At 45.4% G+C, this 209,057-nt stretch overlaps 8 protein-coding genes, 1 long non-coding RNA gene and 2 other non-coding genes across 32 annotated transcripts in view; 7 read left to right on the forward strand and 4 right to left on the reverse strand.

The window, feature by feature from the left end:
• Nucleotides 1-8,411: 8,411 nt before the first annotated feature.
• Nucleotides 8,412-10,696, forward strand: LOC105025339 (CUB and zona pellucida-like domain-containing protein 1). The gene is given in 5 exon segments (XM_034287422.1): nt 8,412-8,588; nt 9,270-9,670; nt 9,965-10,064; nt 10,160-10,346; nt 10,554-10,696. Coding segments are annotated over 5 exon segments (1,008 nt in total).
• A 5,559-nt stretch (nt 10,697-16,255) lies between these two features.
• Nucleotides 16,256-65,533, forward strand: ppfia1 (PTPRF interacting protein alpha 1). Of its 17 annotated transcripts, none has more exons than XM_029124618.2 (33): nt 16,256-17,268; nt 20,218-20,475; nt 38,089-38,190; nt 40,206-40,370; nt 40,651-40,725; nt 41,538-41,639; nt 41,794-42,015; nt 42,108-42,254; nt 43,897-44,031; nt 45,751-45,834; nt 46,196-46,327; nt 46,797-46,859; nt 47,081-47,163; nt 47,934-48,084; nt 48,234-48,239; nt 48,425-48,651; nt 48,777-49,002; nt 52,147-52,176; nt 53,001-53,125; nt 53,251-53,429; nt 53,555-53,648; nt 55,410-55,421; nt 56,787-56,868; nt 56,955-57,155; nt 57,512-57,574; nt 58,969-58,995; nt 59,807-59,982; nt 60,453-60,568; nt 60,916-61,091; nt 62,960-63,028; nt 63,149-63,317; nt 63,523-63,596; nt 63,847-65,533. In XM_029124618.2, exons 2-32 carry the CDS (start codon nt 20,218-20,220, stop codon nt 63,579-63,581), a joined length of 3,756 nt encoding a protein of 1,251 aa, XP_028980451.2. In that variant the 5' UTR covers nt 16,256-17,268; the 3' UTR covers nt 63,582-63,596; nt 63,847-65,533. The 17 variants fall into 17 exon arrangements, with proteins under 17 accessions (XP_028980451.2, XP_028980459.2, XP_028980466.2 ...); XM_029124626.2 differs by having other exon boundaries at nt 60,453-60,550; nt 63,137-63,317; XM_029124633.2 differs by having other exon boundaries at nt 60,453-60,550.
• A 722-nt stretch (nt 65,534-66,255) lies between these two features.
• Nucleotides 66,256-66,371, reverse strand: LOC114829539. Its single transcript, XR_003777452.2, has one exon. It is a non-coding gene; the product is annotated as a U5 spliceosomal RNA (small nuclear RNA).
• A 1,975-nt stretch (nt 66,372-68,346) lies between these two features.
• On the reverse strand, nt 68,347-68,462 carry LOC114829538. The gene has a single exon (XR_003777451.1). It is a non-coding gene; the product is annotated as a U5 spliceosomal RNA (small nuclear RNA).
• Nucleotides 68,463-76,185: 7,723 nt separating this feature from the next.
• On the forward strand, nt 76,186-94,170 carry tmod2 (tropomodulin 2). 3 transcript variants are annotated; one of them, XM_020055630.2, is made up of 12 exons: nt 76,186-76,335; nt 77,137-77,264; nt 77,363-77,483; nt 82,480-82,706; nt 83,792-83,948; nt 88,959-89,081; nt 89,162-89,239; nt 89,368-89,498; nt 89,788-89,895; nt 90,267-90,410; nt 91,025-91,169; nt 91,598-94,170. In XM_020055630.2, the coding sequence occupies exons 4-12, from the start codon at nt 82,581-82,583 to the stop codon at nt 91,627-91,629; spliced, it is 1,044 nt and encodes a 347-aa protein (XP_019911189.1). In that variant the 5' UTR covers nt 76,186-76,335; nt 77,137-77,264; nt 77,363-77,483; nt 82,480-82,580; the 3' UTR covers nt 91,630-94,170. The 3 variants fall into 3 exon arrangements, with proteins under 3 accessions (XP_019911189.1, XP_010894241.1, XP_010894240.1); XM_010895939.3 differs by having other exon boundaries at nt 77,372-77,483; XM_010895938.3 differs by lacking the exons at nt 77,137-77,264; nt 77,363-77,483.
• Nucleotides 94,171-99,034: 4,864 nt separating this feature from the next.
• leo1 (LEO1 homolog, Paf1/RNA polymerase II complex component) lies at nt 99,035-106,136 on the forward strand. Of its 2 annotated transcripts, none has more exons than XM_010895940.3 (14): nt 99,035-99,124; nt 100,132-100,301; nt 100,384-100,664; nt 100,809-101,047; nt 101,166-101,273; nt 102,965-103,059; nt 103,146-103,294; nt 103,625-103,709; nt 103,791-103,885; nt 104,113-104,247; nt 104,674-104,809; nt 105,093-105,285; nt 105,446-105,543; nt 105,785-106,136. In XM_010895940.3, the coding sequence occupies exons 1-14, from the start codon at nt 99,067-99,069 to the stop codon at nt 105,896-105,898; spliced, it is 1,956 nt and encodes a 651-aa protein (XP_010894242.2). In that variant the 5' UTR covers nt 99,035-99,066; the 3' UTR covers nt 105,899-106,136. The 2 variants fall into 2 exon arrangements, with proteins under 2 accessions (XP_010894242.2, XP_010894243.2); XM_010895941.3 differs by having other exon boundaries at nt 100,135-100,301.
• A 24,368-nt stretch (nt 106,137-130,504) lies between these two features.
• LOC105025334 lies at nt 130,505-149,308 on the reverse strand. The gene is made up of 4 exons (XR_829118.4): nt 148,907-149,308; nt 136,473-136,531; nt 136,194-136,276; nt 130,505-130,767 (listed from the first exon to the last, which is right to left on the reverse strand). It is a non-coding gene; the product is annotated as an uncharacterized LOC105025334 (long non-coding RNA).
• Nucleotides 135,850-156,695, forward strand: mapk6 (mitogen-activated protein kinase 6). Of its 3 annotated transcripts, none has more exons than XM_010895943.5 (8): nt 135,850-136,097; nt 142,899-143,766; nt 143,916-144,233; nt 153,507-153,651; nt 153,893-154,057; nt 154,620-154,815; nt 155,089-155,212; nt 155,311-156,695. In XM_010895943.5, exons 2-8 carry the CDS (start codon nt 143,530-143,532, stop codon nt 156,535-156,537), a joined length of 2,412 nt encoding a protein of 803 aa, XP_010894245.1. In that variant the 5' UTR covers nt 135,850-136,097; nt 142,899-143,529; the 3' UTR covers nt 156,538-156,695. The 3 variants fall into 3 exon arrangements, with proteins under 3 accessions (XP_010894245.1, XP_019910494.1, XP_010894244.1); XM_020054935.3 differs by lacking the exon at nt 135,850-136,097 and adding an exon at nt 139,254-139,950; XM_010895942.5 differs by lacking the exon at nt 135,850-136,097 and adding an exon at nt 140,513-140,632.
• Nucleotides 156,696-160,567: 3,872 nt separating this feature from the next.
• LOC105025341 (putative ubiquitin carboxyl-terminal hydrolase 50) lies at nt 160,568-169,505 on the forward strand. Its single transcript, XM_020054834.3, has 7 exons — nt 160,568-160,698; nt 166,906-167,148; nt 167,586-167,772; nt 168,013-168,240; nt 168,383-168,525; nt 169,061-169,193; nt 169,296-169,505. Exons 1-7 carry the CDS (start codon nt 160,568-160,570, stop codon nt 169,503-169,505), a joined length of 1,275 nt encoding a protein of 424 aa, XP_019910393.3.
• Nucleotides 169,506-169,702: 197 nt separating this feature from the next.
• Nucleotides 169,703-188,097, reverse strand: usp8 (ubiquitin specific peptidase 8). Its single transcript, XM_034296577.1, has 19 exons — nt 187,337-188,097; nt 184,790-184,965; nt 184,413-184,557; nt 183,863-183,948; nt 183,187-183,328; nt 182,587-182,626; nt 181,564-181,735; nt 181,163-181,325; nt 180,543-180,684; nt 180,149-180,447; nt 179,142-179,675; nt 178,026-178,100; nt 177,444-177,739; nt 176,816-177,037; nt 176,489-176,699; nt 174,309-174,545; nt 173,624-173,766; nt 173,348-173,480; nt 169,703-172,909 (listed from the first exon to the last, which is right to left on the reverse strand). The coding sequence occupies exons 2-19, from the start codon at nt 184,891-184,893 to the stop codon at nt 172,751-172,753; spliced, it is 3,303 nt and encodes a 1,100-aa protein (XP_034152468.1). The 5' UTR covers nt 184,894-184,965; nt 187,337-188,097; the 3' UTR covers nt 169,703-172,750.
• A 17,903-nt stretch (nt 188,098-206,000) lies between these two features.
• hdc (histidine decarboxylase) overlaps nt 206,001-209,057 on the forward strand; it is an 8,096-nt gene continuing 5,039 nt past the window's right edge. The window contains exons 1-8 of the mRNA XM_020052294.2: nt 206,001-206,189; nt 206,362-206,475; nt 207,091-207,213; nt 207,465-207,605; nt 208,001-208,144; nt 208,355-208,421; nt 208,607-208,769; nt 209,034-209,057. The exon at nt 209,034-209,057 is cut by the window's right edge and continues 67 nt beyond it. Of these exons, the coding sequence (XP_019907853.2) occupies nt 206,001-206,189; nt 206,362-206,475; nt 207,091-207,213; nt 207,465-207,605; nt 208,001-208,144; nt 208,355-208,421; nt 208,607-208,769; nt 209,034-209,057 (965 nt within the window). The remainder of the gene's footprint in view (nt 206,190-206,361; nt 206,476-207,090; nt 207,214-207,464; nt 207,606-208,000; nt 208,145-208,354; nt 208,422-208,606; nt 208,770-209,033) is intronic.

Consider the following 209,057-nt stretch of genomic DNA (forward strand, 5'->3'; position numbering starts at 1 on the left):
GGCTGCGGCTCCCAGGCAGCGGGGAGCGCTGGCTGCGGCTCCCAGGCAGCGGGGGACGCTGGCTGCGGCTCCCAAGCAGCGGGGGACGCTGGCTGCGGCTCCCAAGCAGCGGGGGACGCTGGCTGCGGCTCCCAGGCAGCGGGGGACGCTGGCTGCGGCTCCCAAGCAGCGGGGAGCGCTGGCTGCGGCTCCCAGGCAGCGGGGGACGCTGGCTGCGGCTCCCGGGCAGCAGGGGGCGCTGGCGGCGCTGGCTGCGGCTCCCAGGCAGCGGGGGGCGCTGGCTGCGGCTCCCGGGCAGCAGGGGGCGCTGGCGGCGCTGGCTGCGGCTCCCAGGCAGCGGGGGGCGCTGGCTGCGGCTCCCGGGCAGCAGGGGGCGCTGGCGGCGCTGGCTGCGGCTCCCAGGCAGCGGGGGACGCTGGCTGCAGCTCCCAAGCAGCGGGGGGCGCTGGCTGCGGCTCCCAAGCAGCGGGGGGCGCTGGCTGCGGCTCCCAAGCAGCAGGGGTTGCTGGCGGCGCTGGCTGCGGCTCCCAGGGAGCGGGGAGTGCTGGCTGCGGCTCCCGGGCAGCAGGGGGCGCTGGCTGCGGCTGCCAGGCAGCGGGGGGCGCTGGCTGCGGCTCCCAGGCAGCGGGGGGCGCTGGCGGCGCTGGCTGCGGCTCCCAGGGAGCGGGGAGCGCTGGCTGCGGCTTCCGGGCAGCGGGGGGCGCAGGCTGCGGCTTCCGGGCAGCGGGGGGCGCAGGCTGCGGCTCCCGGGCAGCGGGGGGGCGCTGGCTGCGGCTCCCGGGCAGCGGGGGGCGCTGGCTGCGGCTCCCGGGCAGTGTGGGGCGCTGGCGGCGTCGGCTGCGGCTCCCGGGCAGCAGGGGGCGCTGGCTGCGAGAACCGGTACGGCGGGTCCCGATAGCCCCACCAGTCCTCACATCTCCCAACATCAGGGAAAGCCCTCATAGGCCCCCCCGGCGTTGTTGCCCGACGCCTAGGAGCTGGCACCGGGCAGGGCTGGGGCACCTGGACTACCCCACACGTGAGCACGGGTGGCACGGCCGCGTCCTTCCATTCCGCCTGCCCCCACAGCACCCCGCCAAGAAATTCTTGGGGCGGACACACGGAGGTTTGCTTACATCGCCTCCGTCGACGTCTCCTCCGGGGTGGATGCTGTGGAGGCCCGGTGTGCCGCAGAGGACAGTAGGGGTTCTCCTCCTCCTCGGTGTCGCTGTCCGGCCAACCGAGGAGTTCCCCTACCGTCCATTTCTGCTGTGTCTCTTGGTGGTGGTTCATTCTGTCACGGTTGTGGGATGAAGAGGACACAGGCGCAGAGTAGAGGTAGGTAAGGTAATCCATTTAATACAAAATAAAGAATGCAGGACTCCAACAAAACAAAAAGCAGCAACCAGTGACGTGGGTATTCCTTACACAGGATAAACAAAACCAAAATGAACCACGCCTTGGGGCCTACAAACTAAACTTAAATAGGGTCCCCAATTGGAGGCAATGACTAACACCTGCCTCCAATTGGGGAAACCAAAAAAAGGAGTAGAGGTGGCTAAAGGCCACCTCCTGTCCTGTCCTGGCTATGCCCCGAGCCCAGCGCAGAGATGGCTAGGGGCACAGCCAGGACGTGACACAAATGCTTGAGATTTACTACAAAGCCTGTACTGCAATTTAACATGAACACCTGTTCTTGTTCCGTAGGAGACACATTACAAATAAATAAAGATTAAAATCATTCATCTGAAGTATTTGGTCCTTGCTGTGTTTGGAAAAATCTGAAAATTACGTTTTTTAAACACTTGTGTAGTACAGAAAAAAATGAAGACCCTTCTTTGGAATCCCAGTGACCCCAAACCTGTTGACATCTGGCAATGCACATAATTCCAGTGACCTCTCCACTCCCTCAATTCCTTATAACATACCTTGTAATACATTCCTTATAATAACATATCAAGCTAGGGTATGGGTCAGCTAAGGATGCTGATAATATACATTATTCAGGGGCTAACCACTATGATGAAACCATCTATGGTTTTCTTTCTACTGTTGAAGTATGTCGTTTATTCAGTCATATTGCCATCTACTCTTAGTCTTTACTAATCTACATGGTACAAAAATAGTTCCCTCCAACTGTGGTGGTCACTTTAATAAATACTATTTTTGTTGATAATCTGTCTGATCTCTCAACAAATATTAAATGCATGGAAATGAATTGCTGCGGATTGATTGTTTGCAGTGACTGGCAAGGACATCTGGCTTTCTATTTGTGACTGTAAAATTGAATAGCTGTGTGAAAATTGTGTAGAGGCCAAGTGTGTAAAGGCACCAGTGATAAGTGAGGAAGGAGGCGCTGATGGCAGTGTGGTAAATTATATTTGAGGAGGAAAGTTTTACTTGCCAGCCTTTGAAATGTCAGAGACAATATTTACGTTTAACTTTCTGAGAAATCTCCATAAGTGTTTGGACAGTAATGTCAAAATTGCAATTTTTGCTGTACACTCACGGCATTCGAAAATAACATTATAAGATGGATGAGACAAAAGTACAGACTGTCACCATTTATTTCTGTTTGTTCTAACACATACAGTACAGTACAATAAAAAATATTGGACTTTTGATTGGTACATCATGTTATATTAACAAAAAATAAAGGCACTATCAGAGTTCCATCCCTCTATTTCCTGCAGGCATATGTATTGGGAAAATCCAACTTGATTTTCTGTGACCCACTGGCATCACCAAATCTTGGTAGCATCCTTTGAGAGGTTTTGCCAAGCCTACTGCCACCCTTTTGAGCTGTTGCTTGTTTTAGGGGGCTTCTGACTTCAGTCTCTTCTTCAGGGAGTGAAATACATATTCAATAGGATTTAATTCAGCAGCAACTTTTTTTTTTTATGTAACTATATGAGGAAATATTTGCTTGAAATAAGTGAAATAGTCTGTCAATGGAACAAGACAAATTACATATTTTCTAAAACCAAGCAGTATTATCTAACATAACTTTAGCTTGTTTAGAAAATGTAACCTAACCTTAACTTTAACCTGAGAACAAGATAAATATACTTGATAAGACATATCTTTTTTGCAGTGTGGCCAGTCTAAAACATTCCACATTTTCTCCCTGATGAACTCCTTGTTTGCGTTAGCAGTGTTTGCGTTAGCAGTGTTTATTTCTCCTATTTCGTTGTGAAGTGCCGCCCAATGTGTTTGGTGGCCTTTTCTTGTACGTTGATAGCCAAGACACTTCTGTATACTTCAGAATGATGGCTGATGCCATCAGTCATTATATTATCAATAAAGATGAGTGAGCCTGTTCCAGAGACAGCCATGCATGCCCATACCATGACACTACGTCCAGCAGGCTTCACAGAGGATCTGGTATGCTTTGGATCTTCTGTAGTTCCTTTCTTTCTCCACAAGTTTGCCTTCCCATTACTGTGATAAAAAGTTACTTACACTGAATGTGTTGCCTTTGCATTGACCCTGATCTCCAGTTCCTTGGTGACCTCTGCATGGAGACGCTCTCTGTTGTGTGGTGTAGGGTCAACAAACCGGGGCAGGTACATTCCCTCATCGCAAGAGGGAACATAAGAGTCCATCTATCAACCTCTGTTCCAAAACTGTACTTACTGATCTCTGTACTACAGCAAATTCTAATCTGGCCTTTTGTGTTTTTATGCTGATCAGAGGTTTGCATCTTGCAGTGAAGCCTTCATAATTTTGCTGCCAAAGTCTGTAAAGAGTAGATGGTGACATGTTTACCTCAGTATTTTGATGGTTGTTTGTGATTTCACTTATTTTATATTGAAACTACGATTTAATATATCCTTTATGTGTGAATATTCAATGCAACAGGAAACACCTGATCACACTTGTATGCCAAATGTCCCAAAAGTTATGAATTCATAAAATGGGGGAGGGGGCAAACTCTGATAGTGGTGTTATTCTTAGTTGGTGAAACATGGGTGCTGGACTGAAATGAAAGGTGAAATTCTGTACTTTTGCCTCATATACATCTTTTATTCAGATTTTCATGTGTCTTGAGTCTCCATCAAAAATTAAAATTCTGACTTTCCTGTCTCAATACTTATGGAGAGCAGTGTAGTTGCAAATAATGATTTTAAAATAAGTATTGTCAGGTGCTTGTATTGTTCTGGCGTGATATTAACACCATACTTCTAACAAAGCATTCCACAGTGCTGTCTACTGTACATCTTCAAAAATAAGATTTTTAAATTTTATTTGAAAGCTGCTTCAAAGCAGTTACAGTAGTTTAATTGGATTTTCATAAATCCAATAATGCTTGATTGCCCAATTAATGTACATTTTTGTTTCTAAGGTGGATTTCCGCTACAAAAACACCCACGATTGGTGTAATTACACCAGCTGGAGTTGTTCCTCAGGGAACTGTGGCTATTCCGTCCAAGATGAGAGAGGCCAGATTGACAGCAGTACTAGAAGGAGAGGCTACAACAACCGCTGGTGTGAAACTGAAACTGTTGAGACCAGAAATGTCCCCAGTGATCGACCCTTTCAGATGCTGTACGTTAGTAATTCACATTAGTTAGTAGAGTGAAAGATGAAAGGGGACACTTGCCATGAAGTACTCACATGCGTTTACACAGGCATCTAAAAAAAATTTTGCACAATTTTTTAACAAAAATCTGATTGTTCATAAGAGAAATGGTAAAACAAACATGCATCAAAATGTTTCTGCCTCTGGGCTTTGTCTAAAGCGAGCAGTATGCTTCTTGGTTTTGGTTGCTGATGTGGTTTTGAATGTGTGAAAGTGAAAGAGTTTGCTTGCATAGAAAACCAAAATGAATCCACCCTGACAAAATGTTGTCGTGATACATGCACACGCTGTTGCATTTGAGAAGAATGTGATCAACCAACCTCACCATGAATAGGAATACAGCTCATTTAAGCAGCTGCCTCGGGTGCTCGTTTTTTTGAAGTGTCGGTCTGAATTTGGCCCACTAATATTTCAACCCAGTTTTTGCTTTCTATTTCTCGTGGTGTCTTTATAAAACCATGAAATGACCAACTGCAAAAAGCTGTTCCTAAAAAGTAGACTCCTGTCATTGATCCTTACAGTTTTTAAAGTGATAAAACATGTAGGTAAACAACATTGTTATCATGGGTTTTAAAACTCTCAGCCAAATTGGCTGCTGTATCTAAGAATGTTGTGTTTTGGTGTTGAAACAGACAAAACAACTGCTGTTGGAGCCCCACAGTAAACGGTTTGGGATCTTGGAGTCTGGAGACACAAGTAGATCTGGGAATGAGATCTGACACTAGAGCACCAAACAGATCTCCTGTCGCAGGCAATCTTCCCTTCATACGGTAGCACCATTCCAAGTTCCTAAACCCAGACCTCTTTGAAGAGATCAAGCTTTTCTTTGGAAACAACGTTCCCATTTCTCCTCTTCATTTCTTCACGTGGTTTTCTGACTATTTTACTCATGATATTCTAGTGTTCCCCAGAACTGTCCGAGGTCCTACAACCTCATGGCTTTTGATCCTGACGGTGATCGTGTCAGATGCAGATATGGATTGTGTCACGTATAACCAGCCCCAAGGCTTCTACCTGGATCAGGTTGGTGGGAACAAAACATAGTTTTTGACACATAGTCAGGCTGTTAGACGTTCATTTTACTACAACCACAACTAATTTACATTCAATATATTAGTGAAATCTATTGTGTTTCATTTATGTATTGATGTGTTTTGCTCACTGGCCTGGCTAATTGATAATAAAGAAAAAAAAGGAACATAACATTGTGTTGTTGTGAAACATCAGCTATTTATCCTGCTGGGCTAGCAAAGATAGTTAATATGCTTACTGGTTGACATTAAAGTGCTTGTAAACTCATAATGAAATCTTAAATAAAGTTCCCATGATATGTTGAGTATCATCGTACTCACTCACCAAGATATGAACCCTAATAATGGCCATTAACTATTCAAAAATGCTAATGGTTTTTTTCTTAATTGCCTCCAGATCTTTCAGCTGATGCAAGTAGCTGGCACTTTATATAAAAAAATATGCATAACCTTTAGATGTCAAACCAACAATCACTCATGATAACTTTAAAAAAACACATCGTCACCAACGTCACATTGAAACCGTGTACAAATGCAGCCCATTTCATCTCATTTCAAGGGTCAATAGCTCCTGCAATAAGTATGCCACCACCACAAAAATATTTAATATTCTGAAACAGAGGAGGGTGGACTATGGAATCCCAGGAAAGACAAATGTCAGTAAAAATGTATTTGATAAATGAATTATTTAAATTATTTAAAAGCAAAGTTAATCTAAAAAAGTGTTTAATCATTTATTTTGCCTGCTATAAGGCTACAAAATAAAATCTAAAATAATCATTCTTACAAATAATAATTTATCATTTACTCTTTATGTTTCTCAACACCTCACTTCTACAATTTTCTCAGGCCTAGAACAGTTGAATAATTTATCTATTTCCTATTTTCCTCATGAGACATTTGCCATTTTCCTTGTGTCATATTATAATTAGAAGGGTGTCTAAAACCATAGGGGGTGGATTGGTTTTATTACCGTCAGTGTTGAATACAGACCAGAGCAATCGAAACAAGTTTTTATCATATTCCAGTCTCCAGCTGTTGTACAATGTATATTAGCCAGACGCGTCTGAGAAAGACACGTACAGTGGGGTAAAAAAGTATTTAGTCAGCCACCAATTGTGCAAGTTCTCCCACTTAAAAAGATGAGAGAGGCCTGTAATTCTCATCATAGGTACACTTCAACTATGAGAGACAAAATGAGAAAGAAAATCCATTCTCATTTTGTCTCTAGTTGAAGTGTACCTATGATGAAAATTACAGGCCTCTCTCTTAAAAACAGTTATTATGAACCCAAGTAACAACTGTGCCCCTCAGCTGTTGTGTGTGTGTGTGATCATGTGCACAAAAGTTGGCACGCATAACCTGAGTAGTGACGGATGAAGCGATAGTAACATTTTCTCTACTTATGGCTGGTAAAAACAGAGTATGCCTACAATATTAGCCAACCCATATAAAACAATTAACAATGATAGCTGGTGTTTTGTCGTTTTTAGATAGGGCTTGTTTAGAAGATTAGCATGTTGAGCATTTACTTTCATACATTTCTATTATTTTTCAATTCAGTGGACTCTTATGTTCCCTCTTGCGATGAGGGAATGTACCTGCCCCGGTTTGTTGACCCTACACCACACAACAGAGAGCGTCTCCATGCAGAGGTCACCAAGGAACTGGAGATCAGGGTCAATGCAAAGGCAACACATTCAGTGTAAGTAACAACATCCATGAAACTCTATGAGGAAGTATAGGAGTAGACAACAGGAGGTCCACTGACCAATATTTTCCTGCTTTGATTTTTTACATCCACAGTATAGCATTATTTTTGTTTGAAATTCAGCCCAAAAGGTCTAAATACAATCACAATATTTCCAATTTGAAGTCAAATTATTTTCTGTTGATACACATTTTAATAATCCTCTGGAACATTTCGTGAAGTTGTTCATCTTAGGCCAGCTAGGTGGGAAAATACACAACACACGAATAGTAGTCAATTCTAGATGGAAAGCAAATAAACATTTCAAGCATTGGCTGACTAAAAGCAACAGTGAAGAATTGCAATCACTATGATTGAATTGGATTGGTGCGGTAGTCTGTTTGGTAAATGCAAAGTGGGTTTCTTGCGACAGCCAATTCTGATGTAAACCAACTTGAGTAAAAAGGTTTAAGTATAGGCCAGAGTTAGACCAATAACTGGGCAAAGAGCAGAGTTACGGTATAATTTAAGGTTAGTGTTCAAGATAGAAGTTAAGGACAGGTTTCAGGGACACCTCGTCTGTTTTTGCCTCCTTTTTAGGGTTGATGATGTCATTGTCAGTGGACCTCCTCACATAACCAAACACATGACCACCCAAAGCGAGTTTGTCATTCGGTGGACACCTGGCCAGGAAATCTGGGACAGTATTTCTCCATTTGCTTCATTGCAGAGGGCGTATCTGGGTGGGTCTTACATTTCATGATGTTTGAAACATTATCAGATGTTTTTCAAATGTAATTTCCATTTGAAAAACCTAATAATAATATGTGATAGAAATATCAAAATTGACTTTTGTTCACCCTGATCTTCTATAATCCTTTCAGATCTAGCATCTATCAGTCTGAGATGAGATGTGTCCTGGTGGATGTCAGACACCAGAAAGGTTTGGAGATTATTCCAAGTTTATAAATAACCGTACACGCTTTAATGACCAAACATGGAAGGAGGGTAAACCTTATAATTTTTGACAACCCCATTATTTTGAATAAGACAGAGTATATATGCAAATGACATCCAAAAAAATAATAACCATAAAAAAAATTCTACTGTTACAGTCAGGGCCACTGTGATGTGTGACAAGAACCGGATGAGAGTAGAAGTGGAGAAGTCATCCCTTCCTGGAGTAGACGAGGACCACCTCCGCCTCAGTGATCCCAGTAACTTTGCCTGCGACCTACAGCACCACTCCAACAGCACTCACATCATCGCAGTGATCCCTCTCAATGCCTGTGGCACTCAGATAGAGGTGAGAACTGTGAAATGGAAGGCATTATAGTGGCCTGATTCATGCTGCCTTTTGTGCGAGGCCCATTGACTTCTGGGTTTTTATACTGAACCTGGTCTGATGGAGTGTCCACCCAATGGCTGGCTGATGTTGAACGGGTGCTTAGAGGAAGACTCATAATGTAGGGTTTTGGTAAGGGGTGCTCAGGCATGATTATTTCTATGTATTGTAATTGCTATCATCATTTGGTCTTGTGTGAAGACAGTTTTGCATCAAAAGAAATGCCAACGCGTTAGATCTTTATAAACTAAAATGTTGTACAGAAATTAAACTGATGATTGATCTTTATGGACTGTTGAGTTCCCTGGAGGTCATGATTGTAGTTTGTAGCTGTTTAGGTGCTTCAAATTGATTAAAAACTGTTGTAACATGAGTATTTATATATATATATATATTTATTTATTTATTTTTCTAATAAAAGAAAAAGAACTGGTTACACAGGTTGTAACAATAATGAATACATATGTGGGTTACAAAGTAAATTAGGTTAATGGACATTAGGTTCAGGTAAGAGGACTTTGAAAAACCATCCATGAATGTGTTGATGATCCAATAGAACAGCGAATCAAACTAACTCATAGGATAGCATCATAGGGTAAAGGTTAAATATGCCTGGTCAAAAATTATTTCCATCTCCCTCAGGAGGACAACGAGAACCTCATCTTTAAGAATGAAATCACCTCCTTCAAAAATCCACAAGATGTAATCACCAGAGACCACCAGGTGGAGATAAAGTTCTACTGCCAGTACGCCAAACGTGGCGACGTGAGCCTGAGCTTCGGAGCGCATCGGGACAGCGTCTCGGTCACGGAGAAGGGCTTTGGCACGTTCCGCTACCAGTTTGAGTTCTACCAGACGAGTCAGTTCACCAGCATGGTGGATCCCAGTGACTACCCCTTAGATGTGGACATTAAGCAGATGATATACATGGACATCGAGGCCACGTCTTCCGTGAACAACACCGAGCTCTTTGTGGAATCCTGTAGAGCAGCGCCGTATGACAATCCCAACTACCAACCCACTTATGCCATCATAGAAAATGGGTGAGACTGGGCCTGCACACAGCCGCCCACATGCATAAGAAAATTACAATGTTTAGTAGTAATTTGTATTTCATGATGATGATTATTATTTATTGTATATTACTTTATTACGAGTTTGTCCATGCTGGGCACATCAGTGCTTTTAGACATTTGTGTGTTAGTACAAAAATGAAAGGTTTTAGACCTTTTGTATAAATACTAGGGAATATTTTAATGTAGACTAAAATAATTAGCTAGTTTTGTACAACTTGAGTTATTTACCATTCTGTATGTTTTTTTTGCCTTTTTTACCAGGTGCATTGTGGACAAGACTGTTCAGATTTTCTCACCTCGTCATGAGAGGCAGTTCCGGTTTGGAATGGAAGCTTTCAAATTCATCGGAATGCACGACCAGGTAAATAGAGGCTTATTGCTGGACCACCCAAGGTTCCTGTCAAAGGTAATGTGAAATCCTTTTAGTTCAGTGACCATTTAACCTTCTGGCTGTAGGTGTACATCAGCTGTTCAGTGATCCTGTGTGAGGCTGGGAACCCCAACACCCGTTGTGCCCAAGGTTGTGTCAACCCCATCACCCCCCAGCCTCGTTTTCACAACCATCGACGAAAGTGAGAGGCCGCCGTTGAAACAGCCAGGCACCACATCTCCCAGGGTCCTTTGCGCCTGCGAAAGAGTTCAGGTAAAGCCAATTGTAGGGCTGACCTATTGTAGCTCTAGACAAGCTGGACTTAAATATTTTACTTATCAATGCTACAGTATGTCGTATTGTTATCTGTGATTGGGACAGACCTCCGACAGCCATTAGAAACGGCACCTGAAGATACATCTCTGTATTGAAAGGTGTTTTTGGGTTAATAAAAAGTTCTGTGTTTCCTTGTCTTTCCAGTCACCAACATGAACATGAACATGAACACGGTTCTCATGGCGGGGTGTATCCTAGCAGCGGTTGCCATGCTATGTGGAGTGATGCTGCATAAGCTGAAAACATCCGGGGGCAAATACCAGCCTCTGCCAACATCTGAGACTTAGTCAGATGGGCGCAATGCTTTCATAGGTAGCCTGCATTATAAACAGAAAGGTGATGTGAAATGCATGATAATACACAGTGGTTGCTGACCTTTATACCAGGTGGATCCATTAATCTATATATATATATATATATATATATATATACACATATACTTGGTGGTAACTGTAACTGTAACATGGGTATCAGGCTTGAGTTTACTATGTATTAGTGTATAACTCTTGCCTGAATTAGCTATGTTCTATGCCTAGCCTATAAACATGTTAACTGGCCTGTGACTAATAACACATAGTGCCCTCCAGTGCATTACATTGACATTTTAGTAATTTTAGCTGACACCCTAATCAAGAGCAACTTACAGTAAGTAGTAAGTGCATACATTTCCAACCTGGTCCCCCATGGGAATCGAACCCACAGCCTCATAACATACCTAAATATTTTCTTCTTTTATTTCTGTCTATATTGGGATGTTGTGGTAACATTTAATATTTAGTAAATACATAATTTGCTCCAGAATATGATTAATTGTTTGATATTTTATTTTTAAGACACTGATGATGCAATGTCAAGCGCAAGGCTAAAGCAACACTGGACTGGATCAAAAAACTAAAAGGTCAATGTTGTAAGAGTGATCCAATCAGACCTGATCTTAATCCAATTGAGAATGTGTGGCACTGTGTATAAAAATGGTGGTCTACAAGCATTGTTCTACCAATCTGAACACGAGTGGTCCAAAATCACTCCAACACTGTGTTCAAAGCTAGTAAATAAGTGACCAAAATACTAAAGGTTTTTGCAGCAAAAGGTGTCTCTACCAAATATTAAAGTGTGAGGGTTGTATACTTACACATCATCATTTACAAGAAAATTATAGAGGATAAACGGGACAATGAAAATGTAAAGATATTTTGGTCAAAATATCTTGATGTTTTCAATATCGCCTCTATCCTCTACTTTGCTGCCCTCTGATAGAAAGCTGTTAGAGAAGTTGGAGAAGAATCTTACTTTTCAACATTACAATGATCTGCACAGCCAAATCAAGAAATATCTTGCAAGAAGAAAGACCAATGTCCTGGAATGGCCCAATCAGAGCCCTGACCTCAGTCCTAAAGAACATTTGTGGGCTGACCTATAGGGGGCAGTTCATAGGAGATCCTCTTGTAAATTGACAAGGCTTTAACTTTTCCACCAACAAGTGTTGGATAAAATAAGCTGTGCTAGGTGGATAGAAATATAGATGGAGTTGTATATTATTTTGTTACATATGAGATAATGGTCGTCATTGACAATCAACTCAGTAATCACTGAATGAGATAATGGTTGTCAGTGATGATCAACTCAGTAGTTACTGAATGAAATTCTAGTTGTTAGTGATAAGCAACTCAGTAGTCACTGAATGAGATAATGGTTGTCAGTGATAATGAACTCAATAGTCACTGAATGAGATAATGGTTGTCAGTGATAATGAACTCAGTAGTCACTGAATGAGATAATGGTTGTCAGTGATAATGAACTCAGTAGTCACTGAATTAAATAATGGTTGTCAGTGACAATCAACTCAGTGATCACTGAATGAGATAATGTTTGTCAGTGATCACTTAATGATATAATGTTTGTCAGTGATAATCAACTCAGTGATCACTGAATGTGATAATGGTTTTCAGTGATAATTAACTCATTGCCACACACAGATCAAAAATGAATGCTCCTTCACAAGCTCACACAGACAGTTTTGTCCCTGTTGAAAGTTGGTCATCAGCAGTCCAGTTTCCATTTCTGAAGGGAGAGTCACCTCTCTGACCTTGGGGAAGTGGTGGCCACTGGCCATCTGTTTTTAGTGTAGAAATAGAATGGAAACGAAGGTTAAAGCTCAAAGGTAAAAAAATCACAGAAGTGTGCATGCATCCTGAAGTCCACGTTCACTAGACTGGCAGACAGTGATTGGGATGGGTTTGTTCGACGCTAGAAGGCACACAATCCTGGTTTAATTTGCTCTCAAAACTTTGCAGACTACATTTTACATTTACTAGCAGAAAGTGGCACAACAAGGTTGGTAGCGCATACTCACATGCGTTCCTGACAACCTGGCATTGCCCCTGGCATTTCATCTCACTTATAGCAAATAAATATGTCTTTAATGTTTCATTTCTTTCATTTTTATAATAATTTAAACTATGTAAAGATTGATTGCCCCCATATATATTCTTTTAAGGGATGGGGGTCACATAATCAGAGTTTCCACCTGCAGTGGGTGCTCTAGGCAACCGCCTAGAAACGCCCCTGCATACCCACTGCTAGGAATGAAGAAAAAAAACTGAATAATCCTAAAAATTGGGCACATTACCTTACAGACACAACTGTAGGGGACAAGAAGACATGGGAAATGTGATTTTTAGTTACTCCCCTGGAGTTCGGAGAGGTCTGGGAGGCCAAAACCGAGCAAAGACACCAACTAGGCAAGCAGAAACGTTAGGGGATGTACATTCGATCCCTGAGGGAGGGACCAAGGTGCCACTATGGGGATGCGCATGCATAGAGTACATCCGTGCAAACAAATACATTCATGCCTGATAAGATACAAGACATAATCCTAGGGTCCCATTGTTGTCTGTCACTGTGCCACTATGGGCACCATACACAGTGGTACTAAGCTGGAGTGGCAGAAATCTGTTGTTAAGGACAAAAAAGAATGGCCCCCCACAGGTGAGATTGTCAGGCCATCCGTTGCCTAAGCTGAATGCACCAAATGCCAGGAGTCAGGAGCAGTAACATAAATGCGGCAGGTGGAAACGACAAGATGGCCACAGAAATGGCCCAACCACAAGCAGGACACATGCAAGTCAGGAAGTGGCACCTACACTTTGTTACTGTGTAAGCCATGAATATGGCCTCGCCTCCCACAGGGACAGAAATTGCACAGAAGGCATAACACAAGACACAAAACACTGGTCACGACAGGACACAAAACACTGGTCACAGCAAGACACAAAACACTGGTTATGGACCCGGGAAACCCGAAGTTCAGTCCAGACAAAGTGGAGGCCCAACCGTGCAGAATCCTCTGGTCGGTGGACACAAAGGGAGATCCGCAGCATCATAGGGACCAAGGTTGTATCGGGCACAGTGCAACCTCAGACTCACAGAGTCTGCAGTGTGGGTGGATGCTAGATGACACCAATGTGACGTATTTCATGGAATCTTCAAAGATGGCAAATGAGGAATAAGACAAAACAATTCACCTGTATGAAAAATGTGTAGCCCTGTGTAACCCTGTACATGGCAGCGTGAACATGTGATCAGGGGGTTCTGATTATGGTTGAGTGTGGGACAGTATGAAACAGGGGGACGACGCATGCCCATCGGAGGTAGTGATGTGCATCACAGCGATGAACAGATGGACGTTTGACTGCCACTCATGCATGCCCGTAGTTTGTCTGCCTGTTGGCAGCACTGATGCATGTCACCTAATGAATGGTCAGATGGCACGTGACTAACAGCAGTAGGGACGCGTGTTTCACAACAGACGGACAAACTTGGGGCATGTTTCAGTGGCAGTCAAACGGTGAAAGCTCCTTTTTGAATCTCATCAGGGGCTGCTGAGGCTATAACAGAGGCACGTTTTATGTACTATTATCATTTTTGATAGGTAATGACCTATCTGGTCCTGACCACTGCAGACCAGGAATACCCCACAAGGACTGCAGTTTTGGAGATGCTCTGACCCAGTCATCTAGTCATCACAATTTGGCCCTCGTCAAAGTCACTCATATCCTTACACTTGCCCATTTTTCCTGCTTATAACACATCAACTTTGAGGACAGGATGTTCACTTGCTGCCTAATATATCCCACACACTGACAGGTGCCATGAAAACGAGAATATCTGTGTTATTCACTTCACCTGTGAGTGGTCATAATGTTATGGCTGATCGGTATATGTCATATAAAACTACAACAGGGATCAGGGATCAAATAGGGATTGAAAACACATGGGGTTGCTAAATGAGATCCGATTGTTGTTGTTTTTTTAATGATGATGCATTGAAAGAACGAGGAAGGCTTTAGTAATTGACAGCTAAGATGAAACCACTCCTCATCCAGTTATGGTACCAGATATTTGCCTGCCCTAAAACGTAATTGATCTTCTCCCATTGGCAGTGTAGGAGTCCTCTAGCTGAAGGTGCAAGAACACTAGATTAGAGTAAGATGGAATAGTTTATGGGTGGAGGGGAAGATGGGTTGAGTGAGTGGAGGGAGGGATGGTTGAGTGGGTGGAATGGGAGTGGGGTTGAGTGGGTGGAATGGGAGTGGGGTTGAGTGGTTGGAGGGGGAGATGGTTGAGTGGGTGGAATGGGAGTGGGGTTGAGTGGTTCGAGGGGGAGATGGTTGAGTGGGTGGAATGGGAGTGGGGTTGAGTGGGTGAAGGTGTAGATGGATTGAGTGGTTGGAGGGGCATGGTTGAACTGGTGAAAAATGAGGGGTTAAATGGTTCCTCCAAGAACATTATGAAAAATATTTTGGGGTAGATATTTGAGCTGGTAGGATCGTTGCATTGTGTTCTTTGAGTAGCAAGTAGAAGTAATTATTAAAATGTTTGACGTTTTCCTTGAATGTTTAGTTGTATCCTTTTTTAGTAAACAGCTTGTTTGCCATTTACCTCACACAACCTAAATGGCATTTAACCGTTTACGTTCACGGGTATAACACTGTAGCACACAGTAAAATATCTTATTGGTCTTTTTTATTTTACGTAGCGCATAGAGATAAGCCTAAGCTGATGAGTGTTGTGACGGGTAGCGATGTTTCAGGGAGGATGGTCACATGTTTCTATAAAGCAGAGGTCCCGGGTCTGAGCCAGGAATGTGCCGAATCTGGAGAAAGTAGCAATCTACTTGCTGATGGATCATGAAATAATGACATGGATGTAATTTCGAAAGCAGTTCCATCAAACCGAATAAGGGTAATATTGTCTTCTTTTAGTCATCAAATCATCCACCATTCTGGGGCTACTAGTTATATCCAACCTCACATTTTCTTTCTTTTTTCTGTCTCGAAAGCTGGACATGGGAGCTACGTATGAGTACAGTATGTTGATTAATTATTGGCAATAATATATGGGTCCGAGACGCAACGGGGCTGGATACATCAAACAGGTCTTCCAGACATAAATCATTCAGGTCAGACCGGATACTTACTTTTAAATTAAAAATATTTTTGTCATATGTGGAGCAATAGGATTACTAATGAAGACATAATGTGGAGTGTCTCCTGCAGGCTGTTTATGCGCCCGCGTGCGTGTTTGCGCGATTGCGCGTGTCTGTTATTGATAAGATGTATGAATAATGTCTATGCAATTATCTGTTGTAGATATCAAATGACAAGGGGACTTAGACAAATAACAGTTACTTTAAAACACACCAAAAAGGGGTAATGTATCTTAAAATCCTTTGCTTGAAAGAGTGGCAACATTGAAGTTGTCAATATATTACTATCGCAGCGGCACGTGCCTTTTACTTTTTGGATGTCGCCTGCGTTCTGACCGGTTCAGACGCACAGATTTTCTTTTCTCCAGGAGAACAGGAAACGATAGATAACAAGAAGTAACTCCTGTGACGAACGGGAGAGCTCCCCTCGAGCAGGAGTACCAAATAAAACTGGATTAAAAGCTCGCATTCGGATAGAAACCCGTTTTATGTGTTACTTTGGTAACCCATTAACGAATTAGAAGATAATATATATTTATCAAGTGTGTTTCGAGCTCAATCCAAGGAGTTTAAAGTTTCCGTGAAATCCTCTTGGATCTCACAGTCTTCCTAAACCAGACTGTGATGTGGTGACGCGGCTCATCGACGGAAAGCTAAGCTAGCTGGCAAAAAAAATACACAACAGAAAATGTCCTTTGGATATTTAATTTCCTTTTGACTTCGTCCTGAATTTTTTATTTGACCACAGGAGTTGGATTATAAACACTTTCCATGCGTTGCCTGGCATCTCGAACCGTAGCTAGCTATTACTGAACTTTTTGTTGCAATCTTTGGCTAGCATAACCGGCTGCCTAGCTAGCTATCCTTGTCCATATCATTGCTAGCAGGCTAGCTAACGTTACATCTGTTTCCACTTTTGTTCATGGTATGGAGTGCTGTCTTGCTGGATAACAACACTTTTTTGTTGAGGAAATTTAAAAACGGTTAAGATCAGATAATAACTGAATGGATATTATATATGCAAGTACCAACAATCTGGTTGACCCACTTTTTATTGTGCAATACACCGAATTAGCTAACGTTAGCTAGTTAGCAAGCTAACCCGCTAGGTTTGGAGAATTGCCCTGTGTGTGATGTGTGTGCTGTGCGGCCTTTGGAATTCCTTTCTTCTACGCCGTCAGCATTTCAACCTGTAGGGTTTTTACAATTTCAATGGATTTTAATGTTTTAAATGTCTTGGATTATTCATAAAACTGTACCGTCACTTTAGAGTTCCATTCGTTGAGAACTGGCTAGAAATTAAGTTCAAGAAAGCGCAGTACATCAAGAGAAAAGTGGACTTCACAAAGGAATTTCGCATACTTTGCAAAGGTAACCAATTGTGTATTTCCAAAACGTATATCCTATTTTTTTTCTTCTGTTGTACCAGTTTGACCTTTCCCCCCAAGGATATGTGATCTGTTTTTGTCATTTTATTTACAACTCAGTACATTTTGGCAGTAAGTAACTAAGTACAAATCAACCGTAAATAGTCCTTTTTCCATTACTGCAAATATGACATGCAAGTTGCCCATACTCAATACCTGTCATTAGCCAGTAACATTTATTCTGCATTTCAGTATTGCGGCTAACATTCCAGCTCTAGTATTTCGTGTGTAAACTAAACAAAGATTGTCAACCAGCGGATAGCTGCATTTTGGCTGTTTAAAGAACTGAACCATTCAGAATGAGGAACCATCTACCAGCAACAAGTAAAATTCCCTTTTAAGCAGCTGGGTTGTTGATGAATAACGTTCACATTCCAGATCGAAATAGCCTCCCGTGACCTTGGTATAATGGTTTACACATTTCTTCTACTGTCGACCCTCTGGTCTCTCTTAGGATTTATTACTACCTTATGCAACCCATTTTGTACGAACACTTCTGTATCTACCATACGTACACGAGTATGTGGACAACCTGCCAAGTTGCCTATTGCACAGTTCAATACAAGATTTACACTAGTGTTTTATCCACAAGGCTCAGACTTTTCTGTTTATCCTTACATAGCCATATCTTGTTGAGGCATGGCAACAGTGAACCAGATCTTACCTGTAGCCAAAGTGGGACGAATGGATAGATAAATAAAACTGGTCTGAATCCTGATTGCATAAAATTGAGCCCTTATATTGAGATGCAGAGCATCAGCAAATGTAAAACGAGTTGTAGAATCTAGACAATGAAATGGAATATAGTTATTAATTGGACATTTTCTTTAATTTGGAAAAAAAATCCAAATTAGATTGCATTCCTTACAACATAACCAAAAACCCCAAAAGATGAGATCAGCATGCTCGGATGACTGCGTGTCTACAACTGAACTGCCTTAATTTAAAGCCTTCTGATGAGATGGACCCACAACGTGCCCCCCCCCCCCCCCATCTTTATATTTTCATGTACAGCTACATTACTGAGTATGGTTACCATCTGTCTTGTGCATCATATCTGTGTGTCACCCGCCCCCCCCCCCCCCCCCCGCCCCATAAACTCCATTGTGGAGCTTTGGTGGCTTGACCTCGTTATGAAGCGCTGCCGTCCATTTGCCTAGACGAAATTAGGTTAAATTTTGCAGCTGCGAGCATTAATACATCTAGGGATGTGCAGGAATTGGGTGGGAGTCGCGGGGGGTGGGGACGGTTTGGCTCAATGGCAGACCTGAGTTGTAAACGGCTCCTACAGACACAGAAGGTACAGTACATTGCCGTTGTGCCGGTCACTGGACTGAACACAATGGCTTCTGAGAGCAAGTGCCTTCGGCGTTAAAGGCAGTGCGGGGAAGGGAGGCAAAGAATGGCCCCGGCCACCCAGTACGCAACACAATTTGTTCCAATTCGTTAGCCGCATTTCCTCTTCTTCAAAATCTATCTCGCACAATTCAGGGCTTTCCCGTCTGGAGGCCCTGTCTACGAGGCCTGCTAGCCAGTGTTAAGTCCCCTGTGGGGGGGGGGGGGGAGGATGAAGTGCACCTCTGTTTGGCCTCCCCTGCACCCCCATAACCTATTAGACCGGTTTAGAATGGTACTCTATGTATTTCTGGCACGTTTGGCTTAATTGGACAGGAATGAGGTGCAAGCTAGACAGGTGAGCGGTCTGTTAGATCGCCCTGACCACCCTAGGCCCCCGGATGTCCATGTTCCTCGAATGTTCTACACATGCTAGCTTGCATTGTGAACAGGCTGACACGTACCCAAACATGCATATCCTCAGAGGAATTGTATGTGGGCAGGCCTACTTGTATGTCCATCGGTTTCATCCCTGTCTGGTCATTGTGAAGGAAGCAGATACGCTTGCCTTGTTTTTTTTTTTTGTCTGATGCAGCTCAGGCTTTGGTGAAAAAACACCAAGTACAAAGTTAGGAAAAATAAAAACTCCCTTTCTGGTTTATTGTCCTACCATGTTGCTATTTGAAAGCATGCAAGACCAGCTCATTATGTTCTTTCAGTGTATGTTGACCTCCTGGAGGCCCGTGTGTTGATGATAATGAAGCCATAAAGTCTTAAGGCACTGGATGCCAAAAATTGTGCGGTCAAAAGCACAGCACAGTAGGTGCATGTGTTTGAAGGCGGTTGTCCATGTCTAAGTCATCCCTTCCATGCTATGCATGCAAGTCACCCAGTCTCCCCAAGCAGGGCTTTCTGCCTGCCATCGCCCACAAGAACCGCTTAGCTCGAGGTGCTGTTTTATTGAGTGTTGATGGAGAGATATGGAGACTGCAGACAGCACGTTGGAACCGCAATCTTTATCTCCTGGTTCCCTGGGTGTGGCGTGTGTTTCCGCTGATGCATGAGTCGTGTTAGTGTGTGTCATGTTGAGGTCCAGTGAGTGGCTTGCAGTGGCACCAGACAGACGTTTCAGAACCCGTCAGGATTTGTAACTTCAGTGCGCCATAGGTTCGTCTCGCTGCCCATCGTTGATGGCAGGTTGTGTTGGATACTTCCTGTAATGTACAATGGTCTACGTGGTTGCGGAGTCTCATTAAGGAAATGAAACTGCGTATGTTCATCGCCCTGTAGCTTCATGTTTCCCTACCTGAGGTTCTGCCGTGGGCAGCACGGCCTAATGTGTTAAGTAATTTACCTGGTATGGTGATTGTGAAACTGTTGAGTCCTTGGTCCATTTCTTGCTCTAAAATAAATGCTTCTCCTTCACCTTGTGTTCTCTCCTCCCCTGCCCTTCACAAATCCCTGTGTTCTCTCCTCCCCTGCCCTTCACGAATACCTGTGTTCTCTCCTGCCCTTCATGAATCCCTGTGTTCTCCCCTCCCCTGCCTTTTTTTCCTAGATGATGTGCGAGGTGATGCCCACCATCAGTGAGTCAGAGGGGCCTCTCGGCGGCCGGCGGGGCTCTGGCTCGCCACTGCAGTCTGACTCGGAGGGCCATTTTGAGTCTCTGATGGTTTCCATGCTGGAGGAACGCGACCGGTTACTGGACACACTAAGAGAGACCCAGGAGAACCTGGGCTTGACCCAGGGCAAGCTGCATGAGGTCAGCCATGAGAGGGACTCTCTGCAGAGGCAACTCAACACCGCCCTGCCCCAGGTAAGAGACCTGAAGCTAATGCTGCTTGGGGCCCCTGATGCCCCGAGCTCATGCCCTAATGCTGCTCGGGGGAGCCCTAATGCTGCTCGGGGGAGCCCTAATGCTGCTCGGGGGAGCCCTAATGCTGCTCGGGGGAACCCTAATGCTGCTCGGGGGAACCCTAATGCTGCTCGGGCTTGTGTTGCAGAAGCACAGATTTGAACTTCGGAGCGTCAACTCTGAAACCGTTTTTATGTGTAATGTAGTGAAATCGCAGGCCTAGCAAACCGTCTGATTATACACTGCTGTGGTGAGAAGACATTTATGGTCTATGCTCTTCCCCGCAGTTGAGTGTATCTAGCTATTAGCCCATCATAGCTGCATTTTGGAAGGTGTGTGTGTGTGTCTGTTAGGGGGTTTTTAGCTATGGGATCAAAGTCCCTAATGCAGCTTTTCCCCCCGGCAGATGGCCTTAATGATTGAGACGCCAAAGGGATCCTGTTTTAGGGGAAGGCTGGGTGGGTGTTATGTTTCTACCCACCCCATACAATACTCATTCAGAACTCAACCAGCCCGTGTAGAATGTTTGAGTTTTAACCTTCCGTTTTCATTCTGGATGCTGTCCAATGATACACAGAGCCCTTGTCTGTCAGATTCAGTGCCGCTGCCGTGCCGTGCACTGTTAAAATATGTACGTTGCGATCCTGCTCTACCCCCTTGTAACGGCCAATGCTGTCATCCTCACGGATTACACAACACAAGCGCACACCGTGAGGCCTGGCTGGCTGGCCCAATAGGGTGAGGGCTAGAGAGAGCTGAGGTATGGACCAATCAGGTGTCCGTGGTGCAGTGTGCTCCTAATTGAAGCGGTCCTAACGGTTGACAATGACATGTGGGTAATCCCCAACAAAGCCTTCTGCCATGGAATAGGACGGGAATGCGGTGTGCTTTTGAAATATTGCCCGTTGTTTGAAATTGACGTTTAAGAAGTACTGCGTCTGAACTGGGCCCAACTGAGCCAAAGTAAGGGCTCAGTTCAGGGCTTACTTCTGTGCTCAGCGTTGGTCCATTCACAAGCTGTGGTTTGGCTTTGGAGCACATTTCTCAAATTAAATTCCTTCCTAGAAGTAAACTTGTGATGGAAGGGGGAGGAGCTATCCTTGATTTTGTGGTTGTGTTGGACTTTGTTCATATAGTCTGTTCAGCTGTAGCAGTGTGTCAACATGGCAACTGTAGGTGGGACAAGGATTTACCCTCATAGGTATTTTTGCATTTTGTTACAACCTGGACCTCTAAAGTTGATTTAATCTGAATTTTGTCACCGGTATATACAAGAGATTTCATAATGTCTGTGTTGGGAAATAAAAACACTTTTTTAAAATGAAGTTCAATTTTTGATGGCCTGTGTTCATCCCTTGTCACACACATGCTCTGATGCGGCCAATTGCCTTGCACGTAATTAGTTGAATAGAGTCCACCTGTGTCAAATTAATGTGACGAATTTGGGCTATGTGAAAGTGCAGCTGAAAGTCTGTTGCAAATCTTGTTAGAATTTTGAGACGTCTTTAATATAGAGCAACGATGTGGCTCAAGCTTCTCTAGTGGCATGAGACCAGAAGGTTTGTTTTATTGGCCTGAATGTGAAGCCCTTAGAATGACATCTTTATGGTGTAAAATGGTGTCGGCAGCTTCATGCTATGGGGCTGCATGATGAAGGATGGGGAGACACTTTGGTATTTGCCTGAAGAAATTCCTTATCAGTCTGCAGGAGACCTTTGACTGGGGCAGAGGTTCTCCGTTGTCTTACAAAAACAAGTTGTTGTTGTTATCCACCAGTGCTCAACCAACTTTCAGTTTTGCAGTGGTCCGTGTTGACACCTCATATTCGTTTATGTTGAAACGTCTAACAGTGGGTGAAGCTGGTTGGGCTCAGGCTGTGTGGGGTGGGTGTTTGACAAAGCAAAGGCACCTCCTTCATTAACGATCTCTAGGCAGTGAGGGTGGAGGAGAAGGGAGGTGCAGGAGCGAGCGATGCAGAGAAGGAGAAAAGAGACCAAGAGAAATTGCAGGAGCCGGGTGTGCAAAGCTGGTAGAGAGTTAACCAGAAAATCTCATCTGTAAATGCTCAGGAGGATGAATCCTGGACACAGATTATATATATATATATTTTATATATGTTTAATTGTCTTCTCTCCAATGTAAAATAATATGTTGCTTCTTCCGTGTTTTGTTTATGGTGTTAACAGAAGGGATAGAATCTTATACAAGTGCTTCTCTTTCTCACTCGCTCTCTGTTCCCGCCGCCTTTCTTTCCCTCAACAAACCCTGGCTGTCGTGTGTGTGTGTGTGTGTGTGTGTGTGTGTGTGTGTGTGTGTGTGTGTGTGCATGCGCGCGACGGAGGCTCCAGTTTCAGCCTCTCTCATGGGAGCCGTCCTCATGGTTTTATGTTTTGAACCAGGCCCTGAGGGGATTCCATGTCCTCCATCAATCATGCATAAGGACCTGGGCTCCAATTAAACAAGCTGTTATGGGGCTCGCCGGACAATGTGGCCGCGGCTGATTTTAAATGCATATCAAATGCGTAACTCATACTTAAATATTTTATTGTTTTATTTAACCGGGTAGGTCAATTGAGAGCTAATTTTCAATGACGACCCTGCAAAGGCTTCGAGTTACAAGACAGGAAAACACAGTACTGTACATTACTATTAGTTGGTATTTGAAAGAGTTAGGGGTGGAAATTGTGATGTTTAAGGGTATTTATTAAATGTGATTCAGAGATTGGTGGTAGAGAACTGAAATAAATGATGGCCGAGGTATGTATGAACTTTGAGGAGTGACCAGGGTGCAGATTGCTATTGGAATAGCAGATGTTGAGGAGTGAACTGAGGTAGAGGACGGATACAAGTCTGGCGTCCATTAGGTAGTGAGGGTCAGTTCACCAGTGTGTGCAGTGTTGAAAGAGCTTCTGATTTCACACCAATGATATCCAGATGAATCTGAATATTTATCCATAGCTGGAAAATCTGACTAAGTCTGAGAATGGGTAGGTTTCACCTACACTGCCCAGTTTTATACCTTTTTCCGCTTTTCTTTTAGTTTGTTTCTTTGGAGGAGCTGCTGCTGTGTGCAGTTACATGGACCGTGACACTCTCATTCGGAGTGCATTCCACGCCTTCCTGTTAACCCCTGGCGCAGCTTGTTAACTGGGAAGAGAGAGACCAGGGCTTTGTTAATCCAGTCAGAAGTGGGTTGATTGCACTTAGTGTTCAGCAGAATGCAGGATTTGATATCTAAGATTGAGTTAATATCAGTAATGTAAGTGGAATTCATAGACATTTTTAAGGTTTAACTTTCCTTCTGTAAAGCTTCCTTTTCTAAGATTACATACAACTTTATAGGGTTGTTCACAGCTTTGAGCCACCAGCTCATTTAAGGTCCTGGTTGGAGCTCTGTGCCAATTGCCCAATGGTCCTACATTGTTACAATGCTGCAGCTCTAATGTGCTACATTTCCACCGTGCTACGGTGCTACAATGTTAAGGAGCTACAGTTCCACCATGCTACAATGTTACGCTGCTACCGCTCCGCCCTGCTGCTTTACGATGCTACAGCTCTACCATGCTACAATGTTACACTGCTACCGCTCTGCCCTGCAGCGTTACGATGCTACAGCTCTACCATGCTACAATGTTACACTGCTACCGCTCTGCCCTGCAGCGTTACGATGCTACAGCTCTACCATGCTACAATGTTACGCTGCTACCGCTCTGCCCTGCTGCGTTACGATGCTACAGCTCTACCATGCTACAATGTTACGCTGCTACCGCTCTGCCCTGCAGCGTTACAATGCTACAGCTCTACCATGCTACAATTCCGCAGTGTTACGATGCTATGGCTAATTCAACTCTGTCTGTGAGGGGCCCTTATTACACAGCACTGAGAACATGGTACGTGTGGTTTTGCTTCAGGAAACACACACAAACATCCCTACTCTCTTTGCTCATTGTGATAATAAAAAAATATCCAGTAATGTTTCCTGCCTTTTTTTGGTGTTATGGATGGAGATGGATGAAGGGGATTTCTTTCCTGAAATGGGCAGTGGGCCTGACTCAGAGCCATTATGATGAACTCCAGACATGTCATTAAAGAGTAGAACTTTTGAAAGACAAAATGGAGGTGTTACATCACTGTTACTGTCAGTCAGCATGCACAAAGTAAATTAAATCTCCTGCCAATTTAGCCATTTTAATTTCCAAAATTCAAGCAGAACATAAATGGAGAGCACCCTGACTGCTAAATAAAAGCACGGATGACTCGATATCTGACACGGAGCATGGTGAAAGAATTGTTGTTAATATTGCGTCAGATTAAGTTGTTTTAATGAGGGGTTCTCCAGCCTACCAAGTATCCAGACGACTGGCCTTCGACTCCCAGATTAGCAGAGTTTAGGAGCCAGCCTAGTTGAATGACCTGAACCCTGGTAACATGTCAAACATGCACTAATTAGAGAGGCCTCCCATGTGTGGGTAGCACCACCCACCTACCTACACTTTGCTCCGGTCTGCCTCGCCTCCGTGAACCCAGCTGACCATGAATGTCCGTAACGTCGCCGCTTAGTTTGTACCGTGTTTCTCTGGCGGGGTACTCTTCATGCTGCTGCCTCTAGCCAGCCTGGCTGACAGGACCCATGGTCCTCAGAAAGGTATAACTGACACTCTGAACCACACTCTGCTGTAAAGCAGTACTCACTCAGTATTTGGCTTAGCTGGGATTAATTTGGGCCAAGGTTTTGAGACCACACGTTGGTAAGGTGTAATAAGGAGCTGTTGGGGTGGGATGTGTTCGACCGAGAGAAAAGCCAGAACACCACATTCTTCGTTATCCATAGACCGTGTGGGGGAGAGGGGGGGGAATTACTTAATCTGTCCTGTTTTTGCTTTGACAATGTAAACAAATGTCGCCAATGCCAGTAACATTCTTTAAAATGAAATGAAATGAAATTAGATGGTGGTTCCAGGCGAGGGCGGCTGCGAGGCTTATGTTTGGGAACTGTCCTCCCTGAGCGGTGATAAGTGTGTGTGTGTGTGTGTGTGTGTGTGTGGTGGCCTCCACCAGATATCCACAACCTGCTTGCTGCAAGTGCTACGCCGCAAGCAGGCTCAGACATATCACACACACGTGCCATTGCCTTCCTCCTCAAAGACGATGCACCTCTCCTGGAATGCTCAGACATTCCTGTGCTGCGCCCCCCCCCCCCGCAGGCTGTCAGACCTCCCGGTTAGTCAGTATGCTTTGTGTTCTCTCCTGCGGTCCCGCACGCGATAAGCGGAATGTTGCACATACGTTTTCTAGATGTTGGAAAAGACTGCGATTCTTCAGAATTTGTATTGAATTGCATGACGTCAGTTATAAAATAAAATAAATCCCTATAAAAGATTACCTTGTTTTCAGTGTCCTGTGAATTTTATATTACGCTGAAAACAAATATGAATGTAACAATTTTGGCCGCAGCTGTCAGGTGGATGTGTAAATTTGGCAAAGGGAGTAATGCTCTCTAAGGGGAATGTAAACAAATCACACATGAAGTTGGAGAGAAATAAGCTCTCTGTTCATGGTAGGTTTCGGAGACCTTTTATTCCTCTTCATGTAACATGAGGTCAATATTTCCGTGCAGGATGCCGAGTAAAGCATTTTAGACATCAACTTCCAGTAATCCGGTTTTGTTAAACGTTCTATCGGAGAGTCTTAAATTGACACCGTGCCGTGAACGCCCACTCGCATGGAGAGCCCAGTGCCATTTTTCTAAATGAGTCTTAGTCCTTGGCCCACGTATTCATCTTCTTGAGACGGAGCAGTGTCGCAGGGATGGGGGATGGGGGAGGGGGGGGGTGGAAGGGCGGATTGAAGTCATGCCGACTCGTATGTGTCCCTGGCCAGCGGCTCGGACCGCCCTCTGCCACTCATTCTTCCTTTATTTGACCGCGGCCTCTGAGGTCTGGGTCCATTTCCACTGGGCTGATAGTGCTACTCCCCGTATTGGCTAATTGTGCTAATTGTGCAGTGTTGTGGTTGCTGCTGTCTGACGTGGGCGTTGCACAGCTGCCCTCGATCTCTGCTGTTCCTGTTGCTTTCTCGTGTGCTCTCTCTCTCTAACTCAGGCTCTCTCACTCTCTCTGACTTGGTCTGTCTCCCTGATATGATTTTAAGCTGTGTGAGTCCGTGTCTGTGTTTGTGGTTACACCAGGAAACGAGGGCAGTAGTTTACTGAGAGGACCGACGATGTGGGGGGAGAGGGTGAGTGTGTGCAGGGAGAGGGAAGTGAGAGGAAAGTGACTCCGGGGTGTTGGGTTTGTGTAGCATCATTTAAGAAGGAAGCGCTTGAGTGTCTACCTGTGAAAGGAGCTAGAAGGACAAAGAGAATAGTAGAAGACAAATGAGGAGGGAAAGCGTCGCGCAACATGAAGAGAGGAGCTGGAAAGATGATGATGATGATGAGACCGGCAGGGCATGATGAAGAGTGGTCTAAATGATGTGTCAGGACTGTATACTGGCTGCTCTGTGTGTGTGTGTGTGGGGGGGGGGTGGAGGAACAACCCCTTTCACTTGATCAGGCTTGAGGTGTGTGTGTGTGTGTGTGTGTGTGTGTGTGTGTGTGTGTGTGTGTGTGTGTGTGAGACTTGCTTCTCTGTTTACCAACTTTGTATTTGACCTTTAGTAGTTTCCACTGGCTCTAACAATGTAAACACATTTTGTTCCCCTGATGCATTTTAAGTGGATGTAGAAACCAAATGGAGAGCAGGGTGGAATGTCTTTGTTAGCGTCCTCTTCCACCCAGGTGTTAGAAATAGTCCAACATACCGTAGGACTTGGCTTTTATTGGCCATTTGCTTAATCTGCATGTTTATCAACCAATTACAACATCTTTCCCCAAGTGTGTCCTGCATGCGATCACCAATGGCTACGTTTCAAATGTTGTGTGACAGCGGAAGGCACCACACGGCTGATCTGTTTCTGGTGATTCAGGGCGGGACAAGACTCTAACTAGCCTCAGTAGCATATTCTACATTAAAAGATAATTGTAGTTATGTTTGCGACAGTGGTCAGCTTTTTGATGGTGTAGGCTACTGGCTGACTGCCTTCTCTTACAGCAGAGGTCTCAAACCGGTTCCACGGAGAGCCCAGTGTCTGCAGGTTTTTGGTTTTTCCTACAAATTAGTTACCAGTTTAGACCTAAACAACCAGGTGAGGGTAGAAACTAACCAATTAGTGACCTAATTAATCAAGTACAAGGTGAGAGCAAAAGCCTGCAGACACTTGGACCTCCATGGAACCGGTTTGACACCTCAGTCTTACAGTATGAAGTGGCTAGTTCAGGCTTGAATTCTCATAATGTTATTTATATAATTTAAGGTATGGATTATTTCCTTACGAGCACTTCCTTTCCATTTTCCCGCTCCCCTCTATTCCAAATGGTACTTGTTTCCACTGCCTCTTCTTTTACTGTGCTTCTATTAAAATAAAACCATTGTTTTCCCTTGTCTCTGTTCCCCATAATGCTTTATCTAAGATGTAAAGACAAGGATCACGCCTTCCTCTGTGTTTAATGGAAAATGTTACAAGGGAAAATCTCCCAACCCGTTTTTCCGTTTGTCAGTGACAGTATGGAGTTGTTAGAGCCGCTCTGGGGATGTCGTTAGAATGCTTGGCCCTTGAGGGGACCCTAAAAGGGGCGAACAATTGTGATGGATGTGCAGTTCCTTTTGGTGTTTAGAATTTGTGTTTGGAGTTGAAGTGTATTTATTTGTTTCTCCCGCCTCTGTCTGAGAGTTTAACACACAACTTTGTTGAAAAATATTCTCTGTATGGTAGGACACTTAGGGGTCGAGCCACATAGTGTGTAAACATGTCCAAGACTCCAGAATATCAGTTTTGCAAGCTTGCGCCGATAAGCATGGCGGTTGATTCGTAGCGTCAAGGGCTCCTGTTTAAGTGGCTTGTTAGCAAAATACCTTCTTCAAAATAATGGTCATTTCCATATCCTCGTTTCTCTTGGTGTGACAACCTGTATGGACTGAATAAACAACGCGTGGTCAGCGAGGATTCTACCCGCCCACCTCCCTGTCCTGGAGTCGCGTCAGAGCTTGATGGAGGATGGGAACCGATTGCCCTCTCCAGGAATGACTCGGCGCGTGGCAGTTGTCCTCTGCAGCGGACAGATACAGAGCCCAAATCAGGCAAGGATGGAGGGGGTGAGGGCGGACTCCGTGACCGACGTGTACGGCCTGGCCGATTGGTCGTCTCCGTGAATTCTGTCATGATTTCCTTCCGCCTGAGATCGGGCGAGATTGTGTTCCCTGAGAATGCACCGTAACCGTACTCACCGGCCTTTTCTGGTTAACCGTTTTCTTTCCTGTGTATTATCTTTCCTATAAGGTTTTTATTCCACCTAAAACATGCATGGGCATCTTCTGTCCATTGCAAAACTGCAAGAGAAATATTCCCTGCTTTAGAAAACACCATACAATCAACATTGAAGCCGGCACTGAAGCAGGCGCTCATTTATTGCAGACGTTGCATAGCACCTCCTTTTATGAACAGTTAACCTGGAAACACTCACAGGTTGCATAAACGTGGCTTGTGGTGGTAAACAACGTGCACTGTTGCAACCTCTGGCACTTGATAGGTCCACAAATCTTGACCGGTAACCCTGTGTGATTCTGCTAGCTTGTGCGTTCTCACCATGTTGTGGATGAAGTCCGCTAATGCTAATTGAGTCAGCTGATGGTACCTAGCGTACTCAAGTCAGAGCAAACGTAGCGGGCAAAGTCTGACCCCGACACAGTGACAGTATGTCTACATCAGCGTATTTCTGCCACCGTATCTTCTGTATCGTATAGGAATAGATAAGGCGTGAATGTGGTAGATTTGCTACTTATGAATTCGATAATGTGATCTCACGTCTAATTGGGTCCTCTAGGAAACACTGACCTAGACCTGTTTGTTTTACCATGGGTCATGGTACAGGTATGCTTGACATGGGCTACGACGTCAGATGACTAGAAACGGGACGCATTTAAGCATGTCTGCTTTTCTCCTGACACTGGGAGAGGAATTCACCCATTAGCAGGACAATAACCCACACTATTGGAAATTACTTTGTAGATTAGATACAATTGGATGTAAATTCATTTCTAGCAATCTTTGCTGATTAGTTATTGGATACCATTCTAAGACGCAATCTAGTGGAATGTATGACTTGTTCTGTTTTAAAATATATCCCGTGCCTTCGCATTTGCTGCCTGGTCATGGCTAAGCAGCAATACCTAAGTGGAATTTTTGAAGGCCAATCGAAAGAAAAAAAACAAAACATTGAAGTTACTTGTCTTGCCGTCGAAAGTGCTCGTGAATTACTCATGAGTCATATTCAGAAGTTTTCTTTATAATTATTTATATAGCCCATTATTCCGTTACCCTGTGAATTTCAACAAATATCATGATGTATGTTTTGCCCATATCACCCAGCCACTTTGCACCGACCGAACGACAAGCCCTTCCCTCGAACCCAACGCTGTCCGAGCAGAGCCGTTCCTTTCCCCCTGAGGTGCTCCGTTTTCCGGTGACCTTTTAAACCCAGTGCCTGGCACCAGTTTCCACAGCACCTGTCCTCGTTCTCTCTCCCATTCTTGGTTGGACCATTTGCGGTCAAGGTCCGGTCCGACACCAGATATCAGCTCCTCCTGAGGGCCGTGTGAGTCTGAGAACGACCAATCAACGTGGCCCTTACTAGGTGTGATGCAGTGAGGCCCAGGAGGCAGCTGGAGTCTCCCTGAAGCCCCCCCCCCCCCCCCCCCCCCCCCACCACCACCACCCCCTCCCGGGGCCTAACCCAGATTAAGGATTTGGGGACCTGGCTAATCTCTGATATCAGATGGGCTCCGATCAGTGCAAATTAGAGTGGGGGCCTTGCCCTTCGGTAGATAATCTGCTGTTTACTACTGGAGCGAATCAAGGGGGACTCGTTCAACGGTGAAGGCATTGGTTTAGTCCCAGAGATGAATGGGACTTTTCCCCTCATGTTATTCGTCCTGTGTGCTTGCCTGCTGGCCCCAGACACTAGAGGTCTGACATGGGAGTGAACATTCTTTCCTTCCTGTCATGTCTTGTTCTGTTATTTATTTTCCTCTAACAGTTCTATAAGCCTGACAACTTCCTGTTCTTAGAAAATCACCCCTGTGCCGAAATTGGAGAGAACTTCCTCTTAGGAAATATCCCCTTCCTCCTGGCACTTCGCTGCGTCCAAGTAGGCTGATTTCGAAAAAGGTGGGGTGAGGACAGCGAAGCAGCATGATGGGGGGGTGGTGAGACGTGGTTGGGTGAGGGCCGGGAGGCGCGGTGGGCCGGGAGGCGTGTCTGGGTGAGAGCCAGGAGGCATGGTGGGGTGAGGGCCAGGAGGCGTGGGGGCAGTGGGGTGAAGTCAGGGTTTGGCGAGGTCAGGTGAGGGCCGGGAGGCATGGTGGGCCGAGAGGCGTGTCTGGGTGAGAGCCGGAAGGCGTGGGGAGTGAGGCGTGGGGGTGGGGAGGCGAGGTCTGGTTTGGCGTGGGGTGAGGTGAGGTCGGGTGAGGGCCTGTGTGTACCTCTGCATGTGTGTGTGGGTGCTTGTGTTTACATAAAACTCCTTAACCCCAGTGGCCCAGCACATTACGCCCTGGGGTGGGGGGCCCTGCCGGGGTCCCTGGGGTGGGGGGCCCCGCCGGGGTCCCTGGGGTGGGGGGCCCCGCCGGGGTCCCTGGGGCAATGGCTCCATCCAGGCCAGGCATCATATTACTGGAGCTATCAGTCGACTTATGTGTTGTGAAACCATTCCTCTGGGGCCTCAGATGTTTCAATAAATGCGTTTTAATGTAATGTGTGCGCACACACACACACACACACACACACACACACACACACACACATCAACGATGAGGAATCGGGTGTGCTGGCTGTGCTGGAAAAGATAAAAAGCTTGAAACAGGTGGGAGTCCCTGAGGAGAGGGCTGAGGAAGGGCTACGTCACCCCTAAAGTCCGCGTATTTTACGAACGTCAGTCAAGTCACATGGAGTTGGAATGAGCCACAGCTCCACCTCAAACCCCCAACTCCAGAAATAGACGGCACACATGAAAATAGAACAAACCCTGCATGGCCATTGTACAGGGAGTTTCAACACCAGTGTTTTCATTCCCTCCCAGAGTTGACTGCCTCTGGCTAGGCATGAGAGCAGAGGAGACCCTGAGATGGTGACCAGGGTTGGAGAGATGGGTGGAGGGGAAGACGAAGCGAGGGGGAAACTCTGTGACTCGGCGTGCGTGATAGAGAGGGAGAAGGACAGAGAGAGAGCGTGACAGAGAGGTAGAGAGGGAGGACGACACAAAGGCAGAATTGTTCCAGCCAGGAGGCTGCCAGACCTGTACCGCTGCAGTCTCGTGCCAGATGTGACTAAATAGGAGCTTAAAGCAGAGGAGTAGACGCTGCTATGTTCAGGCCACACTCCAGCTTAACTCAGCCCGACGTGTGTGTGTGTGTGTGTGTGTGTGTGTGTGTGTGTGTGTGTGTGTGTGTGTGTGTGTGTGTGTGTGTGTGTGTGTGTGTGTGTGTGTGTGTGTGTGTGTGTGTGTGTGTGTGTGTGTGTGTGTGTGTGTACCTGTGTGTACCTGTGTGTACCTGTGTGTACCTGTGTGTACCTGTGTGTACCTGTGTGTACCTGCGCACACACTTGAGTTCAGCCCAGTGCGTTACTCAAGTTACAATACACACACTTCAGCTGATAGCCCTGGTTCTTAGTGTGTTATAATGAACTCCCCCAGCCTGGAGTACCAAACCCATTGTCTGGGGAGTTCTGGCTCTGGTCCCGCAAATGCTTGGAGTAATGTGGTTTAAGCAGAACAGCCTGGGGTATTTATCCTACATGTGTTTTCTCAAGTGGTCCAGCATCCAAGTCTGTGTTTACACAAGCCGACCAATACTGATTGTTATTTACAAAACCAGTGTCATTTGATGTATTCATATATTCAGCTGGTTTTGTTTGACGTATTCGGCCGGTGTGCTTTGACGTATTTTGCTGGTGTAGTTTGCTGTATTCATATATTCAGCCATTGTATTTCCTTGCTAACTCCAAACCACCAGCAGACCTGGGTTTAATTCATTTTTAGACCGCGCTGCAAAATCTCCCTGCACTGGAAATTGTGAAGGAGCTTTTTTCATTGGTTGAGTTCAGGTAATTCCTCCCCTCTTTCAGTACATTTGTTTCTGGTCAGAGGGGTGGGGGAGAGAGGTTGACCTTGGTTGAGGGGTCATCATCTGACAGATGAGAAGACCAGCGGTAACATCATACCATCTTCTGTTACGCGCGCACAACTGTGTATTCGCCATCCCAACAATACATATTTAATAGGGGAGGTGTGCGTTTGGTTTGATCATCACATAAGTGCTGAACTCTGTGGGGGTTCAAGGCTATCCAACCTTGAACTCTGCTTCTGTAGATACTATTTTCTCTGCTCTCCCTCTCTATGTTCTATTAAAAACTGATATATTGGCATGGGGAATGATTGTTTAAGCAACGTTATAATTACTATAAGTGAAATAAACACTCAGGATTAGTAAACCAACATTAAGATTATTAAATCTTATATTAATAGCAACATGCAATTTTTGTTTCAACAACGTACGATTCATCAAAACAAATAAATCGTTAAATATTCTGTTCACATTTAGTCATTTGACTTCACTACTTAACGTTACGTTTGTTTCAAGATTCTTTGTGGCTCTGTAATCTGTGGGAATTATGCGTCTTCTGATGTGGCCAGACACAGGATTAGGAAGTGCAGGTTTTTCTCTTTGTGGGCGGGACAGGTTCATCGTCAAGGCTTTCCTTAATGTCTCACATCCTCTAAATCACAGGCGTCTATCATTAGGAGGTAGGCGGGAGGTTAAGGCACTGTTTACACACACGTGCACGTGCACGCGCGCTGACCAGCCTTGTCCTGGCCTTCAGCCTTGTCCTGGCCTTCAGCCATGTAGACTGTTAGGCCTGGTTAATGTAGTATATTGTATGGTAACCGTGTTGTGCGTCCCTGGCCTGGATCATAAAGGTAGATTGAAAGTCGTGCTGCGCACGGAGCCGGGTCGGACGCCACGTCTCAGTTGACTTGTGGACTCCCGGCATTTCCATCCCAGGCTGTGAGGTCAGTGTGAGTCATGCCCTTTTGGTTGTGGTGAGTGGTGTGGTCAAGTGTGTGTGTGTGTGTGTGTGTGTGTGTACACACAGATGGATGTGTGTTTTCCGTGTCTGCTGTATGCTCTTGCTGGGTTTACATAGGCCTGCAAATGGCACTGTTCCAGTCTACTGGTGACCCTAATATCTGCAGAGCCCTACAGAATTATTGACACCACTAGGTAAATATGAACAGAAAAAGATTGCGAAATATGTAATCGTTCATCAGATTGATCTAAAATAATGATTTTATTCTAAAACGTGGCACAGTTATTGCCCCCCCCACATTCAATACAGAAGGATCTGGAGGTTTTCTGTGCGGGGATCAATTCCCTTCCAGTGTGTTCCACTACTCCGTCACAAGACGCTTCAGAGCTGTTATCTTGGCAAAGGGAAGGTGCCAAAGTATTAAATACAAGGGGATCAATAATGGAATTGAGCATGGGTGTGAATAAAACTCAGTGTGAGATCGAGCTCTTCGTGTTCTTATTTACCTCGGGAGCCAATAGTTCTGCGGGTCAGTATATCATGTTCCAGGAAACTGCTCTGACAGGCTTAGTAAAAGGGATCTTCATGGCTATTATCTCTGCCCCCTGAAGCTTTAGGCCAGACATTAAAGGGGCCCATTCAGTCAAGGGTACAGTCACTATACTATGCCTCTATTAGCTCTGCAATGACAGACAGACAGACCACAGACGGGTAGCACAGGACGACAGACGGGCAGCACAGGACGACAGACAGGCAGTGTAAATGCGTGTACTTACTAGTAGTTCTAAAAATTGTCATCTGTTATATTGCCTGAATGTAGACTGGCATGCTGTAGGTACTCAAAATCCCAATAACAAATTGACCATCTTTCAGTTATGGAATTTGGGAAGAAATGGTGTGTGAGCTTTTGGGTTTGTCCCTGTGCATAGGGCCCAGGTCCTGACCTAGATGGATCTGTGGAGAGGAACAGTAAAATCCTTTCCATTTGGACGGGGCCTTGGACGGGATCCTGCCATGCCGTTTGGTCAGGGCTTTGTTCAGCAAGAGAGACCACTTCATACAAATGGCACATGGCTTTGGAGTGGAAACAGAAAGCACCTTAACGAGTGCAGGAAAACCTGGCCTGAGGGAATGTCGGGGTCTGTCTGGTTTAGCCTTCTCCTAACTCTGGATCACACATGCCCCATGCTCGTCCGGGTCACTGCTGTTCCTTTCGGTCTCCCTAGTCTTTTGTTTTTCTACTCCTTCATTAAATGTTATAAAATACCCAAAAATATATTAAAGAACAAAAACAATCTGTTGCTGTGTGCAGGGCCGATGAGGGGAGTCAAAGAGGGATGGATTGAGAACGTAGGTAGATTTAAGGGTTAAAGGAGAAGGGAAGACCCAGTGTCCTCGGGGGCTGGCTAATCATTATCCCCTTTACACACAAGCCTTAGACAAAAACCCTTGAGGTTGACCTTGGTGGGAGTGACCTTACTGAGTTAAGGATGATTGGCTGATAAACTACACTAAAAGGATGTGTCCCTAGCAGTTTCTATTTTTAAGAACCCTAATGGATCTTCCAGGAATTGGGTTAAGTTTGACTAATTGTTTCACCAGAAATCAATTTTATTTGAAGCACAAAATGTCTGGGAAAAGGATTCGAGGAGGCTTTGCTAAGAGTGGGCCTCTTTGGGGCCGGCTTTGCTAAGAGTGGGCCTCTTTGGGGCCGGCTTTGCTAAGAGTGGGCCTCTTTGGGGCCGGCTTTGCTAAGAGTGGGCCTCTTTGGGGCCGGCTTTGCTAAGAGTGGGCCTCTTTGGGGCCGGCTTTGCTAAGAGTGGGCCTCTTTGGGGCCGGCTTTGCTAAGAGTGGGCCTCTTTGGGGCCGGCTTTGCTAAGAGTGGGCCTCTTTGGGGCCGGCTTTGCTAAGAGTGGGCCTCTTTGGGGCCGGCTTTGCTAAGAGTGGGCCTCTTTGGGGCCGGCTTTGCTAAGAGTGGGCCTCTTTGGGGCCGGCTTTGCTAAGAGTGGGCCTCTTTGGGGCCGGCTTTGCTAAGAGTGGGCCTCTTTGGGGCCGGCTTTGCTAAGAGTGGGCCTCTTTGGGGCCGGCTTTGCTAAGAGTGGGCCTCTTTGGGGCCGGCTTTGCTAAGAGTGGGCCTCTTTGGGGCCGGCTTTGCTAAGAGTGGGCCTCTTTGGGGCCGGCTTTGCTAAGAGTGGGCCTCTTTGGGGCCGGCTTTGCTAAGAGTGGGCCTCTTTGGGGCCGGCTTTGCTAAGAGTGGGCCTCTTTGGGGCCGGCTTTGCTAAGAGTGGGCCTCTTTGGGGCCGGCTTTGCTAAGAGTGGGCCTCTTTGGGGCCGGCTGTCCTAAGAGGGGGCCTCTTTGGGGCCGGCTGTCCTAAGAGGGGGCCTCTTTGGGGCCGGCTGTCCTAAGAGGGGGCCTCTTTGGGGCCGGCTGTCCTAAGAGGGGGCCTCTTTGGGGCCGGCTTTGCTAAGAGTGGGCCTCTTTGGGGCCGGCTTTGCTAAGAGTGGGCCTCTTTGGGGCCGGCTTTGCTAAGAGTGGGCCTCTTTGGGGCCGGCTTTGCTAAGAGTGGGCCTCTTTGGGGCCGGCTGTCCTAAGAGGGGGCCTCTTTGGGGCCGGCTGTCCTAAGAGGGGGCCTCTTTGGGGCCGGCTGTCCTAAGAGGGGGGCCTCTTTGGGGCCGGCTGTCCTAAGAGGGGGCCTCTTTGGGGCCGGCTGTCCTAAGAGGGGGCCTCTTTGGGGCCGGCTGTCCTAAGAGGGGGCCTCTTTGGGGCCGGCTGTCCTAAGAGGGGGCCTCTTTGGGGCCGGCTGTCCTAAGAGGGGGCCTCTTTGGGGCCGGCTGTCCTAAGAGGGGGCCTCTTTGGGGCCGGCTGTCCTAAGAGGGGGCCTCTTTGGGGCCGGCTGTCCTAAGAGGGGGCCTCTTTGGGGCCGGCTGTCCTAAGACTAACCAGACAAGGTCTGGTATTCAGGAGTATAGCAAGGAAAGGGGAAGGCCACATACGCTTGGTCAGGCCAGTCACAACTTCCTATGGGCTGGAGTGCAGAATCACTGCCAGTCTCCAAAGTAGCTCAATACAACAGGGGGTGAAGGAGAGGGTGATGAAGCGTGGTGGCAAGAGAGGAAAAAAGACACAATGAAAGAAGGCATTTAAACTCAAGAAGGGAGTCCCACAGGGCCTGATATAAGGATGGGCATTCTGTGGGCTTGACCATGCATGCAGTGGATGTTACTGTTAAACAGCCTCCTCTGTGTGGTAGGGCTGTCTTTGAACCCAACATTTTTAATGCTGGTCAACAGATAATCAGCAATTCTCTGAACTAATAAATTGGTTGACGTTTTAAAATGTGTATTTTGTCCATATAATTAGCCAGCCCCATATAATTGGGGCATGTTTTAAAAAATGTAGATGCGAGCATGTTGGATGCTTTAAAAGTGCGCTGAGCAATAAAATATTGCTGGTCTCCTGACTCAGTTAACTGTGACAGCGAGGTGTGTGCGTGCGTGCGTGCTAGGTCTTACTGAACGAATGGGGACCAAATGTCCCAATTAGTACAGTAAAACCAGAAAAAATTGACGTCATTGGGGCCTTTTGCCGGGCCCCGTGAGGCAAATGTTAATTTCCGGCTCAGGGTTTAGGTTGAGGGTCAAAATTGATTTTATAGTTAGAATTGGGGTTTCTTTAAGGTCCAGGCATTGTTGGTTAGGTTTAGGGTTAAGGTTAGGCATTACATCTAGGTAAAGTTTAGGCATAAATGTTACTTTATTGAGGTTAAGCTTAGGTTTAGGGTTAGATTATGGTTAGGTTTAGGGTTAAGTTTGGGGCAAGGGAGCATGCAATTTCTATTTTCTGGTCCCCATGAGGGTAGCTATACAAACGTGTGTGTGTGTGTGTGTGTGTGTGTGTGGCAGGCCCCAGTCTTACTATGTGCTGGGGTACATTGGTGATAAGACTATGTTGCTGCAAAGTGCTTGTAGGCTGGAAAGCTCAGATCAGACTGGAGACACAGGTGTTCAATCTCATAATTTTCTCCTCTTCAGACAGAACTTAAATACAAGGTTTTAACAGTTTATTTTCCAGGAGTGTCCAGTAACGCTTCCTGGTTACCACAGCAGTGTATCGTGGTGACGTCTGGTCATTCAGCATTGTGGAAAAAGCAGTTGTTAATGTGCTTCATAACGTTTTCGTAACGTTAACCTGTTGCAAAACACGAGAGTGGTCCAATCATAGTGCACGTGCACAACCATCGACTGCTCCTCCTTCAGCTCTGGTGGTGTTGTGCCAGAGTTTTCACCTTTGACCCTAAACTAATGGCTCATGCGTACGGCATTTGACCTGACCGTAACTCTGACGTGACCTTTCAGTGTTGGTGTGACCCAGACGTTGTGTTGCTTTTGCAGGAGTTTGCGGCGCTGACCAAAGAGGTGAACGTGTGCCGAGAGCAGCTCCTGGAGAGGGAGGAGGAGATTGCCGAGCTCAAGGCAGAGAGGAACAACACACGGGTCAGTCACATGCCTAAGTATACACACAAACACACATGCACCTCAGGAAGGGGGGGGGGGGGGGGTTCTGAAGGCAAGTGCACGTGGGGAGGGAGGTGTTTGAGGGGAGTAAAATTTGGGAGGTGTTAGAGGGGAGCGAGAGTTGGGAGGCTTCTGAGAAGAGGGGATTCAATAGATTCATCTGTAAAGGTCTCTACCTACATTGAGGACTATACGACATTGGTCCCAGGCGTTAAATGTGTTGATAACGATGTTCCCACAAAATGGTTTTGGACCAAGACGCTGGGAGAACGGAGAAGCCAAGGTCCTGCTAGGAGCCCAGGCTGTAACATTTAGTGTCACCATACATCAACCCGAAGTGTGACCCGATGGGTCAACGAGAGCGTCCCTAATCTAATAAAGATGCAAAAAGTGAATACAGATTGAAGCTAGAGTCTGTGTTTAACTAAGGATCATATGTCCTGGACAGCAAGTACATCCACTGTCCTGCCAGGGCCCAAGAAGAGACATGTCATAATGGAATTGCTGGACCCATTCCAGTTTGCATTCTGCCACAACACGTCCACAGAGGATGCCATTTCCATTGCTAATCACACGACAGCTACACACCTAGAGAACATGAGAGTGCCATTCAATGAGCTCACTGCAGAATGAAATACCGTTGTTCTTTCCGAACCAGTTTACCAAGCTCACAACACTGGTTCTGGACACCACACCTTCTCTCCTCCTCACTGTGGTGTGTCCTCCGCCCTTCTCACTGAGGTCCCCATGGGGTGTGTCTTCAGCCCTTCTATTCTCCTCACTGGGGTGTGTCCTCTGGCCTTCTCTCTTCCGCACTGGGGTCCCCTTGGGGTGTGTCCTCTGCCCTTCTCTCTTCCTCACTGGGGTCCCCCTGGGATGTGTCCTCTGCCCTTCTCTCTTCCTCACTGGGGTCCCCCTGGGATGTGTCCTCTGCCCTTCTCTCTTCCTCACTGCGTTCCCCCTGGGATGCGTCCTCTGCCCTTCTCTCCTCCTCACTGGGGTCCCCCTGGGGTGCGTCCTCTGCCTTTCTCCTCCTCACTGGGGTCCCCCTGGGATGTGTCCTCTGCCCTTCTCTCCTCCTAACTGGGGTCCCCCTGGGATGTGTCCTCTGGCCTTCTCTCTTCCTCACTGGGGTCCCCCTGGGTTGTGTCCCCTGGCCTTCTCTCCTCCTCACTGGGGTCCCCCTGGGTTGTGTCCCCTGGCCTTCTCTCCTCCTCACTGGGGTCCCCCTGGGTTGTGTCCCCTGGCCTTCTCTCTTCCTCACTGGGGTCCCCCTGGGTTGTGTCCCCTGGCCTTCTCTCTTCCTCACTGGGGTCCCCCTGGGTTGTGTCCCCTGGCCTTCTCTCTTCCTCACTGGGGTCCCCCTGGGTTGTGTCCCCTGGCCTTCTCTCCTCCTCACTGGGGTGCACCATGTCAGCGGTCAAGGAGCCAAGACCTGTCTGACCACCTCCACTGACCCTGCTTCAGACCTGAATAACCACCTCCACTGACCCTGCTCAGTTGGAAACACTATCCTCACCCATGCAAACAGGCACACCCACACACCATGTAAATATTCATGTAAATATGTGTATTATACGTAAATATTATTGGCACTTTGTTTTGTGGAAGAGGGACAAGAAGAGGGATGGGATGAGGAGGTGTAGGAGGAGTGGGGGGGCGGGGGGGTGCGGAGGTGAGGGAGGGGGGCCTGAGGGTGGAAGGGGTCTTAGGAGGGGCAGAGGGAGAGAAGGGGATTAACGGATCAGTCTGGGCTGTCAGATCCTCCTGAGCTGATCCACAAGATGAGATTGAGTGACGCGCACACACACACACACACACACACGTAAACTCTCTCCCAATCCTTGTGTGCCCCCCTAGTCCTTATGTACTACTGTAGGTCTGGGACGATTGGTTCTGTATAATAGGCGCCATCTTGCCCTTGATTCCTTCTGCAGCCTGGGGATGGCTTTTGTGTGTGCGTGCGTCATCTGCTGTTTGGTTCTTTTCCACAGCTCCTCCTGGAGCACCTGGAGTGCCTGGTGTCTCGTCACGAGCGCAGCCTGAGGATGACAGTGGTGAAGAGGCAGGCCCAGTCTCCAGCTGGCGTCTCCAGCGAGGTGGAGGTCCTCAAGGCCCTGAAGTCTCTGTTTGAGCACCACAAAGCCCTGGACGAGAAGGTGTGTGTGTGGGAGTGACTTAATAATTTTGCGATTATTATGGGCGCGCCGTGTGCCTGGCCAAATAAAACCGGATAATTAATTTTTAGGCGACAACAAACACGTGTGGAATTCAAATCGGCCCCAGGGCTTATTCAAAATGTCATTGTAGTTCACCTGGGAGCTCCCGTGGCACCAAGGAGACATGTTAATGTGGAGGGCGAATAGGCGGTCTGCCTTTCCGCCGCCTCCGTCGAGGTTTGGTGGCCGCTAGGTAATGGAAGTCTCCGGTGTGTTCCAGGTCAGAGAGAGGCTACGGGTGGCGTTGGAACGATGCAGTACGCTGGAAGAACAGCTCACATCATCACACAAAGAGGTACGAGTCACCACCCTTAAAATACACCCCTCTGTCTCCTGGCTGTCACCGACAGGTGGATCAACCTAGCCCAGTCAGGACCAGCCCGTTTGGAATGTGTGTGTGTGAGATTCACTCCCCTGTGACCCATGGAAACAGCCCTCCGTAATTTTCCAGGGCGGGGAGGGTTGAAATTAAAGATTACTTCCTTTTTCTAGCTGTTAAAACATGGAAATAAAAAAAGTTATGTAATTTAAAGTCTCCTTTGTGCTCTCACTGTACTGTGTCACAGATGCATTGATAGAGGCCTGATTAATTGCTTCACTGTCAAAGACCTTGACACTGTGAGTGATGAATGGACAGTCACCCATATCCCGCAGAGCGGTGAATAGGAAATGACAAAAGGCCCAGAGGATCATGGGAATGTGGCCTAGATTTGTCCTCTGCACTCCCATTCCTCCCTCCATCTCTGTCGAGGAGGAGGGAATCAGCCTGGCAGTTCAGTGACATTCAGGCTCACACGCGCGCACACACACACACACACTTCTGAAATGTGTGTGTGTGTGTGTGTGTGTGTCAGTGGGCGGGTTCAGAGGCTGTGTGGTTGTCTTGGTAACTGTGGTCTTTAAACCCATAGAGTTGGTAACTGTGAGCTTTTATTTTATTAAATGTTTCCAGAATTGTTACCCATATTGTGTGAAGAGCGGTCTTGTTACTGAAGTAGACATGGCACTGTCGAGCTAAAATGGGTCTTGGAACAATGTCATTATTTGCCTTGGCTGGTGCAATTAAATGCCCCGTCAGGTGACTAATAAAATACTGTCTTCTGGTAGATGGCCTATCTTCGGGAGCAGAGCAGCCAGAAGAGATCGCTGGGCGATGGAATGGAGGGGCTCAACCACAACACTGAGGACACACCAACCACGAATGGCAAGGTAGGGGCCCCTCCACCCCAGGCTCATGAGACAAGGGCTGTGCTCCGGGCAGCTAAACGGAAGAGGATCATGGGGAAGTGTTGGGGGTCAGGGTTCAGGGGTCAAAGTTCAGCAGGGCTGTGTTTCAGATGGCTGAATGTTATCTCGTCCCCAGCGGTCCTCGGACGGCTCTATGAGCCAGGAGGAGGATCGTGGGAAGGTGGGAGAGCTGCAAGAGGTGGTGGACCGGCAGACATCCGACCTGGGGCAGATGAAGGAGCGCATGGCGGTCATGACCGGGCGCATCAACGAGCTGGAGGAGGATCTAGACACAGCCCGCAAAGACCTCATCAAGAGTGAAGACGGGAACACGCGCCTGCAGAGAGACCTACGGGAGGTATAATGCTGCATGTTGTTACTGCCTGCGGAGAGACACATGGGAGGGCGTGTTAGTGTGTTAGTTACTGATGTCCATCTGTCCTCCTACAGTCTATGGCCCAGAAGGAGGACATGGAGGAGCGCATCGTCACCCTGGAGAAGAGGTACTTGGCGGCACAGCGTGAGGCCACCTCGGTACATGACCTCAACGACAAGCTGGAGAACGAAGTGGCCAACAAGGAGTCCCTGTTCAGACAGGTCAGTGTAAACAGGACAGTCCAGAGGTTGTGGGACGGAGGCGAATGTCCCGACAGGTCCGTGTAAACAGGACAGTCCAGAGGTTGTGGGACGGAGGCGAATGTCCCGACAGGTCCGTGTAAACAGGACAGTCCAGAGGTTGTGGGACGGAGGCGAATGTCCCGACAGGTCAGTGTAAACAGGACAGTCCAGAGGTTGTGGGACGGAGGCGAATGTCCCGACAGGTCCGTGTAAACAGGACAGTCCAGAGGTTGTGGGACGGAGGCGAATGTCCCGACAGGTCTGAGTAAACAGGACTGTCCAGAGGTTTGCTGTTTCAGCTTAGGGCTCCAGTGCATTAGATTTGAAATGTAACCTCTTAGTCACTGTTTAAGGGAGAGTTAATTTTTTAACTATATAGAAATTACAGCCCTCTTGTACATAGTCCCTGACATTTTATGGGATCAAAAGTAATTGGAGTTGTCATATTTAGTACTTTAGTTGCAAATTCTTTCCATTCGATGACTTGGATTCAGGTTTATAGATTGAATTGGCCAGTCAAGAACATTCCACATTTTTGGACGTGAAAAAGTCCTTGGTATCCTTCGTGGTGTTTTTGGCTCCTTGTCTGGCTGGAAGGTGTAGTGACCTTGGTTTTGAGGGATCTGGTTGTATCTGTGTGGGCAGTGTTTCTCTGCACTTAAAATGCATAATTCTGCTGCTGTCAGTGATGACATAATCAATGAAGACAAGTGAGCCAGTTTCACGTGCCTCCATACACGCCAGAAACATAACACCCCTCCACATCATTTCACAGCGGTTGGTATGCGAGTTCCATTTTCTTTTCCACGCTGTGAAGACGCCTGTCCAAATACTGTTGGTACCCTTTAATGTGGGGAGGATGTGCAAGGCGTGGGTCCTAAATGGGTCCTCTGTTATGGGTGAAAATACCCTCAGGTTAAAGCAGTCCGTGTGCTTCAAGACTGTGATTGTATCATTTCAAATCCAGTGTCGGGAGTACAGAGCCAGAGCAACACAACTTGTTTCACTGTCCAAATACTTCTGGCCTGCACTGTACGCTGAGGTTTTCAACTAGGGTTTTTTCTCCTCTGGAGTGTGTGGTCCGCCTTGCAGTGTTTTGGGGGTATTTGATTGTCTGCCTTTTCTGACAGCAGGAAGAGCCTGCAGGGTCCTGGCAGTGACAGGACCCCTCCTGCTGCATTCATAGAGTGCCCAGCCCAGCAGGCACAGAGTCAGACGCCTCAAAGACATTCACTACTGTTTCCTATTTATTCTTATCTGGCTGCTCTCTCATTTTCTGTCTTCTTCCTCCTTCCTTTTTCTTCTTCATCTCTCCTTTATCCTCGTCTCCCTCTTCTTCATCTCTCCCCCCTCTTCTTCACCCCCCCATCTCTCCCTTCATCCCCCCTCCGTGTCCGTCCGTCCGTCCCCCCTCGTTCTCTCACACCCCTTCCTCTTTGGCTCTCTCTCTTTGTCTCTCTTCGTCTCTCCTTTTCCTCTTCTTCGCCTCTTCCTTTTCTTCGTCTCTCCTTTTCCTCTTCTTCGCCTCTTCCTTTTCTTCGTCTCCCTATGTTAACCACTTACGCCGCGCAGGTTTGTCTGACACCCTGGGTCACTGTGTCTGTGTTTGTGCTTCTGACAGATGGAGGAGAGGAACCGGCAGCTACAGGAGCGCTTGGAGCTGGCCGAGCAGAAGCTGCAGCAGACCCTCAGGAAGGCGGAGACTCTGCCTGAAGTGGAGGCGGAGCTAGCCCAGAGGGTGGCGGCTCTCACCAAGGTCAGCGTCATTAATGTCCCCAGAGACGCCCGCCTCCCCAGGATGTGTGAGGGGAAAGTCCCTCTTCTGCGACTGCAGCCCGATAAAGCCCCCATCTCCTACACCCTTGTAGACAGATGCTTCTGTTGAGAGTTACTTTCTTTTACTTTGTGCTGACAGAACAATGGTTATGTCCCCCTGGACGCTCCTATAGAAGCAGCCAACCACACGCTCAGGCTCCAAATGCCCACGCAGGTCTATTTATGGATGTTTGGCCTCGCCAGTCGTTGGTTTACATCCTGGTGGGAGGCTCAGCACGGGAAGTGCTGTTGAAACGCAGCACCCTAACCCAATGTAGTGTTCAGAACGTGTTTGATAACGATTAAACCGCAGCCGTCATCAGCCGGCCTCTGGGGCTTCTTTCCCAGTCCAATTGGTCTGAACAGCGTCCAGTGCCACAAATGTCCGAAATTAGAAAAGGGCCACTGACTACTTAGTTTCCTCTCTCTCCCTATATTTCTCTTATTCTGTTTTTCTCTCGTGAAACTCCAGCCAGTCCACCTCTGTCAGATTTCATAACGATGACTCACTGATTTCTTCTCCTGCTTGGGTCAGTGCTTGATGGGTGAGGCGATGCATAAATGTCACAGGGGGGGGGGGGGGTGGTTGGGGTTAAGATGTCAGTTTTGAGGTCCTGCTATCGTCCACACCTGACTGCCTCCCCCTAATCATCTAAAGCCTGTTAAACACTTAGTCCTATCTCTCCATTCACCCCCCCCCCCCCTCTTGTTCTGTCTACACCCTCATCCTCTAAAAATACCTCTAGAATCTAACACAAACAGGAACCACCACTTAATTTGCTCAGAGGGTGCAGGAAACCCCGCCCCCCACAGGGTTCTGGAGTGGCAGGAGAGGGCCCTCGCTTGGCAGAGTTTTACGTAGTCACTGGCATTTTGAGTAGCCTTTTTTATTTTAATAGTCATATCTACAGGCGGGGTTACATCATCTCTCTGCACTGGCCTGGCATTTTTCCAGTTAGCTGAGGACATTCTCCTCCACAGAACACACTGTAGACCCAGTGACTGTCTCCCCTCTCCACTGTAGACCCAGTGACTGTCTCCCGTCTCCACTGTAGACCCAGTGACTGTCTCCCCTCTCCACTGTAGACCCAGTGACTGTCTCCCCTCTCCACTGTAGACCCAGTGACTGTCTCCCGTCTCCACTGTAGACCCAGTGACTGTCTCCCGTCTCCACTGTAGACCCAGTGACTGTCTCCCGTCTCCACTGTAGACCCAGTGACTGTCTCCCGTCTCCACTGTAGACCCAGTGACTGTCTCCCGTCTCCACTGTAGACCCAGTGACTGTCTCCCGTCTCCACTGTAGACCCAGTGACTGTCTCCCGTCTCCACTGTAGACCCAGTGACTGTCTCCCCTCTCCACTGTAGACCCAGTGACTGTCTCCCCTCTCCACTGTAGACCCAGTGACTGTCTCCCCTCTCCACTGTAGACCCAGGAGCATGAGAGAACTTGCCTCAGCTTTCCCCCATGTTGCTCTTGTGTTGTTGTACGCTGGAATGTATTCAAGTCATGGTTTTCATATGGAGTTTGGCTGTTCTGCTCTACACCCCCCACCCCCTCCACACCCAGTCCTGTCAGATCCAACAGAGGGTTAAGAGTCGGGGTCTAGGCCGTTTTTTGGGGTGGGAGGTGTTTGATCAAATCTGTGTCTCTGTACCACAGGCAGAAGAGCGTCATGGTAACGTGGAGGAGAGGCTGAGGCAGATGGAAGCTCAGCTGGAGGAGAAAAACCAGGAACTGCTTAGGGTGAGACGGGGCCAAAGGTCACTTGCATGTTGTCAGTCAACCTGGCTGGCCGTCGGTCAACCTGGCTGGCCGTCGGTCAACCTGGCTGGCCGTCGGTCAACCTGGCTGGCCGTCGGTCAACCTGGCTGGCCGTCGGTCAACCTGGCTGGCCGTCGGTCAACCTGGCTGGCCGTCGGTCAAATAATCGATCAGATATATTCTACCCGTAATCAGAAGATCTATTAAGAGAAAAATGTCAAATGTATTGCTTATTGGTGTGTCTTCAAACATCCTTTCAACATGGTAGCGGTAAGTTTGTTTCTCTGCCGCTTCTGGTAGCTTTTCTAACGAACATGTCTGTTGATTTGTTTGTGATCTGAAGGCTCGCCAGCGGGAGAAGATGAACGAGGAGCACAACAGGCGTCTGTCGGAGACCGTTGACAAGCTGTTGTCAGAATCCAATGAGAGGCTCCAGCTCCACCTGAAGGAGAGGATGTCTGCCCTGGAGGACAAGGTGGGCGGGGCTAACAGTGTGCATGCTCATTGTTTCTAGACAGGAAGCCAATAAGATTTAAGGGGTGTCAGGTGGAGCAGTGTTTTCCAATCCTGGACCTCGGGACCCAAAAGGGTGCACGTTTTAGTTATTGCCCCAGCTCTCTCACACCTGATTTAAATTAAATACTTGATGATAGGTTGAGTACACCAATCAAGTGTGTAGGTGGTAGGGCAACATTTGAATGACGTGTGTGAGTGCTTGGGCGCAAATGCACCCCTTGGGGTCCCCAGGACCAGGATTGGGAAACACTGGGATAGAGCATCCGACCAGTAAATAAAAGGTTACAATATTGAATCCTCGAGCCAGCAAGCTGAAAAATCCCTGAGCAACGTAATTGAATCTTAATTGCTTGCGAGTCCATCCAGAACAGTGTGGTGGTGATTGTCCGTGTCTGAATGATGTTGATTCTCCTGTCGTCCGTCTTCAGAACGCGCTCATCAGAGATCTGGAGCACACCAAGAAGATGATTGAGGAGGCCCACAATGAGAAGGTAAGGACTTGTTCTCTGTGGTCACTAGAACAAACAGACCTTTACCCACCTCCTTTGACAACTCTCTCCTCCCGTCATATTCTTCCTACCTCCATCCGCTCTCCTCGCTCTTTATTCTCCTCCCTCCCCCTCTCATTCTTTCCTCCCCTTCTCCCCCCCTTTTCCTTCCACTCCGTCTCTGTGCCTCCTACGCCCTCTCCATCTTCCCTCCCATCTCTCAGGAACAGCTGCTGATCCAGATTGAGACGATGCGGGCGGAAAACGAGCAGGACAGGAGCAGGAGCAATTCCCTGCTGCATCATGGGTAAGCTGCTTCCTCGTCGTTGGCAGGCCTGGTCCACGTGGGATTGGCTGAGGTGGACTGTGGCACACAATTGGCCAGAGCTCTGGCCTTTGGGATTGAGAGAGTCTCAAAACTGGCAGGAATCAAGTGATTTCTTGGAACTGTTTAGAAATATACTTCTGGCTCTGAACAATGCAAAGTTCTAGACCAGAGATCTCAAACGAGTAAGGCTTGTGGACCTGAGCTGTAGAAATACATGGGTCAGGACCAGGACCTATAGGTTATAGAATATTGTTTCTGAACTGACAAGGGTTCCAAGCCGTCTCTACTCTAGACACTAGGGCCCACTGCAAACAAACAGGCAGAGTTGACTGTGTCTCTGTGTGTGTGTGTGTCTCTGTGTGTGTGTGTGTGTGTCTCTGTGTGTGTGTGTGTGTGTCTCTGTGTGTGTGTGTGTCTCTGTGTGTGTGTGTGTCTCTGTGTGTGTGTGTGTCTCTGTGTGTGTGTGTGTCTCTGTGTGTGTCTCTGTGTGTGTGTGTGCGTCTCTGTGTGTGTGTGTGCGTCTCTGTGTGTGTGTGTGCGTCTCTGTGTGTGTGTGTGCGTCTCTGTGTGTGTGTGTGCGTCTCTGTGTGTGTGTGTGCGTCTCTGTGTGTGTGTGTGCGTCTCTGTGTGTGTGTGTGCGTCTCTGTGTGTGTGTGTGCGTCTCTGTGTGTGTGTGTGCGTCTCTGTGTGTGTGTGTGCGTCTCTGTGTGTGTGTGTGCGTCTCTGTGTGTGTGTGTGTGTGCTCTCAGACGGTCCCACCTGGGCAGCACCCCAGACTTCAGGTACCCGGTGTCGGCCTCCTCCATGATGGACAGCCACTCTGACCACTATGGCAGCGCGCTGGTGCTGAGGCGGCCTCAGAAGGGTCGTCTGGCCGCGCTACGGGACGAGCCATCCAAGGTAAGCCCCGCCCCTCGGAGACGCAGCCTGGGTGTGGGCGGAGTCTGCCGGTGGAGGTCTCTTCCACTCGGTTCACACCAACTCTGTTTCACGGAGTCCTTCATGTGATGTTCTCTCTCCCTCTCTCCTGCTTCCTCTCTGGACATCAGAGACATGTAAGTCAGGGGGACGGGAACCAGGACGGTGATGGATTATGTCTGTTATTCTTCAGCCTTTTGCTGTGAAACTCTGTCAGGGCCCGCAGGTGGTCCGATTACTGGTTAGCTGTAGTTTCTGTTCTTTTGACTCTCGGTAACCTGCCCTGTTACCCTCCTCCTCCCCTCCTCCTCCTCCTCCTCAGGTCCAGACGCTAAACGAACAGGAGTGGGAGCGCGTGCAACAGGCCAACGTTCTGGCCAACGTGGCCCAGGCGTTTGAGTCGGACATGGACGCGTCGGACCTGGAGGACGAGGAGCGGGAGACCATGTTCAGCTCCGTGGACCTGCTGTCTCCCGCCGGCCAGGCCGACGCCCAGACCCTGGCCCTCATGTTGCAGGAGCAGCTGGATGCCATCAACAATGAGATCAGGTAGGATCGCCCGCCGCTGACCGGTTCCGCCTTTGTTGGTTTTATCTTTATCGAAAGGTCTGGTCCGATAGTAGAGACGCTTGGATGCAGAGGGAATTAAAATGCAACCCCCCCCCCCCCTTCAGGATGATCCAGGAGGAGAAGGAGAACACTGCCATGCGGGCGGAGGAGATCGAGAGCCGCGTGGGCAGCGGAGACAGCTTGGGGGGCAACCGCTTCCGCTCAATGAGCTCCATCCCGCCATCCTCCATGGCCGGGTCCTCGCCCCCCGGGTCGGGCAGCTCCACCCCGCGACGCATCTCCAACCGCAGCCCCAACCGAGAGGTGGACCGCATGGGGGTCATGACCCTGGTGAGGGAACCCCCGCTCCGCTCCGTCCCCAACCGACCGCCCGTTATGGACATCTGACTGGGTTTGACCGGTGGAAGCCACTTGGGAATTGCTGCCCTCTGGCTTGGTGGACGTTTCGCCATGTCGCCTCCAGCTGTCGAATCCTCTCAGATCTTCAAGTGTAAAGGGGGCTCATGGTCAGGTTTGGATTGGCCACCACGCTCATCCTGTAGTTTGAGTTCAACCACGTTTGTCAGCCATTGGTCTGTTCCCGTTGTCATTTCTCTTTCTGTTTTGTCATTTCTCTTTCTGTTTTGTCATTTCTCTTTCTGTTTTGTCATTTCTCTTTCTGTTTTGTCATTTCTCTTTCTGTTTTGTCATTTCTCTTTCTGTTTTGTCATTTCTCTCTCCATCCATTCCATACCTCAGCTGTCATAAAATACAACACAAACTGTCTACTCTGAAACCACCACCCTATAACTCTGTCTGTCTCTCTCAGTCTGTCTGTCTCTCTGTCTGTCTGTCTCTCTCAGTCTGTCTGTCTCTCTCAGTCTGTCTGTCTCTCTCAGTCTGTCTGTCTCTCTCAGTCTGTCTGTCTCTCTCAGTCTGTCTGTCTCTCTCAGTCTGTCTGTCTCTCTGTCTGTCTGTCTCTCTCAGTCTGTCTGTCTCTCTCAGTCTGTCTGTCTGTCTCTCTCTGTCTGTCTGTCTGTCTGTCTGTCTCTCTCAGTCCTTTCTTTTCAATAAATGCACTGAAATCTCTCTACGCTAGTAACACCATAACTCCGTCTCATGTTCATGCTATTCTACAGGGTTTTGGTTTCACGTGTTGTGAGATCTGCTGCTGTTTTTTTGTCACTTAGAAAACGTGTTTACGTTTCCGTCCTGTGTTCGTGTTTTGCCCATGCCACTACGGACACGTCAGTCATTCAGTGTTGGGCTGTAGATGTTCTGTCTGGCTTCCAGCCTGTCATCATCTGGGCTCATTGTTACATTTGGGTGATGGCGTCCCTAACATCTGCCTGTGTTTCTCTCAGCACTGCCTGTATGACCCCTATGCCCTCCAGAGGTCTCTGTCCCACCGACACACAGTAGCTTACCTCCCTCACATGGCTGCTAGCATTAGCGCCCCCCCCGCCTGTAGCCATGCTCCATGCTACCTCCAGGTACCGCTTTTCTGCTCCCCCCGTCTCTTCAGTCAGACAGGGGTCGCACTCACACCGTGACCTTGTCCCTGGTCCAGGAAAAGCAAAACAACGTCTAGACATTGAGATTAGATTAAGCTTATTTTTGTCATTGAACAGTACAAGTACAGTACAACAAAATGAAATTAGCATCTAACCAGAATCGGAATAATAAACGTAACAAAATGTAATAAACTAAGATTCGGGGAGGTTTTGTACACCCGGTGTTGGGCTGTGCTGGAATAAATCATCACAATGGAACAGTAGTCGTTTTTCTATGAGCGTAAAGTAAAAATACCAAAGATCAACTATTTTGGTATTTGTTTCGTTCGTCCACACGTTGACACACAAATTTATCTCAGAAAAAGACAAAGAACACTAAGTGGATCAGTGTAGAGTCACAGGCATTACGGTCAGATTCGTTCATTCACTATCTTTTCTTCTACATTCTCTCTCGCTGTTTCTCGTCCCTGTCCTTATCTACATTCTTCCTTATTCTCTCCCCCTTATTCTCACTCTCCTCCCCCATACTCCCTCACCCCTCCCCATGTCCTCCCCCTATCTTGATAATACTCTTATCACTTCCTGTTGTCGTGGTTCCGTCAGATGAATGAAGGAAGTGAGTCATTAGTGGAAATATTTGCATCTTCTCCAGTTGTTTATTGACTCGAGATACCAGGCTGCAGCAAGGCATTCTGGGGCACATTAACCCTGCCTCACCCACTCCTCTGTCATATGACACAGGTCACATGTTATTAACACAGTCCTGGGTTGTGCTCATTAGGGCACAATGTGGCAAAACATTTTCAAACCGAAAACTTTTGTTCACACAGTTTTCTATCTTTTAGTGCAAATGGCCTAAACATAATCCAGGCCTCTCCCTTTAGGTGTCCAAAAGTAACTACAGAGAAGCAATTAGGGTTAAGTATTTTGGTCCGACAGAACAACAGATGTTCCATTTGGACAGCTCTAGGATTTGTTCCAGCATCCGTTCGGTTTCTGATCAGATGCTTTAAGTGTTAGGGTGTCTGCCCCCCTGTGTTACCAGGTTAACAAAGAGCACTGCAGCTTTCTTTGATTGGTGTGTGTGAGAGCGACCCCTTTAAGCACTGACTAGGCCACTAGCCCAGACTGCCCCCCCCCCCCGGAAAAAAATATCAGACACCCATTTCCATCAATTATTTTCCTGTATGATGTCTCTTATTTTGCAGTGGTTTTCATCATAGAAATACAATCTATAGAACAGGCTTTGGAACTTCAGTCTGTCTCCAATCCACCTGTATTGCCTCGTTGAGATCTTTCATGTAGATCCTATTTCTATGGTTTTCACTCTCCATTTGTTTCCGCTGACCTTTGATTATGAGTGTGATTCTCATCAGATTCCCTAGACACTGCAGTGTGTTTGGGTGGGTTAGCCCTTACTGAACTCATAGGGACCAAATGTCCCAATGAGTATAGTAAAACCAGAAAAAATTGGCCTAATCGGGACCTTTTGCCGGTCCCCGTGAAGCAAAAGTCAGTTTAGGTTTAGGGTCAATCTTAAAATGTATTTTATAGTTAGAATTGGGGTTTCTTTAAGGTCCAGGCGTTGTTGGTTAAGTTTAGGGTTAAGGTTAGGCATTACATCTAGGTAAAGTTTAGGCATAAATGTTACTTTATTGAGGTTAGGGTTAGATTAGGGTTAAGATTAGGGCAAGGGAGCATGCAATTTCTATTTTCTGGTCCCCATGAGGGTAGCTGTACGAACTTTGTGTGTGTGTTAGAATGGTGAGGACCATTTTTTTGTTTTTTTTGCCCTCAACTGCTTGCTGAATTCTACTTTGTCTGCGTTTGTGTGGTGTTTGTCTTTGGAGGACGCTCTTCCTCTACACGCGCACACTCTCTCTTGGGGGTGTTTGTGTGCGCTGGGCCCCCGAGTCCTGCTTGTAGTCTGTGAAACTAACCTCCTCTCTTCTCCCCCCCCCCCCTCGCTGCCGGGCTTCAGCCTAGCGACCTGCGCAAGCACCGCAGGAAGGTAATCTAGAGGCGGCGCAAGCTGTCGCGGTCTCTCCCTTCCCATACCCAGTCTGAACCCTGCCGTCAAAACCTCCAGCCTGATTTATATCTGCCGAAACCTCACTTTTTAACCCACCCCTGCAACCTCTCACTCCTGCAACCCTTTCGACCACAAATCGCTCCTCCCCTTATATACGTTGCCCCACCCTTGTTATGTAACCACACCCCTAATTGTGTGTAACTCCGCCCCTCATCTCTAACCAAATCTGTTGTCCACATTACCCCCCGTCCCTGACCTCACGGTACCCCCCCGTCCCTGACCTCACGGTACCCCCCGTCCCTGACCTCACGGTACCCCCCGTCCCTGACCTCACGGTACCCCCTGTCCCTGACCTCACGGTACCCCCTGTCCCTGACCTCACGGTACCCCCCCCGTCCCTGACCTCACGGTACCCCCCCGTCCCTGACCTCACGGTACCCCCCCGTCCCTGACCTCACGGTACCCCCCCGTCCCTGACCTCACGGTACCCCCCCGTCCCTGACCTCACGGTACCCCCCCGTCCCTGACCTCACGGTACCCCCCCCGTCCCTGACCTCACGGTACCCCCCGTCCCTGACCTACCCTCTAATGCTCCTTTAAACCCTCCGTGTCGTCAAAACGTTCCTAAATTAACATTTGCACGGGCATGCCTGTCATTTTCTCTGTTTCTGACTCCTCCTCCATACCCGTAGGGCTCTGTACAGAAAATAATTGCGGGAGCTCTTTGACAAACGTCTTCTGCTCTGCTTGCCCTCTTACCCCTGAGAGGTCGTTGTCTGACTGGCTGTCTGTGTTGTGTGCAGTCTGCCCAGGATGACAAGGCCACCATCCAGTGCGAGACGTCGCCCCCCACCACCCCGCGCTCCATGCGCCTGCACAAGGGGGCGGTCCACGCTGCCAGTCAAGAGGACATCCGCGACATCCGCGGGTGAGCAACGAATTCCATGCTTCAAGTCAATATGTTGCTTCCAGTTGGTTTTGGAAAGCAACGACCCCCCACCCCCTTGTGCCTGCTTGATCTGTTTCATTGATCTCTCTGCGTCTCTGTCTCAGTATCGGCGCCCTGCAGGACGGCCAGGGTAGTAACCCCAGCAGCAGCAACAGCAGTCAGGACTCCTTGAACAAGGCGGCCAAGAAGAAGAGCATCAAGTCGTCATTTGGACGCCTCTTCGGTAAGAAGGAGAAGGGAAGGACCGGCCCGTCTGGCCCCAAGGACTCTCCAGGCAACCAAGGTCAGCCCCTCACTTTCCCTAAAACCCCATGGTCATGTTGCTTAGGCACCGAAAGGAGGACCACGTATAGTAACCTGGACAACCTGGACTAAAGTTGACCTCTGACCCTTTGTCTGTCCTCTCAGCTGGTACCCCAGACGCGGAGAACTCTCCCCAGGATGCACTGGGGCTCAGCAAGCTAGGCGGCCCTGCAGAGAAGAACAGGAAATTGCAGAAGAAGTAGGTGTTTCAGAATTCATTGTTTTCTCTAAGATCTGTCTGTAGGTTTTATTTTTTATTTTATTTTTTTAGAGTAGATGGGTTCTGTCAGAGGTTCTATTTGAGTGGTTTCTGCATTATCATGATGCATTTACATGACAACGTTCTGTGTAAGCCCTGTCAGTGGTCCATTTAAGATGGGGAAGATTTCAAGTTAATGCCCAGTGTTTCCAGAGTTCCACGAAAGTGGGTCTATAATAATGTAATTTATAGTATGATTAGTCTTAGTCTTTCTGTGATTCAAATTTAAACCGTTTAAGTGGTTATTATTTGTGTTGAAAGAATGTTTGTTTTTTTTCCCAAAGAAAGACATTGACTTGGCAGTTGCTTAAAACAATGTCATGTCTCAATATCTAGAATTGGAACAATAAAACAGATTGTCTATTGGTCTGAACGCTATACGACAACCCTGACCAGATTTCTACCCCCACTGCATTGAGGTTTGCTTTATGTTGTGTTATTCATCAAAGCAGCCCCATATAGGGGCTTAGTGGAGAACACTGGTCCAGATGTACCTGAGAAATGGCTCCAGGTGGGATGATAGTGCAGAACACTGGTCCAGATGTACCTGAGAAATGGCTCCAGGTGGGATGATAGTGCAGAACACTGGTCCAGATGTACCTGAGAAATGGCTCCAGGTGGGATGATAGTGCAGAACACTGGTCCAGATGTACCTGAGAAATGGCTCCAGGTGGGATGATAGTGCAGAACACTGGTCCAGATGTACCTGAGAAATGGCTCCAGGTGGGATGATAGTGCAGAACACTGGTCCAGATGTACCTGAGAAATGGCTCCAGGTGGGATGATAGTGCAGAACACTGGTCCAGATGTACCTGAGAAATGGCTCCAGGTGGGATGATAGTGCAGAACACTGGTCCAGATGTACCTGAGAAATGGCTCCAGGTGGGATGATAGTGCAGAACACTGATCCAGATGTACCTGAGAAATGGCTCCAGGTGGGATGATAGTGCAGAACACTGGTCCAGATGTACCTGAGAAATGGCTCCAGGTGGGATGATAGTGCAGAACACTGGTCCAGATGTACCTGAGAAATGGCTCCAGCCAAACATCTGTTTGGGTGCTTGTGTCATGTTAATGTAAATAATGTGGCCTTGCTACAGCACTGTCATGCTCCTGCGTGCCACACCCAGCCACGCCCCGCCACACCCCAAACTCAGGACGGTGCCCTCATTCTGCCCCTCCTACACGGAATCAAGCCTACATCCCACAATTCACTGCACCCCAACCGTCCTGCCAGGGGTTGATTTACTAAGGGACATTTCCCCGGCCTCCGATTCAAGATGCTGTATTTGTCAGTCCATGTTGAGTCTGAATCTGTGTCCGGGAAAACAGCCCGTGTGTGTTTGAACTACATCATGCCAAGTTTTATGTTATGCATGGCATTAGGCTTTCATCTCACATTCATTCATTTTTTTGTTTCTTTTTGCTTGAAATGATCAGGCGGTGATTTGATGTGATTCGCTGTGAATCTTCTGATGGTGCTTATAAAGACAACATGAATGTGTTATGTGTTTTACTTGATGCTTTTGTTCTTAGAATGCAATGGAAGCAGCTTGCTCATGAATGGGAAGCATCACAGTCACAACCTACCCATTTAACTAGTTTCGCTTTGTGTCACTGTTTTTAAATTGGCTTCAGTTCACTGCTTTTTATTTAGCTGATTTTCCCCCTTTTTATTTCATCCCCTCATTTCATCTGTAGTCCCATTACTGGGTAAGTGTTCTCCATCTGACTTTGCCCTCTTTGCCTCCACCAAGTCTGCTTCATGCTGCCCTCACAAGCTCTCCTAAGACCCCAGACAGCTGTTCTTTCACATGCCTGATCTGATGTACTTTTCTCAGTGCGTTCTGTCTTCAGTATGACCTTCACTAACATGAATGTGCCTGCCTTCCGTCTGGTTAAACTTTATTGGAGCCATCTTGTGCCACTGTTCATTTTCAGGGTTGGGTGCCAATTCTGTTGGATTTTCAGTGAATTCAGAAAGTCCGCCAACTTCCAGTTCCAAAATGTCTTCATTAAAACACTTGGAGAGAATTTGAGTTTGTGTGTACTTCCTGAATTGACTAGAATGTAGCGCTAACGTGGAAGTTTCACCCTAACCTGCAGTCAGTGGTCCTCATGTCCCTTCAGGTTTGGTTCTGGAGACAGTTTTGCTACTTTGAGTAAAACTGCTTTATGATAAGTTAAGGTAAATCACTTTTGAGAAACCAGTCCCTGGACCTAAAGCCGGTGAAAAAAAGGCAGTCTCTTCACCACAAACTGGTTATTGTAATACCACTGCTGTAATATTTCAGTTGTGTATAGCGCCATCTTGTGGACCCAAATAGTATACAAAAATAACCCAGGAAGCGTAATACCTGAGAGAGTTACTGACATGTATTCTGCATGTATTCCGTAACCTACTGATTCTTCTCATACAAATGCTTTCTGACTAACATTTTCCCCCAAATACTGAACCTTTGTGAAAACAACTACATTTTCAATAATGCCTTAGTCCAAGGCTGAACTCTGGTCCAGTTCTTTAGTTTCTGCCTGGCAGTTAATTATCCTCACCTGGTGTCCCAGGTCTGAGCCCTGACTAGATCGGGAGAATTAAAACCACAAGTGTTTCAACTCTCCCGGACTGTAGTTGAGTAGCCCGGCCTGTTCATGTTGACAGAGGCTTGGCAGGAATGCGGCCTGCTGGACTTGCATCAGGACCAGGCATCTGCCTCCAGATATAGTGATTAAACGTGCCAAGCTTCAGAAGTTGGACTGGTTTACCTGGCCAAAATATCCTGGAAAGGCCCGGACGTTTGGCGCCTTCTCTCTCTCTGTTTTTCTCCTCTGTCTCTGGGTCTGAAATGGCCGCAGGGTTAGATTCCTCAGCTTCTCTCTTCATTTTACCCCAGCATGGTATCAGCGATAGTTGTGCATGTGTTCCTGTGTTTTAACGGTGTACAGGTTGAGGTGCGAGCATGCGTGCGTGTGTGTGTGTGTGTGTGTGTGTGGTGAGAAGGGCTCTCTTTGTGTGTGTCTGTGTGTGTCTTAAGTGCATGCGTTCTGTCTGTGTTCCTCTAACACTCTGTGTTGTTTTAGACATGAGTTGCTGGAAGAGGCTCGCCGGCAGGGTCTGCCGTTCGCCCAGTGGGACGGTCCTACAGTCGTGGTCTGGCTGGAGGTGAGTGACACACACCCCCCCCCCACACACACACACACAATGTACACACAGAGTGCACTTCAACATCACACTGCCCCCCCCTCCAGCTGTGGGTGGGCATGCCGGCCTGGTACGTGGCGGCGTGCCGTGCCAACGTGAAGAGCGGCGCCATCATGTCAGCCCTGTCGGACACGGAGATTCAGAGGGAGATCGGCATCAGCAACCCGCTCCACCGCCTCAAGCTGAGACTGGCCATCCAGGAGATTATGTCCCTCACCTCCCCCTCAGCGCCACCCACCTCCAGAACCGTAAGAGACACGCACGCGTTACCGTGACTAACACGAGAGCAGTTGGCCGCCCCAAGGCTTAGACAAAACAGAGTCCGCGGAAGCCGTGGTAGACCCTGGATGATCCCGCCCTCTTCTTCCTCTCCTTATCACCTGATTGGAGCATGCCGCTGTCACTCACACTAACCAGCTAAATGTGTTTCTCACTGTCCACCAATCGTAATTCAAAGAGCATCACTCGTTCACAAGGACAGTCCTGATTGTTCTCTCTATCTGTCCCTGTCCCTGTCTCTCTTGGGATGGTAAATCTCACCCACTGTTTCCTTTGCTCCTGTCACACGCCTGCTGTGCTGGTGATTGGTTTAACACATGATCAGTCAACGGGGAACGTATGGGTCACACACGAAGAATTGGAGTGTCTGGCAGCGACACCGCCCACGGTTAGTCTACCGGGCCATTGGTCGGTCACTGGTACTGGCAACTGGTAGTTTTCTAGTGGTTTGGTTAGTAGTTGGAGATGTATTCTGGGACTTTTGGCTCCATGTGTAATATGGTGTTTATATAAGCATCATCGAGAAGTAGAATCATCATGATACCTCAGCTAGCCATGAGTTTTCGTGGTTTTGATGACATGGGTCCCAAATGACAGTACACCATTTCCGGGGCGGGGGGGGGCCTTTTTGACTCGACACTTTTACAACCAGTGGCCCACAGTCACAGAATGCATCTTTAAGTGTTATCCCCTGTGTGTGTTTGTAGGTGGGTGTACTTTTCTCAGGTCCTGTTTGTCTATTTGTTGGTGCCTTGGTTTAGGCTTTTTAGGTGTCAGTACGTGCATGGTTGGGGTTTTGTGGGCACTTCTGTGGTTAGGTGACCAGTGTGGGACAGATTGTCTATAATGACACTTTTGAATCAGAATTCCTGGATTAGATTGGTTCGGTCTTAAAGTTCCAGGCCCAGCCTAATCCAGGCTAATGTCAAGTTACAATCAAAATGGCTTTAATTTTAAATAGTGTATATATGTATCTACACAGTCCTGTTCCATTCCACCTGGGACTTACTCAGCCCACGGTACAATGACTCCTAGAATACCAATGTAGTCTTACAGGCAGAGGTATTACAATTAAAGTGCCAGACTGCTGGTTCTTAAAATAATACGCCATACATTCCAGTAAGAATTCTGGGTTAATAATCAATACCATTTCGTTGGCTTAAGAGGACTGTTTTTTTAGCCTGGAGCTGATGTTTGACACGTGAAGTGAAATTAGGACTGGTTTTGATGAGTTGCATGTTGATCTGCCTAACGCAACACTAACACCGCCTCTGGGGAAGAGGTTTGTTAGTGCTTTCATTCCAGTTCATTCAGAATGCAACTTCTAAAAGCTTCCAGTTGAAAGGCATTGAAAGTATAACACTTCCAAGGATGTGTTCTTTTTAGCGGGTCTCAGAAAGAACACCATAGAATGTCTTGCCAGACATCGGAGATGGGTCATTCGGCCAATCAGCTGGCTAGAGAAGGATGAGAGAGGATCAATGATTGGCTCTCGCATTAATATATGTGGTGTCTGGTATACCAACGCCCATTCCGTTTTTTTGGGTTATGGCAAAAACCCTTTACACAACGAAACGTTTAACATAGCTAGTTACCAAACGTTTGAGTGATTATACATTGTATTTGTCAAAAATCTGGAAACTTCAGAACGTTGATTTGAGTGTACTCGCTGAATCGGCTGGAATGAACATGAGAATGGAGTGCGACCGTGTAACCCACGCCTGACGCCGTCACTAACGCCGCCTCTCTTCTCTCTCACCATGCTAACCCCGCTAACCGCAGGAGGATGACGAGGGCAGCTGGGCCCAGGTTTGGACACCGCTGTCTCCCATTGTTCTCGCTGTGCTAGACCGGAACTTAACCGGGTTGGACAGTTTCTGTTCAGTTCATAAAGATTACCCATTACGTTTTTTTCCAAGCACAGAGTGTAGTTCCACTAATTTGACATTGGGGGGCGGGAACCCGTCTTTCTAGAAAGACTACAATAACCACAAACAGGATATTGGTTTGAGCCACGAGCGTGCAGCTAGAAAGCAGTGGTTTTCCATGAAACCATTCTGGTGACAGACATGGTCCTCGTAGGTCCCGAAAATGACAGGACAGATTTACAGACCTGGGTGGGTGGGTGGAGCCATTGATTACTCTGAGGCCTCTTTTTCTTAGGCCCTCAAGGTAATTGTAGTCTCTGACCACTTAGTCAGAGACTTGTTCACTGTGCTACCTCATGCCAGGCACGTTTAGTAGTACAGTTGGGTCACATCCCACTTCCTGTTTATTAGTTGTTTATTATTGTTCTACTTCCTAGCCCTCCCACTTGCCAGGACAAAAATGAACCTAGTTTGTTTTTCTCCAGCTGAATGTGATCACTAAGTGTCTCCAGTTTCCCGAGTTGAGACCCACTCTAGAGACTCAGTCTAGTTCCCATACTGATCCCAGTAAATATCTGACTTAGCGGTTGTTGTTGCTTTTAATCATGGTGTGACCTTTTTATTTTACTCGCGTTAAAAAATGAACGCAACAGCCTGGTGCCCTTTAGTTTCGGTGTTGATGACCTGCTATTCTCTCTTCTGTCATCTCCCAAACGCACTCTGACCTCTGACCCCTGTTCGCCCGTTCGCAGACACTAGCGTATGGAGACATGAACCACGAGTGGATCGGTAACGAGTGGCTGCCCAGTCTGGGCCTGCCCCAGTACCGATCCTACTTCATGGAGTCCCTGGTAGATGCCCGCATGCTGGACCACCTCACCAAGAAGGACCTGAGGGGACAGCTCAAAATGGTGGACAGTTTCCATAGGTAAGCTTTGTTTCACCGGGCAAGTCACAAATTATTTACAATCAGGCCTGAAAAGGCCTCCTGTGGGGAATGGGTACTGGGATTTAACCAGAGAGGGACAACAGAATGGTAGCGAGGGAGATGCGTGAAGAAAGCCTAACTGGTGGACAGTTTCATAAGTGAAAGGCCAAGATAAAACATGGACAGATTCCACTGTTAAGGGACCAAATGGTGCCATGGAGATCTAGTTTGTGTGTCTGTGTGTTGAACGGGAACCCAAGCGCGTGTCTTGTGTGTTGAACGGGAACCCAAGCGCGTGTCTTGTGTGTTGAACGGGAACCCAAGCGCGTGTCTTGTGTGTTGAACGGGAACCCAAGCGCGTGTCTGTGTGTTGAACGGGAACCCAAGTGCGTGTCTGTGTGTTGAACTTGAACCCAAGCGTGTGTCTTGTGTGTTGAACTTGAACCCAAGCGCGTGTCTCTGTGGAACAGGAACAGTTTCCAGTGTGGGGTGATGTGTCTGAGGAGACTGAACTACGACCGGAAGGAACTGGAGAGGAGGCGGGACGAGTCCCTGCTGGAGCTGCAAGGTAACAGCCAGGATCACGGTGAGACAACAGTCAACAGGTTGGGGGGGGTGGCGGGACAGACTGGAATGGGTGGACGGGTCGTGGGGGGGGGTGTGTGTTGGTGGGGTGGGGGGGTGGGGTCCAGGGGTCAGTGGGGGGGAAATGCCGGTGGGGGGTGTCAGGGGTCAGGCTCAACATTAGCACAGTAATGCTAGAATAATGACTCGGCGGGACCATCATAAATACGCTGGGATTTTTCTAAAAACACGGGAATTGTTGGCTTTTGTGATTTATTTCTGCAAACAATTAACCTTCCAAAGTGGGCAATGTCAGACATGTCAGCTGCATTTCAACACCTCTTGGTTGACTCTCCCCTGGTAACACAGATGTGCTGGTCTGGAGCAACGAGCGGGTCACCAGCTGGGTCCAGTCCATTGGGCTGAAGGAGTACAGCACCAACCTGCTGGAGAGCGGAGTGCATGGAGCTCTACTGGCCCTGGACGAGACCTTCGACCACAATGCCCTCGCCCTGCTGCTGCAGATCCCCACCCAGAACACACAGGTAGTCAATGCAACACACACACACACACACACACACAAGTAGCTCCGCCCCCCTCAGCTCCGCCCTCCTGAGCGCCACTCAGGTCAAAAGAGAAAGATCTGCACACAGTCATCCACCCACATTGGTCCTGTGTGGATGAGTTGGTCGAGCACAGGGCTTAACGCCAGGGTTGTGGGTTCGATTCCCAGAGGAGGTCCAGCGTGTGTATGCTCTCGCCACCCGAAGTTGCTCTGGAATAACATGTCTTCTAAACTACTGACTTAAATGGAAATGCAGAGAAAGGTGAAAATAATTAAACTAATCAGCTGCAGGACAGAAACATTTATTTAAAAAATCTCCTCAACTCCAGTGGTGAATTTATCAGAGCACACAAAAGCAAGCAAGTTTATTTATATAGCACAATTCATACATAGAAGAAATTCAGTGTGCTTTACAATTAAAAGAAAAATATACAAATGCAATAGTATAAAAAGTCAGATTGTTACAATTCTCTAACCACCCTCCAGGGGGACTCCACCTCGGTATCTCAATCCTTGTACTCCAGTGCTAGGATGAACACGTCAGTCCCAAAAACAGAGTCTGATCCAAATGGGATCTTCAAATGGTATGACCTGATCAAGATCCCAACTGGATTGAAACACTATTTTTATGCATTTAAATAAATGAATGGGAGCACACCAGAGCTGAGGGTTTTCTGTTTTTACATGTCACTCACCCTGTTTCTGGTAGTCAATACATAGTCAATACATAGTCAATACATAGTCAATACATAGTCAATACATAGTCAATACATAGTCATTACATAGTCATTACATAGTCATTACATAGTCATTACATAGTCATTACATAGTCATTACATAGTCATTACATAGTCATTACATAGTCATTACATAGTCATTACATAGTCATTACATAGTCATTACATAGTCAATACATAGTCAATACATAGTCAATACATAGTCAATACATAGTCAATACATAGTCAATACATAGTCAATACATAGTCATTACATAGTCATTACATAGTCATTACATAGTCATTACATAGTCAATCTAAGATGTCTACTTAATCCCTCTACTCCTACAAACACTGTCTGCTCTGCTAAACATATCCCGTTAAAACTCCCAAAAGCAGGCACATGCTTGGGTCGGTCCTCCTTTGTTAGCAGCATCCTCTGATGAGAATTAGCTTTAAAAAAAACGACACAATGATCAAGGTTTCTCACCATTGACGCATTCAAACACAAAATCTCCAGCGGCCTTACTGAAACCTGCAACTGCTTCCTGTTACGATGGCTCATTGTACTCCTGTCCCCATGTCTGTGTTTCTACTCCAAACACGTTTGTCTTTTGGTGTGTTGTTTTTATACTGCCTGCTGCCGGGTCTGTGTTTGTCATATATGTTTAGATCATGTTTGTCATATATGTTTAGATCATGTGCTGTTGTCATGCTCTGCTTTTCCGTTTCTTGTTAGTTGTTTTTTAGTTTATTGGTGTTTTTATGTGTGCTTGGTTTCTCGCTTTTTTCTTCTGTGTTATGTCTGTGTTATGTCTGTGTTGTCTGTGTTGTCTGTGTTGTCTGTGTTGTCTGTGTTATGTCTGTGTTGTCTGTGTTATGTCTGTGTTATGTCTGTGTTGTCTGTGTTGTCTGTGTTATGTCTGTGTTATGTCTGTGTTGTCTGTGTTGTCTGTGTTGTCTGTGTTGTCTGTGTTGTCTGTACTTATTTAATCCCTACACCCCTTCCCTACAGGAGGCCCTTTTTAACTCCTGCCAGGCAGTCGTTGTATATAAGAATCTGTTCTTAACTGACTTGATTGGTAAGATAAAGGTAAAATACCTAATCAGATTATTATTTCCTTCCTGCCAGGCGAGAGCAGCTCTGGAGCGGGAGTATAACAGTCTACTGGCCCTGGGCACAGAGAGGAGACTAGATGAGGTGAGACGTGACGTTACCAACACGTAACTGTTCAGTTGTGGCTGGGGAGCTCAGTGTTTCCATCACACACGCGTACTTATTTCCTGCCCATCTCCTTTCTCCTCTCTGAATCTCTTCCAGGACGATGATAAGAACTTCCGGCGCGCCCCCTCCTGGAGGAAGAAGTTCCGGCCCAAAGACACACGAGGCATGTCCCTCGGCTCAGCCGACACCCTGCCCGCCAACTTCAGATTGACCAATAGCAACGCAGCGTCCCCCTCCATGCAGCCAAAGAGGAACCCTGTGGACGGTACGTTAGGTCCAGGGGTGCGTGCGTGTGCGTCTGTATTGCCTGTGTGTCTGTCTGTGGGTGGGTGTGTGTGGGGGGGGGTTATTGCCTGCGTATATGTCTGTCATGGGGGGTGGGGTGTGTGTGTGTGTGTGTGTGTGTGTTGTTGGTGATTGAGAGTGACTAACTGCATGTTTATGCATGTGATTTTGCTGTGGGGATACAGGGAGTCAGTCTGCAATACAGAGGCTGGACACGGCCACGGTCAGGACCTACTCCTGCTAACACACACTAGATATGGTAAGGTCGCACACACACACTCCACAAAATGGATCTTGTCTGTTACAGCAGCTTTTCATGCTTCTGCTTTTTCTTGGCTATATTAACGCATGTCTACGCTCCTCTCTCCTTCTCCTCTCTCCTTCTCCTCTCTCCCCTCTACATCTGCTGCTCTTTTGCATTTCCTGTTCTATTCTCTCTTTCCTCCTTGTTTTCCTTCCTCTCTTCATCCACTGTCTCTCTTTCTGTCTTCCTCTCTGTCTTTTCTCAGTTTATCCTCATTATTTCTATAGGTGACTTCTGGTTGGAGGACAAGGGGTGTGAGTTCTCCGCAATCAGAAGTGGCTGCTGACCCAGCAACAACCCCTTCACCAGAGTTTTATTATCACAGAGAGGAAAGAACTAGCCATGATGGCGTTACCGTAGCAACGACGTCACTATAGCAACGACACTTCACCAGAGTTTTATTGTCAGAGGAAAAAAAAAAGAACTAGCGATGACGTCACCAACCTCTGTTCTCCTGTGCGGGGACACGTCCTAGATTTGTCGATGTTTATTAATCTATTTATGTATGCTGGTGGGACATTTAAAAAAATTATATTTGTTATTTTATCCATCTGTTCTTTCTCCCACCTATCTAAATCTCTGTTTTATCAAACTTTCCCTACTGTGCCCTTATCAAGGTTAACTCTCAGATGTAACTGAATGTTTTTTCAACGGTCTGGAGTTTGTATATTTATATCAACAGACATTTATCTAATCTTTTATATATATAAATATATATATTCCTGATCTTGTAATGACCAGATCTGCCCCCTCCCCAAGTTTTAACATGCTGAATTGACTTTTAATATGTGATATTTTAACTGAATGCCCCCCTCCCCCCAAAATCTCCCCCTATCTTGTATTATTGTCAAACATATCAATGGTGGTTATTTGTAAATGCAGCTCTTCTATTTCAGTGAGGATATGTGAATATAAGAAATATCGCTGGAGTTCTGACTGAAATCGTTTCACGAACTGTTATAACGCTATGGTCGATAAACACCATACCGTAACTTTCGAGTCCCCAGGTGACCTTGGTAACCAGTGACGTGGCAAACGACAATTTTTCTTTTTTTCTACACTGCGAAACCAAACCAAAACTCTTGGATGACAAACGCAAAAGCCATAAACGGTAGCGAAGGCGAGGGCTAACTTCGGACGCATCGTTCAAACAGAGACAGTCACGATGCGGAGAATGTCCAATTCTCGGGTCAACCTTGCATACCGACACTCCATTCCTCTTTCCCCTGCCTACCTCCACCTTCCATCTCTTTACCTGCCTTCCCCTGGAGCACTAACAGAAGCCCAGGCATGCGTGGTGATGATGAATGTGCATGTACCTGAGCCGAGAATGTGGCGGCTCTCCTCTCGACGGACCAATTCCACTGTGGCCTCAACTAACCCTCGGCGACCAGCAAACTCCCCCTAGACGGCGCGATCCACTTCATAAGAAAAAATACATTGTAAACGCTTCGTACAACGGAGACCTCTTATCAAGCCTTATCGTTGTCTTTCACCGAGCTCCTCTCTCTGTTATTTATTCCTTGTCCCTCTTGTGTGTTTGTTTCTACTCTAGTGGCAAAAGCTGTTTTTATCAGTCTTTTAATCTGTTGTTCAACACCGGTTCCAGAGTCAATACATTTTTTTTTCAAGGCAAATAATTTTACGGAACCGAAGACTTCTACTTTCCACTCTACATAGTTGTTTTCTCCCATTTGTGATTTAGTTGCAAAATGCAAATCATGTTTTTGTCCTGTTTTTTCAATTATTCTCCTGTTCTCCCCATTTTCTCCTGATATTGTAACAAAAATGATGTACAGTCTGAGTACCTATGAACTATTTTTATCACAGTATTATTTATTGCCTACTTTCAATAAAATACTGAAACTTATTTTCCACTGCCAATAAAAAGACCCACGTCTTTGTGTTAAATATCTTTGTGTTAAGTCAATGGGTTCTTGAGATTGTTCTTGCTATTGACTCGCTTATGCAAGTCAAGCGGGCCAAATCAGGAAGACATTGATCAGAGACTTGATAGACCACTACAGTGGAAGGTAGGAACCATGTTTATTTCCGTCTTTAACGTTACTCTAACGTAATATCGCGGACGAATTTGTCTGTGGAGTAGTTGCGTAAAATAGTATGTTTGCCCCTGAGGCTGGTCTGGTCAGCTCAGTATGTAGATCCAGGGGCGTTGGACTGGGGGGAAAAGGGGTACTAAGTATATAGGGCCCTAATGTGTAGAGGGGCCCTCAAAAATGTTTGAATCTTGAATAAAGTGGGGAGGGGCCCTCAGAGACCGCCTATGTACAGGGCCCAGAATTTTGTGCTACATCCATGTGTAGATCACTAGAGAAACTACAGGGTGCAACAACTTTATATCAGAGGACCCGGTGCTAAAGGAGTATAACATTTGAGGAGCCAATTCCATTCAACATATGAAATTCTAATAAATACATGGAAGTGTACAACTTGTCATTTGTAACGTGTTTATGTAATACATAAAGACATTGTCAACCGAACACGCGAAACTTGGCAGCATTCGCACCAGCCATGAGAAAAAATCTCGGTTTCCACTTACGGTGCTATCCCGTGCAGTAACTTAACTATTTGTTCACCTTCAACAGTAAAAGGAAGCCCCGCCGTAAGGCAGGGCATCAAAAAATTAGTTGATACTCATAATGTTCCTCTCCACGGAAATCTTTAGTAAAAGGCGAAAGATTCATGCGATCTGAAGAGAAACCAGAGTGTACTGACGTTTGCAGCGAGAAGTCTGGGGGGCATTCACGGACATGACATTCCGTACTCCGGTGAATTTAATCTAATCACCCAGAAACAGCTATCGTGCCCTGTTCAATATGATAAGTAATACCCGTGTATTGCACAATATATTAATAATAGAAATATATTGTTATCAACTATATTAGTCAAAACACAGAATCTATCACGCGAGGTGCATGATGGGTAACACATCAGGAAAAGTCTATTCGTTCATTTTGACTAGTTAATTTGGTCGGCAGGTGGCACTCGTTGGTTCATTTTGATGTGCAATTAAATAAGTCATATTTGTTAAACCAAAGAGTAAAATGTAATTGTAAAACGCACAACACTTATATATTACAACAAAGAATTTGTTTGTCCTGGTCCTGGATGGAACTGTACAGTTAAGCTCAGCTCACTACTAGCAACCGAACAGCCTATTTAAAACGTCTGTGTGTGTGCGCGTGTGCATTTATTTGATTGCATGGCATTTCCTTTTTCAGGAGTGACTTGTGACGAAAAGCATCAATCCTTGGGGTCTTTAGCAATTCATTAAAATCACTGGGGGTGGATAACAGACATTAGTGTTGACTAAAGGAGCTACAGGGTTTAGTAGACCAGATTGAGATACCTGTCTACTGGAAGTTAGGACTCAAACTAAGGTGGAAGGGGGATTTAATTCAAATGTATGGAGTTAGATTTTTGCCAAAAGGTTAAGCCTAGGTTGTGTTGAAATTGTAACAAAATCAAAACGTTAATTGGTATGATAGTAAAACATGAAATGTAAGCGTGAAATTAGATCTGTGAACGTACAAACACCCTGTTACGATGTCAGACTAATATTTTGTGCTTGTACGAATCTAATTTACAATTCTAAAGTACAACATCACAACTTAGAGTTTAAGCAGTTTCATCTCATCCTTCCAAAAAACGTAACCGAAACCTTTCGGGAGGAGTGCTAAAATAACATGCATAGGCAGTGTGAAGAACAGGAAGGTCGGTGTGGGGGATGTTTGGGTGGGGGGTGGGGGGACAGTCAGGCTCAACATTAGCACAGTAATGCTAGAATAATGACTCGGCGGCACCATCATAAATATGCTGGGATTTCTCTAAAAACACAAGAATTGTTGGCTTTTATGATTTATCCCCTTCGCTTGCAGTCCTGTTTTTTCAATTATTCTCCTGTTCTCCCTTTTTTCTCCTGATATTGTAACAAAAATGATGTACAGTCTGAGTACCTATGAACTATTTTTATCACAGTATTATTTATTGCCTACTTTCAATAAAATACTGAAACTTATTTTCCACTGCCAATAAAAAGACCCACGTCTTTGTGTTAAATATCTTTGTGTTAAGTCAATGGGTTCTTGAGATTGTTCTTGCTATTGACTCGCTTATGCAAGTCAAGCGGGCCAAATCAGGAAGAAATTGATCAGAGACTTGATAGACCACTACAGTGGATGACCAAGGAAGGCTAAACATAATAAAAGATGAGCAGACTGACAGATCCTAAACATTGTTCAAGAGGTAGGAGATGCAGGTTAAAGGTAGGAACCATGTTTACTTCTGTCTTTAACGTTACTCTAACGTAATATCGCTGACGAATTTGTCTGTGAAAGACTTGCGTAAAATAGTATGTTTGCCCCTGAGGCTGGTCTGGTCAGCTCAGTATGCAGATCACTAGACAAACTACAGGGTGCAACAACTTTATATCAGAGGACCCGGTGCTGAAGGAGTATAACATTTGAGGAGTCAATTGCATTCAACATATGAAATTCTAATAAATACATGGAAGTGTACAACTTGTCATTTGTAACGTGTTTATATAATACATAAACACATTGTCAACCGAACACGCGAAACTTGGCAGCATTCGCACCAGCGATGAGAAAAAATCTCGGTTTCCACTTACGGTGCTATCCCGTGCAGTAACTTAACTATTTGTTCACTTTCAACAGTAAAAGAAAGCCCCGCCGTAAGGCAGGGCATCAAAAAATTAGTTGATACTCATAATGTTCCTCTCCACGGAAATCTTTAGTAAAAGGCGAAAGATTTATGCGATCTGAAGAGAAACCAGAGTGTACTGACGTTTGTAGCGAGAAGTCTGGGGGGCATTCACGGACATGACATTCCGTACTCCGGTGAATTTAATCTAATCACCCAGAAACAGCTATCGTGCCCTGTTCAATATGATAAGTAATACCCGTGTATTGCGCAATATATTAATAATAGAAATATATTGTTGTTATCAACTATATTAGTCAAAACACAGAATCTGTCACGCGAGGTGCATGATGGGTAAAACATTAGGAAAAGTCTATTCGTTCATTTTGACTAGTTAATTTGGTCGACAGGTGGCACTCGTTGGTTCATTTTGATGAGCAATTACGTCATATTGGTTAAACCAAAGAGTAAAATGTAATTGTAAAACGCACAACACTTATTTATTACAACAAATAATTTGTTTGTCCTGGTCCTGGATGGAAGTGTACAGTTAAGCTCAGCTCACTACTAGCAACTGAACAGCCTATTTAAAACGTGCGTGTGTGTGTTTTAGGTCTTACTAAACTCAGGGTTTAAGTTTAGGGTCAAACTTACAATTTATTTTATAGTTAGAATTGGGGTTTCTTTAAGGTTCAGGCGTTGTTGGTTAAGTTTAGGGTTAAGGTTAGGCATTACATCTAGGTAAAGTTTAGGCATAAATGTTACTTTATTGAGGTTAAAGTAACTTGTGTGTGTGTGCGTGCACACATTTATTTGATTGCAGGGCATTTCCTTTTTCAGGAGTGACTTGTGATGAAAGCATCAATCCTTGGGGTCTTGTGCAATTCATTAAAATCACTGGTGGTGGATAACAGACATTAGTGTTGACTAAAGGAGCTACAGGGTTTAGTAGAGCGATAGCAAGCCATGCTTCACGCTTACGTTTCATGTTTTACTATCTTAATGATCGTACTAATTTATGATTGTATTTTCGTTCCTAACAATACGTATGCTTAACCTTTTGTCGGTTCCAGTGAGGCTGATGAAGTATATGTAGCGAATGCCAAGTAACCAGGGTGTAAAAGACAGAGGTGAATGTCGAATGGGGCGCTGGTGACTGTACGGACAGTGTGTTAAATTACATCTAATTTATAAATGAGCCTTTTAACGGCAAGCGCACGGACTACATTATAACCGAGGCCCGGTAGGATTCATTAGTTTTACAAAGGTATTTTGCACAGGGATAGGCCTATACTTTACAGTGTATGAATGATGCCCTGATGCAGAACAAGAAAACCGTTCAGGATAATTGTACAAAGAACATTGTTGCTGGCATATGAGCGGATGAGGGAGTTACCAGCAGCAAGCGGTCCAAAATAATCCTTAAGGAACACCCATACAATCCCTCAAACTTGTGGTCAGCAGGCCCTCAGATTGGATGCGCTGTATGTGGTCAGAGAAGACGTTTTCCAGTCAGGCTAGACAGTCCTCCAAGAAACCCTAGGTTGCTAAATCTGCTATGAAGTGCAGTGGTGGACGTAATCAGTGTGTTCGAAGGCTTGAACCAAACCAATACCAATAGAAACACAATACTGCTGTTTGTTTAAGGCAGATCATTTTCAAGCATATTAGGCAAGAATGACTAAAAGCAGGCTCAGTGATTGATTGTGTCAGGCAAAAATAATATTAAACATGTAGCCATTTACAAATTTTGTGATCTCCACTTCATGATTAAGGCTCTGCTCTTTCGCAGAAACTCTGAGCGGACTCTGCACAGTGTATGTCAAGGTATTTGTTTTCTGAAGAGCGTCAGAACTCAAAAGGAAATCACTCTCTGGCCTTCTACCTTGGTTTAGTTGACTGATGCCTAAGCCAACACAAGGAGTCGCTAGAGCTTGACTTGTCAAGGCAACCATGTGATTAATTTTCCCGCCAATACCAGGATGGTGCTGGCCTATTGCATCAACCTCCCCAGGCACTCCAGTGCAGGATTTAAACCCGGTTCACACAATAAAGCAGCTAACTGTCAGGCAGAGACTTTACGGCTTTGTCATTCAGGGGGCCCCTGCATACTTTTTTATGTATGCTACAATCACATGCACCGTGGTTGTCGGAAAGTGCTGCAGAGTTCACAGCTGGCGTTGCCTCATTTCCATTGGTCACCTCAAACTAGATTACTGGCTGAGAAAAACGTCCAGGAGTTTATTTGAGACATGTCTCTGAGTTTTTCTTGGCAGTGTCTTAACATCGTCTTAAAACCTACTCTGAGCCGGGAGCTTTTATAGTCTTTCAAACATTTTTTTTCATGCTTTGTGGATCTCGGCCCAACTCTTTGTACAAGCTCTCTCAACCCAAGTTAGATTGCTATACCGTCGCCCTACAGAAAAACCAGAAAAGAAAAACAGTCTCTAATCATAAACCACCCGGTGTCAAAGTGTCACCAAACATCCTTTCTAAATATTTCTTTTAAAAATAAGACAATGGATTAATCCGGACGTTTTCATCTCAACGAACACGCACACATTTACAAATACACACTTTCTGATGTTTGCCAGGCTAGGGCCATCCTAACACAGTAGGCTTGATTCGGAGAGTACTCTCAACGTTAACAGCCCTGTAAGGAAACTCACAGAAAGCCACAGTGCAGGACTCTCGTGGTGAGGGACTACTATTACAGACATCTGTTTTAGTCTGCCTGTCAGATGCTGGACATCCGGGAACAGACATGCATTTATACCTACAGGATGACATTACAGGAAATCCATGTCTACAGTGCCCACTGGCGGCTAGGTAACCAAGGAGCTACGAAGCAGTGGTTTTCGAACCTTTCCTCTGGGAACTCAAGCTGGTCCAGGTATTTGAACCACTTCTGAGCTAGCACACCTGATTCAACTTGTCTGCTAATCCTCAAGCCTTTGATAACTTTGTGCTAGTTCAGGGCTACAGATAAGATGTGGAATGTCCGGGGTCCCCCCGGGGAGGGATTTGACAACCACTGAGCTAGAGCAACCCTTATTTTACCAGTTAAGTTAACAGAGAACACATTGTTATTAACATCACAGCCTTATTGGTCTATCTTCAACTACCTGCGGCCCCCATCTGCTACCTTTTCACTGGCCCCAAGATTCACTTCCTTTGTTCTTCTGTTCCAGAACGGGGGAGAAGCGAGGAAGAAACTGAGAGCGAGGTAGGGACAGAGGGAGATTATGAGGAAGGGAAACGTTTTGAATGAGGGAGAAGATGAGACAGAGCGAGCCAAGAGAGAAAGATTAGTTGAGAGAGAGGAAGAGAGAGAGAAGGTAAAAGAGAGAGGACAGGGACGTGACAGAGATGTGAGAGAGAGGAAGATGGTGGGATAGATAGGAAGAAAAATAGAGAAGTGGGACAAAGAAATAGAGTGTGAAGGAGACCTTTAACTCACTATGGGTTAGCTGAGCCTAGGTGGATTTATTATAATCCCCAGTCACTGCTGGATGTTCCCTTGGATGACAGGGCTGAAGACATAAAGTACCAGTTAAACCTTTACAATGCACACACACACACACATATGGACCAAATCCCTCACAACACATACACACACCGCAGCGCAGGTTCCCTCAGACACAGTGGTCCCTCAGAATGTGCAAATACAATCATGCAGAAATGCAGCCATAGTTTTGATAGCACACTCCACAAAGCCCACTGTACGCCCGCATCATCTATTCTTTTACCTTATTGTCCTTATCTAAGCCATACCGGCAACAATTTTGAACATACCTTCTTTCTTTTATTGTTGAATGGTTATGTCACAAACAATTAGTTTTAAAATAATGATCTGGGTTATCTGGCAGGGTACATACTACCTTATAAGCTACGATTACAGTGAAGCACAAAGCACTTAGCCACTTTGTTCAAGTGTAGTTTCTTAATCATGATTAATCAAGTGCATTCATATAGGCCTACCTCCCTTTTTGTCACGATGCTGCACCTTTCCTTGTCTATCATCTGGGAGGGGTAAACATACCTGGATCAGACATTATATTCTGTGTCACTGTGTAGTCAGAATGTTTAGGGGGAGCCAGGGGAGGGTAAACATCAACATCGCTAATTTGTGATGAGTAGCACAGTCAGTAATGCTATCACCATCATAATCAAAATGCGTGATGTTAGAAGAACGATATGATGGAATTGAATCAATGTCTCCTTAAACTCTGTCTGATGGCCGAACGTGATGGTCCAGGTCAGGGATACAGCTTTCTTGTGTGACTGTCCAACTGTAATATTCAGTAATAGCAGTAGCCGCTAAGCAATTCTACTATGTATGTACTATGTATGATACACATAGTAGCTGCTAAGCTACTACGGTTATGGACACTCACGTTACTATCCTCCTTTCTTCTTTTTTCTGCTCTGCTCACATATGAGCATTTCATTTTATTGATTTTTTACTTTTCTGTCCATCTCTTGAGCAGTGTTGCTGGTTCAGGCTTACTAAATAAGATACCTAACGTCTTGCAGGCTGCTGTGAGAAACAATATGGGACAAACCATTTGAGTAAGACAGGGGGTTATACAATATACAAAATAAATAATGTATGTTAGAAGGCATGATTTAATTTGAGTATTATTTTGAGTAACATGATCCTATTTTTAAAGCAAAAAATATATATAAAAAACATAACGTATTGTTATATTTTTTACATTTTGTTTAAGTTAGAATTTTCACGGGGCCCTAGGCCTTCTGGGGAGACTGCCTTCCTTGCCTAATGGTTGTGACCTCCACTGCACACCATACATAATGCACAAAACACAGAAAAGGGGGCCATTTGGGACGTTGTCATCTCTCAGAAGTCTTCTGTGTTTGGCAGCGAAGAGAGACAGAGAGACAAAAGAACGAGGCCAATAGACCAGTAGTAGCCGGGCTGCTCTCTGCCTGTCCTCGCCTGAGTGAGCCTGACGTGATGTGCTGGCATGCCGTTGATAAAGCCACAGGGAGCTGCCCTGTTCTCTGCTCCTCTTGGAACAGGAACACAGCTGGCTGCGTCTCTTGGCCCCCACGTCTGGGAGACGGTACAGCAGGACCACCATTTGGCCCCAAATGAACACGACAAAGACCAACTCAGACCCCTTCATTCTCAGCACTGGCCCTGGCACAGAGAAACAAAATGTGTGTCCCATATGTCGCCCTATTTTCAATTTCAGTGCCCTACCTTTTACCAGAGCCCACTGTGTTCAGAATGTGTGCACCACTTAAGAAATTAGCTGTCATTTGGGACATTTGGAAAAATGCAGCCCGCTGGCTGACTGAGAAGGAATCACGGCTGGAAACATCCTGTCTCAGTGATGATGATGCACTTATTATAACAATATGTTTATTCAGTGGAGGCTTTTATTCAAATACATCCTTTCCAATTTATGCTCAGTTTTTGGCTTTGAATATGGTGAGCCTCGTGCATGAGTCGAATAATACAACCCTGGTTTTGGCAAATAACACAACTCTGGTGTTGTCAAATACACAAGTCACTGTGAGATTTAGTTTAGTTTGAATGGCTGCTAAATGTACTATGTGCAGGACTTCTGTACCACTGGCGGTTAGTCTGTAGTATAATATTATATTATCAATAATTTTAATGGTGTAATAGTAGTCAGTCTGCAGTATGATATTATAATAGTGAATCAGTGAAATGGTGCAGTAGTAGTCAGTCTGCAGTATGATATTATAATAGTGAATCAGTGAAATGGTGCAGTAGCAGTCAGTCTGCAGTGTGATATTATAATAGTGAATCAGTGTAATGATGTAATAGTAGTCAGTTTGCAGTATGATATAATAGTGGATCAGTGTAATGGTGTAATAGTAGTCAGTCTGCAGTATGATATAATAGTGAATCAATGTAATGGTGTAATAGTAGTCAGTCTGCAGTATGATATTATAATATCAATCAGTGTAATGGTGTATTAGTGAATCAGTGTAATTGTGTAATAGTAGTCGGTCTGCAGTATGATATTATAATAGTGAATCAGTGTAATGGTGTAGTAGTAGTCAGTCTGCAGTATGATATTATAATAGTGAATCAGTGTAATGATGTAATAGTAGTCTGTCTGCAGTATGATATTATAATAGTGAATCAGTGTAATGGTGTAGTAGTAGTCAGTCTGCAGTATGATATTATAATAGTGAATCAGTGTAATGATGTAATAGTAGTCTGTCTGCAGTATGATATAATAATGAGTCAGTGTAATGATGTAATAGGAGTCAGTCTGCAGTATGATATTAGAATAGTGAATCAGTGTAATGGTGCAATAGTAGTCAGTCTGCAGTATGATATTAGAATAGTGAACCAGTGTAATGATGTAATAGTAGTGAGTCTGCAGTATGATATTATAATAGTGAATCAGTGTAATGGTGTAATATTAGTCAGTCTGCAGTATGATATTAAATTAGTGAATCAATGTAATGGTGTAATAGTTGTCAGTCTGCATTATGATATTATAAAAGTGAATCAGTGTAATGAAATAATAGTAGTCAGTCTGCAGTATGATATTATAAAAGTGAATCAGTGTAATGATGTAATAGTAGTCTGTCTGCAGTATGATATAATAATGAGTCAGTGTAATGATGTAATAGTAGTCAGTCTGCAGTATGATATTAGAATAGTGAATCAGTGTAATGGTGCAATGAGTTGTCGTTTTAGTGCTGATGTACAGCGTTCTACTCAATGCATCATTTATTAGAGCAGAGGAAGATTTGGACTAAAGTGCATTACTAAGGCTTGAAAGCACAATACTATCTCTAATGAAGGCAATTCATATTGTAATACTTCAGTAGTATAATAGTTGACCAGGGTCATATTGTACAGATTGTAATAGTTTAATAGTGTCACGGTGTAAAGATGCCATGGTGTAATGATAATGTTCCGATCTGTCAGATCGATAAGAGGATGAGTTTCACTCAGCCGCTGGGTCAGGTGGCTCTCAGGAGGGATTGGGAAATGAGAAGGTGTTTATACAAAACACACAAACATATGCGTACGTTGGGTGTAATATCCAGTAGAGGACGGCGATTTCGTACCTTAACAAAAAACATTTTTCCTTACACCTACACTTTAAACACCTTAGCCTAATCCCTATAAGCTATATTTTTGCCTAAACGTAACGCTAGCCCTAATTCTGAGCATAGTTCTTACCCTAAATGTAAACCCAAATCAGATAACGTTTCTTCTTAAAGAACCAGGCAAGCAACTTTGCGTAATTTGCACACAAACACAGTAAGAATACATTAAATATGAGTACGTTTCTTTCTACTAGCAGCGAATTCAAAGACTGGAGTGCTGTATTTAAACTTTCAGTTTATCCCCCGTCACAATTTAATAAATCAGGGTTAGTGTCTTTTTCGCACATAACCTGGAACTGCCCAGACCAGTTCTGCAATTACACAGGTCAGGGAGAAAGAGGTGGCTAGAATACATAGTCCGAAGTCACACGGTATCATTAAATGACCTATTCGGTAAAGGCCTACATATGATCACATTTTTACACTGTATATCAAAAGGCACAAGCGCGGATCTTGAATTTGCGTTGTCTCCACAAATACTAAACAATCTAAGGAGGTAACCCAAAACTGGTCAGATCGTTATCATTTCAGTCAACTACAGTCTAGCACCTTGTCCTAGAGACCTGCGCTTGCTATCGAAACTGTTGCGGATTGGTTATTTGCATATCGCGGGTGGGCTGAACCTTAGAAATTGATAACGCTTATTGGGCGGTAGTATATACCCTCTACGTCTATTGGCTGAATTGGCTTTCAGGTCTGTTGACGCAGCCGTACACTTGGGGACTGTGTCCGACGTCTCCCTTCCTGTGTTACCGCCCTTGGGGTGAGAAAGTGAATAGTGGTTAGTCGAGCCGTCGCTTTCATTGGAACAGTAGAGTAATTGTACAGAGTCTTCTGGAGTTAAGACTTGCGAACTGAATTGGCCCAGAAGCAGTGGTTTTAGGTAAGGACACAACGACGATACGGACTGAATATCATTTTTGAGAACAGATATGGTGTGGCCTTCTCACAGTTTCACTAGCATACGATAGCCAGCTAGCTAACATTAGCTAGCTTTTTATCTGGCACCGCTAAGCTAGTGTACGCGCTCTGCGTTTTCGACAGATTTGGCAAGTCGCGGTCAAAATGCAGCGTTGCTGTGTTTATTTTTAATTTAGAGCTGAGTATGTACTGTGGCTAGCTAACCCTCGTTTCATAGTCGAGGGCGGATGAATAACTGTGTCGTGGGATGATATCGAGTAGACAGTTCAATTTGACGTTTTCTTGTACCCGGTCTACACTTCTCTCTACACTTTTCGGTCATAACTTTGTTAGTTCGCTGATGTCATCAATCCCTTCTGTGCTTTTTGTTCAATGAGCTGACACTTTGCTAGCTAGTGTTATTGACTGTGAGACGCACTGATAAACCGCGATGTACTCGGACAGCGTTCCTGTGGGCTACATAGTAAACGCACGCGCCTCCGTTCAGTGCGTGCGTGTCCGCCCTATCCCGCTACCTCTCTGTCGCAACGGGAGCGATACTGCGCTTTGGACCGCGCCTGTCTGGTTGTCAGAAAAGCAACCCTGTTTGTTTTTAAAATGCATTGAAATTATTTCTTACTGACGTATCGACTGTGTGTGTGTGTGTGTGTGTGTGTTTGTGTGTTGTATTTGTGTGCCAGTGCGTGCCCTTTCATTGTTTGCTTGGAAGTACAAGCAGGAAAAAATGTCAGTTTAACAATGACTCGTGTTCTATGTGTCACAGCCCTATTATAGTAGTCCTACATACAATCTGAAGCTGTTCAGTGGCTTCCATCTTTATCTGCCTGCCTCCTGAAAGCCTGCATCCATTCTGATTGAAGGGTGTGGTCCGGGCCGCCCAGGAAAACCTTTGTAAGGAACCAGTGTTTTCGCTCAGGCAAGAAGTGGTCTTCCCCAGACCCTAAGCTTTACCGTTTTGGATGCGAGACAACAAACTGACCTACTATTAGTTTGTGTAGGGGCAACTTGGTCTTAGTCTCACTGCGCCCAGCCCTGGAGGACAGCCGAGGTCCCGGAGACGACTGAGTACCTAGTACCTTTCACGGGGAGAGAGGTATGCTTCTTTAGCAGGTGAGGGAACTGTTTCTCAGGACTGCCATTGCAGAACAGCTATTGTGAATTGTTACAGACAGAAATGGTTTTAAGTAAAGAGAGTACTTTCTATTAACTAAGAAACTTTGTGGGTTAAGGGACGCAGTGTGTAAAATGTATATGAGCCACGGGCCTGGGTTTGAGAGGCTGTTTTAAGTGTCAACAGTGGAGGGCTTTGTTTATACTGATACAGATCACCAACAGGGCGGGGCATCTCAGACTTACTCAGCATGTCTGGCAGTGTTGTGTGTACACTGTGAGTCTACTCGTGTGTGTGTGTGTGTGTGTGTTGGTGTGCACGTGCATGCGTATTTATGCGAGCGCATAATCGCACTGCGTCAGCAAGTCTGATACTGTTAAGACAGGTTTGACTCTGCTTCAACATGGCGAGATGCCTGCATGGCGGTCATCACTCTTGCCCTTTGGGTTGCTGGCGTTATTACATCACCGTATGTTGCTCCCGTTCACCAGTCACGGCTCTTATCTGGAAGCGGGCGGTGGAGGAGCGGGAAAGCAGGTGGGCAGTGGCGGAGAGAGCAGGGGAGGAGAGGAGGAGAAGACGATAGCGCTCCCTAAATTCCATCACCATTATATAGCCTAGCCCATGACTTCAGTCCCAAAAGGTGTGGGTGGCTGTGAGACAGTGAGAATGAAGGAAAGCAGGAGAGAGAGTGTGGAGGAAGAAACAGACAGTTTGGGTAAGAGAGTGGTAAAGGCATGACTGTGAGATACCGCCGGACAGCGACGCAACTGGAGCTGCAGCTCCCCCCCCCCCTTTTTTTTTTTTACTAGTTTACAACTGCCCAAACTCCCAGAACAAGCATTACATCATGTTAGTCATTTGTTCACTACAGCAGAGAAAACTGTCAGCATCTGGTCCTCTCTCTCTCCCTCTCTCTCTCTCCCCATCGCTCCCTCTCTCCATCTGTTTTCTATCAAGTTTGTCTTCTGCCTGTCCTGACCACTCAACCAGGGAGTGCCCCACACCGACAGAGGAAAGGGGGAGAGGAAAACAAATTAGTGAAGGGGTGGGGAGGAAGGGAGGGAAATCAAACAAAACCCCACTGAAGACAGAGTCAAAGAAGAGGCAGAGTTTACTGGAGTGTCCGCTGGGCAATGTGTTAGAGAGAGAACCACTTCTATACCAGACAGGGCGTGAATGGAGGGGGGGGGGGGTTATTATCCCGGGGGCAGTCTAGTACAAGGATGGTCTTAGTTTAGCCCCCCTTTCTGGAGTTGTTTCTTTTCTGATTTTCTAACCGTTCTTCATTTGACACTCAACTTTAACGTAACATTACTTCCTCTCTGTGTTATTCTGTTCCCCCTTCAATTTAGTTATGTTTTTAATTTATTAAGGAGCTGTATAGAAATTGGGAAGAGTAAGGTTGCCAGAACAAAACGTAAGATGCCAAACCCCCCCCCCCCCCCCGATCGGGGGGCTACTGTTAAGCTCAGTTGGTAATGCATGATGCTGGCAAACCTCGAGTTGTGGGAGGGACTCCCACTGGATGGCAGAATGCCCGCGTCCCGACAGCAACAAACTGAACCCGCACAGCGCCCTGTCTGTCGTCAAACTGGCTTTGTTCTGGACTCAGTTGTCATCTGAAATGTTTTTGCTGGTCGGCTTTAATTTCGTAACAGATCCCCGTTACTGTCAGTTACCTGGCTCTGTGGTAAGGATGCCGGCCCTAACATCAGAGACTGTACGGCCACGCGTGTCCTTAAGGGGAGCTACGGTGGTTGTTGTGGTAGTGATATAATTGGCCCTGAGACGTCTGCTGTTTTCCACGAGGATTGAACAAGCTTAGAGTAGGAGAAAGGCATTGATCAGACACTACTAATAGATCTTCGGAGCCTCTCAGCATTATCATCATTACCTCCCTCACTGTGCTCCATTAGGCCTGTCTGGTCAGACTCTCCTCGCTCTAATGACCCGCTGTGTCTCGGGCAAGCAGTGCTTATGTACAGTGGTTTTCATGACGTGTGTGTGTGTGTCACAAGTTTTCTTTTTTTGTCTGTCCCCATCAGGGACATGATGTGATGTACAGCTAGGTTAGGTTTAGGGAAAACCATATAATTTTGCGTTGTATTGGTGTTTAACCATGCCTAAACATTTAGGTTTAGGCATGGTTAGGTTATTGAGGTTAGTGGCAGGTAAGCGGTAGGTGTAGGGCTAGGGAAAAGGGAACATGGATTTTTGGGGTAGGTCACAGGTCCCCAGAAGGACAGAAAGGCAAGTGTGTACAAGCGTCCATGCTAGGCTAAAGGTCAGTGTTCTCCTGTCCAGACCTCACAAACTGGTCCCACTGCCTTCTGTTTACAGATCATTTATCTCTGAGGTGAAACGCCTAAAGTGGCATAGAGACCATATGGCTTAACACGCACACACATTTTTACTATGGGCGGAAATAATTAGTCCCCAGATTATCCTGGATTTGGCTTTGTGTGTGTTTGGCTCTCAATTGCGGAAAACGTTTTCTGTCAGAAAGTGTTTTCTGTATTTCAGTCCGCTGGCGGTCATTTCAACATGGAACTGATGCCAGCGTTATTATCCAACAGATTAACTAGCTCACTTTTTCATCACGTCTTTTTCAGTGTTCCCCAAGGATTTTGTTTCTCCTTTTGCATCAGCAAAGGAATTTCAGTAGGTCAAGGGTTCCAGCATATTGGAATCACGTAAATAGTCTGCGTAATTTTATGAAATGAGATTTTAGGTGAGCTATCTGTATAAACTTAATGGCATTAAAACATAATTTAATAGCTAGCTAGTTGCCCTGAATGTTTCATGGAAGACCTGAGAGAGTAGTCTGATCCCAAATTTGTCTTGACAAGCCTGTCATTCACCCTGTCAGGCGTGTGACTCGCCATAACTCAGATCCTCTATTCTACCATATCCCCCAGGGCTCAAAATAAACAAAGACTCGGTGGCCCAGGGCCAGTAGGAACCCGTTGGGCCAGTGGATCAAATCAGTCTCTGGCTCAACCGGACCAGTGACTTCTCAGCATAAATTTGTAACTATTCTTTTGTAACTAACGTAACTATTCTTTTGTAACTAACGTAACTATTCTTTTGTAACTAACGTAACTATTCTTTTGTAACTAACGTAACTATTCTTTCGTGGTCTTCCGCTGACGACCACGTTTGTTTTCTAATGTCCGTAATTCCGCGGGGTGTTTTATTGAACCTGGAAAATATAGACACCTGCAAGGGGAAATGGGGAACGGTGAACCCTGAGAATCTTGCAGAAACTAAGGTAAAATAAGGCCAACTCTCCGACAAGCAGAAAAGGGCGCCCTTGTTTTAGGTTACGGTATCGCTCTGACCCCTAGCATCCTCTGTGTTCATGACTTCGATGTATGGTCATGACTTCGATGTATGGTCATGACTTCGATGTATGGTCATGACTTCGATGTATGGTCATGACTTCGGTGTGGTCTCTTCAGGTGTGAACACGCCAATTCAGCTCTAGCAGATATTTCCGCCAACTGTCTTTTGGAATGTTGTCAATGTAAATGCTAAATAATTGAGTTTTGAATGTCTTTCCACTGGTGTAGTCTCAGCCTCTGACATTTTGTTCAATCTTTAATCTTTTTTCCCCGCTGCATGTCCCACATGATTAACCGATTCTGAAATTCGTAGGCAACTGTTTTTCATTATTGACTTTATTGATTAGTTGTGGCGCGCGCACACACATACAAGCTGTCCTCAACTAAAAGCACCCATCAACCGGTCTCTGTCGATGATGATTTAATATATTTTGCCGTTGAGCAAATCTTTTGTTTTTGTATGTGGAATTGGTGTGAATTGTATGAAACTAGTCGTGCATGGTAACCGTAAAACACAGGTCGTACCTGCTTGAAACTTAAAACCGGTTGTTTGGGCAATATGTGGGTCAATCCGGTTATACTGTCATCAAATCCGCCGGAGAATATCTCATGTTATTTAGGTTTCTATGATATAGCCTTTATGTGGTGTTCACGGCAGGACCGCATTCCATGAGAAGTTAACAGATTAGGGCTTGACATGAGTTAATCATTGTTTCACTGTCACTAACACCATGGGGCCAAATAGGTGACTGTGTGTTAAGGCTATTTTTTGTGGTATGTGATGCCCGAAAGCATGTGTATATATAAATAAAAAACAAAATACCATGCAGAGAATTAGACAGTGCTGACTTCTCCCCTGTGCTTCATTGCCGTTTTTGCATATTCAAGCCTCTAATGAAGTGCTGCACGTTCAGTCATAATCAAGCGGCTTTGGCAGTCTGACCTGTTTTTTGTTTTTCAAATTTCTGTGCTCATTTTGGAAGCAGTGTCACCCTGATTTATGACCTACAAACAGCCATAACTGGGCTTATGAGTTGCTATCTAGTGACGAATATCAGGCGATGTGCTCATTAGGGTCTTGTTTGTACCTTGACCTGAAGAGGGTGTGTGTTGCGTTGTATGTCTGTGCGTGACTGGTAGTTGTTGGGTCCTGTGTGTTCAGAGAGCATTGTGGGAATTGGAACGTGTGCGCTCCACAGACCGGCGCCGACACAGTCGGCTCAGGCTGTCCGTTTAATGTTGTCACAACGAGAAAGATACTGACCTGATGGTGGTTATAATTTTTTATAGTACATCCTGCTTGTTCTTCCACTTTCTTTGGCAATCTAAGCAGTGTTTCCATACCAGTCAAGCCTTTCAGTTGAATTGTATTTCTCATCTGTTTCCAGACCAGCTGTGGCCCGGTTTTAGTTCATGTTCTAATTCCTGGGATGATGTAAAGAAAGATGTTGTTTCACTGGCTTTAGTTGCGTCAAGGTTCTTGATCTCAGTAACTCAAATGTCATTATATTTACTGGTTTGTCATCTGTCGTTCTCTCTGTTTCTCTGCCCATTTCTCTCTGTCTCATCTGTCTCTGTCCCTTTTCTCTCACATCAATTTCTCTCCCCCTACCTGCCTCTCCCCCTGCCTCCCTCTGTCCATCTGCAGCTGGTTACCTCCCTGTAGGCGTGGTGCTCACAGCCTGAGGAACACAGACATCTCCACCCCCCTCCCCCAGTCTGCAGTAGGTGTAGAGAGAGAGCGGGAGCATGGCGCTGTCCTATAAGAAAGATCTGGAGAAGTACAAGGAGATTGACGAGGATGAGATCCTTAACAACCTGTCAGAGCAAGAACTTAAACAACTGGAGACCGCTCTGGAGGAGATGGACCCAGAGGTATGGGTGGCGTCTGCCTGCTTGTCTGTCTGTCTGCGTTGTGTCATTATCAATCACATTTATTTATAAAGCCCTTTTTACATCAGCAGTGGTCACAATATGCTTTTACAAAACACCCAGCCTGAAACCCAAAGGAGCAAACAACAACAGTACTGAAGTACATTGGCTCGGAAAAACTCCCTAAAAGGGACTGAAATTTAGAAACCTAGAGAGGAACTAGGCTCAGAGGGATGACCTGTTCTCTTTTGGCTGTGCCGTGCTGTGCGTGGAGCGGTCAGCTGAGTGGCAGCTGGAGTCGTCAGGTATGGTCTTGATCTGCAACACAGCCAGGAGGACTTTGGACAGGGACCGCAACCAGTCTTACAAGCCTGGTACTCCGGAGGTGTGGGCCAAGACCTCATGTCCTCCTGAGTTTAAACGAAGCAGGAGACAAGGGAAATTTGGAGTGTGCATTCCTTAGATTTACAAGGATTTACAGTGGAGAAGGAGAACTGACCCGACTCCCCCGGCTCAATTATATAGCAGAGACAAACCTAGTGTGTGTGTCTGTATTGAAATGGTGAAAACACACATGTTGTTCTCATCAGCGTTTAACTTCCAACTGAACTCTTGCAACTCCCGGCTCATTGTTGGGAAATCTAAGGCCTGTGTTTGCATTGGTGACGTGTGTCTTTCCTGTTATGAGAAGCTAATTTTCACAGTTCAGTTAAAAGCATTAACTTTTACAATGATGCGTTCTGTGAATCGAACTCTGGATTTAAGATCGTCTGCCTGCTCGTCCTGATGTGGTGAATGCAGGCTGGGTGGATTGTCTTAATACACAGTCATGTGCTACGTTTCCACGCAGTAAGCTAGCGATGTGTGGTTGCATGTGACAGCTAGCTCATCGCCGGGAATAAACACTAGTTTCAGACACGATCTAGTCCGCTAACTAGCTGTGTAGGAAAGAGAGCATGTTATTTCACAATACGGTCGCAGAAATAGCTTGACGTCAGTCCCGCCACAAATACAACTGCCTTGATGTGGTGATCTGTCGTCACGTGCAAAGCATTAAATTTTTATTCATCCCGCCCGTGTTTTCCCAGAATGCATTGTTGCCGGCGTCTATGCGTCAGAAGGACCACACAGTGAAGCCGGCCACGGGTCCTTTCAACAGAGACAAACTTCTGAGCTACCTGGAGAAGGAAGCTCTGGAATATCAAGACAGAGAAGACCTGGTATCCTTCACTGGAGAGAGGAAAGGTAAGGGGTGTGCGCGTGCGTGTGTGTGTGTGTGTGTGTGTGTGTGTGTGATGAGCTGTAATCTATGCACTGCTGCATCAGCATGTATTACTAATGCATCTCTGGTCTGCTGTTATGGAGAAACAAAGACATACAGACGGGAGGGGGGGAGAGACACAGACGGGGGAGAGACACAGACGGGGGAGGGGGGGGGGGGGCAGAGAGGGGGATGGAGGGAACAGTGACCCTGACCGAAGCACAAGGCCTGGGTGTTAGTGACCAGGAGCCTGGACATCCATGGCAACAGCCTCCGTCGTCGCTTTCTAGTGTACTTTCTGGACCTGTTAGTCTCCTCTATTTTCTCCGCCCCCCCCCCATAGCCCATCTCCCCTTGACATCCGTTACCCGGAGCTCTGAGGCTCCTCCCCTTCTCTGTCTTCTCTCCGTGGTGTCGTCGCCGTCAGTGTTGAGTGGTTTGAAAGATTAATTATTTGGAAATGAAGTGTGGGGGGGGGAGCACTGTCTACTCCTCCTCTCCTCCTCTCCACTACTCTCAAAGTTCTCTGCACTCCTCTACACTATTCCTCTGCTCCGATCAGTTCCTCCCTTCCCTGTACGCTCCATGTGAAGGCTCACGATGACCTCCGGATCATAAGATCACTGCTCCAACATTTCTCATCTTACATCGATGCGCTCGCTGGCCCACAGTGTATAGCAGAAGCCTGTTACATTGTGACAGTTCAGAGGGTGACGAATGAAAGGAAATGGATGGTTGAGAAACCCATGGTCAGAGACGTATCTGGGGTGTGACTGTGCTGCTCTAAGCTCACCCGCTCTTTCTCTCTTTCTTTGTTTTCTCTCTCTCTCTCTCTCTTCGGTTTTCTCTCGGTCTCGCTCAATGTTGACTTCACTTCCTGAAGTGAAGTAAACAGCTATTGGACGTCTGGTCTGAGTTGACCCCAGTGGGCTACAGGTTCAATTTGTCCCCTCACCGGCACTCCGAGAGTAGCGCCCAGCTTCACTCCCACTCAGAGGGGATGTAAGAATGTGAGGCTGTCACTGACTGGCTGTGGGTAATTGGTAGCTGCCTCTACTCCTATGGGGCTGAAACAGGAAACTGGGGGTTGTGGGTAATGGCTGTATTTATGTACAGTTTAGAAGTTGTTAAGGAAGTACCAAGGCCCCCTAGAGACCAAGACCGCCTTTAGACTGGCGATGCAGAGAAGAGGGGTGGGGCCTGGTGGAGGGGGGGGGCAAGCAGGAGACTGGTGGATGGAGCTGAATGATGAGACCACTGTCTATTTCAAGGTAGATAACGGATTATTCGGGAAGATTATATATCTTTTTTAATAATAACAATTATAACAATACTGATATTGCCTGCTTAACATGAATGCCTTTTAGCTAAATATACAGGTTTAAAAGTAGGTTTGAAAACCTTTTAGTACTGTGTACTGGTTTTCAAAAAGGCATCGTTGTTCATTAGATTAGACAGCATGCATTTGCTTAATGATTGGGCTTTGTTCACAAAAGCGCTTTTGTTAAACCAGCGCCCGTTTGGCGAAGCTGCTGTTTCATTATATGTAACTAGCATTATACACTACTAATGCTAGTGTACAACAACGCCGATTACCGATTGTTTTGAAACGGTCAAACCAGCCAGGCTGATCAGTTGGTCAACACCTCTACCTCGGAGGTTGGGGACATCAGGGTTTTAAGTCGTGGTTCCCTGAAACTCCATCCTGGGGCTTCACAGGGGCGCACTGATGTAAATCACCAGGGCCTTCCCCTCAGCCGTGTTCAGGGGGTTTTCTTGGCAGGTGGAAGCGGCCCGTTTGGGTTTTAAAGCTTGGCCTTAGTTGTCCTAGCAGCAGAGAGGACTTTAGACTTCAGGCTTTCTTCTGTGACTTTTCACTCTGTCTTATAGGAAACTGTCTGGTTTTCTGAACAAAATGCCTGGGAGCCTGAGAAGACAATGGATGGAGGGAGGGACGTGGAGGGTCACTGAGGGAGGGAGTGAAGTATCGTGGGAGAGAGGGAGAGATGTGTCGAGGGAGACTGATGGAGGGAGGAAGAAGAATCGAGGGAGACGTGTTGATTGAGGGAGTATAATGGTGTGAGAGTGAGAACGAGAAGGAGGAGGGATGCAGACCGTTAATTCCCAGGTCTTCTAAAGATCTCCAGCTGTGTTCTGTAAAGATGACTGTTGTCTGTCTGTCTCACACACACACACACACACACACACACACTTGTGGAAGAGTTTATGGTCAGTGACGGGACAGAAATAGCAGCAACCAGACATCGGAACAGAGCACCACTTTTGGGGAACATCCATCCGGCATCGTCCGTGACTGTCTCTTCTTCGGTCTTCCTACGTCTGTCGTTCTCTCTCGCTCTGTGTGAGACAGGAAGTTGAGGGGGTCAGCAGTGTCGGCTGCGACGCCCACAGCGGGTCACCATGGCAACCAGCCAGGCCTGCGGAACTCTGCAGTCGGCTTGCTGTGGGGAGTAGAGAGGAGGACTCTATTCCTGTCTTTCCATCCCATCTCTGTCTCTTTCTGGCTCTCACCAGCCATGTCAACTAGTGTTGCCTCCCAGTTTCTAGTTCTGGACTGGCAGAGCATTCAAGCATTCTTGAGTTTTTGTTTCAGTAAAGAGTGATTGACCTCCAAGGTCGCTGTGTCAAGGGTCATTGTCAGGGCTCTACAGTGCTACTATTTCCCTTGTTTACGCGTCTCAAGCGAGCGGTTTTAATGTTGCTTTGTGGCCTGGAATAAACATTTAGGAGCTGCAGTGTCCTTGGAATAGGGGCTGTTTTCTAGTTTAAACATTTTATGTTCTTAAATTTCTTTTTTACACTTTTGTTCATGACAGATGTGTGCGTGTGTTCTGTCTCTTGTTGTTGTGTTCTCTTCAGACCGCTCTAGAGTCAGTCAGTCTGACCGGGGGGGGGCACCATTCGGTCTCTTCCGGGGGGCCACGCTGAGCATTTGTACATTTTGCAGCAGAGGAAATTTAAGACAAAATGTCTGCCAAACCTTGTTTTTGTTCATTTAAAATGTTTTTTACGTCTTGTGTAGGAATACCATTGGTCATTACCATTCTGCTGGAAGTCCAGACCCAGAGCAACTTCCCGGGGAAGTTAGGGGTCAGTGGTCTGGCTAAAAGACTGGGTTTCAATCGACATGTTGTTGTTTCAAATTCACATTAAAGCCATTATGCAGATGCTCTTATCCTCAATGACCTGAAGTAGTGGTAGTGAGTGAATACAGCCAAAGCCACAGCCCTGGTAGTAGAAGCACCATGCTCTACCTACCAAATCTACCTTGGTTCACCTTTCGGTCCTGTGGAGGTTTGGTTGTATTTACTCTGGGAGGGCGCCAGAGAACTTCAGGGGAGGCACCAAAGGGATGCGGTCATCTATCATTTCTTAGATCCTCTCTTACAATCATCGTTGACCAGCATCAAAGCCATTTAATAGATTATGCTGTATCTGGCCCCACCCATCAGTTCCTGGGACCAATCAGACTGACCCCGCTGGTTCCAGGGACCTGTCGGATTGTTTTTGTTTTAAGCGTGTTTTAATCACACCTCCCTGTGGAGAAGATACAGATGTCCATCCGTGTGGTGGACACAAGGCCTTTAGGTAGCCAAGCTAACGTGTGTGTGCGTGCGTGCGTCCGTCCGTCCGTCCGTCCTTCACGTTGGTAGTGATGTAAATGGTACATATAGCCTCAGAGACTGGTGGGTAGTTGTGCCAGCAGAGGGGGAGAGTGGGACACCAAGGGGTCCGTGCGAGGTGTCGAGGGGGAGAAAGACAGACAGGAAGAGAGAGCAAATGGAAAATGTCAATAATATGGAATGGTGTCAGAAGCTGAAACTTAATTGATTCATTAAGTGAGGGTGTACTGAAGCTAGAAAATGAATAGACAACATTATAGTGACCTAGTAGGGGTCATGAAATGAAGCGGACTGGAATACATGCACACAGATACGCGCATGCATGGTCTGCGCATAAGCATTCGTTGGGCCTCATTCACCAACGGTTCTTAAGATGAAATTCCGATTTGAGACAAACCGTTTTTTTTTTTTTTGTACTTCCTCATTTGTGAGCCGCTCTCCAGATGCATCCTTCACTGAACCCGTAGTATCATCTCATTCATCTTTCAATTTTAGTTGTTTCATATCCGCTACTGACGCTACTGAATATGACTGCTCGTTTGCGGTTTGCTTCCTAAAGCAGTACCTCCACTTCAGAACTACTCAACATTATTTTATGTTAGGGTTCCGGTGCTCCACAGATTTTGGTTTGGGCATTCTTGACCTTTCTCTCAACTTTTCTTTTGAATTTCTGTGTGTGATTTCTGTGTGTGCACAGCCCTGCCCTCTCATGCCCTTTTATGGGGATTGGCCGGGCGTTTACCTATGCTAATTGGCCACAAATGGCATGCACTTTCAATGTACGAGGACAATGGGATTCATCATTATAAGAACATGGGTGTGAACAATTCTGCGGTTTATGGTCACGTCATGATTCTGATGTAGACTTTTCTTTGGACCCTCCTCAAGAACAAGTTTAAGAAAAAATGTAGGGAGATATTGGTGAATGAGGCCCAGTGTCTTCCTGTGAGAACAATATGACTTGGATCGGGGTGGAAAAACGGGTGTGTATGTTGTGGTGTGTATGTTGTGGTGTGGTGTGGTGTGGTGTGGTTTGGTGTGCGTGCGAGAAGACATGGTACTAATGACTGTCTGATATTTCTGCCTGTACTCTGTGATGAGGTGGAGTTTATTGGTGCCCCTGATTGTTGTGAATAAAATGGCCTGTGTCCTGGGGGACATTACAGTAAACACAGCCCAGATTTCCCCTGCTGTGCATTTTGGTCCTTCCTGTGACAGCTGGGGAATTACCTCCTACAGAGGGAGCCAGGCTGTTCAACAGGAAGCCATTTCGTAGGTTCTCTCCACTTTCTTTACTCACTTGCTCTCCTTTACACTTTCCTTCTCCTCTCCATCTCCTTCCCTCTCTAGGCAAGGCATTTGTTCCAAAGCAGCGGCCAATTGAGTCTCGTCAGGAGGAGGCGACGACCCTTGACCCTGAACTAGAAGAGGCCCTGTCCAGCGCTACCGACACAGAGCTCTGTGATCTGGCTGGTGAGGCCTGCCTGTCTGTTTCTCTCTGTGTCTTTTTCTTCCTCTCTGCCCGTCTTAACCTCTGGCTGTTTCATGTGCAGCGATCCTGGGAGTCCATACGCTGGTGACCAGCACCCAGAGCTACGATGGAACCAGCAGCAAAGATGGAGGATACAACAGTGAGTCCACAGCCAGAAACACAGCCACTAACTGTATAACCAGAATCTCAAAGGAATGGAATGGATTCATTTATAGAGGGATTGGTGTGTTAATACATAGATGGATTGGTGTGTTTTGTGATTTCCAGACGTGATAAAAGGGGAGAAGATGACCCCAGTATTTGACGAGCCTCCGAACCCCACTAACGTAGATGACACACTGCAGAGGATAAAAAGCAACGACCCGACGCTTACTGAGGTCAACCTTAACAACATTAAGGTACACACACTCAGAAACATCACCGTCGCTTTACTTTTATGGACCGTTAAAGTTATTTTATCCCTAACTTCTCCATGTAAACGTAACCCCAAAACCCCTAAACTTTGCTCCTAAATTTAACACCTTACCCTACCTTTTAATTCTAACCTTGACTGCTAAGTCTAAACTAGCTTTTTTTGTTTTTCGAGGCCAAATGTTGTTATTGTGAAGTGTAGTGAAGTTCCCAGTCACACTCCATGAGACGGGACGTGATGCATGAGACATGATGAATATTCTCCTGATATTGCAGAACATTCCCATTCCCACGCTGAAGGACTTTGCCAAGGCAATGGAGAGGAACACGCATGTCAAGAAGTTCAGCCTTGCAGCTACTCGGAGCAACGACCCCATTGCAGTGGTGCGTGCGTGCGTGTGTGTGGGGCTTGATTGACAAATTGGGCCCCAGAATGTTTTTTGTTTTGTCTGTCCCCATCAGGAACATTGCGATTTCCAGCTGAGTGGTTATGTTAGGTTTAGGGTTAGGGTTAGGTTTAGGTTTAGGGTTAGGTTTAGGGTTAGGTTTAGGGGATTAGGGAACATGTCTTTCTGGGTCAGAGTATTGCCTCAGTTCCCCACATGGATAGAAAAACACATGTGTTGTGTGTGAGGGAGAATGTGATCCTATCCCCCAGTCCTGTTGTAGTTGGTGTCTGTTGCATGATTATGGGGCAGGGGTGTGTGCAGGTTTTTGCTCCGACCTCCTAATTCCCGTCCTGTTCCGTCCACCAGGCGATGGGTGAGATGTTGAGGGTGAACAAGACATTGCAGAGCCTGAATCTGGAGTCCAACTTCATCACCAGCGCTGGAGCTTCTGCCCTGGTGGAGGCCCTGAGAGACAACGACACACTGACAGAGATCAAGATTGACAACCAGGTAACACACACACACACTACTGCGTTTGATACATGCACGCACGCTCACGCAAGGTGGGTAGACACACATGCACGCACACACACACACACACACACACACATGCAGGGTGGGTAGATGCACGCGCCCGCACACACACCACTGCGTTTATTATAACCTTACACACACATGCACTCACACACAGGAATTGGTTTCCTGTGTAGGTTGTGGTGGAACTGGGTTTTGATGTGTTTAATGCGTGATGAGTCAATGTAATGGATGAGTTTAATAGGTAGAGTGTAAAGTTGCATTACAAGCATCAAAGGTAGCAGCTCTCTGGAGATTAAGGGTTTGCAAGACCAAGGACCGATGCTGAGGAACAAGCGAGAAGAGAGCATTTCTCAAACTACATTGGTTATAACCCAACCAGACCCTGGGGACAGACCTGAATATTCCCATGATACCCAAGGACTGGACTAGTACATGGATACACATCATTGGCTTTACCAAATAATGAACAATCATTTAGCATGTAAATAGATTTAGAGTTGACATTTTTCTGTTCCTTCGTTGGATCTTGATGTGTGTTAATCTTGATGTGTGTAGATCTTGACCTGTGTGTCTGTGTCCCTGGGCAGAGACAGCAGCTGGGGACTTCAGTGGAGATGAAGATGGCTAAGATGCTGGAGGAGAACAACACTATAGTGAAGTTTGGATACCACTTCTGCCAGCAAGGTCCCCGTGCCAGAGCCTCTGCAGCTATCACCAAGAACAACGACCTGAGTAAGATCACACACACACACACACACACACACACACACACACCAACCACTCAGGTCTAGGGGCGGAGTTCCTCTTCAGTGTTGGTTGTTCAGCCCGGTGGTAAGGTGTTTAGTGTAGGGTCTGTGTGGGTGTGGTATAAGGCCAATATACCATGACTCAGGCCTCTGACTATCGTGTGTGTGTGTGTGTTCACTGCCAACTTAACACAGGTGTGTTGTTTTATGGTGTGGTTACACCACTGAGATTCTGGTTAACTCTTGTCAAGGGGTTGAATGCTCATGAACACCGTGACCTTTATTCTCTTTGACCAGTGTAGAAGGAGTTGAGGGACGGTTTGATCAACATTTCGGAGTGCGTCCAATTCCTTTCATTTTATTTATCCATTTTCTGCTCTCTTCCTCACTCCTCTTCCTCTCGTCCCACCCCAGTCCGCAGGAGGCGAGTTGAGGGGGACCTGTAGGGACCGTGCCCCCGTCTCCAAGCCAATCCCGTCGTCTCATCTCACCGTGTGGAACACATTTCTGCCAATCCCCTGGTGTCATCACACCGTGGCGTGCGTGTGGATGTCAAGAGTCTTGTGCCAAACAGCGGAGCACGGCGCCCTCAACCAGACAGGGACTGTGTCCCCGGTGGCACCCTATTCTCTAACTAGTGCACCACTTTTGACCTGAGCCCTGTGCACCCTAGTTGTTCACTAGGCAGGGAATAGGGTGTCATTTGGCACGCAGGGGGGAAATAACTGGAATATCCCTCTCCCGTATTACCTACATGTCAATACACACACATACATGTTGTTGTTTATCGCTATACTGTCGTTGTTATAGTAACTGCAGCTGTGCATCCTTTTTGTTTAGTTTTAGTCATTTCATTTCAGGCGCTTCCTTTGTATTTTTCCTCTGAGCCTCTGGTTTTATTTTCCGTTTGATTGTGTACTGCATCGCTTTTATGTATTTCTTCTTTTTTTTTTTTTTTACCGTGCTTAGTGCACGACAAACCGTACCGTGAAGCAAGTAACCATGAACCGAGAGATACTCGCGTAGCCTGAACTAACTCCTAACCCCTGACCTCAGAAGTCTGGGACAGGCCTCTAGAGTAGTGTTTGTGTTCTCTCCGAGGGCCCCAGGCTCTGGTCTTACAAGCGGTTACTTAACATGGGGCTTGGAGTCGGGACCCGCTGGCCGCTTTCCGTGGATTCCCCGTGGCTTACAACTGGGCCCTGGTTCGAAAAACTCTGGTTGTTCCGAATGGTTTAAGATGGGGTCAACTCTAGGACATTAGCTGACACTCCTGTCATGATGCTTTCTCCCTGGCTGTTGTTCGATGACACAGCTGTTGTGAGCTCCATGGAGCATTTAAGTCCAGCTGCATCCCTGAAAACAGCTGCCAGCTCAAAATAACATTTATAGATATCTTTATACTTTCATAAATAACTTTAAAAGTCTTACAAATTAATTGCGTCTTATAGAATTTTAAAAGTCTTACACTTGATATTGTTCCATTTAGCTCTTGTCGGTTCAGCCTGACTGATTTATCCGGTTTATTTAATTTACCTTCACCGGGAAAGGGATGTTATCAGATTATATTGTTTGACCAAGTAAATATAAGGTTTTCTAAAACCATTGAGGAAGCATTGACGTGATAATCTGCTGTCTTGCCATTGGTCTGACGAAAACGTCCGCTCAACCAATGGGCTTCTCCGATATGCAACAATGCCAAAGACTAATGTGCAGCGCTTACATTGGCTAACATACATTCTGGACTTGTTAGGAGATATGCCTGACCAGCGTATAACAACATTCTCCTTAGATATCTCAGATCCTGACTGTGAGTATAATAGATTTAAAAGAACATACTGTATGGGTTCATTGCACATACCTTGTCTGAGCGAGGTCACAGTGTCATGATGTTATGGTCACAGTGTCATGATGTTATGGTCACAGTGTCATGATGTTATGGTCACAGTGTCATGTTGTCATCATGTTATGTTACAAACTTAACTGGATTCCTCTGTCATACTGTAAAACCGGGCCACCTAAGGCCTGATGTAGACACTCAACATTGGTTTTTAATACACTGCTTTTAATCTGCACCCACTGACTGTAGAATGAGAACTGTGTTGATGTGGTACTGCCACTCTTGACCAGCTCCATGTAGTCCCTGGTCTATACACCTACTGTTTCTTACCAACACCAACGCGCTATAGAAGTCTGTCGAGAACTGTCGGCTGGTCTACTTTAACTCCTGGTCCAAAAATGGTTCTCTACAGACAGTCTCCATTGAAAGTGAATCTTAGACCAAGACTGATGGATCTGTGCCCGGGATACTGCTGCTATTGGTGGTGGTCCTGTGTCAATCATCTCGTGATCATGTTGTTTTGAAGGACCATTACTACGACGATGTTTCTAATTCATATGTGGCGTCACCTGACCGCACACATTTGTGATTTGCTTACAAAGAATGCGTGTGTACCAAATGGCCTCCCGTTATCTGCCGTGTCCCGTTCTTACCCAGGGTTCTGTTAAAAGGTGCACCACGCAGAAGGGGTCCAATCACGTAGTTTTAATTTCGTCCTTTTCCCCCCTTCATTCCTACCTGTTTTGTTTTCCGGCCATTTCATTACCGTCTGTTTTTCTGCGTCTGCTGCCTGGGTGGAAAGCGAGGCTTCAGTTGTGCTCGTTCTGTGCTTTCTCTGCCGTCTCTATTCTGCAGTCCAATCATGCCCATTATCATTGGAATTATAGATATCCATCTCAAAGCGTTTACCCTAACACACACATTCCACACACACACAAACACACACATTTGAGGTGTGTGTGTGTGTATCAGTTATGTAAAGCCACTCTCTTGCGGGGGGGATTTTTGTATGTTGAAACTCCGTGTCAGGACTAAATATTAAAGATGAACTATTAAGCTGTAATGTTGATATTATTAACCACCAGGCCTGGTAAAAAAGGGCCATGTAAACTGTATGATGTCCTCAACAAATAAATGTTTTTATGTACTCCGGCCCTCTGTCTCATTCCATTCGGTCCACGTGGTTCATTTAATTATTTAACTTTATTTAACTTCTGTAAAGAGTGGGGAGATTGAAAGAGTGGAATTTAATCAAACTCAGCCGTTTTTAATTTTCAAGACCCAGTTTATAAAATTGTTTTGATTTTTCACGCGCATTTTAAAAGCTGTGGGTCCAAATAAAATGTGCATTGATGAGCTCCTCTGGTGCTAGGATAACAGCACAGCTGTTGAGCCAGAACGAAGTTCTGTTGTACTCCATCCAAGTGGAATTGAATCCAGATTCCAGTAGTGCAACCGCGCGGCCTCGCCTTAAGTTCAAATGGTGTTCCCATAGCGTTAGTGATAGTTACACATGTTGCTGTGAACAGTGGCGTCGTTAGTCCTGGACCCGGATCCCAAATAGACCAACAAAAAAAAAGGGCCCTGATCTATTCATCTATAATTCCGATGGCGCGTTTTGACAATGTAGACGTGTGGGCCACTAGCATGTACATTGAAACATGCACATTCAATGATGTGGGGCTAAGCAATGCCTCTGGCTGTGAAGAAGTTTATCCAGTGAGAAGTTGCACTATGTAATATGTGTACAGATATTTGATCAACACTATTGAAAGCTAGTCCCCTGATTTGACAAATGACACAGGTATCACAATGCGATCGTTAATTGACAGATACGCATTTCCCGGGCAGAAAAATAAGACAAGTAGTTTTTTTCCCGCAGTCTTGCAGAACTGTAAAAAAATCAATTACATCATTTTGCAATTACACTGCACCAATGCCTGATAGAGAATGAAGTTCTGAATAATAACATGAAAAGTTGAATTATTAAAAAAAAAAGAACTCCTAATAGCCCTGCTAACATTAGTGTAGGGTTCTTGGTTGCTAGCTATAAAGAGCTAGTCTAAGTCTTCTTTCGCATTGCAGTTGTAGTATATGCTGCACTGGTTATCAGACTGGCAGCTGGAATCATCATGTATCGTCTTGATCTGCAACACAGCCAGGAGGACTTTGGACAGTGGCAGCAATGAGTCTTTCGAGCCTGATACTCGGGGGCCAAGACCTCATGTCCTCGTAAGTTTGAACGGAGTGGGAGACAAGAACATTTAGAGAGTGCACTCCTTAGATTTGCACGGATTTATAGTAGAGAAGGAGAACTGACCTTACTTCCCCCAGCACATTAATATAGCAGTGTAAAACCTTGGGGCTGAGACGGGGGTCCAGTGACACTGGCCCTATCTGGGGGAGGCCCCGAACAGGGCCCAACAGGCAGGAAATCAATCCACCCACATTGCCAAGCATCAACCAAAGGGACCCCCACCAACCGCAACCACACTGAAATGAGGGCAGAGTATTGCCAGCAGAGTACAGCCCAATTGCACAATGGGCGCAACGAAGAGACAACAAGCCAGTGACTCTGCCCCGTAATGGCATTGGAGGGAGGGCATCCGAGTGGCGATGAGAGCCCACCTGGCAAGACAGCAAGGGTGGACAGTATCAAGCCTTTCCGTTCACCTTCACACCCCTGGACCAGACTACACTCAATCATAGACCATAATGAAGAGATGAGTCTTTAGTAGACACTTGAAAGTTTGCACCTTAATTGGCAGATCATTCCACAGTAGTGGAGCTCTATGAGAAAGCCCTGCCTCCGGCTGTTTGTTTAGAAATTCTGGGTGCAGTTAGAAGGCCTGCGTCTTGCGGTCTTAGGTTACGTGTAGGTATGTATGGCTGGATCATTTCAGTCAGGAAAGTAGGAGCAAGTCCATGTATTGCTTTATAGTTTGGCCAGTGGGGCCGGGCGAGGGGTAATAGAAAACGATTGCCTTCCTTCATCCAGGTCTAGCGACTCCCTGTGACATTTGGAGCACCGTTGACCTCAGAAGACCGCAGAATGCGTCCTCCGCTACGTTTAGGGATTCCAAATGTCCTGGGAGAGTGAGCAGCTTGACCAACAATGGCATCAGGTGTGCTTTGGCAGTCAAATCCCCACACAACACTCACCACGGTTCGCTGGGTTGCTGCGACTGTGCTTTATATCGAGTTGGATTGATGATGGCACAGCAGCGGTAGGTTGGAACGGTAAGGGAAACGTTGACACTGCCAGCAAGACAGTGGTTGGAGCCCTGGCAGAAAGGCTCCGGGTAAAGAGCTACGTCATCCAGGAAAACAAAGCTGATCTTGGACTTCAATATCCTGTTAGCTTCATTTCGTACATGTTCCTTTTTTGTATTTGTAATTGGACTGAAATGTTAACTTTATTTAGCCAACTGCTTGTTTTAGGAACAGAGGCAGAGGCATTTTGCTACACCCGCAACAACATAATGCTATGATATTTATGTGACTAATCTGACTTGAAACTGGCCTGCCCCTGAGGCAGCAAAGTCCATACACCATAATACCCTGGTCTTCATGTTTCATGGTTGGAATGTGTTTGTTTTGTCTGACCGAAGCACATTTTTGGTTGTATGTTATTTTGAAAGAAGGCCCTTAGAAAGATAATGCAGAATGCAGTATAACTGCATGATGATACTGCAATCTTGGGTTCAAGATTGCAGTAGACTGTAGTTAACAGGACAGACTGTAGTTACTGCACTTTTACTGTCGTTTCAAGCTTTCTTTCTTCCTGCCATCTAGTGAAGGCCAAGTTTCTGCAGTTTCTTTCTGACATTTGACAGTTTTGTCTAAATTTAACGCAACTGCCTGTCCAATATCACTTGAGAGTGGTATGAAATGTTATACATTTGTAAATCATCCCAGAGAGAGTGGAGTGATTGAAAAAACGGTTCTGGCAAAGGCTCTGTAACCCCTCACAGAGTCATAGGGATGAACAGTCTTTCCTTGGAGGGCCTCAACGACCCTGGATTCAGTCATGCCTTGATGCACAGTCCTACAGTCCTACAGACTAAACCAGGTGTCTGGAACTTATGTAAGGCTGGACAATCCACGGTACCCTCAAAGATGGTCAGATAATTTGCCCCCGTTTCGTTATCCCTGACTCTAAATGTTCACCGTTTGATGGGTTGTGAAAGGTCGGGTCGTACCGACTAACCGGGTCTGCTGTGGACTACCTAGCAGCTAGAGTTGGAAGGAACATTTGGATGGAATGTTGTTTGTGTGTTTTTCTGTGTGTGGGTGTGGGGGTGTGTGTGTGTGTGTGGGTGGGTGGGTGTGTGTGTGGGTGTGGGGGTGTGTGTGTCTGTGTGTGTCTGTGGGTGTGTGTCTGTGTGTGTGTGTGTGTGTGTGTGTGTGTGGGTGGGTTGGTGTGTGTGTACAGTATAACATTCACTAATTCGATCCAGTTTCTGTGATTGCTTCCACATGCCTGCATGACGATGTAATGTGTGACTTCATTTCTCCGCGGGTTTTCTATGCCAGAGAGGACTGTTGGATCTCACTGACATTGTGTGTGCGCATGTGTGTTTGTGTGTAAATAAGAGGGAAGTAAAATGTCTTGCTTTCATGACGTGTGTGTGTGTGTGTGTGTGTGGGTTGGTTGTTGTTGGTGGGGTAGACCTCTGTGGAACTCTGGCCAGAGGGGAAATGAATGAGTCATCTGTTTCCACTCCCTGAGAAAAAAGACAGAAAGATAAGAACAATGAGAGAAAAGATGAACAGTTGGTTTGCTTCCTCTCTCTCTTCACCTCCTCTCTTCACCCTCTCTTTCTGTCCTCATTCTGTCCCGCTCTCTCTCTCTCCTCTCTCTATATCTCTCTGCCCTTTCTCAACTCTCCCTCCCCCTTTCTCTTCTTCCCTCTCTTCTGGCTTGTTATCAGCGCACAGTTAAAAAGCCAGCATCTGTGATGGTATGGGGGTGCAGTAGTGCACATGGCATGGGTGACTGGCATGTATGTGAAGGCACCATTAATAATGAACAATTTATACAGGTTTTGGAGCAACATATGCTGCCATCCAGAAAATGTATTTTTCATTGTCCTTGCTTATTTCAGCAGTACAATGTCAAACCACATTCTGCACATATTACAACAGCATGGCTCCATCAGGTGTGAGTGCTTGGGCAAAATCAAAAACACGCACCCCTTTGGGTCCCAAAGACCAGGATTGGGAAACACTGCGTTCATTAATAATCATTTACTTATTTAGATTAAACAAACCAAATGGACCATATCCAGATTCAAGGTGAACTGGTCTGATGTACCAACACACACACAGCAGCAGTTAACAGTGTGTTCCATTTCCGGAGGTGACACTGTGCATGCGCGACACTGTTTATTTTGTAAAGACAACCTCAGTAACTTTTTGATTGAACAATAAAGAGTATCCTTGCAAAATACACTCATCTTTTTTTCTCTCCCTCATTTGTTCTCTCTCCTTTCTCTCCCTCTTCATATTCAAGGCAACAGACAGAGCCTTTATTTTTAAACTGTTGAGCCCATCTTTAACTGATGAGAAGGTCGTGGGTTACAGTATGTCCTGGGTTACAGTATGTTACAGTAAGGTCCTGGGTTACAGTATATCCTGGGTTACAGTATGTTACAGTAAGGTCCTGGATTACAGTCTGTCTTTCTGCAAACACTGAAACATGGAAATGGTGGGGGAGGGAGTGGAAAAGAGTCTTTCTGATAGCCAACCAGAGAATTAAAAGGCCAATTGTGTTGTATGATATGGCACAATATTCACACACTTTCAAAAAAATCCCCTAATGATTTGACATCGAGTACATGTTGTCTTACTGTATGTGCATTATTCAATAACGCGAAATGTGCCTCCTCCTGGTGGTTAGTCAACGCAGTTACAAAGCGGAATTCCATGCGGAGCTAAACCATAGACTGTAAAAAAAAAAAGCTAAAACCGAGCTGAACACGGAAACAAAACCTCTAAAACCTCCAATTACTTCCGGGGCGCCTTCATCGCTATCGGAAGAATGGCGGACATGGACGAACTATTCGGGAGTGATGGGGACAGCGACAACGAGCAAAGGGGTGAAGTTAGCCATCAAATTGCTTTTCTTAAAGATGTCTAAAATGCATGCTAGATCATTTGCTTTTGGTAGACATGTACTCCTAACTTTCGTATGTGATCCATCAATTGCTGTTTGGCTAATGCTAGGATGCTAGCTAATGTAGCTAGCAGGATTGATAACTGGGTAGAAAAAGAGAACCTTGCTTGTAAGGATATCAATAAGTAATCTGTAGCTGGATGAAAACAAAATAGCCAAGTCCTCGATACATATCACCTGGTCCAGTACAGCTAACCTAGCATGGGCTTCATTATAGGAAACATGCGTGTGACGGTTAATGTTTATTTGGGATCCTATATACATTTTGTTCCCATGTAATGTTTGATGCCAGAGGGAAACGGAGAGTCATAGACATTTTGACATAGACATTCAATTGGCGAAAACAAATGGTTTCTCCTATTGAAAGTGCTGGTGTGTTTGTATTTTATTATTATCAAACCTTTTCAATAAGGAACACAGACTGAAACCAAGGTCTCTTACATCTGGGCCCTGCATATACATGTTAACACATACAGTTTTGGTTCAATTATTAAAAAACAAACAGGAAAAATTAAAAAAACACAGTGTACAGACAAAACAAGAGTCACATAACAAGATGCTCAAACACAAGACAAAGTACATTGCTTTAAACACCGCTGTTATTCCCTCAGTGGCCTCATGTTTTTAGTAGGTATTGGGCCTGGCAATGTCTGTGCTGTCCCTTAGGTGTAGTAAACAACTGCAATGCACCTGTTTTCAGAGAATACATGTATATATCAAATGCATATAACACAGCCAAATGTACAAATCATGTATTACTCTCAAGGTTTACATACAAGTCATGTACAATCAGAGCATGCCTGAAGTACCACTCAATTATGACCAACAGCATGCTTCTGCATAGTATTTGCGTTCAAGCCTTTCACATTCATGCAGTTTCCCTCTGTGCTGAAAGCTAACGTGTGTATTTCTGTGTGTGCACGAGCACAGCAGCCTCTGCAGTTGGCTCTGGCTCTGGTTCAGGTTCTGATTCAGAGCCGGAGAGGCCCAGGTCCCGTTCCCATAGTAACGCTTCCGGAAGTGGCAGTGAGGGGGGTAGAGACGAGGAGGAGGATGATGATGATGATGAAGGTCAAGACGGGGGAAAGCCCAACACTAAGGTAGGTACCCGTTAGTTTAGTACAGCCCCACACCCACAAACTAGTAGCCCTAATAATAACACAATATTACTGTGTGAACCAGGAACTTTTCGGTGATGACAGTGAAGAGGAACACCGTGGCCAGCACAGCGGCAGCGACAACCAATCAAACGTGTCGGAACACTCAGGAAACCAATCGGACGCTAGCATGCACTCGGAGCCGGAGGACAATGACCAGTCCGATGCAGAGCAGCACAGCGGATCGGAGAGAGGGCACCATGAGGACGAGGAAGAAGATGGAGGTCGGAGGTCAGAGGCGGGCAGTCCGGTGTCAGGCGCAGGAAGTCCCCTGTCTGGGAGGGGAAGTGCTGGCTCTGAGAGGAGGTGAGGAGGAATAGAGTGAAAGGTGGAGATGATGATGATAGTGATGGTTGAATGTGTTTAGTCTGGTGGTTTTTACCTGTTTTTGAAGGTGTTTTGCATTGGGGGGAGTATTTAATAATGTGTAATAAAATGTTTTCCTTCCAGTATCCATAGCGATCCTGGAACGCCCCAGTCAGCTCCTGGCACCCCACACTCAGCCCCCGGAACACCCCACTCAGATGGGGAGGGCTCAGGCAGGGAGATCCAGTCAGAGGACGAAAAGTGGGGAGGAGGGGCTAAGAGTGACCAGTCAGATGATGAAGAGGAGAAGCGGCACCAATCGGACGAAGAGAGAGAGAATTCTGAGGAAGAGGGGGCGGGGCACAGAAGCCGGAAGAAGTCAGGTAAGAGAGTATGTGCACGTGCGCGGTAGAAGACATTATTATTTGGACAAATATTTTACAACCAAAAAAAAAATCAGTGTCCATTAGATGACGTGGCTTGTATATGTTTGTGCGGCAGAGTCAGCCAAGGGCAGTGACAGCGAGGATGACTTCATCGGACGGAAGAACAAAAAGAAGATTCAGACCGATTCAGACTCGGACAGCGATATTGGAGACGGGAAAAAAAGTAAAGATGAGACACATGTCTGAATTACGGATTCAAAGCTAACTTCCTCAGAATTCCCAGGTTTCCTGAACTCTGGATTCATGCTTCCTAACAATCAGGTCTTCTAGAAAACCTGGGAATTCTGGGAACTTTACTTGGTTTTTTATCAAGAGGAACTCTTATCCAGAGGAACATTTTGCTGTTGCTCTTTTCACCAATATACATATGTCCTATATTATAGTATTAAAAGAGCATAGTGTAGAATCCTGCCTCAGATGTTTAACACGACTTGGTCTCCTCCTAGAATAGTATTAGCTAGTCCAGCGTGGTCTGTTGTGGGAAGGACGGTATTCCAGGTTTATGAGACTGTCAATACAAACATAGATGGACCGAGGAGAAAGTTGAAATGGGAATATCTTAGGAACTCCAAACCATTTGTACCCTTATCACACACACCACCATTCAAACGTTTGGGGTCACTTAGAAATGTACTTGTTGTCTGTCCATTAAAATAACATCAGATTGATCAGAGAAACAGCGTAGACATTGTTAGTGCTGTAAATGACTACTGTAGCTGAAAAGGCCCATTATCAGCAACCATCAGTCCTGTGTTGCGATGGCACGTTGTTTGCTAATCCAAGTTCATAATTTTAAAAGGCTATGTGATCATTAGAATACCCTTTTGCAATTATGTTAGCAAAGCTGAATACTGTTGTGCCGATTAAAGAAGCAATAAAACTGGCCTTCTTCAGACTAGTTGAGAACCTGAAGCATCAACAATTGTGGGTTCAATTATAGGCTCAAAATGTCCAGAAACAAAGAGCTTTCTTCTGAAACTCGTCAGTCTATTGTTCTGAGAAATGAAGGCTATTCCATGAGAGAAACTCTACAGAACAGAGCAAACTGGCTCTAACCAGAACAGAGAGAGGCTTTTACTCAACTAAGAGGACAAAGACATTAGAGCAGTGGTTCCCAACTCTGGTCGTCAAGTAACCCCAACAGTACACATTTTCATTGTAGCCCCAGCCAAGCACAGCTGATTCAACTTGTCAACTAATTATCATTGAGTTGAATTGGGTGTCCTTGTCCAGGGCTACAACAGAAATGTGTGCTGTTGGGGGTACTCAAGGACCGGAGTTGGGAACCACTGCATTAGGGTGTCTAGTTTGAGAAAATTGCGAGCATCCTGGAATAAAAAATAAGGACATTTCTAAGTGACCCAAAACATTTTAACGATAGTGTATTTGCCTGGTTGTAAGAAAAGCAGAACATCCAGAATTCATAGTGATATCCAGCTCTTCCTGGAATGAGGAATCATCAGACTGTAGTCTTTACAAAGCCAGAACCTGGAAACCTTCAATGTTGTGGCCGATTGGAACTTGGTTGAGACTAGTCTGGTGGCTGTACAGAACAAGGACAACCATGTCTATCTGACACTAGTAGGATCGAGGGATTGAACACTTGGTTCCTTTAAGTGTATAGATTCAATCAACACACAACAGAGTAGATCCATAGAATCAGGGAACAATGTGATCTGACTTCTCCCTTCAACTCCCAGGATAGAAGCCAGCAGCAGGCCATGTGTTTGAGGCCAGGGGTTTGGTGATTAAGGTTCAGCTCTCAACATTTTGTTAGGACCTGTTAGGGAATCAGTATTTAGCGTTAAAGGGCAAATGGTCATGACTAATACCTCTCTCCTTCTTTCCGCCTAGATAAGAAGCCAGCAGCGGACGATCTGTTTGGAGAAGCAGACGACATCTCCTCAGACAGCGATGCAGAGAAACCCCCCACACCAGGCCAACCCCTGGTGAGTTACAGCACAGTTTACCCCTTACACACAGACACTTACTGTATCTCTACAACCAACCATTCTCTGTCTGTTTGTCTGTCCAGGACCAGGAGGAGGGGATGGACAGGGAGCAGCCAGAGGAGGAGCCCGTCCCAGAGACCCGTATTGAGGTGGAGATCCCGAAGGTCAACACTGATCTGGGATCAGACCTGTATTTTGTGAAACTACCCAACTTCCTGTCTGTGGAGCCCAGGTGAGGCCCCAGTTCACTCTCTGACCCCCTTGACCCCTTAACCTTCTATGGTTCCACAACCTTGCTTCTCAACTTAGGAGTCTAGGTAGAAGTAGCACTGGACTTGAATACCAAATTCAGAAATACTTTCATCATCCAGGCCAGGGTATTTAACTCTCACCCTGCGAGGTCCGTAGTCGGTTGATTGTCTGTTCTACCTCTTAAAAAGTCACCCACCTGGTATCCCATGTCTAAAGTATTCCCTGCTTAGAGAGTTATCATGACCTTATGTACATTCTGCTGAAGTATGTGTGTGTGTGTGTGTGTGTGTCTGCGCGCGCTCCTGTACAGACCTTTTGATCCTCAGTACTATGAAGATGAGTTTGAAGATGAGGAGATGCTGGATGAAGAGGGACGCACCAGACTGAAACTCAAGGTGTGTGTGTAGTGTGTTTGTACTGAGTGTTTGCAGTGTGTGTGTGTGTGTGTGTGTGATGTGACAGTGTTGTGTGTTCAGGTTGAAAACACCATCCGGTGGAGAGCCAAGAAAGATGAGGAGGGGAACGAGACCAGGGAGAGTAATGCTCGAATCGTCAAGTGGTCTGATGGAAGGTCAGTGTAGACACAATGCACACACACTACAAACACACACACAACACACACAGTACACACACACACACACACACACACACACACACACACAACACACACACACTACAAACACAACACACACACACACAGTAATATTCTGTGATTCTCTAGAAACACTATAGAATTCATGTGATTGACAGTGAGTAATGCGTGTGTGTGTGTGTGTGTGCGTGCATTTCTCTCCGTAGCATGTCCCTCCATCTGGGTAATGAAGTGTTTGATGTGTATAAAGCTCCTCTCCAAGGGGACCACAACCATCTGTTCATCAGACAGGGAACTGGGCTACAGGGACAGGCCGTGTTCAAGACCAAACTCACCTTCAGGTAACACACACACAATATCCTCGGAGGCAGGTTCAGAACAAAGGTTCAGAGGGCTTCTGATCATGCAGTTGCGGGAGGTGGTGATGGTGGCAGAGGAGAAAAGGGCTGTTAGACTGTGAAATGTTTCAGTATAGATTTGTGTCATAGTTGGTTTTTGTGTCATTTGTGTATTGTTGGTTCAAACAAAAAGGAAAATAAAAGCCTAGCTCAGTTTAGAGCATTTCGCGACCAGTTTGTGTTATGAAGAAATCCAACAGCATGCCTGCCTGCCAGAGCATGTTTCCTTAACTGACCAGGAGATCAGAGCACCTATCAGTAATGTGCTGACTAGTCAAAGCTCCTTCCAGTATAACACTTGTTTTGAAGTTACTTTGCTTTTCCACTATGATGTTTAATCCTGATGTCTCTTTTCTGTGCGTCCTTCAGACCCCATTCCACAGACAGCGCCACCCACAGGAAGATGACCCTCTCTCTAGCTGACCGCTGCTCCAAGACCCAGAAGATTAGAATACTGCCCATGGCTGGACGAGACCCTGAGTCTCAACGCAATGAGATGATTAAGGTAATGCCTGAGGAAAAGAGGATAAAACAAAATGTACATTTCAGGTGCAGAAAAAACAGCCTATTAAAGTAAGGCGGAATGCCTGCAACTCTCCTATGGTGTCCGGACAACAGTTTTGACCTGTTTTCAAGCACAAAACACAACACTGGAGATCACAAAAAAAAAAATCATGCAGAAGTTATTATTGACCTCCTCTCCACCCCTTCTCCCCCCGCCTCCTCTCCACCCCCTTTCTCCCTGCCTCCTCTCCACCCCCTTCTCGCCCACCGCCTCCCCCTTACAGAAAGAGGAGGAGCGCCTGCGTGCGTCTATCCGCCGGGAGGGCCAGCAGAGGAGGATGCGGGAGAAGCAGCACCAACGAGGGCTGAGTGCCGGCTATCTGGAGCCCGATCGCTACGACGACGACGAGGAGGGCGATGAGGCCGTCAGCCTGGCCGCCATCAAAAGCAAATACAAGGGAGGATCGGGACTTCGAGGTGAGTACAGAGGACACACGTTAACTTGGGTTGAAGGTGCATTCTGGGACTGACCAGCTAGGGGCCGTCTGACACTATACCAACTCAGTTATGTAATATATCCACCGAGAATTCCCAGAATGCATTTTTAAATGGTCCTAACCCCCCCCCCCCCATCCAGAGGAACGTGCTAGGATCTACTCGTCTGACAGCGATGAGGGTTCGGATGATGATAAAGCCCAGAGACTGCTCAAGGCCAAGAAACTGGACTCGGATGAGGTAATGCGCACACACACACACACACACACACACACACGAAAGGATACACTGTGACATATGGTGCCATTCTACCAGCAGAGGACAGTCATCATGTCAGTCAGATGAATAAGGATTTCAAGGATGTCTCTTAAAGCGTCTAGCTATATATATATTTAATATTTTTACTTGCGTTCACTAGTTCAGGGCAGATCTAAACCTGCATTTTTAAATATTATCGTCTTTCTGCTCCCCATCTCTTTAGGAAGGGGAGGGTTCAGGGAAGAGGAAAGCTGATGATGAGGAGGGGGAGATTGAACCCAAGAAAGCCAAGAAATACGTGATCAGCGATGAAGAGGATGAGGAAGATGATGAATAATCTTTTTTTTTTTTTTCATTCCACTGGGTCATCAGTGTTGTGTCCGATGCCTCTTGGCGTAGAAATTAACTTTTCATTTGTTTTTTTGTATATTTTTTTAGTGTGTGTGAGTGAGAGAGAGAGAGAGAGAGAGAGAGAGAGTGAGTGAATGAGTGAGTGAGAGAGTGAGAGGATCTCTGTACAGCTGTAGTTATCCAATAAAGTAGAAGATGAACTACATGTTTACCTTAGTGACCAACACCTCTGAAAAGACTCTTGGTTCTCAGGTGAGTGAATAAGTCCTGTTTTAATCACTTCACTACCGGACAGGCTGGCAGCGGGTCTAGTTCAATCCTGCTCAGAGCAGAATGGAGAGGTTGAAGTGTATATTTACACACACACACACACACATATTTACACACACACACAGGGCCTACGCAGGTTTTTACTCTTCTCAGAATGTCCTCAAGTCACCCACTAAACACAGACACAGAGAGTTATGTATCAGCAGAAAGGTTTTGTTGTTATTCTGCTCAGTGCCTAAGCAGGCTAAGCCTGTGAAACATGTGTGTGTGGGACAGAGCTGGTCTTATGAGAGAACAGGGTCGTTTTTATGTAACACCCGTCGCCTAGTTGTCTTTGCTCCAGCCTGGTGGGTCTGGCAGTTCCTGCCTCGAAGCGTGTGCTGTGTTCTGGCTTTATTTGTGTGTGTATACAGAAGCAAGCAAGTTTCTTTTTATAGCACAATTCCTACATAGAAGCAATTCAATGTGCTTTACAAAGAAAAATAGAATTAAAATAAACATACAATAGCATAGAAACGAATACTCAAATGGAAACATCAAAACACAAAGCGTACAAGCGTGCTAGGTGTGGGTGTTAGGTCTTACTGAACTCGTGGGGACCAAATGTCCCAATAAGTATAGTGAAGCCAGAAAAAATTTGACTCATTGTGACCTTTTGCCAGTCCCCGCGAGGCGAAAGTCAATTTCCGGCTCAGGGTTTAGGTTTAGGGTCAAACTTAGAATTGATTTTATAGTTAGAATTGGGGTTTCTTAAAGGTCCAGGCGTTGTTGGTTAAGTTTAGGGTTAAGGTTAGGCATTACATCTAGGTAAAGTTGAGGCATAAATGTTACTTTATTGAGGTTAGGGTTAGATGAGGGTTAGGTTAAAGTTAGGGTAAGGGTTAGGTTTAAGATTAGGGCAAGGGAGCATGCAATTTCAATTTTCTGGTCCCCATGAAGGGTAGCTGTACAAACTTGTGTGTGTGAGTGAGAGACATGTAAAGAAATTGTATCAAACAATGCGATTTTTATTTCATTAATACCCAAGGTTCAGTCAAACGCATAAGACCTTGTTCCTTTAAAGGTCGTCATTGCTAAAACCACGCTAAAGATGTCGCTATAATTTTTAGGCAACAGCCCTCTCACCGCCATGGGTCACAAGGGGTCGGAATCTTTATATATATATTTTTTCTTGAATAACACATTGTACAGAACACAGTAAGGAATATGGATAACCCCATATCAATAATCAACAAAAAGAAACATATATATATATAAGAGAAATAAAAACATTAAAAAGAACATTTAACAAATTGCCTTATAATAAGGTAACATTGAGACCTATATTGTAAAGATTTCTTTGCTAATTTGTTATTTATATCTTTCAGTGAGGTTATATAATGTTCCAAGTCAGGAAGATATTGAAGACAGGCTTCTTCCCATGAATTTCATGTTATGAATAAAACATTTGCATAATAAGATCAGCAAACTCACTATATTGGAAGGGGTCGGATCGTTCGACGTGGACCGTCATGCTGTTTACATTCCCCGCCGTCCGCATAACGCAACAGAAAACAAGGTTCGTCGGAACCTGACAGATTTTTGCACTTCAGCAATAGCCAATCGATGACCAGGACGGGCGGAGCTGTGCGTTCTACTGTTATACTGCAGCATGCATTACTGCACCTGCACCTCTGACCTGCGTGCGCAATTCTTGCCATTGTCATTTGTCCACAGGCTTGTTTTGGTGTTTGTCAGACCGTTCTTTGTAAACCCATAAACACTGTTGTGCAGGTCGAGATGCTTACTGGATAGATATTGGACCAGGCTGACCTGACACAATCAGACATGGGACCGAGTCATATAATTGTAAGTCTCGAGTCAAGTCCCGGGTAAGCATGAGCAAGTCAAGTCCCAACTTCCACAGCTCAGATCGAGTCATAACAAGGTCCAATTTATATATATACAGTACAGGCCAAAAGTTTGGACACACCTCATTCAATGCATTTTCTTTATTTTCATGACTATTTACATTTGTAGATTCTCACGGAAGGCATCAAAACTATGAATGAACACATGGAATTATGTACTTAACAAAAAAGTGTGAAATAACTGAAAACATGTCTTATATTTTAGATTCCTCAAAGTAGCCACCCTTTGCTTTTTTGATAGTGCTGCAAACCTTTGGTGTTCTCTCAATGAGCTTCATGAGGTAGTCACCTGAAATGGTTTTCACTTCACAGGTGTGCCTTGTCAGGGTTAATTAGTGGAATTTTTTCCCTTATTAATGGGTTGGGACCATCAGTTGAGTTGTGCAGAAGTCAGGTTGATACACAGCTGACAGCCCTATTGGACAACTGTTAGAATTCATATTATGGCAAGAACCAATCAGCTAAGTAAAGACAAACGAGTGGCCATCATTACTTTAACAAATGAAGGTCAGTCAGTTCGGAAAATTGCAAAAACTTTGAATGTGTCCTCAAGTGCAGTCGCAAAAACCATCAAGCGCTACAATGAAACTGGCTCATATGAGGACCGCCCCAGAAAAGGAAGACCAAGAGTCACCTCTGCTGCTGAGGATAAGTTCATCCGAGTCACCAGCCTCAGAAATCGCAGGTTAACAGCAGCTCAGATTAGAGACCAGCTGAATGCCACACAGAGTTCTAGCAGCAGACATCTCTAGAACAACTGTTAAGAGGAGACTGCGCGAATCAGGCCTTCATGGTCAAGTAGCTGCTAGGAAACCACTGCTAAGGAGAGGCAACAAGCAGAAGAGATTTGTTTGGGCCAAGAAACACAAGGAATGGACATTAGACCAGTGGAAATCTGTGCTTTGGTCTGATGAGTCAAAATTTGAGATATTTTTTTCCAACCGCCATGTCTTTGTGCGATGCAGAAAAGGTGAACAGATGGATTCTACATGCCTGGTTCCCACCGTGAAGCATGGAGGAGAAGGTGTGATGGTGTGGGGGTGCTTTGCTGGTGACACTGTTGGGGATTTATTCAAAATTGTAGGCATACTGACCCCAAACACACCTCCAGGCTGTGTAAGGGCTATTTTACCAAGAAGGAGAGTGATGGAGTGCTGCGCCAGTAGACCTGGCCTCCACAGTCACCGGACCTGAACCCAATCGAGATGGTTTGGGGTGAGCTGGACCGCAGAGTGAAGGCAAAAGGGCCAACAAGTGCTAAGCGTCTCTGGGAACTCCTTCAAGACTGTTGGAAAACCATTTCAGGTGACTACCTCTTCAAGCTCATCAAGATAATGCCAAGAGTGTGCAAAGCAGTAATCAGAGCCAAGGGTGGCTACTTTGAAGAAACTAGAATATAAGACGTTTTCAGATATAAGTACATAATTCCACGTGTTCATTCATAGTTTTGATGCCTTCAGTGAGAATCTACAATGTAAATAGTCATGAAAATAAAGGAAACACATTGAATGAGAATGTGTCCAAACTTATGGCCTGTACTGTATTAGCGAAAAGCAGCCTAATATTATTCAGTAGGTCTTTATGTATTTATATGTTGTCAGTTGTCTTTATATATTTAGATAAAATGTTTTAATAGTAAGCCTATTTAAGGATGTTAAAAACAAAAACATCTGTCCACGTTGAAAGAATTCTATTGCCATTGCAATCTATTAAATTTGAGAATATTGCCAGAAATGCTTAGCTAAAGAAATTCGATGCCATGGGAATCTCGTGGCAAATGAGAATTGAGGAACATACTGTAACCCTCCATGAATCAGTCTAATCATCAGGACATTCCTTGAAAAGATTTGTTTCCCATGTCCCCATTTCGAATATTATTTTAACAGTATCCAGACGCCATGATAGCGAGTCCGAATTGACGACCTCTGGGTGACAGTAGAACGCTAGGCCTAGTTTGAGTGACATTGAGAAAAGTTCAACTAGAGTGAAGTATTACCCAACGGATACGACTTGAGAACACACTGAACACTAGGTCTTCCAGCGTCAGGCTTCGCAAGCAGACAGAGGTGAGAGGTTGAGAGGAAGGTGCTGGGAAAATCTAAACAAGACCCTGGAGTCGTACAGCTCAAGTCACAGGTCATAGTCTAGTTACAAGTGTTTTCACTTTAACCAAGTCTCAAGTCGCAAAATATGCGACTAGAGTCCAGATCTCTAACAATTATACCAGGCTTAGATCACACGTTTCACCCATTCTAACGTTAAATCAAATTAGTGACCGTAAGCCGTGTGATTTCTTTCTGCCTTCCTGACGTAGCAAGCCGCGGCCACGTGACTCGGCCTAGGAGCAATCCATTTCGGTAAACGAGGCAGTGTACCTAATAAACCGTACAATGCCTGGCATCACTGATTCCCAGTAGTATCCATTCCCTATAGGACCCAGTGTAAAATAGTGCACTGTAAAGGGAAAAATAGGTACTTTGAGACTGATCCCGACCTGCTGCTGTGTCTGGGTTTCTGAGTAGCTGATTGTTGTCATTAGATGACTCATGTCTGAGTCAGGATGGACTGGGTACGGAGACACCGTAGCAGCCCCACTCTGATCTACTGACTAGTGTTAGACACCTTTCTACCCACCCCTCCTGTTCTGCGCTCTCTCACCACAGTTGTGAGAAAACAGGGCAGATCCGAGTGCCTCCCTGTAGTCTTTCAAGCACATTGCAGGTGAACGCAGTCTGAGGTGACACTCATTCTCTCGCGTCAGGCGGCGCAATGCCCATCTGCATATCACGTTTGGAGTGACGCCTTCCGTCGGAACACAATGGGGTGATGTTGTCGTACGGCCCAAAGGTTAAAGTACACACACTATTACGTTACGCAAGTGCCCACGAGCCAGTTGTGTGTTTTTGTGGAGATGTCTTCTCATGTTCCACAACAGACAGACAGTGCGGCTGAATGTGTTTTTACCCATCTCTCTCTAAGATGGCATGTGGGTTCTGACTATACATAGCTGTGGGAAATTGGGCTGGTGCCGCGGCTCCCACTCTGTTGTATTGTTAGCACCCCCCCGACGGGATTCTGAAAGTCACTTTTAGCTTTGCATTGTCTGCCATTCAAACCTACCTTTTTGATTCCTTTGCAAATCATGTTGCCGGAGCAGGAACAGGTGCGTGCACAGAACAAACGTGGGGTGCTATTGAGATACCTGCACTACCTGATCAACACAACCTACCGCAGTTACGTGTCTATAACACATCCATCAGTTACGTGTCCATAACACATCCATCAGTAACGTGTCCATAACACATCCATCAGTTAGGTGTTCATAACACATCCATCAGTTAGGTGTCTATAACACATCCATCAGTTACGTGTCTATAACACATCCATCAGTTACGTGTCCATAACACATCCATCAGTTAGGTGTCTATAACACATCCATCAGTTACGTGTCTATAACACATCCATCAGTTAGGTGTCCATAACACATCCATCAGTTACGTGTCCATAACACATCCATCATTAACGTGTCCATAACACATCCATCTAAGTGTTGTGAAGGTCTGGTTCTACAGATTGTGGAACGAACTGACCCTTGTGTGCATCAGGGTCGGATCAGCGCCTCCAAGGAAAAATGCCAGCAGGTGCCGGAACATTCCGGAGGTAGCTAGCAGGGCAATGGCAATGACGTGGGAGTTGCAGGCTGCTTTGCCCTGGCAATGTGGGAGTTACAGGAGGGGACGAGGGATGCTGAGGTGGCCCAGGTTTAAAAAACCACATAAACACACTGATAGCACATAAACACACTGATAGCACATAAACACACTGCTAGCACATGAACACACTGATAGCACATGAACACACTGATAGCACATGAACACACTGATACCACATAAACACACTGATAGCACATGAACACACTGATACCACATAAACACACTGATAGCACATAAACACACTGATAGCACATAAACACACTGATAGCACATGAACACACTGATACCACATAAACATCCACTGTGATGCTGCCCCAGACTACTTCACCTTCCCACTGTTGTGAGTTTTTCCTACTTCCTCCTTTAGGTTAGCAAAACACCCCCCACGACCCTGAACACTTCCTGTCTGTTCCCTGTGTGTCCCCCCGTTACAAGCTCTACAGACCTATGTTTTAAAGGTTTAGACGGGTTCTCACCTTTCCTCACGGTCACCATGGTTACTCTCAACCAACTGTCTAGGCCTTTATCATCATGCTGTATGGAAATGTGTGTGTCTGTGTGTGGATTGGTTTGAGTTTTATGCTATGCAGGTGACAGCTTTTTTGGAAGTGATTACTCTTCGGCTGGTTCCCACTAAAACAGTTTTTTTAGGCTTATGGCTAAAGTTTATGGAGAGAATTAGGGTTAGGTTTAGGGAGAGAATTGGGTTTAAGTTCATGGTGAGAATTAGGGTTAGGTTTAGGGAGAGAATTGGGTTTAAGTTCATGGTGAGAATTAGGGTTAGGTTTATGGAGAGACTTAGGGTTAAGTTTAGGGTATGGTTTAGTCTAACTTTTAGGATTAGGAGTTGAAGAAAGTAGTTGTTTTTATTGCACTACTCTTGCGGTCCTCACTTTTATTGTAAAAGCAATGTGTGTGTGTGGGTGTGGTCCATGTAAAGAGAGAACCTCACAAATTGGTCCCCACAAGATGTTTTGGCATAGCCCCACTAAAATGCAATGTACAGCTTAGGGGGTTACATTTCCAGTAAGATGTACAATTGGACGTAGTCTTAGAACTGGGGTGACCTTTAGGCATTACAGCAAGTAAAACCACATTTTAGGCATTTAGTGTTAGGTGTTAGAGCTACGTCTAGTTTATTATTGTAATGTTCCCCCAACTTATTCAGGCTAGATGTCTTTCTCTGTCCCCCTGTTTGTTTGTACCCTGTCTCTCTGCCTCCCGTCTCTCTGCCTCCCGTCTCTCTGTCCCCGTCTCTCTGCCTCCCGTCTCTCTGCCTCCCGTCTCTCTGCCTCCCGTCTCTCTGTCCCTGTCTCTCTTTCCCCGTCTCTCTGCCTCCCGTCTCTCTGTCCCAGTCTCTCTTTCCCCGTCTCTCTGCCTCCCGTCTCTCTGCCTCCCGTCTCTCTGTCCCCGTCTCTCTGCCTCCCGTCTCTCTGCCTCCCGTCTCTCTGCCTCCCGTCTCTCTGTCCCTGTCTCTCTTTCCCCGTCTCTCTGCCTCCCGTCTCTCTGTCCCTGTCTCTCTTTCCCCGTCTCTCTGCCTCCCGTCTCTCTGTCCCCATCTCTCTGCCCCATCTCTCTGTCCCCGTCTCTCTGTCCCCGTCTCTCTGCCTCCCGTCTCTCTGTCCCCATCTCTGTCCCCGTCTCTCTGTCACCGTCTCTCTGTCCCCGTCTCTCTGTCCCCGTCTCTCTGCCTCCCGTCTCTCTGCCTCCCGTCTCTCTGTCCCTGTCTCTCTTTCCCCGTCTCTCTGCCTCCCGTCTCTCTGTCCCTGTCTCTCTTTCCCCGTCTCTCTGCCTCCCGTCTCTCTGCCTCCCGTCTCTCTGTCCCCGTCTCTCTGCCTCCCGTCTCTCTGTCCCCATCTCTCTGCCCCGTCTCTCTGTCCCCGTCTCTCTGTCCCCGTCTCTCTGTCCCCGTCTCTCTGCCTCCCGTCTCTCTGTCCCCGTCTCTCTGCCTCCCGTCTCTCTGTCCCTGTCTCTCTTTCCCCGTCTCTCTGCCTCCCGTCTCTCTGTCCCTGTCTCTCTTTCCCCGTCTCTCTGCCTCCCTTCTCTCTGCCTCCCGTCTCTCTGTCCCCATCTCTCTGCCCCGTCTCTCTGTCCCCGTCTCTCTGTCCCCGTCTCTCTGCCTCCCGTCTCTCTGTCCCCATCTCTGTCCCCGTCTCTCTGTCACCGTCTCTCTGTCCCTGTCTCTCTGCCTCCCGTCTCTCTGCCTCCCGTCTCTCTGCCTCCCGTCTCTCTGTAGCCCACCTTCTCTCTGCACCTACTTTCTGTACCCCTTGGATATCTGAACCACCACCCTCCAGGTATAACTCACTAATAAATTAAATAGAAAATGAACACCAAGCACTCACCAGGGTGTACTCACACAAACACACACTCCTGTACAAACGCAAGTGTGTGCCCTCCCTTTTTCTCCCCCTGCCTTCTCCATTTCTTCCTCCTCTTACCCTCCCTCTCTGTCTCTCTCCGTAACCTTAACGATTAGGGTCAGCTTGTTCTCAGGAGAAAGTACAGTCCTAATCTAGAAACAACACTCACCTTCAGCACAGAGCAGAGTGCCGTTTTACACAACACAGATTACATTTAGAGCTATTCCTAAACAGAGCAAAATGGGTGTGGGGGGGTGGGTGCACCCTTGCTGGCCCAGTCAGACTGACCGATTCAGACAATGTTCTCTCTTATTGGAAAGGCCTTTCTGAAAAGACAGAAGGCTCTCATCAAACAGCATGTTAAAACAACCCTAGAGTAGCTATAGAGGTCTTAGTATTATTTTGTGTGGTCATTGTGTTTTATCAGTTTTATATGTGAGCCTTAGAAGACAAATCAAATTAAATAAACAACAGGAGAAGACCGACAGGTGAAGACCGACAGGTGAAGACGGAAGACTGACAGGAGAAGACTGCAATACAAAGATGAATAAACAAGAAAAATATGTAGTATTTCCCAATATTATCACATGCAATGACACTGAACACTGAACAACAAAAGAGGGAGTGTTATATAGTGGATGGAGGACAGGGGTGTATTTGAAAGCTAGATTGTGACATGACTCATTGAAAGGGAGACAGCTTATCAATCCCACATCTTCCCTACCACTGCCAAGACTAGCAAAACTAACCACATTCACTAGATACATTTCATAAAGGCAACCGAGGGGTTATCTGTAGAGTTATTTTCGATCAAATTACCGTAAAATCAATTTGATAGTATTACAAAAAAGAAATATATTTTTAGGTTCTCCAGTCTAGTGGCAGCCAGACAGACATTTTCTTAAAAAATATGATATTTTGTGTTTGTTTTTCTTCCAGAAATAGAGACGTGGGAACGTGCTACCCCACGTTACCCTACTTGGTCTTACTCCTACTTATCTCTCTGAATTGGTCCTGCCCTTCATACCTACGTATGCCGGTTGTGTGGTTGATCTAGATTGTGCCTGAAGACTCTGGACCCATGTAAATGTATTGACCTGCTGGTCATCTGAACATGGAAAAACACTGACGTTGATCAAAAGGTCATGCACTCTTATAATCTTGGCTCGGCACAGACAGACAAGCAATAGACACCCCTCAGACTCTGGATCCTCTCTCTGTTCCGTCCTCATTTCTGACCCAGTTTGGGTTTTTTCTAGCCATTGTGCATTGGTTGTTGTTGTGGCTTGCTCTTTGGTATTTTAGGCTGGGTGTCTGTAAAAGCACTTAAGAGAGAGCTGCTGATGTACAAGGGCTTTGTGAAATACATTTGATTAATGGATTGACTGTCCAAACGTTGATGTCAAATCGTCTCTCTAATGTGGTATTTGTGTCAAGTGACAATTCTGACGAGGCAAGAGGTGAGTCACTTCTGACAGCCAAGTATGAGTAAATAGATTTCTTAGCTCAGGGGGCCATTGTAACACATAGGATTTAGCTTCAATCGTCTTTCCAAAACTAGATCCTTTTACCCCAATGAATTTTTAGCCAGCCTTGTCTTTAATACCATTCAGAGACCTACAGCCTCACAGATGTGCTTTCACTTTTCCAAATTAGAAGTGCGAGGGCTGGGGATGAGTATTGTAAGAGGCACTGCGTAAACACTGCTGCCGCTAGTTTGAATGAGTCTGATGTCCTGAATTAATGTAATACTTATACAGAATGTTCATCTCTGGAGTGATAGTTCAAGTAAAATCACATTTATGGGGGGAGGGGGGTCTCTTCTGATGAATATTTGGTGGGAAATTGGTAAGTGGATATATAAATCTAAGTACTCTGTGTTTCTGGAAATGTGTTCTGTAATCACATCAGAATATTGATGCCAAGGGATCTGGGAACACATTATATTAAGTTGCTCTAATTACAATGTACTAATACCACAATAACTGCAGTAACAATTATATTTCAATGTGAATATCTTGTACTACTAGTTTTGAAATAGAAAAAAATTATAATAACTGGAACAAGGATTGTGTAATTACACATCCAGTAGCTAAATTCCATGCATAGCTACTGATGCATTACATCAAACCATATAAAACAGCTACTGTACCATTAAATCAAACCATAAAAAACATCTGCCATTACAACAAACCATATGAAACATCTACCATTACATCAAACCATATGAGACATCTACCATTACATCAAACCATATGAGACATCTACCATTACATCAAACCATATGAGACATCTACCATTACATCAAACCATATGAGACATCTACCATTACATCAAACCATATGAGACATCTACCATTACATCAAACCATATGAGACATCTACCATTACATCAAACCATAGGAGACATCTACCATTACATCAAACCATATGAGACATCTACCATTACATCAAACCATATGAAACATCTACCATTGCATCAAACCATATGAGACATCTACCATTACATCAAACCATAGGAGACATCTACCATTACATCAAACCATATGAAACATCTACCATTACATCAAACCATATAAAACATCTGCCATTACATCAAACCATATGAAACATCTAACATTACATCAAACCATATAAAACATCTGCCATTGCATCAAACCATATGAGACATCTACCATTACATCAAACCATATGAGACATCTACCATTACATCAAACCATAGGAGACATCTACCATTACATCAAACCATATGAGACATCTAACATTACATCAAACCATATAAAACATCTGCCATTACATCAAACCATATCTCTACAACCAACCTGTGTATTTGTGAGTGGAAATCTTTGATGTACATTTTGTCCTCTGATAAGATTTATTCCAACCATGTCCTGATTTGTTACACATTTCTGTGTGTGTCTGTGTGTCCCTGTCTGTGTGTGTGTGTGTGTGTGTGTGTGTGAGAGAGAGAAACTGCCGTGGGGTGATTTACTTCACACCTGGACACAGTCTAGAGTCTGTTTGTTTATGTCTATTGTATGCAGTGAAGCCAAAGACACATTTCCAGACTGCATGGACAAGAACATTTTAAAATCTATTTCAGGAGCTGCAGTAGTTGAACAACACCCAAGCACACACACAGACAACATCATGTACATGAAAGTGTGTGTGTGTGTGTGTGTATTTATCTTGCCGACAGACAGATGTTTTCAGGGTGAATATCACAAAGAGATTGAAATTGCACTGATCTGCATTTCTGTTCCATAACAGCATCTGTTCCGTACGGGCAGAGTCTTTGAAATGTGTAACAGCACCATGTTAAAGTACATGTAGTACATTTCAGAATAATTCATGTTCTGAGACCTCCTGATGACCCGGCTGGAGTAATTTGGAGGGATCATCCAATGAAATGCTGTATAAAATCTTTCAAAGATAAGTCATAAAAATCCAAATAACTTCCCATGCCCGTTCACTGAACCATAAACAATGAATGCACCTGTGGAACGGTCGTTAAGACACTAACAGCTTACAGACAGCAGGCAATTAATGTCCCAGTTATGAAAACCTCTCTTCTGACTCAAGAAAAACATCAAGAGAAGTTGCCCAGGGTCCCTGCTCTTCTGTGTGAACCTCAGGCGTCCTGCTAGGACACATGGGGGCTGTGGATGTGGCCTGGATGTCCGTACTGTGAGACGCCTAAGACAGCACCACAGGGAGACAGGAAGGACAGCTGATCGTCCTCGCAGTGGCAGACCACGTGTGACAGCACTTGCACAGGATCGGTACCTCCGAACAAACACACCTGTGGGACAGGATCCAGGATCCCTGCATCGGTGCTCAGACTGTCCGCAGTGGGCTGAGAGAGAGGCTGGACTGAGGGCTTGTAGGCCTGTATGGCAGGTCCTCGCCAGACATCACAGGCAACAATGTCCCCTATGGGCACAAACCCACCGGACCAGACAGGACCGGTAAAAGAAAACTGCTCTTCACCTCACCAGGGGTGATGGTCGCACCCCCGTTTACAGTCTATGGAATGAGCGTTCCACCGAGACCTGCTCGCTCTGGAGCAAGATCGATTTAGAGGTGTGTGTGGGGTGGTGTCACTGCATCATCGGACTGAGCTGGTTGTCTTTGCAATTGCAGGCAATCTCAACGCTGTGTGTTACAGGGATGACATCCTCCTCCCTCATCTGGTACCCTTCCTGCAGGCTCACCCTGACATGGCACTCCAGCATGACAACGGCACCAGCCATACTGCTTGTTCTGTGGGTGATTTCCTGCAAGACTGGAATGTCAGTGTTCTGCCATGGCCAGTGAGGCGCCCAGATCTCAGTCCCACTGAGCATGCCTGGGACCTGTAGGATCGGAGGGCGAGGGCTAGGGCCATTCCCCTCCAGAAATGTCCGGGAACTTTCAGGTGCCTTGGTGGAAGGTGTTCTTGCTGTGATTTGGGGTAACATCTCACAGCAAGAACTGGCAAATGTGGCGCAGTCCATTAAGGGAGATGCCCTGCTGTACTTAATGCAGCTGGTGGCCACACCAGATACTGACTGTTACTTTTCAGTTTGACGCACCTTTGTCCAGGGACACATTATTCAATTTCTGTTAGACACATGTCTGTAGAACTTGTTAAATTCATTTGTTGAATCTTGTTATGTTCATACAAATATTTACACATTAATGTTTGCTGAAAATAAACACAGTTGAAAGAGGGAGGACATTTCATTTATTTAGGCTAATGTGTAATGTATTATAATGGCTGTAGTGTACAATGTGTAGGCTAATGGGTAATGTATTATAATGGCTGTAGTGTACAGTGTGTAGGCTAATGTGTAATGTATTATAATGGCTGTAATGTTCAGTGTGTAGACTAATGGGTAATGTATTATAATGGCTGTAGTGTACAGTGTGTAGACTAATGGGTAATGTATTATAATAGCTGTAGGATGTAGGTTTATTACAGTGGGGAGAACAAGTATTTGATACACTGCCGATTTTGCAGGTTTTCCTACTTACAAAGCATGTAGAGGTCTGTCATATTTATCATAGGTACACTTCAACTGTGAGAGACGGAATCTAAAACAAAAATCCAGAAAATCACATAGTATGATTTTTAAATTATTAATTTGCATTTTATTGCATGACATAAGTATTTGATCACCTACCAACCAGAACGAATTCCGGCTCTCACAGACCTGTTGGTTTTTCTTTAAGAAGCCCTCCTGTTCTCCACTCATTTCCTGTATTAACTGCACCTGTTTGAACTCGTTACCTGTATAAAAGACGCCTGTCCACACACTCAATCAAACAGACTCCAACCTCTCCACAATGGCCAAGACCAGAGAGCTGTGTAAGGACATCAGGGATAAAATTGTAGACCTGCACAAGGCTGGGATGGGCTATAGGACAATAGGCAAGCAGCTTGGTGAGAAGGCAACAACAGTTGGTGCAGTTATTAGAGAATGGAAGAAGTTCAAGATGACGGTTAATCTCCCTCGGTCTGGGGCTCCATGCAAGATCTCACCTCGTGGGGCATCAATGATCATGAGAAAGGTGAGGGATCAGCCCAGAACTACACGGCAGGACCTGGTCAATGACCTGAAGAGTGCTGGGACCACAGTCTCAAAGAAAACCATTAGTAACACATTACGCAGTCATGGATTAAAATCCTGCAGCGCACGCAAGGTCCCCCTGCTCAAGCCAGCGCATGTCCAGGCCCATCTGAAGTTTGCCAATGACCATCTGGATGATCCAGAGGAGGAATGGGAGAAGGTCATGTAGTCTGATGAGACAAAAATTTTGCTTTTTGGTCTAAACTCCACTTGCCGTGTTTGGAGGAAGAAGAAGGACGAGTACAACCTCAAGAACACCATCCCAACCATGAAGCATGGAGGTGGAAACATCATTCTTTGGGGATGCTTTTTTGCAAAGGGGACAGGACGACTGCACCATATTGAGGGGAAGATAGATGGGGCCATGTATCGCGAGATCTTGGCCAACAACCTCCTTCCCTCAGTATGAGCATTGAAGATGGGTTGTGTCTGGGTCTTCCAGCATGACAACGACCCGAAACACAAAGCCAGAGCAACTAAGGAGTGGCTCCGTAAGAAGCATCTCAAGGTCCTGGAGTGGCCTAACCAGTCTCCAGACCTGAACCCAATAGAAAATCTTTGGAGGGAGCTGAAAGTCCATATTGCCCAGCGACAGCCCCGAAACCTGAAGGATCTGGAGAAGGTCTGTATGTAGGAGTGGGCCAAAATCCCTGCTGCAGTGTGTGCAAACCTGGTCAAGAACTACAGGAAATGTATGATCTCTGTAATTGCAAACAAAGGTTTATGTACCAAATATTAATTTCTGCTTTTCTGATGTATCAAATACTTATGTCATGCAATAAAATGCTAATTAATTACTTAAAAATGTGATTTTCTGGATTTTTGTTTTTGATTCTCCCCACAGTTGAAGAGTACCTATGATAAAAAATTACAGACTTCTACATGCTTTGTAAGTGGGAAAACCTGCAAAATCGGCAGTGTATCAAATACTTGTTCTCCCCAATGTATGTGAGAGGGAATGGAAAGGTGGGCGAGTCGGAGAGCCTAGCATGCTGGGAATGTACAGGCTGTCTGTTTCCTTCTAGAACGGCCCTGCAGAATACCCCTGAAGGCTGGGACATGACTCTCAACCCTGACTGTCCCCCCCACACACACACACACACTCTTTCTCTCCTCCCTATCCTCTTCTTCATACCCATCTGTCACTTTGTCCTCTGTTTGTCTTCCTCCCTTTCTGCTCTCTTTTTTTGGCTCTCTCGGAACACGGTGGCCTAGGTTCACTGTCACCATGGAGACGCTTACTAACATAGCAGTGATATTAGGACACTCAGTCCTTCAGGAAGAAGGGAGAAGACAATGCTTCGTACTGAGGTAACATTCCTGCTGTACAACCTTTACCAAATTCACAACACAGATCAAACACTAAATATCCTTTCTCAGGGAAACACAAGCAGACCAAAAACACTGGCTGGGAAGCCTTTCTCGTTCCTCTTCCTCCTTTGCTGATCATACTCCTTCTCCCCTCCCATGTGCCCTTCCCTTCTCACAAGTAGTCCCGGACACGAGGAATTCACTACCACATAGCTCTCTCTTTTAGAGAACTGTCTGACCCACTTCTCAAAGTTTACAGTTGGAAGAGCTACACACACACACACACACACACGCACACAGTTACAACTGTGACACACAACACAGTTGATAACATTTACATTTCAATCATTTAGGAGACGCTCATATTCATTATTAAAGCAAGTTAGAGCACTGTGGAACAAACAGTTGACTCAGTATTAGTGAAACACAACAAAGCATCTATCAGCCAAGTCTGTGCTAGAAAAAATAAAAAATAAAATGTTTGCATTAGTTTATGAAGTCCAGGAACGTTATTTCCGATACTCTTTGAAAAGGTAAGGTTTCTGGTCAATTGGCAGGGACTCTGCAATCCTAGCTTCAAAAGGATAAGCACTTCATTCATTTATTGATCCATTCATCCATCCATTCATTCATCCATTCAGCTGTTCATTCTGACAGACAGCACTGGGCAGAACAAAGACACAGAGACACAATGAACAGTTAGATATCCACAAAGAGACAGCGAGACAAAGAGGAAGTGAGACACAGATAAAGACAAAGGCAGAGTTTCAATGAACAGACAGAGAGCCAGAGAGTGGAGTGCGAAAGAGAGAGTTTAGCATATGCCAGTACTCAGCACGTGATTAGCCCACTTGTGTTTTCCGAATGAGTGAAACGGATTAAATCACACATACACAGACAGATCTGACCCAAACAGCCCTCTGCTCTGAACATTGTGCACTTCTTTTCGGGCCTGCTCAATAGGCCCTGGTCTCACGTAGTGGACCAACTAGGGAACATGGTGACTGTTGGGGACGCGAACACACAGAGGCTGATTAGCAGGTTTACAGTTCTTAGCCCCAAAAGGCTCAACAGGCGAGCAACAGGAGATCACATTGAGCAAAAGTGCATGACTAAAATTGCGGTAATGCTGTAACACAGTTATTACAGCGCCAGCTGTTGCCAGGCTATGCCAGTTGGCTGGCTAACCAAACAGTATTCGACAAAATCCTATTCTCTCAAAGTGAATGGACAATAAAGTATATCCTATTCATCTTCTCTTGTTAGTTTAATGTTGACAGGGACAATTATCTTCGATTAACGTGTCTACAACGCCTGGGAATTTTGAGGAAATAATAACAGAAATGTAAACAACACTATCTCTATTGCAAAATCCCAGGAACTTTCACCAAATCCAGGCTTGAACTTAAACCCTGGTTGGAAGATTCTGAAGTTCCTTCTTATTCAACCCAGTTTCTATGAATTCTTCAACTGGGGTTCAGCAGAAAAAACGTGAATCTTTCCAAAATGTATTTCAGGAAATTGAGGGAATGTACTAAAGAATCCTAATAAGTTGCAGTCCCTCCTGCTCAAATAAGCACGATACCATGGGGCTTAATACTGGCTGGTTACACACTGTCCAAAACGACACCTCGCTACGCTGACCTCGCTTCACGGTGGGCCTGTGTACCCAGTGGCCAACCAGCATGTTGGTGTTTTACCCACTTAAACATGACTTGGAGGCAGCTCTGCCCTGAAGTCAGAAATTAATGTGATTGGTTGACTCAACGGAGTCTTCATATATTCATTCCAGTCTCTCGTACCTCAACGTTGTCTCGGTTCATTTTCCCCTGTCTTTGGCTGTCTCCTCTTTTTGTTTTGCTGTCTCCCCTCTTTTTCGTTCTCATACTCTTTCCCCCTAACCCCTCCCACAGGCATAACTCAGCTTGGCCTTTCATTAACCTCTCTCTTCCATTCCTCTGTATCTCTTCCCAGACTAGTGATGCAGTACCTCTGATTGATGCTATCTGGTTCTTATGATGGTATGTGGGCTAAAGGTCCCCGCTGTGGGGGTCACACCATTATGGGGTGTGTAGAGGACAGGCTCCTGAATCGGGGGACTCGCTGAGTAATGGTGAAGTCACATTTACAGTGATAACCCCAACACATATTTACCCTTGTGCACACTCACACAAGTGATACACTAACACAACTGAGGCACTAACACAACTGAGGCTCTAACACAACTGAGGCACTCACTCACAAGTGACTGCTGCTTCTCTATTGTGTGTTGTCTGTCAGTAATTAGCATAACACGGTCTGTTGTAGGTCAGTTATCACGATTACTTGTGTTCCTCCTTTATTTCTAATAAATGAATGATTCATACCTGGAACAACAGGTTAGAGCAATGAACTACCAGATCGAAAGAAGTGTTTCGTCACTCCAGGACACATTTCTTCAACAGTGCAGAAATAGCTGAGGACCTCTGCCAGATCATCTGAATTCCATGTGACCTGATCTGCCGTTAGCTGGTCATGTGACCTGATCTGCCGTTAGCTGGTCATGTGACCTGAGTGACCCTGCAGCGAGGCCCATGTTTATACTTGGTCTGGACACACATAACTTTCATTTTAAAGTAACTTTGAAATCTACAGGCGGACAGTAACCATGAAATGCTCAAATGTATTCATACATTTTTACTTTGTCCCTCAATGTGCTTGTCATAGACCCCTTTTCGCGAAACTAAATAAACATGATCGGTAAACACAAAGTTCATCTTTATAAGGGTTTTGTTCACAGAATATTGCCACATACTGGTTTTAAATAAAATGAGTGAGTTTTTCCTGTGATTAGATCTAAAAGAAAAAGAGAATCGAGAGATGAGAGATGCTTTTACTGATACTTGGTAACGTTACTCTGTCGTGGGGGGGGGGGATTTGTTGTCAGTTCTGATTCTTCGGTGTTACATAATTCTCCACTGAGGCGGTTTGAAGGCGTTCGTAGATCATGTGAAAATAAACAGCACTGGTTCATATCTGTATTAGGGAAAGAGCAGCGAGGGTGTTTATCCTGGGCCCTGCGTGGGTCTGTGCGGGAGACACTGTTGCACTGTGTGTGTCAGAAGGGTGTTTCCACGTGTGCTTGTGGGTTATCGGGGTGCATCGCGGTCGTGTTGAGTGTGTGTCAGAAGGGTGTTTCCACGTGTGCTTGTGGGTTATCGGGGTGCATCGCGGTCGTGTTGAGTGTGTGTCAGAAGGGTGTTTCCACGTGTGCTTGTGGGTTATCGGGGTGCATCGCGGTCGTGTTGAGTGTGTGTCAGGAGGGTTGATTCCACGTGTGGTTGTGGGTTATCGGGGTGCATCGCGGTCGTGTTGAGTGTGTGTCAGAAGGGTGTTTCCACGTGTGCTTGTGGGTTATCGGGGTGCATCGCGGTCATGTTGAGTGTGTGCAGCCAACTGTGTTCAGCACGTGTCAGGGCGCATGTGGCTGCATGAATGCCAGAGAGCAGAGCGGACATTCTACACCCCCTACAGCCCTGCAGTACACACACACACATGCATACACACACACACACACATGCATACACACACACACACACACACACACTCGCTGTGTGTCCACTGACTGAAGGTAGTTCATATCCCTCTTTATCTCTCCCAGCCTTCAGCGATGTGGGCTCCAAACCTGCTTCTCCGAGCACCTTGGGTGTTCACCCATAACCGTTAAAAAGTCACTACTATCACCATGTTTCTCTCTCTATCACTGTTTTTCTCTCTCTCACCTTTCTTCATCACACCTTCAACCTATCAATTTGTAGTAGAATATGTAGGGCCTCGGACGGAGCGTTTGGGATGGAACGGTGTAGGGAGGTAATCAAAAGGGGACAATTACATGTATTTTTCAATGTGATTAACTAAATGTATTTGAATAGATTGTTTTTTTCATCAGTCAGTTGTCAAAGTGCTTATGTACTGTTGATATCCAGCCTAAAACAGAGCAATAATGTGTTGAAGTACAGAGGCTAGGAAAGAAAGGGAAGAAACCTAGAGAGGAACTGAGCTCCAGGGGGTTGCCAGACCACTTATGGCTCTGCCAGGTGGAGATCGGAAAAAAGTAATATGATTTTATTTTTTTTTACCATTATTTAATTCTCATATTATTTGTTTTTCTCAAATGTTCAATAATGACCCAGCCAAAGGCAAACAATTACAAATAAAAGCCCCTACAGTAATGAAGGCCAAATCGCCAGTGCCAGGGGTTTGCTTAATGGAATAGGAACTTAGGAATCGTGTTCCATCTGTCTGGATGGGAGTAGAGGCTTTCCTCTGTCAGGTCGTCCAAGCAGCTTGTTGGACAACTGGAAATGGGCGTGCCCGAGTGAGAGAGAAGGAAACATTAACTCCCGTCTGGCTGAGACGGCCATCAGGTCACAGTGGGTTATATAATGTATTTTTCCTTACTGGCAAAACATCAGATCGTTCTGAGGTGTGTGTGTGTACTATACATTATCGTGTTCCTGCATCTATGTACTACCCATTTCCTGCATACAGCCAGTACCAATCACCCTGTTAGAGCCGGACCAGCAATCTGAATAATGCATTCATTAATATTACATTTGCCCATTCAACCGAAGGACATGGTATTTTAGTAGGGGTACTTGTGTTTGAGATCCAGGTCTAATGATACAGAAATAGTCCAATCTGATAAATCAGTCTGCAAAGTTTTTTCTTTTTTTACATTAGACCTTCCCGTTGATCTCCTTTCCTCAGCGCGCACATGCAAACACACACCAACACACACCAACACACACCAACACACACACACACACACACAGTACAAGACAACCCACCAATAGTGCGCTATTAGCAACAGGGATGAGGACTGTAGTTAGAAAAGACAGCATCCCGTTTCAACTTTTAATATCATTATTTTCTATTCAAGTGCCCATCGCAGCATCTGACTGACAAATCAACAAATGTCTTCACCGGGTGTTTCATGGTTCATCTGCATTTAATGTCAAATGGCAATATTTAAATGTCCCATATTTTGTACATTTGCCATTTTAGACATATGAGTTACAAGTAGTTTACTGGACCCATATTAAACCACTCCTGGACAAACCTTTATCCTAACCCTAACCCCTACAGGGAAAATAGTTATTTTCCTCATGGAGAGGGGCAAGATGTCAAATTGTCCTTGATTTAACTTTACGCATTGGGATTTTGGTACTCAACACACACACACACACACACAGACACACACACACCGACACACACACACACACCGCGCCTCTGGTTATTCGTGACAGGGAGAGGGACGAATGGAGGGAAGCACACAACAATCCAGAGAGACCGCTCTCTCTTCGGTCCTCCACTCTTATGTAACCCGAGTTACCAGACAGTCATTCTGTCCCAATGTCGGTAAAGTTTCAAATCAGATAATACATCACTGTAATAGACATCAAGGCCCCCCCCCCCCCCCGATACAGCCAGATATAACAGGAACAATCTCACCCATGCTGCTGAGGAATACAGTACACTCTGCATGGAATAGGGTACCACTTAGGACGATATGTAGCTTATTAATCTCCACAGTCATGGGAGGAGACAGAAAGGAGCAGGAATGTCTGTTCCCGGGTTGCCAGGGTGAGGTGGAGCACCGTGCTCTGACCTCATTGGCACCACACTGGGGTACAGCTGGGACAGTGAACATGCACACACACACGCGCGCGCACACAAACACAGCCCTGCAGTGCATTTGTAGTCAGGACCGTTTGGTTAGAAACAATGGAAATGTTCCCTTACCCAAACCTCAAAGCTAATCTAAAAGCTAATTTCTAAAGCAAAACCCTAAACCTAGGACAAAAAATCTAATTGAGGACCAGACAAAGGTTCCTCACTTCTAAATACTGGAATATCATTTAGGACTCTTGAGGAAGTTTGCAGTGGCCTTTTATTGTGGCCAGCCTAAGGCACACCTGTGCAATAATCATGCTGTCTAATCAGCATCTTGATATGCCACACCTGTGAGGTGGATGGATTATGTCACTAAGTGCTTACTAACACAGATTTAGACAGATTTGTGAACAATATTTCAGAGAAATAGACCTTTTGTGTACATAGAGAAAGTCTTAGATCTTTGAGTTCAGCTCATGATGAATGAGGGCAAAAACAAAAGTGTTGCGTTTATAATTTTGTTCAGTGAAATTAGAACGATGAATTAGACCCACTAATAAGAATGAATACGAATATAATAAGATTTCATAAAAACATTTAATTAGAATAAAAATACATTTCCAGTTAGGCTAGCTGAACAGACAGATCAGTCTAACAGCCTCAGAGACATTTTAGTCTATTTGGAGTTCTTGTAATGTACCTAACACTGTAGTTCAGATGAGTTTGTGGACCCCAACTGTGACACACATATGATGAAAACACCTTGCATGACTCCATCAAGCTATTGCGTACACGTTATTGGAAACCCCAGGGTTCGCTGTCCGTAGAACAACACACACTTATTTGTTTTTTACACTTATCTTCCTGTCCTAAATAGCACTGATAGTACAGCCTAATGATTAACCTAGCAGTCTAGTCTGCTGACATAGATCTACACAGAACGGTGTGTGAACACTTAAAACCAGATATTTCCATTCACGGTAGGTGAACGTTTTGGATCGTTTGGCTCACAACCAATCACAACTGGGCTGGGGTGGGCTTTTGTTGCTGGGCAACCAATAACAGAAGAGGCCAACAGGTCTGTTGAATCACCACTGGGCTGTATAGGTCAGAGCAAGACGAGACAGAGACACAAGATGGGACAGAGACAGGTCAGGTCAGAACAAAGACACAGGACAGAACAGGTCAAAGACACAGGTGAGAACAGGTCAAAGACACAGGAGAGAACAGGTCAAAGACAAAAGATGGGACAGAAACATGTCAGGTCAGAACAAAGACACAGGACAGAACAGGTCAAAGACACAGGTGAGAACAGGTCAAAGAGACAAGATGGGACAGAGACAGGTCAGGTCAGAACAAAGACACAGGACAAAGAGACAAGGCAGGACAGGGAGAAAATTCTGAGAGACAAGACAGGAGAGACTAGACAAGATAGGGAGAATGGACAGACACAGGACTGAGAGACAGGACAAGACAGGGAGAATGGACAAAGAGACAGGACAGATAAGAGAAACTGTTGATGTTGTGAAGCACCAGAGAAAGATCGCCTGACAGGGTGTCCTCTGTCCTCTCTGCCCTCCTCCCCTCGCCCTCTAACCCTCTTCTCACCAGAAACAAGGGTGTTCAGAGATGGAGAGGAAGAGAAATGAAGAGATGTTGGGGATGAAGGAGGTGGTGAGGTAGTGAGGCAGAGATCGTGGTAACGGGCAGAGACGGAGAAAGGTACATCGACAGTGAGAGATTGTTGACCAAAGATTGGGTTTCTGTGCCCTTTGCTGATTGTTGCCATTTAGTAGTTAACAAGTGTTCCTCAGAGTGGTTTGGGGTCGATGATTCTCCATCCCAGCCCCAAAAACATGACATGATTCATCAATGTTCCAGCACAAACACACACACACATGGCTCTCTGTTCAACTGTACTGGACAGACCAATCAGTATTTTCCTTCGGTGGTGTCACAGTAGGTTAGATCTAAGATATGATGCTACTGGGCTGCTAGGGAGATTAGGCTCAGCAAATGGAAATGTGGTGCATGTGTGGGTGTGTGTGTGTGTGTGAGTGAATGTGTTGATAATTTGAGATAGGTGTTACATAATTGTTCCAACACAGTCTTTGGTCTTAGCTGAGTGCGCACACACACACAGACATACACACACACACACAAACAGGCAACAATAACAAACAAGGGCTTTGAAGGACATCATGACTAAACAGATGATTCTGAGACAAGATGTTTCCTCAGCCTGTTTACACCCCAAATATAATGTCTGTGATCTGACCTAATTTAATGTGATAAGTACTTCAGGATACCTGCGATGACATAAGAGAGAACAAGAATGTCTGCTTGTTTGGAGATTATGAACACTGGTAGGAAGCCAGAGTGGCCCGTTGAGACGGTGTAAATGTGACTAACTGGGTCGACAACAGAGCTAGTGCCTAAACCTAGTTCCTAAAGTACCAAACAGAGAGCCTCTGATCCAAAGAAGTGCACTATATAGGGATTAGGATGCACATTTCTGACTCTGAGGACATACGTCCAAGTTCCAGATCTTGGTCAAGGTTACTAATCACATGATCGAGGGTCAGTTCGCCACGTTCCACACTTGACTTCCTGGTTCCTTATGACCATCCGTGTCGACGGATGGAAGGCTCAGGATATCAGTCAACAGAACAACCAAGCAACACACCTCTCCACATCGCTCTCTTTCTCCATCTGTCCCCATTGATCGCTATCTCTTCATCTCCATTGCTCTCTCGTCTGGCACACCATCGCTTCCTTTACAACTCTGTGTCTGTCTCGCTCTCTCCCCATTTCCCTGTTTCTCCTGTCAAATTCAATGAAAAAAGTATTTCTTGCCAAGATATTCAGCACACGTATCGCCTGTAGGCTATCGTCCCGGGTGTCTCAGGTGGTCGAGAACGTCACTAGCAACGCCAGAGGTTGTTGAGTAAAAACACGTTTAGAATCACACAAGGAAGTATTAGCAGCCGTTTCTTTGTACTGCATGTCACTGTTTTGATAATGGAGACTTCATGTTTTCTTTCTGTTACTTCCCTGATATCTGCAGCTGTCGTTGCTAAATATTCTGTAGACACACCACTCTGGTAGAACTCACAGCCCAATGCTAGCTAGCTAGATACAGTGCAGAACAGTCCAGCAATACAACAGAAGAGTAACTTTGACCCTGATCTTTTGTTTTGATATAAGTATAAATTACAGAACAGTTCAGTAAAGCTTGCTGGCTCCAGTACAAAACAGGTAAGTAGTGCTTTCTAGCTACAGTGAAGAGCAGTGCAACACTACAGTAGAAGAACAGTCTAGCAACACTATCCACTTGTATACAGTAAAGAAGTCAAGTGCTAGCTAACTACATTCAATGCTACATGTTACAGTACAAAACTGGTTGGAACAGTACAGCAAAACTAGGTATATTCCAATAACCGTGGACCATGCTCTTCAAATCAACTGGCATGGTGCAATCAAAACAACATGGAAGCTTCTCCCCCACCAGTCAGACTGAGGCTCAGATGTAATATACTCAGTGAATAAAGCTGATTCTTACACATGCACGCACATACGCACGCACGCAAACTCAAACACATGCATGCAAGCACACTCATGCAAAATGTAGGGGGCCGGGACTTGACATCCAACTCTGAAGTTTTTCCCAGGGCGTGGAGCAGCCGAAACAGTTACATCACCGGGAGAGTTGAACCCGGCGCCCAACCACGTCCTCTCCTCCTCGATTCTCCACTCCTTCTCCTCTCCCATGTCCACATGTCAATTACCATTGTTTGCCACGTCTTTTTCGTTCTGTGCCGGACCCAGTGAGGTTATGTGGCATGAGCTAACCATTTCCCGACCTCCCTTATCCATTCCGTCATGGCACTGCTGCAGTGGTGCGTTCGGCATCAGAGCGTAGTGTCCGGCTGCGCTCGGCTCCTCCACCCTGACCTTATGGTGCTGCCCTGGGACCCGGTACCGGCCATGGTATTTCCAACCGTTCCTCCGGCTGGCGTCTCCTGTGGAGCGGTGGCCTGATTAGCTTGTTTACTTTCTCCTCTCGTCAGGCACTCTATTCCCTATACATGCCATTTGTGTCTCTACAGTGGCTCTCTAACTAACCACAGGTCAAGGAGCGAATCACTCAACCTGTTACCCCAGCTTAACATTAAGGCGATAGGAAAACCTGACCCCAGATCAGTTATGATAGGTCACGGTTCCCTCATTAGGAATAATGAAGGAGTCTTAATTGCAACCATGCATGTGTTTTTCACAAGGCTGGCCCCGGCAGGATTCAAATCCCCTGGACTCTCTCTGGACTCTCTGGAAAGTTGTGAAATACCCTGGAGGTAATGAGTGTATGCTACACATTGTGCTAGGGTGACATGTACTTGAATGTGAGTAGGTCAGGTAGGTTGTGTCACTCACTTGGCAAATTCCATGTTGTTGAATAACTAAATTACAACTTTATGTTACAATCCTCCATCTTCAAACTAGAACAGACATTCACAAAAGTAAATGTGGTGTGCTTGCAAGCTTGTTGATGTTCACAAAATGTTACGACTTCGAAGTTGGGATAGCCAAGCCATACTAAACACTGCTGGTTTGGTAACTTAAGCTTGGACAGATAAAGAAAGACTTTATCGTTTTAGTGATAATTACTGGCAATTATGCAAATTACGCTAATTATCTATTCATAGTCGATAAATGTTTTTATGTTGGGTTAGCCATGACATCTGAGACAAAGTTTGTTTGGTCTCTAGATTAAACTGGTTGAGATACTCTTTTAGGGTTATTTAATGCTAATTATAAAATGACATTGATTATGATATTCATAATTGATACAAGTTTAAAATGGATAAGTTGGGATAGCCTAAAAAGAGAAAAGAATATGGTTTACTCTCTTTAGCTTGAACGATTCAAGAGAAACTCTTCCAGGGTTAATTAACATTAATTATGCAAATAATGCAGAGTAATATCGTTGTGGTTATTATAATATTCAGGAATATTATGCAAGGTTAGCCAAAACATGTGAAACAAAGTTGGCTTGGTCTCCCTAGCTTGAACAGTTAAAGAGATACTGCTTTTGGGTCAATGAATGGTAATGCTAATTAATATAGTCGTAGTTAATACATTTTTTGTATTTTAAGTTGAGATAGCTTATAAACAGAGACAGAGGGTCTGAAAAGGGAGAGGGTTAACCCTAACCCTACAGAGTCTGCAGAGAGAGAGATGTTTGTGTTGCTTCTTTTTAATGTTTAGGCTCTTAGCCAAGTGAAAGAAATGCAGTTCTGCATGTACCAGATTATGCCATGGCTTGGCATTTTGCATTGTTTTAGCTATCCGTCAACTTTGTGACACTGAAAACAAAACTTGGATACTGTTTGTCAGACATATTTTAAATTACAATTAGGTATGAATTCTATTTGGTTAAGTGTTACGATTTCGGATAGTGTTTTGTTTAGGTGTTACTTTAATTCCTAGTGATTCAATTTAAGGTGATGGTTTGGGAAAGGATTATAACAAAACAAAAATGACCTCTTTAAAAAATAGGAATAATAAATGAATCATAGTAAAGAAAATCTTTGGAGGGAGCAGAAAGTCCATATTGCCCAGCGACAGCCCCGAAACCTGAAGGATCTGGAGAAGGTCTGTATGGAGGAGTGGGCCAAAATCCCTGCTGCAGTGTGTGCAAACCTGGTCAAGAACTACAGGAAATGTATGATCTCTGTAATTACAAACAAAGGTTTCTGTACCAAATATTAAGTTCTGCTTTTCTGAAGTATCAAATACTTATGTCATGCAATAAAAAGCAAATTAATTACTTAAAAATCATAAAATGTGATTTTCTGGATTTTTGTTTTAGATTCCGTCACTCACAGTTGAAGAGTACCTATGATAAAAATTACAGACTTCTACAGGCTTTGTAAGTGGGAAAACCTGCAAAATCGGCAGTGTATCAAATACTTGTTCTCCCCACTGTATATCGTAAACTACAGTACTGCAGATTTTACCGTAATTCCTAACTGTCTGTTATGAAACATTACTGAGCATCTTGGTACCTGTCTTCTTCAGTCATGGGCATTGTTTTGTAATATACCGTATTCTGTAATAACAGTAGTTCATAAATCCTGGCAGTACCTGACAATGTCTATGTCTGTTTTGTGTTAAGAAGGCTAACACATGCACACACACACACACACACACACACACACTCAGACACTGAGGATCTGCAATGTGGAGGTCAAGGGAATAGAGACTCCATGGTTTTAATGAGGTCACCCTTGGCACACATACAGTAACACACACACACACACACACACACTAACACCAGAGTGTAATGTTCTGTTCTATCAGTTTAATCCTGCATGGTCCTGTCTTGTTCCCAGAGTCCGTCTGCAACGTTTTGGCCTGTCCTCTGTTCCTCCTTACAACTTCACTGTCACAGCACTAACTCACAAGTCGACACAATGTCACAGCACTAGCTCACAAGTCCACACACTGTCACAGCACTAACTCACAGGTCCACACACTGTCACAGCACTAGCTCACAAGTCCACACACTGTCACAGCCCTAACTCACAGGTCCACACACTGTCACAGCACTAGCTCACAAGTCCACACACTGTCACAGCCCTAACTCACAGGTCCACACACTGTCACAGCACTAACTCACAGGTCCACACACTGTCACAGCCCTAACTCACAGGTCCACACAATGTCACAGCACTAACTCACAGGTCCACACAATGTCACAGCACTAACTCACAGGTCCACACAATGTCACAGCACTAACTCACAGGTCCACACACTGTCACAGCACTAACTCACAGGTCCACACACTGTCACAGCACTAACTCACAAGTCCACACACTGTCACAGCACTAGCTCACAAGTCCACACACTGTCACAGCACTAGCTCACAAGTCCACACACTGTCACAGCACTAACTCACAGGTCCACACACTGTCACAGCACTAACTCACAGGTCCACACAATGTCACAGCACTAACTCACAGGTCCACATACAAAATAGAATGAACACTTAAATCAATAAGTAAGAGCAAAAGCAATGATTGATTATAAAGGGGACTCCATGTAAATTGATTCTAGATATATTGTTACATGAAAATGATTATGTAACAATTAGAACATGTCTCTGTCTGGAGATTTAACTCAGATTTATTATCTGAACCTATGGATACATATTCTGAAATATATATTTTTTAAACGTACTGTACCGATTATAGGACCCCTACGGGCAGGGTATAACTATGTGGAAGACTGTACACGGGTCACACACAACAGACAGGCACGCCAACAAGCTTGTCAAGACACTATGTATTATACAATAATAATATGGTAATAATCTAAAATGTGAGAGATGTATCAATCCTACATCCAAACAAATCGGGGTTTTTCAAACACATTCCAAATGCATGTCACACACAAAACTAAATATGAAAATTCATTAAAAAAAAATATTATTTGGCCACCTCTTTATATTTCACTATCTGTCAGCCAGTCAGCCTCTGCTTTTATACATGGACTCCAGTGTTGATAAGTGGAAGATGGTCAAAACATGAACGTCCCAGGGCACAGAGGTGAGCATGACTCAGTATTAGATAGGAGAGTGAGTGACAGTTTGTGAAAGTCAATACAGAGTGGAATAGTGACAGAGGGGCTGATTAAGATAGCACAGAGGTAGATTCCAAAAAGGGAGAGGGAAAAAGAGTTACAGAGGGTCTGATCGAAAGAGTCTAGTGAGAGATAGAGACTGAAAGAGGGTCTGACTGAAAGCATAAAGAGATGAAAAGATAGTGTGACAGATATAGAGACAGATATTGTCTGAAAACAGAGAGAATGATGAGAACACACAAACATATACACACACACACACACACACAGCAGAAGCAGATGCTTCTAACAGGCTAGCAGACATGGCATGACATCTGCCACCTGCCTAGACAGAGAGAGACTTGACAACCTACAGACTCAGGGAGAATGGCTTGCAATCAAGAGAGGCAGACAGAGGCAGAAAAAAGGCTATGTGTACAATGCATAAGGTGGAAACCGAGCCGCACGTCCTAATCTCTTGCCATTGAATGACCACACTAGACACATATTTCCCACAGATAATACAAAACCAGAGACAATAATTCATAATAAAATAATTTTGTACAAAATGTTCATGTTTCTTCCCACTTGCCGTGACAGAAAGACAGAGGAAGACAGACAGAGCAGGCAAAATACTGATCCTGCCTGAAATGGCATGCTTCACTCATTATAGTGCACTACTGTTGGCCTGGAGTCCTAGTGAATAGGGTGTCATTAGGTAGGCAGCCCTGCTCTGGGACAGACATCAAACAAATGTCATGACAATGGAAGGAATGGCAAGCATTAACACACCGTCCTTGTCCTCATATTACAACCTCACAACCCCGTCCTGCGACCCCCACAACCCCGTCCTGCGACCCCCACAACCCCGTCCTGCGACCCTCACAACCCCGTCCTGCGACCCCCACAACCCCGTCCTGCGACCCCCACAACCCCGTCCTGCGACCCTCACAACCCCGTCCTGCGACCCCCACAACCCCGTCCTGCGACCCCCACAACCCCGTCCTGCGACCCCCACAACCCCGTCCTGCGACCCCCACAACCCCGTCCTGCGACCCTCACAACCACCACATCTCTATCTGAAGACGTGCATTGCAGTTGTGTGTCTTTCTTGGATGACCTGCTGCTGCCCTCATCCAACCTCCGATGACAGCACACATTTAGGCAGTAAATCTAGTACACATAGCAAGGCACTTTTTAGTAATTTACCAGATACTCTTATCTGCAAGTACACACAAAGTTGAGAAAAGTGTGGGTCAAGATGAAGCAGGAAAAGAGAGAGTATGAAAGAGAGAGAGACAGAGAGAGAAAAGGGGGAAATAAAGTGTATTATAGTACTGGCTTTAGCATGGAAATGGGACATAGTTACAGGCCTAACCAAACTCAGCCGAGTCTCCTCCCCCTCTCCTCCCCCTCTCCTCCCCCATCAATGCCTGGCCTATATCTAGCCTCCATGGAGCTCGACTTCACAAGCCAGTCTCACATGGAGTAGCACAACATATCACCAAGACTCTCAGGGTCTATTTCTCCTCAGTGCCGTATCACTCCACACGCTGACCCTCTTGGGCAACTCTCTCCTGTGAGAGACTGTAGGACTATATCCTGGCTGACTGGCTGCAGGGAATAGGGTGACCATTGGATTTTGGTATTTTTCCTGTAGCACATAACTGCGTGGATTAACCGATATTCTGTACCATGGCGTTCTGGACCGTCCGTCCGGATTCCAACCATGGTAAGTGAGCAAGAGACTGATTTGTAATAACATGTTGAACTGAAGGAAGTTTGAAATGCGTTAAGGAAGATCGTCAGGCAATAATTGTGTGTGTACTTGTTTTGTAGATCCTTAATGCTGTTTAAGTCTCCCAGTCTGATTTACTGTCCGGTCCTGTCCATTCTGTTCAGTAAGGGGTTCTAAAGAAAACAGAAACCGCTCGTTATTACAACCTCAATTCGTAGTTAAAGTTAGTCATGTAACACCGGTTCTATGCTCCAAGCACCGTGTTTTTGCAAACCCATCAACAAATCAGGCTGACTTGTATGGTGACACAACCCCTGGATTGAGAAACGCTGCACATTTCTGTAAGACTGCTGCACATCTCTCACTCACTTCCTCTGTGGTGAGATCATGGCCAGGACAGGTGGAGGACTGTGTACTTGTAACTCCCTCTGAAACACAGGACAAATGGCCAGACAAAAACCACTTGTGAGAAGCTTCCATTCATTCTTCCCTCCGTCATCATGGCAGTCGCGGAGTGACAGACAGATGTAAACAGAATGTTCAGATCTCCTGGGAGCCACCGCTGTCAGAACAACTCCTGGAGAGAACACACTGTGCAGAGGAAACACAAGGCTTAAACTGCGTCCCAAATGGCATTCTATTTCTTTTACGGTGCAGTGGACGTCGGGGAATGGGGTGCCATTTTGAACGCATACTGAGATTCTCAGAGAGGGGTGTTTTCTCAGCCGTAAAGCACAGCACATCCATGCCAGTTTTTAGCAACAGGGTACATATGGGTTAATTGGGCCTGTATGCATGTTTCATATCGAAGCCATGGTAGGGTTGTTTTGTAAAACACAGATCTCACGCGGTCTTTTGTACTATTTAATACTGGCCATCTGTGTAGTAGTTTGGCTTCATACTACTCAATTTCAAAATATTGACATCGGTTACATAAGCTATTATGATTAATATCCTATTACTTTGCATGTTGATACAATCATTTACAATAAAAATGTTTGACAGGGAGACAAAAGGGCACTGTCAACAGACATGGATACTGTTAGGAAACACTGACCTTGGCGATTTGCGTATTATACAACCCAGTGTCGAAATATAACTAGTCCAGGTGTTAAATGAATACCTGCTCAGTTTTAGCTCTTTCAAATCGCATTTCTTTACAGGTGGAATCTTTATTTATTGTTTTTACTTTGTTTGGAATAGGGCTAATACAAAGGCAATAAAATAAATCATATTTTACAGTCAATAATCTATCAGCTATATTTCTCACTAAGCACCTACTTAAATGCAATGTTTCCATGACTACAGTATGGCTAGAGATCATATTTTGGTTACGTTCTTTATTGCTGTGCATAGTAGGTTTAGAAGTGGGTCTAGTCCATTATTCCCTCACTGGAAGAACAAGTCAGTGGGACCTGAGTGAGTAGCGCCACTGAGACACAGTGTGAAACCACTGCACACACACACACACACACACACACACACACACGCACGCACACCCACACACGTTGTCAGTTGGTGTCACTCCAATTGACACCAAATTTAGTGTTGCAGTTGGTAGTGCAATGCAGTGTACACACACAGACACACACACACACACACACACGTTGTCACTTCGTGTCACTCCAATTGACACCAAATTTAGTGTTGCAGTTGGTAGTGTAATGCAGAGTACACACACAGACACATACACACACACACACACACACACACAGACACACCGGGCTGTAACTGTTACGCAAGTCAATGATGACGGGCCTCATGTGTTTGCCAATGCTGGCCCATTCACACACAGAGGGGTTTGTTATCTTAGCTCAGACAGGTGGGGGAGAGATATCCTGCCTCACCGCTTGACCCATATACATTCAGTACGGTACAGGAAAGGGGGCGGGAGAAGGGAAAGGGGGCGGGGGAAGGGGAAAGGGGGCGGGTGGAGGGAAAGAGATGGGCGAGGACTCATCGGGTCTTTTCAGCTACCTCGACTGACTTTGGTCTTGTAACAGCCCTGCCTCCTGGGGTCTCCTGAAAAAGGCACAGCATCCTAGGTCACTGCCTCACAGCACAGCTGCAGTTGTTCTCGACAGTGCTCTGAGGTCCCACCATGAAAATAGTCGTGACACTGTCCGGGGCAAAGGGGAAGGATGTCGGACAAGACTCATGGCACTTTAGCGACCCCGTGATGGGTCGTGCAGCAAGCTCAATGGTGGCTGTTGGCCGGTAAATAAACTCTCTTCCAGTTGCCTAGGTACAGGCAAATACTTTCTGGTTAAGAAAGACAGGTAACAAGAAGCACAGCGACGATTGTAAAACCTTTGTGAACCTTCAACTCCGCCAAACCTGGTGGCAGCTGCTGAGCCGTAATCACAAGTTGCCCATTAATGAATTGGCAAGGGGGATGTTTTATTAAAAGTCTGGCAAACTTTATGGCAGCAAGGCCTTGTCCAACAATATGACCAGAAATACTGTAATCAAACACCAATGAGTGAAGAAATAGCTATGAATAATCCTAACGCATTTGTTTCTTTCCAGATGTTGAACAGGTATACTGGGGTACATACGAAGAGTTAGTAGAGGTACTGAAGAAAAACCAACACTAGTAAACATTAGGAACATGGCTATTTGGGTCTAGATTTATGATCATTTTTGCAGTTGGGATTTATGTTGAAATTAGGGTTTGTTTTTAAATGTGATGTGTGTCAAGATTAGGATTTTGTGTGTTAGGGAAACTAGTGTGTGCTTGAGCGTGTGTAGATTGTTTCTGAAACTAGTAATAATTCCTTTGCGATATCTTTTTAAAGAACATAGGTTGAATAATCTGTAGCCTGCCCGTTCCATATAATTTCAAAACAAATCTAAATCTGAATGTGGGAGCTGAGCTCATCCCGTGGTGTCTGTCGCATAGGCTGTTAGGCTCCTAGTCATCACATTGAGCTAGACGACCGCATCATCCCAGGCTAGATTGGGTAACGTCCTGCAGCATTCCCAGGCACATGGTCGGACCCTGCTGATGCACACTGCAGTTGATGAGACAGCCTACCGTATGCCGCTTCCGTTCTAGCAGATCCCGCCCACGCCTCCTCCGTTTCAAAACAAGTGATCCTGTGGCTCTTTCATTCAACACTAGTCTGCAGGTCTGGTCCGTTACCTCTGCTGTTTCTAATCTGGTGCTGATGTTATTACACCAACACTGGCACACAGACACCGCTCGAGCTAGACAGCTGCAGAAAAGACAAGGACCCCAGAACTGCAACATCCTGTCAGAATACCTCTGGCTATTCTTTTGTTTTAATAGTTGTATTCATTTCGGGAGGATGTAGTTAGATCGCAGTGCTAACGATCCCACATATATCCAGTCTATCCGCTGTTGGAGAAATAGAAAGAAAACCACAGCAAAAGGCGACAAGCCCTGCGCATCCTGATGACATATGGACTATCTAATTCCTCACGCAGCACCAGTAACCTTTCCGAGGGAGTTTTCTCTCTAACGCGGCTAATGCAGTACTGTGTACCATAATCTGAAAATATCATTAGGCTAGGCTACTTTGCCTTCTGAGAAAACACTGCATTGCTGCTGAAGCCTGAAAATAACCGACAGCACCTCCGCAGTCCTCCGCAGCAGAGGAATTATCAGAATAAGCTCGTCTCCTCTTTTACTGACCTGGGAGGCTTGGAATTTGACAAGAATATCAATATATTTCCTATAGTGGAATGCTTGTATTGAATGTTTATTTTGAAACATAACTGGATAGAAAACCTATCAATTTAAAAGTGAATCTTTTTATCCGTCTCTGGTATGGTCCAAATGTGGGAGAAACAGGCACTACACCTGTGCCCCAATCTATAACAGGTAACAATAGGAAAGTAGAGGTCATTATGATTTATGTATTACTAGTCGTTCTTTCTTTTTCTTTAGACGTAATGCATGAGGATTTTATTAAGTAGTCGAACTCCACCGCCTTGCCAGTTAAGGCTACACATCCTTATTCCAAACAACAGTGACCTGAAAATGATTCTCAATACAACACATCATGAATTGATGTTGTTATCTGTGTAAATGACTGTTAACCGCTTTGCCTTTGAGGTTTTCCAAGGCTACTTTGATCTTTCATGCATTGGTTGTGATTACCTGTTAGTGTTTTTCCTTTGCATTGGGACTTCCTGCCTGCCTAGTGGTTAATCAATTCAGGGCCTATATAGGCTGCAATAAAACAAACCGTTCCGATAATGTCTGCTAGGCTAGTTGAAACGAGATGGGGGCAGTCAATAAAATAACACCATGCTATAAATTATATTTAAAAAACAACAATTGCACCAAATATTAACGCATAATTCTGATGTTTTGAATTTGCCGCCCCATTCGTTAATCTCCACGCCTCTTGGGTGACTGACGCAAGCAGTAAGCTACAGCTATAGATAGCTACACAATAGTCTGAATGGCGATTGCTCATACTCGCAGGGGCATAGCGAGCCGAGCGCAGCCCGATTATATATCGCTTTGAAAAACCTATCAAATGACACGAACGAGAACAGTAAGTGATTCCGTACCATTTTCAGATAAGCGTTTGGTTATCTACGAAGGTCGTATTGTGTTTTAAACGGTGGTTTGTGTTAGTTCGAGACGTCTGATTGGCAACGGCTTTGTGTTGGGAGGGAGCACTGAAGTTACGACGACCGCGTAGCTAGCTAGCACTGGTTGGTGAGGTTAGCCAGCTAAACCCAAGACCCTCAAGTAGGCAACAACGGGAGCCTTTGTTCATGTCACGGGATCGCTGTCCAGATCTGTGTCTAACTAGCTAGCTAGGTGGATACACGTTAGTTGTCTTTCTAATATGTACCTATTAGTATATCGTTACCTATCACATGCAATTACATCGCTATCCTTGTCATTAGTTTTTAATTATCACGTTAAGTAATGTTATGGTAACCACAGTACAATAGCTACACGTAGCCAACGCGTAAGCTAACTAGCTAATATTTTCGGCGAACTATTCCTACCGGCATAGTAATAATGATGTAATGCGGACAAGGCTCGTTCCGACTTAGTCCGAGGTTCACCAGACTTAAATGGGGGATATGGTTAGTTTTAGCTTGGTATCTGTCTAAAATAACGCACGTTTTAAATACGTGTTAGGGAGCTACAGTAACACGATACAGTAGTTAAACTACTCTCGTCTGTTTCTGTTTTGCCATAATATTCAAATTCAAACAGTTCACTGTACTGTACAGTAGATAACGTTAGATAGTTTCTAGCTAGCTCCGTTTTAGATCAAACACTACTGAGTACTGTAAGCTGTAGCGAGTTAGTTACCATGCATGTATTATTAGCTTCTAGTTATAAGCATTTCAACCGGCTAATGTATTTTTCAAGATTGCCCATGTGTCGGGTAGCACTGATAGACAAGCTACTTGTCTAGCTTACAGTACTAATCAACCTTCGTCTCGACTGCAACGTGGCTTGGTTATCACGCTTGGTCATTTCACATTTGCTAGGCAACGCCGGATCATTGACTGAAACTGGTCACACATTCGTATAATACCGCATGTACTGTAGACTCTTGGTTAAACTAAAACGGGATATAACCTCTTGGAAACATGTGCTCTGCTGCCGGTCACCTTGTCTAGGGCAGGTGGCCAAGTCCGGTCAAAAAGCCTTTGGCCGACAACGAACTTGTCATGAGCATCTACTTAAAACGAACCCTACTGCCGCTTCGCGCAGAGAGGACGGAAGGTGTTTCCATCACATGACAAAAGAGAACGTTGGACTTTTCGAGGCTGTACAGAAACCCACGCAAAACATTAAAAGTTATGTTAGGGATACACTTCGAAACTGTTAAAAAGTACTAAGTTCTCACATTCACTGATCTTTCATTACATCCGTTTGATCACACAGGGTGTGGGTGAGACATTGTCTCGTTTACAATAAAATGTATTTAATTGCGTTATAAATGCTTTTCATGCTATCTTGTTGTGTTATTGGTTGGGCAAATATACTGTACAATCTCGGGAAGGACGGCCTGTCTCCTGAGTGTAAAATATAACCTCTTACACTCATGACAAGCAATATGTCTTTTTTCTTTCAATTTGTTTTGGTAATTCTCTAGGAAGTCATCCAAGACTTCAAATAATTCTGTAGGATATTATATAATGATTTGGAACCATCCAAAGAATTATTAGATATCTTAATATATATATATAATATTTCTTCCTTTACAGGATTTTCATAGAAACGCATCCTTAAATAAGATTCCTATAGCTGGGGGTACTCAACATGTACCATATGAGGTCCAAAGATAGTTGTTCTACCTCCATCATTAAAGTCACCAACTTGGTCTAAATAATTCCCTGATTAGAGAGTGAAAAAATCAAGTGGAACTGGCTTCGATGTCCAGAGTTGAGGTTGAGGATCCTAGAATATCACAAAGTGGTGCAGCTACTTGCCATCCCATGTCCAGACAGGTAACTTGCTGCAGGTAGGACTGGCCAACAATTTGACTAAATTCATTTTACTTGACTGGATAAATAACTTTTGTTAGAGTTAGTTTGTGGACCCAGCGACTCAAACTTCCTGGTGTTGGTTCTTTTGCACGTACCTGTCCTCTACATTTTATGCAGCGTCTATGTAGGCCAAATTTGAAATAAACGAGTATCGACCAGATTCGTAGACATTTTTGTCAAACTTCAGCATTTGGGAAGAAGCTAATTCTATAGGTGTGGGATTGTTCTAATGAACAAACTCATGTCATTGTGCATTTGTGTGATTACTGAACGTTCTGCATTGTGTTTTGTCTGTTTCAGGTTACACCCATGTAAAATGGAGGATAGCTTTGACTGCGACTGTGGTGAGCTTGAGCCGCCCGATTGTTGAGGGGGAGATTATTCTCTGAAGACTCCCAGGCCAGACGTCATTTTAGATCAGCAGTGGTTTCAACAGACGGACGACAAAAAATCAAGTGAAAAATTATAAAACATTTGGTAACATTTCAGTGCTTTCTGGCACCATTTAGAATCAATGCAGCTAATCAAGACCTCCGGCCTGTTAATGAAGGTATCTGCACTGTGAGGATGCGAAACGATGCTGTTGTAGTTTTTGAATTTGGCCTCCGAGTTCATTCCGTTACTGCTGTCTGTCAAATGCTGTATAATAATTGGATGAGGTTCAAATTTGAAGAAAACAATTCAAGTTAAAGGGTTCTTTTTCCCCCCAGACAAACATGAAATTAGTCTCTGGTTGTGAGTCAGAGTGCTGTGTAGTTTTGTGAGGGTGAATCAGGGGGAAACGGTAGTCTTCTGTGTAAAGGTTATATCACCCACATTACACAAGTTAAAATCTACTAGGCCTTTAGTTTGTCAGTCAGTTTGTCCGTTTAGTTTACCCCCCCCCCTCCCCCAAGTCAATTAAACCTCCAGTCAAGTCACCAAATCCAACATGGCAGAAAAGTTTGAGTCTTTGATGAACATCCATGGGTTTGACCTGGGCCCACGCTACATGGACCTGAAGCCTCTGGGCTACGGTGGGAACGGCCTGGTATTCTCAGCGGTTGACACGGACTGTGACAAACGTGTGGCGGTTAAAAAGATCATCCTGACAGACCCCCAGAGCGTCAAACACGCCCTCCGAGAGATCAAGATCATCAGGAGGCTGGATCACGACAACATTGTCAAGGTAAGACACACAGAGCTTGGTTACGATGCTTTCAGTGGGGAACGATGGCTTCTGTGCTCCGGTTGTGTGAGGGAATTCAGTTAAACATCTCACGAGGACCTTTTGCAATGGGGTTTAGATAATCACATTTCCCACCCCTCCCCCCACAGGTATTCCAAACATTAGGGCCTAGCGGCCGCCACCTTACAGAAGACATAGTCTCTTTGACGGAGGTCAACTCTGTGTACATCGTCCAGGAGTACATGGAGACAGACCTTTGTCAGCTGCTGGAGAGGGGGCTTTTGTCCGAAGACCACTCCAGGCTCTTCATGTACCAGCTGCTACGAGGCTTGAAGTACATCCACTCTGCTAATGTACTGCACAGGGACCTGAAGCCTGCCAACCTGTTCGTCAACACCGAGGACCTGGTGCTGAAGATCGGGGACTTTGGGTTGGCCCGGATCATGGACCCACACTACTCACACAAGGTGAGAGTCTCAAACAATGACTAAGAAGCCGGGTCAACTAGGAGTAGTGGTACTACTAGAGTTATCAGGTTGCCTGGGACTAGGAATAATACCAGGGTTGTTTTTGTTTTTTGTGGGTTTTTACCCAGAGAGCAGCTGGGCTTCTCACTTGGGTGACTCCTTGTCACACCACTGAGCTTGCAGGAAGTAAACACTGGGGGTGGGGGACGTTAGTTCCTGGTGTCGCGCCTCCGTTTCCCTTCTCAGGGTTAATGCTTCCGCTGAGAAAAGGGGTGTGGGAACCATTTTGTTTTGCGTGCCGGGGAGGGAGTCCTGTGTCCGGATCTTGCTTCCGTAGCTGAGGACTGGACTACATGTTGCAGAGGTCTAATCATTTGTTTAGCGGAAGGCTTTGTTTAGCTTGGGATGGGTGTTGTCTCCATGCTGACAGGCAGGGTAGTGTTATTAATGACTCATCTAAAGTAAATGCTGTTCTTTATGTTAACTCTGCTTCTCACGAACCTTGGCGAGTGGGTGCATGTTGACCGGGTTCCAAGTTGCCCTGCTTATCTTCGCTTTCGAGACGGTTATACTTTCACCTTTGGTTAGTGCTCGGGTGTCATGTTCGAACTTCTGAGGGATATGGAGATTAGTCAACCATGATTAGATGTGGGGAGTGCAAAGGGTTTCTAATTAGTCACTCATTGGAGGAAATATTATCTTTTCTTCTTAAAAGCCGCGCAAGGCTTTTCCACAAGTGAAGGACATAACCCATTCATTCAAGGTGTCAAGTCGTCTGCATTTTATCACCCTCACATGTCAGGTCATTCAGCAGACGCTCCCGCCCAGAGACATTTCCAGTTGGTGTCTTCTCCTGAAGCTCGCTGTGTCGTTGTTCCACTGTGCTTAGTTGCCACGTGTGGGTAATATACAGTATGTAATAAAGGTTCCACAGTCTGTTCTAGGTAATGGGGCGTTGCTGGATACAGCTACAGGGATAGAATACATGGTGGTGCCTGTCTGGCTGTGGCAGGATGGAACTGCGCAGCTCCTAGGCCTCTGGGAGGGGGGGGGGGGGCTAGCTTGATCCCAACCCTGTTCTCTTTGTTGGGTACTGCATAGCACAGCACACACCAAGCCTTTTACAGCTACGAGAGACACACACACACACACACACACACACACACACACACACACACACACACACACACACACGGCTGCCCAAAACCAAAGCCTTTTACAGCTTCATCCACACCAGCCGGTTTTAGTGGCTCAGATGGCAAATCAAGTGTTGACTCGTCGTTCTCCTGTGACGCATGGTAGAGCATACTGTCTCCAGCAAACACACTGGGGACACAGCCGATCTGTCAGTCTCTCTCTGTTCTCTGCGACTGCAGGTGCCTTTTTGAAGGTCAGGAGATTCTCATGATGTTCAGTCCCTGTAGCAGCCTCTACAACTCCCCCTTCCTCCCCCATGTAGAGGCTCTCCTCCCCCATGTAGAGGCTCTCCTCCGCAGTTTGTTGCTCTAGGTTTTCCTGTGTTAGCATTTTTTTTTGTATTTTGTGTGTGTGTCTGCGGTATTTCACTCAGGCTGGGCAGTGAGGTCTTTCCCTTGTATGTTTCCATAGTATTTCTACTGTGTCATATCAGTGGTTGTAGATGTTTATATTATAATAAAAACGCCATCTTACTCTCAGTGGGTAACTTATGTGTCTGCCTTAACTGTCATGTAAATGAGTCCTAATGCAGGAAGCATACTGTCCTGCCTCTAAATAAATGACTACTGGGCCAGTCAGGCAGCCAGTTGTCCCCACACTGGAGCTCTGCTCTGTCCATCTTTCTGGCCTGGCTTTAGTCATACCACAAAAGAGTGGGCATTTGGTTGTGTGCGTGCATGTGAAAGCCAGTCTGTCTGGTGAGACCCAGCAGCCAGTTTGAGGCAAAAGGGGAAAGCCACCTGGTTTGTGTGCCCCAGCCCATCTGTACGGTGTCTTCTGGGGAAAATCCTCTTTGTCCTTTAACAAGCAGTCACCAGTTTGTTCCTGTGCAGTCGGGTTGGTGGGTCCTGGCGTGGCCCTGCCTGCATGCTGTTGGCACAGCTCAGTCAATGTCTAAATAAAGAAGCAGCCCGCTATACTGCAGCTAACATTAGTCTGTGTCAGGTTCAAACGACATGCATGTTGAATCACAATGTATAAAGTGTTGGCGCTGAATAGCAGTGGTAATATTCTATCACCAGACAAAGTCCCTGGCATTTCCCCCACACTAATGACCATTTAGGGACCCTGTCAGGTTTAATTAAGATTTCTCTGCTTGGGTTTTATCATCGTGTGGTTTTCTGGAGTAGATTTCTCTCACCTGGGCTCTTGGATTTTTTTATATATATTTTTTTTTCAGTCTATAAGCCTTTAGATGAGTTATCCTTGGAGGTTGATTGGGTCTGTGAGAGACTGTTGAGTGCAGTTTCTTATCCTGCGTCTCTGGGTCCCACAGCAGTGAAACACCCAGAGGCACAGAACCAAGAATGTCTGGAATTTACGTGCCGGCAGAAATCCAGGCTTCTGTACTTTTCCCAGTCAGTCAGGAATTAGGCAAGACAGACACACTCTTAAAACCACCCTTTCCAAAATCTAAAACCAACCTGTAACCTTTCACCAAATCCCTGACCATAACAGCAACCTGAAATGCAAGCTTCATTTAAAAAAAAAAATGCTAAGATTAAGATTGAGTGTGCACTTGGCCTTTTCTTAGTTATCAAGTCTGGCCTTTGTTCCGCTTGTCATGGCTTTCCACAAGGCAAGAGCTGCTCTCCAGTGGCTAGCTTGGCATAATCACGTCCTGAAGCTAAGCATGGCTGGTCTTAGTGTGCCCTTTAACTAGGGATGGGCTCGGTTAGTTGAATATTCGAATAACCGAAATTTAGTATTCGAGTACTTGTGTATTCATTTTTGCCCCTCAAATTAAATGTATTTTTGTTGTTGAAATAAATGAGTAAAAATTAGTTCTGTACATAATTGTTCTAAACATTTTAAAAAATATTTAAAAGAATGTGTACATACGATGATATAGCTTCCCATTTCAAATTTCAAGTCGTTTTGTTCGACACGCGTTCCTTTGCACGTATTTTTGTTGATAATCGTTAATCAGAGCTGTAGTGCAGCGGTGGCCCTGTCACAGTATATGCGTAGTCTACTGTTAGCAAGTGGATGAATGTGAACTAATAGTAAAAATGTCATTATCGGAATTAACTGTTACCTATTAAAATGAGTTGGCTACAAAAGGCAACGTATAGTTAGGCTGTGTAATCTAATATGCGTTAGCTTATAGCTGGCTAGCTTAGCCACCTAGCTAGTTTCTCTTGACTTATCCATCCAATAAACTAAATGTTATGTGCTGAGATTTTGTCTTCAGTTCTGTAGCCGAATTTTGAAAGTGTCCCACACTGCTTCCTCCATATGCGCACTATTTTTCTCTCAAGAACTGCCATTGAGCCAATTTTAGATTAGAACGACACTCACTCCTTCGAGCGTTAGGCAGTACTGTAGCGCCCATGTTGTATCGGTATATATATTTAAATAACACAAAACGACTTGTATTTCGGGTACCCAAATACTATTCGGATAGTAAAGACATGTCCAATGCACATCCCTACCTTCACCCGATATAAAGTGTAACCTGCCTTCCGACTCTTGCCAATGTAACCAATCAGCAGTTAAGATCATGGTCTTACTAGTGCTGAAGCAGCCTTTTCTTCTGGAATGACAAAATAACATGGCTGAATTCTGATTTTCTTGCTCTGTAGCTCAGCTACACATTTAGCATGAGAACATTCATAAACAACCAAAATACCTGTCGCTTTTTAAGGATTTCTTTCAAGCATGTTTATGCTTTATTGGACAGGAACGTGTGGAGAGACCGGCGTTTTTTAAAGTTTTTTTGCTGGAAGAGTAGTTGGTTGGACCCAACCCATACTGCAGCACAGACCGCTGAACCAACCCAAGCCGGTGCAATTAACCTTTATGGCATTATTGTCACATGTTGCAACTTACGTTCATTCACACTGTTCGCGATGGCTCAATTCATTTCAATGAAGGGAAGCGTGGCGAGCGAGTGGTTTGTGGCGCAATCCGAAAAGGAAAATGTTCAGATTTCCCAACTTCATGCAAATCACTCGCGCCTATCAATCATGGGATTTTGCGTAGGTGGTAGCTCTCGATACAATTAAATGAACGGATAACTAGTTCCACAATTAAAGTTACATTGTCTTCTATTTGGCGGATGAAATTTTTAGAAAACCTTTAGTAGCAGTGAGCACTGAGCTGTACGACTAAACACAACTTTCCCTACGGAGACGCAAACAACAAAAATGCAGCATGGAAACAGGTGGCCGAAATAGTTGGTGGTTCTGGTGTCAATTGGCTCTTTTCCAGTGCATGGGACCGGCTCAAATGGTTCAACTCTACTCGCCTCAGTTCTACCTATAGCTAACTACATTAGCTGACTGGTGGCTGCCTTAGAAGGTGGTTTACTTGCTAGCATTTCAGTTTGTCAGAATAACATAAATGAGGCATATGCATTGAGTAGAGAAATATCAAATGTATTCAAATACGTTTCTATTCCAATTATAACCATTGAATAAGCTGACTTTCCTAAATTCAAATTGTCTATACTCAAACCTTGATACATTGCTTACCTGCTGTTATGACGCTAGCTCGTCCTCAAGAGAAGCATTCTGGGCGATGCTAGCGTTGACTGTCTGAAATATCGCGAACAGTATCAATGTACCATTAGATACATGCGTGTTTTATCCAACCTGTCAGAATGTAATTATTGTAATTGGAGTGTGAAAGTCCCAGTCACTCGTGTTGGTTAGCATCAGTATAGCATTAACGCCCGTTAGTATGCCCTTTGGCTTAGCGGTAGCTGTAAGGGTTGCCGGCTATTAGACCAGGTTTAACTAGCATAGGATAAGTGTGTCCTTTCCCAGAGCAGGGCGCAAGTCTTGGCTGTGTAGACTAGCGTTAGCATTAGTAGCTCAGTGACATGATACCCTCTGTGGGGAAACTTAACCTCCAATATACATGATGCAATCCAACCCTGAAGATTTCTTAATATAAAATGGGCCCCAAGGTATTTGACCTACATACTGAGGGTTTGTGTTTCGTTCTTAGGAAGTTAGAAATGAAGATAACAACATGACGACCTTTCACAAGTGGCTTATGGGCAGTGGCGTGGGTTTCATTATACATGATAGGGGCATGTCCCCCCGACTTTTTGAAAATTGATTTTTTTTATATACCAGCAACCATGAGGTGTGGTTAGGCTAACCTTATATATTAACAATAGTTGCAAAATACATATTAGCTTGCAAGATAGTTTGCTAGTTATTGAACAAAACTATCTAAAATTAACAATGTTGCGTTCACCTCACTCGCAGCTAGCAACGAGATGACACCAGCCAAAAATAAACTTAAGTTAGACATACAGGTGTTATTTTTCTAGGCAAAGAGCTAACTATGACAAATTTACAAGATATAGCTAGCTAACTAACTAGCTTAATAGTTCATCTCTTGAAAAGTTGGCTAAGGTTACATGTAGTTCACTACACAGGTAGTCACATTTGACATTTCTACCTAATGTGGCTTTTACAGATCAAACATTGACATCAGGTTCTGCAGATGTCAATGTATATTAAGCTGTTCATGTCATTCTGTACTGCATTTTATATGGATCAGATGGTGACTGTGACAGGTATCCCTGTCAGGGCAGGATCAGACAGCCAGAGAGAAAAGTTCAACCGTGGAGCTGAGGTGAAATGTTGCTGCATACCAGTAGTGGATAAAAAAAATTGATAACTTAAACAAAATTATTTGTTATATTGTGGAGCCCATATCTTGAATGTTCATATTTATTAACCCAACCAGAAGGATAATGAGTCAGCCAGTGTAGTCATGCTAGAGGGTTGTGGTGGAGCTTGGGCGGGGAGGTTGTGAAATTCAAGTACAATACAGGCAAAATGTACATATAGCTCACATATCAGCCACATGCATTGAAATACAGAGGTCTGTGTAGTAGCGCTTCACTAAGAGCACCCATCACGGACTATTTTAACTAAGAATTATTAAATGAAATAGCTGAAGGCAGTATTTTTCATGTTTATTCTAGTAGAGTTAAAGAGATGATGTGGTCACCAGTGCACAAACATTTGGCTAAATGGTGTATGTGGACACCCGACCATCATACCTATATGAGCTTGTTGGACCTCCCATACCATGGGCATTTAAGAAAAACATTTTTCCCTCTCACATTTGAAGTCCAACCTACGCCCCTGTTTATGGGGATGCCTTTGTCATTTCTCACAGAGTTAAATGAAACCGTTTCCGAATCAGTCATATTCTTCTATCAAAACAAAGCATACGCATGTCTGAATCAGTGTGTGCCACTGGGAAAGTGAAGCTTGCAGATGGTAGTCGCTGCTCTGTGTGGGTGGAAATTTCCTACTGTGTTGTAAGGGGGGGTGGGGTAGATGTGGGCGGATGTGGGGGGGGGGGGGGGTTCTGAGGGCGGGGCTAAGGGGAGGGGAACCTCACCACTACACGTGTATCCGGCTGTAGGTGGAATACATCCACCACACGCCGGCCTCCAATGACACCCCGACTGGTGACCCAGTTACCGGCTACAGCAGAACGGGCTCTGAGGTTCACTGGACTTAACGGCAGCAACAGGGAGATGGTGTTTGTCTGTCTCATTGCTGCTTTTTTTTTTAAGCACATCGAAGTGTTTCGATGGAACGTAAACATGTTTTTATATTTTAACCAACTGTGTGTGTGTGTGTGTCCTGGCAGTTCCAATCCGTGAGCTGGTGTATTTTCATGTGTTTCTCTGATCTGAGAGAGTCTAGCTACTAATCCACTGTGTCACCAGGTTCTCTCAGACAGCTGCTGCTATTGGCCCTTCCTCTTACTGCCTCACTCGGTACAGCCTTCCCATCCAGAACCACATGGCACAAAGAATGGACAAATTAATGTGGAGTGTTTTGTGAAGGCGGGGGGGGGGGGGGGGGGGGGTCGTCGTCCTGGTTTTCAGATGTTGAATGGATAAAGTGCCTGCTGTGTATACACTTAAATGTTTATTGAAAGCTGTAGAGTAAATATAACACAATGTCGTTTAACATGGTGATCACCCGCCCGTCAACAGCCATCACCGGTATTTGACAGTATCATAACATCGACCAACTCTATGCATAACGGGAGGAAATACAGTTGCTTAGTGGGACTGTATATTTTACTCCCAATTGTATTTTCCAAAGCTTGTAAAGCTGGTTAGTGGGAAGTGTAACTGGACAGTTCTGAGCAGTCCGAGAAGAACCGTTCATAATGCTACAAAGTCCTAATGATCTACCCAGCCATGATCTCGTAGTCTGAAGAGTACCTTTTTAAAGTGCCTCACCTAGTCACACTGCCTTAAATCTGCAAGAGTCTGGTGTGCTCCACACCACTGAGGAGAGAAGACCGGCTGGAAACCTGGCTACCGACGCACAAGGACATTACTGTCGTCTTTTGGCTGTCTCTGTTGAATTATAGTCACCCACTAATCTGGCGTGAATCAGCACACTGCTCATTTTAGAACCTCAGTGTGGGGAAACTGGGTTCTGTGACGTCACCCACTGGGCTAGATATCTGCCGATGTGGCAACCTGTGGCTTTACTGGAGAAATGACTCTCTCTGTGTCATCACCGGTCTGTCTGTACACGTCTTTCCTTTTAGGTAAAAATGACTAAAATGTTGATGTTTTCGTGAGACACGGATGTTAGTGCTGAAAAGTCATGGGGTTATGCACATATTCTTCCGGTGCTACTTTAAGTGTTCACTTGTTCTGCATTTATAAAGGTCCTTCTCAGTAGGTTGCTTACTTCATAACCCTTAGTGAACAATTCTAATTCTGTAGCCCTATTCTTAAACTCTTGTTGCTTATGCAATGTCATGGGCTGGCAGTTTGCTACAGGCACATTTCTGCTGAATCTGTTGCAATGACCTACTGCTGGGAAGTGCTTAGAGTCAGGTCTTCACGTTGGTGATACTTGTGACCGTTAAGACTTTCTGCTGGCCGACTGACTGTTGATAATCTGTCTTATTGGGTATCCCCATACTTAGATCCAGGGGGTTATGTTTCTGGAAGACTGGATAAAAAGTCTGTACACTTCTTCTACTGCATATAATATTTATTTTTGCCTTTGTGGGTTTGGCGGTTTTGTCATAAATATTCTACATCTGCTTTTGTGGGAGAGCCGATGTCCCAGTCCATGAACGTCAGTGACCCAGCCAACCTGGGTTACATTGGCTGCTTCGACGTTCAGTGTTGACGTTCAGCTGGCCTGCACCTGTCTCCGCCGTCGGCTGAACCTTGTTTCACTTTCAGGTGTCTTGACACGCCTATCCAAGCCTGCCAGTTGATTTCCGTGCCGTATCTTAATCTTTTCAACGGTCTGTGAGAGCAAAAAAAGGGGCTATGTACCCCCCACCCCCATATCATGGTACCCCTGTTACACACAGATCTGCCCTTCTGCTCCACAGTCAGCAACAATCACCCTGTCTGCCCCCAAACTCTGCTACACAAAGGTACTCAGCGCATGCGTGCGTGTCAGGGGGATTAATCTCTGTGGGGCTGCTGACAAGGCCTGCACGTGTGCCCCTCCTCGACACCCTTTCATCCCTCTCTTTTCATGTGTTCCTTTGTGGGGGGGGGGGGGGGGGCTGTTTGTTAGTGGTTTTCTATGCATGTGAAGTTAACAGTGCACTTGATCCGCTCCCAATGGGCAGAATAGAATGTCAGTAGACAAGCAGTTTGTTCTGATAATATCTCCGTGGTGGTGGTGGTGGTGGTGGTGATGATGATGATGATGATGACGACACCGACTAAACCATTAAAAGTGTTCACTAAATGCATTTAACAAAGACGTAGGGCTTTGTAGTCAATATAGTCCTGGACCCAGACAAACGGCCGTGCCAATTATTCAGTAACTAGTTCAGGATTACAACTAAGCCAGTGTTCTATGGGTCTGTGTTGGGGCTGATTCATAAGAGCTGATGAACCACTTCCTGTCACGTTCTGTTGACTCGTTGATGAATCATTCTGAACTCACCGGGGGCCTGTGTGAACTCGCGCTCCGGTTCATCGGCCTCCCGTTACCCATTCAGTCGATACACAATTGGAATTGTGGACGTTCACGTCTTTATAAAGAAGTTAATCTCAATAAAGACTTGTTAACCCTCAACCCTCCCTCCCCCCTCCAGGGTCATCTCTCTGAGGGTTTGGTGACAAAGTGGTATCGGTCTCCTCGCCTGCTGCTCTCTCCAAATAACTACACCAAGGCCATTGACATGTGGGCTGCCGGCTGTATCTTCGCTGAGATGCTCACCGGGAAGACTCTGTTTGCAGGTCAGTCTCTCTCACTGATTCACACGGGCAGGTGACCATGGCACACCGCTTCTAGAAGGACACACCTGACTGACGTGGCGTAGCGGGGGTGCGTTGGTGGGAAACTTTGGTGTACCCGTGAGGGGTTTGGATATAGAGCTGCCAGTCCCTACCGGGGTTTTGATCCGGTGTCGCCCGCGGTGCGAGGCCCAAAGGCGGCCACGCTTTAACCCTGGGCTGGTTGTTACCCTGGGTTCTCTAGGGGCTCATGAGCTGGAGCAGATGCAGTTAATCCTGGAGTCCATCCCGGTGCTGAGGGAGGAGGACCGGCAGGAGCTGCACAAGGTCATCCCCGTGTTCATACGCAGTGACATGACTCAGCCCCACAACCCTCTGGCCAGACTCCTGCCAGACGTCAGCCCACAAGGTGAGTCCCCACACGGGGACTAGAAGGAAGTCCTGTTGTCCCGTAGCCCCAAAGCCCTAGTCCTGATTATAACCTTACCTTAACTGCTAACCTCCACCCCTAAACTGTGTTTTTTAAAAGGACCGGCCAGTCTTACTCTTGTTCACACTTTAATACTGTATTTGAATCCACAGTTAGCATTGTAATTGTAAAATCCATATTTAGACCAGTTTCGGTACAGGAAGTACCTCCTTTAAACGTGACCTGGAGCAGTACCTGGCTGGTTGCTTTGTCTTGGTTTAGATGGTTCTGCAATCTGGAGGCCACATGCTGTGAGCCTGGCCGAGACTCCCAAATAACACAACTACAAGTCTGTACATGTAAGCAATGTTGCTGAGGCGAGACACAAAGGCTGGTATTTTAGGATCTTGGCCACTTTCAAGAGGAGCTCTTTGCTCCGGTCTCCACCCAAAACGGCAGTGTCAGGCTTATATGATCCTCAGGACACACACTTCACTGTAAAACAATATGCCACATTCTGAAGCCACATGAATACCATGCTCAAAGCTGATCTTTCCTCCAGCCCTGGACTTCCTGGAGAAGATCCTGACCTTTAACCCCATGGACCGCCTGACTGCAGAAGAGGCCCTAGCTCACCCGTACATGGCTGACTACTCGTTTCCCCTGGACGAGCCGGTCTCCCTCCATCCGTTCCACATAGAGGATGAGGTGGATGACATCCTGCTTATGGACCAGAGTCACAGTCACACCTGGGACAGGTACATAGAATGAATACACACACACACACACACACACACACACACACACACAGAGTTTCTGGCCAGATAGGATGGCATCCTCTAGCTCCTTAGAGCTTTGGCAGCCGACAAGCCAACAAGTCTAGGGCTAGTAACTGGAAGGTTGCTGTTTCAAATCCCTGATCCAACAGGGTGGAAAATCCGCTCTAAGTTGACAGACATGAATCGGAACGTAACTAGGCTGGATCCAGAACCGCTGGCTGGTTTCGTATTAATGCTCCCGCTCTCCTCCAGGTACCGGGACAGTCAGCTGTCGGAGGGAGACTGGCACCTACACACTCACAGCACCCTGGACCCCGACGAGGTGCAGGTGGACCCCCGGGCCCTGTCTGACAATACGGACGACGAGGACGTCCAGGTGTGTAGACACACACGTGCACACTTACACACAACAATTACACTCAACTATTAGAGACATACTCCTCTTCCTGGTTGTGACTTTTAAACCTCCCCCAGGTGGACCCTCGTAAGTACACAGACGGAGACCGGGAGAAGTTCCTGGATGATCCCTCCTACGACTACACCTCCCTCTTCCCCCCTGAGCGCTCGTGGCCCGACGAGGACGACCTCCACCACGAGAACAAGTACTGTGACCTGGAGTGTTCGCACACCTGCAACTACAAGGCCACGTCTCCGTCCTACCTGGACAACCTGATCCTGAGGGACAGCGTGGTCAACCACTACTACGAGCCCAAGCTCATCATCGATCTCTCCAACTGGAAGGAGCAGCAGAACAAGGAGAAGCTAGCCGTCGACAAAGAGCGCAAGGCCCAGAAGAGCAAGTGCGAAAAGAACGGCCTGGTCAAGGCCCGGATGGCCCTTCAGGAGGCTGAGAAGTCCCACAGTCCTGAGGAGAAGGACTCCCAGCAGGAGAAGAACCAGAACCACACCGCCCAGCAGAGCCAAGGCTTCGATTTTGACTCTTTCATAGCCGGAACCATCAAACTCAGCCTACAGCCTGAACCAAGCGAGGTGGGCCTCCTGAGCGAGGTGGGCCTCCTGAGCGAGGTGGGCCTGCTGAGCGAGGTGGGCCTGCTGAACGAGGTGGGTCTGCTGAACGAGGTGGGCGTGAGCCTGCTGAGTGAGGTGGGCCTCCTGAACGAGCTCAATTCGTCCGTGTCCCAGTTGGAGGCTTCGCGGTCAGGCTCCATGTCCAAGTCCATCAGCCAGGAGAAAGAGGAGAAATGTTTGGTGAACTTCGCTCAGGTCAGCAGCACCGTGGGGACTACCGGGTCTGGACAGCGTCCCGCTCACCCCTGGGAGAGCTTTGGAGGTGGGGAGCGGGTGGAGGAAGGGAGGGGTGGGTGTCTGATCGACGAGGCAGGGCGCTGGGACGTCGGGAAAGAGGAGCAGCTCCAGAAGGAGAGCTCGTACACCAGCTACCTGGACAGGCTGTTCAGCAAGAAGGACGAAGGGTGCGGGGAGAGTGCTGCCAGTGCCTCCGACAGCTCAGAGCCAGAGCCGTCGGAGGCGGGAGGGGAGCGGGACGAGGGGGGCTTCCTGGCGAGGAGCGGGGAAATTATGTTTAACATGCAGCTGGACTCTCTGGCTCTGCCAAGGTTCGACGCTACCGCAGACCTGCCACTGAAATCCATCCAGGCCTCCCTCGCCCCCTCCGCTGTCCGATGCTCGCCGCAGATCGCCCACAAGACCTACAGCAGCATCTTCAAGCATCTGAATTGAGGACACAACACAATGCTCCTCGCAGTGCAACATCCCAAGGCTGTCTCAGTTGTTGCGTTTCCTGTTTTGTCATAGTAATGTTATTTTACTTGAATCATTTCATACCTTTTTATCGTTTGATTGCATAAGAGAAACTGTGTATTATCTCTTTTTTTTTTGTCCGAGTTGAAGGTGAAGTAGACAGGGTTGAGAGTTGCTAAGAGAGAAACATGTCTGGTTGCCTCTTGTGGTCACTGTGTGAGGTGAGCTCCTTGACTAACATTAAACATCCACAAACTGGCAGCATGAAGTTTGCACACTTACTGCTCTATACGGGGGGGGGGGGGGGGGGGGTTAGGGGGGGTCCTTTTAAAGTCCAGATAATTCAGGGTGGTCTGAGAAATTGTTCTCCTAAATGTTTGTCGATGTGGAGAAACATGGACATTGGAATTTGGCTTTATTTCTGAACTGACCCTAATATGTTGCCATGGTGGAGGAAATGGGCCCCATTCAGCCGCCTTCTCCTTAAGGTAATCACTGATCACGGAAGTAGTTGGGAGAGGTGGACGGCAAACCAGAGGGATGGGTAGAGCACTTGGAGAATGCATTCCGGGTTGGACCTTGCCGTTGAAGGAATCTGCCATTTTTTTTTTATGCAGTGAAATTGGTGGGACGTTGAACTTCATTGGCTGATCCCTCCTGATGATGCCGTTGGAGTCCTGTTGCACTGATGGCAGTTCAAAAGTTGGTGGTAAACGCTTGTTCAGGTGTAGCAACGATCAAATTCGTAATCAGCATAATTCGTAATCAGAATATTTCGTAATCAGAATTCACCACATCGTAGATTAAGTGCGGTGTGAGCCATGCAAGATGTGATTTGCCATCATTATGGCATCATTATGTTGCCATATTTGGAGCAGTTGTAAACTTTGCCAGGCATGGCTCTTTGCATGGTCTGCCATTATGCTTGCACATTTTCTTAACCACAAATAGCGCTATATAATATATACATTTTGTCATATCCAATTTGTAATTGGGACAGTTGACGTTGAGCTGACCACCAAGTTACAATCCCAGAGATGACAAGGTTAACTGTCTTTAGTTCAGTCCTTGAGCAAGACTGTGAACCCTTACTGTCGTGGAATATAGGAGAGGGTTTCAACTGGTGCAACATTTCTCATTCTTAGCTCTGGTCAGAGACCTATATCACAAGTACTTCCCACCAACAGGTGCCACTGCCCCAGGGAAAGACCAGCCAATGAAGTCAGACGACCCACACTTTCTTTTTTTAATTTAATTTTTTATATATACATTTTTTTAAACACATTTTCCTGAGCTCCTTGTTGTTGTAGGGCCTTTTTTATTTTTTTTTTATAAGGTCATAAATAATTGAGGATTAGAGGTGAGGAAACTAAACTTCCATGTATAGAAAATGCATTCTCTATTTGCGTGTCATCGAGGGAAATGCCCAGTTTTTCTTTTCTTCATCAGTTGATCGTCTGACCAGTCAAAGACAATTTGATGGGTCAAAAAAAATAAGTAATAGAAAAAGTGGTTTGTTTTCCTGTCACAAAGATGCCTAAGTAGCATATTGTCTTTATTTTCTCTTTTGAAAAACTTGTTAAAAGAGTGTGTGATTACTTGTCGGTGCACAAGTGAGAAGATTTGGAATAGTATAAAAAAAATTGACAAACACTGCAAAACCCATAATGTAAAGGTGTGTAGGGATATGAGCTATCTCTGTGGTTTTCAGTTCATGCACTGAGCCATGATTTCACATTCAATGGATGACAACTCAAAGGGGTTTCACCTATAACAATCCACCGGTTTCCAATCAGTGATTTTCATCAAGAAAGGCTGGAAGGGAGAAAACCCATCTTATCTATAGAGCTGGTTGGAGGGCTTAACTGGTGGACTCAAGTGTTCCAGCATGGACATCGCCATCGAAACTTTCACCGTTTTGATGGGTGAAATTGGTGGGACTTACAACATTTGGCTCATCCTTGCCCCATATGCCATCTGGTCCATGTGATCACAACCCTAACTGGGTCATCGGGACGGTTGAGCCAGTCGATTGCACTGAGGTCGATAACTTTTTGACCCGGCCTGAACAGGCTGCCCATGCTGGAAGTGAAGTCACTGTGACAAGGTTCAGATAGTTGAGACCTCTGCCCACCTCGGATGTTACACAAGATGGAGGGTACTTTGTGCTAAAGGAGAGAGGTGTATTTTTGAGACGTTCGTTTCTGACATCAACATCGCTGTAGAAAAACTAAGTGCTTTCAGACCCAGAGCCTGTTCACCAGGGGAGGGGAGGTGCAGGCTTTTCTTTGAGAGAGAATATTTTCAAGTCTTTGTAAGTTATTGATGTATTTCCCGAAAGAGGCTTCCTTAAAACCCCTTATTTCATACTGTACAGTATGACACACAATGCCAGCAGCAAACCATTAACATGTCCACCTTTGTAAATGTGTTATCTAGCCTACCTCAAGGTAACAGCAGCGAGAGACACTCGACGCCGCACTAGTGCTTTACACACACACACACACCACACACACACACACACACACACACTACACAAAGTGACCATACACACATTGTATTGACATAGTGATGATCTTATCCATTTGACAGTGAAGTGTTTCCACCATTTTTATTTATTTCTAGCAGATATTTATTTGAATGAGACGTGTTATTAGGTTATTTCAATGTGACCGTTCTGTTCTGGACACTGACATGGTGGGACTGGCGGGAGGGAAGGCTGAAGCCACATCCATTTTCATTTCGTCACAATGGTTGGATGTGTGGCTCATTTGTTCACGGTGGGATGCAAGTTAATAATGAATTCATCTTTTTTAAGTTGTAAAAGTTTTAGTAACTTTGATTTGTGTCCTAAAGGAAATCATTCTTTTATTTGTAGGTGCGTTCTGTTTTTTTTTTTTTTATGAGGAAAATCTGCTTCGTGGATTAAAGAAGCACCTAAAAAGTCTTAATTTTTTTTTTATCTAAATGTAAATTGTTAAAATTGTGTGCATGGAAAAAACCGAAGGTACATTAAAACAAAGTTAATGGTAAAGTATATTGTACGTCATTAATTTTATTTTAATTGTATGTTTTTATTAAATGTGTATATATACTTTATTTTCCAAGCAAGCATGATAAGATTAGGTTAAGGTGTAGCATGTAGAACACGGACAGTTGTTTTTGCCTTTGAAAGCTGCCACTCCATTCTTTTGTAATCATTCGTTCCCCCTGTTCTACAAAATATCAAATGAATAAAAATGGCCAGAAAAGATTTAGACTCTTAATGTTTTTTTTGTTTTTTTTATCTTGTTGTTTGAAAAACAATGACGATGACTGTGGGAGCTGTCTGTGGCTACTTTAAAAGGGAGCTGCTCTCATGGTGTGATTATGGACTCGTTGCTTTGCCGTCACCGACATTACTGCCACCCAGGATCCCTCCCCTGACTTGTCTCTTTCTACTGCTCTCATGCTCTATAACCAAAACAATGTGTCTTTCTCTGTAAATCTCCACTGTCACTCCATCTACTTCTCACTCTTGAAACCAGTAGGTATTCAACGCTCCACCGAAGCCTCATGGAGACCGCGTACTTGTATTATGCCGGTTGGGTTCTGGGTTTCCTATTTAAACTTGGCGTCACGGTTAAGCAACGTGCTCTCAAGGCGTCGGGTGTTCTTCTCTGTCGCCATAATGACCGCTCACCAGAGTCTACTCGTGACTTAGGGGGTCTGCAGAGCGGAGGGACGTAGCGTATTTACAACGCTTGGCCCGTGACCCGTTTGGGCTCGGCGTTGTTCTGCAGCGGTTTACTGCTGACCCATTCCACATCCAGTGGAGTCATTTTACAGTGACCTGAACTGTCTGTTCTTTAGGTGTGCTGAGACCTGAACGTTAACCTTTTCCCCAACAGGCCCGTATCAAGCGAAGAGCTGCGGTCACACTAATAATGTCCGTAGTCGAGGCCGAGTAAGCTGATCCTAGGTCAGGCCTCGGAGAGCAGCTGTGCCTGTGACCTTTTCAGTTCCAACGATGACTAACAATGATGTCCGGATCACGTCATGGCTTCCAAGCCAACTTCCCCCTGGAGATGCCAGGCAGATGGAGAACTCTGGAGAGGGCATGCAGGACCAGAGCTGTTCTATAACGGTCAGCCGTCTCAGGTTCTCTGGCCGGGCCGGTAACCTGATCACTTCCATCTTATTTCAGCACTGTGCTGTATGGAAGCCCATTCCTGCCTAAAATTTGTCTTGCAAATATCCAAACTAAGTAAACATTTTGTTATACTAGCTAGAAAATGTTGAAGAAACTAGGCTGTCATTTTTTCCCCTTGTGACACTGTTTGGTCATAGGTCATAGGGGCTGCACTTATTTCTGACACAGTTGGCTAACTAAACCAGATAAAACTTGGTAACCTAGTTGAAGGTTTGGTATGCTTTAAAAAAATGAGGCTAACAAGGCTGAGCTTGCTTTATTTGGTAAAGTTATGTTTGAACCCTAAGCTATGTATTTATAGCCTACAATACCGTAGGTCCGGTTGTGAAAAAGTACATACCCTGGAAAGTAATCATACATTCAGACAAAATGCATCATACTTACTAAACATGACTCACAATTAGGAATTTATAAACTCCTTGACATTCCTGTGAGGATTGGTATTAATGTTGGGATGTTCAGTGGTAGGGTTCCTGGTGATTGGTTAGCGTGGTGGGTTGTTCAGTAGTAGGGCTCCTGGTGATTGGTTAGCGTGGTGGGTTGTTCAGTAGTAGGGCTCCTGGTGATTGGTTAGCGTGGTGGGTTGTTCAGTAGTAGGGCTCCTGGTGATTGGTTAGCGTGGTGGGTTGTTCAGTAGTAGGGCTCCTGGTGATTGGTTAGCGTGGTGGGTTGTTCAGTAGTAGGGCTCCTGGTGATTGGTTAGAATATCTCTAGGCTGATGTCATGGAATATCACATTAACACACCACTGCACTTTACAAGGACACTTACGCCAGTCTTTTTCTTGGAAGAGCAGTTAAAACTAACACAGCAATATTATTGCAGGGCTAAGTGGGATTGCTCAGAGACCAGATAACAGCATATCATACAGTGCTTGAATAAATGACGCTCTCTCAGAATGTTGTTTCAATAACATTTCAAATTTTTAGGCATTTATTGGCATGGGAAACATTTCTTTACTGAAATTCTATGGAAACCATACACGTTTCAAAGGCACTGTATTTACATTTCAGTCATTTAGAAGAGACATTCATCCAGAGTCACTAACAATTAGTGCACATATTAAGATACCTAGTTGGAACAGACAACTCCACAAAATTCAGTGGGAGGGAGGACAATGCTAAAAATAAACAGCAAACTTTGGCTAGGCTGTCATGTTATTTTAAGCAGGTTTTGAAGAGGTTTTCTGAAAACAGGAAGACTGTTGTCCTAGCCTCAAGGGAAAGTTGGTTCCACCGTTGAGGCTGGAAGGACAGACCTTTGCCTTGGCTGATCAGTAACCCAATCAAAATATTATCTTACTATTTGATATTTATGCAGTGTTGTAACTACTAGCAAGCAGTTAGGAGTATGAACTAGCACAGGTTTCGGTCTCATTCTCATTGTCACCATCAGGGACTCACTTTTGAGGCAATAAATGACTATACTTACTAACTGATCCCATTTAAGCAAAACCATGTCATTTATGGAGCCCCAGTCCCAAATCAGAATGTGCCGTCTTGCTAATACATCCTAACGAGAGCAATTAAGCTGTCAAGATAGGACAGATACTGAGCACTTATTGTTCCACTATAAACTTTACAATACACCTTGACAGGTTTGATGCCCAGTCAAACCTGTTTATTAGGGATTGTAACCTCATTTAATTCCGGGTAGAAGGACAAAGACTGGGTTTTGGAGTAAATAAGCTTTTTACAGGCCCTCAATGGAGCAATGTGTTTGTTTCTTTGTGTGTGTACGTGTAAGCTAGCTGCCTTTCAGAGCTCTTTAGTTCCATCCCCATTGGTAATTGAACCCACAACCACGGGCACTGCACAGCCCGTCCTCTCCCATCCGAGCCAAATGGGATCCCAGGGGTCTGGGAGACGTTCAGTGTGTGGTGTGGATCGCATTCAGTTCAGTAGCTGGTCAATCTTCTCTCTCCTGCTCCCTCTGCCTGTCGGTGAGACAACTGACAATCCCACTCTGCCTGTCTGACCAGTCAACCAGAATCACCTGAGAAAGCGGAGGCACGACATAACGCCAGGAGCAAACACAGAGGCAGACATGCACGTAAAGGTTTCAGCATATTCCCACACACTAAACTGGCATGACAAACCATACGAATAGACACGTAACGTAACAATAAAGGAAATAAAAAAATCTTCCACTCTCGCACGGAAAATAAGTTTTTCCCCAGATTATATATGCTTGTATTCCACGCAGGCTCCAGGGTGTCTGTGTGGAAAACACATTACGGTGTTTAATGATCAGTGGGCCGTAAAACTCTGAATACTTGTCTGGCCTTCCCTTTGAATGATTCCCTTCTGTTGCAAGGCAGTGGATACCAGATTGCTTAGGGACTCAATATGATCTCACCTGATTCACCTGGCATAGCAACAGGAAATAGGAAGACATTGTCCCTGCCTAAATACTGGTAGAAGTACTAGTGTTAACTACAATTTGGGGGATTTCCCATCTAAGGGTTTTCCCAGTTTGGATCGGAAGAGCAGCCAAAGATAGATCCTAGATCCGAGATATGTGGAAGAGCAAGGCAAGCGTTTCCTACATCTGTGGAAAAGCAGTTATACCACAAAAAGGAAAACTTAAATTGTCTAAGAACAAAGCTGGCAGCTTTTGTTTTGGAAATAGTTGTAACTGTTGTTTCCATGGAAATAATGCAGTCTGTTGCATAATACGGTCATGGTCAACTAAACACCATGAAGGTAGGACAGATCAGTCAGGGTGACAAACCTCTTTGGCCTCGTTTACACCTGATGCTAACAAGCCTCCTTTGTCCTGATCTTGTCCATATTTTAATTGGGCCCACATTATTTGACAGGTTTAGATAATTAATAAAATATGTAGTTGTGATGAGGTCTTATAAGTGTACACAGACAAGACCTGCTCAAGATTCAGGTGAATGATGCCTGGCTGAGGCACTGGTCAACAGTGCTCATATCGCATTCCTTTTATGAGTGGCCCACACTCAGTAGCTTAGCAGATGTTCAGTTCTTTTATGGTATGTATTAATTCAAAAGAGATAATATCATGTTGGTACCACACCGAAGCCGGAGGCCTGTTTGCCAGGCATATGGGTTTTACAGGCCTGAAACTAAGTCTCCTTTTGTAGAACATTTGGAAAAACGGGTAGATTTTCCAAGGGCAGATTATGTAGGTGTGTTTCATGGTAGAATGTAGCCCAGTCACACAAATAACATGTTCTAGATTGAGTTACAGCCTGGGTTTATATCCTGGATTCCAGCTTGGATTCTAAACCGAACATCCTCCACACCAGTGCTTTGGTTTATTTACAAGCTATCCTGTGTTGCAGAAACAGACAGAAACTAGTGCCCCTCAGTTGACAAAGGGTTGTGGTTCAATAGTTCGAGGCTAAGTGAGGCTAACATATTTGTTAGGTGTATATTAAGTGACCATCACTTGTGTCACAAATAGCCCCTTACATAGGCCCTGGTCAAAACTAGTGCTCTGCAAAGGGGACTGGGTGCCATTTGGGGCCATAGCAGTGTGTCTGGTTTATGTAACAGAGCAGAGCTAGCTGTGCTGGAGGCTTGTGGGTAATTGTAAGGTCTGCCTGCCTACCGCCCCCAGTCCCTGTGGCAAAGAGAACATTGTGTGGGTGATTGTTGTCACGACAACTCGCTGCCGTTTCTGGAATTAGCCATGGCCCTTCACGCCTTTCCTTCAGGGTGGAAGACCAGATATTGTTAGCTCCTTGGTCTTTTTTCTGGCTGTCTTGCTAAATTATATGATGCTTTGTACATTAGTGTTAAGTACCACAATATTGCCAAACAATTAGGCGCTGTTGATATCTGTTGCTATTATGCACTCTTGTATCCATGTCATTCCCACATTCAGATTGTGCTCTTTTTGAATGAACACCTCAGGATGTAGTCAGAAAGTCCGTGTGTCATAGGAAACAGGATTTAGAGTGATTCTACACTACAAATGTACATCATAAAAAGAATCTCTCCCGACAAAAGTGTTAAAAATGTGTCTGCAGTTGAACAAAAAATGAATTCCAAAAAGACATTCTAAAATGGCAGGGACAACATTACAGGCAACTAGAGTTGATTAGTAACTAGATTTGAACTTTACAAGTCAAATTGCTGAGGCTTACTTTGACCAGATTTTGAAGATAGGAAAGTCTAAATATGTGAAAAGGGTGGTTTGGTTTCTCCATCTTGAATGGTTAAATATATACTGTTTAATATTAATAAATGCTAATTATGCAAACTATTCACAATTATTTAGTCACAGTTGATACACGTTCAAGCATTTTAGATTGGAATATCCTAAACATTGGTTTGGTCTGTATCTTGAACGGTTCAAGAGACAATATTTTAGGGATAATGAATGTTAATTATGCATATGTATTAAAATATGGCCTTGTAGACACTGTTTAGGGTTCATTAATGCTAACTATGCAAATGTCCTTGATCCTGAACATCTCTATGCAAACGCTGTGAGCATGTGATGAGTAATAAAAAGCAGAAGAACAAAGAAATATTTCAAACGGGTGATTCTATTTTACTCTGGAAAAACAGCAGTTTGGAGGCACACATCCAATCTGGGAGAACTGGAGTCATTTGCACAAGTGTGGTCCAAACTGCAGGTGGGGGAAGCTCCCCCATGGCTTTAAAAAACACTTGGCTGCAGTTATTTTGACCAAGGGTGGTGCTGCAAGTATTGAGTTCTAGGGTGTCAATTGTTCTTGTCAGTGCCATTTCTGTTTCTTCTCTGATTAAATAGGAAGTGTTAGGTTCTGAATCAAGGTCCTGTAAAATTTTACAGTGAAATAAAGAATAGTGTAGAACAAATACTTTGGTCGATTTTAATGTATTTTTAGAAGAACTTTGAAGAAGGTGCCAGAGTGCCAATATTCCGGGCCATAATTTAATATTTGTCTCGGCACTTTTGTTTTATTTCATGGAGGTGGTGTGGAAACAGGAGAGCCTTCGCTGAGTAGTAGGACTCCAAACCATGCTACAGCAGTACCTGTGCATTGGACCAACCGTGCTAAATGAGGGATTACACAAACTTTAAAATGATAAACAAGGTAGTTGATCCCAGCAAAACATAACAGCAACCTCGGTGATTGGTTATATGTGAGGATAATAATGATATGGTCGAAATAGTAAACTGCTTCCCAAGACTGAATCGCGAAGCTCAGCATTTTGCTGCACAAATCGCTACTCGACGCAAAATATCGACGTGAAATGAATAGGAGCTGAGCGAGTGGGCTTTGTATCACGCCTTTATCTGGTAGAGCTGGTGCTGCCATCTTTGCGTCCTTTGTTGCTACTTGCTGTTAGAGAAAAGGAACGCTCCGTAAAGCTACGTAGGTTGAACAAGAGAGATTGAGTAACGCGTTATTTATTTGAAAAAATAACTAGTGAGGGATTACTAAAATAACTAACGCGTTACGTTACCTAGTCTGGCTACTGTAACGCGTTAGCCCCAACACTGACTGTGAGGCGGTGACTTTAACCCTGGCACCATTCGCCCGGTGAGAAATAATACTTAAACTAATTGATCGATCTACCTAGCAAACAATCCAAGGACAAAAGAATAAGGTCAGCTTGGACTGAAATGTAGATCGTGATGATTTCATCTATATTTAATTCAGAGCAACAGATATTTATGATGTCATAAATGTCAGGAGTGTATAGGAAAAGGTTCCCTCGGGGAAGCCACATAGGTGCTGACAGAGGTGAGTTCTGTGGTCAGAAAGGAGTTGTTTTCCACATTTTCTGACAGCTAAGACCATAGATCATTAAGAATTAATTGGTGTTTTTGTGGTAGGCATCTAAAGTTGAATATGTGCATTAAAATTTTAGTCATTTAGCAGAATCTTATCGAGAGCTAAACACAGAGTCTGTCTGCCTGCCTGTCTCTGATTGGACTGGATAGTGTTTGACTGCCTCCTACTGGATACAGTTTGTAAGAGAGCACACACACAAACACACACACCCACCCAAAGTACATATAGCTTTTAAACCCAGCTTGATTCGAACTTTTTAATCCCCAAAACTAAAATCGTAAGAGGACCGATTTGGAAAAGGCACTAAAAAGGCGTGTAGCGAGCAAGGTTTTCCTGAACTTTAAAAAACGTGTTACGTCCCTGACATTTGACCTCTGTGTCTTGTTCCCCAGGTCAGCCAATCCCAGTCATTGTTGTTGTCAGGTGATCCCCATGGAGGAGGGGGGGTGTAGCTCAGGACGCTGGATGAGGGAGGAGCAGGGGGAGAAGGAGGAGGCCAGATGGCCAGCAGGGGTGTGTGGCCTGACTAACTCTGGTAACTCCTGCTACATGAACGCTGTCCTTCAGTCTCTCCTCTCCACTGTACCCCTGGTGGAACACCTCCTCAGTTCACACACACACAACCTCCTGGCCAAGTAAGACTTAACCTGTGTCAGTCTGTCTACCAGCCTGACTGTCTGTCTGTCTGTCTACCAGCCTGACTGTCTGTCTACCAGCCTGACTGTCTGTCTGTCTACCAGCCTGACTGTCTGTCTGTCTACCAGCCTGACTGACTGTCTGTCTACCAGCCTGACTGACTGTCTGTCTACCAGCCTGACTGACTGTCTGTCTGTCTACCAGCCTGACTGACTGTCTGTCTGTCTTGCCAAGCAATTTACACTGTATACAGTTTTTTTTGGACAAATAAAACCAAGCAATGATTTAATGAGGGAAGATGTACATTATCTAACCTCCCTCATCTCATTTAACTTCTCCTCCCCTACTGCTCTCACTCGTACCCAACCACTTTCACTCCTCTCCTTCCCTCCTCTCCTAACTCCTCCTTTCCTCGCCATTCCACATTTCATCTCAGTCCTGTAGTGGGGGCGTTTGTGCGCCTCTTTCAGGTGGTGTGGCAGGGCCATACCAACTGCACCTCCCTGAGGGAGGTGAGGGCAATGGTCTCCTCTCTGCACCCCCAGTTCGACAACCAATCACAGCAGGACGCCCAGGAGCTGCTCCTGGTCCTTCTCAACGCCCTGCACAACAACCTCAAGAAGGTGTAGTGCACACCAGCCGTCCACACAGCCCCAGCATTAGGCTGAATTAAGTGGTTACGTCCCCCCTGAAGACTTCCGACATTTGAATACAGTGAAGGTGGGAATTCCAGCCTCCTATTCCCGACGACACGTTCAAGGGGTGGGACTTTCAACTTAATCTGCTGAAACTTCCTGACGACATCACCCTGGGACGAGTGAAGTACTGTACGCTAACCTCGAATTTGTCCTCCCGTACGGCAGAAGGGCGCGAGGCTTCTGACCCGTTCCACACAGCGGTCGCGTTGCGGCAGGAAGTTCGCCGGCGCGCCATCAGCACCGGCGGAGTCTTCGGTGGTGACGTGTCTCTTCGAGGGGCAGCTCAGCTACCAGACGCTGTGCGGGCACTGTGAAGAACACACCCACAGCACCCAGGTCTTCACCGTCCTGTCTCTACCTCTGCCGACCGACGCGCACAAGTGCTCCCTGCAGGTACGGCCGGCCGGACGGACGGACGCAGGTGCATACGCGTACCATACAATTAGTGAAGGAAGGACGTATGCATGCATGCATCTCACCTTCTCTCTCACCTTTGTGCCCGTTTCCTATCCTGCCTCTCCCTCGTCCCACGTAGGACTGCCTGTCCCTGTTCTTCCAGCAGTGTACGTTAACGTGTGGAGACCAGAAGTTGTGTCCACAGTGTGGAGTGAAGAGAGACACAGCTGTCCTGACCAGCTTGGCCGAAGCCCCCAGGGTCCTGGTGCTGCATCTCCAACGGTAGGTTGAAGTAACGACGTTATCCGCAGATTTTCTTTTTGGGTCGGCCCAAGTGTTTCCCGAGCGGACACTGAGGCGTGCGGCAAGTTGCAAATGAAACGAGACCCGAGAAGCGATTCCTTTCCAGGGCGCACTTTATTTCGGTTTTGCACTGTGGTATGGGACAGCAGGCCTGCACTGCTAAAGGGCGGGGGTGGGTTGGAGAAGCTGGTGGTACACCTCAAATGGCAGTTAGCTGCCAACAAAACCTTCCCCAAAACAGTTTCTTATGTGGCCCATCTAGACAGCACCAACACAGTGGTCCTACAGCAGCCAGCCAGCCGGGTTCTGACCCGGTCGTCTACCCTATCGCCACACAACCAATTCCACAATTTCAGTCTGAATAAAAGTGTGATGAAAACGGTTAATGTTAAGCAGTTTAAAATAAATAAATAATAAATAAAAATGTTCCATGTGTTGACCGGTCAACCCCGTAAAACGTCAGTTCATTCAGTGGATGAGAATTTATTCCTAACCAATACCTGGGTGAAATTAGTTTTGGATGCCACGGGATTGAGAAGAGGAAGCTGAGGACCAACGTGCTGTTCCCATTGGAAGGTTTAGACCTGAATCCCTTCCTGTCCAGCCCCTCAGCCAATCACACCAATTACTCTCTCTATGCAGTGGTGGTGAGTTTGTTACATACACACACGCACTCACGACCTGTCTGAACACACAAATGTATCAATTACCTGCCACACGAATCCGGCTGTGCTTCGACGCCCCTGCAGAACCACACCGGAGACTTGAACATGGGTCATTACACAGCCCTGTGTCGCAATGCACGGTCTGGCAGCTGGTACCACTTCGATGATGCAACAGTGAGAGAAGTGGAGGACTTCCTCGTCCAATCTCCTAATGCCTACCTCCTTCTGTACAGCCGTCAGCCTTTCCACGTGCCTGACATACCCCGACCCGACTTGCCTTGCCCGAAAACATAACACTGGCTTGGCCTGCGACTCGTACTGGCACCGACCCACAATGAGTCGGACCGGCTTCTACCCCATACACCTGATTAAATTGGTGACAAAAAAAAAATACACCCTTTCCTGCAAGTCACTCTGGATAGGTGCATTTGCTAAATTACCTTCATGTATTTATAGTGCCACCTAGTGGCACAGATGGAAAACTACAAAAACAAGAGTATTTGCTTTATTTGTAGGATTTTTAATAAATAGGTACATTTTCTATTTATTTATATAGGTTCGGGGTTATACAAGTGTTATGATATCGAAAACTTAGCAATAAAAGAATAATCAAAATTACACTGATCTCATGCTAAGACCAGTAAATACTTATCGGAGCAACGTTTTTAAGCTTTGACTTTTTAAGACGTCAGTAATATTCTTGCCCTAGAGGGCCAGTATTCATGAAGTGTCTCAGCTGATGAGGGCTTGGTCATCTGAGAGGCCATCAAGTGCCTTGGGGTACCAGTTCCTGGCTGCGTCCCAGCCAGTCGTGACCGGGAGTTCCCAATGGTGGTGCAAAGTCCTAATGACTTCCGGTGTTCACTTTGGGAAGAGCTGCAACATATGTTCGCCCTTATCGAGCCCCGATGAGAAGGTTCTCGACTTCGACGAGGTCACAACTACACTCTTGGATACAATCACAAAATGTTATCATGTCCACCTATATCCTAGGTTTTGTTAAGAAGTTGGGCCTTTTAGATGAGTGTATGATCCCATTGACTGTACTACTACTCCAAGACACTTTATGAATACTGGCACTTAAGTGTGATTGGTGCTTCCACCAGTCCATATATGTGCGATGGCACATGTTGCTCCTAACCGCTGGTCTGAGACCAGATCTGTCTACATCCCCTAAATCAGGGATCCCCAAGTACATTCAGCTTTGGGGCGATGTTTTTGTTGAGCAGGTAGTCGGTGAACCAGGAATATATGAGTACACAGCAAAATACACCATAGGAACCCCAAGCGGATACACAACTAAAACAGAATCAATTCATACTTTGACCACCCGTCTCTCAAGCACAGTGTGTAAATGCTTTGGAACAGTTTTCCAAAATGTAAATAAACAAACTGATTTCCTGGAGATTTAGATATTAGGAACCAGGATTGGGTCGCCTGGCCTGTGGTCAGAGGGAACTCCTATCTACATTGAGAGATCGATATTACGTGTCCCAAATGGCATCCTAGTGCCTCTACAGACATCATAGGCTTCTGGTCAAAGGAAAGCTCTACGCAGGGAATGTGGTGTCATTTGGGAGTCAATAGTCATTTGTCCCTGCACGTCATGGTGATGTTGGAAACTCAATCCCGGGACAGTTATGATGTCACTCCTCCCCTCCCCGCTAAACACAGTGCTTACACATAGACGCCCAGAAAGACTAAGAGAGAGAGAAAATGTCTCTCTCTCTCTCTCTCTCTCTAACTTGGAACACGTTAATAATTCTAATCAGATTCAGGCGCACACCAGCTGTAGTTCTACCTCAAAGTAATAAAAAGACCAGAGCCTAGGGAATAAAATTCAGCGAGGCTGTAGACAGAAGGCTTTCTCTGTCAGCCAAACACAACCGCTTACAGATCAATCAGCAGCACTAAATACCACTGGCCTGGAATGAATCAACCACAGTATTACGCAATCCCGATAGGGCTTTGGGGCTTAAGTCCAAACCTGTGTGAGCAAGCACAGCTTGCTTGTTCTAGAACACTGGTCTGGCGGATTTCTTCCTTGTTCCAGCTGTCAACACGTGTGAATAGAGAAGGCGCCCCGGAGCGGTGTTGGCTGTGTGAGTAGGTATGTTTTGGCTGTCCATCATGCCAGGGCAGGGTTGTCTCAGAGCCATGAAGCCGTGTCACGACGTTGGACTACCTCGTCTTTGCATTCGTGCACTATGATTTGGGCCTATAAACCAATAAAATGCCTTTATAAAAGAGGGACGTTCACTAAATGCTTGTAATTGTATGTATAGTATGCAGGTATTTAAGAAAACAAAAAGAACAGTTTTGGTTTACATCAATGGAATGGTAACTGGTGAGAGGAATTGATTACACTATTGATAAGGCCTAATGATCCACTTCTCAGTCTCGGGCTAAAACATATTATTTTTAATTTTTAACAAATAACTAGAGGATTATTCTGGGTGACACAAATTATTCACCATTTCCCCCTATAAAAGGACACAATAAAGGGGATTGTTTCAAAACAAACCTATAATCCTCTCTAACTGCACACGGAAACCTCTGAACTCCTCACCATGAGAAGTTCCAAAACGCATCTGAAATGACACCCCATTTCCTACAGTGAGCACTGCTTCTGACCAGTTAGCGCACTTGGAGGGCCATTTCTAACACACACCCTCTAAGCATATGGCCTAGGACACACCTTTATCAAAAAGAAACCAATCATGCCAGCTAGGTGTTTAACAGAATAAGAAAAGACTCCATTTGGTCACTTTATAAATAGATAAGAGAATTCCCCTCAACACTATGTACAATATGTTTGTTTAAATGCGCAGAAAGCAGTTACTATTTCTGGACGTGTGCACGCACTCACGTGCACGCACTCACGTAACTATACATCCCTATCATTTGATAACACAATTCTGTCTTGATACCTGTTTACTAGAAGATTCACAGTACAGAGAAGCACAAGGAAGGTTTGTTAATGTTGGGAAAAGCCCATCCTCTCCACAAACTGAAGCGCGGAAACAACAGAATTACAATGTTGGTGTCCAGACCAGGTTTTCCTAGCACTGCAATATATTATCACGAAGAACAGTATGGAAGTTTGGTTTATAGGAGTATAGGTTTAGTGTTAAATGGTCTACGTAGCAGTGGGAGTGATCTGGGATGGGTGTGTGTTCACATATGTCGGGGTTTGTGTGTTACACTTTCCCGGTTCTCTAGAGTAATCTGAATAGACGTTTTCTAACAGCTGCGGAGTCCCCCGTGAGCTAAAGCGTTTCTGAGGTGCCTACATAACCCTGTCTTTCTCGCTTGGTGCACACACACCAGCCTGACCCACTCTTTTAACACCACAGCGAAACCTTTAAACCTCTTCGTCCAGTTCACAAAACAAAAAACTCCTAACCTCAGTAATTTTAGTTCCTTCCTCCCACCAGCAGGGGGAGCCAAGTCAAAGCAGCCTTGGTGTTAGTAAGCCTGTAGTTAGCCTTTTTACCCCTAGGGGGTACTGCAGAAGTACAAAGGGCACCCCCCCCCCCTCACAGGGAGGAGTAGAAGAAGATGTACGCTGCTGATGATTTGACCGCAGAGGTGGAGATCTCAGAGACCTCGTGGTCGTCAAACTTGTACCATCGCTGTTTCACGGCGTTCTTACAGAAGGCAGTGTAGTGGCCACCGTCCAAACCGCCATAATGGTTCTGTGACGGATGGAGAGACAGAGAGAGAGAGAGTGTGAGTGAGTGAGACAGAGAGAGACAGAGAGAGAGAGGGAGAGACAGACAGAGAGAGGGAGAGACAGACAGAGACAGACAGAGAGAGGGAGAGAGAGACAGAGAGAGACAGAGAGAGAGACAGAGAGAGAGACAGAGAGAGAGACAGAGAGAGAGACAGAGAGAGAGACAGAGAGAGAGAGAGAGAGAGAGAGAGAGACGGAGAGAGAGACGGAGAGAGAGACGGAGAGACAGAGAGACAGAGAGACAGAGAGACAGAGGGCTCAACTGTGTGTCAGATTATAGCCAATCACAACAAAGCATATTCGATCATCGTCTTGACATGGTACCAAATGAACTCCACGTGCACTCTGTTACGCAACACAGTGGTGCGAACATGAAGAAGGGGGAGTGAGGAATACTCACAGACACTCCAAACAGGTTGTATCTCTTCAGGCTGGTTCTGGGTCCGATCACGTACTGACTCAGGTCCAGGTTCTCCAGGGGGACGTCGACTGTCGTCTGCAGCTTCTGCTTCCAACGACCCTCGTATGAGAAACTACAAGAGACACTCTTATATGAACATTGTGTAAATAAATGTGTTATCGGTGTCTTTGTGTGTGTGTGTGTGTGTGTGTGTCTGGTGTGTTATTTTGGTTCCAATAGGGGACAGTAGTAAGTACACGGTGCCAGAATACAAACCGTTTCAGGTGGACCAGTACAATGGGAGGGACTTTCCAGATCTCCAGCTTCTTTGTGGAGTCTCTGTGAGCTTTACAATGTCGACAGAACACCTTGTTGTTCTCGGACAGCTTCTCCTCCTTGGAAAACAACTTCAGACAGTCCTGGAAAACACAATAACATGTAGTTAGAGCTTCCAGTCCTGGGAAACACAGGGACAGGTAGTTATACATTTTACAACACTACTACATAACGCTGGTGTGTGCATGCATTTCTTCTTGATTTTCCTCCAATTTTAAATTTTAGAAGGAGATGAGGTCCTGGTCCACACCTGCGGATTACCTGGTTTGGGGGGACCGTTGCTGTTCCTGTCCTTGTCCACCTGGTCATACTTCTGACCTAGTCTAAAATCAAATATACTCTGGATTTAGCCCAGAGAAATGTATTTATTATTCCAATTGGACTCTTAATATCTCACCCGGCACAGCCAGAAGAGGACTGGTTACCCCTCTGAGCCTGGGTCCTCTCTAGGTTTCTTCCTAAAATTCGACCTTCTTAGGGAGTTTTTCCTAGCCACTGAAATTCAACACTACTGTTGTTTTCTCCTTGGGGTTTAAGGCCGGGTGTCTCTGTAAAGCACTTTGTGACAACTGCTGTTGTAAAAAGCGCTTTATAAATAAATTTTGATTGATTGATTGATTCCTACCTGCAGGGAACATTTGTTGGTGGAGGCCAGCGGCAGGGACAGGTACATGAACGTCTCAAACGTGCGTGACTTCCTGTGACATGTCAGACACTGGAGGGTGCTCTTGAACTGACCCTGGAACAGAGCCACGATGATGGACTCGTTCAGCAGCTTGTGTTTGCTCCAGGCCAGGTCGGCCGCGCGCTGGTCATCCAGGTGGTCGTTCTCCTCCTCCTTGTAGCGCTTACGGTTATCTGCCTTCAGAGGGAGGGGGGGGGCGGGGGTCAGAACCTCACACAGAGAGGGGTGTCAGTTCCTACTGGCGTCCTATTTCCTGGAATGATCTACTTTTAACCAGAAAGGTTGGTGTTAAATTGTGCCTGTATAAGGGAATAGGGTGCCGTGTGGAACGCGGCCTACGGCTCTGTCCCAATTATATTATTAAACTGTTGGCTGCTTTTCCATCGGTGACACTGGTCTGAAGGAAGTAGCGGACTGGGTGATCCGTACACAGCCTCGGAGCACGGCGTTTGCACCGCTTCCTTCCGTGAGACCAGGTGAAGCGGGATGGGACAAGGAGGACCAAGGGTTTTTAGAATTGAGTGCCCTTTACAGGGAGGTTCGATTCAACGCCGGACAGAGACGTCACTACAAGCTTCGCTCCCGTGCCGTTTGGCGTGAGCTCATGGCCAGTACAGAACAGGTGGGGGGGGGGGGGGGTCCACAGACACGAGTCAATTCACTAATTAATCAAATATTAATTAGTGTTGATGTGGAGATAGAAGTGTTTACTCTAAATAGCACACCATTTCCTATATACCCTCACTGGGCTCCAGGAGAAGCAGGGCTCTATATAGGGAATAGTGTCCCATTTTGGGATGCACCGGGCCAGGTGTTGGGAAGCTGATGGTTACTTCACAGACACACCCACAGGTCAGAGGTCACATGACAGGATATGATGCCATTTTGGGATGCACCGGGCCAGGTGTTGGGAAGCTGATGGTTACTTTACAGACACATCCACAGGTCAGAGGTCACATGACAGGATATGATGTCATTTTGGGATGCACTGGGCCAGGTGTTGGGAAGCTGATGGTTACTTCACAGACACATCCACAGGTCAGAGGTCACATGACAGGATATGATGTCATGAGATGAAGGCCAGATGAGGAATGAACACTACGCACGGCCCGGTTCCAATTCAATCCTTGGACCCTTACCCTTCTGGAGTATTAGAACATGGGAAGGATCGAAGGGGCGAAATAAAACTGGGCCGCAGACGGCAGTCAAAAAAAGCGTAGGATTTGCATTGCCCGCCCCCTCTCTGTTCTCCGCCTACCACCCCAGTTCCTCCACATGACTTCTCCCCGGTTCCCTCTTCATCTCCTCCTCCAGCAAATGAACCCATGTAGAGCATGAAGCCAGGATAAGAACAGAAAGCATGTTCTGATTCACATGCAAAAGGTTTTGGACCAGCAGAGCATCAAACACACACACAGACACACACCTTCAGGAGAGACAAGACCACGACAAACAAATGTACTTACTCTCTAAATTTGCCATCAAAACGAACCCCAACAAAAGCAGAAAGGAGAGATGTATAATAAATGTGGTGAAAATCAAATCAACACAGTCAGCCATAACACAGTCCGCCTAACCTCCTCAGAGCTCAACGAGGTGCTGCCAAATGTGCATTTCAGGTTCCAGCAAGTTCACAGTATAATGACCACAGTAGTTAACCACATCTGAGGCCTAGTTGATTGCCGATGCTTCCAGACCTTACCGCTACACCGTCACACCGCTACACCGTCACACCGCTACACCGTCACACCGCTACACCGTCACACAGCTACACCGTCACACAGCTACACTGTCACACCGCTACACCGCGTCACACTGATACAGTGTCACACCGATACACCGTCACACCGCCACACAGCTACACCGCCACACAGCTACACCGATACAGTGTCACACCGATACACCGTCACACCGCTACGCAGCTACACCGTCACACCGCTACGCAGCTACACAGCTACACTGTCACACCGTCATCTTTTAACCATTTTCTTCCTCAATGTCCTTCTGGTTCTCCTGCTCCCACTCCCACTGGTTCCCCTGCTCCCACTGGTTCCCCTGCTCCCACTGCTCTCACTGGTTCTCTTGCTCCCACTCCCACTGGTTCTCCTGCTCCCACCTACCTTGTTGAGGTCCTCGTGCAGCCCGTCCATGAGGAAGAGCAGCAGTTCCTGGGAATCCTGCTGATCGTAGCCAGCGAACTGGTCGTTGATCTTCCCTATGGTGATCTTAAAGTCCCGTGGGCTGATGCACTTATACAGGCCCGACCACAGAGCCTTCATGATCACACCAAACTCTTCCGCGACCTCGCCCTTGTGGCCCAGAATGTTAGCCCTGTCGGGAGGCGCAGGAGAAGGGGGACAGCCAGGGAGTTAGCCTACTCTGTGGGTTGGAACAGGAGAAACACACCGTTCTGACACGGTAACACGGCATCATGAACGAACGCTGACCTGTTGATGTCTTCCTTGTAGCAGTTCTTGTTGAAGTAGTCCACCATAGCTGGGGTGTTGCAGAGACACTGCAGGATGGAGTTCATGTAGCACGTGTTGCCCAGGTTACGCAGGCCGGTCAGGGAGGCGCCCAGACCGCCAAACACGGGGTTCAGGTTGCGTATCTTAGCCGCCGACGGGCGGGCGATCTCGACCTTGGCGTAGACGTTAGTGGTGGAGGGTCTGGAGGGGGCACAGGCCATTCATACATTTTTAACAACCTGTGTAGATGGATGCTAACACTGAAGTGACTTTTCAATCATAGAAACATTTTTAAATAAAATGGGATATTGGAGATTTCAACTGGCTTATTTCAGCTGGTTTTAATTACATATGTGGAACAAAAACTACCTTGATTGTTTTGAGTGTAATTTAGTCGGGGGGGGGGGGGAGTATGCTGTCTTGCCTGTGGTATGCTTACTTTTCCACTAGCAGTGAAGGTAAATGTTCATGTCTTTTTGTGTTTTGTATTTTAACTAGGCTAAGACATTAGAATGCTCAGTCAGTCAACTTACACGGTAAAGAATAAAAAGCGGGTGTGTTTGTATGTACATATATAGGGGCATTACCATGTGACAAGTTCACCTACTTGGTCTCTCTGTTGAAGGCTGGGGGCGTGGCCACAGTAATAGGCATGACCTTCTTCAGCCCCTCCTCCCTCAGGTCCTGTGCGATGTCTGGGGAGGAGTAGGAGCGCTTCAACTTGGACTGCTCCCGGTCGCGCTCCACGCTCTTGTCAGGCTCTGCCGGCCGGGGCCGCCTGTGTTTGTCTGTCGGGGGGGTGGTGGGGGGCGTCTGGGGCACACTGACCTCAGGGGGGTACAGGTGCACCCGGTTGGTTGGAGAGTGGTAGTAACGGTAGGTACCGGTTACTGTGTCCAAAAACTGACGGAGAGATGGAAGAGGTCAGAGGTAATGCATTACCCCCTCCCGGCACAGCCTCACCTGCCCCGGCACAGCCTCACCTGCCCCGGCACAGCCTCACCTGCCCCGGCACAGCCTCACCTGCCCCGGCACAGCCTCACCTGCCCCGGCACAGCCTCACCTGCCCCGGCACAGCCTCACCTGCCCCGGCACAGCCTCACCTCCCCACATAGCAGGTGTCTCTTGATTAAAAGGTTTTAGGAACCTAAAGGTGAAGTGTTGACGGTTGAAGTTTTTTTTTGTTTACCTTCATCCATCCAATAGGCAGGCCAGGGACACTCCTACCCATCTCCTCACTCCTCGCTCTGGTCAGGGGCTCCCGCTGCCAAACAACAAACACACATTACACTCCCACACACACATTACACTCCCACTCCTACACACACACACACACACACACCCCCTCCCACCCACCCCCCAGTGGATTTCTTAACAGGTAAAGAGGGGTATTTCAATGCAGGGTTCTTCAGCTACTACAGTACAAAGTTGTGTGCAGGCAGTGATAGAACAAAAAACATTTAAAAAACCATTGTCAATTTCCAAGCAGTGGTCAACATGCCAACATGTACGTGGACACTTAAAGAACGAAAAACAAAAACAACAGAAGCTTTTCCTGAAACCAAAACATGCCATAAAATCCTGATCAACACATGGGTCTGTGTCGATAATATACCTGGTGTTTGGCATCGGCTGCTCTATCCTTAAACATCTGGCACTTATGGCCCCCAGGCTTTACATCACTACTAGGCTTCTGAGAGGCGGGGGCCTGGGTGTCGGGGTGGGAGGGGGGACAAAACAGCGCAGCTCATATCATTCGGCTGTGGGCGTTCCTCACATTGGTACCACCAGGGCGGACGGGCTCAATATTCCGGGGAGCAGACACACGGAAGTCCAAACTAAATTTCAGGTCCCTTAAACGCTTTGTTATTAGGAGTATTTGGAAAGGAAACGTTGTCCACGTCGGAACTGGAACTGGGTCGATCCCAACCCTGTTAAGGACCCTGTTAAGGACCCGGGCTCTGGCGGGATGGGATCACTGTTAGCTGGACATTTGGGAACAGACTTGTAGTTATTATCAGTCGGGAGGGCTTGTATGTGGAGGGACCGGGTGGACGTGGGATTGGTTTTTAGTGTCAGTGTCTAAGGTGGTGACTGGAACAAACAGTTAGACGCCTAGTCCCGCTTCCAGCCTTACAGAGACAGAACCAAAGCCAGCTGGAGCCGCCGCTAGCCGGTCTACATCCGGATGATGCACCCCGCCCCAGAAACACAGCCCCTCTCGTGGATATCAAAGGAACCCGCGTGGTAGGAGGAACGTTGGCGGACAGTGAACACAGCCTCAGACAACAACAGAGACACTGACCTTAATCTCACTGACGACACGGTGAGGAACTGGCGAGTCCAGCGAAGCGCTCTTCATTGGCATGTCGTCCCTCTTCTCCCTCTCTTCCCCAACCCTGTTCTCCTTCACCTCTTCCTCCGCCTTCTGTCTCTCCAGTCTCTTCCTCTCCTGGCTCTTCTCCTCCTCCTCCTCCTCTTGCTTTCTCCTCTGCTCCATCTCCTTCTCCGACCTCGCCCTCTCTTCTCTCTCCTGGCTTTCTCGAAGCTCCCTCTCCCTCAGCTCCTCCTCGGCGCGTCGCTCCCGGCGCTGCTCCTGCTCTCTGCGGGCCTTCTCCATCAGGGCGGCCGCCTCCGTGTGGATCTGACTGCGCTCCTCATCCGTCAGCGGGGTAGTGGGGTCAAAGGGCGGCTTGACCAAGCGGTTGGGCTGGGGGATGCCCGGGCCGTTCTGGGAGGACAAGGAGGGGGGCGGGAGGTCCTTGTCCTTAGGGAGGGCATCCAGGGGGGGTTTAGACCTGTCGGAGACCCTCACCGATGGCTTCTTGGTACGGTCAATCTGGGGGAGGGGTTGACATCATCATAAGGGGAGGGTTCAGGGAGTATTAGAATGGTTTAGTCACCCATGTGACCAGCTCAGGGGTTGCCGACCTTTACTACTGGAAGAGACACTTTGGAGAAAAAAATATTTTCCTGGAGCCACAAAAAATATATTACAGACTTTTTGCGCTTGGAGAAGAATATAAATTTTAAAACAATGATAACAAAACTGTTGAAAAATAACATTGATAATAAATGTTCGGGATTGTTTTTTTGTCCAAGCCCGGGGAGCCACTGGGAGGGGGTCAAGAGGTCGCGGGTTGCCTCTGGCCTAGCTGAAACGGAACTGGTTTTACATCCCTCGCATTTCCATCTCATTCTAGGCCCAGAGAAGGAACTCTTTAGGTCTTTGTCTTTATTTCAGGGAAACGTTCTATGAAAAAGAACCGAATGAACCAAATAAAAAATAAAAAAAGACAGATCAACACTTGCCTGTGGGATGTGCTTGGCTGTCCCGGCAGGATGACTGGGCGTGCCGGGTCCAGACCCAGGGCCCTTCTGGCTGTGGTCCACCCCAGGGAGAGTGGGCCCTGTCTGGGATGAGTCTGTGGCGTCAGCCTCTGTCTCTGTGGAAGTGGCCTCGGGTTTGGGAGGAGCCAGGTCCTTCGGGGGGGCACCATTCACCTGTATGTAACCCGTGGGGACGGCGGGGGCCTGGGGTTCGAGGTCCGCCTCGGGGGCCGGGGGGGTCGGAGGCTTGGGTTCCTCCAGTGACGGGTAACTGAAGTTCACTGCTCCCAAACACAGAACAAATATACACGGATCAGAAGTGGCCCATTACAATTAAAATCAGATTTTGGGGTGTACGATATTTCGGGGTACTCACGATGTGGCACAGTGTTATAGTTGTGTGTTCGGGGTGGTCTGACTTTGGCGTTGGAGGTGAACATGGGGTAAAACAGGAGCCAGTTCTCATATCCTCCCTCCAGTACCATGGGCTCACTACGCAGGATGGTGGTGCTGTCCCACTATGGAACAAACACACGCACACCATGCTGCAGTTAACATTATTCCGAGGCAGGGCCGCTGTCACACACACACACACACACACACAAGTTTGAACAGCTACCCTCAAGGGGATCAGAAAATAGAAATTGCATGCTCCCTTGCCCTACTCTTAACCCTAACCCTAACCTTAACCTAACCCTCATCTAACCCTAAACCTAACCTTAACCTCAATAAAGTAACATTCATGCCCAAACTTTACCTAGATGTAATGCCTAACCTTAAACCTAAACTTAACCAACAACGCCTGGACCTTAAAGAAACCCCAATTCTAACTCCAAAATAAATTGTAAGTTTGACCCTAAACCTAAACCCTGAGCCGGAAATTTACTTTTGTCTCACGGGGACCGTCAAAAGGTCTCAATGAGTCACATTGTTTCTGGTTTTACTATTCTCATTGGGACATAGACCTAAAACACACACACACCTGTGTCCTGTTACCTTATAGAGGGCGTCTTTGAGGCTCTGCAGGGTGGTTCCCAGACGGAGGTCACTGACAGAGCTGAACCAATCCAACAGGATGATGTAATCTACGAAACCCCTTCTCTTCCATGTCTCTCTGGACCCGCTGGGTAGCCTGGCCTCTATCTGGTTCACAGTGATCCTACGAGGACAGTAACGGGACGTTAGCCTTGTGAAGGAGGAGTGCTCAACACCCGGCCGGCGCGCTGAATATGGCCCCAGAGAAGACAGTTTATGGATTGGGTAAATCAACTACTTTACTACTGGAGTTTCTTTTCTTTTTTCCCCATTGTCAGTTCTGACACCTGCTTATGACGCTAACCGAGGTCTAAGACAGACTTGGATTAAATCCCAGTCTCTCTCTCTCTCTCTCTCCGTACCCTGGGCTGATGGCTTCTTCGGGGACACTGATGATGGTTTGTGCGGGAACCTGGATCTGAGACTCCTGGAAGTCCTGGAGGCTACGAGCATCCATCACAATGACCGTCATGGTTTGGTCCTGCATCATCTTGAACAACATCTCTGCGGAGATCCCTCCTGCTGGCAACGCCGCTGGGGGGTGGGGTGGCGGGGGGTAAATAACAACATAAACAGCATGGAGATCCCAAGAATAAATCACGGGTGGACACACAAGTCTCTCCCGTGTTGGCTGGTGTGTATCCTGGGTAATCCAGTTTCCAGAGTAAGGAAATAACACAGTATTGTGGTTCTGCTAGAATGCACACTTTAATTAAATCAACACGAAAAAACATACTGTATATACACACACACACACAAGTTCATAGGGCAAACTTTGTTACATACAATTCTCACATCTTTTTTTTTTCTTTTTTCTTTTTTTAAATGGCTGCAGGTCCAAATATCATTTTTTATTTTATTTTTTGTACATATTTAGTTGAGGCATTTTATCGGCTAAATATCGAGGAAAGTTGAGAAAGAGGAGACACTTTTGCTAAAACTGCAGCATTGGCTGTGACTTCCATCGCTGGACCACTCTGGCCAAAAGCTTCAAAATGTGTTTATTACACAATTCAAATCAACACCAGGGACCACTTCTAAACAACCCCTACAGAGAACTGAAATGCATATCTGCACACAGTAAAACTCACTGAGAACAAATGGTTACCACGCAGAACGTTAAACAGGTGGTAAAAGGTGACTGGAAGCAGTGGTGTTTATCGTACAGTAATGTGAACCTATATGTATGCTATTATGTTTGTTAAAACTATGAGAACTGTGATCCATAGCGTTTCTCTATGATAGAACAGACTGTGTGCAGAGAATAAAAATACCAGCAGAATGTGACCTGCAGATGCACTGACATTTTGGAAAAACTCCACATCACATCAAAGATCAAGGAAAAAGTTGATTCTGTACTACTAAAAGTAGTCCACTGCCCTTACCTTTCGAAGGTACATTTTTCAACTCATTTTGTTCTTTCACCTAGGAGAAAAAACAGACACAGGGAAACCAATAATTGGAACTGAGCTCACTGACACCTTTACTAGGGTAGGCAGGACTTTTGTGTTGAATGTTCACCTCAACACGTGAATGTTGAACACCACCTACAAAACAACAGAGACACTTTCATCTCAACAAACCCACCTACAGAAGTGTCATACAGGGCTTGCCCTCTATAACAGCGGTGTGATTTCTATACGCACAAATTGAACACAATAATGATGTTATCGCAAGCTGATTACAATTTTCATCTTCAGTTTATCTTTATTTCAGTGACATAAACAGTAACCTTTGGATACATTGCTTTTAAAGTAATAAATCAGTCCGCTTTAATCTGTCCAAGCATCAGAGGAGCAGCACTCCGGAACGTTCTATACTTCCTCAAATGCACAAGGACTGATACAAACCCAGTATGCTGATTGGCTGTATGCTGATTGGATGAAAGCTGCTGTATATTAACCATATTGGTTTTGGTATACTGACCAGTCATTCTGCATTCGATTATGAAAACAGATCAAAGTGCTCCTCATTTAGGGACATACCTCCTTGTTCTCCTTCTTGTTCTCTTTTACTCCCTTTAGGGAGGCCCGCCCTTCCAATTTTTCAGTGTTCTCCTCCCTCTTTTTCTTCTCCTCTTGTCTCTCTTTCTCTTCAAGTTTTTTGCGAACCTCGACTTCCTCATACCTGAACACACACACACACACGCGCAAACACCCTGTTGAGTCAATATGTTGACAAAGACTTGCAATAAAACTTTTTTTTTTGGAAACAGTAAAAAAAAAAGAATCAGCAGCCATCTCCACACCATTCAGGGGCATTAGAGTGTTACTGACACCATTCAGGGGCATTAGGGTGTTACTGACACCATTCAGGAGCATTAGGGTGTTACTGACACCATTCAGGAGAATTAGGGTGTTACTGACACCATTCAGGAGAATTAGGGTGTTACTGACACCATTCAGGAGAATTAGGGTGTTACTGACACCATTCAGGAGCATTAGGGTGTTACTGACACCATTCAGGAGCATTAGGGTGTTACTGACACCATTCAGGAGCATTAGGGTGTTACTGACACCATTCAGGAGAATTAGGGTGTTACTGACACCATTCAGGAGCATTAGGGTGTTACTGACACCATTCAGGAGCATTAGGGTGTTACTGATCACAAAGGGAACATAATGTCGGTGAATGAATAACAACACAGAATACACCACCAACCTGAGTTTAAGGCTTTCAGAGAGCTTCTCTGCTTCTTCTATAGCTTTTTTAAAGCTGGTGGGTCCAAGCATGGACAGGAAAAACTCCTTTGGGTGACAAAGAAAAACATTGCTTTAGGAGACAGTCTCAAGAACTGAAAGAAAGGGAAAAAAACAGCTCGCAAAAAATGTATAAAATGACATTTCCAGTCTGTCTAATACAGTATATTAATACGTATTAAGGGTTACTGTGACACCAGCAACCAATACTAATCTTCTACTGATAAAGTACAATCCTACAGTCAATAAATCATGGTAATAGACATATTCCCAGTATGGTTATATCCCTAAACAGTCCAGGGTTAGACCGTGGCTCCCTGCTCTCCCTCTTCCCAATGTCTGGAATGATGAAGTATTTGAGGGGATTTCAGCTCCAAGTCTTAAATGTTTTGTATGATTACAATATGTCGAGTAAAAAGAAAAGCTGCACTTACCCAGCAAGAAACGGAGGAGAAAATACCATGTTTATGATTTACAATCTTTGCTTGTCCTAATTAAACAATGTTGGTTACCTGCTGCTGTTTGAAGTCGGGCCTCTTCTTGATCAGATCATAGACCGTTAGGTATTTCATGTACATAACGTATGCCTTCTCCTCGTCTCGATCCAGCCGATACTCCTCTGCTGCCTTGAAGATCTTGCAGGCACTTTGGACATAACTGCAGTGGAGAATAGCACAATATTGCAACACATTCACGTGACTACACATGCAAAACCAGACAGAACGATTCCTTTCACCGGCAGTCTTAGAAGCAGCTTCAGATAGTCACAGGCAAGCTACCAAACATTCATGCAGGGCCACTTGCTCAAAACAGAACCTCATACGGCCTGAGGAAAATACAACAGAAAAACAGACATTTCACTAACATCCATCTCAGAAAAATAGACAACCTTCGCGTGCTGCTTTTGTCAGCCTTGACTTCAGCTTTCTTGTTCAGGTCCCCCAAATTAGTAGAGAGGTACAAGTCCTTCACCCCACTGGACACCGCAGGCATCTTCAGACGGTGGGTTGTATGGAAAGATCACCAGGGAATGCACACCGTTTACATATTCCGGTCCTAAAATCTCTGGAAAGCCAAAACAATTCAGGAAGATATTTGCATTACTAACGGCAGAAGCACATGGAAGGTGAGCATTGGTTTTAAGCCTGTAACAGATACTGTACTTTTGCCTTTAACACGTCTAGTCAGCTAGTTGATTATCAAACTTGATTGATATAATCATCATTAGCATAACTATCACGATAATAACGTATGGGTAGAGGAATTCCTACTCATCAATAACCACGGCACTCATGATTATCTTTATTAGATGGTATAGTTGGACACAGCTTTGGAGGACCAAAACATTGGCTGCATGATTGGCCACAACAAATCGATCACTTTGACCTACCCGCAGTTTCATATATACCACAAAGACGGATGTCGAAGACAAATACAAATGCATTTCCATGCAATTTGATGTACATAATTTCACTGTCCAACAGACAGGTGTCCCACCAAATTCAGAGCTGGCCGAAAGATGTTCATAGAAATCTTGAAAAACCCCAGGGTAACATCAAGAGATTTACAAGCATCTCTTACCAAAGTCAATGTCCCAAGTGCATGAGCCAACTATCAGAAAAGAGACTGCAGAAAACAGACCTATGTAGGAGGTCAGGAAGGAAGGACACCTCTGCTCTCAAAATCAAGACCACGGACATTTGCTAGACAACTCTTGGGTGAAGACCAAAATTACTGAAACAATGCGATCTGGACAGATAAGAATGACTTGTTTTGTCGAAAACTAAACACTTCCTTTAAACAGAAGAAGGAATTATGGTTTGGGGCTGCTTTGCTGCTTCAAGGCCAACTTGCTATCAGTAAGTCGGTGAGGCCATCTGTCAAACAGCTGATGCTGAACCAAACATGGATCTGGCAACAGTTCAATTACCCAAAAAACACAAGCAAAGCTACAACAGAATGCCTCAAGAAGAAATGGAGGGAATTGGAATGGTTGAGTCAAAGCCCAGACCTCAATCATATCTAAATGCTGTGGGGCGGGAGGGGGCGGGGGGACTTCCAGGGGATGTACTAACTATTTCATATGACTGTAAATATAAGTAAATCTGGCAGTCTAATACCTATGATATCTTTGGGTCATAGATGGAAATTCCAGGCGGGACATAAAGCGGTTAGCTGATGTTTGCTAGCAAGATACAGTAACATCAACCAGCTTTTGCAGCTGTAAGAATTTGAGTCCACGGTTAGTACATCCCCTGGAAGTCCCCCCGCCCCCTCCCGCCCCAGTTGGCTCGGTTCTGTTTGTAATTTTTATGGACAGAATTTCTAGGCACAGCCAGGGGCCGGAGGGTGACAGGTTTGGGGACCACACGATTTCGTCTCTGCTCTTTGCGGATGATGTTGTCGTGTTGGCCCCTTCTAACCAGGACCTTCAGCATGCACTGGGACGGTTTGCAGCCGAGTGTGAAGCGGTGGGGATGAAAATCAGTACCTCCAAATCCGAGGCCATGGTCCTCAGTCGGAAAAGGGTGGCTTGCCCACTTCAGGTTGGTGGAGAGTGCCTGCCTCAAGTGGAGGAGTTTAAGTATCTAGGGGTCTTGTTCACGAGTGAGGGAAGGATGGAACGGGAGATTGACAGACGGATCGGTGCAGCTTCTGCAGTAATGCAGTCGATGTATCGGTCTGTCGTGGTGAAGAAAGAGCTGAGCCGCAAGGCGAAGCTCTCGATTTACCAGTCAATCTACGTTCCTACTCTCACCTATGGTCATGAGCTTTGGGTCATGACCGAAAGGACAAGATCCCGGATACAGGCGGCCGAATTGAGTTTTCTCCGCAGGGTGGCTGGGCGATCCCTTAGAGATAGGGTGAGAAGCTCGGTCACCCGGGAGGAGCTCAGAGTAGAGCCACTGCTCCTCCACATCGAGAGGGGTCAGCTGAGGTGGCTTGGGCATCTTTTTCGGATGCCTCCGGAACGCCTTCCTGGGAAGGCGTTCCGGTCCCGTCCCACCGGGAGGAGACCCCGGGGAAGACCTAGGACACGCTGGAGGGACTATGTCTCCCGGCTGGCCTGGGAACGCCTCGGTGTCCCCCCGGAAGAGCTAGAGGAAGTGTCTGGGGAGAGGGAAGTCTGGGCATCCCTGCTTAGACTGCTGCCCCCGCGACCCGGCCCCGGATAAGCGGAAGAAGATGGATGGATGAGAATTTGAGTCAATGACGGAAGCTTGCAGTGTGGTGTACGGACAGTAGTCTTCCTTGGTTGGCAAGGTGACAGTGTTTGTGTCTACCTTCTGAAAGGTACTCAATGCGCTTAGCTAATGTGGGGTTAATCCAGTCAGTTTGTTTTATGTTGGTATTGTTCACACACAATAGCTGAAATTGCAGAGCTACAGCAGCAAGCAAACCAATGGTGCAAACGAAAACAGTATTACAGCACTACCTTTGGTGTCCCCCACAAAAATTGCTCTTGAGAAGAAAAAAAAATTGCTCCAAACTTGAGATCAGATTTTCGCCCGTGCTTTGGGTACATTATTTTGTGCTACCAAAACATAACATGTTAAAGCTTTACTAAGATTAGTGTTAAGGCTAGGTATCAAAGTACTGAGGTTATATTTAGGGTTAAAGTCTGGGTTGATGGTAATACATAATCTACTAAACCTATTTTCCCAGCATGTCTACCACCGACTTCTAAAACCACATTAATTTCAGTAAAGTTCTCTTTAACCTCGTTTTCAGACTATTTCGCATATGCACCCAAAAATAATTTCTGGGTAAATAAATACTGTGAAACAATATCATCGAAGGATTTTAAACAAAGAACCATTTGGGAGACAAAGGTGTTGGAATGGCTTATTTTACACACCGGTTTTCTAGATAATCACCTTTGCAATTGATTATCACGCCGATGCAGAAGAAATAAAACTGAACGTGAGCAGGCTAACATTGAGTGATTTCGCTGTTTGATTTTAATTTGTAAGGGGTGATGGCATCAAACAACTGGATTTAACACTTTATTGATCAGATTTGTTATTGTAACAGCCCGTGCGATTAGACTGTTTTTATTCCACTAATAATTAAAAATTTGTAATTATTAGGCTAGCTATATAGTAATCCATAAGAGCAATTAGCTACTGTAAAACAAACGAACTGTGAAGTTGTATTAATTACAGTGTAGTTAACTACAAGCTGGGTAATGTAACTGGTTTACAGTTTTGCAAATGTACGTAACTACAGCAATTTTTCTGAAGAAAACCGATTCAGACCTGTGACATTGGACTTGGTACTGTACAGTACATTCGCAAAACTCTAAACTACCTTGCTAGTTCGTAGTTATTTAGTTAGCTTACTAAAAATGTAGCTAGTTTACTTGCTAGTTGTGTTTACCCAGGAAGTCCGGTGGATATTCTCGCATAATCTGTCAAGTTCGCTTTTTTAGCAGGATAGATAGCTATTTCGTTAGCTAGGCTACACAGTTGTTTTGCTAGCTACTAAAAAAATGCTTTGTCAAGAGGATTTTAGGTTATGACAGACAATTACCATAAACTCCAAGCATTACTGAAATAAGGCGATATTAACAAATGTTGTATAAGAAGAAATAATATAACTTACACAACCTTTGACTACCGTCTTGTTTAGGTTTTTCTACACTAGTCAGCTGACTCCTGATTCCCGGAAGAACTCAAGGTATATGTGTTTATCGTTCTGCTAGCAGCAGGGTATTATGCTGGGAGCACTAACTCGGATTATTTTTCAAAATAAAAGTCATAATTGAAATGCATGGTAATGAATGTAATTCATAATAAAGATGATTAATTTTAGTCGCTAGCATGGATGCATGCATGCATGTATGTATGTACGTATGTATGTATGAGCCAATGGACTGGGTGGGTTAAAAAGTGCTGCAAGCTGTACCATCTATTGCCCCACATATGGATTCTACACACTCTCGTGAGTATTAAATGTTCCACTTCACATAGTCTACTTTTTATGTCATCTGACAAACCAGTCTGGACATTTTATGTTGTAATATTGTTCTTTCTACATATTTCTTAAACCTATATAACCTGTATTAGAAAGCAACATAAAAATGCCTTTGGTGACAATTCACTTCCCTAAGAACTCATATTATGTAATATATTGCAATAAACATCATTAGTGCTGCTGGCATTATTTTGACTATGTGGTGAAAATGTCAAAGCTTCAACAAACTTGGATGGTTATTGAGGGAAAATGTGTTTGTTAACGTAATAGTAACACCGGGGAATTTCTTTGTTCACAAAGCCAGATAAAAAATGGTATGAACTCAACAATCTGTCCTAAAGCTAACTAAGTTCGTTCAAAGAGAAGTTCGTTCTCTCTGTGTCCAGCCGTCAACACCAACCCCCCATGTTTTCTTATTGTTTTTATTTATTTTGTACAAAATTGCTGCACTAACCGACCAGAACAAATTCCTAGTTTCCGGCACATTTAGTGCTTTTCTCCATGATTGTCTTGCACTTCCAGATATTGAATTAACACAAAAGTTATGTAATATATGGTGTTTATTCTAGAAGAAATATTTCTGGCCAATGTTACAATTATGCGTGCGTCATTTTTCATAACGTAAACTGTTCATGACGTAGTCTTCTAGTGTAAATTTAAATGATACACTGAATCCCTTACATTTATGAAATAAACAGAAGCTTGTTAACGTAAAACTATTTTTAGAGAAGCATATTTGTTGTAAGATTAACTCCAAATGCTCCTTTGTCTAACCTTGTTTATTTTAGTTATATTTCATGCATATGTTTGTTTATATCTCATTCTTGTTGTCAACTCTGATCATGCCTCCATCTGTAGTGTTGGTAAATCTTTTTCCTATGAGTGTAAATGCACAGTTCTCAGAAAACATACTTGTTTGGTTTCGGTTGGCAGGTCTAAGGAGCATACACCGCCACCTACTTGACTGGAGTCTATAGCTGTACACAGCCTCCTATAGCCTGATCCAACAACATACCGCGGTGTGGACGCTCAGGGGGCGGATACTCCGACAAAGCCAACGTGGCCAGCTCACATTCATTTAAAATTTAAATGTAGCATCTACAAGTGGATGGCTGAACAGCGCGATTCGGGCTTGGGGAGCAGTTTACTCTTTTGACAATGTCACTATTACCCTCGCTTCTGACCAATCACCGGGGTTGCTGTTATGTTTTGCCAATAGCATGAAGTTGCAGACCCAGTGGGGTGGGGGGTATATAAAGCCCTCATCAGTGGAGCGAGTGATTCACCATAGCAACAGGGGGAAAAGATCTCGAACTCCATACCTCTCCCCAGTGGAGTTCGATATAGCCTATTAATGAATGCACATGCAGAATATGAGTATACATTCAAGAAAAAAGCCACACAGTAGCAGTAGCAAAAATCACATCTCGAGTGTTCCACTCATTAAACATTTATGTGATGTGTGCGTGGGGGTAATATCAAGTTCAAAATGTATTTGTCAAATGTATCGAATAACGCAGCGTCATTCTGAACAGTGACATTCTTATGAAATGGCACACATAGTGAGAATTAAGAAAGAAATACTGCTCCGGGAAAAATTAAGAGACCACTGCACCTTTTTCTTTCCTTTCCCAAAAAGTTTTGAGTTAGGAACAGAAGCGTTCAATTTGTAGTGGTCACTTAATTTTAACCCTTCTGTTCCTCACTCAAAACATTCCTTTTCGACTTTTTTTGGAAAGGAAAGAAAAAGTTGCAGTGGTCTCTGAATTTTTTCCGGAGCTGCATATTTAAGTTGTAAGTGACATTTAAGCAAAAAACATTTTTTTGCTGGCCGATCTGCACATTAATGCCGTGGAAAAACTTCCTACGCACATAATCAGTAAATAATTCATTTACTGAAGGAGCTCTGATAGGAGTATGAGTTCCATCTATGCAGCCAATCCCTGGACGCCGTAAAATATTTACTGATTAGTGCTTCAAGTCTCAAACAGTGTTGCCAAGTTGTTTTTTCAAAGTCGCTTGAAATAATCACGGATCGCGGGTTGCGTTTTTTTGGGCTTGTTTTAAAAAATATGGTCGCTTTGTTTGAATTTTCCGATTTTTTTTTTTACATTTATGGTCGCTACTTTCCCTAAATGAATTGATTGACACTGTCTGCTCACAGCCTCACAGTAATGTCATTGTTGTAGTGTAATTCGCTGTAATTCGCTCTACTACTAGTATCTATAATATTCAATCATTCTAGAGTGTAATAATCATACTAGAGTGTAATAAGCTTATGAATGGTGGCATGGCACACTACAACTACATAGCGAGAATTAAGAAAAAAAATTATACACAGCAAAAGGGAAGAGAAAGCCATAATATATATATGTATGTATATATATATATATATATATATATATATATATATATATATATATATATATATATAGAGAGAGAGAGAGAGAGATACATACACACAGCAAGAAGAAAAAGCAATAATACAAAACTGTACACTAGCAGCAGTTTAGAAAGGGTGTTGTAAACTAGCAGCAATACTGGTATTATAGGTATGGCAGTAATATACATAAACATTTAAACTAGCACTAATTTCTGAAAGAGTAGGATGGGGAATATGTTACAGTATGATAGAAGTATTTAATATTATATACACTTAGTACAGCAGTGAGTGATGAGTACAACAAAATACAAAGACTTTGTACATCAAGTGGTCAGTGATTACACAAAAGCTCTGTGCAGTTAATGCAAAGCAGAACCTATTATTACAGTTTATAACATAAAACAAGCCTACACTCATATATAGCCTACTAATAGTAGTTACAGAGATGATTGGATTGAGCCTGCCCTCCCTAGATGTTGATATTTGATTATTTTTGTAAATAATTCGTAGCTTGTTGATTTTAAAATAAAACATTTTGCTTTTGAAACTCTGAGTGGTTTCGGTTTAATATGTTGCAGGCTCATTTATTGACCGTAACACGTTATAACAATATTGGGCTTGTTTTGGAAGCTGGCTCTTTGAAACCGTAAACCCAGAGTTTCCCTTAACTCTGAGTCAACTTACTCGGAATGTTCACTAAACCCGCTTTCTGGAATGTATCCACTTCTCACTAAACACTGACGAATTTCTGCCTTGTTACTTTACGATCTATTCTCGTTTAAACGATCTTTGGTTTTTCCTAGAACAATCACCTACAGTCCCGCCTCTAGCAGTTAGAATCATTGTCACACATCAGGCGGCCATGATATTTCAAGTTTGAAGGCAAGTGGTTTTGATGGGGTGAGTGAGAGTGATTTTCTGTGTTGCATAACCAGAATCAACTTGATTGGCTAAATTCATTTACACACACCACATTTTACTTGATGAACCGCATCATCTATTAGACAATATTTAGAAACAGAAGAAACAAAACACATATTGTTGGTCTTAATCCCTTGCTCAAACTTTGTTTAAAACAAAGCCTTTGAATATATTTTTTTGAAAGTACTTAATTTATTAAAAACAGCTGTAGCCAAGTGATTTAAAGGCATACAAAATCGACATCAAAAAGTGTATGTGGCTCTCCAGATTTCAAAGATCTCCAGTCACACGTTTGGCACATGTATTCAGAGTTTGGAGTTGGATGTGGTGATTATGGTCCTATTATTCTCTATAGTTGTTGAGGCTTAGAAAAGGGGTTCTCAAACCTCTCCTGAGGGACCAACAACCATTCAATGTTTTTTAAACCATTATGGCGCGAGCACACATTTAATTTATGCATGTATTATCCTTCCCTTTGTTGGGTGAATCAGATTAGCTGCATTTTGTTTGCCCTGAGTACAATTTGGGGAACTGCTGGGCTACAGCACTAATAACAAAACTGTTCAGTTTGGAAGATTTCTGATCATGGTTGACCTTACTAAGGCTCTCCTCCCATTACAAGATAGCACTGGACCTGGTTACGTTCTAAACTAGCGACAGGGATGTGAGCTGTGTGTTATGTTGTAATACGCTAATCCCACCACTAGGTGTCTCTTGCTACTGGAAGCAGTCCTTGCTTTTGGTCTGTGGTTCTGCAACGTGTTTGCCAGGATCTGGTACAGGACAATAATCCCTGTTTACAATGTAGATATTGTTATTAAAAGTGACTAGAGTAAATTCAAGTCGCTTTTAATGGCTAGAGTTAATTCAAGTCCCTTTTAATGGCTAGAGTTAATTCAAGTAGTTAATTCAAGTATTTCAAGTACGCCTACTTGCACCTTAAAATTACCTTCATTGCACATTTATTACTGCCACTGTAGTATTTTCAATTGTTACATACAGATCTACCTTGGGATCGTCATTGCTGCTATCCCTGCATTTCAGTTGCACATGCACTACTCCGTCATTTCAATTAGCCTCGAATGCAAATTCAGAATACCATTGAGAATTGCCACTTGCACAACCATTCATCCCACTTGTACATACATTATACTTAATACTTGTACAAAGCCGATTCCAAAAAAGTTGGGACACTGTACAAATTGTGAGTAAAAAAGGAATGGAATAATTTACAAATCTCATAAACTTATATTTAATTCACAATAGAATATAGATAACATATCGAATGTTGAAAGTGAGACATTTTGTAATGTCATGCCAAATATTGGCTCATTTTGGATTTCATGAGAGCTACACATTCCAAAAAAGTTGGGACAGGTAGCAATAAGAGGCCGGAAAAGTTAAATGTACAGATAAGGAACAGCTGGAGGACCAATATGCAACTGTGTCAATTGGCAACATGATTGGGTATAAAAAGAGCCTCTCAGAGTGGCAGTGTCTCTCAGAAGTCAAGATGGACAGAGGATCACCAATTCCCCCAATGCTGTGGCGAAAAATAGTGGAGCAATATCAGAAAGGAGTTTCTCAGAGAAAAATTGCAAAGAGTTTGAAGTCATCATCATCTACAGTGCATAATATCATCCAAAGATTCAGAGAATCTGGAACAATCTCTGTGCGTAAGGGTCAAGGCCGGAAAACCTTGATCAAGCCTGTGATCTTCGGGCCCTCAGGCGGCACTGCATCACATACAGGAATTATACTGTAATGGAAATCACAACATGGGCTCAGGAATACTTCCAGAAAACATTGTGAGTGAACACAATCCACCGTGCCATTCGCCGTAGCTGGCTAAAACTCTATAGGTCAAAAAAGAAGCCGTATCTAAACAGTATCCAGAAGCGCAGGCATTTCTCTGGGCCAAGGATCATTTAAAATGGACTGTGGCAAAGTGAAAAAGTGTTCTGTGGTCAGACTAATCAAAATGTGAGGTTCATTTTGGAAAACTAGGACACCATGTCATCTGGACTAAAGAGGACAAGGACAACCCAAGTTGTTATCAGCGCTCAGTTCAGAAGCCTGCCTCTCTGATGGTGTGGGGTTGCATGAGTGCGTGTGGCATGGGCAGCCTACACATCTGGAAAGGCACCATCAATGCTGACAGTTATATCCAAGTTCTAGAACAACATATGCTCCCATCCAGACGTCGTCTCTTTCAGGGAAGACCTTGCATTTTCCAACATGACAATGCCAGACCACATACTGCATCAATTACAATGTCATGGCTGCATAGAAGAAGGATCCGGGTACTGAAATGGCCAGCCTGCAGTCCAGATCTTTCACCCATGGAAAACATTTGGCGCATCATAAAGAGGAAGGTGTGACAAAGAAGACCTAAGACAGTTGAGCAACTAGAAGCCTGTATTTGACAAGAATGGGACAACATTCCTATTCATAAACTTGAGCAACTTGTCTCCTCAGTCCCCAGACGTTTGCAGTCTGTAATAAAAAGAAGAGGGGATGCCACACAGTGGTGAACATGGCCTTGTCCCAAATTTTTTGAGGTGTGTTGATGCCATGAAATTTAAGATCAACTTATTTTTCCCTTAAAGTGATAAATTTTCTCAGTTTAAACATTTGATATGTCATCTATGTTGTATTCTGAATAAAATATAGACAGTTGAAACTTCCACATCATTGCATTCCCTTTTTTATTCACAATTGTACAGTGTCCCAACTTTTTTGGAATCGGGCTTGTACATACATTATACTTAATACATGTACATACATTATACTTAATACTTGTACACACACAATACTCAATACCTGTACATAAATTATACTTAATACTTGTACATACATTATTTTCTGCCCTTCTCTATTTGCTTACATTGCACATTTAGAAGGGTCAAATGTAATGCATTCTGGTTGCGGTTGAACACAGCTTATAGTCCATACAATATGTAACATGGACTTTGAGACCAAAACACATGTCCGTTTCCGTTGTGACGGGTGATGGAAGACATTTACATCTTTGTCCAAGAAGGCAACCCAGTCATTCCCACGGAGCACATTAACTGTCTGGTTGACTGACTGTTTTAGGTCCCTTGGCCCTACCCGTGTGTGGCCAGTGACGTGTGAGCTGCCCCTGTCAGCCCGGGATGGCGGATGGAATGCCCTTGCACATAGCTGCCTCAGAGACACGGCCACTTTCCCGGTCCTGCCCAAGGTCACTTTTATCTCCAGGCATTCAGAAAGGTGTATCCCATTTACACGTGATTCTCTTTTCTCTCCAAGTGAGCCCCGGCCAAGTTGCACAACACAATGATAGGCCTCTTTGTTGCCAGACCTCATCTTACAAAATAACAAAGTTGTTTTGTCGGTCGTTCGTAGAAAACAACAAGACGTTCAAAATTAACTGATGACATGGCAAGCGAAAGACAGGACGGCGAGCTGCGATGATTCAGACCCCCCCCCCCCCCCCACCCCCGGGGGGCTGCTTTGATGTCAAACAACCCTACTGCTTGATTCCAACCTCCATTACAGGTTAGTGGTCGCATTACCTTCACAGCCACGGCCTTCCCCTGTCATCTTCTGCCATCAGTAACCCTCTCTGGCCGTCAGAGAACTGCACATCTCCCTGCGCCAATGGGGCCACGGATCTCCTGGAGTTATTAGCGGCACACTGATCTACAGTCACAGGGGGACTGTGTTCCAAATGCCACCCTGTGCCCCGTTCAGTGCACTTGAAGGACCCAGACAACGCGGGGGTATATTGAAACCTGGGGTCCCTCATTGAAAGTAATGAGGTGTGTAGGGTATAGGGTGCTGTTTGGGACGCGCCACCGGGTCTGTGATGGGGTAATGGGAACACAAGACAATGGCCTCATTGATCCTTCGGACCTCCTGTCGGACGAGGCGACTGACGTCAGCGTCTGCTGTAATGGGGGGGTGGATATTCCTCACTGTGCTATGCTTTATCTGGGGGTGGTGGCGAAACTGCTGTTGTGTCGTTGATTATTATTATCATTTTCTTTGAATTGACAGATTGATTGCTTGGTGCTTGTGGCTGAGCGGACGACTTCGCAAGCGTACCTCTTCGGAGAGACTGGCTGGGGAAAATAAGCACCGTCACCCACGGCAACCCAGGGATCCACCCCGTTGGGAACCACTCGCCCCTCGGTTCGCCCTCGAACCAGCAGGCTCGGTTAAATGGGCCGGAGCTCAACATAGGGAGGAGAGACCAGAGAAGGAGTACATTTGAGCAGGAGGATCGAGGAGCTGTTGGTTTATGATAGTGACGGTGGCCGGACCTCCCTATTTGCTCTGTATGTTTGTGCTGTGGATTGGTTTTTGTCCAGTCAATGGCCAATACACATCAATGAGTGGGTTTGTGTTTCAAATGTCAGGGGACACTAATGGTGGGAACGGAGCAGATGCTGCCTTGGGTTGTGGATGCGCAGGGCCTCGTCTTCAATGGCGCCCTATTCCCTCTTTGGTGCCCTACATTTGATCAGAGGCCCGTGGACCTAGGTTAAAAGGAGTGCACCGGGAGAGCTGTTCAGAGAGCAGGCAGAAATAATTCCCCCTGGCCATTGTCATAGACCAGTGCAACAAAGACCTGCGATTCAGCGTTGGTGGTTGCCATTCTGTAATGTTCCCTGTGTCATTGTTTGTGTGTTTCGCTAGCGGGCAAGCCTCTCAAACATCGATGAGGTGTGACCCTGGCCAACCAAAGCGAACCTATAAGTCAATAGATTTCCTCAGAGTGTTCATTGGAGAGATAAAGCACAGAGTATGCGGATGAGTACGACACGCCCCCCTCTCCCCAAATTATTTTGTCCCCCCAGTAATTTTCGCTTTACTGATTGCTCTAACTGTGGAAAGAGTAGGAGCCATCAGCGACAAGGAGCCCAGGACTCCAACTCTCCAGGCTCTTTGAGGTGGAAACAGATTATATGAAAATGATCACATTTTGGAAAGAGAACAGGACTCAAATGCTCTGCCCCCTCAATGACTGGGAAAATGAAATGTAAAATGTATGGATATAAAGAGCATGAGCCCTAAATACACTGCAGGGACAACCCAGGGAGGTGGGGGGGTGGTCAGCAGACTGGCCGTTGGAATCGTCAGGTATTTGGACAGGGGCAGCAATGAGTCTTTAAAGCCTGATACTTCGGAAGTGTGGGCCAAGACCTCATGTCCTCCTCAGTTAAAACGAAGCAGTTTGAGAGTGTGTTCCTTAGATTTACAAGGATTTACAGTGGAGAAGGAGAACTGACCCGACTCCCCCGACAAAATTATATATTAGCGTAGAACCTTGGGGCTGAGAAAGGGGGGTTCTATCCGGGGGAGGACATGTAGAAAGGAACCTTGGTGCCTTCCCCCGTTCCCTGGCAGAACACTCCAGGACAGTCTCTCCCCCGTTCCCTCACAGAACCCTCCAAGACAGCATAACTATTTTCGGGGATGTCCACCAGACCTCCACCATCTTTAAAAAAACAACAACTATGGTCATGTTGATGAAGCATTCTGTGCTCATCCATTTTCAAGCTTCTTACCCTGCTTAGAAATGTCCTTTTAAATTTGAGTTTGAATAGGAAATATAGTAATTGACAAGGTTAGAAATAATGATGTTTAAACATTGCTTTTATCAAGGAATCCTCATTTTGCAGCAATTACAGACTTGCAGAACTTTGGCATTCTAGTTGTCAATGTGTTGAGGTAATCTGAAGAGATTTCACCCCATGCTTCCTGAATCACCTCCCACAAGTTGGATTGGATTGATGGGAACTTATCTTATGGTCAAGATGCTCCCACAACAACTCAATAAGGTTGAGGTCTGGTGATTCTGCTGGCCACTCCTTTAGAGACAGAACACCAGCTGACTGCTTCTTCCCTAAATAGTTCTGGCATAGTTTGGAGCTATGCTTAGGGTCATTGTCCTGTTGTAGGAGGAAATTGGCTCCAATCAAGCCCTGTCCACAGGGTATGGCATGGCGTTGCAAAATGGAGTGATAGCCTTCCTTTTTCAAGATCTCTTTTACCCTTTACAAATCTCCCCTTTTACTACCACCAAAGCACCCAGAGACCATTACATTGCCTCCACTATGTTTGACAGGTGTCAAGTACTCCTCCAGCATCTTTTCATTTAGTCAGCATCTCACAAATGTTCTTCTTTGTGATCCAAACACCTCAAACTTAGACTTGTCTGTCCATAACCCCTTTTTTCCAATCTACCTATGTTCAGTGTCTGTGTTCTTTTGCCCATCTTAGTCATTTTCTTTTATTTGCCAGTCTGAGATTGGCTTTTTCTTGGCAACTTTTCCTAGAAGGTCAGCATCCCGGAGTTTCTTCTTCAATGTTGACATTGAGACTGATGTTTCCCGGGTGCTATTAAATGAATCTGCCTTTTGAGGATCTGTGAGATGTATTTTTCTCAAAACCAGACACTCTTATGTGTTTGTCCTCTTGTGTAGTTGTGCCCCATGCCCCCCCCTCTTTCTATTCTGGTTAGAGACAGTTTGTGCTGTTCTGTGAAGGGAGTAGTACAGCGTTGTACATGATCTACATTTCCTTGGCAATTTCTCAGATGGAATAGCCTACATTTCTCAGAACAAGAATAGACTGACGAGTTTCTTTCTTTCTGACAATTTTGAGCCTGTGATCGAACCCACAATTCCTTATGCTCCAGATTCTCAACTAGTCTAAAGAAGGACAGTTTTATTGCTTCTTTAACCAGGACAAGAGTTTTCAGCTGTGCTAACATGATTGCTAGGGAGATTTCTAGTGATCAATTAACCTTTTAAAATGATAAACTTGGATTAGCGAACACAACATGCCATTGGAACAGAGGAGTGATGGTTGCTGGTAATAATAGTGTATATATTCCATTGAAAATCAGTCATTTCCAGCTACAATTGTCATTTATAAACTCAACAATGTCTGCACTAATCATTTTGATGTTATTTTAATGGACAATATTTTTTATTTCTAAAACAATGAGATTTCTAAGAGGCACCAAATCTTCAAAAGGTAGCGTATTTTTCGGGACAATTTACATGAACAAACAGAGTATATTTATGGAATATATAACCGGAGGTGACATCGGTCAACTTCAGATCCCGGTCGTGCCCGTTGTATTTGCACAGGCGAATAAACTGCAGATGCTCTCTGGAGTCTTTTGTTCATCAATGTGGGAACACCACGGAAAAGCCACCAGCTCATTTGTTGATAGAGCTACTTACCTACAGTATCAGTACACATGGCTTTTGATTCCTGTGACGTGGGGCTTTGAGGATGATGCCGTAATCTCTCAATTTGATTGTTGGCCGGAAACATGTTGATAATGCACAATCTATCCAGTGAATCTCCTGATCACAACAATAACCTGCACACACATGCATGCGACTTTAACAAGTTGGGTCTTAACAGTAGAAAAAATAATCAAACAAAACATTTAAAAGCTAATGTACATTTTCAGAGAAGACAACTACTATAAATGTGCTTTAGGCGAAACGCCCTGGCCCAGATATGGCTTTGCCATGCTTTGTTATGCTATGCTATCTACTTCTACTCACTACAGGACAGCAGTGCTTGGCAGACAATGGTCAACATCCTGTATTGTATGGTCACAATATCCTGACTAGCTAACAGAGACAATTAGTTGGAAGATCAGCATTTACCAAACACGCTCTCAAGACTAGGTAGTGCTGGAGATACCGTCCTCCATGCAGGTCGCGTTCCACGGGATCTTAGGCCAGAGCGGTTAACCTAGTTAAATGTTGGAGACAAGAACTCTCGGACCAAATAAGGGTTGTTAATAATAAATACATCTAAACTGTTATCTTTCACGTTTGCAGATAAGACTTTTCAGCAGTGCAGTATACGTGATGGTGAAGTAATATCTGGTTTTATCTGGTTTTTCTCAGCTGTCCTTTTCTGGGCCCTGAGCCACAGTGGTTGTTGGAAAAGTCCCCTCTAACTGCCTGCCTTCTTTCTCATATAACATCTTGAAAGTGTAATTATTCTGTGTATTATTATTGAATTACGCATATTCCCGCTCCATCTGAAACCCCAGACTAGCTTCACAGCGAGTCAAATGAAGCATAATTGCTTCAGATGTGGTGGCAGTTCTCCTGAATTTTTTCTTCTGGCATCTCAACATTTTAAGCTGAAGTTTTATATGTACTGAATACTTTCAGAAGCCACTGTGTGTTTGCGCAAACAATATTTTTGTAAATTATTTGTGTATGGCCGTTGTTACTGTTGTATAGATCTGTATTATTTTATCATTACTTGTGTAATAAAAATGTATTATCAACAATAATAAGTTGACCTGTATTCCGTCTTGTATTGGTTTCAATTTTCAGAAAACCCTCGTAAGAGCAGAGCAACCCAGCAGAGCAACCCAACACTGGAGCAACCCAAAATGTAAATTAAAAAACTCAACAAACAGACAATGTGCCATATCAAACATTGTGCAGGTGTGGCTACAATGTAAGTCCAGGTGTGGTTGAGTTGCTGGAGAAATGCATCAGACATCGTGGAACCCTGTCCTCCATGAATGCTAACCTGTGTTACAGCGGTTTTGAACTGGGTTTCATGTCAGCACGTTCATCTGATACAGCTTATAGCTACAGTTATGCACAGTTCTCAGAAGGGAAGGTTGTAATAGATTTCCTGCCGCAGAGTAGGGCCTGAAAACTCTATTTTTAACCTGGTTCTAGCTGTGCGTGTGCGTGCAAGACGGGCCTTAGTTCGGTGTTCCCCACCCAAGCACACATAATATAGCTTGTCAACTAAATATCAGGCCTTCATTGAGTTGCATTGCTTAAGTTGCGAGGTGGTGCCTCCATGGATCGGACCTGTTTGTCCAGCACATTCCACAGGTGTCCGATTGGATTGAGATCTGGGGAATTTGGAGGCCAAGTCAACTCCTTGAACTTGTTGTTGGGTTCCGCAAACCAATCCTGAACTATTTTTGCTTGGTGGCAGGGCCCATTATCCTGCTGAAAGAGGCCAATGCCATCAGGGAATACTGTTGCCATGAAAGGGTGCACATGGTCTGCAACAATGCTCAGGTAGGTGGTACGTGTCAAAGTAACATCCACATGAATGTCAGGACCCAAGGTTTCCCAGCACTGCCTCTGCTGGCTTGTCTCCTTCCCATAGTGCATCCTGGTGCCATGTGTTCTCCAGGTAAGTGATGCACACGCACCCGGCCAATCCCCGTGGTCCAGTTCTGATGCTCAAGTGCCCATTGTAGGCGCTTTTGGCAGTGGTACAGCGGGCAGCATGGGCACCCTGACTGGCCTGCGGCTACGCAGCCCCATATGTAAAAAACTGCGATGCATTGTGGGTTCTGACACCTTTCTATCATTACCAGCATTAACATTTTCAGCGATTTGAGCTACAGTAGCTCATCTGTTGGAGCGGACCACACAGGCCAGCCTTCTCTCCCAACGTGCATCAATGAGCCCTGGCCGCCAATGACCCTGTCGCCGGTTGACCACTTTTCCTTCCTTGGACCACTTTTGCTAGGTTCTGACCACTGCAGACCGGGAACACCCCACAAAGGCTGAGGTTTTGGAGATGCTCTGACCCAGTCATCTAGCCATCACAATTTGGCCCTTGTCAAAGTCACTCAGATCCTTACACTTGCCCATTTTTCCTGCTTCTAACACATCAACTATGAGGACAGAATGTTCACTTGCTGCCTAATATATCCCACCCACTGACAGGTGCCATGATAGCGAGATTATCAGTGTTATTCACTTCACCTGTCACTGGTCATAATGTTCTGGCTGATTAAGGGAACATGTTATCATTACAGCATAACACCAAGCCAATGAAACTTTAGGGATATCAGTCTGTCAGTGTCACCTGGTTTGGTGCAAATGAAAGTGACAATAGGTGCACTGGAGAGGCAACAGCAACAAAATGACCTCCAGCGGGCTACTGGTGTGCATGTTTCTGACCAAACTGTCCGAAACCAACTCCATGAGAGAGGCATGAGGGCCAGACGTCCTGATGTGGGACCTGTGCTCACATTCCAGCACCGTGCAACTCGTTTGGCATTTACCAGAGAACACCAGAATTGGCAGGTCTTCCATTGGCGCCCTGTTCCCTTTACAGAGGAGCGGAGGTTCACACTGAACACATGACAGAGGTGAAAGAGTCTGGAGATGCTGTGGTGAACATTATGCTGCCTGCAACATCATCCAGCATGACCGGTTTGGCAGTGGGTCAGTGATGGTCTGAGGAGGCATATCCTTGGAGGGTCACACAGACCTCCACGTTCTAGCCAACGGTGCCCTCACTGCTGTTTGGTACCGGGATGAAATCCTCAGAGCCATTGTCAGACCTTATGCTGGTGCAGTGGGCCCTGGGTTCCTTCTGGTGCAGGACAATGCCGGCTTCATGTGGCCAGAGTGCGTAGGCCAGGGCTGCCCAACACTGTTCCTGGAGGTTTACTGTCCTGTAGGTTTTCCCTTCAACCCCATTTGTCACTCATCCGGTTAAGCTTTTCAACCAGCTAACTATTAGAATCAGGTGGGCTAAATTACAGTTGGAGAGAAAACTACAAGACAATAGATCTTCAGGAACTGATTTGGGCAGCCCTGGGGCAGGCAGCTCCTGGATGACGAAAGCACTCATGTGACTGGCCCTCATGATCCCCAGACCTGAATCCAATTGAGAACCTCTGGGATGTTATGTATCGGTGCATCCGACACCACCAAGTAGCGCCACTGACTGTCTAGGAGCTCACTGACGCCCTGATCCAGGTCTGCGAGGTGATCCCAGGACACCATCTCATCAGGAGCATGCCCATATGCTGTTGGGAGTGCTTACAGGCGTGTGCAGGCCAGACAGACTACTGAGTCACATTACGAGTTGCCGTGATGAAATTCACGCATGTTGAAACAGCCTGTGATTTCGATTTCCACTGACTGTTGTTACTTCAATTTGTTCTCAACAAATGACACAATGTACATGAAAGGTTTTGATCTTTCATATTTTTTGTTCGTTGAGTGCCGATGTGAGATTTAAGTGTTCCCTTAATTTTTTTGAGGGGTGTATGTGCTGTTGGGAGTCTTGGAGGACCAGAGTAGGTAAATAATGGTCTAGGTTATAAAATAAAACACATTGTAGTCGCCCTATTACTGTAGTCACCCTATACCTTTAGTCGCCCTATTACTTTAGTCGCCCTATTACTGTAGTCGCCCTATTACTGTAGTCGCCCTATACCTTTAGTCGCCCTATTACTGTTGTCGCCCTATTACTGTAGTCACCCTATTACTGTAGTCGCCCTATACCTTTAGTCGCCCTATTACTGTAGTCACCCTATTACTGTAGCCCTATACCTTTAGTCGCCCTATTACTTTAGTCGCCCTATTACTGTAGTCGCCCTATTACTGTTGTCGCCCTATACCTTTAGTCACCCTATTACTGTAGTCACCCTATACCTTTAGTCGCCCTATAACTGTAGTCGCCCTATCACTGTAGTCGCCCTATCACTGTAGTCGCCCTATTACTGTAGTCACCCTATACCTTTAGTCGCCCTATAACTGTAGTCGCCCTATTACTGTAGTCGCCCTATTACTGTAGTCGCCCTATTACTGTAGTCACCCTATACCTTTAGTCGCCCTATCACTGTAGTCGCCCTATTACTGTAGTCGCCCTATCACTGTAGTCGCCCTATTACTGTAGTCACCCTATCACTGTAGTCGCCCTATCACTGCAGTCGCCCTATTACTGTAGTCGCCCTATTACTGTAGTCGCCCTATTACTGTAGTCGCCGTATCACTGTAGTCGCCCTATTACTGTAGGCGCCCTATCACTGTAGTCGCCATATCACTGTAGTCGCCCTATCACTGTAGTCACCCTACTGATTTCAAAGATGGTTGTATTACATGTAATTTCAGAGATAATATTGTAAAGTAACTCCAGATCACCCTGTTAAAGAATTTATGCTGGTCATTTTGACGTGAACCTTATTAGGTAAAAATGATGCTGACCTGATTTTTTGGTGAACAAGGCTGATGGATAGCTGTGAATCTACACTTTCCAACGAAACTTGATTTAAGCGTATACTGTACATAAGAAATACCCAGCCTTATGCATTGTTGTAGACTTGTTATACATTGTAGTATATTATTCATTAAATATATACGCTACTGTTCAAAAGCTTGGGTTCACTTAGAAATGTCCTTGTTTTTGAAAGAAAAGCTAAATGTTTGTCCATTCAAATTACATCCAATTGATTGGAATTACAGTGTAGACAATGGTAATGTTGTAAATGACTATTGCAGCTGGAAACGGCTGATTATCATACAGAGGCCCATTATCAGCAACCATCAGTCCTGTGTTCCAATGGCACGTTGTGTTTGCTAATCCAAGTTTATAATTTTAAAAGGCTAATTGATCATTAAAAGTCCCTTGTGCAATTATGTTAGCAATGATACATTATATTCCAGCTACAATAGTCATTTAGTGCTTTTCTTTGGAAAACAAGGACATTTCTAAGTGACCCGAAAACATTTGAATGGTGGTGTATGTTTTGCCACCGGCCAACACACAATACTCCATAATGACAAAGTGAAAACACATTTAGACATTTGTGCCAGTTTACTGAACACACAAATTCACCCCTTGTGAAAAGAACTAGAGCTTAGGGCTTTGATTAAAAAGATACGTAAAACAAGATTACATTACTATCTTCAAACAAGTCAAAATATGTTTGCTCATCAGCGGCTGTAGGGAGGGCGCCTTTCCTTTTTATTTAGCTCGGGTGGAAATTAAAAAGAAAAGCAATTATTTTGTGAGTTTACGTCAGTACTTTAAGGGCGGAGACCAATAAGTAGACCTATATATGCCTGGTACCTCTTCCTCTTAGCCAACCCTAGAGTATAAACCTGCCGAGAGAAACACAGATCTTCATTATATAGAACTACATTGGCAGTGTAGAGAAACATAGACATCCTTTCTGTTGAACTGCAACACAACATTGGTTTACAGGGGCACAGGTTGGTCTCTTTGTCTAATTGTCTCTCAGCTGACAGAACCCCATTGTTCCAAGGATGCAAGCAGAGGAGTACAATCGCAGAGGTAAGCTTGGGTTCCTCGTTATATTGTGAAATGTTAAGCTAAAAGAATGAACAGTATGCTTAATGGTGTATGTGCATAAATAGTGAGCCATTACAGAGCTAATACATCTTGTTGCGCAATACCTAAAATGTGTAGATTTTATTTTTTTGCACAGCTTTGAATGAAGGGGCTGATGTTTGTTGGCAATTTTAGCACTTTATGTTCTATTTACATTATTATATTAATTTAATTGTATTATTTTATGTAGTGTTCCTAGCACGGACTTTGCTTGTTGAGTACTTGTTGTGTTTGTTATCGGGATACGTGGTATTCACGGCAGACTATTGTGACTTAAGATGAGCATGCCAACCTTAAGTCGCTCTGGATAAGACTTCAATCTGAGGTGGTGAGGGTGACCCTTCCGAGGCTTGTGCGTACAACTGCCGGACGAAATTACTCAAGAACTCAGAAATGCATCTTTAAATGGATCTGTGAGGAATAGACTCAGAGGATGTGTAACCCTATTAAACTGGTGATAAACCGTAAAGAACGCAGCACACCGAAACACGTCAACTCTGTATTTTCGTCGAAATGCTAACGGTTCCACGGGAATGTTAACCGTTTCACTCCAAACTGCTGGCAGGTACTGTCCTGTGGAACCCGCAACCAGCCAGATACCAGTGCCATCTTCCTTCATTATGCGTAGACAGTCTGCATATAATGTATCATTGTCATGTGTGCAGGTAAGGAGATGGTGGACTACATCACCAGGTACCTGACCACCATCAGAGAGAGGAAGGTGATCCCCAGCCCTGAGGTGAAGCCGGGCTATATGAGAGAGCTGTTGCCAGACAGCGCCCCCGCCGAATCTGAGGACTGGGACCGCATCTTCACGGACATCGAGAAGATCATCATGCCTGGGGTGTGTTACGTTCACACACATCACACAGAACGTGGACGTCCCTGAGCCCCAGTGTCAGACGGAACGCCAGACTGGACCTGGCCCATATTGGACCAAACACAAACAGTTGTCTAGTAGCCCCAGCATCCGTCTAGCTTTCGTGACTGTGTTTGTTTATGTGTGTGATCATCAGGTGGTTCACTGGCAGAGTCCACACATGCATGCATACTACCCAGCCCTGACCTCCTGGCCCTCCATGCTGGGAGACATGCTGGCCGATGCCATAAACAACATCGGCTTCACCTGGGTAACTACTGCAACTCCATTAAATGTCTTACGGGGGTGTAGCTCCTGTCAAATGACGAATGCTTACAGGCACAGAGTTCACTCAAACAACATCATCTTAAAGTGATATAGCACACTTAAGTAACAATCTTAAAGTGATATAGTTCACTCAAATCACATCATCTTAAAGGGATAATTCATGTAAATTAAGAGAAGAGGGTTCGAAATCCTGTTATTGCCGGGATTCCGTGGGACTATCTGTATTATACCCAGTAAGATTCAGGTATGTGTACGATTATTTAGTGAGTAAAGGGTGTTTTGATTCCACTGTGTTTTTGTATATTATATATTATTAATATATATATATTATTAATAGCCCTGGACCTCCCTAAACTACCACTACACACTTTTATTTTAATTTATTCAACCTTTATTGAAACGGGAAAAACACTTCGAGACCTAGAGACTCATTTACGTTTTAAAAATGTTCACGGAGAACTGCAACTTTCACTCAACGTAACATTCCCTTTAAATGTCACCGTGGGTCGTCTGCAGGCCACTTTCAATGTCTGTGTTTTTGGCGATTGTGCCGACGTCAGCCGATCATAGTGGTGTTTTGTGTTTGTGTTGTGTTCAGGCGTCCAGCCCGGCGTGCACAGAGCTGGAGATGAACGTGATGGACTGGTTATGTAAAGCCCTGGGTCTGCCCTCCTTCTTTCTCCATCACCACCCTGACAGCACTGGAGGAGGCATACTGCAGGTAGGGGAGCGGTGGGGGGATTCTAACGTGCTCGGCTCCCGCTGGGTCCCGCCCAATATAACCCCCGGGCACACCTGTCCACACTCTCCTGTACAACAGCGCCATCTGGTGGCGAATGGGCCCCAGAGGAGTCTGAGTGTTGTTTTTCATTAGCGTCCCTGGTGTCTCTCATATTATCCACATCATCAGTTTTAGAGTGTCTCCTCTCTCCTTGTGTCTCTCCTCTCTGTCCAACCCTTCCCTGCTGTAAGGGTACAGTCAGTGAGAGCACCCTGGTGGCTCTGCTGGCGGCCAGGAAGTCCAGGATCCAGCAGGTGAAGAGGACAGAGAGCGACGGAGACCTGGACGACTCAGTGGTCAACTCCAGACTGGTGGCGTATGCATCAGACCAGGTCGGGAGGGGTTGGGGTCACGCGCACACACACACACACACACACAGTTGTTTCTCCATCCTTGTGGGACCAGAAGAAAGTTTCCCTATCTCCTAACCCTAAACCTAACTTTCACCCCCTCCCTAACCTTTATGCCTAAACCTGACCCCTAACGCTTAAACCTAATGCTCCCTAATGCTCTATCACTAACCGCATTTGTAAGTTCTACTCTAAACTGAACCCCTAAAACGGAAATTGCCTTTTTCTTTGTACGTACCAAACTGTCAGGTTTTACTGTCTTTGCTGGGAATTCTGGGTCCTACTTTTACAGTAAAGCCCGGATCACACACACAGTGAGAACTTAGAGGTTGACTTTCTGTCTGTCTGTCCACACGTCTGTCTCCCTGCCCCATAAGGCCCATTCCTCAGTGGAAAAGGCGGGTCTGATCTCCCTGGTGAAGATCCGGTTCCTCCCGACTGATGACTGTTTCTCCCTCAGAGGTGACACTTTAAGGCGGGCCATCCAGGAGGACAGGAGAAGAGGACTGGTCCCTACAATGGTAGGTTATTAAAGCCTGTTAACAGCTGGTCCTCACACGCGTCCCTTAACCTGATTACTGTCCCGAATCTTGTCCACTCCTACACGTAAAAATCCAATTGTCATTCATTTCAATGTCCACACCTACACTTCGAACGTGAACGGTTTCTAACCAAGGCTGAATTTCCAAACAATTCTCATTTCCTGGTTTGTTTCTGTCTCTCCCTTAAAGCTGTGTGCCACATTGGGAACCACGGGGGTGTGTGCCTTCGACGACCTCTCAGAGCTGGGACCAGTGTGTAAGTCTTCACCTCTGACCTTCCACGGTCACCCCTGACACACAGAACAATGTAACTGTGACTCTGGAAATCCATCCGTGTAGGTAAAAAGGTCGCTCCCACTCTGAGTCCGTAAGAACACAGATGTGGATCATAGACTCAAGGCCCCCCTGACGCGGGTGTTTCTCCCACCTGGCCCCATTCAGGTGCCGAGGAAGGCCTCTGGCTACATGTGGACGCAGCGTACGCCGGCTCAGCTTTCATCTGCCCAGAGCTGAGAGGTCCCCTGCGAGGCATAGAGTACGCCGACTCCTTCGTGTTCAACCCCTCCAAATGGATGATGGTCCACTTCGACTGCACCGCTTTCTGGTGAGAAAGAGAGAGAACCAAAGGGGAAGGCTGTTTTATTTTTTTTTATTGGGAGGGAGAGTGTGAAGAACTTCATGTTGTTGCATTACACTTTTCTTTATTCAACCTGGGAATTCACTTCAAGATTTGACGTCTAGTTTTTTTGAGCCCTGTGGGGTTTTTTCAAGGTCCGCAAGGATACGATGTTTGCCTTTGTCTTCATGTAACCGAGGTAGAGAAGCAACAGAGGCTCCTACAGCCCTAATGTGTCTTTGATTTCGACAGGGTGAAGGATAAGTTCAAGCTCCA

The sequence above is a fragment of the Esox lucius genome, chromosome 2 (assembly GCF_011004845.1).
Source record: "Esox lucius isolate fEsoLuc1 chromosome 2, fEsoLuc1.pri, whole genome shotgun sequence".
NCBI classification, from domain to species: domain Eukaryota; kingdom Metazoa; phylum Chordata; class Actinopteri; order Esociformes; family Esocidae; genus Esox; species Esox lucius.

Coding starts and splice junctions, on each gene's coding strand:
- ppfia1 (XM_029124610.2), top strand. CDS start 20,218: ATGATGTGCGAGGTGATGCCCACCATCAGTGAGTCAGAGGGGCCTCTC. Junction 45,835..46,195: donor AAAACCAGGAACTGCTTAGG/GTGAGACGGGGC, acceptor TGTGATCTGAAG/GCTCGCCAGCGGGAGAAGAT. Junction 57,156..57,511: donor CGCCACCCACCTCCAGAACC/GTAAGAGACACG, acceptor ACACATGATCAG/TCAACGGGGAACGTATGGGT.
- tmod2 (XM_020055630.2), top strand. CDS start 82,581: ATGGCGCTGTCCTATAAGAAAGATCTGGAGAAGTACAAGGAGATTGAC. Junction 82,707..83,791: donor TGGAGGAGATGGACCCAGAG/GTATGGGTGGCG, acceptor GTGTTTTCCCAG/AATGCATTGTTGCCGGCGTC. Junction 90,411..91,024: donor AGATCAAGATTGACAACCAG/GTAACACACACA, acceptor GTCCCTGGGCAG/AGACAGCAGCTGGGGACTTC.
- leo1 (XM_010895940.3), top strand. CDS start 99,067: ATGGCGGACATGGACGAACTATTCGGGAGTGATGGGGACAGCGACAAC. Junction 100,665..100,808: donor AGTGCTGGCTCTGAGAGGAG/GTGAGGAGGAAT, acceptor TTTTCCTTCCAG/TATCCATAGCGATCCTGGAA. Junction 104,810..105,092: donor AACGCAATGAGATGATTAAG/GTAATGCCTGAG, acceptor TCCCCCTTACAG/AAAGAGGAGGAGCGCCTGCG.
- mapk6 (XM_010895943.5), top strand. CDS start 143,530: ATGGCAGAAAAGTTTGAGTCTTTGATGAACATCCATGGGTTTGACCTG. Junction 154,816..155,088: donor CACAGTCACACCTGGGACAG/GTACATAGAATG, acceptor GCTCTCCTCCAG/GTACCGGGACAGTCAGCTGT. Junction 155,213..155,310: donor CGGACGACGAGGACGTCCAG/GTGTGTAGACAC, acceptor AACCTCCCCCAG/GTGGACCCTCGTAAGTACAC.
- LOC105025341 (XM_020054834.3), top strand. CDS start 160,568: ATGACTAACAATGATGTCCGGATCACGTCATGGCTTCCAAGCCAACTT. Junction 167,773..168,012: donor TGCACAACAACCTCAAGAAG/GTGTAGTGCACA, acceptor CCCGTACGGCAG/AAGGGCGCGAGGCTTCTGAC. Junction 168,526..169,060: donor CTGGTGCTGCATCTCCAACG/GTAGGTTGAAGT, acceptor GGGTGAAATTAG/TTTTGGATGCCACGGGATTG.
- usp8 (XM_034296577.1), bottom strand. CDS start 184,893: ATGCCTGCGGTGTCCAGTGGGGTGAAGGACTTGTACCTCTCTACTAAT. Junction 182,627..183,186: donor ACAAGAAGGAGAACAAGGAG/GTATGTCCCTAA, acceptor TTTTTCTCCTAG/GTGAAAGAACAAAATGAGTT. Junction 172,910..173,347: donor ACAACCTGTTTGGAGTGTCT/GTGAGTATTCCT, acceptor CATCCGTCACAG/AACCATTATGGCGGTTTGGA.